Source organism: Micropterus salmoides, unplaced genomic scaffold (assembly GCF_014851395.1).
Source record: "Micropterus salmoides isolate LMB-PRFRI ecotype aquatic unplaced genomic scaffold, ASM1485139v1 Ms_hic_scaffold_3, whole genome shotgun sequence".
Taxonomy (NCBI): Eukaryota; Metazoa; Chordata; class Actinopteri; order Centrarchiformes; family Centrarchidae; genus Micropterus; species Micropterus salmoides.
The window spans coordinates 22,341,786-22,629,443 of record NW_024042261.1 but is presented as its reverse complement, the minus strand read 5'-3'; the positions used below and the strand labels follow the sequence as shown (position 1 = coordinate 22,629,443).

The window sequence follows — 287,658 nt, the reverse complement described above, 5'->3', positions numbered from 1 at the left end:
GAGTTGGTTCTCTAAAAGACAGGTTGTAAATAGGTGTGTGTGTGTGTGTGTGTGTGTGAGAGAGAAACTGCCTTTGTTTCTTATCCACTTTTTGCAGGATTAGCACACCCCTGTCTCTTCCCTATTTTAGTGCCTGGCTCTGCTTCAAATCCACAAATCTCGTTTTTTATTGAAGGCAGTAAACCTGATGTGAACTGTGACCTCCAGAGGACATATGGGATGCTGCCACCATTCTTCCCTTTCCCATTCTGTAAAATAGTTTGGTTCTGTAAAGCAATCACATTAAACGTTAAGGAGGTACTGCAGCGATTTAGTGCTACGTTTACATAAAATTAGGGGGCTTTCAAGAGATAGATCTGGCCTAGGCTCAGTATGGATTTCTTACACACAATCAGTTAGATATGTGCTGTCTACATGTGTTATCTTTTTCTCTTCAGGAGAATCCGTATGTGATGCTGCGGCCAAACCACCAAGAACTGGAGGGAAATGACCGCTACGAAGGCTTCTGTGTGGACATGCTGAAGGAGCTGGCAGATATTCTCAAGTTCAAGTATCGCATCCGTCTGGTGGGGGACAGACTGTACGGGGTTCCTGGAGCCAATGGAACATGGACTGGCATGGTCGGGGAGCTCATCTCAAGGGTACGTTATATATACACATGCACACACTGAGGTGTAGCCTGCAAACAAGCCCTACAACCATAACGTATCAGATTCATCACATTATATACTGTGGATGTCATATACTCACATTCACAAACACAAAAGTGTATTGCTCCGCTCTCATACAGTTCACAGCTGTCATAAACTGTCATAAACTATTTTTTTTTTCATTCAGCAGTTGGCCTTTTCAGCTTAAGCATTGTATTTTCCAAAAACAGTCACGGCTTGTTGGTGGCTTGTTCCCTGTCAGCTCCTTTCCATAAGCCTTCTGAACTGACCTTAACAGACTTTTTCCTCCTGAATCAGTCTGTGTTGTTGCTGTTAAATCTCTAACTGAGGTCTTACACTCTTCCAGCCACGCTGTATGTAGCTGTTAACAGGCAGATATGGTTATATAAGGGTGCTGAGGGGAGAAGAGAAGGAGGAAAAGAAGTGAAACAGGCGTAAAAAAGGAGGAGGAAGGCTTGGGCAAGGAAGATAAAAAAGTGGAATGACGTAGAAAGGGATTGAGCTGATCCTAAGAGGTGATCTGTCTTAATTCTTTGGGCTAATGGAGGGCAAAGCCATTAAGTATGTAAAGCAAGGAGTGCCTGCTCTTGTTATTGTCACAGCCTGCCACCGCCCTCATCCCCTGTAAATTGCCCGTGGTGGGCTGACCTTCAGAACGGCCATGGCTGAAGTTAACATGTGTCTCTGACAGTAGCTTGCGCTTGTGGAGTGGCATCGTGGTGGGGGGGACGCACAAAAAGACAAGACGTGCTTGAGAGGGATTTGTCATGGAATTGGGGGGGTACCTCTGGAGGGATGTTCCACAGTGGACAGAAAGGCTTGGGCTTGTTTGGATAGGGGCTTAGGAAGGAATGATGAGTAAAAAGATTGTGAAAGAAAACATAGGAACAGCCACAGTTGCAAGTTTAATGGGTAAGTTGAAAGGATATGAAACATACACTTGGTAGCAGCCTGAGGTTATTCCAGACAACAGATACCTGGGTCCCTGCCTGTACTATTCAGACTAAGACTCAGTATTTCACTGTGTGAGGGTGATTAGTTTGACGGGTGTCAGACAGCATGAGCTAACGATGAGACATGCCAGGAGGAACCCAGACCAAACTACAGTATTTCCTGGATCCACAATCCACAAGTGCTGCAGTTAGAGAACACACATCATCTCCAAAGGCTACTCTTGAAGTCAAATGCTACATCTATATATTTAATTCATCCCTCACATTCAAGTTCAAGTGTTATTTTGTCCTCTTTTACCAGGTTAGCATGATATGATTGAATGGAAGTGGAAACAGGTGTGATGCAATATTGAACAGCTGACATTACAGTGTTTTAGTATTACAGTTATACTAGAAGGCATAACAGAAGGCAGGCAGAGGAATCCAGTAATCAATATTAATGTTCTATCATCACATAAATATTTCAGTGGCTGTTACGACGCACGCGGGTGTTCAGTAACTTTCTTTGTTTAAATTGCCTGGATGGTTGTTCTCTGCGTGTGGCTTCCTTCTGGCACCGGGAGCAGACTTTTAAATGAAGAGAGAGAGAGAGAGGAAAGACAAGGAGGAGGCTGGGCACAGCTGATGATGGAGGGTCAAAGCCTTGCGGGCTGAGGATAGGCTCGGATAGGGCAACAGCAGACATTAGGCTTCAGAGTGGAGTGTAGTCTGGGGCGAGATAAAAGAGGTGGAAATTTTAAATGTAAATCACTAATTGAAGCACAGAAGCAGAGTGGGATTGAGGCTTTTAGTTGAATCTCTCAATGTTTGGTAGCGTTTTACACTTGTTCTAAAGGTTAAAATAATTAAGTAAAAGAAAACATATCCATATTCACATCACGTCCAAATGGATGTTGTGGCGAAAAACGCTCTTTCATGGATGTCAGATGCCCCTTTCCCTGGCTATCTTTCCTAAGCATTGTGGCGTCTGCATTGCTGCAGCAGAGCTCCTTCCTCCTCACTCATCATCCCATTCCTCTCCCGTCTCCCCAATCCTCTTAGTTCTCTTGCAGCGGACAAAGATCAGTGCGTTGCTGCTTTCACTCTTTGCTCCTCAGGGAGATGAAAAATCCCTTGCAGTTGCACTTTGCTGGCCTGTATTATTAGTAGGGAGCCATCCAGTATTCAGCGTGCATTGACCATTTGTACGTGTGTGTGTGTTGCTAAGTGTGTGTTTTACCACCCTCTGCTTTGTCTAGTGATTTGTCATGACAGTGTTCCCGTGGCCGGCCACAATGGTTATCCTGAGCTCTCTTGTGCCCTATACACGCACACACACACACACTAACACAGCGTCAATGCTGGATTATCCTCACCACAGATAGTACTATTAGTGGACAAAGGGGCATTATTAGGGAATTACCATCTAGTAGCCCTCTTCTTATGTCGTCCTCGTCTCCTTTTCAAGCACTTCAATTATTGGTTGTGTCTTAAACATATTGAAGTAGCCTTTCTCTAATCAATGCATGTGCTGGTTTAGGAATAGTTGGCCATTTAACAGCCTCAAAGTTTTCGCCACTATAACCAAATAAACAAATGCATAAAACAATAACCAATACTGTAAATCATGCTACCCATGAATGAGGTAGAATGGTCACAAACATAATTCAAACAATAAACTGTCAAGAGGGTAACTTAGATTGTCAGTAACGCATGAGTGAGGCAGGACTGGAGACACCTGAATGCCAGGTGAGTGATCAGTCTTCACCTGAGTACATCTGGAGTCATTTACTCCAATTACGGGGGCCACAGAGGGAATTCACAACATACAGTGTATGTTAGGTCATCAAGGCGATATTCAGTATGCCTTTGGCTGTGTGTTTACATGATGTGATTGATTCTACTCGCCTTCTGCGTTTCAGAAAGCTGACCTGGCAGTCGCAGGCCTCACCATCACAGCAGAGCGTGAGAAGGTCATCGACTTCTCCAAGCCCTTCATGACCCTCGGCATCAGCATCATGTACCGTGTCCACCTGGTGAGTTACCTCCCAGCAGCCCCGCACACACACACCCAACACTAACCGATCGAACTGGCTCTCTTACAGCTTGCGGACATACCACAGCAGGCTGTCAGCTTTTTCTAATGGCTGGAAAAGAACCACTCTCCCTTTTGGCCTTTGGAGTCTATCTCTCTTAGTTTGTCTAAATCCTTCCACAAACTCTACTATTTTGCACCTTATAGCTACTTCTTTCCCCCTGCATCTGTGTGTTTTCAAGGCTATACCCTCCTCTTCCCTCTGTCCTCCTTTCCTCCAACCCTTAGTCTCGCTTTCTTGCTTCTTCTTTATCTTCTTAACATCCTTTCCTATCTGTCCCTGCAGTCCCAACTTTTTCATAGTGTCCAGTTTTCTTCACTTGTCCTGCGTTTCCCCATTTCCTCTGTCTGTTGCTGTGTCCCCCCCATCCTGCCAGCACCAGATGGCGTGTTTTGCTGTGTGAACTTCCTGATGATCGCAGCAGTTTCATAGTTGTTTTCTGCTTGCCCTCTGATTGGGTTTGGCCATCTTATTCACACAAGCATCACCATCCATGCTCCGCAGAGAGCAAGCCCAAGCAAGAAACAGTGAAGCAACAGCAGTGCAGGTGAAAATGGGCCAGTGTGTGCAGAGTCAGTGGCCCATTAATCATCAGACCCCCCAAAACCCAAGGTGAAGCAGCAGGGCCCAGTACGGCAGTGGCCACAGTCTCACTGAGGCGTTCTGGCACGTGCGCTAGTTAACATTAGTGTAGCATCCCAGAAGGGCGTTTACTCAACTTCAACTTTCAACATTCAACTTATTTGTCCCCGAAAGGCAACCGGAAATAGATAAAGGGGTGTGCGCTGAATGTTGCAGACTCAGGGGAAACAACAGCTGTCCCAGGTTAACCTTTTCCAATCAAAGACTAAATAGAGTGCTGAATTCTGGGACATCATACTCACATTCCCTCTTGCTCCCGTCTCCCCCTCTTGTAAACCTCCCTCCTTCTCACCTTGCCATAGTCAGCGCACAGCGCTAATAGGTGTAGCAGTAAGGGACTCAATTGAGCGGCAACAGTTAGGGAGAATCAATCGATGTTCACAGCAGGTGTGGCGTTAAATGGGCTGCTGAGTCGCGTATCACCTCTGAAGTAGGAGGCAGGCAGGCAGGTGGCATCATGAGGAGGTGATATGGAGCTGATGTCCCTCGGGGCTGGCACGCCGCGTTACAGAGTTGAATTAGCACAGACTTGACCCAGTTGACGCCAGATCCCTGGGGAAGAGGTCAATAAGAAAGTCGGTATTAAGATAAAGCACTGGCATTTCTGAAAAGATAACGAGAGTAAAGAGAATGGTACCAGATAAGATGGAAACTGAAGACAGGTGTCCTTTGTCTTTGTCTCTCTCTCTCTCCCACCATCATTTCCTCATGCCCTCTTTACTCCGCCACTGCCCCTTGGCATTTTCTCAGATTTGATTCAGGGCGGTCCCTCAGCATGGCTCTAAAATTCGATATTTGAATTTCTGTAACTGCACTTGTTTAGTTCTAATCCACTAACTATTGATCTGAGGCACAGTGATTTCTACAAGGGGGTTGCTGCTTATTTCAAACTTTAAATGAAAATTTCAGTCTGATCAATAAGAATGGCTAATGCAATAAAATAAAGGCACCTGTTGGGTATTAATTACCCTCAGCCATTTAATCTCCATCTCTCTCCTCTTTGTCAGAATGTATGTCTGTCTGTCTCTTACACACACTGTTTTCCTCATTTATTATGCATCTTTGTGTTTTTTGTTTTTTGTTTGTTATGTCTGTGACACTTATTCACATTCTGAGTCAATCGATATGGGCAATATTTTCTCTAACAACAATATAGTAAAAGACATACTACTGTTGGGAAAATGAATCCTATATATTAAAAAGCTATCTCGTACTGTTTCCCGAGCATCACCGCGTTTAAGCACAGACCAGGGGCAGCATTCATTTCCTGAATGAAACAGCAGAAAGAAACAAGACGCCTGGAGTGAAACTCCAATGGTTCCTCCACTCTAAAAACTGTCATAGTGAACTTTTCTGTGGAGCTTTCAGCACAGCAACAAATCACAACACTTAATTACCTATCACATGATTTTGTGTCAGTGTTTTACAATACACAAAATGACAGGGGATCTGGTTCTCCTTCTGTTAGATGATTTCCAAGACACCATATTGAAATAAAAAGTATAGGAAGAAGGACAGGGCAGCATGCAGCTTGTCTGCAGAAGACAAGCTCTACCTGTAGGTTCTCTAGCTGTCTTGCCTGACTATTTTGTGGTTGGTTGGAGATTTGTTGTTGGTCCGTATACAGCCATGAATTGCTGTATATGGGGGTCCTTTGAGACATGCATGTGGTTTGAGGCCAAATAAATACATTTGATTTGCTTTCACACACAAATCAAAGAGCACACCTTTCACCGCAGCAGCCAGTAAAATGTGTGAATTTAACATCAGGGTTATGAACCCAGACATAACCTAGAGCTACTGTCAGCCTCTTCTCATAAAAACCATCACTCCCATTACATTCATCATCTGTGCTGTAACCCCAGGATCCCACACTCTGTGGTCCTTCATATCTGTGCCACTTCCATCATTTAAACATTTCCTGTGTGTGTGTTTCTGTGTCCGTGTCCGTGTCCGTGTCTGTGTGTGTGTGTGTGTGTGTGTGTGTGTGTGTGTGTGTGTAAGAGCGATGCTTAATTAGACATAGGAGTTAATTAGGGCTGTGTGGAAGCCGTGTCAGAGTCAGCAGCTGCCCTGAGGGCAGAGCTCAGCATACAGAGCTTTATTGACTCTCTGGCCACACACAACCTCAGACAAAATTACACCGTCACAAACACATGTAGCCCTGTACACACAGATAGACAGGCTCACATAGTTTCACATACCTGCATACACACATAACAGTACAAAGACATGCACTGTCACACCCGTGTACAAAACAAACATAGGGTGAGTCCAAGAGGCAGCATGATGTTGTTGTGTATACGACCCTGTGACCTCTCTGCCAAATCAACTGCTCTCCACAGATTGCCCCTGCAGCTATCTCAACCACCATAACTGCTGACAGCGTCTGCTCTGACACAATTAGAAATGCACACACTATCAAAGAGCCCAGAAAGAAGACAGTAGGTGGGGGAGTGAGAAAGGAAGAAAGTCTATATAAAAGAGTATGAGCATGGGTAGAAAGAGAAGTGGAAGGGTTGGAGAGAAGACGTAGAAATGAGACCAGAGAAGTGAGCAGGAGAGAGTACGGTTTGAAATGACAATGGGAAGTCTCCTTCAGTGAGTCAGTATTCAGGCAGGCAGTCTCAGGGGGCAACACTGTGGTATGAATACCAAGAGGCACAATGACTAGGTGAAATCCTTGAGTGGATAACCTCACCAGCTCCTTCAGCCACCCTGGCATGCAGGTAATCCTGGGGGGGAGGTGAAGGAAGAACAATGGGAAGTTGAGAGAGAACAAGGGCAGTGCAAGGTAAAATGAATGAGCTCTTCATCTGCGGGACACACACATACTCTAATAGGCAATTCCTCGCTATTCTATTTGTTGAGATGTACTCATAAAAATGGGTCTTAAAGGATGTTTCGCCCTCTGTACCTCGTCTGCATTCTCTTCCGTCCTTTGATTTGCCTTATGCCCTCTTATCATCTTAACGCAATAATAAACTTCTATAAAATGATTCCCCTGCCTGTAATAAAAATAATTTAAACACGGCAGCAAGGGTTTATGTCTGAAGAGCTAAGGCAACCTGTGGCTATAATGTATACTTATATATTCACATGGTTTGGTGCTTGTTCTAATGAAATCAGTTCATTGTGGCAGCTTTACTTTTATTATCTAACTCATGCACCAAGGTACCTTAACTACTACTAATTTGTGTGGTCATTCTGTCAAAGTTCTGGAGTCGTCGGTCTCCTCCAAGTGTATATCTCCCATTATACAGTAACTACCAGATTAGCCATGGCTGCTGGGTTTTCCCCAGCTGGATGTCAACTACCTGCTTCCTATGTGTTCAGCACCAGTGCTCCCTGTGCACTGGGTTGCCCAAGCACATACTGTATCTGCCCGGCTGCAGATAACTGACAGCATAGACAGCTGCTGATAAGCTTTAAAACACAAGCACACATACAGTCTGTCTCGCGCACACAGACTCACTTTCCAAAATGAAGAGAGAGCAGACCACTTATATGAGCTCACTGTTTAAAGCAATAATCCTGGGCCATTTGGAGGGACGGGAGCTACTTGTTGTTTTTTTAACTGTGCTCTCAAGTTAAATTATCACTGATAATTTATAAATTCCTTAATACATTCAATATGTGCATACATAAGTTATTCATAACTGTGCAAACGTCAGTGACACTGAAACCTCAATTGCAGAGATGAATCAGAGATAAGTCCCTGTGAAGGACAGATGCACTGTTCCGTAATTTCCTAACATCAAAGGAAACAGGAGTCAGCCAGCCTGTCCTATGGGCCACCTCCACGATTTCAGTAGTGAACATTGTACTGTGAACTCAGAAAGCTGTGCCAAAGCAAAGGTAAACATGAAGTTAAGTTAAACCTGCATTAACAGCCCAGTAAGCTGTAGACACAACATTGGTTCATTATTACCTTTATAAACTAATTATGGTTTATAAACAACAACAAAAGGTTGCAGTATTTACACATTAAGCAGACAAGGAGAAACATTAGTATTCATTTGGAACCTGATAATTGTAAGTCCAGTCTTCACACTCCTCTTAGCTCTATTTTGATCTTCCCAACTCCGGAGGGGAATATCTGTTTATTTTTATCTGTTAAATGCTCCACTATGTTCACCAGCTAGTCACTAATAGAGCCCAACCCATATGGGATATTTGGTGGATTTGCTGTGTTCAGAACATGTGTGTTGCCAACAGGGGAGTTGTGGAGTGCCCACTGGTGGACAAATTATGAAATGGCAACACTCATAACATGATTGAAGGCTTTGTCTGTTTGCTGTTTGGTGCTGGTTTAGGGCAGGTAGTGTACAGTAGGTTTATGAAGTGAAGTGGAGAAAAGCAACGTTACTGCATTAAAATCAAACCACTGACCTGAAAGGCACTAAAAGACCTAAATATCCTGAACGCCTCTTAGAAACATACACACAGAATTTTAACACATTTTAGCCTACCTGAATCTCTGTGTGCTCATTAGTGCGTCTCTTGCAGCCTCACCATGGATAATTTCCCCTCCAACTCCTGAAAACATACAACTTTTGTCTCTGAGTCTTAAAGCACACATAATACAGCACCAGAGTCAAGACTTCTCAGCAGCGTGCAACTCCTACCTTTTTCCTGTTGTCTTTGTGATCTCTGTCTCTTCCTACCTTTCTCTCTGTCTCTATTTCTGAGCTACTCTTCTGTACCTTCACTTCTCCACCATCTGTTAGCATGGGGGTCCCAGGTCTCTGCAGCTCTGCTCTCTTCATCTTAATAATAGCACCTTGGTGGGAGCTTAAGATGTGGACAAGCAGGGCAAACAATTAACAAAACGCTGGTTCAGCATGCAACAGGAGGACGCATGTCAGCATATACTGCTGACATATAATGCCAGTGCCAACTAAAGGCAGCTTGGCAGTGATGCTCACTTTACAGTAGTATCTCCGGACCTCAGAGATGGCCAGTGTGTGTTTCACCACTTCATTGTTCTATTTTCAGACGGCTATCATCATCATCATGAGCATTACACTCTACAGATAGAAAGGCAGACATTAAGAATGGCAGACTGATTTGAATCATGCAAAAAATTACACTGAATCTTGCTCTTGTCTCCTGCTTTCTGCACCACTCCTATTTTATTCAGTCAGGCTAATATGCAAGTGATTACAGACGTGTGTTAATGAGTTTTCATCTCTGCGCAAGTCTAAATGGGGATTCGTTTATCATAACAAATGCCCACCAAAATAATTTTACCCTCTTGCTGCAAATTTAATTTTGGACGGCCTCAAAAATGTATTACTGCAGTGTTACGGCCTGCATGATGTCCCCTAGGACGATCTAATTGAGTATTTTTGTATGAAAGTGTGGGCTTGTTCAGGTGGGCTCCAGCCTGCCGCCTGTTGACACAGAAATGGGAGATATGGAATTTTTACATGATGAATTGCTTCCCTCTCATAACAACACTTGCACAGTTGGTTGTTTGATCACCTCCACTATTTAATTGTCTTGCTGGCCCTGACAGCCCCCTCCATTTCATACTCATTAACGGATGGTGAACGTGCATCTTCATGTAAATAGCTAATATTTGCTTGCTGATGTTCGGTCAGCCAGGCTATACTGAACATGCACATAAGAAAAATGAGCACACACACACAAACACATAAATAAGCTCAGACAATGACTCTGATACTTGACCCTGGTTCCCCGGTAATTGGTTTCATTTAAAGGACAATAGCTGTTGGTGCTGGATAACGAAACATTAGGAATTAGCCCTTATATTCCCATTGGTATACAAGCTGCCATCGCAATTTCAGCCACTTTATCTCCTACACCACTGGTTACCAATCCAAACTGATACATAACAGTCCATTGCTGCTTCAGCACAGCTAGCCTTTCTGCCAAAGCCAAAGCTATTAATCTCTTTTCCTTTCCTTCCATAATGTACGCTCCCAGTCATACAGAAAGTCAACTATAGGTCACAGAAATGAATTTCTATTTAATATAGCTGTAATGGTTTAGTTGATTATTTGATCTTTCTCTCTCTACTACATGCAACCTTGTGGACAGCAAAAATTGTTACTGTTGTCTTTGTCTCTGGTCATAATTATGACCTCTAATTGTTCTTTATGATTGGACCTAATACTATATCAAATATCATTTCATCTAAAATCAAACTATATACCAATTAAGAGGACATAGTGTGGAAATAGTTAGTTTATTTTTTCAGTGCCAGAACCCGGGAAATAAAACCTCTTATCTGTGATGTTGTATCAATATACAGCCCTGTGCCACTCTGTTGACAATTCATGGGAGACTGAGTTTGTGCTTTCATACAATGTTGATCTGAATGTTTACATGCAAATGAGATTCATATAATTATAGTGCTATCAGTTTAGGACAGGGAAATCTATGCTTATCACATCAAAATCCCTTTATTTACTGTCCCAGTCACCTTTTTCATCTTTTCCAAATTACACAGGCGGCACTAAATATTGTTTAACAGGGACCAAATTGGGCCTGGGGTAAAAGAATCAACACTGAAATTCAGCAACATTTCTTTTTAATTAATCTTGCTATTCACTGTATAAAAGTGATATTAGAGACTTAGATGGGTTTTTTTTCCACATGCTAATTGGTTGATCTACACCTTTACAAGAAAGTATTTAATTTCTCACCTCCACGTTGGGCAGGCTTGTGTGATTTGAACATGGGATCACAGTGTTAAACGGTCTGTGAAGGCTTTAATGATTGTAACCCTGTAGTGTGTGTGTGTGTGTGTGTGTGTGTGTGTGTGTGTGTGTGTGTTTCAGGGACGTAGGCCCGGCTATTTTTCCTTCCTGGATCCCTTCTCCCCTGGAGTCTGGCTCTTCATGCTTCTGGCCTACTTGGCTGTCAGCTGCGTCCTCTTTCTGGTGGCCAGGTAAAGAGCTCACCAGTAAAATACACTCTGTACAGATGAGAGAGAACAATGAGAGACAAAAGAGGGGTAACAGTACAGAGACTAAAAACACAAACAGATTTGTATGGGGGTTATACGGAGGAGGAAACAGGTGTCTCAGGTTTCTGTTTCTCAGTTTCTCCTCAGTCTCTCCAGTTGATCTTCCTCAGCACGGTGAAATAGATGTTCTCTTCCCAGTGATGGGTCTCTAGCGTCAGACTGACACCTGCTGGTCAGGGAGGGTACTGGCACAACTGCCACTGCAAGTTGTTATTGCTATACAATGGAAACCTTATTAAATGACATTGTATCTTATGAAGAAACTTTAGCAAAAATGCAAATGTTATTTTTCATCTAACCTGATCTAAAAGCAAATGATCAGTCCCTGGCCAGGCAAATGTATAACTCTGACAAAGTTTTCAAAATTGTCTTTCCTATCTAGACTGGCCACAAAGAATCCAATGTGACAGGACAAAAAAGTTCAGCTAGAGAAGCTAATATATAATATAATAGAATAGAATAGGTTTCAATCAAATCATATGTGTGTACCTGCCAGAGTTATAGTCTGTATAGAATGTAATTCTTTCTTTGTGTTGTTATTCCTCTACCACAGCTCAGCAAGTAAACACACTCCGGGGAAACTTAGCATCTGAAACTTTGAAACATACCCACTTGATTTAGGAATGGATGTTTTTCACAGCCAGTGTTTTATAAAAATTGACGTTGTTCATTTACGACCTTTACATGCTGTCTTAATTTCTTTTGTAAATTTTTTGTTAATTTCAGCAGATCAGGAGGAAAGTACGCCGTAGTTTTAACACTATTGCAATTTAGCATGTAACAGAGTTGTCACACAACTTTGGCTTCATGCAGCACCATTGGGACATACCAATTACATTCCCTTCACCCCCGCTGCTTAAGTAGGCAGCACGTGGGGAATGAAAAGCAGGTTGGTTCGCTCTCCAGAGAGCCAAGGTGACTTTGTACTCAGTTGACTGTTAGAGTTGTTTTGCTCCTTGTCTATCTCCCTTTCTTTCTCCATTTCGCTCGCTCCCTGCCTCTTGAGATTTTCTCTTGTCAGAATACTTAATCCAACTTCCCATCCCCGCTCTTGGCTGTATTCCTCCTCAGACTCTCTCTGTTGCCTAACCCCATTGTCTTGTTCCCCGCCAGATTGACGCCTTATGAGTGGTACAACCCCCACCCGTGTCTAAAAGGTCGCTGTAACCTGCTGATCAACCAGTACTCACTTGGCAACAGTTTCTGGTTCCCTGTTGGAGGCTTCATGCAGCAAGGATCCACCATTGCTCCCAGAGCTCTGTCCACACGTTGTGTCAGTGGAGTGTGGTCAGTATTGGCTACAGAGACACACAAACATTTTTGTGCAAATTGCTCCATCATGGAATACATCTCTATATATCTTTCATGTGATCTTGAAACTTCATTCCACATTACCAGGACATCAGGTTTTAAGATGAAATAGTGATGGCAGTTGTGCATGCGCATATGTGTGTATGTCTGCCTTTGCAGCTCAAGCATCACTTCCTTTCATCCAAAACGAGCATTGCCACCTTTATTTATACACACCCACCCATTTATCCATCCACCCCGTCATCCACTGAAAATCCTGCAGTGTCTCCTCCTCTCAGGTGCGCAGGTATTTTGTCCTCCTTCACTCTCACCCAGACAATCTATCTTCATACTCCAGTGTCTCCATTTACATATTTTTATATGTGAATACATATGTCCTTGTCCTCTGCCTTTACTCCACAGGTGGGCCTTCACATTAATCATCATCTCATCCTACACCGCCAACCTGGCTGCTTTCCTTACGGTCCAGAGGATGGAGGTGCCCATAGAGTCAGTAGACGACCTGGCAGATCAGACGGCAATAGAGTATGGCACCATGCATGGAGGATCCACAATGACCTTCTTTCAGGTCAGAGGATGTACACAGCATTGCATACAATAGTTTACACTCTTAAATTACAGCCACACACCCAAGCATATACGCTCAGACTCACCTAAGAGCCTGCAGTGATCAATGGGCCATCAGTGATGTTATCCTCCCTGTCCTCCTGTCTTCCTCCTCTAACCACAGGTTTTATCCGTTTCTTGTCTGGTCCTCACTACAACCATTCAATATCGTTCTCCTCAGGGAGATGGGGCACTGTCCAGGGCCCTAAGAGAGGCCCACACTATCCTATTTCATCCTCTCCAGATCTGACCTCAGAGAGAGAGAAAAAGAGGGAAGAGGGAGAGAGAGTGTGAGAAACGGGGGGTGTATTACAGGGGGAGAGACAGTGAAGGATGATATGGTGGGAAGGAAAGAGAGACATTAGCCTTGTCTTTCTTTGGGCTTTTCACGTCCAGTGGACCTTAAATAACTCAGGGAGGACAGGCCAAGAGAAAGTAGAGGACAGGTGGGCATGTTAAACTCTGAAGCTGCTCAAGTGGAAACAGATATGCTAAAGAAAAAGGATTCACATTTAACTGCAGCACACCTTTTGGAGAGTCAGAGAGTTTGAATAAATCCATCAGTCAAGAAAATGAAAAAGAAAAACAAATGAAAACCAATCTCCACCTTTGTGAACTGATAAAATATGTACCTGCGACGATAGACTTTTGTTTACTGTGTCCCACATCTGACTGTGACTTTTTCTCCTGATTGCGTCTTGCCGCCGTGCAGAACTCTCGCTACCAGACCTACCAGCGGATGTGGAACTTCATGTACTCAAAACAGCCCAGCGTGTTTGTGAAGAGCACGGAGGAGGGCATCGCCCGTGTCCTCAACTCCAACTATGCCTACTTGCTAGAGAGCACCATGAACGAGTACTACCGCCAGAGGAACTGCAACTTGACTCAGATTGGAGGACTGCTGGACACCAAGGGCTACGGCATCGGCATGCCACTGGGTGAGTGGGGAATGATGGGGTGGAAATTTAGAGGGGGGGAAGAAGAACTAAAAGTAAGGGGAAAGATAAAAGAAGAAAATAAAGAAACAGTTAAATCACACAGGAGGGACACCTGATGGATATCAATGGCTAATAGGGGAAAGGAAGTTCAGTGTAAAATGAAGGCAGCACGCTTTTGCTTAAATACACTGTATAATTCATATAGTAGTGAAGAAGGGGGAATGTTAGTTGGAGGATACGCCATAAACGTCACATTGTAGAGTGTAATTGAAAGTAAAGCCCAGAAAAGCCAAACCATTAGCTGCTATCATGGGGGAGAATGATGCAAAAGGTGGAAACTGAAAGAGACTTTCTTCTTGACTTTAATAAAGTGGCTGTTTCCACGCTGTGATGGGAGAAGAGAGGACGAGAGAAAAGGAAATATGAAAAATTGTTCCTTTTGAATGTGGAACTGTTGCCCTACGACTCGCTTGCTGCTCTGAGAGTTTAAGCACAGGGTTTGCTTACTTTTTGAACTGTAGACAGGTTTCAAACTGCAGACAGGATGGAAAACATACCTTAAAGTAAACATTTCAATTCCTTTGATCTTTAAAGGATATGAAAAAGTTTTTTAATGGTGTGGCATACTTGCCACTGCAAATCAGAAGACAAAGTCATGAGAATATCGTTCGATTTAACAGAATGAGCGTGTTTGCACTGGAAACAAGTAGGTCTGAAGGTACAGTTTTAAGTTGGGGCTACTTTGTAAGGAGACATTTTGGATTATGCAGTTGTGAACTTTGCCTCTCTTCCCTGCAGGGTCAGTGTACCGTGATGAGTTTGACCTGGCCATCCTCAAAATGCAGGAGGACAATCGTTTGGAGATCCTCAAAAGGAAGTGGTGGGATGGTGGCAAGTGTCCAAAGGAGGAGGACCACCGTGCTAAAGGTCTGTCTCCAGTTAATCCTCATCTGCTTGTTCTTTAGCTTCAATTTGGCTTGTCAGATCATTTGTTTGTAACAATTTGTTTTGCCTCCTTTTATTTCTTCTACAAATCCCTCTGCCTTCTCCCACCATATCCTGTGGTCTCCAGGTCTGGGCATGGAGAACATCGGTGGTATCTTCGTGGTGTTGGTGTGTGGGCTGCTGGTGGCTATCTTCATGGCAGTACTGGAGTTTGTCTGGATGTTAAGGCAGACCCCAGGAAATGAGGTGAGAGAGGGCTATCTAACCTGCATCTGCTTTGTCTCCCTCTCCCCTCCCTGGTACCCTCCCCCTCACGGAGCTGCTAGGCTTTCCAGCTTCCAGCTTTGACAGGAAATGTAGCAGGCGTCTCCTTCCTCTGGGTTTCACATGACACTCAGCTTCCCTCTGTCCAGCCAGTGGGACAAGCAGCACAAAACCAAAGATATACCTCAGTTATACCTCACTCAGAGACATGCATATATGGATCATTTTCTATTTATAACAGTAGAAGATTCATACATATATATATATATATATATATATATATATATATATAGTACATAAAATATCATAAATAATATAGAATATGGAATGTAGTAACATTGTATTGGTGATTAATACATGCTTACAAGGTGCTGCCAATGAGAGTTTACTCATAAAAATAAATGTGGTTGTTTTATCTTAGCCTTAACACTGACCAGCTTTTTACTCAAAAGATGCCTGGCATTGTGTGCACATCTTCACTCAGAATCCAATTGTCCAGAGACCAGAACTAATTCATTCCATTTGGTGAATGATGGACAATAATAGACCAGTTGTGGCCATCAATCAGAGCTTTGTATTAATAACACAGATGAGGGAAATATAAGGGAGGATCGGTTTTTAAATGAAAGATTTCTACTTTACATAGAGAAAAAAAAGCAACTGTAAGTATGTTTCATTGTGAAAAGTTTAAAGTGGTTTACACAGATAGTGTGTGATTATTATAATCCTAAAATTTGTATAAATGATCATTCAAAATTATATATATAATCATATAAATTTCAATGTGGCATCATCTAGAGTAAGGACTAAACACCAATATCAGGAGTGTGTCCAAGCTTGTGACAAAACAAAAAAAGGCCAGTTTAAATTTCCAGGGAAAAAAAACTATTTGGGAAGGAGCTCTGCTGCACTATTCTTGAGGTGGGAACGCCGTTAACAAAAAAATATGGTCGAGCAATACGTCAGAGAAAGATGTGCATGCAGTGATATAATTATTTCTTATGTGATTCCTTAAGAGATACTTGATAATTGTCTTTTCACACTGTGATTTTAATTCAATAAACATTCAGAATGTGAAAGTCAAAAACCAACTCATGTGATTTCTTCTTTTTGAGCAGCATAGATCGATGTTTCACTCTAACTTGTAAACCCTGTGTGTTTGTTTGTTTGTTTGTTTGTGTGTGTTTTGTGTGTGTGTGTGTGTGTGGGTGGGTGGGTGGGTTTATACCTGTGTGCATCTATGTAGTTGTTACTGTGATCATGTGCAGCATGTGTGGATGGATAATTAGCATCTCCTGTCTTGCACTTAGACTGCAGTATCATGTCTGTCATTGTAATTATTTGAGTTTACATACTGTAGATAACCAGTGGATCAGTCGATCGTCAGTCCAGGAGCTCAAATGTGTGTGTTATGTGTCTGTATGTGTCTGAAAAGTAAGTTTAAAATTACATATGCACTATATGTGTTGTAGCCATCTATACATTTATTATAAAGATCTGTGTTATGTGTCTGTGATGTCCATCAGTCTGTCCTGATCAAGTCAGTCAGTCAGTGAGTTGTCTGGCCTTTCTCCCTTTCTCTCCCTCTCTTATCCCCCTCTCCCCTATCTTTTTCTCCCTGTGTGTGTGCTTGCAGCAGTCAGTGTGTGAGGAGATGCTGCGGGAGCTCCAGGGGATCGTCCTGTGTCGCGACAGCCTGCAGGTGAGGCGCCGGCGGGCGGCTTCAATAATGCGACCGCGGCCCTTACCCCTAGAGGAGCGTCGGGCGCGAGCCGCCGCTGTCAGCCTCAGCAATGGTAAGCTGTGCGGGGGCACCGGACTGCCTGAACCCCTGTCCCACAGACTGGCACAGGAGGCTGCTCTGGTTGCGAGAGGGTGCAGCCACATCCGCATTTGCCCCGAGTGCCGGCGCTTCCAGGGACTGAGGATGCGTCCTACAGGGGCCACTGGGGCCCTTCCTTCTCCCACACACAGTGAGGAGAGCATAGACTGGGACAAGACCACAAATAGCAGTGAACCTGAATAACCCCCAGCGATTCCAACAGAACTGACTTTCCCAGCCACCTCGCTACCTTCCAGGAATCAAAGATCACATGGTATTTTGAGTCAGCCATTCGGAGCTTGATCCTAAAGGGCAGGATAATACTGTGAACGTTTTGCCCTAGAGGCAACAGCCAGTAGTGAGTTTTGGAATCTGTTTGGGTGAATTTTTCCTTGGTCATAGGAGAAACTGATGAGTCTGTCTCATTGTGGTCTGTCCCTGTTGGCCCTTTGTACCGTGTAAAACAGGCTGGACAAAGACAGCTACGGGGCATTTGTACTATGCAGTATTTTCAGTCATTTATCTTTGTGCTGTTTCTTTTTTTTTCCTTTTTAAATTATTTCTGTCCTCTGTTGGATTATCAGTACTGAATATTGTTATTCTATTCTTATTCTAAAAAAAAAAATTTCAAACAAGTTCCTTTTTTTATCTGACAATTTACTGTATGAACGTATATTGCCTCTGAAGCGCTGCGAAGATGAACAGACTAAATGCAAGGTCATCCTTCAAATCCTTTTATTTTGAAAGTGCCAAAAACCATAAGTATTATCTTGTGGCTGAAGAAAGCACCACAGCCTTGAGAAGACAACAGACTCAACTGAACCTAGAAAACAAACAAGCAAAGACACACAAACTTCTTTTATAGTAGTGATATTCTATTAAAAATGTTTTAAATGTTGGTATCTCTGAAAGACAGCGATGCATGTCCAAAGGTGTTGGCAAATGCTCAATGAATGATTAATTGCTAAAAGTGGTGGCTGAGCAGCTGAAAGATTTCCTGTTTTGATTACCTGCTTAAAAACATGATGGCTACACACAAACATGCACATACACAAAGACATCCATTTATTTCCTTCTCTTGTGTGTTGACATGACTTTCTCCTCTGTCATCTGTCCTACATCTCTGACACTGTGATACATTTATTGTCTCATCACCTGTCCTCTTTATGATCTCTCACTTAAAAAGATATACACCGTCTCCTGCATATTATACATTCTCTGTAAGAGATTAAAACGTCCTTTTCTCACATATCCGAGAATGATTCAGGTTTCATGAGGACAAAACAAGTGTAAGAACGTAACTGAGCACACATCAGAACCAACCAAAAACATGCATTAAAAAGGTTTTTATATCAGCAGCTGACTTGAGTTCTTTTAAATGTCAAGGCAGTTAAAGTTTCATTGAATGTGATGTTTTACACGCTGCTTTTGATAAGTCTTTCAGTTCAGATCAGCCCAGACGCTCTCTCTGGCATTTTCATGCTTTTATTTTTGCAAAAAGCCACAACAAACTTCTTATTTGTTTTAATGCAAACTGATAAAGAACGTAATTGAAAGATGATTCTGTCAACTGTTTTTGAAGCTGTAAAAATTAAGTTGATTGAAGTCAAATCGAAATGATTCAATCTTTCAAATTTCCAATCACTTTTTGAAATGTACCAGTTCAGTTTTAGTTGCCTTTATTTGAATTAACAGTGAGAACAAACCCCCAGCAGCAGGAATCTGCATGGACTGTGACTTTCCCCACTGAACGGACTGTTTTGAAGGTGTTACTGTATCATAGCCTGACTGTTGCACATTGGGAATCAGCGGTCATCCACCTGTCTTCACTGCTTCTTGCTTATCTCTGATGTGTCCATCATTTTAAATCTGCCCATCAGGTTCTGTCAATCACCATCCCTCAAAACTAGGCCACCAAGTCAACACAGCTTGAAGGTACCACAGTACTATCTCTCTTGTACTTTTATTAACCACGTTCACTTTTTATCTTTGTCATCTCTTACCTGCAGGCTGACATGGTTAGAAACAGTCTGTATGTGCTCTTTTAAATTCACAACCTGGAAAAGGTCTGAATGTTATATTGAGGTGTACGATCTATTGATCACTCACCATGTTTGTTTTTTGGCTCTATTGTCAATAGTTAACACCTCATTTTTCACGTCCCAAAATCAAAATAGATCACAGCACCTACACACAAATCAAACCTCCATTTCCGTGTAAAAAATTAACGATCACAGTTTTGCCTCTCAACAGTTACCATTTCTCTCAATGTGGACATTGTGCTACCGGGGGAGCAGTTTACTTAAAATAACAAACTTTGCAAAGTCACACAACTAGCATCATGCATTCTGTGAGCTCATTCGCTATGTTTAAATGTGTTTACGCTGATGTAGAATCGTGATAAGAACATATAGTGTTTATAGCAGACACGTACGTGATCATACTCACTTTGTTGTTGAATCTTTCTGTTACTTGTTTTACCATTGCATCTGCACAGTAACATCTCCCTGATATCAGATCATCCAATCTGCCTCTATATTTTTTTCAATAACTTGTTATTGCATTAATGGGCACAATTGGTATGCCGTTTCAGAAGCTGGTGAACATGTGACAACCGCTAACAGACCTGGAGTGAACTGCGGTATTAGCACGATTGTACTAACACACAGAGTTTTTTGTGAATTGATGGTTCTGACCATGCGGGTGACTAGAATCACAAATGAGTGGAATTTTTATTTGAGGGTGCTTTTTTCCACATTTTTTCAAAGACAGTTCAATTTGTTGCTGAAAAGTGTTTCAGTACTTCAGATAGCATTTCGACTCAGGTCAGCAGCGTGTCTGAGCTCCCACAAGAATACATCAGTGTTTGAAATTGCTGGATTCGGCCCTCCATAGAAATGAATTGGAATTGCAGAGGCATTTTATTATCTCCTAAAGCACCAATAGTGCCAATGTACCTAATCCTCAAGTAGTAAAGTATTACTGTGCCACAGACAAGTGTAAATACAGTATGATCATCAGGGTTCCCCAGTAATGGCCCAAAGTGTTGTAACAGTCATTTGAAGCTGGTTATGTTGATAGAACAGTGTGCCATTTAGACACACATAGATCTGGACAGTACAGAGATGGTGAGGCTAATGGTAAAAAAAAAAAAACTCTTCAGACAGTTAATGTTAACTTTCTATATTTCTTTATATAATAACTTGTTAAAGGCAAATTGCCCAGCAAATAGCAAAGGGGAAAAAAATAACCATATTTCATTTACCAGTTTTATAAAAGAAATTTCTATCCATTTGCTGAATGTCACTAAGAAACTCATGAGAGGAAAAAGGCTCTGGCTGCACAAGATGCTAACTTCTTAAGCACTAAAAACATTTACAGGGGTGCTAAATCAAGCGTAGTCGGAATGAGATTGCCAATTACCTTGAAGCCATGAGGAGCAGTGCCGTAAGAATTAAAACAAATCCCACTGAAACACTGGGCGACCTTCGCTGGGAGACCTCTGAGAGCGATGGCAGAGTTTGGCTGCTATATTTTATATGCTTTATTTTCTTATGTTGACATTTTTATTCCATTATAAATACATTTCTTAAAACAACCTCCATTCTGTGGGGTTCTGGTTTTGTCTCTTCTTTGCTCTGATGTATTTGACCTTCTGAGCCGTTTAGATTCATCATGGTAAATAGCGTCTGAGTGCACTTTTGTTTTTTTCAAGTTTTAAATATTCATTTCAGAATATTGCAGAGAGGCAGTATGGAGATGTACAGATTTCTAGCTGAGTAAACATGACGATTGTTGAGTGAACCACAAGGAACTGATGCATCTACCTCTCGTTTCTCGCCCATAACTGCATTAACGTCTGCACACTTGTGAATCAGTGGAACAGCTGAGAATTTGTGTGGGTGGGAAGTCTTAACGGAGGCTAATGAGTTTAACAACTCACTCACGTGCTATATACACGCATCCACTCACCCGTAGTCCATCTATCACTGTGATTTTCAGTGGATTTCTCTCTCCTCAGGATAGTGAGTGAACGCTACACAACACCCTGCATCTGATTTACGTTTTAATTCTCTCTCCTCCTGCTCTCTGAGTGCCTGTCTCACAATCTTGCCACTGGAGCGTTAGAGATGACGAGTTTTTTCAGTACGTCACCAAAGCTGTGTGTCACACACACACACACACACACACCCACATAACTCTTACAAGAGTGACGCACACACATAAACACTCGCCGCCACCTGTATGTCACTGCTGTGTGAAGTTTTATTTCACCGTGCTCATGCTACTCCTTCTGCCTCTGGTGTTCCAGGTCCATAAATTCAGCGCGTCTCTACCCACCACTGCCTAGCTGCTGTTGGATTTATGGAACCCATGATGAGCAATGAGTGCCTGCAGAGGTGTGTGGAAATCTACTTCCCTCCTCGAGCTTACCCAGTTGTAGCACATAGCAATACCAATTTCCCTGTAGTTGATTGTTATTCTGCAAGGATTTAGGAGTTATAGGAATAGCGAAGTGAGTCTGATGCATTTTGCCTCGCTAACAGCTCACATCTCATACAGTTGAAGAGTGACTTTCTTATCAGCCCATTCCATGTAAATAAACGTTGGGGCTTTTTTTTTTTGGCATTTTGCTCACATAAAATTCATGTTTGCTAAGTCTCACAAGCTCTGTGTCCAGAAACCAAAACATGAAACCTGAGATATATAAAGATGTAAAATTAAAAAATAAAATTTGGGGTCTATAACATTCAGTCATATGCATTCTTCAAATTTGTACTGCCAGGCTCGCATCCCTTTTCCAACAAATGATTTCTCTCTTCTCTGATGGATGATTTCCCAAGGTTAACAGCGTGCATGTATACAACTGTCCCATAGCGACCACTAATGAACGCCAGATCTAAGGATACCAATTGAAAGACAAAACAGACTCAGTGGAAACTACCTAATTTACAGTGAGACTGGTGCACATTTTTAAGTGAGAGCTGTCCCCTTGATTTGCTGGTAACTGATTGCAAACAGCTTGTCGTTGTTGTTGTTGTTGTTGTGTGTTCAAAGAAAAGGTATTCACAGTGTGCAAGAATTCTCTCCAAGGTGAGATGCTCTCAAGGCTGTTATACAGCCTTTTGTTCACTGACAGTACATATTGACCAAAACATCTTGGCATTGTTTGTCTTTCAGAGAAATAAAATGGAGCTTCATTTACTGTGTGTGTTTCCTCAGTATTTATTCCTGCCTTGATTGGTGGCCCACAGATGGGGGCCCTACCTAGGTGTGTGTGTGTGTGTGTGTGTGTATTTGTATTTGTATGTGATCTTTCTTACTCATGCACTTTTCCCACTGTCATGGGAAATCACAGTGTGGGTATCTACATTCATCAGCTGGAGGCCATCTCATTGCATCATTACCCAAAAGCTGAACAGTAGACAGCCAAAGTCAAATTCCAGGGCAGGTGCAGCAGTTCCATTTTCAGGTATTCGTGAGAAAAACAATAGCTGGCAGCTTTTATTGTGGGAATCGGTTAATTGGGCACGACATAACAAAACCAAACGAATTCTTCAAATTCGTTACAGATAAAAATATCACAAAACTCAGTTGTGTTGAATGTTGGTACCAAAAGTCTTTGTTGACCTTGGATTAAAGTTCCAAGAGACTGAAAGTACATATCAGTCACTTTCCATAATGACTCCCAGTTCATCATTTATCTGAGCAAATGCATCAATGACAGACAGATGACAAGAAAAATGTTTGCAGGGTTCAAATTAGAATGAGTTCATTAGGCATGTGTAGCATGGACAAAACCTGTAGAAAATATCTTTATACACCTTAGGAATATACTTCTTACTACCAGGAATGGAAAGTATTGTAACTAAGTACTAAGTATTCTTCTTATGTAACATTCCATGCTACTTTATACTTATACTCTACTGCATCTCAGAGGAAAATATTGTGGCTTCATGTCATACATAAAAGTATTTAATATGCAATAAGTGGCATTGTTAAAGCTTGCTACCCCTCAAAGAAAAGCAGTGTCTAGTGGGGCCCCTTGTCAGAGGTTGCAGATGTCTGTGGGTTGCTCATAGTCCCACCAAAGAAACATTTCCCCTCTAAAGCTGGTAATACTTATGTACTTCTACTTAATTAGATTTTAAATTAATTTACTGAGTTCTTTTTACCCCACTGTCTACTATGGAGTATTTTTATAGTAACTTTTCCATAAGGAAAATATTACTGTAAAGCACAAATAGATAATCTTTGTGCGTTCCCCCACTGACAGGTGCACTATGCTGATCTCATTTTGGGCCCTGGGATGACGGCAGTGAACCCCATTAAACCCTACACAAACAGAAACACATACCCACTGAAGGCAATAACTCCTTGTGGTTTGAGGAGAAAATATTGCTCTCCCTCTTGAGTTCCTGTGTTAATTGGTCGTTAGAGCACAGAATTTCTTAATCCCAGAGTAAATGATTCATTACCTCACAGATGAGAGGCTAAAAATGTTGCACTGGGCCATGAAAAAGACACCCAAATGACAACCTTGGAAGTAAAAATCTGTTTATCTGGCTCCCTGCAGAGGAAGTTGAGTTTTATCCATGCTGGGCAGCTAAATCATATTTCCTGCATCATTAGAGGTTATTTAGCCTTTTTTAATCATTGTGTATTGTCTGTTGTTAGTTTACCTCTGATTGAACATTACTTTGTATAGGTTAACTTTCTTATTTTTATTTTTTTGTCATAGTTGTGGATTGAATGAAAACACTGCAGTGTATTGTTGGTGTTGGTGTATTGTGGTGGTAATGTAATCTCTTACGTGTCTGTGGCTCATGTGGCCAGTTTCACCTTACGCTTTCTTGCCTGTTACCATATGGCCTCTAGTCCACTGACTCCGCATAAAAGACAACAGTGGTTGCCAGCTTTGCTTAACATGCCTACATGTTGTAAGGTCATGATCGTCTTTACTGCTGTTTATCTACAGTACAGTATCATTCATTTCATACAATGTTAGCGTAGACCTCACATACTTTTATTTGGCTTTTAAGGCATGTCTTGTTTTAAAGAAAGAACAAAGTATGCCATGTATTTACACATATAAAATACAGAATACATACTATAATATTAAAAAAGGATATTCAGGCCACCATCTCATTTGCTACATCTAGTGGGCATTACACAACATTACAGACACTACATGGTGAACTGCTGAATACTTGCATAGATAACTCAAAATATTATATACATCCATCCATCGGTGTGTTAGGCATACTAAATTTTGAGTTGCAGAGATGCAATGGTCTGATCAAACACAATCAAGTTGTGGATGCAACATTAAACAAATGTGTCTCGCCGAGAGGAGCGACACATTTGTAAGGGGCCTATCTTTTTAGCTGTCCAGTGCATTCAAGCCAAACTCAGAGAGCAGTTCCTTGTAGTTTTGATGAAGGGTTGTGTTCTTGTCCGCCCGCCCCTGTCGAGTCACAGACAGCTGGGAAGTTAGGCTGTCTAGAGTCTCCTGTGGGAAAATATCAGTGAAAATGAGATGCAAGCCAAAATTTTCCCTTTAAATCACCCAGTTATCCAATCTGATACCCCCCCCCCAACCACCTTTAACTCTGATGAGTGAGCTGATGGAGAAGAGGCATAATTACATTCCGTGTCATACTAGGAGCAAGATAAATAATGATAATTACATATCAAAACCGTAGTTCTGTAATCACAGGCTGATCCCTCTAACAGGGCTCCAGGCTTGACCACTTGTCTTTGAAGATCTTTGCACTGAAAATGCTCATGTGCTGTCTCTGCTCAGCCAATTAAAGCGTACCTATAAAAAGCCAATACTGACCCCTTTCCTCATCCATTATATCTTTATAGAAATTTGCTATTTTACAACCTGAATCTTATTGTCCTTGTTTGAATTAATATACTGGACCTATAGGTTAGCATAACATTGTTCATCATGATAGTGTATAGTGTAAACCTGAGCACTTAACACTCGCCGCTTGAAACTGCTCTACAACGGAGTCCAGTAGGACCAAAGAAATATGATCCTTAAACCAACAACAAAAGACCTTCCTGTGCTTCATTTTGTGCCTAGTTGTGCTGGCCAGATAACTTCTGACATCACACTGTGAACAAAACAGAGGCGTGCATCCAGGTCAACCTGCAGATTGACGTTCTGCGGCTCTGTAACGTCGGGGAGCCCTTCCAAAATATTGGTGCGCTAACTTTTAATGTTCCCCTTTGCTCAGGTGTCCAAATACTTGCTTTTGACAGCTGAGTGAAGGGTGGACTATTTGTAACCTGTCTGAGGTTTTTGTAAAGCTGTTCCCAGCAGAGTGTTGTCTGTTATCTCTACAGTGGTGGTGGTGGTGAGTATGATGTTATGCTAACTTATAGGTTTGGTGGACAAAACTTTAACACTAGGGTTTAAAAAATAAATGACTGCTTTAAGTGAGTAGTGGAGCAGCAGGAAAGCTGATTACAGCGCTGCACCTGTTTTCACTATGCCATTTATAATATGTAGTTATCGTTCTGTTTGACATAGGCTTTGCCTTCTAATGGATCTGAAGAGCAAAACCTGATGACCCCTTGCTGTACTCTTATAGCCCTTTTATGTAGGATTGTAGGTAGTCACATTGGTGACTGAATAAAGACATAGGCTGCAAGAGTTCTCATTAGGACTGTCCCTTTATTCTATAAACAAGAGTTTTGCCATCAGAAATATGAACGCTGGTCATCGTATAACAAATCTAAACACAGTGGCCTTAACTTGTGTAACTGGTCTCAGACTGGTCCGCCATTTTAGACCAAGTCATCTGCTCAGTGTCGTGTAATCGAGCAGACGCAACTAAGTCAAAAGCCTGACTGTCACTAAAGAGAAACCACACCCCACCTGACCTGTCATTCAGAGTGTGGTGCGTGGCCTAGCTGACACATAGTTGGCATCAGCACAGTGCTCTGTGAGTCCCAAGCACCCTCATGTCACCACGCTCTCAGACACAGGGGGTCTCCTGTTGGCTTACTATTATTGGCTGGTTTCATAGCCTCACAGTAAAAGACAGAAACAGCCGGAACAGCATTGTTAAAATCTGTTCACCGTGGTTGCAAATTCTTTTTGCAACCAACACATCCTCCAGAATCATTGTTTGTGAATGTTTTGTTTGATCGTTTTATTGTAGTTATCAATACTCTTTATCAACCTCTTTATATTCCACATTTAGCTCTCTTCTATCATTTATTTCTTTTTTTGTATGTTAATGTGATTTTTTGTTCATGGGTACATTTTGTGCATGGGGCTTAAAAGATGTATGGTCAAAGTTGTTCGTGGCTGCCTCTTCAGACCATTTTGCACTACTAGCTTTAATTTGAATTGGCTTGTGTTGCAACTCACGTGCAGAATCTTCTCATAGTCTGTTTCCATTTTGTCCAGCTTGTGTTGGAGGTCAGCTATGGCGGCGCCCTTCTCCTGTTCCACCTGCTCGCGCTCTCTTTTCTCTTTTCTTAGTTCCTCCTGACAAAGAGCTAGACAAACAAATGCATACTGGCATGCCTTCACTTTTAATTTGGGAACTGACTGGCACTCCTATGTCTTTATTCATTTGAATATAGATGTTAAAATTAAATGTATCCATACCAAGTTCTTCTGTCAGCTGGCGGACCTCCTTCTCCAGCCCCTTTACCTTGTTGGCCACTTCTTGCTGCATGGTTTTATACTGGCGACTGAGGTCTAGAATGACATTTGTGTCAACGATGTCAGACTTCACTGCTTCACTTTGTAAGGCTTATGCAGAAATCAGCTTAGGCACACAGCTAATTAGACTTTTTGTTCCTCAAAAATTACCCTAACCTTGGCAAACACGCCCCCTGTCCTCACTCCCAAAGGGATCCATGCTTTATCTCAGGTTATTAAAAGGGAGCCTAATTGTCAATTCATGCCTCGCCTGTACCATACCAGAGTTGACATCCCTGTGGTCTTGTCTCTCGTGCTGCAGCTTCTGCTCCATGTCTCTCATGCATCTCCTCAGGTCAGATCTATCGGACTGGACCTTTATTACAGACTCACACTGTGAAGCTGTTGTAATCACACAAACACGTGCATGCATGAATGTACACACCAGTTGTGGAATAGTTTTTTTCTTAAGCAGAGGTGACAATAACCATCCAATTACAGTTCTGTTGTCAATATTTTAATATGGTAAACTAAAGCCTTATAAGTAAAACATGCTCAAGTATCCAATCCAATCTATCTTTCACTGGTGGGTGAAGAATTCAGATCCTTCACTTCAAGTAGTGCAACTACCAACAATACATTCCAAGTAAAAGTCCTGCAATCAAAATCTTACTCAAACACAGTAAATGTATTATTAGCTAAATATACGCAAGTAAAAGTTCTGATGCAGAAACATTGCAGCTTTGACTGAACTACATTACTGGATATCACTGTATCAATACATGTGTGAGTAGCATTTTACTGCTGTGGTTGGGCAAGGTGGTGCTGATTTTAACATTTTAATAGTATAATTTAAACTGATCATACAGTATGTTTTCTATATAAAGTCCTAATTAGCAAAGTAACTATAGCTGCCAAAACGCACAATATTTCCATCTAAAAAGTGGAAAGTATAGTATAAAATAGATGCACAGCACTTGAATAACTGCATTTAGTTAACTGCACTTACCACCACTGCTAGTTACGAATACTTCAAACAGTAACACCATAAGATGAATTTAGATTACAAAAGGACATATTCTCCCCTTTGAAATGTGCTCTGTGTATTTTGTGTACTGAGTAAATGTACATATATTTCTCTTGGTAAAATTAGTGTGAAGGCATATTGAGAGTTTCACAGCACATATGGACTGATAGTAAAAAGATATGGAACATGGTAATATTATGGCGATTACTCAGTTAATTAACTAGTCGTACAAGAGTGAATTAACTACCAACTATCAGTATGATAACTGAGCAATTGTATATGTCGTATATCAAGTAAAATGGCCAAAGTCTTGGTTTTATATTATTTTAAATTCAAAATACAAAAGTCTGTCATTTTCTGACATTTAATAGATTAAATGATTGATAAATTATTTTTAAAAAAAGATCAAATAATGAATCAATAATAAAATAATCATTAGCGGCAGCCCTATGGTACATCAGACATTAGCAGAACAGCGTAAGACATAATAGAGTGTAGATTTGTGCTCTTAAAACTTTAATAGGAGTGTAATTTATCAGTTTGCCCCTGGATGTATAATGTATGTATGGTGTATAATGACTAAAACATTATATAGTTGGGCTAATCATAGCCCACATTACATAATGTTAAAGCAACTAAACTTAAAATTTCTGCTCACCAATGTGATCCTGTAGGATGGCTATATCCAGAATACTGCGCTTATACTTCACTTCTAAGTCATTTTCACCTGCAACAAGACAAGAATATTTCTAGAAAATGCAGGATTAGGCATCACAAAAGCAAAAAAATAAATAAAAAATAGAATAATCTCATAAGCAAAGTTACTTTTTTCTGGTTTCTTCTTTGAGGTCTTTTTTGTTTTTTTCTTTGGAGTCATGTTTGCTTGCTGTGAAGCTGCCTGTTCAGACCTACACACTCACAGGACTCTCTCACTACATACAGGGGGTGAGCCTTTGTTGCATGGTACTGGTTGCTGTGTGAGTTGCCTTGGCCACTGACGGTCCAACTTGATTGATAGTTGATTGACTTTAACAACAGCCAATCACAACTTGACTGGGGCACCCCTGCCCATATCCACAGACTATGTAATTGGATCCTTACTTTTATTGAGACATGTCAAAGCGTCCTTTGTGGTCAGGGTGACCAAGGCCAGCGCTGCGAGAATTCAAGGCTGCATTCAGCATCCCTTCACCGTTGTATGAATGCTGTACAGACAGAGGCGCGCACCCGACTACATTCATAGTTCGTGAACGCGCACATGGAAGGCGTGGAGTTTGGGGGGGTGAACGGAAGGGGACGTACAGGAAAGGGCTGCGCATATACGTCACAGCGGGTTGGAGAGGACAAGAAAAATACTGGGCTATGTTAATTCCTACAATATTTATTCACCCATGGTCCTCCTGTGTATGCCCATGAAGCTTTCGCAGTTTTAAGTGCAACTTCCTCTCGACAGTCAGCGGTGTCGTGTGCGCCTCACAGCCCGCAGAGGAGTTCTGACACTGTCACACAGACACTGAACTTCCCGTCAAGACACAGCACTGGCGAAAAGAGCTGCTGCTGCTGCTGACAAAAAAAAGGGAAACGACATCGGGTGGTGTCAAGAGGAGAGAGGACACACTCCAGTCCACAAGGCTCCTGGGCAGAGAAACGGTGCCATTGTCCTCCAGCTGAGGGCGAACAGAGAGGCAGGTCTGGTGCTCTGTTAATTAGCCTGCGTGGGTCCCTGCAGAGAGAGACAAGAGAGCAGCGCAGCTAGCTGCAGCACAGAGAGGCTTGCACGGGGTGTGAGTGACTGAGGGGCTAGTTTTATCCACAATAGGGACATTTATCTGACAAACTGATGTTAGGTTTACTGATGGGTGCGTTTATCCGATAGTCACCCCTCTACCCCCCATTCGGACCCTGGCTCGGATTCGCCACTCGGGCGCTGTCCTCGCCGGGGGGTGCCGGATCACCATCTCCCGGTCCAGCTAACTGAAGTCAGCGGTTCGGTCCCCCTGACCCCTGTCCTGCCCTGTCTGTCTGCCGCTCTGGCCATCCCTAGCAGAGCCCGAACATGGCAGGGAACCTGAAGAAAGGCGGGGGGCTCATCGGAATGATGAAGGATGCCTTCCAGCCACACCACCACCACCTCCACTCCCATCACCAGCCCGGGGCCGTGGACAAAAAGACAGTGGAGAAATGCTGGAAACTGATGGACAAGGTTTGTGAGTGAATGGTCAACGTTAACTAGCCGTTAACGTTAGCTAACGCGTTGAATTCTCAGGGCGACTGCCAGCTAACCGCAGCTAACTAGCGATAAAGCTAGCTAATCTTCACCTCCTGTTGGTCTTATGTTAGCTAGTTCGCTGGGAGAAGACATGGTTAACGTTAGCTAACATGAGCTAATTTGCTAACTTCAACAGTATTGTTTTGTACCGTGTGTGCCAGGCTCCCTCGCAACACTTTAAATCACATACTTTTAAAGCACTGTAACATTAACGTTAGCCAACGGACAGAGCAAGGGTTTCTTGAACACATCAGTTTGTTAATGTTGTGCCACTTTGACTAGTTGTCAGTCCGTGGTGTATCTAGCTTGTTTGACCCCGTTTATGTAACGTTACTACGATGTATCGTAAACATTAGCATTAAAAGAAGGTAGAGTGGGCGTATAGAGAATGCTATGCAGGAATTGAATGTAGCCATGTTATGGCAGTTTACTGAAATTACAGGGACTGCTAGCACTCTTAACAGAGTCTCCTGCACACTGTTGCTGACATCTCTTCAGTCAACGGACTGTCATCCTTTGGAAACTGTAACAAAGCATTTAACTAGGCCAATTATGCTCTTTCACAGGGGAGACTCATTTCACAGCTTTACTTCTCGGAAACATCTGTAGCAGTTTGACCCCCAGTTTCCTGTGAGATTCGCACAGCAATATCGGATTGAATAGGAAGACAAGACACACTATTGTGTCTCCTCTTCCTCTTTGAGGCCTTAGTTTAGAGCTCTGATGATATGAGACCATGTCCTCTTTACAAAGCTATTATCAAGAAACCACATTCCAGATTATTTGGCTCCATTAGTATATGTGGTAGATTGTGTGCAGCATTTTTAACTTTCTAACTTAATTTTTTCCTTCTGTGAATATTAAGCGCTCTTCCAGAAGCTGTTTTTGTCTTTCTGATTATTAAGTGCAACCCAGACAAGATGACTGTGCAGCTGATGTTAAACCACTTAAACCAGTCACTTTTTCAGTTTACAGTATGAGAATATTTTACCTTTTCTGACCCACTAAAACAGTTGAGGGGCAGCACCAGCAAGTTGGGAGAAAAAAAAGAGCGTCTTACCTTTGAAAAGACCAAAAGTATTTTTACTCCACCAGGTTGTTTAAAATAGCTGCAGAAATTTTGTTCAGCACTGTGTAAAGGAAAACCACAGCCCAACATATACTGTGGACCATCACTTGCCGAATAATAATGCAGTTTCACTTTGAAAACACCTTCTGTGAAGGACGAAGTTAAATTTTATCAAAAGGATGAGACTAATTTCTCCCTTCAGAGTTGCCTACATTAGCTGTTCTTAATGCATTTAGCACCTTAATGAACAAATCCTTGCATTTAAGCTTTTCAGTCAAAAATGTCATTTGTGATGACCTGACCAAAGAATGTGTTCTTATTTCAATTCACTGCATCAAGTTTAAACTTCTTAAAATGAAAATGTAACCATTTTGTTTAACCATTAGGTGTTGCCTTACTGTTTCCGCTGTTCCATTGCTACATGCTTCAGGGTAATTAGCTATTCATTAATCCAAACCTGAAGTTGTAGACTGTTGAAAATCATCCAATCCAACAGCCATTAGGAAATATTGGCAATGATTAGTTTGCTTATTTAACCAGACACTTTAGCTGTTAACCACCAGTGAATACTGAACAATATTTTGCGCGTTATCTTATCCAACATTTTATTGTATTGTTTATAAAATTGCTGTAATCCATTGAGTTAGGCTTGTGCGAGCGTAGATGTCAAATACAACGTCAGTGTTACTTTCAAAGTGGTCTCATGCTGTTTTTGGAGTATAAATACATAATTCAGTTGCACAACATAGTTTGTCATCAGACTTTCTTGTAGAAACATTATCCATATTGTGAAATTGAAAACTTTCTGGGAATTGACAAATAGTCTTTTTGCTTGGATTTTCTAGACCGAGATCTCTGAGCTCTGCAGACAAAAAAGGAAGCCCAAATTGCTTGTGTACAGCTAATGTCTAACGGCCAACTCTCCTTCAAACAGGTGGAACTTGATGTACAAAAACTGTCAGGTATAGAATCAGCAAGGAGAGACTGATGCAGAGGGAAACAGTGGGCAGGAATGCAGTTTAGCTTGATGGGAGTCAACATTTTACTTACAGTAGCATTGATTGATGTTGACGTCAGCCAGTTGTGGTGGCCTTGTACGTGCATTGAGGCACGTGTGTTTGGCTGAGTTATGGGTATGTGTATTAGCCTGGTAGATGATAACGTTAGTGGCGTAACCTTGGCAACAAGTCTTATCTGGTCTCAGACATTATCAGTAGACCTTCTGCATTTGGGTTAAAGGAATGAGTGAGCAGTGTTGGTTTTGATACCGAAGGCATATTACCTGTCAGTTCTTTGCTGATGTAGTCAAATGAAAAATTGTCTCTCACCCAGATATCAACTACAAGCAAATTATCCAAAATACACAGATGATACAAAAACAGTAGAAGCACAGTCCTTATAGTGTGCTACATACCATTCAGTAGAAGTTGGTTGAAGAGAAAATGTTAGTTGCATGTCCTAGTGTTTAAAACATCCATATTAGATCTTGTAATATCCAACCCAGCAGTGCTTTATGCACCTCAATATCCCATTGAAAACCACTATGCTATTTTAATGTTTAACTCCAAATACATATTTTAAAGTATTATATATGGACCTGAGGTCAGTGTACTGAAATATTTCACATGTGGCTTTACGCTCCATATCAGTAGGAAACTGATCTTTTTTAAAATTCAGACACACCAGTGAAGGCCCACATGCTAAAAACATTTTGCATGTTGTGAAATCAGTACTGCTTAAAATATCCTACTGGTCAAGTGTGACCCCATTCTTTTTGAGAGGCATCCGATACAGCGACGATGAGCCGACCGGTCTGAGCGCAGTGGCCCATTTACAAACTGAGATCGAATATTCTGAAAATGGTATATACTCAGTATATGAGGCATGATACAATTTAACTTTATTAGATGTTCCTTGAAGTCAGATCCCTCAGGTGCGTAGGGAATGATAATAATGACGAATAATTAAATATTAATCTGTGGATGGTGAAAGGGGACCTGATAAACTGTATCAAAAATAATTGATATTGTTTGATTTTTTTTTTTTATACTGAAAACATATATGTAGTGGATCAATATTTAGATATGTGTACATTTAAACCTGTTTTTGATAAAATTCAGATGCGGAAAATGAACTATCATGTTATACCTAAGGATTAAGCAAATAGCTTTGTTTCTGTCAGAGGGGTTTTGGTGTAGAAACAAAATAAATGTCACCATGGCACAGATTCATATGTTTGCAGAATATTTATTCATGAATTTAAAAGTCAGTTTCTATACAACTGATGGTCGTTGATAAATCTACATGGCTTCAGAGCTACAACAGTTAGAAGTTGATTATAATATGTCCTTCCGAGTCTTATTTTCCCATAATGACAAACCGATGGCTCCCAAAAAGAAGAGGCAAGGAAATTCAAACCGACATTCTTGTAATACTACTCGTGTTTCTTTCTAACACTCATGATTAGTAGACAATAATTTGGCCGGGTCTAGAAAAGAATGAGCCATGTCCTGTTGTACATGCAATTGTTGGGTCACGGTTGAAGCTGACAGCCCAGCTCTATGTCAGCTCAGGTTCAAATCAGGATGTGAGATCCTCCATTTTTTTAATGGAAGTGTAGTTTTGTGCTTCCACAACCACACACACAAAGTTAGACTTCAGTGCAGTGGTAAATATGACTCCAACCAGGTCCATGTACAGATATTAATGTCTGTGTGAATGTTGCCTGTCCGCCAATGTCTTTTGTAATGGTCAGCGAAGTGACTCAGACACTGTGCAGCCGCATTATGGTGAGATGGGTGAGGAAAGGTTGAACATTAATGAGGATGTAACTTGTTTTCATACAGTCTAGGGAACATTTTTGCCTGGAGCACGTAGTTGATTTCTCTAAATTTCCTTGTTTTATAAAGCAATCTAATAGAAAATTATCTCCCTGCTCACCCATTGCAGAATTCCCCCTCTGTTTTGTCAATGATTGACGTTAGTCAGGCTGTTCAAATAGAAGCTTCTGTCAGTAAAAACAGGCTTTTGTGTTTTTTAGTTTGTTTCTTTTCTTTTCTTTCTTTTGTACTTACAAAGTTTATTTTGTGATGTGTCACTGTAGTTGAAGTTTACGTCCACGTTGTCAGTGCTTCAGCCGTTCAAATTTGCAGGAAACCACCAGAATTTGTATTTTTAAGGCAGAAGTGGTATATGATGTGCAAATTGAGATGAGGAAGTTTAAACGTCAACTTCTCTAAACATGCTGAAGAAGTGGAGAATCAGACTGTGGTGACCTATAGTTATTGACTTGGCAGTCACATAATGAGCTCCTAACATAGCTGCTCATGTCTACAAAACGATGGAAAATGAATAAGAAATGGGGATAATTAGCGTCACAGAAACCATGCGTAGATGAATGCAGATATGCCTTTGTCCTCTTCCACAGTTGTCTTTTTTGTATAGATACAAGAGGAAGTAGTGTGACAGTGGTGAAATAACTCATGATGTGTGATACCCAGTTTATTCCATCATATAACGTGGACAGTTACCACACTCTGAAAGCTCCGAGCTTGACTCTGACAAGGCTTTTTAGGGCCCTTGACTTTGTTGCCATTTTCCATTCTGCATGTCTTCCTTCTAGGCTCCCTGACAATATTCCGTTCTAAAGATAAGTGCTCTAATACAGAAAATATCTGTATTATGCAAGACTCTGTCTATAAGTTAATGTCTCACTGATGTACAGAATGAAAATGCATAGTGGCATTTTAGAGAACTTTCAGATATTCTTTCTCACTCACTCTCCATCTACCTCCTTCTCGCCACCCTCTTTCTAACACATCTTCTGTCTTGCTTTCCTCTCATCTACCTTCTTTCTTGCACCCACTTCTTGTCTCTAACTGTATCTTATCTTCACCCGCGCATCTTCTCTTTTTGCAGGTGGTGCGTCTATGCCAAAACCCCAAATTGGCTCTGAAGAACAGCCCCCCTTACATCCTGGACCTGCTGCCAGACACCTACCAGCACCTGCGCACCATCTTGTCTCGCTACGAGGGTAAAATGGAGACTCTGGGGGACAACGAGTACTTCCGGGTCTTCATGGAGAACCTAACCAAGAAGACCAAGCAGACCATCAGCTTGTTTAAGGAGGGCAAGGAACGCATGTACGAGGAGAACTCACAACCCAGGTGAGTACAGTGGCTAAAAGTATGGCACCTAGTAATATTAAATGAGTGAATATTGTTCTAGAGGTGACTAATATGAAAATTGCCCAGTTTGGTTTCTCTTTTCTCTTCTCAAACCGTATTGCTGAGCCGTAGCGTTTTCTTTAATGAAGCCATCCGAAACGGGGGAATTAGTGGCGTGACGTCTTTGTGATAGCTGCTGTATCACAAAAGACTTCACACCTCATATTCATTCATTCCTCCTGAATAATTATGACTACACAGGCACAGAGTGAACAATTGCACCCATCCCCAGCCCCCAGGGCGGTTGTAGCTCAAGATGGAGAGAGGTGTTGTGGTTTGAACATGTGAGCATCTGTGGTCACAATGGCGCTTAATCTACAGCTGCCTGCCTGCCTGTCACTTTGTTTTTGTGTCTCTCTATCTCTACCATCTACTTAAACATTTTCTCTTCATGTAGCTGTCTAACAGTAATACTTTCTTTTTTTGAAATCACCCTACGTCTCCGTCTCCATCTCTTTCCTCTTACAGTCAGTAATCTGCCTCCATCCCTCAGAAAACAGACATACAAGTGTATAGTCTGTGTGATAAGTAAGCAGTTGTCCTGTTTTACGTGTGAAGGGACTTGTAGAGAGTAGATATTCCTCATGTCTCCATTGTTTAAATAAATACCAAACGAGAAAGGGCATTCTTTTGAAGACAAAAGATACCACAGAAGACAAAATAGAGCTTCTCATAAGCACAAAGTTATTGATGTGGTAATGAGTAGAATCTCTGAGGGGCAGCCTTGCTGCTGGATGGAGCCGTTCCTACTTCTTTGCTTGAATCAGATGCCTTTTAGTTCACTGCATGCTTTGGGCAAATGCTGTCAGACATAGTTGTAACAGGCGTAATGTACAGTTATGTATGTTATGAAATAGTAAGTTAACCTTCGTTAGGTTTCCCTAGGGAGTCTGTCGCACAAGATGTGATGTGAGCCAGTATCAAATATTATCCCAATAAAGGCTTTCTCCAGATCTGCATCTGGGCTGCTTGCTTTTTCTTGCTGGCAGGGAAAAAGATGACTTGCAAAAGATTTTTTTAAAACCCTTTTTGTGGTCCAGGCATCTTTTTATGTCTGGCTGCTGTAGCTGCTGTTGTCAGGAGCTTTCGGATTGGTCTGTCGGGCAGTTAGTGGATGTGGAAATGGTTGGACGGAAACTATCTCCTGAGTAGTTACTAGCAAATATGGACCTGAAATCGGGTTAATTCGTTTGCCAACTGTAGTATTTATTTTTTTAAATTTTTTTTTACAAAGCTTCTATCGTAAATAGTTTAACAAAATCCTTAACAGACCTGATCGAAAAAAAAAAACGTTTACACAGCTTTGTGTTTTGCCTTGTTATAGATATTTGTCTGTGTTATTGTGTGCGTGTTGATAAAGCCTGGGAAGGCAAACATTTTCTTTTAAATTTTCATCATATTAAAAAAGTATTCAACTCGGAATACGTTGATACTGTTGTTTGAGCTGCTGTGTGGTCTTTGAAAGGAGCAGTCCATGTCCTTCACGGATAAATCAATGTTTATGCATAATGAGTCGAGTTGACAGTTGATAAATATTTATTGCATTTAACATTAGGGTTTAACAGGTGATCCACTTCATCCTTGCAGAGAAGGTCAATTGCCATGAACAGGGAGTTGATGTGTAGCAGTGAAGACCTGACTGGAAGGTAGAGCCTTTTCCTTCCTCCTCTGTCACTGTAGTGTATTCTTGACATTTCTATTGAATCACCAGACACTTTGGTCATCTTAAGGCCTGTATGTCATTGGTGCTTCAGTTAATAGTAACAGAAATCTATCTAAATGTAGGTAAATGAGGTAAAGGTGTAAAATGAATGAGCTCTACAGCTTCAACTTTGTGACAAAATAAACTCTGGAGCAGAGCCAGCTGCGTTTGTGGTGTTGCTGTGTGTCCTTTATGTCATAGCATATACATGTCATAGCTTTCATTAGTTATTGCATTAGTTTTTTAAAAAGGGCCACTAAAACAGCTATAAATAAAGAATTAAGCTTTCTCTGATTTACAGGGTTGAGTCAGAAATGTCATGTTCAAAGACACTTTCTTCACCTAACCTGCTGTCTCTACTATTTCTTGTTTTGAGAGAATAAGGTAATAAGGTTTTTATCTAGCCAGTTGTAAGTGATACATCCTCATCTTGTTGCTCAGTTCCTCAGTGAGACTGTTGTTTCCCAGCTACCGTGACGGTAATCTTGCAGAAAGAAAACCCCCACTAAGGCAACCAGAAAGAAGAGGAAGCCTCTCTCTCAACCACCCATGTATTTAATATGAGCTGATAAAGTTGTTTTTAGTCCTTGTGCCATTTCTCTGTGAAATTTTCATCAATGCTTCACAGCGAAGGACTGCGTAGAAAGAAATTCCTGGTTTAAGCAGAGGAAACGCACACAGTAGCCAGGCATTACACACAAAGACTGCTATTGTTTGTGTGCAGAAGGCAGTGGCAGTGACACTAACCAATGGGTATCAGCCCACTTAAGAATGCTATAGAAGCAACCAATGACGTTGTACTGCTAGCGAGACTTGTATGTGGTTAGGCTGCAGCTGAGCTCAGCACATGGCTTAGACTTAAAAGTTGAACTGTGGGGATAAAGATAATCTTATTCCCTGAATGCAGAAGGAATAGTTTGATAATAATGCTTTCACTGTGTTCTTCAAATTAGCCTTAATTAAAAATATGACAACATTGGCACTTATTATTCCCACCACTGTGACTTCACTTAGCATCAGCACTTGATAGCTGTTGACTTATAAGACGATGAACAGGACACCGTGGCTTAATATTTTTTATATAGGGTGTAGGATCCGAGTGTTTCATGAGAGCCCTGAATGCAGCGTGGGTGGACATGCTGTGTTGTGATGCCGTACAGACTTATCCACAATGTCTTCTCCAGAGATTTAGACCCTCTGTTTATCTACCCCCCCCCCTCCCACTCCCCATATGTTCCTCACAGATTGTTTAGCTTTAGAGATGAAGCAGAGTTGAGGTAGTATTGTAAAAGCTCGGGTTTGTTTTTTTTTTTTGTTTAGCAGCAAGTCTGCTGAGCCTGGGTTTGACCTGCATAGAAGCGGAGTTGTGTGAGTAAGAGGTGCTGTGTATTTGCAATGTTTTTATGTAATTATGATGCAGGGTAAAGAGAAAGAAGTTCCATGTTGTTCACAGCAGAAGAGTGAGGATGAAAGTGAGTCTACTTAATTATTAACACTGACGGCCCATATTCAGTCAGAATCAACAGAACACAGCCAGCACTTCCTCCTTGTTTGGCTCACTTACTTCCTCTTCTGGCTTGACACACAGCTAAGACACTTTCTACTCAGAGTTGACACATACAGAAATTAGTTGGTTTTAATCGTCAGTTGTTCTTCTCCACCCATGTGTAGCAATTTTCTTTCTCCATTTTGAAGAAGATACTAACTAGAAAAATAAAATGCTACAATCCCAGATTACCTTGTAAAATGGTTTGTTTTTGTTGGGCCAGAACCAGAGCTGAAACAGTTAACAATAAACATGAAATTAATCTAACTATTTGATAATTGATTAATCATTTAAGTCATTTTTTAAGCCAAAATGCCAAACATTTGCTCGTGCCAGATTCTTAAATGTGTTCTGCTTTTCTCTGTTTTATATCATTGTAAACTGAATATCGGTATTTTGTCTGTAAAAAGTGCAATTTGATGACACACATTGTACTCACCTTGGACATCTAGGGAAATTATGATGGGCGTATCTCGCACTTTTCTGACATTTTACAGACATGACAAGAAAATGGTTAGTTGCTGCTTTGTTGAACTGTTCCAGATCCAGGAAATACCAATTGTAAGGCTGCAGCTAACAATTATTTTAATTATTGCAAAATTCTTTGTCTAGAATCAATGAATTAATTGTTATAAGCCTAACCAAATACACTTGTAGTTTGTAAAGTGAGAAAGAATAAAGTCGCTAACCCTGCGACTTTATTCTTTCTCACTTTACAAACTACAAGTGCTGCTGTATGAGAGTCTTACCTGAAGAGAGGCTATGAAGTCGTCATTGTATGCGACACAAGCAATACAATATTATTAATGAAATTGTGTCGGACTTGGTGAATTTAGCGCGACAGTCTATGGAGGATACACATGTGACAACGTCCAGTTTTCAACACAATGTATATACAATATGGAAATAAGATTAATTGGATTACATTCACTGGAAGAATATAACATGTTACATGTGTCCATTAAAAGTAAAAAATAAATAAATAAAAAATGTTAGCAAAATGAATTAAAAATAATTAATTATTTTTGGATTTTAGGTAGCTGGAAATTTTTTTTATTAAATTAAATTTGTTGACTTTTTTGCTGTTTCATCACCATTTATAGCTGTTTTCTTACGGAGCATGCTCCCTGACGCCCCTAGAGGCTCTGATGTCCACCCACCATAGTCCCACAAAATCCTGTGGGAAACACCGTATGACATGATCATATTTGAGAAGCTGAAACCAGTGAATGCTTGAAAAACGACTGAAACGATTGTTAATTAAAGTAGTTGCAAAATGGATTTTCAATTGGCTTGTTTTTTCCGCTCTACAAATGTGCACCAGCCACAAACCAAAGATGGCAGGCATTTAGCTGTGGCGGGAATAGTGAGTTGTAACTGTGGTCTCTTGATGAAAAGCTTTGCAAATTAGGTTTGGTTAATTGTTCTGTGTTGAGAAATGAGTGTGTCGACATGGTCTGAGTTTCTTCTTGGGTTTTAACACAGCTGCTTTGTCTGTAACCAGTGTGTAAATTTACTTATGGTCAGATAGGAAACTTAAAAGTTAAACATTGTACATCCTACAGTCTTTGAGCAGAGAAATACAGTAAGAAGGGTTGATCAATGTGTCCTCAGAAAAGCCCTTTAACCCTCCTCCTCCGTAGGTCTAACCGGATACAGCTTTGACCTCTTTTTGATCGTCTTCCTGGGCTAAGCTCCCCTTGCATCCTGACCACCGTTGATAGGTCCAGCTGGTCACAGGAAGTGGTGGGCTTATAGGCTGCAGGGTGATGCAACTGCACTGCGGGACAGTCTCCACTGCAGAAACTGACATGCAGGCTAATAATGTGTCATTTATTTGTAGAATGGGTGTATATGTCTCTTATGGACTTATCTTTACACACCTAATCTGTTGCTAGTGAAAGGCATTATGGCTGTTGGGTTTGTTTTACAGCGCTATAAGTACTCTCCACTAGAGCTGAGCAGTGTCAACATTTTCACACCCTGAATGTTTTAGTCTTTTCTAAAACTGTTTTTATTATCACAGTAAGCATGATGTAAGGTTGAACTCCTTTGGATTTGTAATATTTGAGGATGGTATTTTGACAGAGCTTTGTGTAAAGCCAACATTATTAATAGAAAACACTGCCAAACACAGCTTTCTTTTTTTAAATGGGCAAAATAGCCTGTTTGTCTGCATTTGTAATGTTTTATTACTGTGGTTTAAATTTTACCTCTTTCTTCCCAATGTTGTACGCATTAACAACATCTTCATATATGAAGAGTTAAAACAATTGGTAAATTAATCAATTGGTCAATTAACAGAAAAATACTGTAGTACCAACGATATTGATAACCAATTAATTGTTTTGACTTTTTTCTATTATTTGCCGCTGTTTTGTTTAATCTATCCTAGTAGACATTATAAACTGAATATCTTGGGCTTGTGGACTGTTGTTTGGATAAAACAAAACATTTAAAGATGTCACCTTAGGCACTGGGATAGAAATGTTCCCTATTATCTGACATTTTTAAGACTTAACAATTGTTCAATGAATCAAGATAATAAGAATAATTGTTAGTTGAAGCGCAACTCATTTTTTAATGAACAGTTTTGTCCACATATCATTTAGCCCCACACTCTTCACCTCTTTCTTTACTTGCTTCCATCATCCCCACCTTCCTTTACTGGAGTGTCACTCCAGTCCTTTGCACAATAGAAAAATGCATTCCAGACATGCTTCAGTGATATTTTTTACAATGGTCGGTAGTAACAACTTCCTCGAGCTCTACTTATTCAGCCTTCCTTGCAGCTCAACTACTGTTCAGGCTTTAGTGGCAGGTGCCACGAAGAGCCTTTCACCAAATAATGATTGATTGAACCATGATTTCTCTTTACTCTACATGACAACATTCAGTTGTTTTTATAAATATTTAGTAGTTACTGTGTAAAATGTGGATACTTCTTAGAACATTGAAGTGCTAACTGCAAAGATGAACATTGAGTGTGTTTTACTCCACTATTTTTATCTAACATTCAATATTATTGTTAGTTTCCTTTATAGTGCAAACCACTTTTCAATTTATTCCAGGTTTAGAAATTGCCAAGGAACCGTGTTAGTGTCTTTATCTGAAACATGGTGGTGGTTGTGGTGGTGAAACGTGCACACTTTCAGTGGGTCGGGACAGGTGCTTGGCGCTGTTGTGTCTAGTGCCACTACAAAGATACTAGCTGCTGTTTGTACTTGTGACAGCACCTGGCTGTCTGTACATGAGTGTTTTGATATAATTCTCAGTTTTAAATATTTTAGCTCGGGGCACATCTTGTTAATGCTATCAACTCTAGACAAAAAGATGACAGTATGACATTCATTCTGCAGCTGTATACAGTAAAGTGCTTCTGTGCTATCAATGATTGATGTAGTCATGCCTTTGTGGACAGAGGAAAAACATGTCATGATATGGTACAGTGCTTCTTATTTTGGTTTACCAAGAGAGCCACCATCCTAAAATATGATTTTCTATTTTCTATAAACGTTCTTGACATCCATGTAAAACAAAGGACTGAGCACAGCTCTTGACTTTTGACTATCTGAAAAACTCATCTTATCACTGCAGCTATATTACTGTAGGAAAGGTCTGTGTTTGTAGTGTTAGAGGAAGCCTTAAGGAAATGCAGCGGTGCATTACAGTGATGTCAGATCAACGTGATTACAGGAGAAAGTTTGCATGAATATCATTCATTCCGGTTTTATCAGTAGTTGTTGGGTTAAGTTTAGTTTAATGATTTAGCTACTCCCACTCATGTTTTAAAAACAGAAAAATACAGTCATGGATAGTTTAATAATATAGATTAAACTTCATTCAGTTCAATGAAAAACATGCTACACTGAACTGATATGAGTACTGTATTGTTTGAGGTTTTAAGATTGTGCCCAGAGAGTGGTCTGCTATATGTGTTTCCCTGCTGGTCTTGGATTTAATTTTACCAGAACTCTTTTGTTTCCCGACAGCCTATGCCCCCCGGCTATCAAACTGTCTAAATAAAAAATGTTGAAGGTGAAAATGCGTTGTTTCCCACGGAAGTGAAACACTCGCTTTTGCTAAAAAGCTCTTTATCAGTGCACTTTAACAGTGACTAAATGAGTAAGAGTCAAAACCCTGAGATCTGGGGCCTAATTTAGCAAGTTTTGAACGAGACCTAATAATAGCAACTTTAGACCTAAAGCATACTCGGGTGCCTGAACTGAATTTTATCTACAGGGTCTCTTTCTTAAGTAGATTTACTTTAGCATAGCTCTCATATCCAAGACAGCCACCATGCTGTTTCACACCACTGCTGTGCATTCACTCTTAGATATAGAACTGAATGTGCTACCTGTTTGGATCATCTGTCTGTACAAACCCTGATGAATTAAGAAAAGCAAGTGTTGCCTTTCTCTGCACTTTGACAGCAGGGAGTCTTGTGGTTAGCTAGTAGGTTGTGATGGAGTTGGGAGTGAAGTGAGGGAAGCATTCGGTGGTTAGCCTAGCATTCAAACAGCCATCAGTGCTGGGAATGGAAAACACAGTTTATACTTTAGAGGCTGCGGGTGTTTCAGCTTCAATTACATTTTGCCTACACATGTAGCTCGGGGCTCTATGGGCAGATACAGACGCATACACACGCACAAATAGCAGAGCATCATGGTTATTTATGTCCCTGTGGTATCAGTGAGCAGCCGACTCATGTAGTCCTCACACTATTAGATTATGGTGATTAGCATGACGCAACCCACTATCTTCTCTGTCCGGCAGGGTAGAACAAGTGCTTGCTGTTTATGCACACAGAGATAAATGAGCTCAGATATGCACTATGATATGACTATTCAACTGTAGAGAGGATAAAGCTTTAAGAAAAGAACTGTTCTCTCTTTTTTTATTTTACAATTTTTATTTTCTCTAAGAGCTTTGAAAGAGAGATTTCATTAAAATAAAAATGCACATTTGGAGAAGTTGGTCTGGACTTTGCACTGCGGTTTATTATTCAGGAGTTTGCGTAAGAAGCAGTTAAGTGTGTTTGGATCATTGCTTAAGTGCAGTGTAGGCTGTGTGTGTTGTGCTGTCATGGCTGTTTCCTGATGGAGATCTGGAATGAAGCCAGTTCCGGAGAGTTAAATTTATAAAGTGATGACTTGAGCAAAATGGTGAGCCACAATTTTAAGCACATAATCTCCTGTGTTTCCCAGTCCTACAACAAAATATATTTTTAATTTCTGCATGCGTTTCTAAATGCTTTTGTCTAAATGTTCAAATTATTACATTTTGTGTCCAAAATAGTATTAACGAGTCACGATCATAGGCTGTCTGTAAAGATGGACAGCGCATCTCCACTTCCTCCCACTGTACAAAAATGAAACCAAAATATCCTGGATACGAGCCGCTGCCATCTCGCATTTGTCCCAGTATGTGTGAACCAGAAAAATCATTTACCCATTAATTACAAAAACAGCAAGAGAGATGCATCGTCGGTCCACTTTGATTATACGCAAGCCAAGATTAAAGTTTTGTAGCTGAAGCCGTAAGATAGAAGACAATAGTAATAAGATTAGCAAGGTTTGGGTTTGGCTAACTGGCTATTTAACTATATCTGGTGCCTTCTGTTGAGTCATGTTAAGATTATACTAGTGGTGAACTATATAGGATAGTATTATATGAACTTATAATGAATATTGTCATGAAAAGAAAGAAAAGCATACAGCGCACCTGAGTGGAGCAGCATTGAAAAACAATTGTAAAACTGAAGCCGACACGTGCAGATTAACTTTGCCCAGCCAGTGCAACACCGGCATACGCACTGATAGTGATCAAGTCACTCTCACGCAAAGCCGGAGGTCCCCGCCTCACTTTCCTGTCAAAGGTGAAAGTGAGTGTAAATATGTAGCCTACAACTTTGATTAGAGGACGAATAGGAAAAAATGAGAGTGAACTGCGGGAACAGCAGTATCTATCTTTTTTTTCTCCCACTCCTAGTGGGTCTTTTGCAGGTCAGTCGCAGCCAGTTTGTGCTCAAGCAGACAAAAAAATGTAACGTTAAAAAATGAAGCGCGAACTTGCTCTGTTTGGGACTGTGAGCTACACTTATCTGAGCTTAAGTTAACAAGTGTGTAGATTGTGGTGAGATTTCTGCCTGTTCACAGGTATTGTCGGTTAGTTTCGTTTTCCCCATGCATGAGCACCTCCTCGTCTCATCCAGTTCTGTGTCTGTCAGACAGTCGAGGGGATACTACCAGCAAAGCAAAATTCTGTCTTGTAATATTACGACTTTTTTCTCAACATATCACATATCACCACACAGAAATGTGGGAGAGATTCTGAATGTGCAGAAGTTTTAAGCGTGAGAAGAAAACAAACAAATTTATAGATCTTAAATCCCCCAAAAAAAGACACAAAAGAGGGAATACTAAATCATGTGTGTTAACTCAGCAGAGATGATATTAAATAAGTTGATCTACAGGAGAAACATATTTAAAAGCAAAAAAGAATGTCTGAGAGATTTCCTGCATTATATTTCATTGCATTCCATTTTGAATTGTCACCTGTCCCCTCAGTTTTGTGAGGGGACAGGTGACAACATTTCCATTGGAGTAGAAACTTTAATAACAATAGTAACAACAAACAACAATAATAATAAAAAATCAACAATTTTTAGGGCAAATAGACAATATCTTTTTGATGGGGGGCGGTAAGGGACCTGGATAATGGATAGGGGGGCACAGGCCCTAAAAAGGTTTAGAACCACTGCTCTAAAACATGCAGTGTATGATGCAGTGACTCAGAGAAAACGCTGCTGTTGAATGTATCTAATACTGCATGACTGTCTACAACGAGGACCTGCAACTTTGAGATTTCACACTAACTTTTCACATTTAAAAGAGGAACTAATTTGGATAACTTCTAAGTTAGGCGGGAAGCAGTGTTAGATACTTGTTCAGCTCCCGTTTACATGTCCCCTCTGGTTTAATCATTTCTGACTGTAATTACCAGAGAAGCGGCTCGCAGATATATTTAGAATATGTTAAACGCTATAGTTTAACCGCTCATTAACCTTGGTACTGCTCCACTGATAAACATTAGCTAGGTTTGTGGCTAATTTATTAACATGCAGCGTTAGCTGCTGTAAGTGATGTTAAAGAATATTTGGAAGTAATGAACTAGGGAGAAATGATAGGACCGTTCGCTAGAACTGTTTCAGAAATCAATCTACAATCACATCTGTCAGCAGCGTAGCCATAAGAGGAGGTAGCGTGGGTGCACGGGGGCAGCCGACCCAGGCCCCGTTATTGGGCAGCAAATGTTTTGTCAGTTGCTTGCAGGCATGACCGCATGAGAGAATTACATACAAGTAAGAACCAACGTGAAGAACACTCAATGCAGCCATTCTTATCAAATGAAACAGTCCCTTCACTCCTGGTTTCAATAGTAAATCACCATAAATCACAAAGTAACTTTTGTATTTCAAGCAAATAGGAGACTTATTAGCAAATTTTAACAAAACTTTCTTCACCGCCATGCATCATGGGAATCCTGAGGGACGGACTTAGGCAGCTATATATCACCCCGGACTCTCACAGGCAGCACGTGCGCCGCGGTTCAGTTCCGTCCTCACCTTCCACTGAGAGCAGGGAGCATTTCAGAATAAGGGCATTTGCCTGCCTGATTTTGATGACATGTTTAGATTTTGGTGATAAGTGCTTGCTTTTTGTGCTTCTACTATAATTAAGTAGGCTACGTAGTTAAATTGTTTCTTTTTTGTCTGTTTGAACTGTTTTTATTTTTTGTTGATTATATGATTGGGGGTCTGCGCAGCGTATTTTATTTTGAAAATGGCTGCGTATTCTCTCCAGAGAGGAGCGGAGAGATACTTCAGGTGTGAGCACATGCAATGACTAGAGTGGCTGCGGTCAGCTCCAGCAGCCACGACACAGACAGACTCAGTGGGCTTTTGGAGTGAGTCCGGGGTTATGTAAACTTGGTATAAATGACTTACTAAATGACTACTACAAGTGGGCCCTGTGATGAAGTTGTAACAAATGAGTTGTAACAAATTACCAACTCACCATGAACACTGAGTGTGAGAGCTACCAGGAGCTACTCTCTGTGGTCAGCTGATGTTTTGTTCTGTGGTGCTGCAGTGTTTTGAACAGAGGAGCTGCAGAGCGCCCTCTGGTGGACTAACTATGCAACACTCATGAGATGATGGAAGGATCCGAGTCTCCATTCCTTTTTTTAGTGGTCATAAATCGGCTGTTAATAACACTGATACAGATTTATGTTCAAGTAGCTTATATCAGCCAAGGGATCAGTGTTTTAAAAAAGCTGTGTCCATATTTTAAAATCTTTTTTTAAGCCCCATGCCTGGTGTCCAGATATTAGGTTCTTCACTTCCGTAGTCCTCCACTGGATTTCACATTATAATTGCACACAAAGAGCAAACACACACACACAGTATAAATATTGGTTTAATAAATTGTTTGTTAATAAACTGTGTTACTTTTTACTGTTTTTCACTGTGCTCCTAAATGTCTCTGTGCGCTCCTTGGCGGGGAAGAAAAATAAGTGTAGGGCCCGGTGTCTGTACTGTAGTCAGCCAGGATGACTTTCAGCATCACCAAGTAGGTGTAACAGAATTCTGTATTCTTTTTTTTTTTTTAAACTGTAGTAATAAGATCGTTCATTGTGGTTAACAGCTATTTCAGTGTGGGCTTTTTTAAACAATTCCCAACATTGAATATTGTCTTAAACTGGGTGAAAAACCGGTAGTCTATGATTTATCTTCACAATGTGTATCCATCATATGCCATGTTTCCATTCAGTTGGAATAACTGTGCTGAAGCATGAGCAACTGTGAACAGAGCCTGTGAAGGCAGGCACAGTGTGTGAGTGCTTTGCATATGACCAGAACAGCATAGTAAAAAGTGACGTGTACTGTGCTGACGTCTCATCATGTTACCTGAAGTAAATGCCCGTATGCACCTCTCGATCTAATCAGTGTGCTGTGACTGTTTTGTGTCTTACTGTTGCTCTCTGCAATATTTAAAACTGACAAAAAGTGATTATAAATGTCCAGGGTTCAGTTTGTGTCTGATGTCCATTTCCCTTTTAGCCTGGAGCAGAAAGGATAATACAGCTGCATGACGATATTACAGCTACTTGTGACTCTTGCCAATCCAGACAGGGTCTTATTCTGTAAGGTTGACCCTTGCTGGCTGTGCTGCGGTGTATTAGCGCAGTGCGGTGCTGGCTGGCTAGCTGCGCTACTTTATCACAGCCAGCAGGAAACAGGAAGGGAGCAGCCAGCTGCAAGGTCAGAGGTCAATCTATAGCGTGAGGGGGATGTGGACAAAAACCTTGTGTTCAGAAAAAGGTTTGGCGTGTTGCCTTGGTCGTGGTTAAGAGTGAGGTGAGAGAAAGAAAACACTAGAGACATATGACGATCCAGAGTAGTCAGCAAACCAATTCTCTGTACGTCTGTAGCCCACTGACTCTGCAGCATTGTCCATGTTGGCAAAGTAGCTTAAATAGCAGTAACTGTGTGTGTGACACACACACACACACACACACACACACACACACACACACACACACACACACACACACACACACACACACACAGAGTGTACAGAGCTGTTATTGTGGGGTGGAGAGGGGCATGCACAGAGATAGACAGAGGGATGCTAAGACAGATATCAACTTGTCCTGCTACGTGTGAGATTGAGTTGAGATACAGGTTCAAATCAGAGTTTCAAAAGAATGTTCCGCTTGCCTTTTGGTAAAGCTCTCTCTATCGCACACAAAGATGCAACAAAGTCTCATTCACTGTGCAGATCTTGTGCCAGTGACAGCTGTACCACCCTGTGAGGTTGATGCCAGTCAGACCAGTGTTCGCTTTCATTCTTTCTTTCTGTCTGAGTCACACACATGGATGTTGGCTGCTAAAAACACACTCCAGGGGTATGTGGACTCACTGTGTATGCACCTTATGTGTAGAAAAGCCTAGACCGTTGCTTATCAAACTGTTTGGCTGTGTCTCCTGAAAAATCCTGACACCCCCAAGGCTCTTTTTAACAGCATACACATACTGAGCAAGCAAGTGCACAGTCACATGTTTGGGGATTTTTTGACTGAGAATGCGACTTCACATGAAGCTTCCTGTGTTTTCGCAGATATGGTGACTGTCTTTTCCTGACGCAGGTTCATCGCTGTGGTTTTTATTTGTTTCTGTTCAAAGCCCTGAAAAAAACTATTTTCTCAATTAGATTCTTAAGCGATGGGGTCCTACATGAAAACACACTGTTAAAAGTTAGAACCCTTTCAATTATGTCACAATCATTTCTTTCTTGTCTGTCTGAAGTGCACAGGGCTCAATCTGAAAATAATGATGTCACTTATTTCCACGCACCATTGTTTTTGAACATTTGAATCAAAATGTGGTGACGTGTTGTTGGCCTTTGTCGCCAGCACTGTCAATCACATTTGATCAAACTGCACCCCCAATTCATTCACTCACTGTTATGAGCTAAAAGACGAGTGAATATTGGACTTACCTGTGTAAGTTTAACATTACTTGAAATTAATGCTGCTCTGTCTTCTGGATGTGTGATCAAGGCAACATGTTAGCCACAGGTGTTGTCTGCTCCCTACTATGAAGAAATGTACTTGTTTTAGTTACAACTGAAACTATTGATCAGTTAGTCGATCGGCTAAAAATTAAATCAGCACCTATTTTGATAACCTGTTAATCCTTTCAGTCATTTGTTAAGCAATCATTTACTAGTTCACGCTTTTCCATTGTGATCATTGGCTGCTTTTCTCTGGTTTATATAAACTGAATGTCTTTGGGTTTAGGGCTGTTTTTCTTTCTTTTTTCTTTTTTTTACATTTTGTGCCTTAAACAATTAATCGAAAATATAGTTTGCAGATTAATCAATGATGGTAATAGTTAGTTTCAGCCCTTTGCATGCCAGGAGAAGCCATTTTGTAAAAACTGGGGATAAGTGATAAAAAAACTCAACTTGACCTCAGTTTGCTCTTCATAGATAGACTGCTTGTCTGTTTGCCTTCTTTTGCAAATTTTCTCTTTGCATTTGTTCTGAACTTATCTTCAGATCACAGTTGGATTGGCTGAACTGAACTTCTAGCTTCTACTTGCAGAGCTACAGCTTACCGAATGTAGCCCATAGAAATTTTGAGACAGAGCTGAATCGATTGCCCTTTGGTCTGCTGAAAAGCCGAGCTTTAGTGTCTTCAGATCACAAAATTTTAGTGAGAATCTTCAAACATATCATAAGCACTTGCTGGTGAATTAGAAATGAAATGTAATGATGCTTTTGAGGAGAGGATTTTATAAGCTTGAATTCTTAAGTAGCACTCATGAATGTTTCAAGTTGAGAGATGAGTAGAGTGGATAAGTGGATTCATAATTGGGAAAACTAACTCGGATGTGGAAATTTCAGTGAGGGGATTAATTCCATGCCTGAAATTGAGAGATAGGAAATGTCTTTGTATGATTACGTTGTAGATGCAGGTAGGGGAGGAAGGGGCTAGTTGTAATTTAGATAAAAGCACAAGGTAAAGAGAGGTTGACAGGAGAATGGATGAGACTGCAGCTTTAAGGCTCAGTAGGCCAGTAGGGCTAGGACGCAGAAGAAACAGAAGAGGACCTCCCGCTGAGATGATAGCCGCTGAAGAAAACACAAAGGGATGCGGTGTCACAAACGCCGGCCTTCCCTCAGATGACACTGGAAAGGGAAGACATTCTCGACTACAGCTGCATGCGTTCCTCATTTGAGGTCTTTTTTTCCATATTGCATCACTGATGAAGGATAGCCCTGACTTCAATGACGTACAGTCCCTGCATCTGGCTTAGAGTCTTGTTGCTGTAGATTGTAAGTGGGCAGAGCAGTTCGACAGATTAGACATCCAGCTACAAGAGTGTTCACTGTTTCAGGATCTTTTACAACTGAGAAGGGTATAAATAAAACACTATCACAGTTTGCAAGCATCACATTTTTTCTTTCAGATTCTTGTCTGCTCCCTCTGAGGTGAACTATCATCCTATCAAGCGCTGGTCTATTTTGGCAGGTTCTCAACGTACACTAATCTTATTCATCCATCTTCATTCACTGTCCTCCTCCCTCATTCACTCTTTCCACTCCCCCCTCTCTCCACTCAAAGGGTGCGTGGTGTGGTGTGGGGCAGCTGCAGTGTAGCCACACTTTCATTGCTGTCTCTCTTGTGCATGTCAATTCACCCTGCCCGGCATCCAGGCACAATCTCCCTCTGTGCTGCCTCATAAATCACGGCTTTCTCAGCATAACGCTTCTAATGCTGCGATGGGTTGCAGGGGTATGAGGACTTGGTTCTCTTATTTCCTTGTCCCCGCTTTTTTTTCTACCCTGCCTTCTCAGTTTTACCTTCCTCAATTATAACTCATCTTACTTATCCTGTCCCTCCTCTGTGCTTGTTGACCAGCCTTTGCACTTGGTTGTATACCAAGATGTCTTAGCCATGTGTGCATCTGTAGACACAGTTGTGTTATCTCCCTGGACCTATGACTATTTCTGTACAGCTAAGGACAGTCCTCAGTGGAAGAAAACACAGAGCAGAAATCTGGCCTTAAGTAAAATGTCTTTCTTAGTACCATCAGTCTTACTGCATATTTTAGAAACTATAACCTTTCATACTTGTAGAAGTGCGCAGTCCTACATTTGAATCCTATGTTTTTTTAAAAGAGGTAAGGCTAAGCGCTCATGTTGCCTCCTCATGTGTGTGTCAAAACTACACTACTACTGAAGCGTCACTGAGTTTGCCTTGGGGGGGGGGGAACGAGTAAAAACTAATTTTGTGTTGCTGTCAAGCTTGTCACGTTTTTTTTTTTTTTTTTTTTCTTTAAGTTGAGCAGTATAACAAGTATGAACAAAACGTGCAACATCTCTACACACCAAGGCTGTGCTAATACCATCCAAAAGATCAAGAATACCTACAACCAACACCCATCGTCAAGAATAGTGTCCACAGATCACCATGCATTGTTCTCAATTGTCTTTGTTTTATCCTCTTTTTTTTTCATGTATCACAAGGAAACCTCAATTTCTGGATCACAATTTCATCTAAAACGTCTTGATGTGACATGTTTATGGCCAGTGACTGCCAGCAGTTCAGTTTTAATCCACAAGCTAGTTGACAGTGGGGATGCACTAGTCTGACTTTTTCAGTCCCGATACCAATATCTGGGCTTTGGGCACCAGCTGATGCAGAGTACCGATCCAATACCAGTGTAAAATTAATAAACTGTATTCCTCAGTGTGAAGGAAGAGACTGGGAATCGTCATTCTTTTATGTGTAAGGCAACATCAGACTTGATAAAGCAGAAGTATCTCCAAACTGCTGACCCCTTGCTTTGAAAAATGTTGAGGTCTACCGGAATACTACTGATTCATCACACAGTACGAGCATAATTTAACTGAATAAATCAACCGATATCCAGCTATTTGAGTCAGTGTCTAGCTGATATGCGAGATCAGCATCTAACAGCTGGACATTTTCACCACTATGTCATGTTTATGATTTTGATACAGGTAGAAAAAAACAGTAGCCAGTGCTACACACAGACACCACATGAATAAAGTGATATATCTCAAAGAACTGTTGTCAACCTGACAGTTAGATGGCACTAGTGTCAAGACTAATTCGGTGTGGAGTAAATGAAGAAACGAGCTAATAAATGAGAGAAGGACGTAGTCAGAAACTATGCACAAAGAGAGAGTTGTAAGGATCACACGTTTAACTAGAGTCAACTTTCTATTTGCCGTGTGTGTGTGTTCCTTCGGCACATTTTAGCTTCACTTATCTTGATCACCCACCACTGATACGGTGGTGTGGGGTAGGGGGTTAGAGTGTGTTTATTGGCAAACTGTTTCCTGATTTGGAAGCCAAGAGATCTCACTTTCACATCTGCTTTACTTTGATATGTTTTGGAAAGCAATTGTAAAAGTAAAATAAAATGAAAAAAATCAGTACAGAAAACATATAATTCATATATGCATGCAAAGAATGTTTAGGATTAGGTTTAATTCTGCATGATTGTCAACTACATCGCATCACTGCATTTGTTTTTTTTTACATTGCCACAGATGGCTGAGCCAACAAGAATGCTGAACTTGTTACTATTTTTAGTTGACTGACATTTGCGATGCACATTTGAATATCTGTTCCATTTCTTTTTTTTCACTTTTGTCAGTATTTTGACTACAAGATAGACAGTTGGTATTTCTTTTGATCATGTTGTAAACTAACCAATGTGAGCCCCTGTATTTGCAAGGTTAATGGCTAACAGTTCATTTGGAACATAAAAATTACAAATCAATTATGAGTCATCAAGTTAAAACTACAGTCTTCATTTTATGCTTGTGTATTTAATGCTTGTGTACTTGGTGACACTACATGTGTACATCGAAAGAATTGATTAGTGGGGTAATACCCACAGTATATTCTGCTGGAGGAAAAGAGAACAAAAAGTAGCACAATGCAAGTTCCACATAGAGATGTAAAATACCCAGCAGTCGAGGCCTATAGCAGCGTAATTAGGGGTGGTTTAGCGCTCACCTTAGCAAACCCTAACTTTTAAGCTTTATTAAAAAGGAAAGTCTTAAGTCTACTCTTAAATGTGGAGTCAGCGTCTGCCTCCTGAACCCCAACTGAGACCTGATTCCACAGGAAAGGAGCTTGATAGCTATAGCTCTGGTTCCCATTCTAATTTTGTGATCTGAAGACACTAAAGCTTGGCTGGATTTAACATGTATTCAGCAGACCAAAGGGCAATCGATTCAGCTCTGTCTGAAAATTTCTATGGGCAACATGCGGTAAGCTGTAGCTCTGCAAGTAGGAGCGAGAAGTTCAGTTCAGCCAATCCAACTGTGATCTGAAGATAAGTTCAGAACAAATGAAAGGGAAATTTTGCAAATATCGCAAGCAGTCTATCTATGCAAGGCAAACTGAGGTCAAGTTGAGTTTTGGATCTACTCTAGGAAGTTACTCTGCATCCCGGGAGCGCTGTGTTTTCGTGGGGTTAATAAGTTACTATGAGCTTAAGGTATGATGGTACCGTAACCTGACTTAAAGTCTTTGTAGGTGAGGAGAAGGATTTTCAATTGTATTCTGACTTTTACATGTAGCGTCTGTAGAGAGGTTAAAATGGGAGAAACAGGATCTCTTTTCTTAGTTCTTGTCGGTACACGTGCTGCAGCATTAACATTACAAGCCTTAACATTACATGACACATGCAATGCATTTCTTTCCAGAAGCTGTTGGGCTGATGTAATTGCGAGGACAATGCAATGTGAGGTGTGAAATCTCACCCCCTTGCCTCTACTCTTGTCTTCCGCAGGCGGAACCTCACCAAGCTGTCATTGATCTTCAGCCACATGCTGGCTGAGCTGAAGGCCATCTTCCCCAATGGTCTGTTTCAGGGTGACAACTTCCGCATCACTAAGGCAGATGCAGCAGAGTTCTGGAGACGTGCCTTTGGAGACAAGTGAGCTTAATTCTATATTACTTTCAGTGGTTCTAAACTGGCACCCTGGGACCCCATGGGGTCCCTTAGGCCTCATCCACACTACTATGTTTTCGAATTAAAACGGAGACCTTTTGCTACGTTTGCACCTCCCGTCCAGACTACAACGACGAAAACGAAGACCTAAAACAGAAGTTTGGGAACGCTGCCGACCCCGTTTTGCATTTCAAAAATCCGGAGGCCGTTATAGTGAAGACTGGCCAAAACTTTAGAAACGATGACGCAGCCGCTCACGCTCAGCTTTCTGATTGGGTCTTGCAAAGCAGAAACACGATGCTGCTGACTGGGTTTTTGACAACATATTTTTATTAAAATATTATGTACCATGCAAATAACACTCATCTGCCTACACTTGTACTGTGCATGTTGCCGTTTACTTTGCAACAACTCCCAGTCTGTTTTCTGCCGCCACACTCCCGTGTTACATTCAGTAACAGTCCCAGCTCGTTATTGAGCCATGCAACAACAACAAAAAAAACCTGTTCTGATGCTTAGTCTGTATTTATTTATTCTTTCGCCAAATCATCTGTTAATATGGAATTGACCATCTGCTTCATGTTTACACTGGCCCGTGCATGCCCAATGCACCTGAACGGGTCCTAGCTATGCGTTTTCAGTCGTTTTAATGTAGACGGAGATCAACTCCAAAACGCAGCAGAAATGCTGGTGTGGATGGAAATCGTATTCGTTTTAATTCTCCGTTTGTAAACTAGCTAACACGAGTAGTGTGGATGGGGCCTTAATGAGTTGAATGAGATGACTATCACTTATGAGAGAACATAAGTGATAGCTTCTCTCTTCTTTCACAGTAGTCACAGACAATATATGTCTTCTCTGGGACAAATGTTGACTTATTGAATACAGAGATCAGTTGACTAAAACATGTCCTTGACGTGTAAACATGGGAACACATGTTCTATACAATTGCACATGTTTGACTGTTTGCGAGTGTGGTCATAAAAAAACAATCCAGCCACGTGGAACTACAAGAACATTTTAATAGCTGTGGTTTCCCAGTACTAGGTAATAAAACATTCTTTCCCCAATTTATCAGATATAAATACTGGCCTAAGTGCATTTAAATTCATCTATTTGCATATCTGGTAGCTGTCTCTTTAAAAGATCACATCAGGTTAGCGTCATGACCGATGACAATCTCAAAGCTCTTACTCTACAAAAATCACATTTACATCGTTTGAATTTTAGTTCTTCACCGGAAATGCAGTTCATGTCTGTATTTAGAAGTTTTAGTGGAGTATTAGATGCATGCACCAGTGAATTCACTGCTCATGCCTGTCCTTCTTCAGTGCATCAAGTATCCCAAACTTCTAATCAAAACTTTAAACTGCACCTTTACTGCGCTTATTTTACTGCCGCAGAGCAGCATGCAAGTAGTGATGTTTCCATTTTAGTTTTTGACCTTCTGTGTTACAGGACCATTGTGCCTTGGAAGATGTTCCGCCAGTCCCTCCATGAGTTTCATCCCATCAGCTCCGGACTTGAGGCCATGGCCCTCAAGTCCACGATAGACCTCACCTGCAACGACTACATCTCCGTCTTTGAGTTTGACATCTTCACCAGGTTATTCCAGGTAATGAACACTCACAGACTGTGTCAGAAATCACCATTCATGCACTACTCCCTACTACCTGTAGGGAGTTGTATGTAGAGGACTATATAGCGAGACACACGCATAGTGAAAACAACACTGTCGGAAACTACTCCAATCATTATATCGGCGCCGTTAATGTCATTGCCGTCGGACAATCAGTTGGCAGACTGTTTATTCAATCAGTGGAATGCATCATGGTCCGTGTTTCCCACACATTGATTTATTTGTGGCGGCCCGCCACAATATCAGCACTGACCGACACACATTGATTTTCATTTTGTTTATTTTACTATTTAAAACGGGTAAAATAGTATTTGATTTCAGCGCTGCACTGCACCCAGCACACTCACTCACTCTCTCACTCACTCACTCACTCACTCACTCACTCACTCAAAAATTGAAAACGGACCCATCTGAAATGAATGGTTACTATCATGAACACCACTGCACAAATCTGTCCAACACAATGTCGGAGACCCACCTTCAAAAACAATTATTAGCAAGCATGTAAGGAGCTTAGCTAAGCCACAGTTATGCATTCTGTGGGACACAAACACTAAAATAATAATTCTCATTCTACATTCGGACAGCACTACAAAATGGCGAGCTCACTATATAGAACACTCTATATAGAACACTCTATATAGAACACTATATATAGAACACTATATAGTGAGGAGTGGCTGATTTCGGACACAGCCACACTCTACACATTTCTCATTTTGTTATCATTCCTTTTTGAGTTAATGAGAAGGGAAATGTACAAAGGAAGAGAGTGATATAGAAGACAGAGTAATTCATTGCAGTCTGTTAGCCTTGGTGTAGGAAACAAATTTCATTTGAGCAGCACATAATGAACTTAAACTAATCTGCCACGTCTTTTTTGGCTAACTCTATCAACTTGTTAGCAGGATGCCTGCTGAGTTATTCTCGCTGTCACAGGGCTGAAGTTGATGCTCCGCTCTGCTCACTCTGTATAGACAGAAGTGTTCGGTAATGATTTTGTTCTCTTAATGGGGTATATGTCGCTTCAAAATTCCTGAGACAGGTTGTGTTGTCTTACTGCTTGATGAATAATCTGTAGCAAGGAGGAAAATTTGTGGAATAATTCCTTAGACTGGAATCTAACTGTGCACACACTTTGGAGCTGTAGAGCGTTGGTACGTTGTCAGTTTATAATTTGTTGATGAGAGACTACACTACTGACATACTTCTATTCTTTGTCAATATGTCTATATTTTGTCAATATGTCTATATTGTTTTGTTCATAGTGTGTATATTAGTGTTGTCTATTCTGTAGTTTGTGTCTTATTTTATTATTGTGTTATGGTATTATTGTATAAGTAAGCACATCGTGAGCAATGTACAATCCTGAGTCAAATTCCTCGTATGTGTATTCATACCTGGCAATAAACCTGATTCTGATTCTAATGCTCATGGAGTTGTGATGAGGTAAAGGGCTATGCAGACTGCCGTTTATATTTTGCAAATATATACACAAGGCAGCGGGAAACAACCTATTTGTTTTTTGGGTATTTCAGTGTATATTTATGGTAGTCCGGGTGCTGATTAAAACCATTGACGCTTTATACATTCTCATATGTAAACCTAACTCGCTGCATTTAATTTACTTAATTATCTAAAACCTCTTACATCATACCTCATATGCAGTAGTGTATTTTGTTTACTGGTTTCAGTGATTATTCCCTGCTACTTGTGTGCAAGGCACAGACAGACTTAATGAATGCTAAACAGATTACAGACATTTCCTATGACACTCCCTCATACAGAAAAAGCCCTCCTCTAAATTTCCTCAAACTCAGAATAGGAAGTGAGCCTGTGGCCATTTTGAGCTCTGTCCTTCTGCAGTAGACTGGGGGTGATACGTTTGTTTTTTTTTTTTATTATTATTATTACTATCAAAATTGTCTCATTCACTATATCTAGGATGAAAGATGTGGTGGTGATTGTAAAATATATTGCAAAAACTTCACTTGCTCTGTTCAGTTAAGTGTAAGTCAAGCAGGTGACTTGATGTGCAAATGGGAAATAAAAGGCAGCTGAAAATGTACAATTAGGGGATGTAACATTACCCACTGTATGTAACATGAAGTCAGTGAACTGCAGCCCACACACTTTTTTTTTTTTTTCTCCCTCACCCGGCCACTCTGCGATCACATTTCAGTAAAGGGTTCAAGTGAGAGGAGTTACAGGATATCTAACAGGAGTCCAGCAGAGGAGACAGTTTTGACTTATCACTTGCTGTGTGCAAAAAGTATAAATAACAAAGATCAGATTTTTTATTTTATTTTGACAAATATCGTGAAGCGACAGGGAAACAAGACAACCCTTGCACCATGGCCACGGCTTTTGCAGCTCATTTTCAGTGTTGTATGTGTTAATTCTACTTCCTTTCACACACCAGATAGACTGGTGAGAGCAATTGCGGAACCACCTACTCACTACTGGACTCAGCGATAGAGTAGTATGAATTATTTTATATCTTCTGTAGTTGTCACCTCTTATTTTTAGGATGACTTGACTTGATATTGGGTCATGAACTATTTAAAGAATAAAAACGTAAGCACCTGCATAGTTGACGTTTGCCTGCTTTTATATACAGTATGGGAAGTAGTCTGCAAGTGTCTATTTTAACCTTCCTCATTCTGTGCCTCCAGATGGTACCAAATGAGTTGCCTGCTGTTTTTAAGTGTTGTAAATTCTGCTTAAAGGACATTTTTACATTGCTTGACCCAAGTTTAAATGGCTATTTTAAATCACACTGAATTTCAGTAAACTTTTTTTTTTAGCATCATTCATGATGCAGTATATTTCTCCATTACTCTGCCCATGCTGTTATTGCTGTGTCCATTCATTCACACATCAAATGAGTCACACTCTATTTTTCGTGTGTGTGTGTGTGTGTGTGTGTGTGTGTGTGTGCGTGTGCGTGCAGCCTTGGTCATCCCTGCTACGGAACTGGAACAGCTTGGCAGTTACTCACCCGGGGTACATGGCCTTCCTCACCTACGATGAGGTCAAAGCACGGCTGCAGAAGTTCATTCACAAGCCTGGCAGGTGAGACAGAAGCACATGTGCGCAGACACACAGCTTGTAATGCCGTCGAAATAAAAATGTGGTGCTTCTTGGTGTGTGTGAAGCGATTAGTCATAACTGCCCTCACATTTGTCTCTTACCGGCTTCTATTTGCACGTGTTTGGGCAGTGTGAGCAACACACGTTTTTATTTCCATTAGTGGGACTTAATGAGAAACATCATGTAACCATGTTCATGTGTTTCCATGGCCAGCAACGTTAGAGCGGCTTTACTGTGGCTCTCACAACTTATTTTTGTCCTTCGCTCCAGAGATGTGTCTATGTGTATCATCGTTGTTACCTACAGTAAAACACTCTCTCTCCCACTCTGCAGGCAAACACGCATGCATGCAAATGATCAGCATTTGGCTTTTTATCAATATAAAGACAGACAGGGTACAAGTTCAATTTTGATGCCAATTTTACATAACAGTTATGTTATGGTGTGTGGGCTTGTGTGTGTATGAAGGATCCAGGGCGGCATGGCACTGGTACCTAGCATCAATGGCCTGATTGTACACTGAAAGCTGATGTCACTGTCTGCTTGGCTTGCGTAGAGCCACATTGACATCTGAGCAGTTATTGGTCAGTGTGAGCGCAGCATTTATAACACTATAAATTACAGCTTACGGTCAGGAGCGTTCTGTTTGTATTATGGGTACAGCAGTTGCTCCACTTACAAGCTGTAACATCAAGGCCATTACAAGGACTACTTTTTTCCATTTGAGCAGTATCCCCAAACTTGAGCCTTAGACTTAAGTGACTCATGAATAAATCCTAATACATGCATCTGAGGATGGATTAATGTAATGCCCTTTTTCTGGCTTACCTCAGTCACATACCTGTGGTCTGCAGCTTTCTCTGAATACTGCGGCTACAGAACTAACAAAGACAAGCTTCTTTGCAGGGGTATTCAATACTCCTGATTTTTTATTAAGTCATTTCCTGATACAAATGTGTTCACTTGTACATAGAAACAAGCAGACGGAAAATGTTGAGTACTGCATGTCTTTCTACGCTCATGTGGCCTCTTGTAGCCACTGTTACTCGTCCCCTCTAGAATAGGTTAAAGCACAGCTGCTCGAGACAAACAATTTACCTGACTATGAGCAAGCAGTCAACATGTCCCCTCTTCACCTTCAGCTGGCGATGAATCGCTGCCCACCCATGGCACAGAATGAAACATTATAACATTATCCTTTATAATCCTTGAGGTGTAACACATGTTGAAGACATTTTATGTTATCACTTCAATTTATCATGTGAAGTATGTTCATTATGCACAGTAGATCAAATTTATATTGTATACAGTGAGGAAAATAAGTATTTGAACACCCTGCTATTTTGCAAGTTCTCCCGCTTAGAAATCATGGAGGGGTCTGAAATTGTCATCGTAGGTGCATGTCCACTGTGAGAGACATAATCTAAAAAAAAATCCAGAAATCACAATGTATGATTTTTTAACTATTTATTTGTATGATACAGCTGCAAATAAGTATTTGAACATCTGTATATCAGCTAGAATTCTGACTCTCAAAGACCTGTTAGTCTGCCTTCAAAATGTCCACCTCCACTCCATTTATTATCCTAAATTAGATGCACCTGTTTGAGGTCAATCAGTACAATCAGTAAGAATCCAACTACTAACATGGCCAAGACCAAAGAGCTGTCCAAAGACACTAGAGACAAAATTTTACACCTCCACAAGGCTGGAAAGGGCTACGGGGAAATTGCCAAGCAGCTTGGTGAAAAAAGGTCCACTGTTGGAGCAATCATTAGAAAATGGAAGAAGCTAAACATGACTGTCAGTCTCCCTCGGACTGGGGCTCCATGCAAGATCTCACCTCGTGGGGTCTCAGTGATCCTAAGAAAGGTGAGAAATCAGCCCAGAACTACACGGGAGGAGCTGGTCAATGACCTGAAAAGAGCTGGGACCACCGTTTCCAAGGTTACTGTTGGTAATACACTAAGACGTCATGGTTTGAAATCACGCATGGCACGGAAGGTTCCCCTGCTTAAACCAGCACATGTCAAGGCCCGTCTTCAGTTTGCCAATGACCATTTGGATGATCCAGAGGAGTCATGGGAGAAAGTCATGTGGTCAGATGAGACCAAAATAGAACTTTTTGGTCATAATTCCACTAACCGTATTTGGAGGAAGAAGAATGATGAGTACCATCCCAAGAACACCATCCCTACTGTGAAGCATGGGGGTGGTAGCATCATGCTTTGGGGGTGTTTTTCTGCACATGGGACAGGGCGACTGCACTGTATTAAGGAGAGGATGACCGGGGCCATGTATTGCGAGATTTTGGGGAACAACCACCTTCCCTCAGTTAGAGCATTGAAGATGGGTCGAGGCCGGGTCTTCCAACATGACAATGACCCGAAGCACACAGCCAGGATAACCAAGGAGTGGCTCTGTAAGAAGCATATCAAGGTTCTGGCGTGGCCTAGCCAGTCTCCAGACCTAAACCCAATAGAGAATCTTTGGAGGGAGCTCAAACTCCGTGTTTCTCAGCGACAGCCCAGAAACCTGACTGATCTAGAGAAGATCTGTGTGGAGGAGTGGGCCAAAATCCCTCCTGCAGTGCAAACCTGGTGAAAAACTACAAGAAACGTTTGACCTCTGTAATTGCAAACAAAGGCTACTTTACCAAATATTAACATTGATTTTCTCAGGTGTTCAAATACTTATTTGCAGCTGTATCATACAAATAAATAGTACAGAAATCACAATGTATGATTTTTTGATTTTTTTTTTTTAGATTAGGTCTCTCACAGTGGACATGCACCTACGATGACAATTTCAGACCCCTCCATGATTGCTAAGTGGAAGAACTTGCAAAATAGCAGGGTGTTCAAATACTTATTTTCCTCCTTTTTTTTTTACAAAGAGTGACACAACCCTACATGTCTTATTTCTCATGTCTCTCTCTCCTCAGTTACATCTTCCGACTGAGCTGTACACGGCTGGGCCAGTGGGCCATTGGCTACGTGACAGCAGATGGAAACATACTCCAGACCATTCCCCACAATAAACCCCTTTTCCAGGCCCTCATAGATGGCTTCAGGGAAGGATTGTAAGTCCACTGGCATTTTGTTTGGCACACTTATTTTCATCCGGACCTCTGCTCTGTGTCTGTGGCTGGGTCTCAGTCTTCATTTGATGCAGTTTTAATAAATTCTCTGTAAGTCAAGCTTCCTGACAAATGCAGAGCTACTCTTTTTCTGCCATTTCTCTTTTTCTGCCCACAAAGCATGCGTCTCTGTGTAAACTAGGCAGCTCTGCTTTGCATCCCACCATTCAATCTGCCCTTCAGCTCTAAACCAATCCAGCCATATCATATTGCCTTTTCCCATCATTCCAGTGTTATCATAACCAGAATAGGACTGTTGGTTTCTAATGTGCAGCTCACTCAGTGGTTTAGCTGGCTCCCGTGAAACTCATTTTTTCACGCCAGCGTTGATTCCTTTGTTTAATGAAAGCTACAGTTGGCCTGTCCCAACCTGTAATCAAAACCTGACTTTAAATGGGGAAAGCCTATACAGTACATCACCTGCATCTACAAAACATTTATTAAAAGGTAATTAAAGCGGCTGACCCATTTGTAAAACTGTCTCGTACTGTACATGCATTTACTCGGTGTTATTAAAACACGTTGCCAGATTGTATGAATAGTCTGAACAGATGTTTTCATTACTGCAGCCTGTTCGATGTACATGCAGTATAATCATACTAACTAATGATTATGATGACTTTTAAATGAAAAGGCCTGTCAAGATACTAGAGGATACTTTGTGGGCAGCCCTGTGTGTACCTTTTTTAATTTTGATGTGCCTCTGTATTTACAGCTATTTATTTCCTGATGGCCGGACCCAAAACCCAGACCTGACAGGACTGTGTGAGCCTTCTCCTCAAGACCACATCAAAGTCACACAGGTCAGAGCAGCGTGCCTGTTATACTGCATCCTCTTTGGTATCTTATACATTCTTGCTGGTCTTTGGCGTTTTATTTTAAAGGTCAAAAGACTTTTTTTTGGTGGACACATAGATCAGTAAATATCTAAGTTGAAAAACCAATGCTGCAGTGCATGATCAGAAGGAAGCAGAAGTAGAAGACATGATAAAACACTACACAGGAACTGCGTTAGTCAAGGTTAAGTAGCTGAATAACTGAAACATTCTGTCTGACATTTATTCACAAGTACGGTAAACTGAAAGTAAAGTAAGTACAATAAACTGAATAAATAACAGGTATTTCTAAGTATCAGTAAACTGAATAAATAACAGGTATTTTTAAGTACAATAAACCTGAATAAATATCAGGTATTTTTAAGTATCAGTAAATGGATATTTTGGCTTTAATGTTGAGTCATCTTTAAAGATTGTAATTGTTAAGTTCACTTCAAAAATGGTGTGTTGCCCAAGTAAAATGTCAGACACTGCATTGAAAATGGCTATAAGTTAAGTGTAAATAAAGTTGCATAGTGCATGCTTCCTTAACTGTTAAAGGAAATGTCCTACAGTATTTCATCCTTTTATCACATTAAAGGACGCAACACGTTAAATGAGCAAGTTACAAAACTGTAAATTGTGAAATATTGTTAAAGAATACCCATCCTGGTGTATCCTTATCGGTCTCTATCTTGTCGGGCTTAGAGATCGTCTCACGGTTTTGTTAAGGTGTTTATGACCAGACTCATTTTGCTTAAGCACAGGACTGAAACTAAAAATACGCCCCCTCATTTTAACTTGGCTCCAGATCGTTCTAGGCTCTTTTTTCGAAATGATCTCAGGTGGTGTCAGGACCGTATGATGTTACTCTGCACTGAAAGCTCATAGTTTTCTCATTTTGTCCCCCTCAGGAGCAATATGAGCTGTACTGTGAGATGGGCTCCACTTTCCAGCTGTGTAAGATCTGTGCCGAGAATGACAAGGATGTGAAGATTGAGCCCTGTGGTCATCTCATGTGCACCTCCTGTCTCACAGCCTGGCAGGTACGAGAGTGGGTGGATGGAAGGGCTTTGTGTGGGTTGGTTGCTCCAAGTTAAGTGTCATAACTCATAGCTGTTGAGAGGAGAACTCACTGTTCTAGTGCTGTTCTCTGGAGATGTAACAGACATAAAAGCACATAACCTCCTTTCATCTCTGCGTGTTTTCTACCTTTGTTACAGGAATCCGAGGGTCAGGGAACGGGATGTCCCTTCTGTCGCTGTGAGATTAAGGGTACAGAGCCCATCGTGGTGGATCCTTTTGACCCCAAGGACAACAGCGGGGGCTCCTGCAGAGGCTCATACGGGGCTGAGGGGGCTCCATCACCCAGCTATGACGACGACGATGACGACAGACTTGAAGACCCCCACCTCATGATGAGCAAACTTGCCTGCACAAAGGTGAGATTGTGGAAAAAGTTATCTCCGTTTGCTCAAAGTTTGTAGTCATGATACTGGGCAAGCAGTTCTGTTTTTTTCCAAGACAAGCTATTGAGGCACTTGGCTTCGTAGGCTTAACGCCCTGGGTTCCTACTGTCCTCTTCTGTTTTTCTGAGAGATCCATCTCTGTGCAGATGAAACACTCCCTGCCTTGCCCTTTTTTTTGAGCTTGAAGCTCCTGGCTCATATCTCAAGTCTTTCATCTCCATCTTTCATGGTGCCAAGGTAGCAGCTTTTTTTTGTGGCTCTCAGTATTTGATATGTGGGGCATTCTATCCTCCATCTTTTATGTGCCTCAGAGAAACTCTGTGCATTAGTCTGCTTATTACTCAATAAGGTGAATACCTGAGATCACACACACTTTGATGTGGTCCTTGAATTTTCTTCGGCTTTGATTGCTGACCCGGCCTTCTTTCTCGTCTTTGACCATTTCTTTAAATGTTCGCTGTGAAGTACTTGGCTGTGCTTCATAGATATTTTGCATTAATTTGTGTTCTGTTTTGTGTTGAAACAAAACGAGTCTTGGATCTATTTTTTCTCTTACTTTTTTTGAGTAAACTGTTCACAGCACTGATGTGCCTACATCAAAGGAAACAAGGTGGCTGGAATTTGACAGAAGTTGGATTGGCATCAGTGTAGCATGAAAGTTGCCATTAGACAAAACCTCATTGTGTTCAAATGTAGCTGATCAGATGTGACAGATGTTTTGCTCTTGTGTGGGATCCAGGTGGAGCGCCCACCCTCACCCATGTCCATGGCCCCTCAGTCCTCCCTTCCCCCTGTGCCACCTAGACTTGACTTGCTACCACACAGACCTCCCAACCCTCCAGGCGCCTCCAGCCCCGGGGTCACCGCTAAGGTAACTGAACACACACAACAAAAGTAAACCCTTTGTTTTGGCAAGATATTCAAATAAAATGAGTTTCCAGTTTATGTCATAGCCTACATATCAACAGCTAAATAGTTCTGTCATAGATGAGGAGACATTGATGTTTATTTTGGTGTAGATTGTCATTTTAAATGCGAGCTCTATTACTTCCCACGTTTGTTGTAACATAAAAACCATGTAGGTGTTGCCCCAAAATTTAGTTGCTTCACTTTTTTAGTACCTTTAGCCAAACTATTCAAACATTGTGCATTATGCAGCTTATTCATAACTTGATTTTATGGTGCATCCTAAACTAAAATTTAAGAATAACACTGGTAATTCTATTGCAACCCAGCTTTGTTATTGAAAGTATGTTTACTCCTATCGCCACAAGTAAGTTGTTGAAACACCAACCACCATGATAAGCATATTTTATATTACGCATGTAATGCATTAGCTTGCATTTCTTTACCACACACATGCATATTACCACATATTTCTGCTTAAATGTAGATAAATGGGAACTTTAGATAGAAGCTGGAATTGTCTGCAGATGATAAACATGGTGCTTTTCATCAAATCATATTGTTGTTTATTATGGAGAATGCATCTAAATGGAAGATAAAAGCACTGAGTTTTCTTTGATTTAGCATCAATATTGTATGTAGTCTAAATGAGCTCCCTCCATCTCCATTTCTCCCCTCCAGGCAGCATCTCATCACAAAGACAAGCCTCTCCCCCTCCCCCCAGCACTGAGGGATCTCCCCCCTCCTCCTCCTCCAGACCGTCCCCACACAGCCGGGGCAGCCCCCGATGGACGGCTACCTAGGCGGCCCTTACCCTGCACTCCTGGGGAGCCCCCTCGTGATAAGCTCCCTCCTACACCCCCAAACCGGCCCCTGGCTGACTGGAACTCTCGGCCCGTTCCCAAGGCCCCCAGCTCCTCTTCCTCATCCTCCTCCTCATCTTCGTCATCCACCCAGGTCTCCACTCTGGGAGGAGACATTCGAGCAGGTGTCAGGGAACTCTCCAACCGTCACTCCCTCCCCTTGGCGCTGCCCTCCGCTCTGGACACACGCTCGGACTCACAGAAGAACAACGGCTCCCTCGGTCTGGACCACCAGCTGGTCAGAGGAACCACAAAACACCACACACTAAACTACCATTTGGTTTGATGTGAATTCATTGGCTACGATCACAAGCACACAGCATTTTAGTAGTAATTGTCCCAAGTAAGAGAACTGGAAAAACAAATGTGGCACCACCTTGTAATAATCCAGCATACTGTACAGTATATGTGGGTTAGAGCAAGTGTGGGTTTTTAGCTCAGTCACTCACAACATACACACTTACAGGAGGGAAATTAAATTAATGGTGTTTTCATTACCTTGATTAATATATATGTAAAATCCATGTTGTTGCCATGGGTTTGACCCTGATGTCTCAATGGTGTTACATTTGGTGTGTTTTCGGGGGGAAACTGAATATTTGCTTTCTTGCAGAGAGTTAGAGCGTTAAATCCAAAGCTATAGCCAGCAGCAGTTGGTTTAGCTTAGCATAATGACTGGAAACAGCTAGCCTGGCTCTTTCTAACGCTAACAAAATCCACCTACCAGCACTTCTTAAAGCTCACTGATTAACGGTACAGCACTGATGGCAAGCCCGGCACATTATCAGCACGAGGACACGTAGTCCGTTAAAAAAAGTATTTCTTCATCGCCTTCATCTTAAAAGTAATTTCTGCCCCGCTGCTGTCATGATAGTGTAATGTTACACCGGGTGTATCGGACCTCTTGTCATCTAATGTTTGGCCATTTCATATTTTCTGTTTATTTAACGGCCGCGTATGAGCGAGAAAACAGCTGAATCTAACATTAGACAATCTGTGACTATCTGCAATCATTTCAGTTGTTTTCTTTGCCCCACACTGATGCAGAAATACATTTGATTACTGCATTACTCAATATTGAAATAAATCCATGTCAGGAACATTTAAAGTAAAGTAGACTAATTCATTTCTGTTATTGTTATTATCACAACACATCAGGGAAGTGGAAATTGTATTCATTTTAAGATATGCTACTCTTGTCATTATATTAATGTGCTTCATCAGGATCATTGAATAAAACATTGATTTATTGATTAGACATGTTTTTGATATTTATTTTGGATAAATTGATAGGTTAATCTAGTAATAAGCAACTTTTTTTCTTTAGAATACACAAAATTAGTCGTTAGATTAATCGACTTGAAAAATAATCGTTATGTACAGCCCTAGTACAGACATGACAGCATCATCAATCGTCTTATCTAACTCTCAGGAAGAAACCGACTTAGCATTTTTCCTTAAATGCCAAACTATGCCTTTTTTAAATGTGATAAGTGTTTGGTTCCTAGATTTTGATTGTGAAAATATTCTTCTGAGATTTCTGCTTGTGCTTCCTTTCCAGAATTTTACAGCAGTGGCTGCTCAAGATTATGACAACCCCAAAGTCAAGCCCTCATCCTCAGCCAATGCCATCTATTCTATGGCAATTAGGTACGGTGTACTGGCACTACGACTGACGTTGTTTTTGCTCACTTGCATATCACAAAGGCCATACAATGCATATTTTAGGAAGCTTGTTTCCTCCCGCAACACCTTTTTAGTGTTTTTATTTCATAAATCCATATTTACAGTTGAAGTTTAAGTATTCTTGCGGTTGTTCGTTCCCAGATCTTCTGCAGCCCTGAGGCCGGTGACAGGAGAGGAGGCACATGACAGTGAGGAAGAGTCAGAGTACATGATCCCCTCCTCTCGCCCCGTCCTACCCCCCATCACGGCACCGCCTGTAGGGGAGATCCAACCAGTCCCGAGGCCTCCTCAGCCTCTATCTTCACTCCAGACACAGACCCAAGCCCCTGCACTCAACTCCCGGTATTCAAAACACTCCATGAATCCACGTCCAGCATCACACCAGGATAAAATGACTTTCTGATTGGAGTACTTTGTCTGTTTATCGTTGTATTATTGTTGTTTTTTGTTGTTGTAGGATGACACTGTCTGAACTGGAGGATGGACCTCAAATGTATGAAGACATGTACAACATCCAGGCCAGGTCCCAACAAGCCAGAGATTCAGGTATTTTGATTGGCCGTTCGTTATACGTACGTGGATCAGGTGGACAAGGACAGCTTACATGTGCAGCACGAGTCACTTTCTGTCTACAACCGTGCGAAGATGTGTTGTTTCTGCTTTAAAATGAACCGTTGTTTGGAAAAAATGTCACTCTTAACCAGTGAATCTGAATTTCTGAATATTTGTTTGGCTCCAAAAAAGGATCCCCACAATCTGTAAAAAAAATAAAAAATACATACATTATGCACTTACTCTCTGTGTTGGCATGAATGTAAATAAAAATTTTCGTTATAGTTGTGACTCATCTGAAGCTGTTTCAGAGGATATAATTATCTTTGTATATGAATGAAACCAGGCATATGCTAAATCTGTATATAACTTTACGTAGCTCTCTGTCTATTAAATACAGTACTGCTAATACACTGTTTTCAATCCTCTCCCAGATTATTCAGAGTTGCCCCCTCTGGCAATGACCAATGGTCCCAGAGACCATGCGGACGAGGACAAGGAAGAGGAGGAAAACGGCTATGACTTCCCCAAACCCCGGCTGCCAATGCCTAGTGCCCGACGGACCCTTTCAGAACTGGGGGGGTCGTCTTCCTCGTCTTCATCTTCCTCATCAAGTTCATCCTCCACAGCTGCTTTCAGCCGCCTTTCTCTAGATTCGGACGCTGGAGCTGCAGCACGTAAGTGTTCCTGTCTCTTAATAATTAATGTAATTTCAGTGATTATGATAAATACAGCCTGTCGTAATTAATTTTTTTTTGTAATGTAAATGAACTGTAAAACAAATGCCCCAAATTATTGGGTAATTAACTTTTTTTTACTGTAATGTAAATTCATCCAAGGTTATGGGTCAGTTTTTTTGTTTTTTGCCTTAACTTGCACATGGCTATCTAAAGTGGGGTCCAGGGGCCCCCAAGGGTTCTTGAGGTGGTTCCAGAGGGTCCTCAGCAAAATACTTTATTTTCGTTATAATTCTATCCATAAGTAGCACAGTGACAGAATTTCTGACTATTTTGGTCATGGGTTTCATACACTTTATGTAATAAAGCATCTAAAAGCAAAAATTCTATCAGATGGGGTTCCGTGGTCTAATTTGTGTTAGTTTAGGGATCCCTGATGTGGAAAAAGTTTGAGAACCACTGATCTAAGGCTCTGCCTCTGGCTGTCAGAAAGAATGTAATCAAAATGAAACTACTTAAAAGGCTAGATACCATTAGGGCAAGTAGGAAATAATTTACTTATTTGCGTGAACTGACCCTTGAAGATCTTTATTAAGAGACTTGGCACATACACTGGTGGCATGAAAGGAAAATGGTGCATCTGTTGGAGGTAAAAATGTAGAACAGCAGCCTCTTTGTTCCGCTCCTTCCTGGCCGAAAAAGCAATTATAGTGCTGATGAATCAATATCTTGAGGTAGCACAAGAGTCGTGTGACCTGGAGTGCAGCCTGAAAAGTCGACTAAAGTGTTTTGCTGCTACCTGGTATGAGGCCAGACGTAACACAGATTTTCCACAAACTCTTTGAAGTTGGTATTAGGTTCAAATTTAAACTTTGATAGATTTCTGTGAATCGATTTCAGTACATCATTTGCTCCAGCGTGTGCAATCACAGTGTGCAAAGAAGGGTAAAGACCAACAATTATAGAGCGCTGTTCAGTCACATCAGTGACCTTTTTTTAAAACCAGAAAAAAAAGGGAAGTGATGCCTCCAGGATGTTGGAATGACCATGATGATCATATCATCATAATCTCATATTGACCACGAAGATGTCACAGACATCCACTAATGCAACTAATGAAGCATTAGTGGCCTTAGCAAACCTGTCACATTTTGTAGACAAAGGTAGAAAAGCAGGTGCAGGAGGAACGGACTGGGGGGTGGGCTGGAGCAGAACATCCAAAGGATTTTGGTAGAGACACTAACTGTTCAACGGTGCTAATATGAAACCTTTTGGTGGTGAAAGCCACAGTGAGAGTGCTCAACATTTTTTAGCTGTTCCTTAATGAGACAGGCTTTTTATTTCTCTGAGTAATCTCCTTGTCTCTGCAATGAGCTGACATTTACTTCCTACAATGATTGCATAGTATTCAACTAAAGACCTAAATCTTTGTATCTGAGGGCCAATTAAGTAGCTCTCAGACAAGCTGACAAGCTTTCAGATCATAATTAGAGTGCTTTATTAAAGGTTGCTGCAGTGGAAAGGTCAACCAGTTCACCATATATACAGTATGATTAAAAAAACGTAGCTTACCTCAGACAAATTAGATCTAAATTATTTCCAGAAAACTCGTCATTCACATTAACCTATGTTGACCTTTTAATGTATTTAAAATGAATTTATGTTGTTTCAGAGTTAACCAAAACTTAAAACTACAGTTTTCCAGAACGTTTTACTTTAAAGGCATATAAACTCTCTCTCTCCATTTCTTCAGTCTTCTCAGAGCCGGTGGAAGCACCAGAGAGACCTCCGAAGCCCCTCCCCAGACGAATCAACTCAGAGCGACGACCCAGCCCCATCCCGCCCATCCCTGCTCCACCCAGTGGAGCAACAGGAGGAGAAGCCAACCCTCAAATCAGTAGTGAGATAGAGGACCTAATGAGTCAGGGATACTCTTACCAGGACATCCAGAAAGCACTGATGATTGCACAGAACAATATCGAAATGGCCAAGAACATCCTACGCGAGTTTGTCTCCATTCCCTCCACTGCGCATGTTCTTACATAGCACACTCCTCGTGCCTCTCTCTACATGTTTGCTCTCTCGCCCTAGCTTGGCCCAGCCTGGTTGGGTTGAGGTTGGCGCAGCCCAGCCCAAAGCCCATTGCCTGCAGCACTACCTCCGGTGCTGGCTGACGCCCAACGCTCCTGTGGATTTTTAACTGGCTGTTCCTCCGGCGAGCTCACAGCATCTCTGGGACTCCGCGCCCTGCACTCCATGCGCTTTCAACAGTGTCTGGCCGCCTTTAAACTGCTACAGCGGGCGTATTTTGTTTTCAAGGACATCGCAGTGGGACTGACTAAGCACGTGTGGAACAACGACAGGACGCCACATGGCGCAAGACCTTTGTAGAAATCTTGGGAAGACTCTTCATATTTCATGTTGAAGCCTCTTGCTGAAAATGTAACCAACACCTCACAAATAAAACTAAAAATGTATGTCTATATGAAAATTTAATATATGAGTAAATATATATTAAATGTGTGTAATATATACAGTACGTGCATATACAGTATGTTAAAAAAAAACAAACAAACAAAAAAAAAAACTTTCAGCTTTGAGAGTTGCTGTTGGTACAAGCTATATGGGTAGACGGGGACCAGATTAAAGTCAGGGTTTGGTCCTTTTCTGGCAGACAGGGATGTTACAGTGTGGAGAAACACATGAGGAAGAGTTGGGGTGTCTTCCTCTCTAAGAAGTGTTGGTCAGCAGCAGCTTAGAAGACGCGCAGTAGAGCTTTTTCACAATGAATTCAATCTGTTATGGCCTTTTAGATTAACAACGTTACTTTGGTACCTTTTCTGTTTTTTTTAGAAAAACATGCTTGTTTTGTCGTGTTGTAATTTTCAAAGTAGCATGACGATGGTTTCAGGTCTCAACTGTTGTCTGGCAGTGTGTTTCACTCTCTATATGTGAGTGTGTTTCTGTATGTGAGTGTGTGTGCGCGTGTCTGCCGGACCTACTCATGACCTGCTCTTCATTGAACCCCTGTTCCTGTACAACATGAATGTGGAATTACAGTCAGTATACTTAGACTTGTGCTCTGTAAACGTACTACTGCTCTAACTCATACGACGGGGCCTAGTGTAGATGTAGAGCCTGGCAGCGAGATTATTAGAGGACGTGCTAAAGTCGACGACCTTGCAGTACCAGACAGGCTTGTGTGTGTGTGTGTGTGCGTGTGTGAGATCCATGGTGGCACGTTTTCGTCTAATTTCAGTGGCTGCCTGGTTTGAATTTTTGTCTCTAGATCAGCCCAGTGTTATGAAACAAAAAAATATTGTCATTGTTTTACTTTGGTAATATATTATTGTAATATGATCATAAATGTTATTATAATTCATTCAGAAGTGCTTCACTGCTGCTACTATTGTTAGTGCTAAACAATTACGCCTTAAATGTACATTTGTGAATATTGTGTTTAACAGTCATCCATTTCTTTAAAGTGACAGTATCATCCGTTTCTCCAGTCCGTAATGTAGCATACTTGAAAGTACAAGTGGCTTGTGAGCCTCTCAAGCTTTTTAATATATATATTGTCTGATTCTAAACAGGTAGACTCTGGATAGCAACAGTAATGAAGCAAACAAAATTCCTTTCATTATGACATCATTTTGTAATAGAATCAGGCTTCTCTTTCACATGAATTTCCTTTCTCACTCTACTGAAAGGGGAGTGGGCTCTGAGGCTTTTTAGAAAAGTAGGCTCATGGGTTTGCTGGCCCAGCCCCAAGTCTACATTAAAATCAGTATTTGGGCCAACTGTAAGAACTAACTCAGGAATAATGTTTATATAAACATGTGGCGTTCACCCTGGCTGTCAAAAACCAGAGGGGACTCATTGTCAGAGACAGCATTTCACCAACCGTCTGTTCATCCAGGTGACATGTAGCCAAAAGCATCCGCTTAATGAAGTCACACAAGTAGCCTCTTACCTTCTTTTTCTTTTTTTTTTTGTCACATTATAACTTGCACATTTTTTGTATTATTTCCAATGTTCGCAGGACTAGAGACAGCAGCTTAATTTCCAGGTACTATGAATGAACAAGATAAATAAATGCAAGGAGCTTTTAGGTACATTGACTTGAACCTCTCTCAGCATATGAAGAAGAATGTGGTTGGGTTTTTTTGGGGGGTGTAAATCATGTCAATAGCTCATCAGCCCTAGCTTACTCTGGGTAATGCTGTCTGTTGACTGGAAGCCATCTCCTCGCTGTCTGGCCATCCTCTAGTTCTTGTTTTCTTCTTTTCCAAGTTGCCTTGAGAAACTTCTTGAATGATAGGTAATGGACGTGGAGTTCCCCAGTCCTCAATACTGTACCAATGTTTCGTTGATGTTTCGAGGACAGCATGTCATTGTCGTGTATCATCTACCTTTTTTTGAATTTTTGTTCACACAGTTTACCAATTTGTGCTTCAATACTGTCACTCTAAAGAAAAGCAAATTGTATAGAGTTAGTCATATGAAAAGAAAAAAATTGCTGTTTTATTTCATTTTGCATTCCTGTATATGTATTTTGTTCCAAAGGTTTTGTTTACTTATGTGAGTAATTCTGTGAGCAGTGCCATATGTTTAGAGATCCTCACCATGTTTAGAAGAAGGCATTGTGTGTTTTTGACGGGAGTTTGTAGGTATTGACCTGCACCTGAAGGCGAGATTGTGCATTACGGCTTGTATTATTCTGTCCTTTTTGCCTCGTCAGCCGCATCAGGCCTCATCTGTGAGGAGTGAGAGGTCTCTGCCTCCTTTTGTTTGTCTTTCTTACCTGAAAGATTAACTAGGCCTCAGATCAGTGCTCAAACTCGGAGATGCTGGAACCTGTTTACCAGCTCCTGTTACCCCTCAGTCCCTGCGTTGGGGTACTTAAACTTTCTGCCAGAAGAGGGAGCTGCTGTTCCATGTAGCCGCGTTGCTTCTTGTCAGTAAAAGGCATTCATTAACTTTTTTGATGGTTTTTAAAGCTCATATCACTTTGGAAGTATGCACAGTGCTGTTAATAAAATGATAAGTAAAAGCCATTACGTGTCTCATTACAGTTAAAAAGGTTTTAAACATAAGCATTTGTGATTATTCTATCATCTGCTACACTTACTGAACATTGAATTCATCTAGTCATACTGTAGTCCTGACAGGTGTAAAATTATACACTTTTCAGATACTTTGCATTTTGAAGTACTGAGATTTTTGCACAGAATGTACAATTGAAAAGAAATTTTACAACTATGCAAAAGTTTAAATGGAGCATTGAGTTGTGGTATTGATCCATTTCACAGCAGACATTTTGACTTGTCAAAGCAGGAAAAGCACAGGTGTTACTAATAACATTAATGATGACTGCATTCCATTTAGGTGAACCGGTTCCAGGGCACACATTTAATGGAACAGAGCTTATTACTCACAGCTGTGCTTTTTCTGCTATGACAAGTCAAATTGTCTGCTGTGAAAAGTTGGTATTGAAGTTAATGCCAAAGAGAAACTGAATAGGATTAGAAATTAACTCTCAGGAGATTTGAAGATGGTGCTTAACAATACAGTTCAGTATATATTCAGAAAACGATAGAATTCTGCAGAAAAAGGGAGCAGGTCAAGAAGTCTACCAAGTGGTGACGGCTGCAGACCGGTTCAATACTTCAGTGCTATTTCTGTTTATATTTTGTAGCCAACAGCCTCGAAAGTTCAGTAATGCATTTGGTAACTACATTAAAAAAACAAAACATGATTTGACTGTAGTGGATCAAATCAGCATCATATCTGAGCCATTTTTAAAACTCTTATGTAACTTAATAGATCCTTCTGTGTACCAACAGACTGCATGTTACTATGACAGGATAGGTAAGTTACAGGCCTGTTAAATAATAATAATAAAAATAATAAATTAAAAAAATAATACAGTAGCTCTTTCTGGTGAAACCTACCAGGAAATGACTTCACTACCTAAACATCTTCATTGGCAGCTAATTGTCTAACTTAACACACATTTTCATTTTAACAGTCAGTCTTTATTTGGTATGCTTTTCAAAAACTACAAACAATAAATTTGTTGGTAAATTGATTTGAACGTCATCAGTGACATTAATTTTACAACTCCAAGGCATTTTACAGATTTCAAACATCCAAAACCATTTAACAGTGGTAGTTCTTATAAACAGCAGGAAAAAAAACAGGGTAGGATGATACCTGCACATACGTGAGCACAGAGCGTCCTGACAGTTGATTGTCTACAAACTTTGCATATGTGGAGTCTCAGTCATTACGCCCTTGTCAGTAGTCATATACTTTAGTTGCCATGTCACTAGTCATCATGTCTGAGGGGGATTCTGTCTCTCTCTCTCGGATCAGATTATTTCAAGTTTCAGTCAACACATGAATTAATTTATTCACTGAACAGAAACGTGTCTTTTCCTTATGAGGGCAACTTCATGCCATGAACCATATTTACCATGGACCAATTATCTGTTCTGCCCTCATCCTTCCGCTCAGACAAATAAAAATAGCTTCAGAAAAAAAGTTTCTTTTACATACAGTCACATTAAACAAAACAACTGTTTCACATTAGAGAAACACAACTGCATGAAGAACAGAAATCAGTGCACTGGACATTAAATATAAACATAACTAACAATACAAAATATGGCCTTTGCTGATATTTCTCTAGGCTTTGATTGAATTTCTAAGGCATTTGTAATTTTTTTAACTTGGCTGTTGGTAATAGAATCAAACACACAAAATAGCAAAACCAGACTGAAGGAAAGAAACAAAGTGAAGAGAACTGCAATTATTGTTAACCCTTCTATGTCAAATGCTGAACAGATTATTCGCCTGTATCGCATAAATATCTTTTAATACACACAAACTGTCGAGTGTAAACTAAAGTGTTAGCTGCAGAGAAGGAAAAACATGAAGGATGCGTGATTAAATGACCTACAAGGCAGCATTTTTGGTGTGGCTGTAACTGGCTGTGGGGGGAAGAGTTGTTTCTTCCCCAAAGATTTCAGTGTACAGACTTTAGCACAACAGGAAACACATAAAAATCTTTTATATAAAAACAAGACCTCTACCTAAGCACTAGTGATGTGCGGATCGATACTAAAGAATCGATATTTCTGATACCAACGTTTCCTGCTCTCTGATCGATACTCATAAAAGGATCAATATCTAAACGTCATTTGGAGGGAATGTGTGTTTTATCATAAGTATCTTATTGTCAACAGGATGGTCTAATTATATTCGGTTGATAGGAACTACTTCTCCTTCCGCCTGTCAAAGTCATGCTTGCGCTACGGCTCTGTGACGGAGCTTCTTTGAAGTGAGCCGCTGCAGCCCTTTACATTTCCCGAGATTGAATACTGACTATGGCTGGATGTATTTTAGCTGTGAAGGTAATGATGCAATGACGCTGTGTGTGATGTGTGTGCAAAGACAGTCAAAAACTTTGGCAACACCGCAAACTTCGATCAAGTAACAACAATATGATGATGTTATGAAGCGGCAGTTCTGACCAGGATATTTTTATTATTATTAAAGAATGTGATCGTAGTTTGATGTCTTATTATGCAGCTATTATTTGGAACTGGTAAGCCTACAGCCTACTCTTTATTTCCCTCATAAATACAGAAACAGGAGGGGGACGGTCACATTAAACTAGAAATAAAATGTCAAAAGTATTTGTATCGGCAATACCAGCCTGGGTATTACTTGGTGTTGGACCCTATAGAAATTGAGTGGTATCGCACATCACTACTAAGCACTTCTTGCTCTCCATAAATGGCAACCAAACAAAATAAAGCACTATCTGGCCATTTATTTTTGGGATTTTTTTTTCTATGGTGTTATTTTAAATAAAGAAATATATACATAGATATAATATGTACACTTGATAAAGAGCTGTTTCAGGCTGCTCTTCAGTGATTGCTTTGCCTGAGGTGATTCTTAGTCGGGTATAAAAACAGTCCCTGGTCACTGTTGTGCTCTAATTATTGATCTACGGACAATCAGCAGTATACAAGGCTCATGGTAATGACAACTTTGGGCTAAGGACAGTCCTCCCGGGTTTGAAGGTGGAAGATGTATTAGCAGAGTTACGTCACGGCGCGCTCAAATCACTTCCCATTAAAGCTCAAGTTGCATTCCAACAGAAACATGCTGGGATGAGAAAGACAGTAAGCAAAAGCTGCAGCTTGAAATAATTTGAGTCTCGGTCATCCATCATGATATTAATTGACGGACGACTGAGCTTTTCCGTGACGTAACTCTGGGATGAGGAGCTGTGGTGGAAGCTTGAAAGGCATCAATAGGTCTGAGCCTGAGAACGCATAACAGGAGTAGCTGAGCAGTCACCTCCTCACTTCTGCAGTTCCAGGTACTTGCCGCCCTTTACTCCAGAGTGCAAACACAGACATTAACACACAGGGAAGAACAAAAAAAAGGAGGGAGAGAAGTGGGGTGGAGGATGTGTAAACATGTTAATGGTGTCAACAGATCAGAAGAAAAACAGCATCATCTTTCAGCTAAACAGTAGGTATCTACCTGGTCGCTGGGAGTTTGCTTTTCCCCGTTGACCCCGAGGAGCACGGCCTCCTCCGTGTTGTCGCTCTTCATCTCCACCACAATGTTATCCTTGCTGGACTTCTCTTTGGTCCTGCAAGACCAGACAACTCATTAAAGCCAGGAGCATACATATTGCAACAGACTGTTCTTCTTTCCAAACATAACCCTGATGATTCATTAATTGTTTGTTCTGATTGACTTTTTGGCCATGTGGGGGCAGAGGAAATGATTTGTGATTCAGCAGACACGATCCAATTTAAGTTCAACATTTGCTCTCCTTTTAGCTCTATACTTGGTCTCCACTCCCTCCTGAGGGAAATATCTGGCTCTTTAGCTGCAAAATGCTCCACTATGTTGGCGATATTTAGGGATCCAAGCAGTGAAGCTGCTGGAGCCCTATTGTTTTTGTTCTCATCTGATAATGATTGCTCAAAGTGGGTGTGGCTTATTACAAGAAATGTAAATTTCTAGACATTTCTCATTCTCAATCTTCAAAACAATTAACATCTATATCTCCACAATTCTTAGTTCAAATGCTACCAAAATCGACAGACATTCTCTAGATGGCCGATATCAAGTGTTACAAGAGAGTTTTAAAATCGGCCAAACGGTGAGTCTGCAGTGAGTCTGTACTGTATAGTATCTTGCTGTACAGTATGCACAACATTATATTTATGTTATTATAATTACATGGTCACAACTACGAGCAGTGCTTTTCACATAACACCACTGTTAATATAAAAATACTGATTGCAGCAGCTTTAGCCATGTGTGTTTGATATCCACACTACAGTGTTGCTTGTGATTATGTTGTGATTGATGATTAAATTCTTATTTTTAAGTAGTTGTGTTGTTGTGTATTTTTATTTTAGTTCTGATATCTGCAAAGAAGACTTTCTTGAAACCAACAGAACATAAATGTTGCCCAGTTGTCTGCTGTCACATCGAACATCTCAGTTGACACCTAACATTTACATAACATTCACATGTTTCACAGACGTCTCAAATGAAGTATGTACGGTGATTAACAGCCTATGATAATTACCAGTCGCCTGTGTAGCTGTGTACTCTACAAGGGAAATACTTATATTAACTTGATATCATCTAAGGTGACTATTTGTTGGAAGAAAGATAAAAACATGTTTTCTGATTGAATTGACCACACAAATCTTTATAAATCATCTCCAGTTCTGATTACAATGGACAAATAATTTTCAAGAAAGTGAAGTTTGTATATATGTAAATTTAAAAAGTGAACATTGGTCTTACTCCACCACTCTTTAACTGGCCTTCTTTCAAATCATTTCATTCTGTCACCAAAAGCTAATGAGTCTATTTAGTTACTAGGAGGATGAAGTACATTTTTATGATATCTGATTCAACTGATTCTGGGTCTAAAGGGATTAAGACATCAGATCTTTACCCTCCAACACCATACACTACTTACAGGTCTTGCTTGCCGGATCGGCCACAGATCTTGCCCTTTTTGTAGAGGAAGTAGAGCACACTCCCCAAGATGGCCAGCAGCAGGATGCAGATGATGAGGACCGCAATGATAACACCACTGCCCTCTGGTGGGGAAGAAGCACAAGAACAACCACAGAGTTAGCCATTTTAATAGGATTATGAATGAGATGACGGCAAATGGCAGTAATAGTCAGATACAGGCTGGCATCAGGCAGGCTGTGCAGCAATCCAGTGTGTAGGTACAGCAGATAGAGTTTTACTGTGCGACTAAAGACAGTGCAGCACTAGCTTCATTCAGGTGATGATTCAGGCTAAACCTGGCAACCTAAAGAAAAGAAGGCGCAAATTAAATCAGGAGTTTAGCAGGAGCAGTGTGCTCATACAACAGCATGACAACATGCACAGAAGAAGGTGAAAATTAACAGTTCAATGATGGTTTGTTCATCAGGAGAGAAGAAAGGGGGGGCGTGATGAATGCTGGTAGGTGAGAGAGGGCGATGCTGTGGAGGAGAAATGAAAGGAAGCTTTTTGCCTTTGAGGTAGAGAGGTGAGAGAGAGTCTTCAGCAGCGTAACACACAAACCTTTTTTGATTTTCTTTGGTGGGATAGCTGCTTTTCCTTTGAGAAAAACCACATGAGCAGAATTATTAGGGGTGGCTGGATGTATTAAATAACTCAATATTAGTCGGCCTGACACACCCACAAACACATACAGGCAGTTGAAACCTGCAGCAGAGGCCTGAACTGAATACAGTACATGTTTAATTTGTAAAGATCTTATCTATGATTTGAAGCTAAACATCTACCCTGATAGTCCAACTGAGATCGGTAGCACACAACAGTCGTGTCCCTGTTTAATCTAATTTACCCAGCACTTTGCCAGAAACAACAACCCAGAACAGTTTTCCTCTGAGGGGCTGGAAATTTCCTGGCATGACGTACAAGTGAGCAGGGAGGCAGGATGAGAGAGAAAGCACAAGGCAGTACCCGTAATGGGAGTCAGGAGACTCGCTCTGAGTGCATTTAAAGCATCAGCTGCTTTCTAGAGTCACACTGATGCATGTGTGCGTTTGTAGTGTACTATGTGTCTATCTGTACACCAGATGCGAACAGGGACGCAACACTCACTCCTTAAAAACACTGCTGTATGCAGAAGGTAAACCTCATTTAATTGATTACCTTTCTGGAATAGAAAACCACCTCAGGTTTTTATTTTCACAAAATTTGTAAAACTCATTAAAATACCACATATAAGTAAATAAAGTTTAATTACATAATAAATAACAATTAAATAAGAGCTGTGCCAACAAATTAGTCAGTAAGACACCTCATGCCAGACTGGTAATTGCTGCAGCCTTGAGGTGCTTCTAGTTTTCCTTTCTTGCTCTCATTCTTTCTGTCTGACTCACAGAAAAATGGCACAACCAGACCGTGAATGAAAGGAAGTCTGAAACCACCTGAACATGCAGATAATAACTTTTACTTGACAAGTAAAGAATCACTCTAATTCTCTGTCAAGTCCTTTTCATGGGACTGCCATTGATCTATTAATTTTCTAAAAATTTTCGTGACGAGTGGTGGCGAGGTAGATGACTGTGGTCTTACCTGTGGAAGAGGAAATGGTAGTGGTAGTACTAGTGCTGAAGGCTGGTGTGGTGGTGTCAATAACTGAAAACAGGTGGAGGCATAGAAGGGAGGACATTCAAAATACAAAAAAGCCCATTAACAAGATACATAACATCAGAGACCCTAGCTCAAGACCAACTAAGGAATGATACAACAGTTCCTTAACTCCCTTGATTTACCACCTACTGGAGAAAAGCAAAACAATATTCTTACAGCCCCTATAAGCATTCGAAGTATGTAAGGCCATATCCAGACTTAAGGCAGATAAATCACCTGAAAGTGTAGTCTTAAGGAGGGTAGACTGCCACTCTCATGGAATGAGGCAATCATTTCTGTACTTACCAAAAGAGGGAAAAGACACAGACTACTATAGCAATCCATCTCTATTCTCGATGTGGACTTTAAGATATATACGTCCAACCAGCCTGTCCTCCCTCCTTTTTGCTCTATATATTGAGCCTTTAGCACAGGCTATATATATATTCACATTAAAGGACAGGAAAAAAATCTGATCAGTTTGTTTGCGGCAGTCCCAAACCTTATCCACCTGATGAACCTCAAATATATAGAGATAATTCAAGATACAAAAGAAATCTCAACAAAACACAGATTTTGTGACCTTTAAATTATATCCCTTCCCAAGAAATTGTGAAAACTTACCAGTGGAAATGAACTCAAAAAACATAAAATATCTGGGTCTAATTCCAATGTCAAAGTCTACCTTGACATTAGACTTAAGCTCAACAACTGAAGGTATGAAAATATTCCCTAGGCTGTATGTTTTTCAGTCCCTCCCTGTTAAGATCCCCATAGAAAGGTTTAAAACCTGGGACGAGATTATCTCCAGGTTCATTTGAAACAGTAAAAAAACAAGAATAAAATATTGCACACTACAACTGGCTGAAGAGGAGAGGGGATGGCACTCCCAAAGCTAGAAGACCATTATCCGGTAGCACAACTCGGGCCACTAATTAAGTGGTGTGACAAGAAATATAATATAACGTGTGGAAGGAGATTGGGAAGAGGGTGGTTAACACCCAGACTGAATCCCTAGCTGTTAACATTACATTAATAAAAACACTATAAGATGGAATAGATCCAATAACCACACATTCGCTGAATATCTGGACTGATTTCATTTAAAAGGTATAAACTAGAAAAAGAAGTGAGCTGGTTTGCTACATTTAAACCAAGTTTGTCTGACCTGACTTATAAAAACTGGGAGATAAGCGGATTACTGCAGTGTGCACACTACTGAAGACATTCATTCCACACAGACTGATATATTTCAAGTGTTCATTCCTTTTAATTTTGATGATTATAACTGACAACTAATGAAAACCCCAAAATCTCAGTATCTCAGAAAATTAGAATATTGTGAAAAGGTTCAATATTGAAGACACCTGGTGCCACACTCTAATCAGCTAATTAACTCAAAACACCTGCAAAGGCCTTTAAATGGTCTCTCAGTCTAGTTCTGTAGGCTACACAATCATGGGGAAGACTGCTGACTTGACAGCTGTCCAAAAGACAACCATGCACAAGGAGGGCAAGACACAAAAGGTCATTGCTAAAGAGGCTGGCTGTTCACAGAGCTCTGTGTCCAAGCACATTAATAGAGAGGTGAAGGGAAGGAAAAGATGTGGTAGAAAAAAAGTGTACAAGCAATAGGGATAACCGCACCCTGGAGAGGATTGTGAAACAAAACCCATTCAAAAATGTGGGGGAGATTCACAAAGAGTGGACTGCAGCTGGAGTCAGTGCTTCAAGAACCACCACGCACAGACGTATGCAAGACATGAGTTTCAGCTGTCGCATTCCTGGGCTAAAGACAAAAAGGACTGGACTGCTACTGAGTGGTCCAAAGTTATGTTCTCTGATGATGATTTGGAAATCAAGGTCCCAGAGTCTGGAGGAAGAGAGGAGAGGCACAGAATCCACATTGCTTGAAGTCCAGTGTAAAGTTTCCACAGTCAGTGATGGTTTTGGGGTGCCATGTCATCTGCTGGTGTTGGTCCACTGTGTTTTCTGAGGTCCAAGATCAACACAGCCGTCTACCAGGAAGTTTTAGAGCACTTCATGCTTCCTGCTGCTGACCAACTTTATGGAGATGCAGATTTAATTTTCCAACAGGACTTGGCACCTGCACACAGTGCCAAAGCTACCAGTACATGGTTTAAGGACCATGGTATCCCTGTTCTTAATTGGCCAGCAAACTCGCCTGACCTTAACCCTATAGAAAATCTATGGGGTATTGTGAAGAGGAAGAAGCGATACGCCAGACCCAACAATGCAGAAGAGCTGAAGGCCACTATCAGAGCAACCTGGGCTCTCAACACCTGAACAGTGCCACAGACTGATCGACTCCATGCCACGCCGCATTGCTGCAGTAATTCAGGCAAAAGGGGCCCCGACTAAGTATTGAGTGCTGTACATGCTCATACTTTTCATGTTCATACTTTTCAGTTGGCCAACATTTCTAAAAATCCTTTTTTTGTATCGGTCTTAAGTAATATTCTAATTTTCAGAGATACTAAATTTGGGATTTTCATTAGTTGTTAGTTTTAATCATCATAATTAAATGAAATAAACATTTGAAATATATCAGTCTGTCTGTAACGAATGAATATAATATCCAAGTTTCACTTTTTGAATGGAATTACTGAAATAAATCAACTTTTTGATGATATTCTAATTATATGACCAGCACCTGTATAGTCAAAATATCACTGATAGCAACGAAGAAGGCAATAACAGAAAATTGGTACGGGACGGAACCCCCCACCATAAAACAATGATTGGGAATTGTAAGAGAGATTTATAGCATGGAAAAAATGACCTGCTAACTTAGACTGAAAGAAAATGTCTCTGTTGCTAAATGGGAAAAATGGGTGATACATAGTATTTTGTAATTAGTATTTGATAGGGTTGATGAAAATGGCTTCATATTTTCTTACTTCAGTGTTTTGTATTGTGTAGTTTAAAATACGTTGTGAGAAGTCTATGTGATGGCATTAAAAGTCATCATGGTCTGTATCGCATGCGTTAGTGTCTGTATCCACCTGTCGGAGGCTCGATTTTAAACCTGACTTTTATCCAGTTGTAATCCACGCTTTTACGTGACATGTTTTATTCAAACATTTGTTTATTCAAGTTCAGTTATAATGTGGGTAAAGGACTGTAGTCATTAGGCATGGATGTTAAGCCCTACTGATCACAACACTCAACACATTAAAGCACATAATTGTACCTCTAGGGGTTCAGTGGCTTGTAACTGGGGCTTTAACCTGAAGGGTACAGTGGTTGTACCCTTGGTATAGGGTGCTTATTTGTACCATTTCGGTTTGTACCTTATAGATACCAGTCTTACCGCGGTACAGACCAAACAGATTGCCTCTCTCAGCACTAAAGCCACCATCCAGAACACAGTGCTGTGGGACCCTTCCATGGCTTTCCTCCTGCTCGACACCGAAGCACCAATCTACCTGGGCCGAAGTGATGGTCCATGGTTCCCAAGAGAGGCTCGAAGAGCACTGCCTCACCTCTGCATACAGGCCTCTCCAACCGCTATGCGGCCTTGTCTCACGTCTCACAGTGTGTGTTTCAATGACAATTTAAATATCTTCTGGAAAAGAGTCTCTTTTTAACAAAAAAAAACTGGGCTCATGAATGTTAGCTGCTCACATACAGCATGCACCTTGACATTCGTGAATGACTAATCATTCATGCAGCACATCAGGACACACCACCGGCCACTTAACAGAACTCTTCCTTACTGCCACAGTATGTTTTAGAATAGACTTTAAAATTGTATTGATTACTTTTAAAGCTCTTCATGGCCTCTTTCTCTGTTATATCTCTGACATTTTAGTCCCATACGCCCCAGCACGTACCTTGAGATCCTCAGGCAGAGGTTTTTTGTCTGTTCCAAAGTCTTGACTGAAAACTAAAGGGGACTTCTTCCTGACTGTATTTTAATTTCTTAGGTGTTTCCTTGCTTTTATTGTGTATCTTGTATCTCTTTTATATGGGTCATTGTCTTTGCACTTGTGAAAGCACTTTGTAACATTGTTTGGAAAAGTGCTCAATAATTAAACATTATTAGTATTATATTATTATCATTAAAATGCTGTCTCTGGAAAAAAATTGAAAAACACAAAAAAGTAATACAAACAAAAAGGGGAGGAACAGATGGAAAGGGGGAGGAGCGAGGAGGAAAGAGACATACACACATAAACACAAAGAGCAGAGACAGGAAATGCATGCAGCAGCAGGAGGAACTCACTGGCTTTGATGTTCAAGGTCATTGCGTCAGTGCCGTATGCGTTGGAGGCCTTGCAGAGAGCAGTGATGTCAGAGGTGACCTCGACAAAGGCCGTATTCTTAATACCTTTCTCGCCCAGTGCTTGGATTTCGGTGTTGAGGACCTGGCACAAAAACGAACAGATAAAGACAGAGAAAAGTTTCCCTTTCTTCGGCATAGTTCAGATTTGAAGAGTTGATTGCCACTCTGACACATCCTGTCATAGGCTGAAGCAGAGGTGCATCATCTGTCCGAAATTGATCTAAACTGACCTTTAGTGGCAGAAACACAAAATGTTACAAAATTAGTGCGTTCCATTTTAACCGTAAAGTCGGAATATCCGAGTTCCAGAAAGTTGTATGCTGCATTCACGTGCATTGCAAGGTCGTTCTTCTGACTTTGTAATATGAAGATCATCTCGGCAACTTGTGTAGGGAAAATTAATGTCAGTACAACATTTTGTGCCAATCAATGAAGTTGATAAGTGGGAATTTTGACCTGTTGGTAGTGCTACATGAAAAGTCAGGGGATCTCCAGTAATTAGGATACGTCCTCTCTGTGTGATGTACATCTGTGCAAAATGTTATAGCAATCCATCAAATAGCTGTGATATTTCATTCTGGACCAAAGTGGTTGACCAACCGGCCAACCAACATTGTCATCGACCCATTGCTAAAAATCTTTACCTTGAATAAGTGTCCCAGTTAAATTACTTTACAATATCCAGCCACCTGCTCCTAATTTAATCATAGGTAGAATAAAAGGAAAGTGAAATGAAACGATCATTTGAATCAGATTTTCCTAATATTCCACTTAAACTTCCCATTAAGTGGCTTTTAAGTTAAATAAGACTTTTTTTCCTGAACTGTTACATTGGAATCATATACTGAATGACACAAGTTTGTCGTGATGGACCCGACAGTAGAAGTCTTCACGATTAAAGAGATTAAGGAAAAACTGTGCATATCAGTTGCTGATGTAGCTAATCCAAGAATGGGATGCTTCCCTCTACTGTACCTTTCCACCAGAAGTGTCCCAGTTAGTGCTAGGAGCAGGGAAACCTCTGACATGGCAGATCAGCTGGACGGTCGTCCCATAACTCTCCTCCATCTCTGTGGACTCTGGCTTAATGATCTGTGGTGGCCCTGCAGAGAGAGCAGCAAGAACTAATAAGCTTGAAAAGTTCTACTACTATAACTACTAACCGAACCTGTAGCTAATGTACATTATACACTATGATTTTCCTTTAAAATTATTTGTTAACATTACATTATACATATATTATATTTCTTACACAATAATAGATTCATTATTGCCAAGAAAGCAAAGTTATATTCAGTATACAGTATCTGTGATAAGATTTACCCTGGACATTAACTTGAAGTTTCCCGTTGGTTTCCATTCCCTCAATCTCAGGAACTGTGACCACACACACATACGTCCCAGCTGTGTCAAACGTAGCATCTTTCAGGATCAAACTGTTGCCCTGTGAAACCTTCTCTCCGTTCTAAAAGTTCAGTACACAAACACAACTTTATGACTTTATACTCCCTGTTGAATTTTTCACACAGGAACAGAAGGGTGACTGGTTTTCTATATGTTTGTTCATTCATTTTCAGCCAAAATCTTGTTGCTGATTGTGTAATTGCATTGTACTGTATGTGTCTACGTGACCTTAAACCAGACTGTGTGTGTCTGGAGAGAAGAGAGGGCGTTGCAGGTGGCTTTCAGCTCCTCTCCTTGGGCCACCACAATAGGGTCTTTGGGCATCACCACAGCAGGATCAAGATCTACACACAGCAGGGAGAGATAAAAACTTTTAAACCAGGTACTGCTGGTAAAATGTATTTGTTGCCATTGTCACGAATTGTGCAAATTCCTTACAGTTGACAAACACAGTAGTATTTCCCGAGATCTCCTCAAAGGTGACCGTTTCTATATTCATAGAGGTACAATGATAAACTCCACTGTGTAGACGGGTCACATTTTGCAGGACAACCTCATCACTGTCCCAAGAGACATCACCCTACAAAAAGCCAAAGAAATCTCATCAATACATAAACATTTAACTTTTGACTCAACATGGGAGAGAAGGCCTTAAAGTTTTTTTACGTGCGTGATTGTCAACAGTGAGGATGCGTCATTCCCGTTGCCAATGCATCGAAGCACAATTGTGTCCCCTTCTTTGATTTTGCCCTTTGGTGAGTCCACCCAAACATTCACAGCTGTGGAGGGGTCTGAAACAGGGGGAGGAATTCAGATCATACACTTGACTAACTCTGAGTTATAGAGAGGTGACAAGAGGCAACTCCAAGTCTAATAGGGCCAACACCACAAGGCCAAGGCCAACATCATTTTCAGTCTATTTTGAAATAGTGTTTCACCTGATGTTTTGGGATGACATTGACATTGTAAATCCCGCCTACAAAGCTCTGGTTGGTCAACAGCCGTCAATAAGCACCACGCTAGACCTATTTAATTTATAGTAGTCATAGATAATGATAGCTTATAGCAATTTATCCTCAGCACTGCACCATGCAAATAGTTTATTTCTGTATATCACTTTATAATTTTTGTATATATAGTTTGCTTTGTAGCATAACTACAAACTGCATCTAATTTTATCCTGTTCTAATATGACAAATACATTTACTGGCAACTGGCAAAGCCTGACCTTTCTGGAATCTCTGATATACACACAAATTAGAGCTCAATAATATGGAAACCTGAAAAACAAACAGTGCCTAATGTTATTTAATGTTAATTAATTGAACCTAAATTAAATGGATTTAATTTTGTCAATGCATAGTATTTTATTCCCTCACAAAACCAACTCTGTAATCATAAACCTGTCTTGAGCGGTCACATGACGGGAATGCTGGCAAACTGTTAACATGGGAATTCCCTTCTCTAACTTTGTGGCAGCAGTTTTCCTGTGGCGACGTAATATTCTGGTGTCCACATAGCTTGTTTAATTGTCCACATTCTGGTGTGATAATAGTGTTTCATACTAACAAATAACAAACTTGTTATGTGGTCATCATGATACTTGTGTTGGACTATGTGTGAAACTCACAGTATACAGTGATGTTAATACGTGAGGTCTCAGTCATCTTGATTCCTCCAGGAACAAAGTAGGTGACCTCACAGTAGAAGAGATCATCTTTGTCCTCCTTCACTACCTTTATGCTCAGCTCACTCTTAAATGAGAACAGACCGCTGGATTCAGTAGTGATGCTGGGCTCTACTATCACCCCTGGAAGACATAAAACATTTGCAAACACTCAAGACAAGGAAAGGGAGTGGAATTGAGAAAAAAGACATTAAACCGAATTAAGCACAATTAAAGCAGTGTAAAAATGTTGATCCGCCTCACCATCCTGAGCTGCGTTTAGCGGTGTGTTGTTTCTGTACCAAGTGATGTTCGGCTTAGGGAAGCCATTTTTGACCTCACAGGTTCCAATCTATAGGAGAGGAGAGAGAATGAGGAAAGACCAAATTGAAAGACTTAAATTGTCATTTCATCAGTTTAATACACTGATGCTTATGATGCAAAGCTTGTTTACCTTGGATGGGCTGTCTTCATGGACTGAGATCCCCCTTGGCTCACGCTCAATGGTAGGAATGTTTGGTATTTCTGCACAGGAATGAAGAACTGAATCAAGAACTAGAAAACACAAAATGCTCTAAAGAAAACATATTTGTTCTAGCTGATAATTTGCAATTTGAAACTGTTTGAAACTGTTTCAATGTCTTAGCATGTTGAATATGTAAAAATGCAAACAATTTAAAATGCTTTAATTTGAAGCTTTCAAAGCATTTGAAGTATTACTGTAAGAATTGAAAGCACTTGAGGTGTCAGTTGAAAGGTAATCGCTGTATTAAGCTGAAGTTTCAGTTGAAGTGAAAGTGCTGAAAAAGTCACTGGAAGCAGTTGTGCTCTTAGTAAAGAGGAAGAAGTTATATGTCTGTTGATGTGCAGTTCAAGAGCGTACACTGTAAGCAGGTGAAGTGTAAGAAAGTAGTCGAAGTTGAAAAATAAGTAATTAGGGTTATAAGTTCAAGTGTTAACATGTAATGGGTGAAAAGCTGTTACGTGTTGTTTAACGTTTAAGCAAGGAAAGCACTAGTAAATGCTGTTTAATTTGTAAGTTAAGTTAAGACAGTTGAGTGGTTATCCTGTTGCTTTGAAGGCCAGAATTCAAAAACAGTAAGTCACACAATTTGACATTGTGTGAGAGAGGATGAGTTTGTGAATGATGTGATGCATAAATTATGCATGAAATGTGGAAATTGTGGAAGTAAAAGGAGTTTGAGGATTTTTCATATTTATTTTTTAGAAGAGTTGAGCTAAAGGTGTTTTTTTAACAAATCTGAAATGTGCATAATTAAACTAAGATTAATTAAAAACTAAGTAAGGTATGAAAAAACTGAACTACTATGATAAAGTACAAAGGATGGAGACTGGTAAAATGTCTAAATATGGTTTTTCATTGAAGTTATGAATGAGTATGAAGAGGTTGAAGGAGTTGAAAAGGTTTATTTTAAATCTGGTTATATTAGCACTCAGTGCCAACCTCAGATTGAATCTTACCGAACACCTTCAGCTTTGTACGTCCCTCCCCAGCTCCATCTGTTAGAGTTTTGACCAAACAGACATATTCCAGTTCGTCTTCCAGCTGCACATCGCTGATAATCAACACCACCTCTCCAGTGGCTACGGTACCATTCACACTGATCCGTTCTGTGAACGGTATGCCTCGTTCTACTTCCTTCCTGGTGGCGTCCTGATAGTAGATTCTTTGCCTTTCGCCTGATCGTGTCATCTAAAAGGTCAAACACATGAATTATGAAATGCATAGACACATCATACCACTTTGTGTCTGTGTGCATCAGGCTTGATGAAACTCACATAGAACCACTGTATGATCATGCCACCTACGCCGTCAACCGATGTGAACATGCAGGCGATCTGAGCTGTGGTGCCCCTGATCACCTCCACTCTGTCCTCCATGTTCACCTCCACAGCAGCCCACGCTGAAAAAGAGGGAGAATATGGTTGTTGTTGAATATATCTGGTTTTAGTCACTATCAGCCAAAAAAGTGAACCGTTGCGCAATTTTCCTCCTTTGTTTTTCCTTTTTCTTATTCTGAGTAGATGTCACTTATATATTTATTTATAATATAAGGATATTTATTTTCAACTGCGATAAAGTTTTTCCTTTTTGCAGTCAAAAATTATGTCAAAGTGAGTTTTAAATGTAATCTTAATATTTTTCAATCAAGGATCTTTGATGAAAGACTTGATAAAATAAATCTTTTAGCCTTCAAGCCTCTGAGTGGGCGGGCTATGCGTTTGATCGACAGCTGAGCTGGCAACTGTCAATACTGTAAGTTTCCACCCATATTTACAAACTCCAATGAAATGACCCACTTAAAAGGGTGCCAATCAAATGAATGAAAACGATGTGGGAGATGTGATGGAAATATGGCATTTAAATTATGCTGAAGACACACACCCTGTTGACACAAACTCAGAGGAGGAATGGAGGCCAAAAAAGAGAGAAGAAACTCATGGTGGGTCAAAGGGAAAAGAGAAATGCTATGACAGGAATGAGAAGCCCACCCATGTCCACATTAATGTGCTGCATTCCACCATGTCACCCTCTCACAGGAAGAAAGGCTCAATTTACAGGCGGCATAGAAGCCCCACTGTTCCTTCGTGATCGGCCTTTGAGGAACAAGTGGTTTTTCCCCTTCCAGGGAGCATCCCACTAATCTATAAGAGGACCCCCAAATTACGCTTTACATCGCAGTGTTTCAGTAGATGTATGAGATGTCAACGAGAGCTGTAGCCTGGAGGTAACGAGGCTGCCAGGTTTGATTGAGCGTTTCCAGAGTGTCTGTTCTTTGTGTTGGAGAATGTAGCTTTTCTCGTGGTGGAGAAAGAAGTGATGGCAGGAAATATCAGAGTTTATGTCAAGTGCTGCTCAGAAGAAGCACAGTGCATTTAGTCTCATATTCCATAAACATACACCACTGTATATTGTTTTATAATAAAAACATAATTTTTGTGTAGCGTGAAAGTTAATTGTTGACCTTGGAAACAGTACTTTGACACAAAATAAAATCTCAGTCAAGATCCACTCACTACATTTTTCCGGGGATTTCTACTGCATCTCATTGTATTCCTCTGCAAATCCTCTGCTTAATTGATTTAATTGAATGGATCTTCTTCACAATAGCAGTTATGATGTGACCAATTTCAAATACTTGGCCGCTCCTTCTACTAAAGACAGCTCTGTAAAAAGCTAGCAAGTGGGCCTTGAGTTAAAGCAAGAAGACTTATTAAAAAATAAAACAAAAAAGTTAATGTTTTACAACTCATTGGTTGACAAAAATGGGATGATTGTGAGGCTTTTGTTAAGATTTAAAAGCTTGACAGAATCAGGACACTATCATACTATATCTGGTATTGAAAGACACTTCATCCGGGAAAAATAATCAGATGTCTTGCAGGAAAGTGAATTACCGTAAAACCAGGGCTCCCTGCTGATGAGCTTATTACCCAGACACACTCCTGGTATTTCATTCCATCATCATCTGCACGGATAACAAACATTTACCTTAAACTAAATAAACAAAAATTCCTGTCAAACTAAACCCGACTGTTTCTTGACCTGCATCAACAATCAGCATGCCTCCTCCTTCTCTTCCTCACCTCTCTGACTCTTCCTCCCTCTGTCCACCTCTCAAACTCCCTCCCTTGTATCCCCTCCCCACCGCCCCCTTGTTTTCTCTGCCACCTGCCTCTCCCCCTGCTGTGTGTTGCTGTTTACCACTGGCTAATGGAGCTGGACGGATGCTTTCCTGTTAAAGAAATCCAATTAGTTTGTCCAACGTAGACATTTCCTGGCCATTAGGGGTGGAAGGACAACGCTGACTCACTCGCACCATCCCATCCACCACTTGAGAACGTGCCTACAGTAAAAAGTGGGATTTATGAAGGGGTGAGAATTCATATTCTAGTTTGTATCTGGTCGAATGTTTCACAAACTCTTATTCTCCATCCTGTCTGACAGCTGGAGTCTGTTTGCTTATGGGAATCTCAATCAAATCTCATTAGTAATTTGACCAGTTTCATCTCCACGGTGCATCAATCAGAGAGGCTGGCACTTCAAGGCCTCAGATCGATTCTCTCCTCTGATGATGAGAGCGCAAATATTGGGAGTCCATGCACATTTGATTATAGTCCTAAATCAGTATGACAGAATACAGCTGAGCATCCCCTCTGACAGCAGCACGCTGGCAGAGCTGGGCCTCTCCAGTTTTATGAGCTCCCTGAAGAGTGTGTGTTTGACCCTGAGACAACATGGTGTGTGATTTCCACAAGAAAGGGGAATGTGCTATGTCTACTGTAGGAAACATCTGCTGCTGACCCCGACCCTGAGGAGAGGTGAGGAATTCAGAACATAAGGAAAGGACAATACTGTGGAGACCTGGGAAGTGGAGTCACATCGACCATGATTTGGTACAATGACTTGTGGGAGTAAAACAGGACCCCAGGTATGTGTGTGACTTCTAACAAATACAGCTGACTACAGATCAAAAGGAACAAACACTCATTCACACTAGGCTTGTTTTTCCAAAAACAAGTATGATGAAATGAATAAACTACTGACTACTTTCATTATCGATTCATCTGCCAACCATTTTTACAATAATCAAAGAATCTTAGTATATAAAATGTCAAATAGCATCTTCAAAGCTGACCAACTCTCCAAAACCCAAAGATTAATTTACTTAATCTGATTAATCACATGCACCCAAGAAAAGCAGCAAAATGAGAACAATTAGGATGCTGGAATATCTGCAATGCAAAATAGCTGCTTTAATCAACTAATCATTTCAGCTTTCATAAACAGATAATACAGATTTTTTTCACTTGATCAATATCACTATAAGCTGTATGCTAAATATGGAGCCAGAGCTAGTAGGTGATTAGCTTAGCATAAAGACTGGGGGCATGGGGATACGGCTAGCGTTCCTGGAGTTTCCGCTGGTTGAGTGGAGCATCACTGTGATGACAAGACCCCAGGAAGTCACTACGCACAGCTAAGAGTTAACCCCCCTTAAAAGCACAATTTGTTGTTTTTATGCTTCTGTTTTTGGAAGAATATTAAATAAGATGGATGTTAATAAATGAGTGTAGAAGTGCTGGTAGGTGTATTCTGTTGCATTTGGACAGAGCCAGGCAAGCTGTCCATCCATTTCCACAAATTCAACAAATGAGTAAATTTCCCAAAATGTTGAACTGAGCCTTTTAACATATCTTTGGATATTTGAAAGTTTCAGTTAGTAAAAGCATTAAAAACGTCAGTGGAGTTATGGAAGCAGATACAGAATATACAGCGAGCATGTGTGAAAAGATCTTAAAGCGACTTAAAAAATCAATTAAATTAAAATGAAGGTTCAACTTAACAAGAATGCATTCAGTTAATAAAATGCTTCCCACAGCACAGAAAGAGGAATAGCACTGTTTATTTTCATAGAAAACATACCGGACAATCATTACACTTAAAAGGGATATTTAGCTATGACTTATGAAGCTAATTGAGTCTGAGTCACATGAATACACATACACATGTCAATTAGCTGTGTCAGTGCTCCTAATCGAGCTTCAAAGAGCTCCCGTCGAGGCCGCAGGTGATCTCTCAACAAAAAACAAATGTCTCGGTTCATCTGTTCTCCACCCAAAACACAGCTCATCCCCACAAAGAGGGCGGATTGTATTCAAAGGCACTGCAAAATTAGAGGCACTTAAAGAGAAGACAAACTACACCCCATTATAAAGGAGAGCAGAGGCAGAAGGATAAGATAATCTCCAGGGGGAAATCAAATCAAAGCCATTGTTATGTCTACAAAGAAGTCAAAGTCTTTTGTCAGGATACACAATCAGTTTCTGTCTGTGGAAAGGATGATAACGAAACTTCCTTCCAGGCCCTGAGCTACTCCACAGCTATAAATTCTAAAACAGAAAACTTTTTTTCCAAGTGATCCGCAGACAATCTCAATTCACAATGCTTTATTTTTAATGGTTTCTGAGCGTGTGCTGTAAACGCCTCGCTCTGACAAGTACAGCAGACAGATGATATGTGGCATGTGGTTGTTCAAAGGCTAGAATCTGTTCTGACTTTCGAACCATGAAGGTTTAGTTGACAGGCTGCAGTCAACCTGCCCTCCCTCTGTCTAGTCTGCTCTGGCAACCGGCCCAGACCGCAGATGGTCATCGGTGAGGGAGAGGAGAGGACGTCCACCTTCAGCACATTAACTGGCACTGAAATCAGATTACCATCCTGGACGTTAATCTGAGTGGGTTGCAGAATGGTGACTCAGGTGCAGAACATGGAAACTCAGTTTTAAAATTCTTGTTTTCTTTTCTATGTTTTTTCTCTTCATATATTCCACATGCAGGTGTATTTATACTACAATTTATAAATACCATTAAATCATTTGGATTTTGTGATCACTAACTGTGTTTTAGGGAAATTTCAACCTCTGTAGCACTGGGACAAAAAGATAACCCAGTCTACAAGAAATTACATTTAAAGTATATTACAAATTTGTTTTGTCAAATATAAATTAGTGGGAGACAAAGCGCAGGACTGTGACATTGCAGCCCAGGGTAAGTGGTTAGGCTTAGGCCACAAAAGCACACTGGTTAAGCTCTGGGAAACGTTGTGCTTTCGCTTGGACGTTAATAAAGTAATCATATCCCTTTCCCTACTCTCAACCAAGTTCTATGAGTGTGAGAACAATTTTCATCATGCTTTATTCACTAAGAGTAGATATTGTAGAGAGAGCATATTGTAGGGAAAACAAAAACATGTTGTCAGTGAATATTTTGTTGGTATGTTCAGTACCAACATTTTGTCACAGGACAGATACTGTAAGTCAATTAATAGCAGGGGCGGTCTGGCCATCTGGAGTTCCAGGACAATTCCTGGTGGGCCGGCCAACCTCCGGGCCGGTGGGCCGCCTTCCTTAGCCTATACTTTTTTACTATTAATAAAATGGTTGGCAGAAGGGGGGTTGGCCCGTGGGCGAGTAAAGCTACAAAGTATTTTTTATTGTGTAACCATTCATTCACGTGATATGGAATTGTGCTGCTGCTGTGTTTTGAACTTTTTCAAAAATGTTACCTTTAGTAATTAGTACATTTTTAGATTATTTTATTGGTATCCAGGTTGATGATCGGTGCTGCTCTCTTAGGTTACATTCTATGTTTGGAGAGGTGTTCAACCAGTTTTTTTTATTATGTGTACTCCCATGACTTAAAGCCAACCAGACAGTTCTCTGTCTCAGTGAGGATTGTGGATATTTTCATGTGATGTGAGGTAGTTCAATCATGACCATTTCAGTGTGTGTTCTGCAGCCTTTTTAAAGTAGTACTGCTATAGTGATCAATGGCTGTAATGCTGCTAGGTGGTTTATTAGAGGCTGGTCCTGTTTGTAAGTGCATGCATTAGCAGGGCGGTTCTGGTGGGCTGCTATGGATCAAAGTCCAGGGCCATTTTTTACTCCCAGTCTGTGCCTGATTACCAATAGGTGTACTAATACTATTCTATCAAAACATATTATATATTTGCTGTGGCAAATGAAAAAATAAAAACAACAAGGAGGAAAAGTTTAAGCCAGACCAGCAGCCACAAGAGAAAGTAATGTTCAACACATTTTTTCATGACCAACACATGGTCATTGGTCAAAATGACTTATCCCCTTAGGAGCTTGAACATGTTCAGCAAATTTCACAGCAGTCTGCTCATTAGATTAAGAAACAGCTTGCCTGCATACTCAACATTTGGACCTGAGGGTGGGAGGATAGCAAAGCTCATGGAGTATGTAAAATGATGACATTTTATCCTCTGGGGACCATGAATATACTGAATAAATAGCACGACAAGCTGTTTTTTCTGGTGTAAAGGTGGAAAATGTGGCCTGGGGTGAAAGGTCAGAAGCTCACTAAAACCACTTTGAATACTCTTATCAAATTTCAACCTGGCCACTGTCAAGGTATCTTTTATATAGATGGACAGACTGACAGTGAGGCCCTGCTGTCTGAGAGGAAAAAACATTAAGACAGCAGTTATTCAAATCTGGGAACAAAGAAAAAGATCAAAGCAGTAGCAGCAGCAGTGACTGAGTGATCACTGAGGTCAAGGGAAAGCAGACACTCACACACACACACACACACACACACACACAGATCTTTAAACTATATCTGACTACTGACCTGAACTTGAGACTCGACTCCAGCACTAAACACATTATCACTCGGTTTGCAACTTGCACATGACACACATCCTACTCTGATATGTTTCATTCACTAGTTTCCAACCACATATTTTAATAGTGCAATAGCAGCCTATCTGCTCTCTCTAAAAGGAACTGAGTAGTCCAAAATCCATTAATCTAAAAGAAAGAGCGCTGAGTTTTGTTTTCATTACAGAGTCATTATATAACCTGTTTCTTCTATCACGAGGTTAGATTTTAAGGTACTGTGTTAATATTTACATAGTGAGGAGTCCCCTGCCTATACTCCAATTCATGTTTAATTTTATTCTGGCATGTCCTCCAAAGAAAAGGCTGAGGCTTTGCTGAACTCAGACATGAAAGAACAAGTATGAATGTTACATTAAAGGGGAGAGAAGAGGACAGATATTGAGATAGCAGAGATTCCCCGTGTGTGTGTGTGTGTGTGTGTGTGTGTGTGTGTGTGTGTGTGTGTGTGTGTGTGTGAGCATTGCTGAGACACAGTATGAATATAAAGGCAGCAAAAATCAGACAAAACGTGGGAGCATAATTATAATAAAAATAACAAAGGCTAATTATATCTTAAATGTACTTGCTGGCAATTTTACTGAAATGCAGCATGGGTGCCACAGAGTATATGACTTGGAACCAAATATATCCTCTCAAAACACGGCGGTAAAATGAAGTGACAACTCGGGGACATGTCTCCAGCCCTGTCACATCTAAGAATAACAATGGCCTATCAAGCTTGTTTGCTTACATGATACAGCAGCATTGCAGTGCACTGACCTGACTGGCACCAGAAATAGCAGCATTACTTCAGTACAGGGTGAGACAGAGCGAGGGAGCATGGGAAAACAGTGCCTCAGTCAGGCTGCTCTTTGTATAGATGTAAATAGGTCTGGGAAGAGTGTAGAGTTAACATGAGAAAACAGGTAAAAGATGTGAGAGAGAGGATAGAAAAGGAAAAGACAGAGGTAGGGCGGGACGAGAAAACAAACTGGCAGACTGCGATGTCTGCCAATATTGCTTGGTTCTCTGCGAGTTGCTGTGGCCTCTGACATTTATCACACTAATTCCTCAATGGCACACTTACAGTATCTTGCAGAGAGAAGGCAATCTTATCAAGCTGAAGATAAAACCTCTCACTAAATGTGGTGAGAAGAGAAATACACAGAGATGTTCAAAATGCCAACTCCTTGATACTTCCACTTTCATCCCTCCCGACAAGCTGCGGGAGCTTCAGAGTTTATTTAAGTCACAGAAAAGCACCTTTTACTTTCAGCGTGCATTCGTTCCTCTCAGCAGCTCTCTGATTCATGCCAAAGACGTGGGTTACTAGTGCTAACAATCTGATAATGAGAGGCGTTATCATTGTGACTGGCAGTGTAGCAGTTATGCCCTCGCATATGTTGAATTGTTATCTTTTTGATGAAATGATGAAGAACGAGAACATCAATGATTTCTGCTATCTGTGTATGAAATTGCACCTAGACCAATCCCGAAGTGCAAGTACTGCACAGGAGTTTTCACTTAATGTAAAGGTGCACTTATTAATATTTTGAGCATACTGTAGCTTCAACGTATTGCAGTTACAGAGGCACCAGTTTCACACATTAGGATAAGTTTATTGGTCATGGGCAGCACTACTCAGCCTGTGAGCAGTCATGTAATGTATGAAATGTAATGACACATCTTGTGCAGAGCCTGTGTTACAATCTGTTTACCAGGCAAGTGGGGTCTAACAAAAGACGCTATCCAGTTGCAGTGGGGGAATTGTAGGAGCCAGTGATTTTGGAGTTTGAACCAAACTAAGGACTAAAAGTCAGGATATCTCAGCCTTTGCTAAAAGCCATTTTTTCCACTCTCTATTGTTCTTAAATCTGTCTCTTCCAAGTCCCTAAACTTTATAGTAGTTCAATATTTGTCATTAAGTTTAATCAGGTTTAGTTGTTTTCAAAATTCAAAGCCGGTTTAAGGAAAAATTAGGGTTGACGTTAACGAGAACACACTTAGAGACTCACGTTAAGGAAAATCTGGTCTTGAAGAGCAAATACAAGACTTCAGAGAATCTTCATAGACTTACTTGAGGGATGGGCAAATGCAGTAAAGTTTTTGTCCCCCCTTCATAGATCCATTAGCAGAACAGTAGCCCCACTTAGTTTGGGTCAAACTCAGCTTTGCTAAATGGTGGAAAGGAATGTTATGAGGGACTCTTGAAAACATGTACACTAAAGGTCTTGTCACATGTTCATCAATCAGTTCTGTGATGAACCACAAGGCATTTACACACACACATACACACACACACACACACACCCATCCCAACCTTGGGCTGGATGGATGACTCCATTCCTGTCTTTGTCTAGTACCTCTGCTGAAGTAGACAGGACTGTCGAACAGCACCAAACAGAAATAGCAGCTAGAAACTGGACTCCAGAGGAATTACAAGAGTTTTAGGTATGTATGGATCAAGATAGGAAGAGTGAAGATTAGTAAACCAGATGTAAACTACGCACAAAAAAAGAAAATTTATGTTTGGTAGATTTTTTCTTTGTTGTAACAATGCATTTTAGCAATAAATCTTATACCATTGGAAAGCCTGTTTATTTCCCTTTTAAATGGTGCCACATTTGTAAGGAACATGCATTTGTGTGATGAGCAGCCGACCTGAGTAGGTGGGATGCGCCCATGAAAAATTTGCCAAATCTTCTGACAATGCCAGACAGCTTTTCTTTGCTGTTGACTCTTGTTTGATGTTGTCTGGTGGACTGGATGGTTGAAGTTTGAAGAATGAAGACATATTAGTAATTTAACAGTTTATTAATTTAACAAACAGGAGCGTCAGTATCGTGTGGAAGAACCACACACAGCCACAACAGCACCAGCTTGGTCACACACCACATGCTGTGGGATGGCATCCCATTCTTCAACTGGAATTTTTCACAAGTAAAGCAATAAGAAATAATTATAATTCTACCAAAATGATTTGGTAGAAATGATCTACCAAACACAAACTTCCTTTACTTTTTGTGTGTAGTCAAGTTAATCAGTATGAAATTACATATATTAATGTATAATGTACATGTTCTAATCAGAGCATATACACCTTTTAGTTATGTTGTTAGTGCTGAAATTGTTAGTCAGTTGATAAGTTGACTGATCAAAAGTCAGTCGCTAACAACTTTGATATTTATTTAAGTCAGGTAGGTAAAGGTTGAATTTCTGACCACTAGTACAAGCGGGTCACTGTTATGACATAAACATAACTTTTGAGTTTTTGGGGGATTAAGACCGACATCATCCCTCCCCAGGGCTGGGTTGGTGGGCGCCGTGCTGTTAAGATACCAGTGAGACAATAACATACGATCCAGGAAGTCCAGTTGTAGTTACAGATTCATGTGTAAAAGGCTTATCAGACGCCAAACACTGCACAGTGGTGACCAGGGGCGACCGCTCTTTTTCAGCAGTTGCCCCCAAACTGTGGAATGACTTATCTCCACACATTAAAGTGGTGCCCACCCTCCATACCTTTAAATCTTGTTTAAAAACATTTTTATTCCCTGGCTTTTAATTCACCATGAGAGCTGCCGTGGTCTTCGTTGTCGCTGTCATTGTTGATGTTATTTGTTTTGTTTTTATTATCATGAACATATTTTATTTTATCTCTGTAAAGCACTTTGGTAACCTTGTTGGGTTTTTTTTAAATTGTGCTATATAAATAAAGTGGATTGGATTGGATAAAACTCAGACAGGATTTTACAACACTGGAAAATTATCACAGCAGCAACCAATTTTATCTTTGGACATGACAATTGCAAGGCAAACAGTAGAAATATGGGGTTCATGTTTTGAAGTAATCTGCCAGGAACTCGACCTTAGACTTGATGAACATAAAACAAGCACTTTGAAGACCTCAGCTTGGGCTCTGGGAAATTGTGAATTGGGGTTTTTATTTTATTTAATTTTTTATTGCATTTTTGCTTTTACTAGACAGCTGATAGTATGTAGACAGACAGGAAATGTGCAGCAAAAGAGGGGTATGACATGCAGTTTTAACAGAAACGGGAACATTGCAGTTGTGTCTTAACCACTTGGGATGCCCCGTTTTACCACTTTGTGATGTCTTGTAGACTGTCAGTGAATGACAGCTTCACTGATAATACAAATAATCATTACATGCGACCCTAATACATTGGACACAGTTGCAGGGTAAAGAGTGATCCTCTGTATGGAGCCTGTGTGGGGTTCAGGTGATGTTTTAATTGCTGTGCGCAGAGACAATGAGATGGATAGCAGCAGCTGCAGCAACCAAACTGCACATTCCCACGATGCCTGAGAGAAAACAAGGTCAACTTGTCACACTGACCTGCCAGACACTTTCCCCTAACAAACATGCACACACACACACACACACGCACACTGATCCCCAGGGTGCTGGAGCCAATTGCAGGCTGTATCCACTCAACATGCCATCAGAATTAACGATTTCCAAAAGGCAGAGGAGACGAAGGATACAAAGAATGTAAATACAGTGGAGAGGATCAGAGTGGACCACACAACAGGGAGGGAGTCACATCGCTCTCTGATTTCGCCTGGTGATCTGACGCTATATTCCATTTCAACAGACCACCTGTTGTAGAGATCAGCCCAGGCTAGACCTGGCTCGGTTCTCAGCATGCCAGGCTCCAGTCCATCCTTCGAGAGGGGGGGGGGGGCTCTGCTGGCTCACAACTGTTGAAACATTACAGTAATTAAGCTTTGGATGGCTCTTATAAGGTCACATCTAGCGGCGGCAGTGGTACACTTAAAGTCTGACAAATCAGAACAGCTCAGTAGAAAAAGAAAAGTTCAGTTTTTATGTGAAGATGTGTTTAAAAGGGCCAGTTTACCAAAATATATATCCACCACTCTGTCACCACCCCAATACAACACAGGGGAGTGCAGTTTTGTTTGTGTTCATTTCCAGACACTGTATCCTTGTTACTTTGGATAATCCACATAATAGATTGAAATTACTTTCTATTAAAGAAAACAACTGACAATGAAAGCTCTATGGGTAGGAGGGAAAAGTGAATTGCCATTTAAGGGTAAAGGAATAGTTCAGGATTTTTGGGAAATGCACTTATTAGCTTTCTTGCCGAGAGTAAGAGAAGATTGATGACACTCTCATGTGACTTCTATTTTTAAAAACCATTACTGTTTATTTTCTCTGGATGCCAACTTAGAGCTAGAATCTCACACTTTATGCCAGCGGTTCCCGAACTGTTTCTATCACAGTTGTTGCATTCTCAACAATTGGTAACAATACTGAGGAAACTACTAACAAAGCCTGGTACATTGACAGTGAACATGAGTTTAAGATAACATAGTTTGGCTTCGACTATTGTGTTGGCTCACTGAGCATCAACAGTTGTTTTTTTTCCTTCTTTGACAAAACGCTGTCCATCTTGTACTTTTCATCATTGTGAGTCATTGTTCCCAAATGACTCACAATGACACAAACTTCTCCCCCCCCCCCCCCCCCCCCCGCAGTTTGACTTATTATAGCTGGAAAGGCACAAGTGGAACTTATAACAATGACGGCTCTGTTGCAGCTATAATAATGGTATTAGTTACACCTGTGTCTAACAACTCAAAATATCAGCAATGAAAAAGCTCTACTCACAATTAAGTTTGGGGCATTTTTTTGCCATAACTGTACTGCTTTTCAGTAAAGATAAGGGAAAGTGATGTACTAGCATCAAAATAATTTCCGTGCAGTCTCAGACCACAGCTGTGAAGATCCAACCACAGGCTGGTGACCAGCATGAGGAGGAGGTGCCAGGCGCTCCTTCAGCTGCAAGGAGTGACACAGGTTCAGTGACCTGAGGCTAATCCCTCTTTAGCAAGCAGCTCTTTGGTCTTCCCTCAGCAGTTCCACACCAAAGAGAGTTCACTCTGTTCCCCTGCCTTTGATAAGTACTTGGCAACAAGTCAAGACCATCTCTCCTTTACTCAAAGTTTCCGCACTCAGCTACTTTGACATGCCCCCAGGCGCGCGCACGCACACACACACACACATATAAAGTATGTGTTGAATGTAAGACTTCTGACTTAATGTGGGATGCAGTCATCTTCCCATGTCAAAATCCACAACCCCCATCATATAAAAAAAAAAAAAAAAAAAAACACACTGTTAAATTACTCCCACAATCTCACAGATCTTTGCTTACTTGCACTTATATGTATATACGTGTATGTGTGTGAGTGTGTGTTTGAGTAAATCTCAGTAGACATTTTCCTCATGCCTGCTCCCATGGTGGTACACAACGCCCCCTCCATCCTCTTTCCCACGTCCCAGATGATAAAATGGCCTCCATATTAGCCACTCTGAGAGCAGGCAGAAATAAAATAACACAAGCTGCTTGGAAGTATGGGAAAGGCCAACAGGGACAGTTTTTTAGTATGATGTGAGTGTACAGTATCACACACACACACACACACACACACACACACACACACAGAGCAAGTCCCATGACCTGGCTTCACAAGTATGAGATGTGCGTTGCTTGCTGCTGGCACATTATGGCTAAAGATAGACTGCAGATACACAGACAAACACTCACACACACACACACACACACACACAGAAAGCTTTTTGCCCATTGACTCAAAGGATAAGGTACTCAGCAGCAGCTCTCTCCTTTTTTGGTTAATGCTGCAAGTGGCACTAATGAATCACAAAATCATTAATAACGCCGATATACCATGATTGCAGTAGAATGCCGCACTGAAGGGGTGTAACTAAAAAGCCCAACCAATAAAATATCACACATTTTTCAATCCCATCCTGTCAAGTCAAGATGTTCTTCTTTCCACAACAATATCCTATTGGTTTAAATTTAAGGCTCTTTATTTCTGTTTGTGTGAAAAGGCTTCATGAAATTGGTGCTTCAACTTTGAAAACTGCAAATTTCTGTATATGTATTGTCACCTAATGATGCAGTAATAATTACAAAATCCCCCTAAATCGTCCCAGCTACCTCCTCCTCCTAGCCGACATCTTGTTGGTTTATACTTGAATGAATGAATACATAAATGATCTCTCACTGTGTCCAGCCGCTGCATCTTGCTTCAATGGGCAATGTATCACAAAATGGAGGTAAAGACTCCATTTAAGGCAGCTTTAGACACTGACAGCATAGTCTGCATAGTTCACATCCCCTGTACAATGGAAGAGGAGTCACAGATTAAAAGTAAAGAAATGTCCAAAGAAATGTGTTCCTTAATCACACTAATGTCATCTCAAGTTCAGTATCAATTTTATCATCTCTTGCTCACACGCTGTACATGCCAAAAGCTTTGCTTATTTATCACAGGACAAATAGCGATATCAATTTAAAATGTCTCACATGTTGTGATCTGAGGTCCCGGTTGATTGTGCAGCATGATGAAGCTATATAGACAATGATCTCTTTTGACTGCATCAGCTGTTTCTACTTGGAGAAGGCGGATTAAAATGAATCAATCAAATCATATCAGACCAGTTTCTACTGATGCCTGGTCCTAGATAGAAACAATATCTCAGTAATCACAGGAGAAAGAACTCGAAGCACAAAAATAATTAAGAGGAAAAATAAAAGTGATGCATAAATGGAGCTTTAAGATATACTCCAATATGACCGAGAAAACTATAAACATAGGGCGTAGTAATCCCATAGACAAACACTAAAGCAGATAGAAGAGCAAACCATAAAAGTTAACTATTCCTTTTATCTACTGGACTAAACACTGGGCACAGCAGACACATCATCAGTCTGCTCTGTGGAGTCGGCAGCACAGTGTCATGGCTGGGGACTGGCAGTTTGCATTAGGTTAAAAGGATCCTAATGTGCATTAGATCAGCACGGAGTGTTTTTTCAGGAAAACAACATCCATTATTAAGCAGGGTGTTGAACTATCAGAGGACAGACAGAGATCCGGACAGGGCCTCTAGTCTCCACTTGTGCCAGTGCAGCTCCCTGAGGATAATTTCAGATCCAAGGATCAGCCAGAATCTGAGAAAGCTTTGTGCTTCTACAGTGCAAATCTCCACTAGTTCCCTCTCTTTGTATCACCCATCTACGGTGGCCCTGACAGCTCGACACACCGCAGCTTAAGAAAACACGTGCAAATAAAGAAATCACCTTTACCAATTTGAGCAAACACATGAACACTTTCACTATTTTGAGTTATGCAGCGTAACAAAACCCGTTAAAACTTCAGTGAACACAACCAGATACAGAAATGCACTTCAATCAGCTTCTTACGTTGAGCAAGAAGGTCACTACAAGATCACACTACTTTTCACTTAGATATTGATACACTTGGACAAAGATGAGATCCATGCCTCTGAGCACTAATCAGGGTTGTTTGCTTATGTTGCCAGCCACTGTCAATCAAACCACACCCACACAGCCATGATGAAGCAGACTAGCTGCAGTGTTTTACTTTTCAACTGTGAATAAATAACAGCTGCGGATGTTTTCTTCCAAAATGGTAAATGGTCTGTATTTGAGTCCGCCTCTCTGACTCCGCTTTACACTACATCACATTCACCCCATTCACATACTGATGAGCAGAGGCTAAGGTGCCAGCTACTCACCAGAAACAGAAATTAACTCATTCATACACCAATGGCACATCGGGAGCAATTTGAGGTTCAGTCTTATCCAAGGACGCTTTGACATGCAGACTGGGGGAGCTGGGGATCAAACCATGACCTTCTGATAAGCGGACGACCGCTCTACCCCCTGAGCCACAGCTGCCAAAAAAATTTAACTTTAAGTTATGCATGTCTATGTCTCTCATGCTGTATATTTGCTGTCAAACTGTCTGTCTCTTTGTGTTTTTATCTAAATGCTGCGCATGTGTTGACTCCTCATGTCTTTGACACGCCAACACACCAGACTAAATCATACTACCTAAACTGCACCCTCTTGCCACATTTCACTTCCCGCAAAAGGAGGCACCGGAGGACAGACGGTGGGTTTATTAGTAATAGAACTATCACTTAACAACAGCCCAGCAGTAGGCCCTTTGCCTGTAAAGAAGCAGCGCTGGAGTCTCATCTCTAGCACACTAAACAGCAAAAGAGACCAGAGGGCAAAAGGAGATGCCCCTCAGCCGAGCAGCGAGCTGTTTTCTCACATTGGCAATACTTAGCAGCGAGATAGAGGGGGCTCTGTGTGAGTTTGACCTCAGGGCACAGACAAGAGGTGAAGAAGCACATAAGTCACAGCGTCAGAATGAAGAAGAGAAGACATCTCCACAGCAGCAGCCAGTGAAAAAGTAGATGTCTATAGATGACACGTTTTGCATTCCTCTGCTGCTAATCAATGATCTTTATTCACACCAACGAAATAACATTATATAAGACTTCTATATCATATATACAGTTCCTTCCAAAAGTATTGGAACAGTAAGGCAAATTCCTTTGAAGAAGACTGTGAAGACATTTGGGTTTAAGATGAAAAGATGAGTATGAGACAAGAGTTCACTGAAGACATACTTAAAATACATATTTAAACCCAAATGTCTTCAGTGAACAACAAAAACAAAGGAATTTGCCTTACCGTTCCAATACTTTTGGAGGGGACTGTAATTCTTATAATATTATCTATCATCAGTTCAAATATCTACCTAATACCACCAAGTAAAAAAAAAGTTTAAAGTTGCCCCATCTGCTCAGGTTTTTCAGCTTCACATCACAAATCTAACGCCCATGCATGATTTTTCTCCTCAAAGCTATAAACTGTTCTCATGAATGCACTAAACTGTATATCATGCTGAATAAAATCAATCACACAGCAAGGTTCTCACTACTTCACTCCTGCAACAGCTTTGCAGGTGTGCCGCATGCCGGTGTCTGGAAACCACATCTAAAAAGGTATGGAAAATTCAATCCTCTCTTCGTAGCCCCATCTTGTTACCATCTTTTAAGTCTCAGATACCATTTCCTCAGGTACTGGCTTTGTTTTTACATTTAGTATTCTGCAGCATTAATGTCTTTTTGATGCTTTCCAGGATCACATATTTGCTGGTTGGACGTGCTGCAGCCCTGTGGCAGCTCATGTTAAAAGCTTCTCTCCTCTGACAATAATTTTAGAGATAAAAATTGGACAGACTTCTTAGTTACTTTTAAGCCATTTTAGTGGCGCATGTCACATAAATTCCCTCAGCCTCCATCTTTCGTGTCTCTCTTGCTCTACCTGGTGCATATCCATTTATTTTTGTACTGTTTTCTATGAAATGTAAAAAAAGGCAGAAACTTATGTTAAAAAAAGACCCTCATCATTCAACATGTGGTAAAAACATAAGGAAAAACTCCCCTTTTCAAAAAGTGCAGAGACTGCACACCTCAGACAACTTACGTCAACAGAGTGGGGGTTTTGCAATGTCAGTTAAGTTAATGACTTTTTGCTCGGATTCATTGATTCATTTCATAACACACATATGGCTCATGTATCACACGTCCCATATCCCATCTCAGTGTGAATGGTGTCGATTTCAACATTTTGGTAAACCTCCACGCCCCTGCAATGACTAAGAATGATCACTATTCCTCAAAGCCAAACCACCATGTAGAAACCATTATTGTGACACTGGAGTCAGTGTGACTGACAAGGAGGAACAGCTGGCTCATCTGGGGAGTGCTAAACACCCCTTGAACCAGAGTAAGGGGGTAAAAAAGGGGATTTGATTTGAGCATTTCTAAGAAAAAAACCAATTTGTTGTTTATAGAGTTTGCAATCTTAGTTGCTGAAAGATAACCCGAATCATTTCACATAATTGCAGCTTTTAGCACCTAATGAGACCCACATCTATAGGTTGCCCGGCTGGCTTCAGCTATGTGTATCTGTGGATCTCTTCCGCAAGTAAAACTGCAGGTTTATCTGTATGCTATAGGATTTTGACAGCCCAGTGTCCCTAGGATTCCTGTACAACCATACCAGACAATTCAGCGGCCCACGCCGTTCCTCTGTAATCAAAACTGCAACTTCTCCTTCTTCACATCTATCCTTGGACAAGCAACTGATCTGTCCACTTTCAGAGACGAACAAACCACACTTATTACATGTGTATCAAAGTGAGCCAGAAAGACATACCAAAAATCCAAACGGCATACTTGTGGGGAAGAAAAACAGTGTTTCTACAGTTTGCTCTTTTGTAAGAGACTATTTCAATAAGAAATTAAATATAGACACTAATCAATGTCATTTTCAGAATGCTTCATTTAGCCCTCGGCCTAACACCAGCACATTGATTTTTTTCAACCCTCCACCACATCTCACATAATTACAGAAGTCTCCTGAAGTAATATTGATGTTTTTGGCTGATGAGTTTTCTCAATTTGTCTGGAAAAAAAAAACCCACAGGAGATTTAGAATTTATTCCAGTGCTTATACAACATTGTGCGGTTTGGCTTTGTTTGTTGTTTCAACCGTGAAGTTCAACTTAGCAGGCCATCCCACAGAGCGTGGAGTTACGTTTATTACAGTAACCTCACTGCACCCAAGTGTGCACAAGTCTAGCAGACAATATAGAAGGAACAACTTATTAATATTCAATTTACAACATGACAGAAAGAGATAAAGTATAAGACAGGTTCGATGATGACAGAATACATTCATGCCAGTTCCATCCATATCTGCCCTCCATTTCAGAGCGATTTTGGATTTAGTGCCTTGCTCAAGCAAGATCTGACAGTTTGATAAAGGCAGCATATTAGCTTTCTTCCACTTTCCAGCTTCATAAAAACATCTCTCCTTTGACTTTGAAATGATTTCTAAATGGGGGGTTCACATAAACAGTCCTGTAATTCGTGTCCAGAGAATTCTGCTGTTAATACAGCATGTCAGGAGAGAGAGAGGCCAACATCCTGTACAAAGTTCAAACCTGCAAAACTCTCAACTGAGCACCCGTAGATGCAACAAAACCTTTCATCCAGGTTTGTATTTTCATTGTTTTTGACCCAAGTAGCTTTGGAAGCACCACATTGACCTCTTAGCCTCTCACACTGCAATAAAAAAGGTCACTAAAAGAAATTAACAGGATACGTCATTATGGGGAATTTTACAATGTTCCTGCTTTCCCAGTATCAGACAAACAAGACAGGCTTTAAATATGATTTATGTCCCAGTTTGCACAATAGTTTAATGGTGAGCTTGTCCACTTTTAGCTGAATTTCTAGTAGATTAAGGCATCAGGTAGCAGTCCCTGTCAAAGCCAAATACCTTCCCCAGCGCTGGGGCTTTTACACTTTGTGCAATTAGCCTTGCGTTAATATTTTTTCAACTGATTTCTCACAAAATCCAATGAATTACGTCACAGTTTACTTCAGGAAAATGCATATTTGTATACAAGTAAGAGACATCCTTGACTGTTACCAGCTGAAGCGAGCAGTTTTGGGTAGTAATTTGGATCAGTGGTATGTTATCTTCAATGCACCACCTCTGTCACCAATTTAGAGACCAGTATTGTCTGTGTCCAGGCACTAATTGCATTACAAATAAATAAATGAGATGTTATTTAATATCTTATCTATGTCCTGTTTACACACGGCTGCAGCCATACACAGGGCAGATACTGGCCACAGATAATACTGGTCTCTAAATGGGTGACAGAGGTGGTGCATTGCAGATAACATACCACTGATCCAAATTACTACCCAAAACTGCTTGCTTCAGCTGGTAACAGTCAAGGGTGTCTCTTACTTGTTGGAAAAGTAAAGTAACATTTATTTAAATGTTTCTATGAACTGTAAATATGTGAACAAACAATAGACCAAACACCAACATTTGGGTTTATCTTGGCCTGGTGGAAACCACATCATTCCTGGTTCAGTGCCTGCTGGCGACCACTGTTGTATGCCACCACTAACTATTTCTATCAACTATCTAATAAAAGCAAATAAATGTCAAAATAAGAAGCCTTTTCCTTTTTGCAGTTTGAAAGATTGTCAAACTGACAAAACAATACTGAAATATAATACAATAATGTAAGAAGGTATACAGTGGAAAACTGAAAGAATGTCAGATAATTAAGTGAATAAAAAAAAAGATTACTTTTCCTCACTGTTCACTCAAACACAGGCCCTTTCCTCAGCCTCTTGTAATGCTTCAGACATATCCATTTTCCAAAAAGTGAATGAAAGGTTCCCAAATAGAATCAACAGCCTCCCTTTTACCTTTACAATATAAGTTACTTATTGATTTTGGGCTGCAGTAATAAAACTCATCACCCGTTATTAAGTGAAATCCTGGATCAGCTGAAGAATTTCCCCAGATGGGGCTAAAGCAGGATAAAGAGTGTTTATCTTCTAGTGCTTCCCTTACCTTATACCAAACATTAATCATATTTAAGACAAAAAGGATTGTTTGTTTCCTAAGATTTCTGATATTTGTGGAGTACATAGATTAAGTGGTAACTTGGGGTGTAGCTGAGAGTGATTCAATATCTACCCATGCAGGGGATGGATCTGAGGAGAAATTCTAGCACGGAATTGCCTTTTCCCATAAGTATATTGCACAATTAATATTCTGTAGGTGTTGGTTAAGAAATAACTCGCTGCCTTGTACTGCATTAAAATAACTAAAATGTCCCCTCATTTCAAGAAATTTACAAGATGAACAAATAATGAGTTTGTTATGTTTTTCTTACAGAATCTGGGCTACTCTGGTCTGCAGTGTCTCTACTGTGTTATGTTCATAAAACAGTAGAAAGCGAAGACTGAGATAATGATGCGTAATGATGGCAGAACAGTAACACCGACTGCATCTCAACACTCCTCTCACAAATCAATACCTCAATAATTAAATGCTTTCACGTTGCACACAATAACGTGTACATTAAAGTGATGTTTGACAGTTGTGTTCTATAGTTCGTCACCAGCAGTGAAACAGCAATCCTGCTTTGACAAAAATAACACATGATGACAACAGGTCATTAAGTAGTGGCAGTGAGCAGACCTGAGGGGACACGTGTTGTGTGTGTGTTTGAGTCTGGGACTGTGAGGGCACCGGGTGTATGCAGCTGTCCATCTGATCAGGGAACTTCAAAGGCAACAGTGCTAAGTGGTTACAGTCAGAGGAGAACTGGCTCCTCAGATGCTGTGTTAGCAGCTAAAGGTGATCTCTCAACTGCCTCTTGTGAATGGATTTGCCCCGCAAATATAGAACAATACATCAAGAGCACACTAAAGCTGTCAAACGTGTGTTGAAGCCCTTCAATATGGCTTACAGATGAAATGGCTCATTGCACATCTGCAGACGAGGCTGAAACTGTGTAAAGGCTTGGCATCGCTGTGTTTCTTATAAAACCAAACTGTTGCAAGAAGCACTGAAACTGGAAAATCTTCATCTTCAGCTTTCTGAAAAGCAATAATTTTTGTGCCAGTTGCAAAAGCACTTTCATTACAGAGGTTTGCCTATTTCAAGGCACCATTAATACAACAACAAATATTTTTCCTTGGGAGAAATGTGGATATAAGTGTTTTGTCCCCTGTAACAAAAAGTGTTGATATTAAGATAGCTGGCAAGCCGTGTTGAATGCTGATTGTTTCTTTGCTTGCGCTACATTATACAAACAATAATTTCCTGCTACTCAGTAAATGGCCCCGATGACACAAAGTCCTGGGAGCTTTCCCCACCAGTAACAGCCCCTCCGCCCATCACCTGTCCATCACTGATTTGCTATATTGACCCAAGTAATGGTGGTAATGGATGTTACTCACATCAACAGGAAGATCAAACAGTAAAAGGAAAGCTTTTGCTTTTAGAATACCTGCTCCCAAGTGCAAAGCTTCAACCCATTAAATGGATCACAATGCTGTTCCCATAAAAGAAAATTAAACTGAAAACAAATGCAGCTTTTGTTTTCATGGTCTAACACTATCCATTGACTAATTAGTAATGTAATTTTCATATTACAGTTACAATTAGACAATGACTGGAAATTAGCATGAGAGCCAGAGAGAGAGAGAGAGGGGCCATGCTGTCCTCACCTTGACAGTGGACCTACAGCAGATATCAAAAAAGAAAAGCAGAGGTCAAAAAACAAAAACACACCACAAACACTTGAAATCCATTAAAGACACATGTTATCGTATAATCGTGCACTCTTATTAACAAATCGGTCATGAAATATCTTCGTCATGTCGCTTTGACACAAACACATTTGTGACATGAAAAATTAACTGAGTCTGGTATAACTACAGACTACTGAGGACAGGTAAATAGGTGGTTGGTGTTCACGCAAAACCCCTGTATGAAACTGTAGTTTCATTTAACGGAGAATTGCTCAGACAATAGGGTTTGTTATTATCATTTGATCACTTTATGAAAAAGTTAATCATTTTTAAATATCTTTGTGACGGATGATAAACCTTTTCTGATTCTACTTCTGATGGATAGACATTGCTGACAATTTCTAATATAAGTTTAGGGCATTACTACAGGATCAGTCATAATCTCACAGTAATGTTTTAAAGCCTGCGTAAGTTTTGCAGAACAGCTGTGGCCACAAAGGGTGATTACGGTACAGATTACTGGATAATGGCACATTAAATGTCTGTAGATTCTCTTAAGACAGACACTTGATAATATCATTGGCCCACCTTACTTGGAGCAGATCAAATCAGACCATAAGCAGAAAACCACTATGTTTTTTAGTGAGGTAAAAAAAACTACTTAAATGTTTGTGTGACAAATGGTTGTGTTATATTTTGCATTGCTACCACCACCCCTTGAAACACTGGCCTTGCAGATATTGCAAAAAGCCGTACAACTCGTTGGTGTAACAAGCGTGAAATACCTCCAAACTGCTGACCCCATGTCTTTAGCTCCCTCCATGCTATGTTAGCTCTTCTAGCAAAATGTTTGGGTCCTGGCACACTGCTTTGTATAGTACGTGCGTAATTGAATTGAATAGATCAGCCCCTTGTCCCCGATACCCGTTCCAGCTATTTGAGTCAGTTGGCCGCACGTCCAATCAGTATCAGATCGGTGCATCCCAAACATCAGGAATGATCTATTAGCCACTTACTGTACAAAAAAGATCTGATGCTTTTTCCTCATTCAGAAGTCACAGAGGCTCCATTCACTTAATCATACTGTAGAGCTACTTTAGTGACTTGTGTCCCTGTAACCCTTTTAATGCTACAACAAAGACAGGTCCCTTCACCTATGTTGACTAATTCACACCAGCAGCTTGTTTGCTTTGATTTGACAGGGTTTTACCACTGCTACTTCCAGCAGTCTGAGGCCTTTAAAGGTATGAGACAAAGATACTTGTGCCATGGTTAACAATAATTGGCAAGATATATGCATAGGATTTCCTGTTGTTTTCAGATCTTATTATTCAATTCCACTGTCCTTTAACGAGACTGATATTCTCTAGCCATAGTATTTCCTTTCCAGGTTTCACTGGGGATCTGGATTGTGTTTCATTAATCCTAACAACTGTAAATTCACCAAAACAATTTTAGACATCTCCAGACAGATTGCACTGTCATGGTCCTGATCAAAAACAGTGGTGGACAGCTCCTTTTCTGTGTGGTGTGCTCAGGAGTCTGCTGCATGGGAACACATAAACAGAGTGCTCAAACAGCTCAAGGCTTTATTTCAGGACAAAGACACCATGTGCGCATGACGAACTTTCTCCACACAAGGACCTGATTTGGAGGCAAGAATATGTAATATGTATGCCAAAGCAATGGTCTGCTTGTTGTGAATAAGAGTGGAAGTGAGAGCACAATTGAAGAAATGTAGGTATGGACATTAATAAATTAGTAGAAGAAGATCCAAGACTTGTAAACTCAACCATTTTCTTACAGTGTCCAGCTGCTCATATGCATAGAAATGAAACAGACGCAGTCCTTGCTGCGGATATGTGCCGGAAGAGAAGTCCGAATTTAGGTACTTCCATTTCAAACCCACTCTGCTGATCCTCTGCCAGATTACTGGGCCTCAATTTTCTGTGCTGCGGTCGGGGCACAACAAGGACATTTATTGTCCGTGACCAGTTCTCTTCTTCTGAAGAGCAGCAGTTGTTTCGAGCACATGAAACCGAAGCACAGCGCCTCAACTGCACCAGAAAGTGATGACCTTTAAATGAGCGAGGCCTAATGTGGCTGCTCTTTGGCCCGGCTTCATTAGCAGATGTTACAGGAAGTGAATAGTATCCTTATTGAGGGTCACCACTACAGTCCGACGGCATGTCCATCTTTCCTCTGATGGCATTAGGGGCCTTAAGACAAAGATCTGGCACGGACACAATCACAATCATTTGTGCTCCATGTGCACATATTAAAACAGGGCGCCTTGGCAGATCCAGCAGGTCTGAGTGGGTGTTAACAACCAACATCATTGCTACTGGAGATAATAACCACTAAAGATTTTGAGGCTGACAGAAACTGAAACTGACAGAAACAGTGAACTAATAATCTGCTGTGAAGCTTGCCTAAAACCAATCAGAGTTGGTCAATTAATCGACATTTCTAATTTACAAAAAGTTAATCTGAGTTAATCTTTTTATAATTATTTTTGAAGTAATTTTTCAAGCAAAAATGCCAAAGATTTGCTGGTTCCAGATTCTCAAATATGAACATATTCTGCTTTTCTTTGTCCTGTATGACAGTAAACTAACCTCTGGTTTTTAGGCTGTCGGTCACGCAAAAATATTTACAAAATTGACTGAAATAGTTATGGGTGTTTTTGACACTATACAGACTAACCTACTCACAACTTAATAGGGGAAATAATCTATTGTTAATTGCAGCCCTAAAATTGATTGGCTGTCTGTATTTGTGGAAAACATTCATGTTTGTCAGAAATCCAACACGGCTACAGAGAAGATCTAATGCCAAATATCTGAATGAATGTCTTCTCCTGGTCAAACAGTTACGTTTAAATTATTTTAAAAACGCAATAAAATAGATATGGAATGGAGGTGAAGGGCACCAGGACAGACTTGAAGAAAGCCAGAGAAGAAAAAATACAGGAAGTGGACTTGATAAGAGCAGAGAGAGTTGGAAGAGATCACGGACAATGGTCAGGCTGAACGTTCAGAGATACAATACACAATGCAACGACAAGGGAAGGAAAGGTTCGTGCGGTCAAGAACAAACAGGGATAAAGAAAGGTGAAGACATGAGGGAGAGTCAGAGGGCAACAGAGGAGGTAAGTCAGGCTCACAAAGAGGAAGGGTTAGGGAGAAAAGCACATAATGGCATGTCTTGTTTAAACAAGCAAGGGCACACCAACACAAAATGGAAAGTCCTTTAAAATTACGCTGTATGGTGGATAGCTGAGGCAGCGTGAGTTTTTCCTCACCCACATAACACCACACATAAATCTACACTCACACGCGCTCTTCTAAAAATAAACATTCATCTGCACCTCAACGGGCACCTGACCAGTTGCCATCCAACCTGTTGTATTATAGTCTCCCACACACTGATTAAAAGAAGTAGTCTGTTTGAACTAGATGATAAACTGTACAGGTGAACTTCACACAGATCTGCCACACAAACACCACACTCTAAAGCTGTGTAGGGAGAGGTATATCTACTGTAACTGTAGGGACGTGTTTGTGTGTTTTGAGCTCTTCACCGTGCAGACTAGAGCTGACAGAAAGCAGACGGAGAGCTCCCTGACTACAGCTGGACCTCTGTGGATATCAGGGGCTAAAAACACATGCAGCAAACTATTCAAACTAACTAAATATACCCTGAAAATAGCAAAGTATGATGTCTCATTATGGTCATTTCTAATAGATTTTTTTTTACAGTGTAAAAGGTTTCCAACAGTCCTGGCATGTATATTCACAGCATGCACAACAAAGCAGCAATCTGTTCGCCACAAATCCATTTTTTATGCTGTTAGAAGAGTTTACATTCCTCCATTTTCACAGAATCACAGAATCTACAAACAACACACCCACTGTGCAGAGGAAATGCATTCAAATGTCGTGAAAATGGCCCATCCAACTAGCTGAATAAGTTAAATTTTCAAGTTGTTGTGTGTTGCCTTCCTCAGGAATCGGTCTGGCTTTAAAAAGTCTTTCTGTGAGGACCAAATATATGGGAGAGATAAATCATTTTCACACATACATTCAGCCAGGTTACAACAACATAGAGCTGTCTTGATAGTTAACTACCCTGGGTAGATTTTTACTGAATAACAATGTAAGCAAAATGGGACCGTGTATCTCATCTATGGAACTACACCTAGGATAGAGCGGTATGAGCATGCGGTAAGGAAGTCAACTTTCTCTGCAACCAGTTTACCTGGGACCTCTTTAGATCCCAAAAGTCTTTTAAATGGTTCCTTTACTCCACATAACGTTGCATGATGTATCTCTTGGCATAGAAATGGGTTTAAACATCTTTACTCCCACCAACAGCAGTCCAAACCTTCGTGTTGCACGGACAGTGTAGGCTATCACGTTTCTAGGGCACTCACCTTCCCAGGTGTGAAAGAGGACCAGAAGTCCGACAAGCAGAGAGGCAGCGTCCCGTACAGCCATGGTTGTAAGTCGGTAGTGCAGGGAACTGGTCCTCCTGGAAAACTGTATGAGAGACAGGGAGAGAAGAGCAGCAGGGAGGCAAATGATGCAGGCGGGGCTGGCACGCTGTAAAAAATAAATGTAATTCTGTACAAATCATTCAGGCGCACAGTTCATTGAAAATGCGTCATGTTTTCTCGACACATTATTTGCTTTAAACAACTCGGATTCATCTCTTATATGACTTACTTATTTAAATGAATAAACTCACAGCAGTCCAGAACCCGAGCTCAGATGGATTATTGGATATTTTTTGCAGGGGAAAAAAGGAGGAACTTCAGTGAGAGCGGCAGGAGGGCTGAGGTCTGGTTTGAAATACAGTGTGGGTCATAATTTAGAGATTTCACAAACTCTATCATGATGAGCTTAACTCCATCCTGGACCAAACTTTCACCTGCTCCATGTAGAACTGATACAGCTGCAGAGCATCTTTAGCCTCCAACTCATGCAGTGACAGAGGTGAAACAACTAAACTCTCTACAAACTGCTTTGTATATGTTTCCTGGTTGGGTCCAGTCAATACAGAATTTCCCAGACAGAGTATATGCATGCAATGTTCCAACATCTTAATATATATTAGTTCCATCCACAAACGTGTTCTGATCATGCATGTTTTGCATGCATCTGCAGTTAACATGTTTACATGTTTATTTGGATGATGTTTTTTTTTTATTGCATGTCAAGATACAGTACTTCCCTAAGTTATTTTTTTGCTTTTGTTTTAAAGGTCCTCAGTCTTAATCAGCATCTTACTGTGAGCAATGGGATCTTACAAGAACACCCACATTTTTGTTTTGGTTATTTCACATTTATTTCAACTACACACATGAATAATTATTGCTAATTTTGTCATTAATATGTAATCCTTTTGATAAATACTTAGGATTTGAAACTAGGTTTTCAGGGACTAATTCAATTTCAAGAAGAGCAAATCGACTCACTCACATTAAAACACACTGTTCAGCTGACATTCGTCCTCCATCACAAACTGTTAAACAAAGATAATTTTTATCTACACCCAGCCACTCATAAAAACTGCTCCCTCTCTGTGCTAGATGCCAAACTTAATATGGACATAATAAGGGAGTCAGACCAGACTGACTCCCTAAACAAACCATGTAAAAACATGGTGCCTGCCAGAGGACATCACATCATTTACATGAGGCTGAACTCCTGACCTTTGGTTGCAGACTCTGACAGGTGAAGCAGTTTAACTGTATACATGGTTTTGACTGTTACACTTTAGATAACTGCAGTGCCAAAGTGTAGACCGACATATTGCTGGGATGTGCGCAGAGAAAACAAATACCAGAGTACCAGAGGGTTGCAGGAAAATGAGACTGTGGTCAGATACTAGGCCGCTCAATCCAGGTCAACATAATTTAAATATTTATGTCTGCCCAGACTGGAGAGTAGCACAGTACATAAACACGGGAGCTTTAGCCTTTCAGTAAATAAATTAGTAAATAATAGTAGATTTTAGATGGGTAAAACTCTCCTGGGTTAATGATAGCTAAATTTATACAATTCAATATCAATATTACAAAGTAACAAAATCTCATGATGATATATCAAAAAAAATTACAAATAAACAAACAAAATATTTTGATTAGAATCCCATAAATTTGGTTAATTAAGAATTGCAAATTATGTTTCTGTTTCTGAATTACCTCACACAAATCTCTGACATTTCTATACTGCAATTTCTTGTCATATTTTGGCCGACATATAGACATATATATCTGTGATAAGCAAAATGCGTCTGATATATTGGCAATGTCTGTGTATTGTTTGGGCCCTGTTGTGGTGGCAGCCCGGCTGACGGTGAGTGTCCTATTTATTTCTCCTTTTTTTGTGATTCTGTTTTCCCCTGGTGTTTTGTTTTCCTGTACTCTGTCTGCCTCCCTGTGTCTCCTCCCCTGAGTGTGTTCTCTTCCTCTCTCTCTCCCTCCGCTCCTGAGCCCAGCCAACGACCCGCACCTGCACCTCGTCAGCCACCTCCTCTGCCTGCCACACCTGCCAGCAATCAGCCTCATCTCTGACAGCACTTCTACCCCGGTTCTCCAGTCGACCCCTGCTTGATCGTCGTTGCTCCTTACCCGGTGCCACTTCACCACTCCAGCTCTTGAGTATTCTGCATCGTCACTGTTGCCTTGTACTTTGTTTTCCCTGCTTCAAACCCTGTCTGTCTGTCTGCCTCCCCTCCAGGTTCACTCACCTCCGTTCCATCAGCTGGGCTCGCCACCCTGCCCTCTCCCCTCGAACCTCCTCCACGGCGTCCTCCCGGCTCCCTTGACTCAGTCTCCTCGGTTCCCTGTGCCCGTGTTTTCCCCGGCGTCCGCCTCTCCCTCACCTCCACTCCCTCAAACCCTTTTTCCCTTCAATAAAACCTGTTCACCCTGAGTTTTGCATTTGGGTCCACTCTGTCCACGCATCATAACAGGCTCTAATGAAATCAGAATCAGCTTTATGGTCAAGTAGGCTCACATCTTCAAGGACTTTGTTTTGGTAACTTTGTGCAATACAATAAACATAAGATATATAGATATAAACATGTTAAGTTGACAAAATGAGCAAAAAAAGGTGGTGCAGCTGTTGGTGTATGGGGAGAGGGGGGGGGGGGAGAGGGTGCAGATAGTCCCATTGACCTGTAGGCGAACTGGAGGGGGTCTGTGATTGGTTTGAGAAGGTGTTCAAAAGACTTCATAACCACAGCGGTGGGGGCAACAGGTCTGAAGTCCTAGGGTCCTTGGTGGAGGATGTGAAGCAGGTGGGCACATGGCATGTCTCCAGTGAGATGTTAAAGATGTCTGTGTATCAGGGACAGCTGATCAGTACAGGCTTCAGAGTGGATGGAGAGACAAAGTCTGGCTCTACTGCTTTGCGGGGTTCTGTCTCCTGAACAGCCTGTTGACATCTCTGTCCAAGATGAAGAGTCGTTGATTATTTAGAAATGGCAATGAACTGTGATAGTTCACAAGGGACGGGGCGGCTGTGGCTCAGGAGGTAGAGCTGGTTGGCTGTTAATCGGAAGGTCGGCGGTTCAATGCCTGGCTCCCCCTGGTTGCGTGTCGAAGTGTCCTTGGGCAAGATACGAATGACAAGGGCAGTGTACAAATGAGTGTGAATGTTAGTTTAGACTGGTGAATGCAGATGTAGTGCTTTGAGTGGTCGAAAAGACTAGAAAGGTGCTATACAAGTACGGAGCATTTACATTTGCTGCTCAAACATATTTCACTGTCTGGAGCTACAGGAGTAAAAATGTTCCTCAGCATAACCCTCATGTTTGTCACAGCCATGATCGCCTGATCAGATGACCTGAGGATAATGTGTGTAACAAACAATAAAACACTCCCACAGATGGTGATGAAAGCTCAAACTGTCTGTGCAGTTACAGTAATTGTTTAATCTTGGTATTATTTGATCCCTTGTGAACTATCACAGTCTGTGCAGCTGGAAACAGATCAAAGAGTAGTGGGACATGTCGCGTATACTGATCTCTGTAACCTTCACTGTTGGAACACCGTTTTGTTGGCCATCTGTGCCTGCCAAGTGGATTGCCTGAGTGAGGAAGTAGCAGGCAATGATACCAAACTCACTACGGTGAAAGAGTCCACTGGTCAGATACGAGGTCAGCTGCTCACAGCTGGACAGTTAAAGTTCTCAGAGGGGCATGTGTGCTTTCTTTTGTTTGAGCCTCTTCCACATTATTGTGGTATTTATATGCCTGGAAAAGAGGAAGTGAGCACACTGGCCAGCACAGAATTTGTGCTTCATTTCATTCTGGTTGGATCAGGACATTTGGTGAAGGTTATTATCATATTTCAAGAATATTAGTTTTAGGTTTTCTCAGCCATTTCACTGCTTTATTTCAAGCTGTGTTTTTTATAGATATGTTTTTTATTTGTTTTCATTTGGTGGCAACCAAATAAAGAGGCCGTGAGAGAGCTTCAGGAGATTTTCTTCTGCATATTTCTCTTCCAAACTCTTGCATAGTGAATGTGAAAGGCCTCTGTGTGATGTAGATACGTCTGGGGTGTGTCAGCAAATATTTTAGTCAAGGAAACAGAAAATACACTGACAGCCCCATTCTAAAATAATTAAGCAGCTTGAAATTTCTCCATGTTGAAATGATGTGCATGGGGCTTTATGAAAGCGATACTCTGTATTTAAACAGTTTGGAGTGTGGTGTTCATAAGGGCAAAATTGTAAGAACTGTATTAAAGTTTACACTCCAGCAACCAATGCCAAGGTACATTTGCCTTACTCATTTATTTGTCCTGATTCACGAAGCCTTCTCTCTTGGAGAAGTGAAAATAACAAACAATAAAGCATAAATAGAACCTCTGTTGTTTGTCTGAGTCTCTTTTTCTAGGCTGAGCATCTAAACAAAATAACAGTTTGATCATATATTTTCCTTATGACACTGCACTATAACATGAGGCCTTACTACCCTGTGATGCAAGAACAATGCTTTTTCTTTATTTTAATGTCTGCTTCATGGATCATGGTGAGGATGCTGACTTTTTGCCTGGGACATGCAGCTTTAGCCTCAGTGTTATAGAACTACATCATGAATGTAGCCGTCAAGTACATATTTACTCTTCTCGTTTCAGCCAGAGACAGGATTTTCTTTTGTGTACATCTATGTGAAAGCAGACACATTGTCAAAAAAAATTAAGAATTAAATCTGCAACCATTAATGTGCAGAGGGAGTGGCTTAACGAATAGTCAATCAGTCAGTCAATCAGTTTTCATGCTGATTTGTTGAATTAGCAGATTTGTTAGTCCATTAGCTGTAAATAAAATCCACAAAAAACATCACAACACCAAGTGTTTCTTTTAGGATCCAGCTAAAATAAAATTAAGTTATTTATTTGCAGGGAAGTTAGCTAATTGACACAACTACAGGAACTACAAAGAAAAAATGGCCTGTGGCTATAGTAAAAAGTGAAGTCTTAAAAATCCCAGGATTGAAGCTGATAGGAGAGCTGTACCATGTGCCGCTTCCAATCAGGACCTTCAGCTCGTCAGGCAGGAAGTGGGAAGTAGGATGCCGTACAGGGAACCACACATCCTGCTCAGCATACATATAATCTAAACATTAGAAATAATTACACCCATGGTCTTTCTGTCAGGAGGCGAAAAGCACAAATAAAATAATTTTTTGCGAGCTTTCAGTCAAAACATAGCATTCACCAGATATCATCTGCTTTTCTTTCCATCCTAAAGCTGTCAGAGGGGATCTGTTGACGGAGATACGAGCTTTGTTGCTATGTTTTGATGGAAGTATGAGGCCAATACTGATCACATCCTAACATCTCTCTCCCAGTGTTGATGTTGTGTTAATTGGGTCTTGTATTGTAGGAAAATCAACATAACGTCCTCTCTGGATTTCTGCAGCCACAGAGCAGGTAACAATTGCAATTGTTTGACTCCACTTTAAAAACGAGAAGTTTCTGTGAAATATGCATTTGTAGCTAGATTACAGTATGTATCAAAAAACTACCGTGTAACCTAAAGACAACAACAGAGAGGCCATCAATGCATACTGAATTTCAACCGTGTTGATGCTTTCATTTCCTTTGGGGTGAAGCACAATCCTTATGGTTTGCAGCGATAGCAGAGTACTAGCTGTTCTCAAAACAACTACATTGTTCTGCCACTCAAGGTCAGTGCATTAAATCTTCAAGGCTGCCATGTAACTCTGGGCATGGCCAAAGGGGTATGAGCCTAAAATTCAAAATATGAAATTGGGGAAAGAGCCCTCTTAAAATTCCTTTGTGATAAATTACATTATTTTTGCCCTTTATTTAATATGATACATCCTGGACAGGGTGTTTGGGAATATCAGAGAGCAATGGTTTTGGGAATGAGACTGACAAAGGAAAACAGAAGCAGGAGAAGCCCATTCCCCTCCCTCAAGGAGTTAGTTCCCAGGGACTGCAGAGCCCTGCAACATGTTATAAGTGCATGTTTCACAACCTGCTGACAGAGGAAAACCTCCAGCTATCAACCCACACAACAAACCCAGCTAAAAAACCCTGTGTTAAGGACAGGGGTTTTCAAAGTGTGAGGCGGGCCTTCCTAGGGGGGCTCCAAACAGTTTCAGGGGAGGCTCAGTGAATGGAACAATATTACATTACTTATTGCATTAGTTATCAAAAGGTGATCACATATAATAAATAGCCTACATGTGTGAGAGTTCAGAGAGACAGTAGTTTTTGGGAACTGTTTTCCTCCCATCAGAGTCAGAAACTAATAAATTCCTTAGGACAGACTTTTTAAAAAACCATTTGGTGTAGTCAGAAATTATGTCAAACAGCAATACTGGGCATTTACTAAAGTAAATGCATGTGAGAGCTGTCAGCTGTTAGCTGTTGACTGCTACCAATGCTGCTGCAAACTACTGCTCCATCAGCAATTTAAAATGCTTTAGCACTACCTACAGGTAAAAGAATCACATGCCACAGACTAATAGTTAAATATTAAAGCAGCAATCAGCGTTGGACGGGCCCTGAACACTACAGCTCTCACACTAACAAGTATTTGCCTCTGGCCCATTATATAATTACCTTTATCTCTACTGGTAGTATTCACATCAGACTTTACCCTTTAGCTTGGCTCCATTAAGATTTCCACTCCTGATGTGGAGTGTCCTGCTCATGCACCCCTGTGTGTGCCATTCCTTTGTAATTGATGATTACACACAACTTCTGTTTATCTCAGCAGGGATCACCGTGCTGTGCTCTTGACCTAAGGAAAGCCTGACGGAAGGAAAGAGAGGAAAGAAGTCATTCTTCCCAAGCCGCTGAGGCCCGACTCGAAAGCAAGTTGTTTTGAGGGGTAGTCTGCTGGGCATGAGAGACGGCCATTGTCCGAGTTGCTCCAGAGGACGGGGGGCTTTTGAGCGTGCAATGGTATAGTGAGGGGGTTCAGGGGACGAGTGGGAGAGAAATTTGAATTTCTGCTGAACCACGTCACAACAACAAGGATTGTGACAAAGAGACACTTTGATAACTACATGGGCCAAGAATTGAACATTGCTTCTCCACAGTGATTATTTGTAATAGTGGTATTAATCATGATAAATCCACCCACTGACATGTTTCTTCAGTGTCTCAGCATGGGAAGATTTTGGTGTTAGGGAGAAGAGAAAAGGAAGAGGAATCCAAAAAGGTTAATGACTTCGGTTTAGTAATGCAACTTGTTATCTCTGCTTGGGGCAATTGTAACTCAAGTGAAATGAGGAGGACCACAGAAAAAAATCCCCATCACATCAAGTCTGAAATTTTTTTCTAAAAAAATCTTATTTTCTTTAAACAAGTGAAAGTACAGGGAAATCATTTCAAACTGTTTCCAATTGAAGAGGCACATCACTGCGTTGAAATCAAGAAAAACTTAACTTTATTTTGAAGAGGAAAAAATTATGATTTGCATTAGAAACAATTAGAAGAATTGTTACAACACTGGCAGACTTTTTCACTTGTTTAAAGACTTCAAGGACACAAATTAGTTGCTTAGGAGTAGATTCTGTATTGTATCGTTCAGTATTTAAATTAAAGCTCTCTCTTTGATTTATACTGTTTTGCTTTGTGAAATTCATTACATAATAAAGTCCCACATTTTCCTTTCACAGCAAACAGCGTATCTCAAGGGTGAAGTGTTTATGATTACACAATTTATACAAGTAGTTTACTGACAGGAAATTACTTTAATTAGTCTAATGAATCATTTTTCAGATATCAAAAAGAAGTACCATAACATTGGACGCTTACAGCTTCACAAATGCAAAGAATTGTTCTCAGTTTCATTTTAGAGCTGAAGTGTTTAGTCAATTAATTGATTGCTTGAGGAAGACAAAAAATAAATCTGCAACTATTTTTGATAATTTTGAAAATTTGCTGCTTTCCTTCGTTTGATAAGCGCATTAACTGATTATTTTGGGTGTTTTAGACTGCTGATTGGAAAGAAAAAAAACAAAGTGGTAGATATTTAGATTTTTTTAAATGACTAATTAATTAATTGAGAAAATAACCATCAGATTTATTGATGACAGTCCTATCTGCTGGGGTCTTTTGGCTGACAGAAAAGGTAAGGTAAGAATTTTAAACATTACTTTTAGCTTAATTAATTGAAAAAGAAATCCCCATTTATGAATTAACAAAGGATCTCTTCTTTTTTTTTTTTTGGACAGATGCAGAATAATGAGTCATGAAGCAGGAAGCTGCTGCTACCTCCTACAAACTCATGAACATCCTGCAGATGCACAGTCAAGGTCCTGAGTCAAATAGCACGAATGTCATACTGTCTTAGTCATCCCATTCATATCTCTCTGAGTCACATCTGTAAAATCTTGTCTTTATCCACACTGAGTCTTTTATCCCGCTCATCATTTCCCCACCTTTCTTCTCAGCTTTCCATCATTCCCTCTCTCGCCCTCTCAGTGTGAAGAAGAGACAGCAGGCTTCAGGCTCAGGGTTTCTGTGGAATGCAGGGTCCTGCTCTGGGTCACGACAAGTCTGCACTCCAGTGATTCCTACTGTTTGGAGTTTGTGTTTTCCCAGAGAAGCCTCTGGTCTGCCGCCTACCCCTTGTCCTCTTTCTAAAACACACACAGATGTACTCTGAATGTAAATGTATGAGTCCAGTGTACTGGCTGGCAGCCAAAGTCATCATTGAATAAGAGCATCTGAACTCTAAATCCCAAAATAAACCACAAAACCTGGGAACACAGCACAAAACTTAAAGTCACGGCCACAATGCCAGATTTTCATGATTGTGAAGAGACTGGTGTGTGTGCAAAAATAGTAAGATTACTATGGATAGCCAACAAACTTTCTCTGTGTTGGATGTTAATGCAGAGGTCCTATGCATTGTTTAAGGTAATTTGGGCATTTTGACGACCTGTGGAGAGGTTTATGTTCTACAATTACACTCAAATTACACATGGTGGGTTCTGAAGACTGGTTATGTTCATCTTTAGACAAAATTGCTTTAAATGTGCTATTAATTAAATGAAGATATAGGCCAAAGTGTTGTGGTGGCAGCCCGGCTGATGGTGAGTGCCCTGTTTTTCTTTTCCTCCTTCTTCGCATCCTGGTTTCTCCTGTGTCTCCTCCTCTCTCCCTCTGTGTGTGCTCTCCCCGGAGCCCTGCTGACTACCTACACCTGCGTCTCATCAACCTCCATCTCCGACCGCCACACCTGCCAGCTATCAGCCTCATCTCGAACAGTATTTCTACCCCGGCTCTCCACTCCATCCCTGCTTGATCGTCGTCGCTCCAGGCTTGGTGCCACAGCTACATTCAAGCTTTTTTATGAACTTGTTCACGTCTAACTTCTTCGTCTCCTGTCACCCTGAACTAACCCTGTCTGCCTGCCCCCCTCGGCCCTCTCGCCTGAACCTCTCCTGCCAGCTCCTCGGTCCCCCGCGCCCACGTCTACCGGTGTCCATCTTCCCCCCCTTTCTCCAGTCCCTCTACATCCCCTTTTTCCCCTCAATAAACCTCTTTAGAAACCTGAAGCGTTGCGTTTGGGTTTGTTCAGTCCATAATCGTCACACCAAAGATTTAATATGCCTAGTTCTACCCTAGCATTGTGGAAAAGTCTTTCATTTGACATTTTGGTAAATGTTCTTATTTGCTTTCTTCCCAAGAGTTGGATGAGAAGATCAATACCACTCTCATATCTGAGGTGCATACGTGAAGCTACAGCCGGCAGCCAGTTAGCTTAGCTTAGCACAGTGACTTGAAACAGGGGGAAAACAGCTAGCCTGGATCTGTCCGGTAACAAAATCTGTCTATACCAGCACCTCTAAAGCTCACTAATGAACACATTATGTCTTCTTTGTTTATTCTGTACAACAAACACACTGTGAAAATGACTATTTTTATGTTACAGGGGGGTTACACAGTTATATACTGGGTGAAGCCACCCCGCAGATTTGAATGGAGAGCACTGAAGCCAGTTTTGGACCAATAAAAAACTACTACACGGTTACTTCCTGTTGACAACAGAGCCTACTGCGCATGATCTTGCAGCATAACCGTGGTTTTATGACGTAGAGCAATGGCAGAAACACCGTAATTCTGATAGTTTCCTGGCTCAGTATGTTTGTCTGACTCGGATCGTCACTGTTTAATCAGCCCACCTACAAGGCTCACCTGCCAAACACCAACGCAGCGTCACTGATGGCCGAATAGTTGTTCTAGATTGCCGAGAGTTTATAATCTAAGCAATACGGTTACATCTCTCGTGTGCGACGGGGTGTCACAGGGTTTTGATGTCATTTTTGGGCATACATGGTACCTTCCATCGGGCTTTGGTAGGCTTCACTGTTCACTCTGGCTTACCCACTTGGCTGGGACCAGTAACTTCCTGGGGTTTCCCTTGGTTTCCTGCATGCAGAATATCAGAGTTCATGTCTGGTGGTTATTTTATCGAAAGTCAGTCTTTTTAAACCTCTATATTAGAGATATAGCTCCCCATAGGGCTGACGCAAAGCTGAATAGAAATGTTTTTGAGGTGTGGAAGAACTGACAAAGAGGTGGAAGGGCGGGTCAGATGCTCAAATTTCTTTAAAGGGCGGAAAGGCCACAGTAGGTGGGAACCCCAATTGCTGCAAATCAATCATCCGTGGGGCCCTCAGCTCCTTGTAGGAAGCACGTCAAGGGGTTGGTTTGTCCTGTTGTCTCTGTTTCATCCTGTGCAAGCTTGTCTTGTTTCCCATTTTGCTGCCCTTTATTTTTGAGATTGATTGCTTATTTTACCTAAACTGAAGAGACAGCTTCCAGGGCTGAGTTTAAGATGGATTGCATGATTGGCTGATCCTGTCTTTGTCTCCGCTGTAATGGGGCTCTCAGGTTCTTGTGTTGAGTGCACGTGAAGCAAGCAACATCATGTCTGTTGATAAATCTGGAAGGTGCACACAGCAAAAAAATGAAAAGGAAACTCTTAGCTTGGTTCTACTAAATAGCCTTCAAGTAATTTGGATGCCTCAGTATTTCTGTGTACAGGAGGTCTTAGTAGACACATACGTGTGCAGTATTAAGGACACTTAAAGACAGGCTGCAGGAGGTTTCAAAACAAGCCTTTTTTAACCTCTGGTCATTTAGAGAGGAAGGATTCGGTTGAGCTGAAAACAAACAAAGGAAGCTAACCAGAGGGAAGGTTAGCTACCATAAAAGGAGCGGGTCTAGAATCTCTCCGCTAGAATCAAAGTAATGCACAGTACCTGTAATAGCTTCTTGCACTACTACATATCCCTGTTGCATCATTAAAAGCTTAAACAAATGCTGTTTGTCAAGTGTGTGAACGGGATTTCCCATGATCGTATCAGACAGAGTTTCCCCTTGTAAGAAAAAAAAAAGGTTCACTGTTCAGATGGGGAGGATGAGGCACAAGGCAAGGAAGGAAATACTGTTGATATTGTTTGCAAAGCTTTTGTGTTTCATTGTCACTACAGTGGCTGAGGTAATGGGTGAGCATAAAGGTTACGAAGGCTGAAGCTTCAATCATTTTCAATTCTCTCTCAGACACACACACAATCACAGAGAGTTTATATGAATAAAGGAAAGCTTTTTCCTTGTTTCCTTATTTTATAATCAATTCTGGCAGGGGGGGGTCAGCCTATTTCATGGGGTATTTTTTGTGCTATAAAAATTAAAAAAGAAACATTTGTTTAAAAAGCCCATTTCAGTTCTTTAAATATCCCTCTCACTGACCCAAAGAGGAGAGTGTGTCAATGTAGCCTACTGTCTGATTTCATTAATGAGTAATATTAATAAAATTAAGGATTTGAATTTGTATATTTAGATTAGTGGATAAAAGTTATTTAAAGTTATTAAAATAATACATACATGCTTATTTTTCACCAAAATTATAGATCGTTTTTAATCTCAGAAGCTTCTCATAAAATGTCTGCATTATAAATAACTGTTTTGTTTATTTAAATTATATAGTATTTCATTTGATTTATATAATCGTATTCTATATTTGTATATTCTATATTTTATTTAAATATATTTTATGTGAAACATGATTTCTTAACGGCTCTGTGACGTTGCTGAAACTCGCCGGAAGGAAGTGGAAGTGGTCAGCTGACACGACCAAAACAAATATGGCGGCCACAGTAACGATAGTAAACACATCGTATCGGATCGTTTTCAGGGTTTTTCTCGGTCTCTTTAGAGTTAGTCTGTCGGTTCATGTATTTTTTTAAGTGGCCGATTAAATAATGCAATATGTGTGGACGCTGTTCTGAACGGAGAGCCAAAACGAAACCGGTGGAATAAACGGAAGTGTTTGCATCTCGTTTGAACCTAAACATCCGCCTGTGTAACGCGTGTGTTTACTATGTTAGCTCGTCGTTTCAGCCGAACAACTGTGAAGAAAACATGAAGAAAGTTACTGCATCGTTCTTTTAACGTAACGAGGAGCGGTGTGAACAAGATGTAGCTAATATTGCAAGATACAGCTCACGTCTGAAAATCTCAGCCAGGACGAACAAACGAGACATGGACTTTGCCGTTGGGACGACCTGAGAGCACCGAGAGGTAAACATCGATACATTACCATGGGTTTGGTGAACTTTTTAATCTCCACTGTTGGGAAATGCCTGGACACCGTCTGCTTGCTGCTGGACCTGAACTTTCTCATCGTCCACACCGTGGTGCGGACCACCCTGGCGGTGATCTCCTTCATAAACAGCCTGCCGACTCTGCTCCTCACCTCTGTGGTGGAGCTGGGAAACTTCGCCGTGTGTTGCTTGATGACCATGGCAGAGGCGACGTCAGACGTAGCCCACGGTAGCGTAAACATGCTGGGGAGCTTGGTGCTGGGCCTGGAGGGGCTTCTGGAGAGCCTGAAGATGGTGGGTTACCTGTCCACGCACGTCCTGCTTCGCGGGAAGGAGCACCTGTGTCGAGGGATGCTGTGGGTGCTGGAGGGCTGTGGCATCGCTGTCAGCCTGGTGGTCTATTTCACTAACACAGTGGTCAACTATGCACTCATTGCTACCCAGAACATTTACTTGGCGGCGGTCAATGTGTGGCAGACGGTCTCCAGCCCGCTGCAGAAAGTGCTGGAGCTCACGCTGACCTCCTTCACCTTTCTGTACAGCAGCCTGGTTGGGACTTCTGCTTTCCTGTGGACGCCCTGTAAACTTGTGTTGGACTTTCTGGTCTCGCTGGTTCACATGTTTGTCAGCATCTTCATATTGAACATCTATGGCTTCTTGCTCACTGTCACTATTGCTCTGACTACCACCGCCTACCTGAACCCAGAGCTGACCCGACAGGCTGCTGTTCGAGTTCTGGATTATATCAACTCTATTCCTGCCCTGCGCAGACTTCACCTGGCTCTCTACCGCCTTGTTTCAGCCTTGCAGAGCGCCCCACCCTTTGTACGTCGCGCCGTGCAGCGCCTGCCCAGGATACTCCGCCACCTCTGCCTGCTAGAGAGAAGACTTTGGCGGCAGCTGTCTCGACTCAGCAGCCAGCTAGGTCTGGCTCTGAGGACACAGCTCCATGGGGACAACAACAGCAGAGTGCGTGGCGATGGCGACCCTGGCGAGGAGAGGCGGGACCCACCAGATGGCAGAGCAGGAGATGGAGCCCACCGGGAGACGCGGGATTTAGTTTTCCCCTCATCAAGCACAGACAGGCCGCTAAAGAAGCAGTCCTTTTCGGGCAAAGACAGTAATCTTCTACCTGCTGAGAATCTGCTGACTCTGCTGAAGGAGCAGGAGGACAGGAAGAAGTGTGTGATCTGTCAGGACTGTACCAAGACGGTGGTGCTGCTGCCCTGCAGGCACCTCTGCTTGTGTAGAGACTGTACAAACATCCTGTTGAGGCAGCCCATCTACCAGCAGAACTGCCCACTCTGTCGGCACATGATCCTCAACACTATGGACGTGTATGTGTGAGGGACCAACGGAAGTGGATCGTCCGGCCACATGGAACAGCCTATCAGCATTAATACTTACTAAAGTTTTAACATCACTGACAGGATGTTGTATGATGTGTTTTTACTAGGTTGTGTAAGGGAGAAGTCTGGTGATATTCTACATTTTTCTAGTAACAATACAGTAGTCTATCTCTTAATACTTTTACTGCTTCCTTACCCTGACTGTGACCCCCAAGCCCATTCATTTCCACTGAAGTTAAATTTTTTTTATTTTATTTTATTTTTTTAAAGAAACAACTAAGCTCTGTAGTTTTTAACAAAAATGCTACTCGAACAGTGAAAATGGGTGGAGATGGGCTTTGACTACACAAACAAAACTTGTCTTGTACTTGGTTTTGGATTTATTGAGATTTATGGGATTTATTGACACAAAAAAAAATATATCGAATATCACCAGACTTAAATTATAACATTTGGTTTCAGATCTGTGCATCTTTTTTGACAAAGGAAAACAAATACTAAAACATGGGCTGTGTCCCAATTCCATACTACATTAACTGCATATATGTGTACTATATGCTAATCTTAATAGAATACTGTTTTGTGGTGAGTATAGACAAAATCAGCATATAGAAAAGGAAATGACACTTGCACTGTTGAATCAAACTACAACATTAAAATGCTACTACAAAAAAATGTAACTGAACTGTTCCACCACTATCCACACTTTGTTGTTGTTTTGTTTTTCCAGCTGTGAGCAGCAGCTCCTCTATGTCCTCCGTGCAGTGCATTTTGGGATATAGTGTCCATCTGTGATACAGTACAGTCAAAAATCTTTTTTTTTTTGTATGCACACTGACTGTTTTGACTCTAGCTTTTTTTTAATCTGTAGTACAGATTCGGGACACAGCCACAGTCTCTGTTTTGGCACTAAGATGTTTAAATAGTCCTGTATCTCCACGTTAAGTCTCAGGTCTCGTAGCCATGATAACCCGTCAGTGCCCTCCCTGATGCTGAAATGTTTACCACCGCTCATGTCTTAAAATGTTGTGCTGTCAGCGGGCCAAGCTGTGAAGAAATAAAGCGGACACTGCGCTTTATTGCATGAGTATACAAATGACTGCACACATGCCGTATGTATGAACGCTGCGTGTGTAACGGTGTATTATTCCAAGCTGCACCGCCACCTTTTGTTGTTCTGTTGTGCAAGCCTTTTAGCATTTGAATAAACGTCTGTAACAGATGACCTTTTCTCACAGAGCAATGTAAAAACTAAAAAAGGGTTTTCTGTATTTAAGGAAAGTGATCTATAATTTTCCAGTCAGGCCTGATCAAACACAGCTTTATTCCATTTATTTGTTCTATTATTGTTCTATTATTCCAACCACCACTGACACATAATCCATAAAAGGTTTCCCCTTTCCTTTGTCATTGTAATAAAGAATGGATTTCTGATGTATGAAAGGAGCATAAACTAATAAGGCTTTACAATTTAATTTTGCCTTTTGTTTTTCCTCATTTTTTTTCAGTCGAGGCTGAAGTGTTTATTGATCTGTGTTTAAAGTTTACAGGGCATTATTTTGACACCATTTAATTAATCTGTCCTAGGCCTTCATTTGCTTTTTTGAAAAGTTTTTTTTTTTCTCTCTCAAAGTCATTTGTATTGTTTGAAGAAATTTTATTTCTGTGTTGTTTTGTGACTGGAGTTATGTAATACCTAATTACTGACATCATGATGTTCCTTACTACATACACATATATCATTAGTGAAAATGGTCTGAATGTCAGTTTTTGATAAGGATGTAAATGGTTTCTAGAGATCAGACTGTAGTCAGTATACACTCTAAGGTTTTCCTGAAACGCCAATGGTATTCCTAATATAAGGATTGGAGTGGAACTGTAAATAGCTCACATGACCATCATCTGTTGCTACCTGAAATTTGTATGACAGCGTGGGACAATGTGATTTGAAGACATGAATCTACTGTGTGTTTTTTTTTTAAATGCTACAGTTGCCACATAACGGGCAAGTCTTCTGTTCATAATAAAACAACAATCAATGAAACTGTCTCTTATGATCATATGATCCTTGTAAATGTTGTCACAGCCAGACTCTTGCTGCAGCGAACACAGGAAACATATGGATATATATCAGATACTAAAGTACATTTATTAGTGCTGCAAGTAACACACTACAAATCACTTTAATCATTTAGTCTGCCCAGAAAGTTCTAAGATACCAAAGTGTGCCTTAAAATGTCTTGTTTTGTCCTTCCAACAGTTCAGATAGTCAGTGTACTATCAGATTAAGAAACCAATTAAATATTAACATTTGAGAAGCTGGAACTACCTTACAAAATTACTTGAATGATTAATTAATTCCCAAAGTAGTTTCTGATTAATTTTCTGTCAATAAATTAATAGTATTAAAAGGTCAAATCTGTTGTATCAGTAGTGTAGGGCAGTGATTCCCATTTGGGGGACTGTGAACTGCAGGGGCACATGGGAAGATGGTGGACTAGCTCAGCTAATTTAAGAAAGATGGGAATTATAATATGGTTAAAAAAATTCAACAGAAGAAACTAATTGGTCTGAGGCTGATCTTGAGTATACAGGTATATCTCGGAAAATTTAATTAAATTCAAAAAGTGGAACTGACATATATTCTAGATTATTACATTTGAAGGTAAATCCTCTTAAGGCTGCAGTCATTTTGTCTTGTGCACCTTTTCCTGCCAAACTTTAAACTTCCAGTCAACTTTCCATGAATATGCTTTGATACAGCACTCTGCGAACAGCCAGACCTTTTAGCAGTGACCTTCTGTCTTACCCTCCTTGTGGAGGGTGTCAGTAAGTGTCTTCTGGACAACTGTCACGTCAGAAGTCTTCTCCGTGATTGTGGTTGTGTGTTCTGAACCAGACTGGGAGGTTAAAGGCTCTTCTCAAGTCGACATTTATTAAATGGTTTGTCACTCATTCTAATATTTTGAGAGATGGATTTTTGATTTCCAACACTGTAAACTGAAATCATTAAGATTAAAACAAAAAAGGGGCCTGAAATATTTCAAAAAAATAACTTTTTCTAGAAGTTTTAATTCTCTGAGATGCACCAGTATTTATTGTTACAATAAACAACTGCACAGGATATGCCTCCAACCAATCTGACCAATCTGAGTGAGTAGTAAACCCGAACACCCTGTGTCGAGAGACTAGATAGCAAGGGAGCATGCAGAGAAGTCAAAATATATTTTTGGGAAACTATTGCAGACATACAGAAGCAAGCAAAACGTTTTTTTCAACAGAAACGGTGGTTCTCTGAACACCCTGTTGTGTACGCAAGCGCACTGCATTTTCCTGCCTTCTTAAAACTGTTGTGTTTACAAACTTGTTGCCACTGATTGGGTAATACCTGAGACACGCCCACCAAACGGGAGAAAACCCGTATCAAGCCTGTTGCAGAACGTTGCAGAACGTTGCAAGGAAACATGTTGTTTCGGTGCAAAACATTTTGAGATTGAACTCGCCCCTGCTTCAGCCACAAATTATAGGTGTTCCCCATGTTGCTGATTGTGGTGCCTTCATGTGAAGCCCAGAAAAAACAGTGCAGAAAGCATGGGGTGGAGGTCATCACATTTTTGATATGTCGCAGTAGGAAAAATACAGGTGTAAAAAATGAAATTAATGCTTCAGTTTCAGGGTCCTGGTACTGTGCATGCTGGCTCAAAAAGGTCATGTAGACGTCATTTCCATCTTACATTCACACCAACATAGTTTACTGGAACTCTCATATTTTAAGCTTTGGCCTTAGTATCTTTTACCAAATTTGGTGTAAATGATTTTACCATCTTTTCATGACATCCGTCCACACAGGTTGCCCCCCCCCTCCCTTCATATGTAGAGGGGTGATGCAGATCTTTGCAACTGGAACACGGTAGGAAGTATTTCCACTGTGACTGGCCCCACACATTACAGATTCCTTTGCACCTGTCCACGCTGTATCTGAAACCAGAGATAATGGAACAGTTGAGTCCAGGGATGGTTCATTGTTCATGTCTTGCATCTGTGCAGACAAAGGGAGGGTTTGAGGCCTGCAGAGGGGTTGCAGGGTTAAAGGAGTGGGCCCCTAATGGTCTTATGGGACCACGTCCAACACCATATGACAATTCACCAGAGCCTTGTGGTTTACAGCTTCATTCCCGTTCCCAATGTCCTCTCTAAAAATATCCCCAGCTCCATACCAGACATCAGCTCACATAAAATAATGCACTCAATGACATTAATCCACAATACATTGTAATTTTAGTTTATTTTTTGCAGTGATTGTGAGAGATTGGTGTGCACAGGTTGCTACTGGATTCTACTATCTACTGTCTTAAACAAACAAATCGAGGGGTTGTTTTAGTGTCTCCTGACCCACGAGCCCAGCCTCAGCAGTGTTTACGTGTTTAGTTGTAAATGAGGATGGTGTTAACAGAGGAAAGGAAGTGCGATGTCAAGCAAAGAGCAAGGAGGAGTCAACCAAGGAGAGCTTTATACTCTGGGGATTCGACCTCTTCCTTTTGACCTCTGGTGGTCCTGGGAAAATGTCAGACTCATGTGCTCTTCCCTGCCTCACTCAAGCTGTATTTTGTCTGTTTATGATCACTGTCTCCATCTCTTACTCTTAGTCTTTCTTTCTCCATCATCTCTACATTGAGTGCTTTAGTCTTGGTGTCCTAATGTGCACCACCACAACAGTGAGCATCTACCCAGCTAAAATATCAAAGATGGTAAATTTATAGCAGCAACAAACAGTGCTGATCTGGAGTCGGCCCTGACCTCTGACCTCCCTATGGGGGAATTCCCCTGCATAGATGAGCTACAGAGTAATGTATCTGTTTCTGATATTGCCAAGCCTGACATGACATGCTGGAGCCCTCTGTCATGCTGCAAACACAAATACAACAGTTGTTCTTCTATCTAGGACAGAAAAATGTCCTAGATAGAAGATCAAATCTGCTTTGAGAGATTTCCAAAAGGTAAAATGGGGCAAACAGTGTGGTTGAATAGAAATGGTTTAAAGGTTTGACAGTAATGTGAAGAGAAAGAAGAAGAAACAGGCAGTTTATTAGCCCTGGCCAACCCAACCCAGACTCAACTGTAATTAAGAGGTTTGTTGCAATTACTCCAGATGATACTGATAGCCTTGATAAAATGCAGGGCGTGAAGTGATGTATGGGCCTTGCAGAGATTAAAGCTGGTGACTCTCGAAGTAGGAAGCTGGATGATAGCCATCAGGTCTGAGGGCTCATAATAGGAGCCCCCCCTCGTGGTACTTGAACTTTCACCTTCGGATGCCACTGTTCTTACACAAAAAGAAGGAGGGACTTAAAAAGGACTGAAATAGATTACTAATAGATTACTCCTATAAAACATATTCATATAAAGTTCTTACATTTTATGGTTTCATAACATTGAATCAAAGGGGATTTAATGTGGCTTCTTTACACAGAAAAGTACCCTTTCATGTTAAAGGACAACAGAACATATCTAAATCTGGTGCAGCCAGTTGGTTTTAAAAATCACATAAATAAAGTTAAACGTAGATCACCTGTATCTAGTCAAGGGTTATAAGTTGATTATAGTATAAATACACCTGTATTTGGAGCTTTTGGTGAGTCTGTATTGTAGAATGACCTACACCATGAAAATGATTCTCTTTATGGGCAATGTCTAACTGAAGCAGTGGTTCTCAAACTGGGGGGCGGGCTCCCTTAGACTGGCATGGGGCCTTTCTCATTTCACCTATTTTGTGCGTCCTCGCCTCCTTGATCCTCAATCCTCTGCCTGTGACCCGGATATTGATCTAAGCACGGCCATCTTAAAGGACATCTCATTTCCTAAAAGGCCCCTCGAGGAGGAGAGGAGGTACAAACTGAGAAATGTGAAAGGCCTACTGTTCCACTCTGATGCAAGCAAGGCTATTTTGCTTACCTGAATCTTTTAGTCAGTTAATGATTGATAAAAATAAATCCACTTATGGATTGGATGGAGTTGGAGAAAAAGTTTGAGACATCACTGCACTGAAGAAAAAAGAAAGCCAGTAAAAATGACAAACATTGATAGTTGGTTTAAGTAAGTAAGTGAGTGAGTTTGCTTGGTTAAGATTTGCAGTTAAAAAGGCCAATGTAGCATTTTTACCATCACCATTTCAATATGAAAATACCCTGAATATCTGATTCAATAATACTCTCCAGACTAAACTGTACATGTTTTCTTTTTAGACATCTTCAGAGATTATCTTACAAGAGATAGAGGGTTTTAAGTAAACTTCAGTGGAGATTTTCCCTGAGTGTGCCATAGCAGCGTAGATGTAGTCTACTGATACTACTACAGTATTACACTTTTACTCTTGCCCACATCCTTAGGAATGTGGAAAATTAGACTATAGGAAGACTCATAAAGGTACAAATTAATGAGAATATATTTAAATTTAAACATCTAATCCAGACTGGAGAACAAAACCCTCTCTCACACCTCAGTGGCTACAACAAGTTATTCATATTACATGTGGACAGTTCTAAACTTTAACATTTAATTTTTTTGATTAAACCTATAATCCTATAAACCTAAACTTTCACACATTCATAATGAACAGATAATAGCACAGGTCTTCTTATTGATCTGTCAACTTATGTCTGAGGTGCCTCACAAATGTGGTTTTATTATGAAAACAATCACTCTGATTTAGCATTTACACTTTTAAAAACAATAGAGAACATAAGTGCCAATATTTGCACAGTTATGGCTTAATTTAACAGTTATATATTTAAAACACCTAATTATTTTAATTTGTGTTGAAGTTCTCTTAATAAATCACTTTCAGTTTCTTTGTCTAGCTTGTGAATTGTAAAAATCTGTGAAGGGAGTCCCTTTGTGACACAATGGGAAATACTACTGGAACAGGTGTTGAACTAATTAATCCTGATGTCCTGTACATTCCTGCAGAGCCAGTGTTGCACACATCAAAAAGACACCTCGGGACTGTTGATATAGCTGGCTGAAATGTTCAGTCCTGCCCAGATGATGTGAAACACAAACTGACGATACTCGACACTTTTCCTATGCAGATGTTCCCTGCAGACAGTGTTTTAGCTGCTGAACAGTGGTACAACACTGCCCCCTGCTGGACAAAGTAGTACGTCCAACTAGATGAACCAACTTTGCCAAATCAGCAAGAATAACAGCATATTTCTTCTAGATTCTGGTTTCATCCTCAAATAATATTTTTCGTTTTAATAGAATAGACTCAGCTACTTCAGTTACTACCTACACATATCTTCATTTTAATTTGGGGATTTTTGACGACCTGAGGAGAAATTTATGTTCCATACTTGCTTCTGGAGTCTCCACTGGTTGTTTGGCAACCTCAGGCAAGGTTGTAGAAATATCTAAATATTAGATATTTCGAGTAGCTAGAAATGTCTATTATGGGTAGAAAAGGGTTTCTTTAAGCAGGCGTAAAACAGTCATGTAGGGACATACAATGTACAGAAAATATAATATAACTTAAATTAATTAATGAAATGAGCAAAACATACAACTTTACAGACATTTTTGGTGGCTAGTCAAATATCTCTCACAGTGGTTGGGTTATGCTGGGGGGATTTTGAGCTCAGTATTTTCCAAAATCCTCGCTATGGCCATGCCTTCAAAACAGTGTTCACACTTTTGTCTACCATATTGTCATACATGTCTCACTATTTTAACTACACTGTATCTGCATCAAATCTTTAATCCAGATGCCAAACTCGTGCTCCTCACTCTCCTTCACACCCGCCCACCAATGAGATTTCAGGGTGATGTCACTGTCTGCTTGGCCATCAGCTTCAAGCAGTTAGGGGAAGATTTTTGTGCCTTTAACTTATGGAAATAACGTATTGATGCCAGGGGAGAATTGATTAACTCCCTGCTTCTCTTATTCTACCCTAGAGGGAAAGGTTATGAGGATATATTTAAAGCTTAATTATGTGGAGGAGTCTCAGGGAATGGAGGGAAAATAAAATTTCCTCATGTCTGAGGTAGTGTGTTTGACAGGCCTGTCTTGGGTTCTGGTCTTGTCTGTGTTTACCCTCCTAAATAAAAAATCCTGCCTCAAGAAAACTGTCAAGAGAGGACTGAGCTCAGTAAACTGGGAAATAATACATGTTCTTAATAGTTTCATTTATTATCAGTGACGGGAAGAAGGAGATGACTTGCATCAACCTGCTCACTGTGTTGTAGCTGGAGAGGTACTTTCAGCATTTGGGAAAATCATTAGGCAGAGGTAAACACAGTAAATCCAGTGGAAAATGAATATTTTCCAGCTTTTTTTATTATGGTATTTGCTTTGGTAGTGATTTGCCTTTGGTAATAAAAACCAGAGAGTTGGGTGTCAAATTTTATTGATAAAAGTGCCAAGTGAAAGTTGATTAATCAGGCAGTGGTGGAACGTAACCAAGTACATTTACTGACTGAAGTACTGTACTTTTGAAGTACTTAAATTTTTAAGTTTACTTAAAGTATTTCCACATTATGCTATTTTATTCATGTAATCCATTACATTTCAGAGGGAAACGTTGCACACTGCATTTATCTATTAACAGTTAAAGCTACTACTTACTTCTCAGATTAAGGTTTAAAAAACGTTTAAAAAACATGTTAACGATTAAACCAGTGGTTCCCAAACCTTTGGGCTTGTGACCCCTCACAAAAGAGCAGTTGTCGTGTTTCAGATGTCTATGAGTTGTTAGCAGCTCCAACAGGGAGTGAATTCCTGTCTAAACTTCTCAGATGGTTTCATTTAAATGACAATTTGAAGCTCAGTGAAGTGAAATTATTCAAAAAGGAGGGGAGGGGGAGTGTGAATTGTTTCTCCCTTCCTGTCCTATCAGTCATCTCATAACCCCTCAGATTTATTAAAACTAGCTCCACTTTGAGCAGCTACAACAGTAAAATGCCACATACTGATGTGTCAGTATTAACAATTTTATCTTTTCATTCACAATAATATATGACTCAAAGGAGCTATTTTTCTGCAGAAAGAGTAGTTTTACTTTAAATACTTGTACATTTTGCTGATAATACTTCAACTTAAGTAGTGATACAAATATCAAATATCTCTCAAGTTGAAAGTTTAGAACTGACTTATTGCAACAATTAGTCAAACTGATCTCCTCACGTTTGTCAAGTATCAAGTATGTCAGTCTGTGTGTGTGTGTGTGTGTGTTTTAAAAACAACAATCATTTATTCATTTCTTCATGTTCGCTGTGCAGAAATTAACAGGAAGACGAAGTGCAATAGTAGCATGAAAGCTGTGTGGCCTGGAGTTGGCTGGAGGCCTTTGTCATAACATCTGTTAAGAGAATTTAGTGCCACAGCAGTTTAAAGAACAGAAGAACAGACACTGAATAAATGTTACTGCTGCTTGTGTGTGTCTGTACCTCACAACCTCACACTTCACCAGTACGGTATGTGCCATTCAAGTAACATTGTCTGGAGTGTTATTCTTTTACTTCTTACACAAATACAGATGTACCAAGTCACATCTTATTCACTTGTTTTTATCCAGAACTGCTCAATTAGAACAACTGAACGAACAAAAAAAAAAGAAAAAAGAAACCGGTTGTGGTTCATTTCCCAAATTGGGATATGACTTTGTTTTGTTCATATGCACGTCATGCAAAAACAGCCGAGTTTTTCCAGTCTGAGTACACCAGGAAGCCGGTGAAGGTGCTGTCTGTCTTGGTGCTGGAGTATAATCCGTTGTACTCTGACAGAGCCATCTGGACCCACACCTGGTCACCAGGGACGAGGTGGAGCAGGGAGCCGCCTGATAGAGATGCCGGTTTGGGCCAGTTGCCATAGAACTGGAAATAAGATGCCACCGTGTGTGCGTTTTTCATCAGGTCAAACTGCAGGCTGGCACGGTACACTGTGGCGTGGACGGCGAAGTAGTACACTCCAGGGACTTTGCAGGTGAAGCGTCCCGTCTCCGCGTTGTAGTCGCCCTGCTCATTGAGCACGATCTTGTCGAAGCGCACTACATCGCCTACCGTCGGGGGTAAAGTGCGGGTCTCAGATAGTTTGGCACTGAAGGCTGATTTGGGGGCCACCGCACACTCTCCTGCCTGGCCCCTCTCTCCTTTATCTCCTGGGTCACCTCTGTCCCCTGTCAGGCCTCGCACTCCTGTCTCACCTTTGAGAGGAAGAGGACATGAGCATCCACTGCAGACATTTATCACATATTCACACACATATAAGAAAAACTAGAGCACCTGGTTCTCCCCTGTCCCCCTTCTCTCCCTTCTCCCCAGGAACAGCATCTCTCCCGTCCCTCCCGTCTCTCCCCGGCTGACCAGGACTCCCGTGAGCTCCAGGAGAGCCCGGGATACCAGGGTGACCAGTGCACAGACTGGGAGGGATCTTGTTGTCCTCTATCTGGTTGGAAAGATGGACTTGGAGGAGAAGGAGGGAGTGCAGCAAGGGCACCAGCCTGAGTGAGGTCATTGCAGCGTCACGGCTGAGAGAGAAAAGAGAAATAAATAAAAAAAACATAAAGACTCACAAGAATAAAGAAAGGTATTTGGGAACATTATGGTTTACAAACTGTAGAGGAGTTACACCAAAGTTTGAACTGAAATACAAACAGCTGGATAACAGTGATTAAACAAAAGTGCACCAAAAAAGCCACTCACTTTAAATCAAGCATTTTCAGATGACACATGGGCAGCATATGTAAACACACTGAAATGAGTGTTTTACAACATAATTTAAGGACTTGCAATATAAGACTCAATTTACCTTTTCTTGTCAAACACACTGTGGCACTGGGTTACAGTTTTAGTTGCAGTTAAAGCGAATCTGTGAAATGAATTTAAGTATTATCCTCTCCAGTTAAAAAACTAGATTGTGACTGGCTGAGAGCTACAACTTCATAACATTACTATTTAAAACAAGATAAAAACCCTGCAGGATGACGGCCAGTTAAAACTGCTGCAATATTCAGTGTTCAAGCACACTGACATTTAGTCCCAAAGTAAAAATGGGCTAACTTTTCAAAACATAGCATATATAATTTTAAATACTTTACTAGTGTCTATTTAAAACATAATTAATCAGGCACTTCACTTGTACGAACAGAGAAATATATTAATTCTTCTCACTGAGCTTGAGGGCAAAGAAAAATTGAAATAACCATATTACATTACTGAGTTGGCATTATTCATTAGATGGAAGGAAATCTTTTATCAAATCTAATAGCTGAAATATTAAAACATGCCAAGGTGGAGTTTTTTTTTATTGCAATTTGACTGTAACAACATCCACGTGGAACTTGTGTTTATTAACACAGGTGCAGCTTTTGGTTCCAGCTGGTGAAATAATGGGTCAAGAGTCATGATACTAAGAACAGCATTCTCTGTTTCAGGGAAGACACATGGTGGGAAGTGATGGGGGAAAAATTGCCTGAAATAAAAGACAATTATATGACAAGCAGTGGCACAAATGGTTTTGCTTTTTTTTTTTTTTTTTTACATGCAACCAGCATCCATAATCCTAAAGTTTTTACATCAAACACCCCTTATTTTGGTTGAATAATTTAAATGTTAAACCAAATAATATTCACTTTATCTGACAGCTACATGTTTAAGTGAGAGACATTCAAAGTTGGTGACTACAAATTCTGTTTTTTTCAGTTCAGGAGGACAAAAATAATGCAAATTCCTGAGCTAATGATTATTTATACCTTCAAAACAAAAAATGGCACTCACAGTTTCTTCACAGATGTTTCTAGTAAAAGTTTGATGAGATTCTGAATACCAGATGGGCCTACTCAGAAACTACTCACAGTCACACTTGAAAGTTTAAAAAGCTTCATCCTCTAGTTCTCTTCTCTTTCTGTCTGCTTCTGTTTCCTGTTTGTGTGTGAACCTGAATCAAGAACCACACTCCTCAGCTGATCCAGCTTGCACAGTATGAGGGATAACAAATTGGACATTGCTGCTACCTAACCTGTATAAAATCAGTAAGTGTGTTTATATTACAGCAACCTTGCTCACAGCGTTTTTCCTGCATGGTCTGTGGTCAAGAGAGACACCGGCTGGTCTCCACTGTGGCCCTGTTTGGCCGTCTTTCCGACAGCAGGACAGGCGTCACAGGACCGTAAACTGAGCTGATGAGCTGAGCAGGACAGGATCACTGTCTCAGAGAACCGGCTTCTTGTGGGATCCAACTTTATGGTTTACTCATGAGGACTTGCTGTTTGCGGTTTGTGACAATGATGAGAAAAGTTTTTGTCGTCTAGCCGCAGTTCTGCTAATTGGAACTGAAAGCTTAACAAGAGAGAGAGAGAGAGAGGAAGAAGGGAGACTAGAAAGACAAAGAAAAAGAGAAACAGTGAGAAAAAAAAGGAGGAGGGAGAAAGAAAATGCATGTCATGTCTTCCTGGCAGAAGAGGAGAGCAGACAAGAGGACTGGAGAGTCTGAACAACTGTCTGCCATTACTCCTCAGTAGCCCTCAGATGATTGGAAACAATACAATAACTGTACAAAAGACAGGTCCACTGTTTGTAGACCACTAATAAGTGAACTACGATGCTTACTGTACAACTACACACATGGTTTGTCTCAGATTATACAGCCAAAACAGCTTGTTGTCTTGTTTTTTTAATGTAGGTTCACAATCTGCTGACAGTTAGGACATTCTTGCATTTTTTTTTTTTGTCGCTTGCTGTAGTATATCTCATAAGGGTGATGCCCACATGAAAGAACTCCAGAGAAAACTGAACCCAGTCACTGGCCCGGAGTTTTGATTTCAATAAGTCCAGTGATTAAGATTCATCTTCTGGACACACAACATGGGTGATTGAGATGAACTTTTACAGGCAGCTCAAAGCTCAATTTTCTCTGTAAGAAAGAAATCAGCGACATCCAACAACCATTTGGGAAAGTTTGGCACATTGCCTTAAGACCAGCTGCAGCGCACTGATAATATCCACATTTACTGTAACCCATTATCAGGCTGTTAAAGGCGAAGCTGCACATTTATTTGAACCCTCCATTGCTGAAAAATGCTATACCTGGAGGTGGAAAGTACTCTAACTAAGTAAATTTAGTCAAGTACTTTACCTGATCACAATTTTGAGATGTACTTTACTTTAGTATTCAATTTTCTTCCACTTTGTACTTTCACACCACCAAATTTCAGAGAGTATTATTGTACTTTTTACTCCACTGGTCTGACAGCTTTAGTTAACACTCACCTCACATATGAAGATTTTCTATATAGATTATAAGTAATTAAGTATTAGTGTTTGTATATTAGGATTATTAATAGTCAATGTCAGCTCCACCTTGACCAGGAGCAACATTAAAATATGGCTTAAACTTGATTGCATCAGTAACAATAAGTAATTAATTTTATATATAACAATTTAACACTGACATGGGCCATTCTGTTACATAATGATTACTTTTATTTGAAGTACATTTTGTGGAGAATACGTCTGTACTTTTACTTAAGTAAGATATTGATTGCAGGACTTTTACTGTGGTATTGCTACTTTTGCTTAAGTAAAGGATCTGAATACTTCTTCCTCCTCTGCCTCCAAGTTTTCTATATAATCCAGCTCAACAGTCATCTCTACACAGTGTCTGAGGGAATTAAAAGATGCCACTACTTCTGCTCTGAACCCTAAAGTCAAAAGACATCATCTCAGCCCAGCACCCTGACATGTGCAGACTTCACCTGTGTGCGCTGAAACACTGAAGAGCAGCTTTCATTCACAATTCAGGACAAAAATCTACTTACCAGATGATGTAGTGAAGTCTTTGAGAGCTGCTGCAGCTGCTGCTGATGTTCGCAGAGTGTCGCAGAGAATCCAGTGAAAGCCGTTCCTCCCAACCAGAGAGTCTGGCTGGGAAAAAACTGAAAAGAAATGGGAAAGAAAACCAATTAGAAGGCGGGGTGGGTGGGAGAGGAGGAACCCAGGGGTGGAGGAGAGAGAACAGGGAAGAAAATAGTTGATGTTTATCCAGCACAAATAAAGGAGAAATATTCAACTATATAACAAAACTGAGACAATAAATATGAAAGGATGGATTTGGGCGAGAAAAGTTAGAGGATAACAAATGGAGGAAAGCTTAGGAGATTGCATAACAGTGTTTGGGAAACTCTCCAAGACACAACCACAGAGAGTTCAGAGGGCTGTGGTGAGAAAGAGGCAAATGTCACGGCAATGAACTCCCACTGAAAACGAGCTGCCCTCCTCTCTTTAATACACAAAACAACACTGCTTTAAGAAGACAGAAAAGAGCGGTAAAGAGAGAGACAAATACAGACATCAACTGAAATAGAGGCAAACACATTCACATATTCTTCTCTCTGCTCTGTGAGTTTCATTATCTGCCTCCAAGATGAGGCAATTTACTCCATCCAGATAGCATCTCCCTTCTAATATCAGTCTCCCACTCAAGCAAGACTCCATGACAGTAATCCTCTTTTCCCCGTAATCCTCCAGCGGCGGTGTTAAGTTGATAAAGCAAGAGGTCTTAATATCTTTTTGGCAAGGAAGCTAAATGTGAACTGGTTAGAATTTTGCAGCTCCTTTGAATTCAGGCCAGTGAAAACATGTTTTCACTGTTATTATGCAGCAGTGACCCCAAACGGACCAGAAGTGTGCCAAAAGTGGAGATGGCGGAGGAGTGTGAGATCACGGTCCATCGAGTCTAATCTATGTGGGAGAAGAGAAAACGAAAATAAGCAGGGTGATGCTTCGGAGCAGAAGCATTGCTTATTGGAGGACCGACATTTTACAGTGCAGTGGAAACACAGGCCTGTGATGTGCTGGTTTCTTTTCAGTTTGTTTTAAGATTGTACCCAGCAGTGTCCATCAGTGTGTCCACCAAAGTATAACTACTTTATAGTTTGTACAGACATTCATGGTCCTCAGAGTATGAATCCTAATGACTTTGTGGATCTGCTAACTTTTAATCTAGCACCATCATCAGGTCAAACTTTGTCGGCCTCTGCTGATAATTAGCAAATTTTGACAACATGCTAACACACTAAATTAAGATCCTGAACATCATTAGTAAACATAATACCTGCTTTATATCAGTAAGTTAGCATTATGATGTTAGCATCTAGCTCAAAGCAGCATTGTGCCTAAATTTAGCCTCATACAGGCTCTAGAGTTTCTATTTGTACATTTGGGCTAACCAAGTTACAGCAGCTAATGTTTGTACTTATTGGCAAAAAATTACTCATCTGCGAATATGTCCGTTGTCTAACCAAAAGTAATTAACAGGTTATCCACATATGATAAACAACAGCCTGCTTCAGTTGTGGATGAATGAAGGTGCTGTTGTTGTAGAAACACATGTCATCAGCATACAATTTCAGTTAGACTGCAAACTATTTGTGGTCGGGAGACATGAATCTGCTAGGGTAGCATGGTGGCGCGGTGACCCAGTGGATAGCAAAGAAGATCCTGGGTTCAAACCCCGGTTGCCCCGGGCCTTTCTGTGTGTAGTTTTCATGTTTTCTGTGTCTGTGTGGGTCTCCCCTGGGTGCTCCGCTTTCCCACACCATCAAAAACATGTTAGGTTATCCAGTCAGCGCCTTTGACCAGTGTTGTATATCTGGAGTTGGTCCCCAGGCGCTGTACAGTGGCTCCTTTGATGGATGGGTTTAATGTAGAGAATGAATTTTGCGATGTGTATGTGAAAATAAAAGTGCATTTACCTTTACATGTCTCTCTATTGAAGTGTGGACACCACGAAATGTTATGAGGTTTTACATGAGCCATTTACATCGTTATCTACAGTAGATTTGCTAAAAGTTATATTAACTCTCAACACTGTAAAATTTGAAAGAGAAATCTTCAGCTTTACTAAGGGGACCAGTATTTTTTCTGGAGGACTGGACTTGACTCACAGGCCACAATTTGCCAACCAAAGGGATAATAGTCCGAATACCACAGAGTAAATCATTTCATCAAAATTTGTTTTCAATTCAGTTTTTATGTGTTATTTTGGCAACATATTGAGGCAATTAAAATTACATAACTGATTGTGAAAACGTGCATACACCCTGCAGCCTTATACCCTTAGTATTTTGGTGTTACATGTAGCCTAAGGTCACACTAAGAACAAAGAGTGAAACTGTTCACTGTACACATGGGTCTGCTTAGTGTTTTAACACTGAAACACTGGTTTTATGGGAATGTGATAGGAGGGAGGAGGCACGTCAGCAGCTCTTTGAAACAAGAGCTGACTTTCCTTCGAATCTGAGTCATCAGGCTGGGGTGAGGAGGGGTTTCAGCAGGCTCCTGTGGAGGCAGCGAGCTATAACTGCAGTGAGACACAGCAGAGTTAAGATGTGTTTTTAATTAGGAGCGCCAGAATCAGCACATTCTCACACATTTCCCGTAAGAACCTGTAAACTGCTGCTTGGAGGATTCACTGTTAATTTGGACCACTTGGCAAGCTAACAATCTGAATTCATTTCTAGTGCCTGGTGGTGGTGAAGGTAGAGCAAAAGTGTGTGAGGGTTAGCTGAATAACAAGGCAGCTGAACTCAGTCTGTTTCAGAAACAGTCCAACTTTTCACAGTAAAAACAAACACATGCAGGGACTGTCATGACATCACAAAGCTGTGAACACAGACATTGTGCTTCTAAAAATTTAAATAAAATAAATATTGTAGTGTGACGATATGCTTATTTCTCACATCTGTAAACTTTAAAACATGTCCATATTGTGCCCAGAGAAAACTGACTCAACTGTACATTGACATGTACGATATTCACTAAATAAGTTTGAGTTAAAAATTTGTTTTATATAAAATGCCATATAAGGTACAAATCTTATAAATATAATTTAGTGTATAATAATTTAGTGTTTCCTTATTAATTCTTTAGTGCTACTTTTATATACTTTGTGCTTTAAGTCTGTAATTATTATGTTACTGTCAGTATTACCGTCAGTAATAAACTTGAAACCTTCAAACAAAAAACTGTTTAGCAGATTAGTTAAAATGTGATTTGTGGTAAAAAGGCTAAAACACTTGTATGGAGGTTCACAGTTCATTCTTGGCCTTGCATACAGCATTTGAGAAAACATTGTCACCACAATGTCCACTGAGTAGCTTTGATCACGTCACACAATCTTCTAGCAGATGCTGTTTCCAGTTTTCTAAAAACAAACTTTTAGAAAAACTTTTTCTCGTCCATGTTGGCTTTAAAGCATCTGATGAGATGATTGAAACCTCCAGAAGAGCTATATTATACCATGTTGTTCTAAACCACCGATATATTCCTGTAAGAGACAATGCGTTTTTAGATATTCAGCAGCTGCCCAATCAAACAGCAAACGAGGCAAGAGACAAGAAAGAGTAAAGGAGACATGTTTATTATTTAAACTATCACTTAAATAAAAAAGTGCATAGAAAATAAACATGATTAGAAACTTTTCTTTTTACACTTATGTACAACTTTGTTTCCTAATTATACATTCAACCAAGTAGTTTGTGGTTCATTTTCACTGTGGTGGTTTTCCTTCATTTCGTTGATGTGTATTGAAAGAACACTATTAAAACGGGAGTTTGAAATATGACAGTTGAACATATGAACACCGTTATTACAGAGAGCGGGAGTATTGATAAGACAAAGGTATATTCAAGGCATAAGAAACGAGCCTGTTCATGATCCATGATCCCTCTTTTTGCACGTCATACCGCCCGCTCCCTCTGTGACACCACTCCCATCCTAGGCTGATAATGTCTATACACAAGAAACAATTACAAATACACGTTACATACTTGTTCGACCTCTCCAAAACCTTGAATTGTAAAAGAACAATTCAGGGCGGATGTTGCACAAAATAAATAAATTAAATGTTTTCAACATCAGCATTATCTCAGCATTATGACTTTCTATAAAACAAAAAACAAAACAAAAACAAACATACATGATAAGTACAACCAAAAGCTTCAGAGGAGAGAGAGGTGGTCAGGGAGACATGAAAGGTTTCCAAAAATGAAATACGCCATATTGGTGGGATCTTTAAAACTCCTGGTCAGTCTCCACAAACCAAACTCTTAATTTATACCACATTAAGTGAGCAGTCTAAAAAGTCCCTGTTAAAACGTACAAAGAAAAAACAGAAAAACATTCACTACAACAACCAGGGGAAAAAGAAAACTAAATGGCTGACCTCAAGAAGTTCACAACCACATTAATACAGTTACATTTCTTATCACATAAAAACCGTTCCTGTCTGAAAAGAAAAAGAAAAACTGCAATGCTCCTTGCTGACGAAGGAACACTCACAGGCACAGCAAAATTGGTACTGGATATCAATATACAAAAGAATGATGCACGTTAGTTTCATCTGATAGTACTGTAACACAAAACCATTATAGAGTACATTGAAACATTGCTATTAACCATTATAAATCTGCTGTTTTGCTACTGTAACTAAGTTTGTCTGTCCATTCCATATATTGTATAGATACTAAAGTACAAGAAATTACTATGCATGTTTCCGTATAATATTGTTATGTATTTATAGTATAATTACAGATAATGACGGAGAAGGGCCACTGGTGTGGCGTGGTAAAATGAAGTCCAAAGAAACAACAGAGACCATTTTCCTTTTTGTATATATGCTGTTAAACAGTTAAATAAATCAGTTACTGTTCACTGAACCCTCTGACCCTGAAAATCTAGAAGTGGATCTCGAGATGTGAGAGCCGTCGACAGAGCCCTTGGCATCAGTAAACGTGTTGTCACCAATGCTAGCGTGGAGTGTTGAGCTAACCCAGTAAGAACCTGTTGTCCTACAGACAGAAATGCCACTGCTGTTCTCACTTCAGTAATATTCCCAGTGCTGAAACGAAACTGCTGCTGCTGCCCAGTTTGAGGACATATCTACACACCGTCCATGTCTACGAGGGTTGGTGAGACAAGAACTGAAAACAAATGTAGCTGACAAAGTATCAACGTCATGACAAGTCTGGTTACGTGGAGGAGGAATATACATTCATTGTTGACCTTAGCAGCTGAACCCAGCAAGCCCAATGTCGGTGCAGCTGTACAACCACGAGGCTGGTCTGTCAGTCAGGGTTGGGAAGGGATGTCCCTCAAGACTGATCTCTGGCGCCTAAATGGAAAAGTACAGCCGAGGTTTGTACACACCGCACCTTCAGGAAGGAAAGGGCTGCTGGTGTGGTCCCTGCCTTCACTTTGTTGCAGAAAAAAATAGTCAAGTGCACTTCACTAGAGCCTCAAACACCACTTTTCCGGAGTCAACAAGACCAATGCAAGTTGGCCAGACTCAGTTTTTATATCAGGGCCCTGATGCACAAACTCAAAGTATTCTCAGTGACTATCTGTGCTTGGGGTTTCAGCATTGGAGTTGCATTGTCTGTCTGGAGCTGAGATTTCCTATGTCTATTCAGTGCCTGTGTCACAGCTAAAGTGCAAACCACGTGTGGGTCCTATTTTATGTGTCAGTTCACAACATCAAGGAGCAGTGTGGGAGTAACTGCGATAACGAAGTCAGCATGAACGGCGGACAACAACAATAAATTAATTAAAAAACAAAAGTCCTTGACTTGAGTCACATAGTGGAACCAGTCGGTTTAAACAGTCTAATTAAATGTTTGGTGCAGGACATGAAGGCCTGTCAGAGCTCATTTACAACTAAGGCAAACCATGAGGGGACTAAATGATTTGAATTTTCAAATGCTGAGTGTGTGTAGTCACCAGGATGAGGTGTTTTTAATAAACGGATTGGTTCAAGGGAGGTATGATGAATGCTGTTGGCAGCATTAAAATAAAGGCACCTCTTTATTATAGACCAAGTCTGCAGAGGGACAAAACACTTTAAACGGATGGGAATCATGTTGGATTTTACACATGTGCCAATTGGCTGTGAGCCTGTTAACTCAAACGTTTTTGATGCGACTGCCTGGTAGCAGCATGTAAGTGGACTTGATTCTCAGTGTGATGAGGCGTGGAGACAATAAGGCGGGAGAGAGGAGATATCTGTTATGGATCAACAATCTTAACTCTCTCAAGTGCATAATAGTTCACGTGACTGCCATACTGCCAGCTCAAACTGGAACAATGAAAAAACGGTCTGCTCCGGCCAAACGGCCCATGATAGATACAAGAGCTACTGGTGGACTGAACTAAAAGGGGACCAAGCCACAGACCAGTGTCAGTCTTTGGAATCAAAGAAAACATTCAGGCTACAAATTAAAAAAAACAACACAAAATTACAACAAAAAACTTTAAAAAGGCAGCGGAATACAAAACATAGAGACCAAGCATTAGTGTTTGTAAACCTCTATTTCCTACAAAAATGGCAATAAAATAAATACGATTTTTAAAAAAATATAAATACCATCATTAAGTGCTATTCACTAGTGAGTGCTTTTTAAGTCTTTTTTTTTGTAGAAAAATATACATTATTTACATTTGTTTTGTTTTTTTTTAAAAGCAAGCATGATATTTCCCTGTCCATAATAAAAAGACAGGTGACAGACAAGACTTTAATACAAATAAAAAAACACTTTCCATAGTAATGGTTATCACAACAGGCCACGAAGAAAACAAGCTGTGTGAAAATTCAATTCAAGGGCGTGATGTTTGGTTCTCTTTGCTGCTGTAATTTGGAACGTGATTCAAAAGTTTGAGCTTATATAATTACCACAAACAACTTTGATAATAACAACAGCATGCACAAGCTTGCAACACGCCTGTCTGTATGTTTCTGTAAGATCCGCAGCTGTTTCTGGATCACAGCTCCAAAAATCAATTATAAATATGTCTACTAAAGCACATCAGTAGGGTTCTCCAGTCCCTTGGTTGTCAGTCCACCAGAATCTCTAGCTGCCTCGCTGTCTCAGGCCAGAGGCTTAATCCCATTGATAACATGACTACAGAGCTACCAAGCTGTCAGACTAAAAGTCAATTTAAGTACAGTGGATGGTATCAACCTCAGATATCACCCTTTACATGAACGGTCAAAAATAACCTTCTGTTTTTTTTTAATCTATGTTCGTATTCCCCTTGTCTCTTTTTTCTCTCTTCCTCTGTGTGGCCACTGCTCCCCCTAGTGTTTCCACCCCTACAGCTCTAATCAGGCTGCTATACGCCAGCAGCTCCTATTTACAGTGTTACAAGCTTTAAAAAAAGCCCGGTTAGGGGAAGGTTCCACTGAATCACAACGGCTCTGAAGGCATCAGGGCACATTCAGACAGGGAAATGTGCATCAACAACAGCTGACACTGAGATAAAAAAACAAAAGAAATTGTAACGAGGTTCTAATTTTTCCTTCTAGCAAAATTGCTCTTCCAAGTCCCTTCAACAAATTGCACTTTGGTGTAAAATGGAACCAAGTTCTTTGATATTTTTTTTTCTTCTATGTTCACATCTCAGCATTAGTAGACCGTAACATATTTCTAGAATATTAAGGAGGATGGGCCAATGTAAAAAATTATGAAGGGGTATCTTTAACATCCAAATATAAATGAAAGTTAATATTGCAATGTTGTGAAGGCTCAAACCGTTTCATAACTCACCTCTTAAGGTGAAACGTCCCATGCCAAATGTAAATGACACAAAAGGAGGCACAATATGTTGGAATTTCTACAAGTGGCCCCTCCTCCAAAATGGCCCTACCTGTATATACAGCATGAACCACAACCGCTGTCTCTGCTGTGTTCTGCCAACACCAGCAAGCAGAAACACTGACAGAGCTCGCGCCCTGTTGGCAGCTTTGGTCCTACGTGGACCGGACCCAGGAAATCGACACGAAGCCGGTGCCACGGCAAACCCCTAGCAGCGGTGTCCTCAGAAAATTGTGCCACTGTAGCAGTCCTCTTTGAATTATTTTGATACAGGTGTCAGTTAAGGAACTTACGACACTTCTTTGCACCACAGTTGCAGGGCAGCTTGTTGCTGGCATCCTCAATAGGGAACTTGTAGTCGTAGGTGAGCTCCTCTCCGCAGTAGATGCGCCGAGAGGCAAAGATGACGATGTGCTTCTGGCCGTCCACAGTGATGACACGAGAGTGGCAGTTGGGCTCACAGGAGTGGTTGATGAAGCGGGCAGCGTTGCCATGAACAGTGGCATCTACCACCTCGTAATCATCAATGCGAAACATGTAACAGCCAATCCCCTTTGAGGAAAGAAAAGACAGAGGTTGTATGTTTGATGCTCCCACCACTTTTTATATTAATCAAAGAACTAATACATTTCATTCAAAGTTCATTCGCAAGACCTCACCTTTCCATCATAATATTTCTCCCGTTTGTCTGTGAGCACAGACCGAATGACATTTCCAGAGTACTCAATGACCATCTCCCCGGCATCAATGGTTTTCTTGCAGAACAGACCTCGGCCATGAATGGGAGACCTGCAGAAGGATGCAGTGTAAACCATTCATTACGTATGTTGATTTTAAACCCTTTTTTATACCTTCAAGTTTGTCAAGACTTTCCTTTAAGTTGTTGAGCTGAAAGTGTGCAGTTAATTTGAACAAACAATAAACTGTTGTGATGAAGAGGAATGAAATTTAACTTTTCATCAACCTAAATAGTTAATAAATGATTAACGCAGATCTAACCTGTAGACTCCAACAGTTTCTTTAGAGGTGGCCTTGAGCTGTTTGAATCTCACAGTCAGTGGTAGCTCCATGGAGGTTCGCCTGCAACAACAGCATGAAAAAGAAGATATGGTTTCTGTTTCTCACTAACATTGAGATAAGATAATCCGTTATTGATTCACATGGGGGGAATTCAGGTGTTTGCAGCAGCACAAAGAAAGATTGCATTTACAGTGAAAAAATAACTGGGATGTTATTAAACCTGAAACTGACCTGGCAGTCCTGAGCTGCCCTTCGTCATCATCGTCTTCCTGCGGCCTGTACTCAGGAGGCTGACGGTGTTTTGAGGCCAAGAAATTGAACATGTCAAAAACAGACCTCCTGGAAGGCAAACAGATGGAATAGGTAGCAGTCAGTAACACAAACACACAAGATCCAGAACAGGTTTGGTTACAAGTTCAACTAAAACCAACTTTCCAATAAGGAATTTTATAGGTAGAATTGAGATGATTCTCCACCTGTCGAATTCATACTCCAAAAAAATAAGGGTCAGTATAATAGGTCATAATTGCTAGTTATCTCAGTTAGCTGCACAGCTAACTTGATCACTGTCTTATGAGCTGATGGAGACTGGAATGGGCACCAGAATCGGACACAGCCTCCGAGAATGATGGAGGTCAGTTTTACTATAGGGAATATAGTAGTGAGGTGATTTACAGCAGCTCTGACCAGGACTCTGACTCCAGGGACGACAAAGACAAGGCGGGTTCAGGCGGGGACAGGAGAGGTGACAAGCGGTAGCAAGAGGGAAGTTGGGCGTCAGACAGCCAGCCTTACACGTGTAAGGCCAGAATATTTTTACATCTAACTCTGTGAATTAAGGGTTTATTTTGACCAAACAAGAGTTGGTGATTACTAGAACAGTGGAAAGACTATCCAAGGTGGGTTTGGTGATACTTGTACATGTTTTAAAGTCTTCAATCTCTTAAAATCATACACACTGCACCTTTAAGTCAGAAAGAAGGTTACTGGTAATGAACCATTACCCAAGCAAGGATGATTTTCATATTTCTTACATTGTTTATTAACAGTGCCATATACAGTATGTACGATAAAAATACAAGCACAAGTACAGTGTGGTAATAAAAGTAGTAATTGGTTGTGTTGTACACACACCGCAATCTAACGTCCCATAGTTGTGTGCATGTGTAGGTCCCTTCCTAACCTGTGATGGGTCTCTGCGCGGGCTGATCCATGGGGGTTGATGGGAGGTTCATCGGTTTCCTCTGGTTTGTGGAAGCGGAAACGGTAGCTCCGACAGTGTCTGGAGCCGTAAAGCTGCTCGAGCAGGAAGACCACTGCCTCGTGGACGACTCCCAGCATCCTCAATCCATTCACACCTGGGTGCAGCAGATGAACACGTCCACGATGAATCATTTGCAAGGTCATGGTAAATATTAGTCAACAGTGGAAACCGTAAAACGCATTCTAAAAACATTTACTGTGTATGTTGTTCTTTGTTATTTTGATATTGTCAGAGTGGCGCCTCACCTTCAAAAGAGAGCTCTTTGAGTCGTGCATTGGAGCGAGCTTCCTGCACCTTATCAGTCAGGGATTTCCAAGCCTCTGTAAAGGGACGGACAGGACAGCTCAGTATTTCATGCACACTGTATGTTCAGTGTTTCACACATCAACAGCACGTGTTCTAATTTTTTTTTTTATCACTTTATATGAATGCACATGTAGTGTATATGTGAAAAGTAGTAAAAGTAATATTTTATGTACACCATGTTTAATGTGGTAGTTCTGTCAAGGTTAATCAAATGCAGCCAGGAAATTGGGTGCATTTTGTGTGTACAGCAATGATTTGTGTTAAAATGTAATATAAATACTTAGAAACAAAGAGGGCATTGTTACTTTGTGACTGAAAATAGCTCTGTGGGTGGTGATGGGGCAGTGGATAAAGACGCCTGCCTTTGGTGTGAGAGACCTGGGTTCGAATCCACTGTGAGAGCAAAGAGACACCAATGTGTCCCTGAGCAAGACACTTAACCCCTAGTTGCTCCAGAGGCGTGCGACCTCTGACATAAGTAGCAATTGTATGTCGCTTTGGATAAAAGCATCAGCTAAAAAAAGTACATACAACAAGTCGCTCATTGCAGCCAACACGTAGTGGCCCAAATACCACAAATGTGGTAAAGGTTTTCTCTCACCTTCGATACTCTCACAGCGGACGTGGAAACCGTCTTCGCTGCAGATTTCAAAGATGATGCCCTTCTTGGGTTTGCTGTCCAAGCCAGTATCCCTGCTGTTGCCGTCCTGGTCAGGTGGGGAAGCCACAGGAAGAGACCCTGTTCCCCCAGTGGCAGATGGTTTGTCTTTACCCACTACTTTCCCCAGTAAAACGAGGCCGTCAGATGTCTTCTTTTTACCATGCACACTGGAAAAGATTCGGGACAAGCATTAGAACTTTTTTATATGAGCAAAAAAGAAAGTGGGCACCTAGCATGGACGACTACATACCTCTTGTTGGTTGCCCTGTCTGTGGGCTTGCCCGTGTCCATGGGTTCAGGGGAGCTCAGCTCTTTGGAACTGGTTGCAAAGAAGATAAGAGAGGATCAAAATGGGAATATATTTATGCACAGTACTTGCGTGAACAATTGGGAGTTATAGATTCAGACAAGGTAAGATATTTCACTTCTCTGTAACTGAACCCAACTTTATTATAGTGCACAGCAACTGAAAACATACTTTTGTACAAATAATATATGTTATAAATAAAGCATACACATATCCAAATCTACCATGGAAATGTGAGGAATCTGAGATAAAGTTGAAATGTTAGCCGAAGACCAATGCAAGAAAATCTCTTCTTTCGATGTTATGAAGATATTAAAGCTAAAAACTTTTACCAAAAATCTAACAAAAAAACTCGACAAACATTTGTTCTCGTTATTCTCAATGTCACATTAACTATGCAGAACACATTTGAGAAGGTCATTTCCAATTTTTCTCATATTCATGTAAACGGGAATAAACTGAAAAACACAATATCAGTACAGCTCAAGCAGCCAAACTGTCTCACCTTGGGTTTGAGTGAAGTGGCCCTGTAGGGTTGCTGTGATGCTCCTCTGCCTGAGAGGCCTTGAGCTTCTTCCCACTGGTTGTGTCTAGACTCTGCCTGCTCCTCTTCGTTTTCTGTTTGCCCTTTTCTGCTCTTGAAACTGCAACTGCTGTGGTGGAGTTAGGCCGCCTTTGTTCTGATGATCTGGAAATGGGAGTTGTTCTACTGCTCTGGCAGTGTGCGGTGGTTTGGGTAAACACGCCAACAACACGTCCCTTAGCGGGGCTTAGAGGGCCATGAGCTAAAGTAACAGTGGTTTGTGGACTGGAGTCCACAGTCTGGACTCTGTTAACAGGCTGTGACTGATGCTGTAAGTGAATATTACTGCCATCTGCCTCTCCTTGCTGGTTGACAGCCATGCTGATAGTCTGTTGGGAGGGCAGGACGCAGATGCTGCTGGCTATGGATGTCTGCACAGAGGAGCTGAGTTGTGACATCAGAGGAGCGCCTCCTGCTGACTGCAGGACCATTGGCTGATCTGACAAGCCCAAGCCATGAGGACTTGCTTTAAACAGGAGGCTGCTAATTGGCCCTGTGATCTCAGCAGAGCTAAGGACAGGGGTTGAGAGGGAGACTGATCCTGGTGCAAGAAGGCCAGCAGCGCCACTAGGGGGCACAGACACAACATTCAACACTGACTGACTGGGGCTGAGACCAGAGACTGTGCAAGGTATAAGGTGTGTGGAGGAATCATGACCCAGGATCCCAGCCTGGGCAGGACCGGGAATCCTCTGGTGAAGGAGAGCAGTGGGATCCAAGTACATAACCCCACCTGATTTTGGTCTCTTGATAATATTTGGGACTTTGCGCTGAGAAGTGGAGAGGGTGCTTAGCTCAACCAGGCCACCAGGTTGGCCGGAGATGCTGGCAGTAATCTGAGGGGAAGACAGGTTAATGAGGGTCATGTTGGGAGGCCCCACTTCAGATGGGGCCAGAGTAGGCTGGCTACGCGAGCGGGCCAACTTTTTGCTTTTTCTTGGCTGAAGACGAGAGATAGGCCTCTTCTTGCCATGAGCAGAGGCGAGTACAGTCGGGGAAGAAGTGAGGGAGGAGGGACTGGACACTATGGCAACACTGGGGCACAACTCGTGCGGTCGACCAGCCTCTGTGACCAGAATCTGGGACTGGTCGTGGGAAGGCAACCCAATGAGAAGACCTGAGTTGGTGCTGGGAATTCCTGTCTGGAAGCCTGTCTGTGTGGCTCCTGTAAAGGCGTGAATCTGGGAAGGGTGAGGCATGGTGCCCAGGACTTTGCCTCCTGCAGAAAATATTGGCTGGGCTGTGGATAAACCGGTATTTAACCCTGTGGTGAGTGTCATAGAGCTCAGCACTGCTGGAGAACTAGTGTCCATCACTCCTGTGGCACTTATTTTTTGGGTGACACCATTAGGGACGGTCTGAAGAACGTAGAGAGGCTGGAACTGCTGATTGACCAGGATGAGCTTATCAGGCCCTGGTTTGATGACTGCTGGGCTGGAAACCTGACCCTGGGGTGGTCCAGGAACTGGACTGGGGCTGCCTGCAGCAGCAGAAGCTGATGCCTGGAGGTACTTCTGACCCTGAAGAGGCAAGGAGGGAGAACTTGGCAAACCAGGGGTACCAGAACTCCTGGGAACATCCTGGTTACCTGACGGTTCAACCACTTGGCCAATGGCAGGGCTGGGAATAAACTGCTCAGGAGTCATGTGACGTTCTGCGACCTGCGTGTCCCTGTTTCCCAAAGTTGTAGCATCGTGCTGATTCTCTGATGGTGACACACCTGGCCCAGCTCTTTTCTTGTCCCCACTCTTTTCTCTGCTGATCGTCTCCGGGTCAGAGGTCAAGCCCAGCATGGGGCGCTCCGAGCTATCGGAAATAAGACTCCCGGCAGAGTGGTTCTGACTGGTGCTGACAGTAGGGCTGCGCGTGGTGAGGACAGAGAGGTCAGACGGCAGCTCCAGAGGAAGGTATGGCTCCTCTACAGATATGGAGCTGTTCACACTACTCTCCACTACACCTCCGCTCTCAGCACTGGGTAGCTGCTGGGAAAAGTCTTCAAACAAAATGTCTTTGCGCCGGTTGACATCCACTCCAACGTAGCCCTCATCTAGCAGCAGCTCCGAGGAGGATGGCTCAGACTGCTGACCCAGAGCCTGCATTGACATGGAAGGTGTGTTGAGGACAAACTCCATGATGTCTGATGGCAAAATGTTACCACAGTCATCGCTGTTGTTGTTGTCGGAGTCTGATTTAAGCAGGTCTGTGCTGAGGGACAGCTGGGCCTCGAGAGGATCCTGACCCTGATTCTGCGGCTGGGACTTGACTCCGCCTCCTAGAGGAAGACAGTTTTCTTTCTGGTTCTTTCTGCCTTCTCGTGTGTTGCCGCTCACTGCTCCGCCACTGCTGTCAGCCTCCTTGCTCGAGTCATGGGAGACAGGTTTCTCGATGTGCCTCTCTCTGCCCCTTCTCTTAGGAGTGCTCTTGTGTGGCGCAGAAGAGGAGGTGGCAGTAGTGGTTGTGGTGCTGGTGGTGCAGATGCTGGTGTCACTCTCCGAGCCGTCATCAACGCCATCGAGCTGGCCAATACGCTGCTTGCCTAAGGTCCTGTTAAACCCAGCAAAGATGTCAGATTATTAGAGACAACAGAAAATAATCAGAAATAAATGTTTTACAATTATTTTATCAAAATAACGTGTACTTACAAAGCACTTAGCATGTCCTCTTCAGTTTTTCCTTGAGCCCTCTGTTGTTGCTGCTCCTCGTCTTTTAGAAAGCGTTGAAGCTGGGATCCCCTTCCCAGACACTGGTCTATCCCTTCTATAGACGGTAGGCCTTCACCGGGGTTAATTATTGTCCGGGTAAAATTGTAGTAGTAAGGGTCTTTAACTCTCTGCTTCATTCCACTGTCTTCATCCTCTTCACTGTCCCCAGACGAAGAGGAGGTGCTCATATCATCTGCTCCATCCACCTGCCCTTCGGCTGACTTTTTGCGGCCACCAGACCTCCTCTTAACCACAGCCCCGGTTCCGTCCCCGGTGCCGTAGAACGGAAGGTCCTCTTCACCATACGAACGAACCCCATAGAAAGGTGTGAGGCCAAAAAACATGTTGGAGCGTGCTCGGGCACTGCGTCGAGGGTAACGCCGCTTGGCCGACCCTGATCCGTCACTGTCATCCTCGTGATGTTTATCATCCATGCCTCTGTCGTGGTCATCTTCTGGGCCATCGCCCTCATCCTCGGTGCCTTGAGTAAGGAGGCTATGGTGGGCTTGGAGCTTGCTGCGTGAGTGCTCCTTGCGCAAATCGTCTTCCTCTGTCTGAGTCTGTGTGTCCGATTCAGAGCTGTCACTGCTGCTGGCAGAGGGTGAGGAGAAGAGAGCGGAGCGGGCAGAGCGACGGGTCCCCTGTACGGCAGGAGAGACAGTGGAGGTAGTGGTCGTGGGACAGGAGGAAGAAATACCGCCAGTGCTGGTCCCGTTAGGGTCAGTCTTGATATCAGTCTTCAGTGGAGTTACAGCAGGGGGTTTAACTGATCTCTTTTTCTCTCTAGAGGACAACGGCAGCTGGTTAGTTGTTGGTTTGGTGTGAGACTGGGAAGAGGTCTTAACTCCTTTTTCTGGAGCTAAACCACCCTGCTGCATCTGCTGTAAGTTATCCAGACTGGAGCTGTTTTTCCTCTCAGTACAGGAGTAGTTTTCTCTGGTCTTTGAGGATGACTTGTCCCCTCCCTGGTTCTCAGGCTTCTCCCCCTGAGCCTTCCCATGGGCTTTGGTGCTGTTTCCAAGCACTGGAGCTTTGCTATTGCTGCTGTTGTGAGAACTGGGGTTCGTAGCATGTGTGTTGGAGCTGCCAGTAGCTTTCGTATTATTGTTGAGAAGTGGAATTTTGTTGCTGCTGTTGCTGTTTTGGAGACTCTTCTCTTTATCACGGTCTTTGGACAACTCTCTGCTGCCTGCTGTCTTAACTTTGGGGTATTTGTCTTTGGCAGCTGAGGCTGCAGCTGGGGAGGCCAGGTGCATGGAGCCTCGCTTGACAACGTCATCTTCTGCCGGCGTCCTCGACGGCCACAGAGGCTTCATAGTTCCTGCTGTGGCTGGACCTGATGAATAATCATTTGATTTCCGTGTGCTGGACTTCTGAAATGAAGACTTTGGGGAGCCAGATTTCCCAACAACAGCGTCCTTATGGAGTGAAGCTTGCATTAAATTTCCAGTGCCACTACTACTCTCCTTCCCTGAGCTGGGCTTGTCCTTAGACTGGGTGATGTTAGAGGTGGAGGTGGACCGGTGACGAGGCAACAAACCGAGGCTTGCAGAAACATCCTGGTCCTTGCCTCCGTGTTTCCCTTGCTTATCTATCTGCTTGGCGCTGCCACCTCTCTGCTGACCTGTGAGAACAGCAGTGCCCATAGGAGGGGAGGACTGGCCTGAGCCTGCAGGTGCCAGTCTGGTACTCTTACTCTCACCTCCAGGCTGTTTGGACTGACTGCCAGGGTTACCATCTTTCCCTGAGCCAGAGTCTTTGTTTTTCTCTGTGCTTCTATAACTGGAATCTTTAGATGAGGGTTTAGTCTTGTCAGAGTCTCTGCTAGACAGTCTGTCTTTACCTTGGCCTGAGTCTTTTCCTGTTTCCCTGCTGTATTGCCTATGCTTCTCAGAGTCCCTTAGCCCTGCATCTCGACTGAGCGACCTAGCTTTGTCCATATCCTTGTAACTGGGATCTCTAGAGGATGATTTGCACTTTTCTGTTTCTCTATTACTTGACTCTCTGCTTGCCTGTCTCCCCTTCTCAGAGTCTCTGTTTACTTGTCTTCCCTTTTCTGAGTCTCTTAAGGGATCTCTACTGAGAGGTCTTCCCCTCTCAGATTCTTTCAGACCTGAGTCCTTACTCGACGGTCTCCTCTTTTCTGGCTCTTTGGCTGGTATTTCACCCTTGTCAGAGTCCTTCTGCCCAAGTTCTCTGGATGATCTATTCTTGTCAGAATCCTTAGAAGCATGGTCTTGACTTGACACTCTCCCCTTGTCTGTATCTCTCAACCCTTGGTCTCTGGATGATTGCTGTCTGTTTCTGTCTGCGGAGAAGAGTCTACCTCTTTCATCATCTCTCTGGACTGGACTCTTTGCTGAATCTTTGCTTGGGTGTTTGGACTTTTCTGGGTCTCTGGCAGGGGATGGGATGAGGGGAGGGGGTAAGGTAAGGGGTCGTGACAAAATCTGAGGTGGGGAGGTGACACCTCTCTGTCTGTTCAGCTGGTGGGGTGGAGGAGAGAGAGAAGGGGAGCTGTGGCGACGTGAGTCAATATTCCTCATGCCGGGGTTCACCAGGGAGTCTCCAACTGTCACAATCTCATGGCTTTGGAGCTGAGAGGTCCCTCCTACAAAATATAATAAAGCAAAATTAAAATAGAGTCTGCTCTGTGGAAAACTGAGACTGCAAACATTTATATGTAATTCTATAAAACAATGTTTTGTTTTTAAAAAAAATTGTTCTAAATGAAAAAGGAATGCATATTTGTACCTGGTGAAGGCATGGGCCTGGGGCCTAGTGAGCGCTGACAGGGGGGGTAGCTGGGGTGTCGGTTCCTGGTGTAAACCCTGAGCTTGGGGGTGTTAGTGGGTGAAAGGGTGTCAGAGCGCCTTGGGGATTCAAATGGATCAGGAAAGTCTAAATATGAAAGAATTGCACAAAACATAGTTTAGTTTAACACATTGTAATCCCAAATATGGTACATACTGTAAGCTGTAAACCTGAACTATATGAGGTCACTATAGTCTGTATGTTACCTGCTATAGGAGGTGGGCTGTGTGCTATCGTGCGATTCTCCTCAGGAGCCATCATGTTTTTATGGTCTGATTCTACCACTGGAGGGTGACAAACTAGGATCCTACAGGTATACACACAGCGCTTTCGTGCATCCAAAGTACTCCAGTAGACCCTTGAACACCTGGAGAGAAGGGAATTTATTTAGTTTGACCCAATTAACTTGGCAAATTCAATTTTCTCCAGCAGTTAGATGTACTTAAATTAAAGAGAGAATAGTAATGGTGGCACTTAAAATAGCAACAGAAGACTTTTAGATAAATGAAAAGGTTTAAAAAAACAAATAACAACTTACTGGTATCCTACAGGAAAGAGTTTGCGTTTGCAGTCTGAGAGTTCTGTCAGTATCCCCAAACAATCAATGGTCATGGAGCCTGCAAAGATGGTATTTAAATCAGCATTCAAGAGACAGTGGGAGTAAGTGATGGAAATGGACGTTTATCAACCAACATTTACCAGCAATCTACCTACCTATCATCATGTGGACATTTTCAGGCTCCAGTCCTGCCAGCCACTTCCTCCTGAGACTGATGCCCTCCAGGTCCACCAAGATCCTTCGGGTCACCTCAAACCCAGACACCACCTAGAGAAAGAAATACACAAACATAGGAAAATTTAGAACATTAAATAACAGTTTCTAGCCTGGCACGGTTCATCTATACAAGAGACATGTATTGACTGACTAAGTTAACCCTTTGAAAACGGACCTCCCGCAGCCATTTTGAGGCTGTCCATGGGAGGTCCGTTTTCAAAGGGTTAACTTGGCATGATCCTATTTAAATGGATTTAAAATGAAAACTATAACAGCTAGAGCATTCATTCTTTTTGCAGCAAAAAGCTGATATTTTCGTTGTCTGCTCGCAATGATGTCATCACGTTAAGTGTGAAAACGCTTGGTGGCACTAGAGGTTTCTTCCGAACTTTTTATTGTTTTGCAGCAGAAAGCAAAGGCTTCTGTCATTCAAATCATTGCGTCGTACTGTTGTGGTGACGTCATTACGTTTAGTTACATGCGGTGAAAAATCACGTGACAACGCATGATGCCAGATGAGTGGCGCCAAAGGAGTAGCTAAGCGGGTCACAGCAAAAGTGTCACAGAGAGACTGAGAGAAAAAATAAGATTCAGTACTTTAGTATAGTTAGCATAGTTTAGTATATAGTTTAGTTCATAGTTAACATAGAATTTTTTAAATCTATCAAACAATTTCAATACTTTCATCAATTATTAAGGTTTATTTACTTACATAACCTTTTAATTGAGGTTGTACAGATTTTAGGATATGAAGCATTTGAAGATATGACATCACAATAGACAAAAATACCAGAGTAGGCACAGGCGGACAATTTGTATCGCAGAGTTCAAATGTTTAATGAACTTGTGATTATTTAGTAAACAATGACATTTTCTTACTTCTCCCTTGATGAGGTCCTTATGCTTTGGACAATAGACTTTCTTGTCCTCCAGGAAGACGCAGTGGTACTGGCGGGCGCACATGAAGTGGTAGTTACTGGTGCAAGAGGTGAGGCAGCAGCCAACTGTGGCCCCTGGCTTTTGACACTTCTCACAGCGCTGAATACAAAGTACATCAGGTTGTAAGTGTCTGTCCAGTAAATATACACTGAAAATAGAGTGTGACGGACTAAGTGTCTTACCAGGTGTTTTCCCCTGAGGACAGCCATGTGAACATTCTTCAGAGAGCCGTCATCATCCTCAAACACCTCAGCAGACCACAGGGCACAGTTCACATGGGTCCACTCATTCTGACCGATGTACAACAGCCTGCCACCCTCCTAACACAAAAAGTCATGTTACAGTTGACACAAAGACATTCTTATGTGTGTTTAAGAGAGTCCACGCAGATGTCTGACTCACATTAGTGTTCTCGTCTCCATACTTCTGGCACAGTACACACTGCCTGTTGTCACTGACGCCTGGCGGAGGAGGGAGCTCTGGACTGTCTTCACGATCTGAAATAAAGTTTTAATTTATAAGAAAACCTTGTGTGATGTCCCTACAGCGTCAAGATTGTGATGGCAAGTGATGAGATGTGCAAGAACAGTGTGCAAGTATTTGTACACCTATTTGCAGATTGCCTTACCCGGTAGGAGTGGGGGTGGTGGGGGTAGAGATGGAAGATGAGGAGGAGGGAAGGCAGGAGAATCTGGTTCACCAGGGGTCTTGGGCCGGGGAGCTGGGATGATCTTTTTCATGAGGTGAGGGTGCTCAGCGCGGGAAAGCTCCTGGCTCTCCTGCCACTGCGCGTAGTTGTGGTCAAGGGACGGAGGCAGCACAGCATTCGGGAGGAGCCCACTGCTGAGAAACAACGGCATACAGAGACAGGCACTATTAACTGACATCCTATTAGTACTACCAATGATTAGGGATGCACCGAATGTTCAGCCACCGAAATTAATCGGCCGAAAATAGCAAAAAAAGCACTTTTGGTGTTCCGCTTAATACGCCAACAGACAGAATAAATTTTACCAAACAATTACATTGACATGTCGGCAGAGTGGAAGCATTTTAAAGTGTCTGAGAAAGACACAAAAATTGCCGTTTGCAGACACTGTTCTGCTGAATTGTGTCCTAGCACATCCACTCCATCTGTGGCTGACTTCTTAGAAAAGGCAACAAATGATCTGACCCGCTTTGAGTGTTTCTGTCAAGGCCATTAAGCTAGCCACACCTAAATTTGGAGTGCACGCGTATTCAAGCTTTTATGTATGAGAGTTCTACCTTAAGAGAGGCTATGAAGTCTTCATGTTACGCGATATGAGAACCACATACAACATTATTTATCAAATTGGGTCAGACTTAATGAATTTAGCGCGAGGATACACGTGTGACAATGTCCGTTTTCAAAATAAGGTGTCTATACAGGATGGAAATAAGATTATTGGATTATATTCACAGAAAGTTTAAACCATATTACATGTGTACATTAAAAGTAAATGGACACCTGTAATTTACCTTATTTAATTTTCTTTTTGGTGCATCACTAGCAATGATACATTTGACGTTTGTGATTGTTTTATTGATAAAGCCTAAAGGACAATCCCAAAGAAATACAGTCTGCGTGGTGGGGATTGTTTTTACTTCAAAACAACACTCATTACCTGTCAAACCTCAGATTAATAGATGATAGCTTCCCTGCATGGGGTGGCGTTTTCCCCAATTAAAGAAAGGTGTTGCTTTTTCAACAACATACATGAGATGTTGGCAAGGGTTTTTAATCCCTCAACACTATCACACAGATTATATGTCTTGCTCTGAGCATCCCAGGATTTCACCGAACAAGATATAAAAAAGACTCTCAGCAGTAAGTGAGCAGTGACACCAGTAATAAATAATCACATCCAAGGAGCGTTGCCAAGTGTGATGTGAAGTTTCATACTTAATAAGCAGAGGCATCTAAACAGGCAAACATCCAATGATGGCCACAGGATTCAATCGATGGATCATTGGTTTCCTGGACTGAAGCAATGATTCATAACATACTAGACCAAGTTGACAAGTAAATCACAATTAGACCACAAATATGTATCAAAGAGCCTTCAAGTGAAATGTGACGCTGTTACGGTTTACCTCCCACAATGCCTGGAGGAAAGGCGGAATAAATGGTCTGGGAAAGCTAAATATAGTTAAATATAAGTGAGCAAATGACTGAGTTGAGTTGAGTAAATGAGTGAGAGAGTGTGTAAAAAAAAAAAATCCAATATGCAGAGCAGTAAAACCATACCATTAATTTACAAAGTGAAAGGAAAGAAGGTGGCTATGAGCTATTCCTTCTAATAATGTCAAATGATAAATAACAAATGCCTGACATCTCTGTAAACAGCATCAGTTATTTATTATTTCATTACTGATCAATGATGTAAAGGCATGAGCACAAATCAATATTTGCTGTCAGGAAAGTGCTCACATGTTTAGGGGGGGGGGGGGTATTCTCTGGTCATAATCAGTGATATTCTAAATGTTTGGGCTCCCAATCATCTATTACTTAATTATATTCACCACCAGTCCAGTGGGCTCATTAAATCAGAGAAACTGTGGAATCAATTTCATTACCACAGCTTTAAATCCTGACTGGGACCTTTAATCAAAGTCATTGTCCTGAGATAAGGCATGCTGAAAGAAAAACACTTCATTGATCCACTCAGTCACTAACTTCTTATGTTGTTAAAAGGGTCTTTTATTTTTTTTTTATGTCATGGCCGAGAAAGCTTTTAAGATGTGATTCTCAAAACTCAACATCACACGACTTAACCACTCAAAGAGATAAAGTGACTATCATATGAAATCCTGATCTTGTCCCTTGGCTGTTATTTCCACTAATTTTACTCAGAGGTTGTTGGTACAGTCAGCCCACACATTTTATAAATATTAGTTCACTGCTTCTGGTTCCCTCAGATGATGGTGCAGCTTCTCCCAGAGAAACCACATCTTACTCCTCATTTCAATAATTATAGACCGAAAGTTCTTGAAAACTGCAGTTGTTCTCTTTGGATGGGCTCACATTACAGGAGTATTAAATTCAAATGTTCTGTTCTGTAATTACAAACATATCTTGCACTACAAGTTTAGAAAATAATCGCACATCACACAATTCACAATACTACTGAGTGCGCTGCCAGCTATCGGGTGTTGCTTAAATATTGCCTTCCAGACTTTGTTCATATTAGTTTGAGCTTTCATTTGAAGTTCTTGTCCAGTAGTTCTGCCTGATTTTGCGGTTGTATTTTCCAACCTTGTACTGCAAACTACTTAATTTAGTCCATAAATCTACATTATTTTCAAAAACATTTTCAAGTAATTACATCATAACACTGTAAAAGTAATCTAGAATCAACTGGTAAAAAATATAAATTATGGCTTATATAACTGTAATGAGTTACTCAGACCAGTTGGAAACTGCACACTGAACACTGTAAAAGGTACAACTTCTTGTACTGACCACGGTGTGATAGACACTCACTTGGCAGAGATGTTTTGCCTTTCCCAGAACCTGGATTCTTTCACTTTGAACCACGGGAATATTCGGTCCATTTGCTGAAACAGAAAACATTCAATGAAGTTTGCTTATCAGCCTACTAAAGCACTCACACAGACTTGCATTTGAGGGAAGATGGTGATTAGTGATGCTGTATCTCAACAGAAGGTCCTTAGCTTGATGTTGCCATAGCTTAAACAAGATGCTTAACCTTTGTAACTTCATAAACGACAGTTAAACTGTCTGATATAACCCGAAAGTGTACAACTGCCCTAATGTCACTGTGTAATTTGTGAGTACGTGTGATCTGTTTTTAGTGGTGCTGAGGCGACTAATACGACTCATATGATCCAGAGTTGATCTGAAGTTCTTACCCGAATGAAGAAAGACTTGACCATGCTGTTGGCTTTCCTGCTCTCAGGCTGACCACCGTCACTGTTGATGGCTGTCTGAATGATTCGCACAACGTCATCGCTGAACTCCAGCTGGGAGAGAAAGGATGAACAGACGCACATGTGCAGACAGTAATTGTTAAAACAGTGAAGTGCTGATGAACGCTGGTGGAAAGGTCATTACAGCTGCCTATGTAAATTTACCATTTTACAGCACAGACCTGATTTAAGAGACAAGGACACATACAATATTGAAATCTACTACACACAAGGCTTTAAAGCTATCATTCTTTTAAATACAGACTGCTTGTCATGGCGTTTGAATCTCACTATTCTGACCCTACATCAAATCATTAGGCCAAAATGTTTGCCCATGGTTTTCTTGCATACATCTCTCCCATCCTTAGATAAATGTAGAGTAAATATACACACACATTAACTGCTTTTGACTATAAAAAAGTGAGCACACTTTAGATATGGTTTCCAGAAATTGCACTAGGTCCAGTTTATCAGAGCTGCAGCTCAAAAGTTAACATGCTTACCACTGAATTGTAGCGGCCTTGATCCATCTTTTTCTCAACAGACTCCAGGTCTGGAGGGGAGTCACTAGGGGGTGCGGGGGTGACTTCTGTCAGGACTGGAGGATCGGGGCCCTCCGGGGAACGACGGGATGGAAGACTCTCCTCTGTCTCTGGGTTCAGCTCTGGAGGCTTCACCGCCTGCCCAAAAGTCAGAGTTACACACTGAGTTTAGCTGTGGTTGCTGCTTCAGCGGTATGTAAATGAATATGTCTGTGTTTCCATCAGTGTTTACTCTATATTCATGAGTGCAGCGCCAAAATAAGGGAATGTACACCACTACTGAAAGAATGAATGAAAATCAAATCATACTATACTTTCAAACTTTAAAAATAATCCTGTTTCAATAAAATGTTTGCAATATGGTAACGCTGGCAAAAAATTACAGCAATTTTAACTGATACTGCTGAAGAAGCAACAGTGGTATGTATCTAACCTGTCTGTAGCGTAACAGGTGTGAGGATGTGCGTGAATTGAGAAGTGCAGTGAGGACATGGCGAACGCAGCCCTGTAGCTCCCTCTCCAGGGCTGTCCTCCACTCGGCCGGGTGGCGCTCAGTACATTTGGTACACGTGTAGGCGACACTCTCTGGCAGCTTTGATAGCAGTTCGTACATTTCATCTGGATGACAGGCGAAAGATGACAGGTCATTATTGTGCCCGTCATTAGGTTTATCGTCTTTCAGCCTCTCATCAATATGACAGGACTGCCTGTCAGTCAGCTGAACAGACACTGACAGCTGACAAGGCAAATTAAGTGCAACAAGTGCTAGTTAATACTAAATACAGCATGGAACACTAACACTAAACTTGTGTTTTAAATGATCCTCTAACCTGCCTTATTTTGGATCCTACTGACCTGTCAGATTCTCACACTTAGCATGAACCCAGTGATTGCAACGGCCACACTCCATCATCTTGCTGTCGTAGTCATCATCATCGTAGCACTTATCACACAGTGGGCAGAAGTTTCCTGAGAGAGGAGATGGTAACAGGTACAGTGAGTTTAGACCACTCAGCTGTTGTCCTTGCTCAGGTTTACTGATGACTTCAACGTCTTCAAAATACAGGTCACATTCATAAGAAGACATTCTCCTTTAATCTCAGAAAGAATATCAGCAGTGAATTTATACACTGACTCATCATTTCGGGCTCTACATGCTTGTCGCTTACCTTTAGCAAAGAGTTTGGCACAGTCGTGACACATGGAGAAGTCATGTGACCACTGGGCATCCCAGGACTTCCCAGGTTTAGTGGCTCCACAACTCTTACAGCGAACACACTTGGTGCAAACCTGAAAAGAACAAGGCAGAAACTTGCAAGCAGTTGTGTAAACAGTAGGAATGGTGTGAAGGAGAGTAAAATGTTTTTATAGATAGTGCCTGTGAGAGGGTCCCATGAAAATAAGTAATGGGGTCTTGAGGAGCAGGAAAAATGTGTGAACCAAAGGAGAGGTAAGAGAAAAGCTAAAGTTTGATCAGACCCTGGTGAAGTTGCAGTTATATAAAAGGTAAGAGGTTGGAAAGGAGTCTAAAGGGAGAGTGGTGTGCATCCATACCCAGACTCTCTTCTTCTTGGTGGGTCTGGTAGGGTGGTTGGGACCCAGGCACTCCGGGTGATAGCTGTTACGGCACTTATCGCACTCTAGCAGCTGCTGCTACAGTGACAGAGGCCAAAAATGAGATTAAATCATTTATATATCAACCGAGGCAACATTTTTCATGGCCAACAATCACCCCAGTTGTGTTCACAGCGAACTAGATACAAATATGTCCCCTGGTTTTGACCTGTAGTATTCACCTCAACCAATCAGTGTTGTTCTGAAATTAGTGAATGAGTTTGATGCAACATTACAGTGTTTTCAGAAGACGATCAGTGTGTCTAAGATCTTATGCAGATGTTAAGATGACTATAGTGCTCCCCCTAGTTTATGGTGGAGCACATTCAAAGTGGGCTTCATGAATGGATGAACATCATTATCAAAAGCATTACGATGCAGCGATAGCGTGAGATAGTGTGAGCTGTACAGAGCTGTGCTTGGCAGGGCTTTGCAGACAGCCACTTAAGTCAAGTTTTTCCTGTGGTTCTGGGTCAACATGATTAGCTTTGCAACACACACAGCAATCCAGCAGATTTTTTCCCCCCAAACCAAGAGCCATACATGAATACTAGAAATAAAAAGCCAAGTACAAGTTAAATGTTTCATTAGATGTCCACTCAATTTGTCTGGCTATGGCACATAATGTTTACATTGAATTAAAGGTGCCCTGTGGAGTTTTTTTTTACCACTAGTAGTGCTATGGAGAATTTTTAAATGTGGGTCCATGTTTTGGGCATCAGCATGCAGCTGACATGTTACACATTCCTGCCAAAGGTTTCACACTGTTCCGCTGATCTACACGTGGTGGTGACATGCCAAGAAATGCAGCAATGCGCCAGCAAAGGCAGGGAAGAACAAGACTGCTAGCAAGTTAACTTGGATGTAAACAATGCAGGAAAAATTGGCTTTGTTTTTTTCAAGGAGGAAATCCACTGATCATGTTTGTTAGACCTCAAGGATACAGAAAATTTTTGAAAATGAAACTTTGTTGGTTTCCACGAAAACTCCACAGGGCACCTTTAAGCAGGATTTCAGATTGTATGAGATCAGCAGAAGTTTAAAATTCCAGTACCCTCACCATGAGCTGAGATTTCAGGCTCTCAAGGCCATGCTCAAGGATCTACTGCTGCTGAGGCAGTTCTTTAGTCACAGATAAAAGCCAATCAAAGTAATAAATGACTTAATGCGTTTTGAGTTGCAAGAAATACAATATTTTACGGTTTAGATCATCTGCTGCCTGGTTCTTAATTACCAATGACCAAGTAATCTTTTAACATAGAACTTATTAACATGTACCAAACAGACAAACCATCAGTTTGATTGTGTTGCATAGACCAAATATGTTTATACATAATTCTAAACTGACAACAATCCAAGGCTCACACTGGGCACATTTTACACAGGACTTGAGCTAAATAATAAAATCATGGCAGGAATCCAAGAAGCTGATTAAGTGCTGTCTGCTGGCAAGGCTAGCAAGCTTCTTTCTAGGGAAGATTCTCCGGCCTTTACACACTGTCACTCTACACTAAGCTTCTTTTGTGTACGGCTTTAAAATGAACAGAACTGTACTGAATGGTTTACTTTAGTTTTCTGGTGCTGGCGTCCACAGGCCTGGCAGAATCTACATCGTCGACAACACCAGTTCTCAAACTGTTCCTGGAGAGGGCGCTCTGATTCCCCCAGGCAAAAGAGATGGAACGGTTCACAGCACACCTGGCAGAAGACAAACTACATATGGAGAGAAACAACACATTGAGAAAGTTAGGTTGGGGAAAGAGAGAAACTGTTAGAATATAGGTTTAACCATTGCTCTGAAAAAAGGACAAGCTATATAGAAGAACACGTCTTTAACACAATGACAGTTTTTTACCTCCAAATTTCCACTGCTTGCACATAAGAAGCAGAGCACCCTGGGTGTGACAGGCACAGAGGTGAGCAGGCTGAGGCCGCCAGCCTCCCACACCTTCTCAACATCATGGTCCCTCTTGAAATCCACTCTGATACGATGCACTCCGTCGCAGGGCGCTCTGGACTTCGTCTGGCCCCTAGTCGAGGGAGTGCTCAGCCAGTTTAAAGTACTACTGCTTGGGGGTTTAGCGGTCAGCGGCTTTTTCGTGTTTATCAGACAAGAGGAGAGTGAGACAGGAGGGTCAATGTCAGAAAAAACACGTGATCTGTACAATGAGCATTCATGGTTTTGATGCGAGTTATTTGGAAATCTAAAAAAAACTTCTTACCTTGTCTTTTGGTCTCTGTTTAGGGGATGGAGGTACAGAGCGAGAAGTTGGCTTCTTCAACTGTTTTGATTCAGCTATGAGCAAGAGACAGGACATAACATTCAAATAAAAATGGAGTTAAGTATAAACTATATACTTTAAATTCAACAGAGGACAAACAAGTGCCACCCGTGCCACCCGTTTTTTAAAATTTTTTTATACCTGTATCCAAAACTGTTGTAGTTGAGCTTTGCTGTTGTGATGAGTGCTGCTGGGGCTTCTTCTTGGGCTCGCTCAGAGGAATCTTGGGTGAAGCATCTTTTTTTGAAGGCGCCTGACTTGTGAGAGGCCGTTGCTGCTGTTGTGATGGCTGATGAGACTGCGTAGACTGGGAGGGGGAATTCTGGGCTGAAGATGACGCGGAGGAGGATGACGAGGATGAAGATGAGGAAGTGGAAGAGGAGGATGATGAGGAGGAGGAGGAGGAGGAGGAGGAGGATGTAGGTACAGACTGCTGTGGTTTCTGTCCCTTCTTACTGGCGACACTGCTCATGACAGAGAGCTGTTTGGTGTCTGGCGTCAGGGATGGAGACTGAGTCTGGGCTGTGACTGTGCTGGGGGCCTGGGGCGGTTCAACTGGGGCAGGGGAAGATGCGAGTGCTGGAGATGATTGCTTTGACGATGGCTGCGGTCTTGACTTCTCCTCTCCCAGCTTGAGCGGAGGAGTTTCACTCTTTTTGCGGGGAGGCTCCTCCTTTGGTGGTGCAGGAGTGGGTTTAGAGCCAGACTCTGATATCGGTCCTTTTACCGGATTGAGACCCTCCTTCTTCTCAGGCAACTTGTTCTTTTTCTTGTCTTTCTTGCCTTTGCCTTGCTTCTGAAGAAACATCTTTGAGGGCATCCACTGCAAGTTCTGACACTTCCTCATCCTGTAGACAACGACACATACAAAATTCAGCCATGTTCCATTAAAATGTTTTTGTTGAAATATTATTCAAGAATTAAGAATTACAATAATCTATTGTGGCTAACACTCACTTGCAGCATTGCTTTTTAATGTTTCGTCCTCCAAATTTAGGCTTGTCGAGACAGTTGGTACAGACACCGCAATCTTCTGGAACCTGGCAGCCTGAACATTGGCCACAGCGCCGCGACCGACGGCCCTTCTTAGGAGGAGCTTCTTGAACAGCCTTTTGCCGTGTTTCCCGTGGCTTTATCGGAGGGGACTGAGGCTCTGCCTCCTCTGAGCCTGCTACTGATGACTTGTCTGTTAGAGGACATGCATCATAGATAGATATCATCATTACTGATGCACAATATTACAGTATTTACTCAAATCACCAGGGTTAACGACATTGAAAAGCTTTTGGGGCAGGTCAGAAAAAGCACAGTAAAAAAGTCTTTTTCATATTGTTGCTAAGCACATTTAAGCATCTCACATTTACAGCATCATAAAAGAATAAAACGGATCCGATTCACCCAATAATTTCATAAATGTAAACCTTGGATTAGGGCTTGTTTTAAACATGACGGCACTTGACGGTCTATCTAATATTTCAACAATCTCCTCTAGGTTACACTCTTTCCGTTGCATAACGGACAGCTCAAAAATAGGCTAAATCTAAATTAAGTGAGTCAAAAAGAAGGCTTTTATGTTTTTTTCTCAGCTGTGTGAACAGTAGGTATTGTTTCAATAGAAACTAAATACCTTTATTTTAAAATACATTTTAATGCATCCCCTATATCTCACACGCTCAGTTTAATTAACCATGCAAACACGGGAATGATATCACTGAGTTAGATATGTCACTGACATCAGGTCCTCTAACATTCACATGTTCCAACATGGCATGAAAGCAGTCAAAATAGCAGGAACAGGGCAGCCAAACTCTGCTCCTTCCATCACCACTTCACTGTGTACTTGTGCTCTCATTGATGACTGGATTTCTCTGCTCTTGTGATCAGTCTGTCATCACCGCATGCTGCAGAACTTTTTCAGGACTCCAACAGATGTTGTGGCATAAATAACAAACACTCATCTCAGACTGTTCTGTAAGTCATCAGAGTGCTTTACATTGAATCCTGATGTCTATGGTGAGCAGTGGAACTAACCAAACCAATACTTAGAATAGGCAAGTGTTGTGTAAAGTGGCCTGATACTCCTGATAATGTGTAATTGGTGTATGAGTTTTTACCAGTTCTTATTTATAATTTTTTCCTGTGCTGCTATCATTAAAATTGTGAGTATAAGTGTGACCTATTGACCTGTTGACTTATAACATCTTGCAATTCTGTTAAATGTGTATTCCGAGTCCAATATCATGCTCAGGCTGTGGATTATTATTCATTATATTACTATCTCCACATTGACGAGTTAATAAACGTTAACAGCCAAACCCAGAGGCTGTAATCCAGATGCAAAATGAGAGGTAAGTTGAGTTTGCCTCACCATCATTCCCCATGGAAGATAGGATCTTCTCTCTCTCCTCCCAGGGCAAGGCACTAAGTGTGGGCATGTCGTCGGGGAACACCGCCCTGTTACGGCCAAGAGCCACAGCTGCACGACGACATACATGCTTGATGCGTGGACCGCGGACTGAGGTCTCTGACGAGTCACTCTCCTGACCCTGTTCACGAGCACACATCACCACAAAAAGTGAAATAGATATTTGAAGAGCGTGTTTCATAAAAGACAACCAAATAAAATATTAAACTCTTATGTATGGACAATGTCTAATAATAATGATGATGATAAGATGGCAGAGGAGGAGGGATGGGTACTGCCAGTTATAGAGGTTGGGCTGAGGCTGTGATGAGTTTAACTGGGACAGGGAATTTTTCTACTGAAAATCTTCCAATGACTGCCTATAACCATCTTGTCTTCAGATTAACAGTAGAAGAAGAGAAGAGTATATTCTGTTCAAAGGACAATACTTTCAACCTGTGCTGCTTTCTGCATAATGTATGAAGCTAACAGAATTCCCCTTGAGTAACACCCTCTGTGGGACTTTCCTATTATCAAGTTTCACTCTGAGTACAAACACAGATATCTATTTATAGCAAATATTCATAGCATCATTATAAAGTCTCTTGCTTGTAGCTATATAATGAGAATGAGAAAAACAGAGAAGCTTTTTGTTTGGGGGACACAATGACCACGAAGGCAAGACGTGAACATAAACACTGACCTGGACCTTGGTCTGGTCTGCAGGCTTCAGCTTACTCTTCTTGATCTCAAAGAGCTGGGCCTTGGCCTTCTTCAGTAGTCCAACAACCCGCTTGTCGGTCACAGGCTGTTTCTCTGCTTGTGCCAACATTGATCCAAGAGAGGAGACAGGGAGCTGTTGTCTGCCTGGCTGCCCTGGAAGGCTTGCTGTCTGCTGGCTAGGAGTACTTTGTTTCTCTTTCTCCTTTTCCCCATCCTCAATCTCTGCTCCTTTCTCAGAGGTTCTGCCTTTCTTAGATAGACGCCCCTTAGCAATGGACACAGGGACAGTGGAATGGAGCCCACGCACGTCTGAGGAAGCAGTGTCAGAAACCGTGTCAACTGACGTCGATTTCTTTCTCCCTGGAGTCTTTTTTGGAGCCAGAGATAAAAGAGCATCTTCTGAGTCCCTCCCATCCACAGTAAACAGACTGGAAGGTACATTGGGGGAGCCATCTGGTGTAGAAACCTTGCTTCTTTTCTCCAAATCCTTCCTCACTTCCCTCTTATTCTCCTTTTCTTTCTCTCTGTTTTTCTCTGAATCCCTTTCTTTTTCCTTTGAAGCAGGTTCCTGGGGAGCTGACAAGCTTTTTTCTTTACCTCCTTTCCCAGCTCCTCGCCCCGTGTCCTGGGCACTGGAAGGAAAGATAGAGAAAAGTGGGGAAGAAGAGGATGATGTAGTTGACAAAGGAGGTTGGTTTCCAGCAGCCCCTCTCCTGCTATCAGGTGTCCCTTGTGAGGCCAGACCCATGGATACGGTGGAGAATGTGCTGAACGGAGCAGCAGTTAAGGCACTAGTGGCTAGTGAACTTGCAGAAACCCCTGGCAAAGAGCCGGGGTTACTACTGGAGACAGAGCCTGCCAGCACAGACATGTCAGAGGAGCTTTTCCCCACAGACATCTGGCCTCCTATTTGGCTGCTGCGTCTGGTCATTGAGTGGGAAGGAGACCGTGGATGGCAACGTGGTGCTCCCGAGACCAGCCGTCTCCTGCGTCGCGAGCTTCTGCTGGAGCTCGAGGACGTCTGGTGCGGAGAGAGAGAGCCAGGGCTGCTTCCGGAAGATGAATGCAGGGTAACGGACTCAAATATCCGAGAGTGGGCCTCACTGGGTGTAAAGCGTGGAGCACGAAGCAACGGGCTGCGCTTCTGGAGTGGCGCATCAAAGCGGGATGAAGATGAGTGTTGGTGGTGGCTGTGTTGGTGAAGAGGGGCAAATAGACGAGTCCCTGTTCCTGCCCCGCTGCCTGGTGCAGGGAACTGACCAGCTCCTCCTGCTCCACTAACACCTTGTGGCAACAGACCCACATCTTCAGCTGTGAGAGGGGGAGGACGGAAGTTGTCAAATATGGGCTTGCGGATGAGGCCCTCCTTGGCATATTTAGCTGAGGAAAAGTACTGCTGCTCAGGGTGGGACAGGGACGTCCAACGGAAGGTGGGCTCTCTCAGAATTGAGCGGCTTCGTTTGTCTGACAAGCTGGATAGCACTGACGGCCCAGACAGGAATTGAGGCATGGGGTGAGACATCCAAGGTGACTGCGAGTGGTGTTCGCTGATAGCAGCTGTATTGGAGGAAGCTGACTGTGGAGGCTGTGGAGGGGTGAGGAGTGGGGGAGGTGGAGGTGAAGAAGAGGAGGAGGCTGTGGATGAAGCTTGCTGGGAATTTATAAGCGCTGAGGAGGACATCAGCACTCCTGTTGGTGGGCTGATGATAGGCTTTTTAGCCCCAGTGGTGAGAGTCTCTCTCACCCGCTGGCTCTGATTTCCCCGGCCGACCCCCTGTCCTCTCCGTCCTCGTCGACTCCTCTCTGTTAACACATGCTCCGGCTCTGGCTCAGAGGGAGGAGACGGAGGCCGCGAGGTGTGCAACAGGTTGGCCTCCCTCTCTCCCTGCGAGGACGGAGAGTGATCCTCTGGCTCTGACAAAGCCTGTGTGGCCTCAGAAGCCTGGGAGTCGCATGATGAGTCATCCAAGCTGGGGCTGCTGGACCTGGAAGACTCTGCAGAGGAGAGCTGGGAGGAATGCTGCGACACAGCGCTTGAGCCGCAAGATGCTGCGCTACTGCTAAATCGGCCGTTGGCGGCGCTGTTGGTGTTGCTGTTGAGTAGACTAGCAGCCGTTGAAGGAACACTGGTGTTTGGGGCAGGAGGTGGAGGAGGGGGTAGGGAGTCAATTGGAGCAGTGTTTCCAGTGCTGGCAACAGCAAGTGTAGAGGAGACCAGTACAGGAGAGGGGGAAGAGGAGATGGTGGAGGTTGGTTGGGCAGATGTGGAGACAGATGAGGGGGTTGTTTCTAACCGTGCCATCTTTATATGGGGTGGTGGGGCTCCAAAGCTGCCCTCATCTTCAATGAAGCGCTTGGGGGTTTTGATGATGCGAAGCGAGACAGTGCTGACCACAGGCATAATGAACTGCCTGATGTTCTTCAGTTGGGTCTTCCTGATGCCAGCTTCAATGGTCCCTGCCCCGTTACCTCCGATGGCCACAGCTTCTTTCTCCAGTCGCTTCTGCGCGCCCTTCTTAGCACGCTGCAGCAGCTGTTTAGCGATGGTTGCATCAGTGCGCTTAGAAGAGGGGACAATTCTGACAGGCTTTCTATGGCGAGGGCTTTTTCTGAGGCCCACTGTCTTGCCTGGCTTAGAAGGAGAAGGGGAGGCAGGTGGATTGGAAGAGTCCTGGTCCTCAGCACCATCCACATCACTCAACATGGGCTGCTGAGGAGTGTGTGGTTCTGAGCCTCTATCTCCTCCTCTGACCCTAAAGACCTTATGTTTCCCTTCCCCACATTCAACAGAGGTAGACAGCTGGGCGGCAGCAGCAGCAGCAGCAGCAGCTGCCGCCTCAGCTTTGAGACGCTCAGCTGAGGGCGGTCGCCCACGTCTGCGTCGGGGTACACCAGGCAAAGTCTTGAGCCGTGACTTGAGCGGGGCGAGTTTAGTCGCTTTCAGCCTCTTCAGGTGGGTAACTTTGGATTCACCCCGCCCACCTTTGGGAAGCTTTGTCTCAGTGTCATGTGGTTGAGCAGAGCCAAGTGGCATCCTCTTGGCACCCTTTCTGTCCTTCTCCTCCTCTGTGTCCATGCCCAACTCAGACCCAGCCTGCCTACTGTCCTCCCCTGCTGCATGGCTGCCTATACTCCAAGCTTTCTTGCTACTTGAAGATGGAGGTCGACCTCTTCTCTTTTCCCCTGTGCCAGGTGGCCTCCCAGGCAGCCTTTTCACCTTCTCAGCTGGCCTTTCAGGGCCCTCAGGTTTTGTGTGTGTGGGGGAGGGATAGGAGGAGGGGGAAGGTGAACTTGCAGCAGCTTTCTGTGCAGTCAGGGCCCGTGGAGGACGGCCTCTGGGTTTCTTCTCCTGTATGGGTGGGCCAGCTGATAAAAGAGAGAACAAAACAGAGGACATTTATTTACCATGGAATCATTACATATAGACAATTTGTGCAAACACAGGCATCTCAAGTTATTTTTCAGAAACTTTACCTGAAGAAGTTGTTGAGGGGCTCTGTATTCTTTTCTGCTCAGTGACCGTTCCAAATCCTACAAATGCTTCTTCCTACAAAAAAAGAAAAAAGAAAAAGAAAAAAATCAATATTTTGTGACCATACAACTGCACAATACACGTATGTAATGCTAACATTAAAAGAAGAAGCAATGGTTGTTTAACAGGTTGAATTTAAAGCATCCATCATAGTTCATAATTGTCAGTTGGCCTAAATGTGCAACACTTCATTCAGTCATTTTTGAAGTAAGACTTCAAGGCTATGATGATGTACTCAATCTCACTTTCGCCTGCTGGTTAACTCTGGTGCTCTCATGTTTCTCTGGCTTTTGAGATGACATGCCAGCAAGTTGGAGAAGGTTTAAACCACAACACATAGTTTTGCAAACAACCAGATCTTACTGGGTGACTAACACGTTGCACATCGTTCCTGCTCCCTGAGGGAAATGTAAAACGCTAAGGTGGTTGGTCATACAAAAGCTCCTTTAATACAGCCTGTTCAAGGTGGGATTGTTGCATTGCTATTCCGCCTCACCATCCTGTATAAAACGTACGAACACGGTATAGGGAGCAGACACAGACATCGATTCGAGCCAAATCGACGTCTGTGTAAAAAGGGTGAGCCGGCAGGATGGGGCACACAAGTGTACGTAGTGAGGGTGTGGCTGAGTTACAGAGAGAGACAGAGAGGTGAATGTCAGCAGCACAGAGGAAAAGGTGAGCAGTTAATGTACAGTACAGGTTACAGTTTGTCAGCGACTATGCATTTGATTCAGTGTAAAAAAGCAAAGCCGGTGTAATGACGGCTCTTCTTTACAGCAGTATTGCAGCTAGAAATGCAGTAAATGCAGAGACACACAGGGAAAAAAAGGCTTATATTCTAAAACCATGTCAACAGCCCTTTGAGGCTTTAAGGCTCATTACACATCAGCTTATGTCTTTTCCACTAGTGAGGCAAAAAAGTGTGGCTAGAGGGTGGCACTAGAGGATGGATCTTGTCTCAGCCTTGGTTAAACTTTCCTCAGTTTTAGCTTTAGTTAACACAGCCTTTTTAGTTCTAACAAGCTAGCCTGCTAATATGTTAACATGCCCACTGTTGGATGCTGACACACAGATAACATGTTAGCATCATCTATTAACGTCTAGTATATTAACTCGTTTGCATGATAATGAGCTAACATTTTCCACATTACCATGCTAATGTTACAATTTATCTCCAAGAAGCCTGTTAGTTCAGTAAAACAGCGACTCCAAAGACATCAAGTTGTCCTCTGAAGGTCTATACCAAATTTCATTCAATTCTTTGATCAAGTAGCTGGCAATATTTTCCTCCAATTCTCACAAAAGTGGCATCCAGTCTGATTTTGTCTCAAAAGCTGATCCATTTTCAACATTTGCCACCTTTTTATTACACACAAAAAAAAACACCACTACACCGTGAGTCCCATCCATTAAAGTGACTCCCAGTTCAAAGTTTTCCTGAACATGTCTTCGCGTGAAAGGGAGCTTAGGCATTATTCTTTTACAACAAGTCCGATAAAACATACTGAAGGAACACCCTAAAAGACTCATTACCCATTTGTCGGGCGCCATGTCTTGCACTGGGTCTTACAATGTGTCAAAAAGCATCTGAGAACCTAATCTGGCATCTTAACAGGCTGTGAGCCATGAAGGGCCACGTTCTTGCACATCAAAAAAACCAACACATTTTATATTCCAAAAACAAATGCAAGCAGATGTTTAGCACTTTATATATTGTACTTCATATTTTACTTATTGTATTACAATCATGTGATAATCTTCTTTGCAACTTAATTTCAATGGTGGTGGTTCAGAAAGTATGTATGCAACTGCAATGCAATCCTTCCTCTCATGCCTCCGTAAAGCCTTAAGACGTGTAACAGAGAAATCACTAGAGGATGATTAACATCTTCTTCACTATCTTCTCTGTGCCACTACTTCTTGCAAATCAGTGTGTGTGTTTAACAGTGGAGGTGAGTATGTCATTTCATCATGTTTATTTATAGCAGCGTGTGGGGATGCAGTTGAGGTCTCGTTGGCCCAGTTTGTAGAGCAGCTGCTGCTACCCAAGTGGAGTCCACGCAAGTGTGTGTATTGCACATGACTACATGCAAAGTGATTTGCACCAGCTAAGAGTTAGACACATCACAATGTCACATATATGTGTCTGAAACACACACACACACACACACACACACACACACACACTCTGGAATCTAATTAAGAAATATAAAAACCACTAATGCGTGCTACAAAATGTCTCTTTCATCTTTTGTACATATAAACAAACAACATTAACAGACAGTCAATTCTGCTGCTTATCCTGGCAGGAAATACTAATCTGAGCATCCTCCACTCTTCCTCTTCTTTCGCTTCTCTCTCCTCCCAGTAATACCAGCATCCTCTCCTGTCTGAGCAAGCTGCTGCTCTTTGGTTGGTGTTGTTGCAGAGCTGGGGGGGGGGCAGGTGGGGGGAGGAAGGCGGGGCACCAACGGACGGCTCTGACTCGCTGTGATAATGCGAGTAGCAGTCAATGACATCACAACACGCTTTTCTAGAGGCAAGTGCATAGAGAGGACCGCACAGGTTCGTGTACATGCAGACACAGACACAGACACACAAAAACACACACACACACACACACACACACACAAACACACACACACACACACACACACACGTTTAGAGAGAAGAAAAAAACACACACCCCCTGCGTGCGTGAAGATGTAAACAAGCAGAACACAGGAGTGAATATGCGGGGGAGGGGAGCACGGGCAAGGCAAGCAAGCAAGCAAACAAGAGTGAGGAAAGGAGGAGGGCTGTGGGAGGAGGGTGAAGAGGAGAGAGGAAAAAAGACACAAGGAAGCAGCATCTTGACCACATACACCATCAACAAGAGGGGGAGCGTGGCCGTCTCCTGGGAGCACTGAGGATGAAAGAGGTTTGAGGTTTCGACATGTTCATGCAGAAGCTTAGCAAATCCCAATCTAAACAGGCCTCCCACACACGACAAGGCTCCCTTATCCTCCCCCTTATTCCTGTTCGCTACCATGCTCCCAAACACATATTCAATCACTCATTTATTGCTCGCTCGCTCGCTTCCCGCCCACTGGCTGCCGAGCACAGAGCAGCGGCATGTGAAACACAAGGCTCACTGCGAGCTCAACAGTAGGACAGGTGCAGGGAGGTAACTTCAAGAAGTAAACAAACACTGTCGTAGACCAGCAAGGTGAGGTTCACGTACTACCTTGCCTTGCAACATGCAGGGGATAAAACGGTTACTAGAAAGTCTTCTTTGTCTTTCCTCCCTTTTATTTCATGTCTTGAGCTGAGACGCGTACAAGTGTGTTTCTGAACACAACCGTTCACATTCTTCTTCATCTTCGCTGGCTTTTGCTGTCGCTCTTGCCACGAGAACCTGAGCAGTTTTACTTCCTGCCGCTCTGTCACATCTCATCTAAACTGAACAAAGCATAAATGACTTGATATAAAACACTTAAAGACAGAAACCAATCTGATTCATTGTGGAAGTAACATTATCATTTTCAGAAGGCACAAGGGACTGTCCCTGAAACTTATATGACGGATGTGAATTTGGTTTGAGGTATAAGTCTCTATCATTTTGACAACACAACCGCACAACGAGAAAGCTTCTGGGACTTTTACTGCATTTCAAGACAGTATTTAAAAGAAATCAAACTGATTTTAGACGATGGGCTGCAGATTAGGGACCAGTTTCCCAGACAGAGTTTAAACCAGGCTTTAATCTAGAAAGGTTATTCCTTGCTTAACAAGTGGCTTTTGAAACGCATCCTCATTTTAAATTAGTTACTTTGAATCACACACTAAGTATTAATTAAGATTAATTCAAACCACCTATGTTAGTCCTCATTAGTGAAAGCACACAAAAGCTGTAATGCATCACAAAAAGACCATAACTTAGGGGTAAAGGAGGAATAAAAACAGACTAAATAACGGAAGCGGATAAGAGAACAAGTTCACAAAAATAAACGCGACGCTTATCGTGCTCAGTCGACCATGTCCCCAACAAATTATCTTGATATGCAGCTAATTTGCAATCACCAGCCACATTAAGGAAGTAGCGGCTGTTAAAGCGATGGTCTGAAGGTTGGGAAGTGGATGGGTGTACAGTCGCTGGTCCTTGGTTCACCTCTGGTCTCTGAGTAGAAGTGGAATGGTTAATTGTTAACCATGCTGTAATCGTGATTAAGACATAGGTATTCAGGGTCAACAATATTAATTACCAATTGACATCACATAAGATGTAATGTCAGTCGTCATTTTTTTGGTATCTACTTTCTATTTTTTGTACTATGTAAGAGATATGCTGGGCTACACATATTCTAGAAAACATCTTTGTTTGGTACAGATCCCCGCAAATATCACTCAATCAACTCAATGTTTTTCAATGAAAATGAGAACATTGATGTAAAATGATCATTCCCCCTAGAATTGCAAATTATATCGCAATATCAGTCAAAATAATCTAATGATTAGAGTTGTTTTTTGTAAATACACAAACAAAACACGACCCTGTAAAATAATAGTATACCCAAGCTAGTGGTAGTAAGTGGTTCAAAACACAAACTCTGTACAGTCCTTTCTTTCAAGGAGAAATTTAACAATACACAACACTGATAAAACAGTTACCACATTTTGCAGCAAGCAAATCGACCACAGCCATCAAGATCTTATTGAATACACTAACCACTACTTGTGCACACCGTTGTGTTATAACACAGTGAACAATATTGACTCATACCATTTAACCAGCCGATTCTTTTTCTGGTATTGATTTGTCTATGGACCTGATTATGCACATAGTTCACACCCCTCATGTTCATGGAACACTTTAGCTGTTTAAATGTGCAGTCATCTAAAGGCAACGAACAAAGAAAGCACAATCTAGACTTTTTGTCCCACAATTGTTAGTCTTTCTCAGGGCAAACATTTAAGACTGGGAGAGAAACGGAGTTATGCGACAAATGAGCTAGATTGAAATCCCAGACAAGACAGTAATGTGACATGTGCCTCACCCACACCCAAACTGCCACACCTCCCTATATGTTGCACCCTTATTAACAGCAAGACACAAAGAATGTGAAATCCAAATAACCTTACATTCATAGACCACCAACATCACAAGCGCCCCTTGATAACAAATGCACGAATTAGAGCCACTGTGACCTGATGCATCAAAGTACTACAAAAAGAAATGAGCTGAGTTTAAAGTCTCATTTTAAAACAGAAAAACATCAGTACAAGTAATGAGGAGGTAAAGGGGGAATGGACTGTGACTTTGAGTGAGGAGAGGGACGTCAAATAGATGTGTAAGTTTTCACGTGAGGACCTCATCAGTCAGTCTGATGCTAGAGAACACCTCTATGGAAGTGAAAACAACATTTTCTTGACACATTGCAGGAAGCTTTCCTCTTGGATTTACTGTACGGACACTATGCCTCATCCCTTCCTGGAATGTAAATTGGCGATGAGCTCATACTCCTATATGCCCCCTCTGATGACACATCTCTTCAAAACTGCCACAGAGGAATTCCCAGAAATGCTCCGACAAATACTATTAAGCAAATAATACAGTAATGTCAAAAGGCCATTTAAGTTTAAGGTCCGGTCTTAGTCACCTATTAAAACATCTTGTTTCCTGCACCAGAGTGAATTACACAGTGGTAGTGCTTTATGACCCCTGTCAGCCCCAAGCAAAAGGTGGACATTTGTTTTTTTCAAGTGTCGCAACTGTTTCACATCTGCTCGACAGCACACAGACCAAAACAAACACTTTCTAAAGGCAAGATGCCTCCTCTTCCTACACCTCGCACGTAGGGAGACAAAAGACAGTCAATGGACAAAGACAAACAGACTGATTGGCATGTGTGCGTGGTGTCTCTCTCGCTCTCTCTCACACACACACACACACACACACACACACACACACACACACACACACACACACACACACACACACACACACACACACACACACCAGGCTGGCAGGCACCCACGGACACACACACCCCACTACCCATCCCAGCAGGCAGCGTGAATTGAAGTTCTAATCAAAATAAAGACAAAGAAGACACGCCTACTCCTGAGTGCAATAAGGGACATAAAGTCTGAGGGACACCCCTACCCCTACACACACACACACACACACACACACACACACACAAAGAGTAAGAAAGGCGACACAATTGCCGCCTTTCTCCCAGTCAGGCAACTCCGAAAGCATTCTGCTGTAGCAGAATAAAGCCATGGATGGGAGGGTCTGTGACTAATTCTCCTCCCAGCGTTGTCCCGTTGGGAGGGGGGGAGGGGGGTCGCCCCGCACCCTTTGATATCCTTGCCTGTGCTCTTTCAGCCGCCCGCACTTTGTGAGAGCTAGAATAAAAGCAGACACAAAGCTTCCTGCTCCAATCCACACGCTGTCTCGGGGATGGGTAAGCTGAGTAGGGGGGGGGGGGGGGGGGGTCTTCCATTTAAATAGGCCAAACACCTGCTGGACTAAAGCCCCTTCCGCTCAAACACACTATTTCTCTCAAACCAGTGAGGCAAATAGACATTTGGGTTGATACATCTATTCAGCTGCACTTTTGTATGACTGATTAAACATCGGTAATAATGTGTGAGTGGAATGGATGCAGCAGAAGGCAAGATATTTTGAAACAAGAACATAAGGGAGGAATGACCGCAAAGTCTGATCAGGTGGTTAGTGAGGTTGGGGTTGAGGTTTTGGTAATGGGGGTGATAAGGTCACACATTTCATAGAAGTCAACATGGACCGAACTCAAACAGCCAAAACAAGCAATGGCGATTTGGCCGGATCAAGAAAATGAATTCCCCCCCCACACACAAAAGCTAACAAATGCCTTCATTTGGACAGCAACACCTAACAAGCACTCTTTTGAGCAACCGCAATAGGCTTAGTAATCCATTCCAAAGTGGCAGCTGTCAGAAGAAAAGTTGCTCTGCCTCTCACACGGGGGCTGTGTGTGTGTCTGAAGTGGATTTGGGTCTTTCTGCCTGGATGGAGGAAGGAGGGGTGGCCAAGTGTCCGGCTGGCGCTCTGTTCAGGGTCGCCCTGTGAGCTCAGCAGGCTGCAGTGAGTCTGAACAATCCTGCCCTGGTCTAGCCAGACAGGCACAACACTGCCTCTCAATGAAATCACCACGCTGCGTCCGCATCTTCCATAGGCTTCAGGTTCCATGGGGATTTTCTGGTCCAGCCTGTTGCCACACATCCCAAATACTGCTGTACTCTCACTCACAAGAGGAGGTGCCAGTTGCCTACAAGGATGATGTTTCACATAAAATTATATATATATATATATCACATAAAATATTTCTACAGAGAGAAGCTGTGATGTAAAGCACAAATGTACATAAACGTTGGCTGTGTCCACTCTCATATGATTCAAGTTGCGCATGGATTTTATGGTCCAGTCTGTCTCTACACATCTTAAATAATGTTATACTCTAATCCACAGTCAGTCTTTCAAAGTAGGGGTGGGAGGGAGTCAAAAATCTTAAAAAGACAGTTGAACACAAAACTGACATTTCAAGTAAAACATAAGATTCTTGGCACCATAAATCATGGATTGAAAGTACAAATGTACTTCAAAATCAATGAAACCACCATACTGTGTCTGCACCTTCCACACAATTTAAGTTCCAGTTAGTCTCCACACATCACAAAACACTGCTATACTCAATAATTGTCAGTATTTAGGAATAAAAGATCAGTGGTACCCCTAGTTACTTCAGAAGCAGTTTGCTCACAAATATAAAATTTAAAAGTAAAATGAATTTTTCTCCAGAATATCATGAAACGCCAATGTTAAAATTAATCAGTCAGACTGCTACACTATAATAGGAGCTATTATGACCTTTAAAATACGATTCAAAATGTATGTACAAATTCAAGCATGAGTTCAGATTTGTTTTTGAGAAACAGAGCTAAATGCCTAACTAGTATATGCATGTAAATACTGCTGTGCTTCAAACAAACAAGCTGTGCTCATACTAGGAGCACTAGAGCTGGTGGTAAACATCCCCACACAGTGTACTCCCACTGCAATGAACGCATGCTGCTCATCATGGAGAAGGAAGATGGTAGTTCGCTAAGGCGAACACACCCCCACATCACACGGTCCGTCAAGAAGGGGCTCGTTGTTATTGTAGCCAGCCCTTCATGCGCACTGTCACTAGCAAGCCTGAAGTCCTCTGATAAAAACGAAGCGAATTCACACAACAAACCCTATCGATATGCTGTTACTAGCACTTCAACGGCGAAGAGAGTGATTTTTAGTATGTGGCTGCGTTTGAGACGTCATCTCCAAGCATTATAAACCCGATATTATTTTGGTACTAGCGACGTGCTGGCTGTGTAGAGAAGGGGAAAACATGTCCACCTCCCATTTTCCTATGCATCAGCAATAGCCCCAATGGCTAGCGTGGCGTAGCATGGTAGCTGTCCTAGCTTAACACTAAACAGCAATGGAAATGATTTAGTTTTGTGTATGAGCTCCGCCAACTTTTCTTACGATGCTTTCACCCGCTACTTCAGCAATATGCTCGCTGGGGGCAAACACTGCAACATCCACGAGCGAACATGGAACTTTTAACACCGCGCACGATAGAAGAATGATGGTGTAATTTTAGCAGTGACATGTAGACAGCTAGCCTGCGAGCTAACCAATCAGCTATGTTAGCCGAGCCCCGCCGGAAAGGTTGACACCTCGCTGCAGACAGACAGCCCCCTTGAGCTCATGTTTATAAACGTTGGATACCAAGCTAATTAGCTGGTATTAAGCTTTGCCAATATAAATCTGGTTAAACGTAGTGTAAATAATGAACATCCGTTCCTCGGAGACGTTGCAGACAGACGCTAAGTTCACGTTAGCTAGTTACAAACCACAATACTCTCACCTCTCTCCTTCAAGTTGATATGTCTTGTTTTCAAACATATTACACGCTACATCTTGAAGGTCCTGTGCTATTACACCACGAGGAGACGTCGCTATGATAAACACAGACCCCATAAATACTATTTTACCTTAGGGAATTAATATTAATGCTAATACAGGACGTTAACTTTTACTGTGTTGATGAATTTGAAGGAAACAAGGCTTCACGTCAAGCTAATGTCAAGCAGCTAACGTTAACCACTAAACCTGTTGTAGCTGCTTAGTAACACAGTGAGCGTTCGTCACTTAATGTGCCAGTATTATCTGCTATGTGTTCACTTGTATGTTTTAAGTTACAAGATAACACCAGGGTTTCTCCAGTGTTTTGATGGGGCTAGCAGACCGACGTTAGCACCAGTGCATCCAAACTAGTGTGGATGTAGCCTGTCCTCACTCCACCGAGGAGGAGAAGAAAACTTTCTTTCCAGCAGGACTGTTGAGACCAAACATCTGATACCAGTTTGGCGTTGTTTCTAACTAAAGTTAACGTTATAACACACGTTTATTGGATAGTTGTAAGGCCACACAACCAACTCAAAGTTAACTGAGCATCCTGGAATTGACAAGTTTGCTCATAGCCACACTTAACGGTAGGGAGAGAGGAAAGATGATTTGGGCAGAGAGTAACCCTTTCGCTCTTCGTCCGAAACGTTAAGAAACGGCTCCCCAGTCTAACAGATGCTCCCGGGGAACCATCGGGCTGCTCCGGTCCTGTCCTGTGCTTACCTCCCCGCTGCTCGAGTCACTCGATTCCCCCAAAACATCCCGAAATTTCTGCAGGTTGCTCCCGATAACCGAAGAGACCTGTAGTGCAGCATCAAACCCGGGTCCGAGCCCGGCTGCGTTGGGGTGGGCTCCCGTGACACTCCGCAGAGAGGCAGTAACCCTGATTCGGCCCGCTCTCCTCCCGGTACCGGAGTTGCTGCTCCCTCCGGGCCGAGCGGGGAACCGCCACCGACAGCTGTGCGCCATTTTACACTCTGCCTGTCTGCCCTGCGATCAGAGATACCTCGGTGGGCGGAACCCTAACCCAGCACTCCACATAAACATTCTCAACCACAGCGCTCCGCTCTCACTGGCCGATACGCCGTTATGCATGTTGCGGGGCGGAACTGGAGAAACCCCGACAATGCATTTTCTCAGCGACCCTATTCAAACTCTGCATGGCTGAATCCAAATCAGGTTCAGGGGCTTTGCCCGGGAAAGGAGCGTCGCACTTGAATCACAAGGAAGGACGAAACCGTTAGCTTGCGGTGCGGTTTGTTAAACAAGGAAATTGACACGTTTTTTTAATAAGTACTGTACTTATTGTCAGCTGACAATGCACTAGAAACTATTGTCTGTTCTTAAACCCAAACCACACAAACTCAATTAGGGTCCTTCACAGAGTTGCCAATGCAATAACAATAATATCAGCACTATACATATAGATATAGATATATATATATTTAAATCAAATACATCTGTTTCGGTTTTCGTTTTAGGACTTTTTAAGAGAATCTGAAATCATTATTTCCCCCTTTGAGATGCTGGTACAGGATCAGTACTATAAACGGAACCTAGGGGAGACCGGGTATGGTTTTGCTTCAGTATCTATAAGTCACTGAATTTTGTAGCTAGAGTTCTCAAACTTTTGTACATTTAGTACCCACATTTGTTCACTACAAATGGCACCAGTTCAATCCTCAACAAGAAGATCACAGACCTCATGAGTTGATGTCAAATGCATTGTGTTTCCTTGTTACAACCTACGCCGGGATTGGGGTAGGTTGTAACAAGGTAACACATGCTGGGGTAAGTTGTAACAATAAGACAAATGAAGCAAAAATAGATGCTACAACATATGATATGCTTCAAAGACAAGTAGTTATATAAAAGAACAATGTTTATCTCTTACTGTAACAGACTATGTCTGATGACTCGCCTGCATGTATGTATGTATATGTAAATGTATCTGTAGAATAAACTTAGCCTACTTGAAAGTATCCTTTCAATGTATTATGTCTTTTCTAACCCTTTTTAATTGATTAATAAAGCTTCCATCTAAAACAACATGTAAGAAAACCACGTAGATCAGATTGTAGTCAGCATGGAATAATGGAATTATACATGACTTTGTTTTGATATCGGCATATCGACCATCAGCCGCCTTAAATATCGGCCATTGACAAACCCATATTGGTTGATCACTATTTAACATATAGTTGCTGAGATTGCCTGACATGTAGACATCACTACTATACAAGTTGCTTAAAACTGAGATTGACGTGCTACACAAAGACACCGGAAGAAAAGTAAAATATTCTGAAATTCAGATTATTCTTGAGATTTAACTCAACCTTGTTCTAAAAGAAAATGTGGCACTCAAAAATATAAGTTACTGATAAATAATCTACATTAATATTTTAAAGTGTCTTTTTTCTGTTTGTTTTATTTCATGACTGATAGGCTATAGTCTGACTACCGTCCTGTGGCACTGATCGCCCCCCATTCTGATGAAGTGCTTTGAGAAACTGGCAAATAAAGAACAACATCCCAGCCAGCCTGAACCCTCACCAGTTTGCTTTCAGAACCAAAAGATCCACAGAGGATGCCATCTCCACTGCCCTCACACACCTTGAGAAAAACAACACCTACATCAGAATGCTGTTTGTAGATTTCAGCTCAGCATTCAACATAATCTCTACCATTAAACTGATCGGCAAACTCACCACTCTGGGTTTAAATACAACACTTTGCAACTGGATATTGGACTTCTTCACAAAGAGACCTCAGTCAGTTCTGATTGGCGGACACATCTCCTCCACTCTAGTTCTCAACACCGGAGCCCCCCAGGGCTGCGTGCTCAGCCCCCTCCTGTTCACGCTGTACACCCAGGACTGCATCAATCGACATGGAGAGAACTCTGTTGTGAAGTTTGCGGATGACAGCACCATCATCGGTCGGATTTCAAACAACAATGACACATCATATCGGGAGGAAATTGATAATGAGTGGTGCGCAGAAAACAACCTACTGCTCAGCATCAGCACCACCAAGGAGCTGATCGTTGATTTTAGCAAAAAGGAGACAAAGACACACCTGTCTACATCGGTGGAGCTGGTGAATCGTTTTAAGTTCCTGGGAATCAGCATCACAGACAACCTGACATGGTCATCTCACTCCACGCTGGTGAAAGCTCAAATACGCGTGTATTTCTTCAGGAAGCTTAAGGCCAAATTCCTGTGCCAAGTTCTAATCAGCTTTTACAGAAGAGCAATAGAAAGCATCCTGACTGAAAACATCACAAACTAGCATGGGATGTGCACGGCCCAGGACCGGAGGGCTCTGCAGCGGTTGATTAAAACTTCTCAGAAGTTATCATTGGTACCCATCTCCTGAGCATCAGTGATATCGGTGAGGTGAGGTGCCTACGCAGAGCCCATAGGAGACTAAAGGACAGTACCCACCCAGCCACAGCCTGTTCACCCTGCTGCCTTCCCTTAAGCTGTAAGAATTTTAAACTCAAATTCATCCTCAGCTCTGCTCCATTGACTATACTTTATTTCCGTTTACCATTTTTATAATTGCTTTGATATTAGTGTATATTGTCTGCTACGTAGCAGAATGGAGTTACAAACTAAATTTCACTCTACAACCTGTTGTATTGTGACAAATAAATCCACCTTGTACCTTGCTATTATGTTCTGCTCTGGACGGAAATCAGTGACATTTCTGAAAGAGAACATGTCTTATATAACGCACATTTGTTTTATTTCTTAATCATACTGTACATCCAAAATAAACATTTTATAATCACAATTAAAATAAAAATATTGCATTATAATTTAACCCCATCTAATCATTCAGGTGGTAGATATTCAACATACAGTATGCGGGCATGCCAACAAATACATCATCTCTCACATTTTGCCATGTTGTACAACCACACGTGATTCTGAATTAAATTAATTCAAAAAGCTACTCAAAAAACTGGTCATCTTTTTCCTTCTATTCTACCCACAGCTCCCTGTATGCCCTAAAGAAACAAACTCATAATTATGTCTCTTAAGAGTATGAAACAAGTCAGATCCTCATTCGCTGACATTTACTGCAAGGCTCTTGGTTTTAGGCACCGATTCTATTGATCAACTGTTTGCCCACGTTAATTCACTATGCAAAAACTCCAGATACAGGATAGTTATTCAAATGGATGGATGGATGTTAATTCAAAGGATGACAAAAATTATTATATACACTGCCGCGCAAAAATGGTTGTATATTTTGGCATTTGTTTTGGTTCAATCTCAAGAAAAAGGGTCATATGAGGAGTTTATATGAATAGACATGATATTGTGATTTTTAATGTTATTGGAGATAACCAAGCCACAATTCATTTAGCAAAATAATGTTTTCACCACTACATTTTTATTAAAACTAGGCATTGTAGATATATTATGAAGCATGGCGTATTTTTTACCCATTATTCAGTCAGACTTTTTTCACAACAGCCACTGTGTTTTTCCAGTTTGCAAAATCAAAAACAGCCTTTTAATAGTATCTTCTTGCCTTTTTGTGTCAGGACCAGTCACCTGCTGCCCTTGATCCCTACTGAGTGTCTTAAAGGGGCAATTCACAGATTTTACACACAGGGATCAACTTACTTGACATTAGGAGTACTACTCAGCTGGTGAAAAAGAGTTGATCATTAGCTCTGAAGGGAGCTTTCTCAAATCTGGGACAATTTTACATTTTTCCATTGAGACAAATTGTTAAATGTTTTCCCAAGGATTTAACACTTTATTACTACATTATTTCTTTGTTTGCTTTTCAAGAGAGTCTGCTTTTGCCCACTGTGAATACGTATTGATTGGTAACTGCAGTGAGCAGCTCCTCTCCAATTTCACTCTGCATTGCAATAAGTGTCTATCAATGGCACGCTTAACAATAATTTTAGTATGCATTCTGGCATTTTTAGGTAGACTTAATTTTACATGTGTGTGTGAATGTGTACTACATCCCAAAATATGCTTCAAATTTGTGTAAATATTGTATAGTGACTGAAGCACTTTAAATCCTTATATCCAACAACCTATTAATTAGCAAGCTCTCAGATCCTAACAGGGTCTTTATTTAGTGCTTCATTAAAGGCAGGTGCACTTGAATCACAGATTTATCTATACATGTTCAAATGCAGATTTCACAGTATGGTTTTGTGCTACAGGTGTATTATTACAGTGAAAAAGATTTTGAGCATCTCCAAGTAAATCTAGATTATTTCCAATAAAATAAAGTCACACACAATTAAATTCAGTTTGAGCTATGCCTGACTGAATTGCTAATTTTATTTACAATTCTGCTTGAGATTCAACCAAAAGCATTAAAATATAGGGTGTTTAAGATCTTTAAAAGGCAGAGCTTAATGTGAAATCAAGGTCAAATCATAAACAATTCCATCCATGTTCTGCCTTAAGAGTTCCCAGAAATACTTACCTTGCAGTATAAAACCTGGTCAGTGAAGAGTTCGTATAATAGATTCAACAAGTCATGTTGAAACTGATAACGTCTGGCCAGAGTTCCGATTGTAATAATAACCAAAAATAACCAATTAATACATAGTATTCAGGGAGAGAGGAACCAGAGGTTGAATCACCCTACTATTGTTAATGTAGGGCATCATGGGAGTCAAATAGCTACTGTGCATGGATTTTGAAGTTGTCACCAGCCGGTGGGCTACAGTTTGCCTGGACTTTTGGCGCAGAGAGAATCCACAGAGCACAAAGTCTGCGTGAAAAGGCTAATGCAATGTTAGTCGGACCGGAGAAGTCAGAGGAAATCCACAGAGGCAAGCACACCATGGATTAGCCAAGAAGCACAGGAGCACGCAAAATGTGAGCCAAGAGAGAAAACAACGATGCAGTCAATGTTTATCGTAGCGAGGGATCACGGCTAGCCACTGGGTCCCAGCTGCAGCCTCTCCTGCTTATGCTTATCCAGCCACTGCAAGATCTGCTGTTTGAGTTCCTCGTTTGGCCTGATCTGGTCCATGGTTAGAGGACTGCGGTTGAAAGGGTCTGTCTGGTCACTGCAAGGAGGACACAATGATTAAATGCTTTTGTATTTGACTCCAGCACACCAAGCTTTTATGTATACATCTCATTCACACGTTTATTTGTACAGTAATATATTACAGTAAAGACACAGATATCCCAAGTAATGACAATCAGTTCGAGAGAATTTCGGCGCTTTGTAGGACTTAACTAACCTGAGGAGATGCCTTGCTATAGTTGAGCGGTCAACTGTGACATTGGAAGAAGGGAGGAGAACAGGATCCAGCATCAGAGTGGACATGATGGGATCCAAGAACTCATCTGGGGCATCGGAGTACGTCTCCTCTTCCTGCTGCTGCCTGTCTGCATGGGACTAGAACAGAGGCACAACGAACAACAAACCTTTTGTGTGTTTCCATTTATATTCACCACCATAAACACGGCATAGATTCATAAAACAAATGATTTACTCAAGTGTTATATCTGGTTTCTAACTCAAATGATACCTTTATTTTGTCAGCAAGAAGTCCAAAAGCCACAATCATGTCCCCAGGCTTGTTTATCTTCTTCAGTACCCTAACTGTTTGGGAGAAGAGGGTAGGAGAGTACGATCGTCCATCCTTTGGAACTGTAGCACAAAAATTCTCCTCATCACTGCCAAAAACACAAACAAACATTTATAATGGAAACCTCAGCAGTGATCGTACTCAGCAGTGTTCCACTGTATTCCTTCTCCTGATCATATGGAACCAATAAAGTAAGTAGATTAAACAAGTTACATAAGGAAGTACTTTTTACAGTTTCTTCTCTACTGTAACAATTCTACAAAGAGCAATGTTCACAACATACCCCAGATTCAGGTAGATGGTGCAGATGTCAGAAACAAGCTGCTGGGGCTTGAAGTCAAACTCACTGAAGTCCTTGACTTTAAGGGCGCCCATCTTAGGACCCACAAGGTGCTGCAGGAAGTAGTTCAGCATGGAGATGATCCTCTCAGCAAGGAAGGGGTGCACAAAGATCCCCCTGATCTCTGGAAAATGATAAATGAAAAAACCACGGCACGGATGAGGACAAACTTTAAATGGATGAACCGATATGAAGAGTCAAATCTTTTCTGCCTGACCTGAGGTGAGGAAGGCCAGTGTGCCGATGGTCTCATTAGACATGATGTTGTGGAAGCGGCCCAGCTGTCCCAACATCTGCAGGCTTGACTCCTTCTCTCTTCGGGCATCGGGGGCCAGGCCTTCCCACTCGCCTCGATCCCGCTCCAGCTGCAGAATCTTGATTTTACTCAGGTACTACAATAGAAGATGATAAGAGTATCAGTCTTATTCTTTTGTTGAGCTAATAAAAAAAATTACTGAGATAAAAACACAGCTAAAATAATAAATGATTTAGCACTTATGAGGATTTAATTACTTGACATTTTTGGCACAAGTTTACATACCATCTAACCATTACCACCAGTTACATGTGAGCCCAACAACAAAATGACTAAACACCAGACAAACAGAAGTGAAAATGGTTCGATTGTCCTCCATATCTGAAAGAACTCTTGGTTCCTTGTAGTTCTACATATTCACTTAGAGATGCAATATCTTGTCTTTACTGTACCAAGAATCTTCTCAGCCACTGGATGTAAAGCTTTTCATTATAAAGTTACTTACGACTGGAACAATCTCCCTCTTTCCCATCTCATCTTTTCGCAGATTTAGATGATCTATATTTAATTAAATTAACAATGTGTGTTAATTTAGTTACAGTATTGCTTGTAATTTGTAATTTCTTTTTCATGTGTTATGGGTCCTGATTGTGTAATGGGGTAAATGAGATTGATGTGCCAGTTATAACAGGTTTGAACCATGATGTGTCTTAAAATCTTGTATTCATTGTCTGGGGTGAGGTTGTAAGATGCTAAGCAACTCAATTGTTTTGAGTATTTATTTTGTGTATTTGTATTCTCTGTATTTTTCATTTTATTGTTATTATTATTATTATTTTTTTCCTGTTGTATTATGTATGTGTGTTTTTGGGACCCTCTTGAAAACAAGATGCTGCATCTCAAGGGGCTATCCGCTAATAAACTGAAATTGAAAATAAATAAAACATAATGGCTGTTTACTCTATACACTACATAGTAATACTGTAATGGAAAAGCTTATTTGTCAAAATTGGTGTAAAGTTTTGCACGCATGTGTGATGGTTAACTCAGTCTTACCTGAATGGCCTCATCTAGTAGGAAGATGGCATCGTTCATCAGTAAGTTGAGGAACCTGAGGAACAGAGGGGGGTTCATGGCCTCCAGGTTCTCAGATGCATAGTTCGCCAAATGCTGTAACAAGAGATGTCGCACTAAATAAAGAGCACACTGGGATCAATCTGCTTAATAAAAAACAGTTTCCCAGTACATAATTACCTGGTAGTAAACCACGCATGCCTGTTTTTGCCCACATTCATTCTGTCTTTACCTTTATACTTACAGCTATTGATGGTAGGAACAAGGAGCCCAAGCCTAAGCCCAGAATACATTGAGTGAAATGTAACCTGTCCATCTGCCAGTGTTCATCTAACACCAACATTGTTATTCAGTAGTTCAACAGTATGTGGTCTGGAAACACATTTTCAGACTTACTTTTAAGCCTTCAGTGGTGAGTGAATTTTTAGGTGAGAATATTCTTAAATAAAGGGATTTATGGAGGTTGTTTCTAGCTGTTGGGACAGCAAGCAACATGATTGGGACAGGATTAGATTTTTGAGGATTATTAGATGCACTAACAGTCCACAAATCACATGAAGAGTGCACCAAACTCACACAGTTTTTGTAAGGCAAAAATCAATCATACCACTATCCAAGTTTATTTGTATGAAGAATCTCTAAATAGTTTTACCTTGACACTCTCTCTATAGTTCTCTTTGCCCCACATGTACTTGAGGATGGGATACATGGGTCTTCTGTAGTTGAATTTCTGTTCAAACTGATGAGGATCACCTTGGAAAAAAAGAGAGACAAATTAATTAATTTCTACCTTCTATTTGTTTTCACTTTATCAAAGTTCTGCAAAACTCACATTTGTTTTCACACACAATCCAACCTGTGAACAGTTTCACCTGACTGGAAAATACTTTTTCTTTAATTTCACATTGTGAGTGTTAGAGCACCTGATAAACAATCTATGGAAGTAAATATGGCTTTATTCAAAGTGGCCAGTACTGTATATTCACCTGTGAATTCGATGTCGACAAAAACAGTGATGAGGGCCTCGGCCAGCTGAGGTGCATGTCTATAGGAGCAGAAGACTCTCTCTCGCTGGAACACGATTGGCTGAACAGCGCCAGGAGCCACCGGCTCCATGTGGGGCATCACTGCCTCTAAGACCTCTGCTAGCTTTGCTCTCAAATGAGGGTTCTTCATCCTGATGTGCATACAGGACAGGAGGGACTGAAGCAATATATGAAAAAAATTCCAAGATGGCCTGCACCATTTGAGCACCACTGGGCCTTATACTTCTACATTTCAGCTGACCTCAATCACAGATATGATAGATTAAGTCATGTACCTCTCTACGTTACCCATGAAGACAGTGATGAAGTTAAGAATCTGCTCCAGACTTTCTGCAGACGTCTCCAAAACATCGTCTGCAAATCGACGCAGGAAGATGAAAAAATCTCCCATGATCTCCGCAAAAAACTCTGACAAAAAAGACATTTAAGTATTATTATTTATTATTATTATTAAGTATTTGAATTTACATTTTTCAATTGAACTGAGCCTGAACCCTGCAGCATTTAATAAACTCAAACATTATTAAAAACTGAATTTTGACAATAAAATTGGGTGAAATATAAATCATTACATGCTGGCAAGGTGTCGTAACATCAGGTGGAAATGGCTGCTATATTCAAATCATGTTTCTATTAGTTATTATGAGGTGAGGAGGCAACAATTGATCATGCAACACACTGTTTCACATGCTCCAAAACAGACGACAAATAACAATGAACGACAAAAAATAATAAATAGCCTGTTACATTATATTTGTACTGTCGTGGAAGTTCTGACGTACCTGGTACATAGCAGAGCATATTATTCTGTAGGGGGGGCAGGGGAAAACTGAGTGCTACATGTTCAGGCCCCTGGTTTCCCATGCCAAGCTGAACCAGCAGAGCACCTGTGGAAGCTTGGAGGTTAAGGCAGCATTGCAGCATGGCAGGCTGCGTAGTGGCAGCTTTGGTTGACAGATAAACAATCATTAGACGCTCAAACTGCTCCAGGAGCTGCTCCGACATTGGGTTGCCTGTTCGCTGGGCCTCCTGCCACGTCACCTGGAGCCGGTGGAGACTCTGGTTCATCTTCACCATCTGCTCATGGAGTCTGCACATGCACACAGATTCATGGACACAAACAAAACAAAGACAACACGGGTTAATGCAGACATACAGTGCTAACATGAGGAACATACAGACTACATTTCTCTAGGATCTATTAAACAAACACTAAAGTCTTCATGGAAGTTATGTTGGTGCTTGTTTGAAGGTAAGTACCTATGGAAGCCAAGATGCAGGGTGAGTTGTGTGAGGACAAGGTTTTCAGTCAGCAAGCTGTAGGACTGCGCAGACTCCACCGCCTGCTGAGGGGGCAGAGGGATCAGACAGGTTTCCTTGTCGAGACCTGTTAACAGACACAGGAGATCATTTAGTCATGAAATTTAATGTATACTCTTGGAAAATCCTACTGCTATTAAAAAACTGCTGTAAAAAAGCTGTAAACCCACTTGTAAGAGCAACACACATACCAGAACTGCTGTATTAATACTGATAATGTATTCTAAATGGTTAAAGAGAAAGTTTATAGACACTCATTTTCACATATCTTAACCTCTTGCGTGCACATTGCGATTGCGCCTCTCCTCTTCGCTCAGCTCTTTAAGGGAGCAGTAGGTAGGGTTGAAAGTGAGCAGTTTGGGCGACCGAGGCCTGCAAAAGGGCTGGCACAGCTTCAGCAGCGCTGCACCCAAGTTTAAGAAGAACGCATCTGACGCATACATCTGGAAGATCTCTGGCATCTGATTGGCCCAGATCTTGGCCCGGCCGGCGTTAGCCTGCAGACAGCTGCCCAACCACGAGAGCAGCAAGTGGCGTGTCTCACCAGATCGCTGGAGCAGGTTTTTAAAGATCTGGTGCAACTTGTCATGAAACTGGCCCATAAACTGCGACACAAGGGGAGTACAGATCATTAGCCCTGAGATGTGCGTAATTTTACAATCAGTAACAACAAACAACAGCAACATCAAACTGAATCTGTTTACCTGGTGGATGTTGGCCTCCTGGACCTTTGTCTCCTGGGCACTGGAGCGGGAGGGGTTCAGGAAGTAGCGATGTCCCTCCACCACACCTGGGTTTTTTAATAAGCAGGAGATACTCAACACTGCCCCCAGTAGGCTCTTCTGGTACTGTAAACCATTAGCTGGGTCTTTGGGCTGAATGTGTTCTACCAATACCTAGAAAACCAAAAAGAAAAATTTGACAAGTTAAGGACACTAAAAAAACAAAGACAGCTTTACGTAGCACTGTGAAATGTACAGCATATCTATAATTCTATGATTACTGTATATTATTGTACTAGAGTAGTGAGCACTGAAATGAAACAGCTGTCGTAAGTATGCAAATTTATGTGTCTTCTGACCTTGGCAGTCTCTTTATTGTGGCTGAAATAGAGCAGAACTTCTAGGTAGAAGTAGAGGAGAGGCTGGCACAGGTCCAAATCTTTGATGCGTCCCTGGAAGATATCAAACACTGGCACTATCACCTCCGCGAAGGTACGCACCTCCTGGTCGGAGAGTAGGCCAGCAATGACTTCTTCCACAAACTCTATCACCTCCTCTGGTTCTGAAACACAGTGACTGCATAAGGAACTGAGAAGAGAAAACTCTAGGCAAAGCTTTACTAAAGACAACAAGAAAAATAACAAGACAAAAAGTGAGAGGCAGGGAGGCAACAAATACATGAAAGAAAGGAAACTGTCGGGCCAAAACTGGCATCCTGAACATACGTGCTCTGCTGAAAGCTTCCAGCAGAAGGTCAAGAAGCTGTTCGTAGACATTCTGGCTGATGTAGATCTCCGGGGTGAGCAGAACTGTCCGTGTGTTAGAAACTGTCAGGTTCTTACAGCGGAGAGCAAAGGGCAGTAATTTCTCTGGTACCTTTGTCACCTAGTGCACAGATAATCAAGTCACTGAATTATGGAAGAGAAGTGGTTATTTTTTCTGTTCCAATAACCGAGAATTGTCTATTAACAGCACGCAATCTCTGAACATAGTTTCATTAGTGCTAAAATTTGTCCTACAATCGCACCTCTTCTTTGGCCCTTTGGTAACAAGCAAAAAGGTAAGGGATTGCACACTTCTCTCCAGCATCACGGTCAGCAGACAGGTTAACAGCGCTGCATGACGTCATGTAGATGAGGAGGTTTCCTGGCTCTGGCAGCAGCAGACGGTTAAACAGAGCCTGGAGGACACCAGTTGTACCAAACATTTAGAGGCTTATTGAATGGAGAGAAACAAGACATGGGAATAATAGAGTGATGACATAACAACATGTTGCTGACCTGTTCTATGTTGTCCATGTCCAGCCAGTCCTGTCCATCCAGATCTGCAGCCATCTCTTCCAGGTAAACACAACGAGGAGGGATCCCATTACCTCCTCTCAGACTGGGGTCACCTACGGGTGAGAATAAAACCAGGGTCCATTAAATAGTCTGCTCAAATCATATTGCACAGAACAACCTGTGAAGCTTAAACCAAGCCAAGCAGGACTTGGAAAATAAACCAACAGCATTAACATCAACATCAGAATAAATAAGACTTTTATTATTGAATGATTAAATGCACAGTATGTATTGCTGAAAACCTCTGATTTATTTCAAACTGAGGTGGCAGAGGAATTCATTAGGGCTCTGTGTGAAAACGGTGTGGGGGGGGGGGGGGGCTTTTAACCTGCATTTCCTGAGCACTGTGACTCACCCTTAAGCGGTCTCGGTGGGAAAAAGACTCATAGTCTCACAGAGATTTCACAGCAAGACCTTTTAGTGTGCAATGTCTTTGTATTGTTCTGAAGCGTGGTGAGTCATTTGTTGCAGTACATACTGGAAACTTAAAATTTGACTTTGAAGACAGCTAGCACCATCCAACAATACCACAAACAACACAACTGACAGATTATGCTACTATTCAGGTACAACACAGTTGGACCACACACCTGTCTGTCCGTCTAAGGTCCTTTCCCTAGATTGGGTACTTGACCATAGGGAAAAGTGGTTTGCTGGTAATGTAAGTGTCAACATGGTTTATCTGACCTGATTCTGTAACCTCCACCTGGCTGACACAAACAGCGCAAAGCGCAGAGCAAGTGTTGTTGCTAGTTTCCAACCGACACAATTCTCATTTTCACACCCAGCGCCCACGTTGTGTAAGTTGCAAATGTACTTGCGCCCATCTGTGTGACCATGGCAGTGTCGGCCTTAAAATGAGATGTGGTCAGGCGCCTTGCTATCTTGAGGCAGCAGAAAGCAATTGTGCCACTGACGAACAAAAATCAGGCCAAAAGTCAATTGCACAGTATTTTCCTGCTATTTAAAGGACTCATCATTCCAACAGTAAAATGATCCCCAAGTAAGACTCTGTGCACATTTACACACAATGCTAAGCAGCATAACTTCATTGATTATTTAAATCTCCAAACACTCTGACAGATTCGGTCAGGATGCACTGACAGCAGTGTCGCTTCTCACACTGGTCAGCTTTTGTATGAAAGGTTGAAGACTTGTTACTACAAAAACTACAGTTACTATAGAGCTACTGCTGGCTTATTATAACCTACAGAAACAATAAGTTAACTAGATATTACAGAAAATACTACTGTTTACTACTGTAGATCCTCTCTACTGTCTACCATGGTGAATTTCCAGTGTTAAAAAACCCAACATAGTGACTACTTTTACTGTCCAGTGTTCTGCACCGTCAAAATGCAAGACTAAGGCAAGACCACAGAGAGAGAGACAGACTCTGTGTTTATCAATGATGCTTGGTGCTAAAATGTAATCACAGCTGATGGACAACGTATCCCAGATGTCGAGTTTAATGTTAAGTTGCTGACCATATTGTCAACACTATTTTGTTGCTGCTGTTTACAGACACAAATTCAGAAAATGTGCTACAGACTTTCTGGATGTATATGTGTATGCTTAAATGTATGTTAAAACTGTTTATATTGGTTTATTTATTATATTTCAAATTTAAATAGTTGTATATATGTTCTGTGTGTTGCATGAAGGGGCTAAACTTACATTTCATTGTTGTAAAACAACAAATCCTGTGGAAGGTCTTCTACATGCTACACAGTAATCAGGTATCTTTCAACAAACTATACACCACTTGTTTGTCACACCTTTAATCTGTGGACACATTTATAAACCTGAAACTAGACGAAGACCCAAGTCAGTCACTGACCAAACAAAACATATAACAATCAGACACAATTTGACACCTACAGCTGAGTTAATCTCAGTATAGGTATTTTTCTCACCCAAAAAACAGATGTTATCCTATCCTACACACTTCTGCTGTATAAAGACGATATAAGTTACAGATAAAACTTTACTTACTGTTGTCCAGAGTCATGAGAAATATACGCTGGATCATGTGATTGACATTGAGCTGTTCGCACAGCTCCTGCCGGGAGCGGAAAGAGCGGCTGATCTCTGCCACTGAGTCGTCATTGTCATCAACGCTGTCTGACACAGAGTTTTCTGACTCTGACTGGCTCTCTCCTGAGTCCTCCACTGTGATACAAGACACAGAGGGTAAGTGTGAAGCCATGTGGATACATTTAAGCCAGATGTTAGTATGGCCTTTATTATTTATGTATTTACATGCATTTTGTTATGAACTGCATTATTACTACATGCATTATGACTGATCAAAATCCAGTCCACATAGGCACTGACGATACTTCTTATTAGAGGGCTGCAGTGGCTGTGATAACTCACATGGTGGTTCTGCAGACAGTTGTTCTGATTTCTGGCCTGATGCAAACTGCTTAGCATCAGCCAGTGAGCTGAAGAGAGCCGCGAAGGGGTTGCAGGAGATGTTTTGGTTGTTGTTGCCCTGGTCAGTCATCTCACTGGGGCTCAACAATCACTCCATCCAAGATCCCAGCCTTAAGGAGCAATGCAGACACAACAACTAAGTGGCAATAGAACAAGACTTACAAGTAAGGCATAACTGCACATGTACAGTATATTTCCACTCATGAAATCATTATCATCATTGTCCCTTTATTATCATCATCACCGCACTCTTACAGAGATCACTTCATTCAAATTAACCGGAAAGTGTGTCTATTTTTATTGTGATTAAAATCAGCGTTACAAGTAGTTAAAGATGAGTAGGGTATCTTCCTCTTCTTCTTTGAGGTTTTAAGGCAGCTGGCATCCTTGATGTTGCATAACTGCGTCAGAGGTTTAATGTCCCTCATTGCCCAGTTCCTGCAGTCGTTTAATCAGTCCAGTTGTCCTCAAAAATCTAAAGTCGTCTTCTACCCTCTCCACTACCTCCACAATTTACCTTTTTATACCAGTCTCATCTAGTCCTCATCTATGCAAATTCTGCAAGCATTTCCTGTCTATGTATATCATATTTTCTGCATGTTATGACACATCCTACTGTTTCTATGTCTTGACACTGAACACAATAAACTGCTGGATGTTTTTTCCAATAAAGTAAAGTTTAGATTTAGATAGACTTTGTCCTAATTTCAGTCTGATCATTAGTACATCCTCTTTACTTCTAACTCTACGTCTCACCGTACCAACTTCGAATTTAATTTAAAGGCCTTCTTTTCTTGTCTGATCCTACTGTTTTCACTCTTTATTTACACTATGCTTTCCCCCTCTGACTTTGAAAGTTTAATATTGACTGTTTGTCTATTTTATGGTTCCAAGTATGCCGATATGTCAAGGGACTCACATGAATGTGACCTCTTTGTCAGTGAACAAGATCAGGCATATGATCTTGATCTTGATGATGTATTTTTTAAGGAATCCTAAGAAGGCTAAATTTCTATGCCAAGTTCTTATCAACTTTTACAGAGGAGCACTAAGAAAGCATCCCGACTGGAAACATCACCAACCACAAGTTATTTATTTTGTTGAGTAAAAGGGACTGAAAAAAAGACTTTACTTAATTTTACTCATCATATTTGTTGAAAAAAAGATTTTATCATAATTGTTTTGAATGTTCTACCTCAAATTTGTTAGGCGATCCACTGTTTGGCATCAAGTGTTGAAAGAGATCTGGTATCTGCTCTTCCCCATCCTCAGCACTGCACCACGCATAATAGTTTATTTCTGTATATCATCTCATAATTTTGTGTATATCATTTGCTTTTTGTAGCATAAAGGGAACTTCAAACTGCATCTCTTGGTTACAACCCTGTAAATGAATGTACCTTGTATCCTTCGCGCCCGTTAGAATATGTTAGGAATCTAACATAACATGCTAAGATAACACGGGGCATGTTATGGCAGACAAATATGTTTTGTTGACTATGAGAAACCGCTTGTGACGAGGATATAAACTTTTTGGCATGACATTCAGAAAACTGTTAATTAATAAAACAACTACACCTGCTTACAGGTCGTCAAAGCGAACATATGGAGCAGTATAGTACAGTATGGACTGACTGTCATTAAGTTCACCGGACAGCGATTTACCGCTGCAATGTGTTGTCAGGGTTACCCATCAGTCCTTACCGATACTAACTCGTGTTACTTTATTGAGCTATCTTTCCAGATAGCCACAACTGCGCTATTTAAATTGTCATGTCACACATTAAGCAATTTAGTAGCGGCTTTAGCTACTTGACGCTGGTTAGCTAACTAGCTAGGAGGCTGGTAGCACTGACCGTCTTGCATCAGTGCTAGTTAGCTAGTTAGCTAGCTAGCTTTCATGGGGTAACCACGACTGTATTTCAGCATTGAATTTATAAACTGTTATATTGATTTTGTGTATTATCAGTCTACATAATGTATACAAACAATAAAGAGGGCTGTCGTACCTGTTTGAAGTGTCTTTTTTTGATTTTAATAATTGCTTCTACGAAACCAGGAGCAGTACCTCAGTAAATTGAAATTGTAAACGTCATCAAAATGAGACGGAGAGTATTCTTTTGCTGGGTAACTTTTTTAAAAACAAAATATGAAAACATTGTCTAAAACGGGTTAATAAACAACCTCTCTGTGTGACAGCGTTAAAGGTAGTGAACATTCTGATATTTACCATGTTTGGTTTAAACCAGATTTACAATAAATATGTGGGAGAACAAACAAAAAAAAAAAAAACAGTGCATGTACATTTTAAAGAATATTTGAATAATATTTTGGTTGGGAGATACAGACTTAGTTCGTTAAAAATGCACCATGCACAACAGGATGAGCAGTTCATCCAAGCTAAATTATCTTAATTTCTGGTCCTGGTTAAAAACTTAATTTAGTGACAGAAGAAGAAGAAGACTTGCCAACACATGTATTCCAAGCTCAATAAGTATAGTTTGTTGAACAGCATTTCGTTCTTTGTTTATCTCAAATGTGAGACTGCACTGGCTGTTTGACAGATGACATTTCAGCTACATCCGCTAAGCTGTGTGATGTTTGCTGACCGTCAGCAGAGGGCAGCAGCAGACTGCATCTCTGACCCTGTCTCTTGACGAACTGGGCCGAAGCTGTCTCAGTTTTCATGATTGCTGTTGTATTACTGTATATTGTCCGCTACGTAGCAGTAATACAACAGCAATCATAAAAATGGTAGACAAAAATTAAGTATATTCAGTGGAGCAGTGCTGAGGATGAATCTGGGTTTAAAAGTCTGATAGCTTGGGGGAAAATGTCTGGTGGTGCCGCAGACACTGTAGCTTTTCCCAGAAGGCAGCAGGGTGAACCGGCATTGGCTGGGGTGGGTACAGGGTGGGTGCTGTCTTTTAGCATCCTTTTGGCTCAGCGTAGGCACCTCACCTCATTGCTATCACTGATGCTCGGGAGATGGGTACCAACGATCTTCTGAGCAGTTTTAATCACCTTTTGTGGAGCCCTTTAATTTTACTTTAAACATGTTAAGTTTGATTGCTGCAATTTTTTCCCGCTTTAGTGAATAATTGTTGCTCTGAATTAAGAAGTTTTCTAACAAAATATCTCTATAAGAATGACTTAATTAATATATATATATATTTTTTTTTTTAATCACTTTTTCAAAAACATGCACACACTACCCATAGATATGCAATTTGGGGATGATGCTTGCCTTCTGGTTCCCAAACCAAGTCCCCACGGACTGAGATACTGCTGCCCAAGGTAGCCTCACTCATCATTAAGTGTTTCTTGTTGCTGGTGGAGCACTTAGCTTGTTCAGATGTGTTGTTAGCTGGCTGATTTTACCCTTTTCAGTTTATCATATTAACATCCTGAACACAAAAAGTCAAAAACACAAAAACCTGAGAGGATTATTTGATGTTTTATGGATTATCCTGCAATCATTACAGACGTGGTCAGTCAGACACATTAGGGTTTGTACTAAGCAGCTTTAATATTGAACACTGAGTCACATAATATACATACATGACTGACACATACCACACCAAGTCAATATTCAGAGAACATATTTGGTTTTACTAAAAACCAAAACAAACTTATAAAAATAACAGCTTTTTCAGTGTACATGAAAACATGCAGCGTTTCTTATACAATCAACATGTTTACATAGTTAGCTTTTGAGCAAAATGCATCTTCTCACCATCCAACTTGGTATGTAAAGACAAACTGCAATACGATTACAAATTAACTATTTGATCGTTTATTCCCTGACTGTACTCTTTAATCTGTAATCATCTGTAATTCAGTAATCTGAACAAATACTCTCTGCTGATCTACACTTCTCATGTATACCATATAAAGCCTCAGACATAAAGACATTCACAATAGTACGGATATTACAAAATAAGGCACGATATTTACAGTCTTAATCAAACCTTTCTAATGTAATTCTGTGAAAATGCTAGTGTTCCAGGTCGTCACAGTTTAGTTTTTAGGAAGGCTCAGCCTCTCAGTGAAATGTGTACAAGTAAGTGTCTGCTTGACAAGCCTTTGTCTGTAGTGGCTCTGTTGTTCATCACTGAATTAAAAGTGTCTTTATGGCTTCTTTTCACCGCGGGATGTACAGGATGTTGAACTCTGACCTATCCTCCTTGCACATCCTCTCCTCAGCTCTCAGGAGGAAGGTATAGCACTCACCATCCATCATTTGCCATACTGTGCCCCTTTCCCTCGTCTTAACCAGTCTCTCCAGGGGGACTGAGTTTTGTCCTGATCAGCGTCGGAACTCCAGTTTGGGGAGGGGGAGGAGGAGGAGCACTGGCTTGTCCAGGTTGAGGCCGTCCTGCTGGGCTTGCGGAAGAAGGACATGCCTTTGGTGGTGGACTTCTTCTGCGAAAGCTCCGACTGCTGCTGGGACCTGAGCTGCTGGTTGATGATGATCTGGATGTCGTCCTGAGGAGAGGTGGGGAGGAAGAGGAAATGAGCAGGAAGTCTGAGGAGCAGGGATTCAGTGTGGTGTCTCATGTTCCTCATATAATTAAAACTAACAAGTATTGTCTGTGTAGCCAAACCCTGATAAGCTGTATCTTGTTCCTCTGTACCATAGATCTCCACTATAAAAGACACGCCATTGAGATGGGTAACACGTTCCTTCATTACCATTATACTGGTGCTAGTTCACCAAATGTGTGTGAATCCTTTGGTAAAAATAGTCCTCATCAAATTAACTCCTGTTTAGATAACATTTCATAAAAACCACAGAGCCCAGCTATTTTAGAAAACTACTGACCCTTTTTAAAAATTGAAACTCAGAGCTGACAGCCACCGACAGGCTGCAGAAGTCGTAAAGGCTTGAGAGATAAATTAACGCATTGTTGGTTTGTATTTTCATGAGATTAATTAGACAATTTTAATTAGACAATGAGAACATTTTAAGAGAGTCTCATTAAGTAAACTTTATTTCTATAGCACCGTTCAAAACCAGATTTACACAAATTAAATACTACAAGAATTTCAGGTAATGGAAAAAGCTTTATAAAATGTAGCATATTCAGCTGATCTGACACAAAGGGGTGTTAGAGCTAACATAGCAGTTAAAAAGATAAATAAATAAATAAAAATAACAACAACAACAAAAATAATAATGTGGATTTGTTTAACATCATTTAGTTGCCCTACCAGATGTTAAAAAAGGTCAGAAATATGTAACTATAAACCATGGAGGGCTTTAAAAGAAATCATGGGACAGACGGAACACACCATATTATAGTATGATAGTGTGATTGTACTGCCTCCATGATCTACCCTGAACTGTTTTCATGAACTATTCTGCTCAGTGCATGTGATATGTACATGGCCTGTCAATATTCCTGTCCATTTCTGTATATTTAACAGTTTTTATTTCTGAACCCATCACTGCATTTGTGCGGCTTCCATCTGTAAATAAGAAATTTGTACACTGATGTTTGTGTGTCGTCACGTCTTTGACACATGCAGCACACACATATTTATATTTTGGATTAGAAATCCCAAAGGAATATTTTTCATTTTACAGATTATTTTTGACTGTCATCGAGGATAATTCAATATTATAATGACCATTTAATACATTTTAGTGAATGATTTTTGCCTTTAAGGAGCAAAAGGCCTACTTCAACAAACATGATTTCTCCAGCAAATGAGTCTGTGTTTTGGTTGAAATATTAGCTGCATTACATCCATGAAAACACGAGAGATCAGGCCCTCCAGCAGATGGCTAGGCTTGGCATAGTGACTCAGCAGCAGAAGGACTTGTAGACAGAGACACCTGCCGTTCAAATCCCCCCAACTGACATTGCTCAGAGATATAGCTGGGTCTGTGCCTGACCTCCCACTGAGGACACATCTCCTGTCTTGTCAAATTATCACTAAAATGGCAGACATCATGCCTCAAACAGTGATATTTCATCAGTTATGATGTAGATCTTAAAGGGGTGAATCAAATGTATTGATTAAGGGCTTGAGATGTACAGATTCAAAGGCAGTTAGACAGTGTGACAAAGAGACAGCATGAAAGATGAAGTGGTTCAGGATACAGAAGACTGGATGGGATGGACAAAAAAAAGTCTATAGAGAAAAGAGTCCCCACCTGCCAGGCCTCCAGTTCCTGTGACAGCTCCAGTTTACGTTGGATGGCTTCTAATAACTGGTTGTTCAGGGACATCATGTCATTTTTACTTCTCACCAACTCTGCCTCCATTAGATTTTTCCTGCCAAGAAGCAATGAAACCTCTTCAGTCACATCACAGTGATACATAAAAAATGCCATGTTCAAACTTACTTTGGCTGCAAGAGTAGCTTTCGATAAGAAAACAATGAATTACACCTCTATTCCCCTGACAGTAATTAATTGATTTCTTTCTTTAATATTCAACCCAAAATTTAAATAAAATTCAAGAATAGCTGTTCTTGTAAAATGCAAATGCAAATGGAAAAATGCTGTGAAACGGAAGTGAATATGATCAATATTATTATTTGTATTGACATTAATGAGGAAGAAAATTAGCTACTCACTTGGCTATGGCTTCATCCCGGTCTCTGATGGCCTGTTGGACGACTTCAGCCTGCTCCTGTACGCTCTGCAGCTTCTGCCTCAGCTCAGCATTTTCCTGCTGCAGCAGGACATTCTGGTGGAAGAATAAATTAACTGTGTTTAGACCGCTGGGGTAATACTTACTGTGTATATCTGTTGTCAAAAATAAAGACATTGTTGTTGCACTAAAGTGGTTTCTGGCTTCAAAGGACTATTAAATGTTCCAGTTAAAATGTCTATTTCATAACTTTTAATCTTTGGATTCATCTGTACCTTGTACCCTGTAAGAGGCAATTTGGGTTTGGAAAACTGAATTTTGTACTTAACAGTGTTGTTAGTGCTTAGAGGAGAAGAAAGATGTGTTGTACTAATGTGAAAATGACTGAAGTTGCAATTTATCACAAAAAATGTGATGATAAAATGAAGACATTTATTTTAATTTAATTTGGGAATAAACTAATTCAGATGTTGTACTTGACAAAACACTTGATTTAGGGCAAACATTTTGAAAAGCTATGGCAATGATTCAAAGTGAAAAATGTATGTATGTCTTTATGAGTTTAAAACAAAAGAAACCTTTGTAAATCATGCACTACATTAATTTTGCCACTTAAAGCAGGTAGCAAGGTGTAAGATTGAGGTGAAAAAGAATCAAAAAAGCTCCAGTAAAACAGGAGGTCAGTGAATGTGTGACACCAAGATGGATGACAGTGACAATAATAGGCCGCTATGTGCTCTGTCCCTCTCTGAAACAGGGGTTCGTTCATCACTGGGTTACCTGATCCCTCAGCTCCTGTGCTGCTCTCGGATTCCCACACTGATCACCTGTCCTGGCGACAAAAGCTTGATTCAGCTCCTGTGATGGAGACATTGACATAGAGATCAGATGACGGCCATTCATTTTACAGAGATTTACACCAGAAGCAATTTCTGTGGCGGTGTATTTTCATGATGCTCCGAGGGGGGAAGGGGATGGTGCAGGAATATTTCATTATTTAGTTACAGTCATAAACGCGTATTACTGGTCTGTATGGAATACAAACACCATCAGATACAACTGGACAATTGTATGCGCTCGCTTGTGGCAAACAAAGGCTCAGCGAAGCATAGAAGCTATCAACTGCAACAATTCATTGGCATCCATTGCACACAGTTCCTCCGGATGGTTCAGTGTGTTGACCTTATGGTGCCTCTAACAGCCACTAGGGGGTCTGTGAAGAAATTTACAAGTGTGGTGTGTGAGTAGGCTACTTTCTTGATCCATGACTTCACGAAGTGGGGTAGTTATTTCACTTTTAGTACAGTTGTCATTTTCTGGATTATTAAAAACCTACATTTCAATGGTGCAACAACAAGTGTGCTGCAATAGATGAATACAAAAAATAAATCTTTTTAAAAAGCATACAACTAATAAGTGTTGGGAAGTACATGTAAGTTAGTTACATAATTTAATTCCAAAATAAATGTAACTGTGTAATTAAATTAGTTACTTATAACATGCTACATGCTATTATGTCCCGATTTTTAATTCTACTTCTGATTTATTTATCATCCTTTTAGTAATATATTTTTAATTATATTACTTAATTTTAAGTTGATGTTTTTATTCCATGTACCTTCTACTTTTTTTTGTTATATTTCTTTTTTGCTCATTTCAATGTAAAGCACACTGAATTGCTTCTATGTACGAATTGTGCAATGTAAATAAACTTGCTTTCCTTTGCTTTACAGTGTAATATTCCTGTCCTCCTTTGATTTCAAGCAACAAGGTCAGCCTTTTGTTTCGCATTTTCTCTCTTGTGTCAGTTGTTTATTTTGCGCGAGTATCGCTCACCTGAGGGCTAGATGCCTGTGCCAGGGTTTGGGCCACTCCCTTCAACTCATGCAGCATGGCCTGCAGGTCCATGTCCTTTGAGCTCCCTGAGCCGCTCAGTTCCTGGGTCAGCGGGAGCAGTAACTGAAGGATGGAGCCCATTTCTTGCTTTATCTAAGCACAACAGCAAAGGAGGCATGTTGATTTATGTTATTTATGACTTTCACAGTGTCAATGTACTTATTAACTTTCGTTTAAAGTGCTGAGTTACTCTATAAAATAATTGGTCTAGCTTGAAGGTTGAAACTGTATATTTGTTAAAGGAGCTAATAATTTAGGTGTTTTATTGAAAAGTAACCCATTACTGTACACAGACACAGCTGTATACATTTGCTGAAAGCTATGAAACCAGGAAACCCTCCTACAATGTGACAAACAGGAAATGTTGTGAGTCACTGACAAGTACAGTTTTATGTCATTTTCCTGCTGGAACAAAACAATTACAGTAGACAACCAGAGTGAGAGAATTAGAGGACTTGGCTTCACTGTAAGTCAAACAAAACTTCTCTCCTATGACAAGCAATATCTAATATATCTTTGTGTGTCTTCACTTTAAAAATCAGGGACTTCACACCTTCCCCTCGTGTGTCCTTGCTTCCAACACAAGTCACACTGTCACGGAGAACTGTCTGTTCCTCTCTGCATCTGCAGAGAGTACTGTACTTTAGCTACAACAACAACTTACAGATAACGTTTCTCTGGTGCCGTTCTTGTGGTATCTCACGATACACGTCTTTCTAGAAAGACTTTGTTTAATATTCTTGTTTCCAGTCATCACGGGAAAACATTTTCACCTCAAAACTTACGGAATTCAGGACCAGTCCCAAAGTAAAGGATTCTGGTGTTTCTATCAGTTAACGTACAGTGCTTAGTTTTTTTTACAGCCTCTTTGTCACATAGTTAAGGCTGGCTGTGTTTGTTGTATTGTTCAAATAAAGTACTACTTACGCTTACTTTCATTTTGCATAATTAGTCTGAAACATTTACAGTAATTTACAGTAACTGTGTTTTGAGAACAAATGGAAACTATTTTCTACTCTTAGTTCTGCTAGGAGTGTTTGATCCTTTATCACTGTAACTCTATGTCGTGATATTGATATATAGGGCATTATGTTATGCGCAGCATTAATATATATTTTCTGGAAAAATCAATGGAGAAACATTTTAGGGACAACAGAAGACAGGAATGCCTGTTTTATGATTAATGTTTTATGTCATTATATCATCTTATGTTAACGTCTTATGTATACCCCACAGATATATATAAATAAAGCTGGTTCTTGGTTGAAACAGCATGTCCCTTAAAGAGTAGTCCACTGATTTAGCATTGCACTTGTGTAACACTGTCGCACTCAGATTGGACAATTTGGAGGGAAAAAAAGATCAAAATTGATGCAGAAGAACCAGGGATGTTGTATTTTTTATTCCATGTCAAAACCTGCCGCCTACATTATCATAATGCAACTTTACCACAGTCGGTCAGTTCAGTCGGCGATTCAGGTGCGTTATGCTAGTAGCGGCTAATGTAGCCTTGAGCTGCTAGCCTCAAGCAGAGATGGGGGGCAGGGACTACAGAGGTCTGGTATCTCACTTCTTTCTAACTAGATGAAGTTCCCCTAAATTTAATGTTAATTTTTTTGCCATAATTCTCAAATGAGCCTGACTGAATGATTCACAAGCTCATTACTACAATTCAAGCCTCCCAGCTACAACCTTTTTCTATCTAAGAACACAATTACTCATAAATCATGTATCCTTTTTTGGTGCTTGTGAAAGTTCTTAATGTTATACAAATGTATATTTGGCAGTTCTGCATCAGTCAAATCTTTCTCATGTTGTGGCTTAATGATTTAAAACACTGTAGTATGATTGTGCTTAAGAGTAATCTGCTCGAGTCCTGTGGCTTTAGTACCTCGTCTTTGCTGACTCCCAGCGCTGCCGTCTCCAAGCTGATCTCCAGCTCGGACAGCAGGGAGGCATCTCCGTGGCTCCTGGCTTCCTGCAGGGACACCTCCTCCTGAAGCTCTTCCACCTGGGCCTGTAGCTGCTGTGAGCGACTCCGTGCCGCTTCCACCTCCTGCCATGCCTCAGCTATCTGAAAACACAAGGTGGTGTGAGTACAAGTGTCTCCAGCCCTCTTGACATAATCCCAACTAAGTTTTTATTTGAAGTTATGAATTGTATTGGACCCCATTTGCTAACTGTTTTGAACAGCTTGCTGTCTACTGGTGTCCGTATTCCGGATTACTGCTTGTGTCCAACCAGTCCTAACAAAACCTGAGTTAGATTCTACCTTCATCCGATCTCTAAACTGTATTTTATTTTAAAGATTCTTGAAAAAAGTGTTTCTAAGAGGCTTCTTGCTGCTGTGGAAAACAACAGCATCTTTCGTCAGCATCACAGCACGGAGACAGCTCTTCTCAGAGTCACTAATGATCTTTTAATGAACTGTGACGCAGGCAGGTGCTCAATTATGGTGCTGCTCGACTTAAGTGCTGCCTTTGACACAAATGATCATGGCATTCTTTTAGACACACATGAAGATAGAGACAAAACCCCCAGGCACTGACGTCAGTCTGAGGTGAGCGACAACTACAACAATTGATAGAGATTGGGATAAAAAAACATTACGAATTCTCAGATTATACCGATTAAAAACAAAGAGAGATAGATTTAATCAGAAAAAAATGCTTTTACCCATGACCCTCAGATTATACTGATGATGATGAACAGAGATATAATGTTGGGTCCTTTTACCTATGAGCATGTGTGCTTTTTAAAAAGTTGTCATGAGACACAACTTCCCACTAGCCTTCAATTCAGAAATCCTGACATGCCAGATTCCAGCCTCCAGCCCAACATGAAACTAAATGAACACGAGTGGAATCCAGAATTGCGAGTGAATGTTACAATGACGGGGATGAGGTGATTGTTTAGCTATGCTTTCCACAAGCCAAGCCGAAACCCAGGCTGGGAGCAGAAAATCCCTTTTATTGAGGCTCTTTCATTCATACACAACTGACCGCACTGAGCTGTTTTGTGCTGTCTTTTCTGTGTTTGCCTGTCTGTGTGTGTTTCAGCACAAGCATGTAATGTTTTGTATATGTACCTGCTGGCTGTGCTGCTGCTTGAGTTGGTCATCCAGAGCCAGGCGTGCGTGTAAAGAGGCTAAACTTGCCCTCAGCGCTGTGTTTTCTTGACACACGCTCTCCAAACGCTCCTCCAGCCCCTGTTCCTTCTGGGTGAGACGCAACACCTGAAAAACAAAAAACACAAACACAGATCTTAAATATAATTGAAAAGTTCTGTCTTCTCGTATTAACTCCCCATGTGCCCTTGCATCACAGCCCACCAATCCACCAATGTTGTTATCTGTCAGCGTTTGGAGAGGTGCCGCAAAAATTTCTCTCTTTCTCTGAATTTAACTGTGAAAGTATAAAAATAAAGCACGTTTTTACATCATTTTATGTGGGAAGTATCCTTTGAAGAAATCTCTGAGTTTGTTAAGCCTGAGATAAGGAAAGCTCTGTTCCAGAAAGAGAGGTAGCTTATACTACCTAAACTGTTCGCAGACACGTTTTACATCAACAAACGAAACATATAAATCGCGGGAAGATGTGAATTATAATAAAATTATAATATACATAACGAGTATCTGTTACCCAGACATGATGACTTTAACGTGACTGCTTTTATGTTTAATCTGTCATCGATGTAAGGACAGATTACAGATGAATCTCTGGAGATCGTTTATTCATCCTCAGCACAGAATAGACTCTGTAGACATTAATCGAGTAAACTGTCAGGTTGTTGACAGTTGCAATGACAAATTTACCATAGGCTACATTACTGCACTAATTACTGTTTAAATGTTGTAATTAGTCTGATGGGACATTCCTATCATAGGCTAGTTGTTATGTTGGAGATGTTAATTAGGATCATTGTTGTCAGCTTAAATTACTTTTAAAATTGGTCCAAACATAGTATAAAAGTGAGTATTTGAATATTAGCTGCTTATAGTCATAATGTGTTTTGACAGTATTTCATTAAAAGCGAAATGAGCGAGATTTTTTAAATGTCTAAAAATGAACAGTTAGTTTGAACCTACACACATTTTCAATGGCAAATCACCAAAAGCATTATTACTGTGTCGGACTATGACTTTACAATCATAGGTCCATGACTAAACTATTTCTGTCTGTTTGATCCATCCTTCGGTCTTCAAGGCATTTTGTCCATCAGGTTACAGCTGAATAAATATACTTAAATTATTAAACACTGAATATAACATACAGTATACGATTCCAGCACTTTATCATTCATTAAGTAAATTCCAGTGTGATAAATGATGAATGAGCTACGCTCAATAAAATGTAAGTGTTAACTTTGACTCTTTTCTCCACTCTTGTTTTTAAAGATAAATGTCAAGTCCGTGTTGGCACGCATTCATATTTTTAGCACTGCAGGATTAAATTTTTTGCTCTATATGTACCGTAACCATGGCTGATGAGGCTTTTCTCATTCTACATGCAGGCGCTTAACTCAGAGTGAACATACTCAGTTGATTGAACTAATTCTGATCAGCTGTTCTGGCAAACTCAGAGTTTCCCATCTCAGTGTTGTTCTGTTGCCTCTTCTTCAATGTTTTACAGTAAGATTTTGTCTTGTGTTGCATTCTGTTCTTTATGTACTGGAAAGGTTATTTCTTTAAAACTTAAATAATAAAAACTCTCAGCCAAAAACTTTTCCTGTTTAAACAACACTGACACTGAACTAAAGTGAATGCAGCAAGCAAAGCTAGATGAACCCACTATTCCTTTTCATCACACCCCATCAATCCACCAATGATAGGCCTATCTGTCAAACTTTATTCACCGTCAGGGAAAAATCTGAAGAGTGGTTGCATAAACCATTTACCAGAATCTCCCCAGCTGTGTTTATTAAGAGACAGATCTCAGAGGAGGGCCCCCGTTTCAGAAAGCAGGTTTAGTGAACACTTGTTGTTAAGCCTGAGATGAGGGGAAGCTCTGGGTTTTCCATTCCAGAAAGAGAGGTAGCTTAAGCTCTGTGAACCTAACCTGCTAACTGACAGGTTTTCATCAACAAACCCTGCAGAGCCTGAAGCATCTGTCTGACACACCGTTTCATTTCCTCATTCATACAGTCGATATCAAAGCACATATGGAATGCATTCATTTGCAAAAGTTTACATTTTAAGAAACATATAAATCCTGGTTAGATATTAGTTATAATAAGTTATTAGTGTGTTACCCAATATTTAACGTGACATCTTTCAATGATGTAAGGACAGAGATCTCTGTACATCATGGGTTCATCCTCAGGACAAAAAAAAAAAAAAGATCTATAGCCTACAGGTCCTTTACAACACTGTGACTCTGTGGACATTAATTAAGGCAGCTGTCAGGTTGTCAATAGTTGGTGGATTTACGGTAGGCTACATTACTGCAGTAATTACTGTTTAAATGTTGTAATTGGTCTGATGTAACATTCCAATAATAATTGGTGATTTATATATAATATAATATAATATGATGAATTGTTATGCAGCTGAAAAACTGGTCTAAACATAGTTTAAAAGTGAAATTTTCAATATTTGCTGTTTATAGTCTTAGTATATAACATTCTTGTCGTTCTGTCTTAAGACTAGCAGCATTTTACTTGACCATCCTTTTAGCAGTTACATATAGAGTGTGCATGTATTGGTATTTGGTGGTTACCTGCTCCCTCATGGCACTGATCAGCTCCTCATCCTGTGGCCTGTTGTGGCTTCCTTTTTGTTGGAGCTCCTGCTTTAGAGCCTGCAGCTCACTGGACATGGCTCTCTCCACCTCCATCGCCTACACACCCACAGACACACACGCAAACACACATCAGAGAGAAAACACAGACACATGAGATTCACAAACGGAGTAAAAGAAAATAGACAGTAGAAGGGCAATAGAAAGTGCCCTGTTGAATTTGCAGGACAGCCCTCGTTGTTTAATTTTTCTTTTCAGCATGAGGAGGAGGTTACAGAGAGATATGAGCACAGAAAAGGTTCACTCAGCCAGAAATTAAAGTGTTTGTATCGGTCAACTAGAAACTCCAAAAACAAAGCTCGCCTGAGGCTCGAGCTCAGAGAATTGAGACCACAATCTTGAATCTAAAAATAACCAAATATATAGCAGGAGGTTTCTCTGAGGTAAAATCCTGTAATCTGGAACCAGATGAGAACCCGGTGGTTCCCAAGCTGGGGATCTAAAGATACAATCTGAGGGGTCACAAGAATATTAAAGAGGTAAGAAAGACAAAATGTTTGTTTTTTATTAACTTTTCTCTCATTCTTGCTTAAAATATAGAAATTGTCACCACTAACAGCCTCTAAAAATCCATCAGATAAAACTACTTATGAAAGAAAAATGTTTTTTTGTAACCTGTGATGAGGGGTCACGAGTAAATATTGGCTCATTTTAGGTACCCTATGAATTTTTTGATCACTAGTAGCGCTATGGAGCAAGCGGTTCCCTGTTTTTCTCCTTGTATCACATGCATATGCAAGAGTACACAGCAACACGAAGCACAATCCTGCAGATGGTTTCACGCTGATCGACAGCTAGCTAGCAAACATGGATATAAACAACGCAGGACTTTTTAAAAGTAAATAATTCAGTGTTTAATGAGGGAAGGAAATGCATTTACCATGTTTGTTAGGCCTCAAGGATACACACAACGCGTTTCGTACTTTGTTGACAAGAAAATTTCACAGGGCACCTTTAAGAAGTCACAAGCCAAAAAAGGCTGAAAACCACTTTAGTAAATAAACAAAAAACATTAAAAAAAAACAATTAACCAATCATTGACTAATAACATATTATTAAGTGATTAATAATGATTTCTCATCATCATGGTTCAACTCTGAAATTTCTCTGAAAATCAGCTACTTTGTCAAAAATTACCTCTGAAACACAAGATGACTTTGTAACAATAAAAACTAAAAACGCAGGAATCTTTGGAGCACTGCTGTGCTAGTTCTGAAGCCTCCCAAACCACCCACCCCACCCCCGTCCTGGTTGGGGACCTGCAGTTCCCCTTACTCAGCAGTTTGGCGGGCCCCTGTCAAGTCCCATCATTGCCACATAATACAAGATGAAAGGCCGGCCCCTGTGGCAGATGGAGCGGATGGCATCTTGGTCCTGTCTGTGACATCATCATGCCACATTAGACAACAATTTGGCGGAGGGTAAACTTGGACATCATGAGGGTAAAGCGGAGGGGATACCTTGTGTGTACGTGTTGGTAGGAGTGCACAGACTAAGTGAGGCAGGTGCGAGGGCTAGGTTTAGTGGGAAAAGTGTGTGTGTGAGACGAGAGTAAAGCAGGCACCAATGAACAAAAACAAAACATAGCATGTAGACACACTTTGGGGAGGAGATGGTGGGGGCTTGAAAGATGAACGTAGTCATTACTGTTGCCTTGTCTCGTCAACATGGGCCCCTAACTACAATAGAGGCAGCGACCCACTGAGAATCACCAACACGGGAGTAGAAGGAGGACGCTCCATTTGGTAGAGACACAAAGATGATATCCCCTCACATGGCCCCCCCCACCAAGCCTCAGGCCATCAACAATCCAAACTCTAAGGTATCTAACAGCTGACTACCCAAGCTACAGCCGAGCCCCTCAGGGGACACACAGAAAAGACGGCTTTCCCCTGGGATGATGGGATGTTTGGGTATGAGGGGCAACATCAAAAAAGCAAATTAAAGATTTATATCTCCCCCTGAAATATATTGGCATTCCCTTTATGCCTGAGCTGCGTGATGCTGGTAGAGAGAGCAGAGGTCATGGGGGCTCGCCTCTTTTCAGGCATCTACTTTTACAATAACGGAAATCCACAGTGAGGGATTTGTCACAGTGGTCCAATAACACACCGTGATCCACGGCCAGGGGAGGTGATCATGTAACACCGGGTAGAAAGCAGAAGGTGAAAAAGTCATGTGTATTTGGGATGGACAAAATATTTGGGCTCCATTTAGACTATGAAATGTCAAAAAAATAGCAGAGCTACAATAATAAGTCAATTAATCAATTAGTTAATTGACAGAAAATTTATCCGTCAACTATTCTGATGAGCAAATATTCCTTTATTGAGCAAAAACGGCAAATATTTGCAAGTTCCAGCTTTAACAAACCTGAGGATTTGAAGCTTTTTGGTGACACGTGAAAGTAAACTAAATATTAAAAAAACTTTTCAGATTTGTGTTGCTGGTTGGACAAAACAACATATTTGAAGACGTCACTATTGGGTTGTGGGAAATTATAACAGGCACTGTTTTCCGGCATTTTATTGACAAAATGATTAATCAAGTTCAGTCACAAGATCCCAGAGTCCAAGGTGACGTCTTCAAATGTCTTGTTTTTTTTCTGACAAAAAAAATCTAGAACTCATAGATACTCAGTTCATTCATCATGTTTCACCAAAAAAAAAAAAAAGCATACAATCACATTTCACATTTCTGAAACTGGAGCCTGCAAATTTCTGGAATGTTTGCTTAAAAAATGGCTATAATGAGCAATCGATTATCAAAATTGTTACTGATTATGTTCCCGTTGACCAGATTCTCAATCTACAGTTTCTAAAATGAGCATAAAGTTGATTCATCAAGTTTATCAATGTAGGATTTATTGCAGGACTGTTGTATCAGGCTGCATTAGTTTTAGCGAGGCGTACCTAATAAACTGGCTAAACTGAGTGTTTGTTCTCTCATGTCACACTTTTTTTTCATTTGGAAAGTCTAACTTTAAATATTCTTTTCTTACAGAACTGTGATAATGCTGATTAAATATTGACTGTGGGATACTGAATCAGAGTAGCTGGTGCAAACATAAATCATTGTAACCAAAACTGTGAATGACTGATGGCTCAACTTAATCTAACTTGACACAGGTCCAAACCAATGTCCTGAAGTTGTGTTATTGATAGCATAAGTTAAGAAACAACATTTCCAGCTTATCACCTAATAATCACACTCCCTTTCAAGTCGGGCACTTCTTATCCAGTAGATGTGTTTATATCCCAATTTCTAATTTACTGATGATGTTAAGCTGTAGAACATTTTCTTGCACAAGAGTCAAACTAAACCAGCGAAATGTCCTAACCTCTTTTTTCTTTTCCCTTCAGTGGAAACAATTTCATAACCTGCTGCCTCGTCATAATCAGAGATTATATATATTCCTCGCTAAATATTCACAGAGTCAAGTAATAAATTAACGAAGAGATGGGTCAGACAAAAGACAAACTCATGAGTGCTTCTCTTGAGTGTCCTCACATTGTGCTTCAGCTGCAGCAATGACAACATTGGTAATGTAAATAGAAGAAAAACACCCTGACGTCACTGATATTTTAACACCTTCTTTCCAGCAACTGTACAAACAGTCAGCGCTGAACCTTGTGATGATCTGGCACACGTCAACATTGTTTTTGTGCAGCCGCTTCCTCAAATGCACCAGGACGGAGAGCTGCAGCAAATCTTTCCTCTCTCACATCAGAGCTTTGCCGTTGCTGGTTAACATGATGAATTCTCTCTCTCTCTCTCTCTCAGGTTTGTGCGGTATGGTACGGCACCCTCCTCCAGATTCCTGTCATGCTCTGCTTACACTCTCACAAGTAGGATATAGAGTTTGAAGCTCATTGAAACCTGCTAGAGCTTCATTATAAGTAGAGTCACAATCCACAAGTCTCCAGATAGTGTACACAGAAATGATCTAAAGTCAATTTTTTGAGTATGAAAGACAGAGAGTCAAGAGACTACATTAGGATACAAATTAACTGTGTAAACTCACTCCAAAAACTCTACTAGAGCCAAGAGCTGAAACGATAAGTGGAATAATCGATCAGTTGATGGATAGAGATTATTTTGTTAATCAATTAATCATTTGTTGTCATAACGTCCTGGTGCCAAAATTGTCCTCTGATTCCAGGTTTGAATATTTGCTGATTTGACTTCAAAGACAGTAAACTGAATATCTTTGGGTTTTGTGCTGTTGGTCGGACAATTCCAGACGCATGAAAACGTCACCTTGGGTTCTGGGAACTTGTGACAAGCATTTTTCAATATGTTCTGCCATTTTATAAAACAAACAATCAATGGATTGATTAAGGAAATAATCAACAGATTAACTGACAATAAAATAATTCCTTTAATTCCTGGCCAACTGAAACCCGATGAGGGCGCACAGGACAAAAAGCTATGTTCCAATCATAGCTGTGGGAGTGCCTGTACAAACACACTTAATCACAGACATACAGACACACAGACACAACTCACCACAGCGGGCAACGGTGAAACCGAAGCAGCAGCACCCTTCACCACGTCTGGCAAAGACACATCAGACATGGAGCTTCTTCACTTTGCTCTGGCCTTTACAACCACACAGTGTCCAGAGTTACCCACGTCTGGTGCCACACAGCCAAACAAAACATTTTCTCCACTTCCTCCTCCTTGAACAGCCCCAAACCGAAATAACGGCTTTTATCTTAATTGACTTTTTCCTGAACTTCTAGGGAGTCTGATTACCTCGGCAAGTCCTTCAGCCTGGGTGCAGAGGGAGGAGAGACATTCACAGTTCCTTATTCTGTGGACTTTGACTCATGGGAGGGCGCACACGGTTGTTTGGATTCATTTTTAACTTTAAAAGAGCTCAAGGTTTGTTGTTCATTTTGCTGCTCTACTAAGCAAATCGGTCGTGTGTAACGCAACACGTCACGACTGTCATGTTTAGCAACACATTCCCTACTTCCAAAGGCTGGAAAAATACCCAAGGTTGTCCGGCTGTGTGATCCAATCAGCTCCTCCATGTTAACTGATAAGAGGCTGTAAAATATGTCATTGGTTTGATTTTTCTTCCCAGTGCACACGGTTTCCTTAGCATGGAAAGCTGTAGATCATCAAAATTTGACACATGAGTCAGCTTTATGTTACTTTGTCCATTATGTCATCTAAGCACTTAGTTAAAAGTTAACTTCATGTTACTAAAATAAACTGGTTTAATATTATGATGTTCTCACACAGGGCTGCAATGATAATGATTTTTTTTTTCATAATGATTAATCTACCAAAGGACTAATGGTTTGGTTAAATATCTTGTTTGATTCAACCAACAGTACCAAAACTGAAAGATATTCAGTTTACAACAATATAAAAGCAGAAGATCCTCACATCTGAGAAGCAGGAATCAGAGAATGTTTGGCATGTTTGGTCAGAAAGTGACTTAAACGATAAATCAGATTAACAAATATGCATGACTGGAAGGGAGTAAAATGTAAAACCAGCATCTTCCAGAGCTTCTCTAAACTTTCCTCCCTCTTTTTATAGTTCTGAAATCAAATCAGGGCATTAACTGTCACTCCCCTTCTTGTTTACATGTCTTTTCCATTCTGGCACAGATAATTTGACTGAAAGAGCTCAGACTTCCCAGCTACTGACTGACAAAGTCCGTACCTGTGTCGGGAAAACTTTCTTTTTTTATCAAAACTTTGCAAGTAGTTTGTCATGGCCTAGCTCTGAGTCTGTGAAACTGAGAGTCTGGCCTCCCTCTAGAGAAGATTAGACTGAGTCAGACTGATACCAGAGTCGTTTGAAAAGAACATTGAGTTTCAGAGTGTGGATTGGATGAAAGCCCATCTTATCTAGTATGACTCAGAAGACCTGAAGCTTTGGAGCCAGAACTCAGGTGTTTTTTTCACAGTGGCTCAGTTACTTTGGAGTCAAGCTCTATAGTTCCCCTCAGTTCACGTGATGCAGACATTAAAATTCACACACTGGCTGCTGTCCATGTGTGGGACTCACGGTGTTGAGCTGCTCCCTAAGTCGCTGAGAGTGCTCGCTGTGCTCCAGCTGGGCTCTACTCTTGTCCCTCTCTGCCTCGCTGAGGGCCTGTGTGAGCCGCTCCACCTGGGCGCTGAGCTCCCTCACATCCCTCTCCAGGTCCCCCACCTGGCTCTCCCACTGGGACTGGCAGCCCTCTAGCTTCAGTCGCAGATCATGCCTGCCCTGCTCCAGCTCCTACACAGGGTTGGAAAGATTCATCACAGTTATTTCAACATATAAGCGAATGTATGATCTGCATTGGTTTGAAACTATAACGCTTGGAAATTATCATTATCGGCAACAGGATGATTACAATGATAACATTTTATCTTCAAAGTGTGCCAGTGAGCTTCGTTCAGAGCTGCAAAGGATGATAGGAAATACATGATAGCTAGGATCTGACTGAAAATTGAGTATCTGGGCATGCACTGAGAATTTACAGCATTTATGAGAAATCTGTTTTTATATATTCCATTAGAGCTGAAACTTTTAGTCGATTAATCAATAGGTTGATAGACAAAAAAATATTTTGATAATTGATTAATAGTGCAAGTAATTTTTCAAGCAAAATGTCCCCAGTTTTATCTTCTCAAATGTTATGATTTTCTTATGCGATAGTAAAATATATATATTTTTATCTCCAGAAAAGCAATGTTAAGACCCTACCTTCAGCTTTAGGAATTTGGGCGTAAATCCCCATTTTCTGACATTTTATAGACCAAATGATTAATTGACAAAGTAATCATCAGATTCATCGATAATATAATCATTAGCTGCAGCCTTATATTCCATACGAGTACTATTTATCATCTGTTTCTAGGCAGATAAGTCCAAGCCACATCTTTATTGCACTTTGTAAAGTACTTGTCATATTAACACCATGCCTATGGTTTGCCCCAACTCTGTATTTTAAGTCGTGGTCACAACTGATAAAGATTAAAGACCGCAGCAGTTAACCTGAGAAAAGCCATGAGGCCATTATTTAGGCTGTCCTTACAGCTCAGGTGTGTGATGCTTCTGCAGCTTCACAACAAAGACATTTAGAAAATGTGGAGAATCATCACAAAGTCAATTCAAGTGTGGGTGCGTTGAGGGCATCTGTGGGCCTTGCTGCTGACTGTAACTGCTGTTATCTGCTTGTGTAGAGGCAGAAGTTAACTGCTGAGGTCTCATTAAGGAGTTAGTATCTTTCACAACTAGTGAAGATGCCTGAGAAAGATTTCAGCACAGATGTGTCTCTTAAGATGGAAATACTGCTGTGGTCACTGGAACAGCACAACAGAGAGAGAGAGGACAATAGAATAAAGAGGCATGAAACTGAAAGTTCAGTAAAGTAAACAATTTGAAGTGGAACCAACTTTTCTGCCAGTTTACACTAAATGACAGCTGCTTTAATGATGAGCATGTAAATTCCTCTATACATTTACACTAGATTTCCTTTGAATATCTAATATATTGAGATTGATATTGGATTATATTGGATGATGTAAGGTCTTTTGTATTATTCACATGGTTTCTCACCACATCCATCTGTATTTTCTCCATCATTTTGTCATATATTGCATATATTTGGACATATAACAATAAAGAAACTGCGAAGCTGGTGTATCTGTATCCGAATAAATGGTTGGTACAATTTGTGATACCTATATTCTTGAAGAAAAAAATAGAAATTTTCTTGTAATACTCCAAGATATATGTGGAGGATATTAGTCTACTGGATTCAGTTTGTTCCCAAAGTTGCTCTACAACACAGTAAAGACGCATATTTTGACGCATTATTATTGAGTGTAACGTTAGACTATATCCTTTATTCTCCTCATGCAGGAAACTTCACTTCATTTTCACCACGCAACATTAACAGTGACCACGTCGTCAATTCTTTCTAAACCACACATTTCATAACCTCTCATCATACACCACTAATTTGAGCTATATCACTGCTCCGCACCGTAATAAAAGCAGATTAGTCTTACCTCCAGTTTGTCTGCGTATTGTTCATGAAGTTTGTCGCTGTGATCTTTCAACTGACGGTTTTCCAGGAGCAATGCGTTTCCCAGCTGGGCTGCCAAAATAACCTCTTCCTCCTTTTGTTTCAAAGCAGCCAGAAGTTCAATGGGGTCTTGATAATCTGTTATTTCCTCCGCTCCGTAGTCGAAGTAGAAGTCCTCCAGGTCCATTTTCTTAGACTTGAAGCTCCATTCATCCAGACGATCCATAACCGAGGGTTAAATTCAAAAGCGCGCTAAATAAATGTTGTTCTTGTTTTTCGCTGAAATAGTCGCATAAATGTGTGGATACTTCGTCCATCCATGACACCTCACAGCTTTCTGTTTGGATAAAGCTGAAGGTTTGAGCTCTACAGTGAAAGTAGGCTGTTCCGTCTGTCAGCCGCAGATGACTGTCTGTCCGTCTGCAGGGGGAGTTGCCTTGAGTCACCTGAGCAACTGTTACCAACCCACTGACAACACCTGTCCTTACATTATAGTGGAAAATTACACAGAGTGAACACCAAGCACAGAAACTCCTGCATGAAGTGATCAAATGCAATGAACGCTAATTTACTCAAGATGTTTAAGTTATAACATAAAAATAAAGTACAATTAGAGGTTTCACTGACTATTTACTTTATTACTGATGTGTTAGATTGCATATTTGCTTTTAATTGTCTTTAAACTAGATGAGCATGAAAATCTATCATTTCCACTCTGATACAACTGCTTATCCTTATCTTTATGGATCTTACATCTCTCTCTCACTTCGTTTATCTAGCTGTGCAAAACAAATCCATGTATCATCAGTTCCACACCACACAAGCTTATATCTTGTCTTGTTATGAAGCAGCTCAGTTTACATAATATATCATCTTGGTTTTACTGTTGCTGGTTCAAATGTGCCCTGACTATTTACATTACATTACATTTACTCATATAGCTGTATGGCATTCTCTATGAACTTCTTAAAAAACAAAGTGTGAGAGATTCTATTTGATTATAACATTTCATCACAATATTAGAGTTTTATATAATTTTTTGCATCAATTTAATTAAGTACTTGGATCTATCAGTATTTCATATGCTGGATTAACCAAACAAAGACACTCTGTCTGGTTATTTTTTCTAAATGGATTTTCCAATATATAATAATATATCGATTTTTGTGTAACACATTTTCATATACCTTGATAGAGAATTTAAATTTCTACTCAACCCTTCATTTTACAAAACACTCCAATAAAACTTGTCTATCCCAACACTGCACTGTTTTGTATGCAGCCCCAAAGGGGACATTGGGAGGGGATCACATTTCACCTGCCCAACACAAAGTATCTGGTGCACATGAGGAAGTGTCTGGTGTGCACAAGGAAATATGCGGTGCCACAGGATATTTTACCATGAGCACAAGATAATTTATTGTGCACACCCATGTCCCCTTGGGGGTGCCATAGTTTTGCACATTTAATCAAAAAACTATTTGGATGCCCAACATATATTTTAAAGAAAGATACTGATATGATATTTATATGATAATTTGAAGTGTTGCAGTAATAATTCCTTACAGGAGACCACTGTTTCAGTCATCTGTCCACCCAACAAGTCCACCGTACATGATCAGGACTGCTGGGCTGAGGGGAGTGTCTGCCTGTTTGTCTGGCCGCTTGCCAGAGTTCAAAGTTCAGCCCCCCACAAGGTTTCATGTAAAGGGGGGGGGGGGGGGGGGGGGGCAGTGTCAGAAGAATAAAAGATGAAGCATCCTGACGCATGGCGAGGCTTTTGTTCTCAGGCTTCTGTACATATGGCAGGAGGGTCGAAGCAAACGTTGGAAGATCAGCCTTGATGTCCACTGTGGATGTCTTCATTGTTCCTGTTCAGTTTATAGGCAGCGGACGGAGGGGTTTGTGCCGTAAGTGTGACGAACATACCGCCTGTAGTGACGCCCAACAGGAACACATGTGCACACAGAGGAGAGGAGGCCTTTTAGTGTCAGCCACAACATCCCATCCAGACAAAGCTAATGAAGCAGGTGTGTTTGTCTGCCTGAGCGTGTCTGCTTACAGTCACACGTCAGAGGAAGGGGCAGTCTTATTAGGCAAAAGACTCTCACAAAAGAACTGCTTTCACCGTGTACCACTACAAATTACCTCAATAAATAAACTCTACTGAATCAGATTACAAAGGACTTTCCCACTTTGCTCTCAGAGTGACGGGGCCACTTAAGGTTTTCTGCTGTAAGAGCTTCTGCAGGACGTGTTGAGGAATTGACTCAACGCTACATAAGCACAATCATGAGAGCTTGGATGATGTTGCTAGTGCTTTTTTACAACAACAATAACACTGAATATAATGCTGTCTGTGTGTCCAAGCAGCTCTACTGAAGCAAACTTTAGCTGTACTTCCTGCATCAGCAAGACCTGTAATGATGTTGAGAGTGCTGAGTGTGCCGAATTATGCTCAGAGTAAAGGGCGGTAAAATATTACAGACACTGATCGTAATGAAGGTGAGGAGAGTACTGTAGCAGAGCTAACGTCTGGTTAGTGGCACTATATAGAATGATTTTCTCAGTCAGGAAAGATCCCCTCCTGTGTTCGTGTTCTTAGGTAGTGTGTTGGGATTCAGGGAGGGCCCATGCTTTCCTCTGTGCAAGGCTCCTAATCATTATTTGTTAACTAAAGTACTAATACCACACAGTGAAAATACTCCTCTACAAGTAAAAGTCCTGCATTCAAAACCTTCCTTAAGTAAAAGTATGCAAGTATTATGAGCAAAATTATCTTCAAGCATCAGAAGTAAAATAACTCATTATGCAGTAAAACGTCCCTGTCAGTGTTTCACTATTATATATGATGTTTCTGGATTAATATTACTATTACACAGAGTGTAACCATGAATGCCAACACACTGTGACATACTGAAGCAGAGCAGGATCCCCTCCCTTCGGAGACTGGGCCGCAGGGCAGTATTCTAACATGATAATGACCCCAAACACAGCTCCAAGACGGCCACTGCCTTGCTGAAGAAGCTGGGGGTAAAGGTGATGGACTGACCAAGCATGGCTTCAGACCTAAACCCTATTGAGCATCTGTGGGGCATCCTCAAACGGAAGGTGGAGGACCACATGGACTCTAACATCCACCCACTCTGTGATATCGTCATGGAGGAGTGGAAGAGGACTCCAGTGGCAACCTGTGAAGCATGGTGAACCCTATTGAGCCTGAGTATGTGTAGCACTTAATCGCAACACTTGAGTAAATGTAGGTCTACTTGGTTTAAATGTAATTTAACAGTCCATCACAGATCTCTAGTGGCTCCTTCTGGACAACAATGTAAAACACATCACTTTATTTATTTCAGGACTGATTTGCTCAAGGAGAGTTATGATGGAAACTGTAAAACGTATAATATTAGTCTCCCAGATTTGTCTTTTTGTCAAGAGAGGAAGTTTCTTGTCAGACACGAAGAGGTTTTGAAAATGACAAAAGAGAGTTGTTAAGTGGGAATCGTTACTTTCACACTATGGACAGTTTTAAGCTTTTGAAAATAATATGGCACTTCAAAAAAAATCTGCTACTAAAATGTATTAATGTTAGCACACTTTTTTATTTCCAACATGTCTTATCTGTTTCATCTTATAGTTGGATACCTTATTCAATTATATTTTTTGGCTTATTTTAATTGTCCATTATTATTTGCCTAATTGTTGTCCTGAAATGTCTTAATCCTGGTTCAACCATGTAAAGCACTTTGAAACTTTGTTTTGAAATGTGCTGTATAAATAAAATTTATCATTATTTACTCAAAATCTACACCTAAAATATAGAGATGGTTTAATATTATTTAAACACATGGTTTTTCTCTATATGTTCTTTATTTTACTTTTTTCTTGTATTTATTTTATAGCTCACTTTTGTTTATATTATTTCATGTGTAGTATTGATCAGTGGTGAAATACATTTGCCTACCCTGCTTCACTTTACTTTTTTCTTTTTTCCTTTATCGCCTGCTTCGACTTTACTACATTTATTTGACAACTTTAGTTACTTTGTGGATTGAGATGAATTATACAAAACATAAATCAACAAACAAATTATGATGTAATATTCTAGACTAAGATAAAATGTTATTGATCCCTGGGGGGAAATTCCCAAACTACTAGTATATAAAGTAAATGATCCCAACCTTTACCAGCTCCAACATTAAAGCAATATAATCTATATTATGTAGCCTATATATTTCTGAAATGGGCTATTTTACATAAGATGTACTCATGAATGAGTACAATTTTGAATGCATGACCTTTACTTGTACTTGAGTAATTCTACAATGTGGTACTGCTACTTTTACTACTTTAGATCTGAGTACTTGTTCCACCTCCGGCCAGCAGGTGGCGGTATGTGACCCAACATTAAAGACTGTAAAAGGAGGAACCACTGTGGTTAAACCGAAATACGCTTGAACCTGAACTTTGTTCAGTTGGGTCGAGCTGCTATAGTGCAACATATATGAGTTGTTTTCCAGTAACAATGAACAGGAGCGTAGGGACAGTGTCAGCGATTAAAGCTTTAGGGTAAGTAACAGATTTGTCGTTTAATGTGTAGTCACCTACGTTCATTAATTGATAGCAACACGTTTGAAGCTAATGCTAAGTTTGATACAAGTTAGCTACCTACCTACCTGTCATGTATAAGCAATTCATTGTTAGCAGCCTGCTCAATGTACTGTTGTATCAATATTCTGGCCTTTCCGGTATATGAAGACACTTGCCGTCATGAAAGTTTACCTGTAGTCTTTATTTCCTGGACAGGTACCCGGGCGTTTCCTGCCTCACACGGTGTAAATGTGACGAACTGCCCTGTCCGCTGCTCACCTGGCTGACTGCAGAGCTGAGGGCTCTCTGTCCAGAGCTGCAAGGTTATTATTACAAACCTCTGTCTGATGTGCAGAGTGTTTTTTGTGGTGTTTGATGCAGTAAGCTACAGTCCAGGCAGACGTCTTTGTAAAATAACATACAGATCTGGTTAATGATATATTGGAAGTACTTTAATGTTTTTACATGCATAGGTTTTTTGATAGGGATCCCTAAATTGTGTCCACATTAAATACTAGATGCGACATTTTAGAGTCGGCAAATTGTCAAAACAAAACTTGTCAGTGCGTTCTTGTAGACAAACTGGTGAATCTGTTTCAAAAATACCTCAAGCATGTATTTGACATTTCTGTACTGCAATTTCTCTTAGTCAATGGTCAACATATACTGTACATTGATACCATCTGCAATTAATATTGGATGATATTTAAATGTACCTTCTAATAGAAAAACTATACATACATAACTGAACAAAGGGAGATCCAAATTACAAAGAGTTGTAGAATGTACAAATGAAAGTGCAGGGTGATGTGTACTATATTATAAATTCAAAACTGTACAGAAAAATAGCGTATTCCTTTGTACTTGGATACTTTAATATGGTACTTTAATATAAAGCACTGTGAATTTACTTCTAATGGAATAAAAATTGCCTTGTCTTTCCTTTTGTTGTTTTTTTAGACTCAAACAGGACGCGTGATGTCTTGCTGGTGGAAGAGCTGAGACATTTACTGTCAAACATGTTCTCTCCCCTCACTGAGCTGACATCACGGGTGCTGGAGCCGTGCATCCTCAACAAAGTCACTGGTGAGAAATATTAGGAGTCCACTGGGGTGTGTTGTAGAAAAAAGCAGATGATCGTAGCACCCATGGATTTGTACATTTCCTCCCTAACTTTTTAAATTAAGGCGTGTATTGACTTTAAAATTATTGTTAAATCCTTCAGAGTTCCTCGTATCAGAACTGCAAGCAGCTCACATAATCAAGTATAAAGGGTTGCATTCTGAGGAGGAAACAACAAAGGAGGAGTCTGAAAAAGAGCAGCGAGTTGAAGATCACAGTCATGAACTCGCTGAGTTTTGTCAGGAATATGAAGACGACGATGTTTCCGATAAAGACCAAAGGAAGGCTGAGATACAAGCAGAATGGATATTATTGCTGCGCGCCCTTGACATGGACACCACCTCTCCATTTACAGATGTGTTGAGTGAGGTAAGTCTTGATATAAGAGAGACTGGGCTGTGTATAAGTCATGACTTCAAACTGAGAAGCACTGGCAGGATCTCTTTAATGTTATTTTAATGCAGGTGGAGTCGAGGCTTGCTCGTCTACCATGTGGAGCGATGACAAACCCTCTTCTTAACACCGTCCTCAGCTCAGAGCAGTGGGTATGTTGCCAAGGCTGTTACCCATTCATTACACATACCATATAACTCTAACCTGAGTATTTCAACCATTTTGTTCTCCTTCCTGTTTCTCAGATGCAAGTTCAAAAGCTTAATCAAGTTCTGTCAAAGGACTACAAGTGTCGTCGACAGATGATGATCAAACGCTTCCAGGTTACACTGGAGTCATTTGCATGGGGAGAAAAACAAAAGGTAGGCATGTTCAATCACTGCATCACTTTAAAAACAGCCAAAGTTACTTGGTTGTTAGTTGGGTTTTATTCATTGCAACTCACTCTGTGTGAAGGTGCAGAGCTATGCAGCAAGAAAAAAAACACACATATGTCCAATAAAGGTTGAAGAAAAGGAGTTGGACTTTTGGGTTTTTACTGGAAGCAGTTGTGAAACTGTGAAAACACTAATATACAACAAATTCACTGATAGTGATTCATAAACAAAGATGAAATATAAACGACTTACACCAAAGGTACTGTAAAAATGAATTAATGTAGTAACATTTACGTTTGACAGCTTATTATAGCTATAGCTATTATTAAGCACATATTATGCTGCCTACCAGGATGAAACAAAGTGTCACCAGTGAATTAACATCCGGTCCCCACATGAGTTATAACACTGTAGCTAATCTAGTAAACATACAGGTTTACTACCATGAGATCTTGCGATATTTAATGTGACTATATTTCTCATTGAGTTGACGATATCAGCATGACCGAGTGTGAGACTGAAATTACCTTAGAAGATTCCTCGCAACTTTTAAATCGCTTGTGTGGCAGCATTTTGGGTACCCGGTGGAAACAAGAACGCGGTGACAGAGTGACAGAAAAGACACAACAATATGTAAGCAACATTTCAAAATGCACCTGAATTGTTTTGCATTTTTTGACTTTCAGTGGAATAAAAAGTCAATATTTCCAGTCATATAATTCGGCATTAAAGATATCTTTAAAAAAGTGTTAAAATATCATCTTGTCTCGTTCCTGTGAATCTAAGGTCGTGTTTTGTCTCGTCTTGTGAGATAAGTCTACTGTTCCACCCCTATTAGCAAAACAATTACCTCAGCTGGTATAATGGTCAGCTTGGTTAGCAGCTGCCAGAATGGATAAAAATGTATGGGTGTAGGGTTCAGTGCGTAAGTTTTATTGCCATTTAGTGGTGAGGGTTGAAAATTGCATCAAATGGCTCACTGTGCATTCACTTGCTCCTTGGACAAAATAAATACTTTATAATAAATGTATTAATTCTAATGGCAATTAGCAAATTAAATTCAGCAGTAAAAAAACCTGACTTTGTACTTTTTCTCCATTACATTAATTTAACTTCTAAATACAACAACAAAAAGGCTTTGAAAACTGTAAACATATGGTCCTACATTAATATCATTTTATAACATAGACTATTATTTGTGTGTCTTCATATATTTGTACACTTTTCTTTATACTTTTTTATGTCCCATTTACACTTTATTCCTCTTTTTGCAATAAAGATTTAAGGAGGATTATTCCGACCCCACATAAATGCACCATCAGACACCGCTCACCCCTCCCTTTCCAAACCAGACGACTAGTACTACTACCACTGTTTGTTTTTCGTATATGTATTCAACATAGTGACGAAACGCGCTCTATAGATATGTTTGTCCATTTGCGCTACTGTAGAAACATGGCGGTCCAACATGTTGACATTGATGTAAGAGGCCCCACGGTGTATGTAGATAGAAATGGCTCATTCTAAGGTAATAAAAACATAATGGTTCATTATGTAAAGTCTTTAAAGTGAAAACATAGATATGTGTATTATATTGCATTTCTGTCAATAGATCCTCCTAAATATTACACACTGACTGAACCTTTAAAATATTAATCGATTGTTAGAATTCGTGCAGACTACGTTTCAGTTGACTAATCCGCTCTCTTGCTGCAGGAGGATATCTGAGCACAAAACAAAAGCATCACTGTGTCATGATAACAACAAACATCCCAGGTCAATCAGTCCTTTCTTTACAGGAACGCAGTAAAGTGCTGGCCTCAGTGGCTCCTCTTTCCTCTCTCGCCGGCTCTTCCCTCGTCTCTCCGTCTCTTCTGATTGCTACGAGAGAAGATAAGTCCTTCATGGAGCCAATCAAGGCTGGAACAAGCACTCCCATCTACCAGGTACGACCATTAACAGCTACAAAGACGTCTCTAGCTCAGAGTGCAGATGGTTCTCTAATTTTTCTTTGGTCTCTCTAGATGTTGATGGGCGAAGTACCAGACAGAGGAGGACGACCAGGGGAAATTGAGCCACCTATGCCAGGATGGGGAGAGCGAAGAGAGAAAGGACGAGGAAATGGGCACCATCAACGACGTAGATTTTCAGATAAAAAGAAGAAAGGGAAAAAAGACTAACGTCTCTTTTCGTCTTTGGATTTACTGCCCAATTTGAGAAACAAGTTTTTGTTATTTAAATCCTTATTATGAAGCAGTGAATGCTGCATATGATATAATTTTATAGCTATAATTGTTTGCATTATTCTTTGTTTTAGTACATACCTGATTGTACGCTTCTAAAAAAGCTTGTCATAACCATAATGTACTGGTATTTGACGAGATATTTTTGTTGAATGAATGAAACCGAAAGCTAAATAATGTTCACTAAATAATAAACCTATTAATTACAGAAATGTATTGTTGTTTTTTGTTTTGTGCAGTGTCTGTAATGCTTTTATGCTATAAACAGCCTAACAGTCACTGTTTAACTACCAAATTACCATTTTATTTGTAGCGACCCCGCGACCCGACCCTGGATAATCGGATGAAGATGGATGGATTTGTAGCGAGAAAACAAAACTCATGTAAATGACATTCTCAATTACTGTTTTACACCACAAAGACTAATTTGTTAGCTGAATATGCCTCCCCAAAGATTTTTCCATCCTTCCTCCTTCAGGATAATTGGGGGACTGACAGACGTTATTGTTGTACTTTGCTGAAAAACTGTTGCAGCAATGTTTGCAGCAAACATGTTTTTCAAAAGAGGAGTCTGAAGCACCGTGTGAGATGAGCAAGCAAGTTACATATTTTTTTAATATTTACAATATTGAACACATGTTTACATTAAAAAGGATGCCATTTAAAACACTAATCAGAATTAACTGTGAAATGCAGCCTACAGTTCACCTTTTTAAGAAATATGTCATCATCGTTAAACTAAACAAAAAAATGGAAGGCTTTTGTGAGACACACACAAAAACGTTTTACTTTTATTATTATTTTATTCTAATCTCAGGCAAAACTCATTGGCTATTATGAAGCATCCCTGAAATAGAATGAACAATGTTATATATTTACCACCACCAGACTGACAATAATTGTGAATGGGATCACTTTGGGTAGTTCGCACTGTGAAACTGTTACAACCCAGCAGTCGGCGGTAATGGAGCGCTTAACTGACAAAACTACAGAAGAAGAAGAAGACGCAGCATACCGGAAGTTACCCGTGAGACAAATGATGTAACACAGAAGGTTCCGGAACAACCAAAGGTCGGCATATATCTGTGAGATAACAGTGAGCTTACCTACTTAGTGTCGCGTTTGTTTTTACAGCCAGCAAAGTCACTACTAATAATTTAAAAATGCCCAGAGGAAGCAGAAGCCGAACATCCAGGATGGCTCCCCCTGCAAGGTAACATTAACATGTCGTGTGGTAAAATGTGTAGCAGAGAGGATGGTGTGTAGGCTAATGTAGCCGTCGGCTAGCGTTACAGTTAACGTGTGTTAGTGAGCGTGTGCTACTGCCAGTCAGTGAAATGACTATTGACTATCAGCTAGAACTAACTTTTAATGATTATATTTGTACTAGATGTATTCTTGTTGTGCCAGCAAACTGGTGTTTGCGCAAAAGTCATTGACATAAATAATGAAGGTCACAGGATAATCTGCGTCATGGTCTGTAAACAATGTTACCTGTTTTGTGGCATCACAACGCCAACAACAACAGTGGAGTTACATAAAACTATTGACAGGTATGATTTGATGCAAGTCATAGTTAAGTTTAATAAGTTTACCTTTAACCTGGTTCTAAATTAAGACTTTATTTTTGTTTAGCCATAGTTTCATAGTTAGGAGAAAGACTTGAGTTTTAAGTAAGTAATGTTACAAATACAAACTAATTTGGAAAAACTTATAGGAGCACATACAGGTAGTGTCTGTTGTTGACTGTACTTTTAAAATGACTTTCTCTTCACAGCAGGGCGCCACCATCACCACCACCTATGGCCAGGGCTGCACCTCCTCCCTCTTATGCCCCGGCTCCAATGCATGCTCCTCCATCTGCGGTGGGCGCTCCAGCTGCAGCACCCAGGCAGCCTGGTATGTTTGCCCAGATGGCGACTACAGCCGCTGGAGTGGCTGTGGGCTCTGCAGTAGGACACACCATCGGCCACGCCATGACTGGAGGCTTCGGTGGAGGAAACTCCGAAGCTGCCAAGCCTGACGTCACATACCAGGTAAATAGATTTAGCAGGTCACAGGACTGGATTAGTGTGGAAGGATGGTAACAAAATAACAGGTTTGGGGTTTGGTGGGGGAGAAAAAGTAGTGATGAAACAAACATCAAAAACTGAGACATGGCTGGTGGTAGAGGAAGTCGGTGAAGCAGTTTTTCTGTTACATAAGTAATTGACATAAAAACGCCAATGAATTTCCATTCATAAATGCTTGCAGGCTACCAACTAATTTAAATTAATGTTATTATGTCCGTCAGATTGCTGTGAACCATGTAATCATACTATTACCTCTACCTGGGCATATGCACAGTAGGTATTAAGGTAATTTGTGTGCTGACTGATTGTACTTCGCTCTCTTGCTTGCCTGTCTTAAATAAAAATCTCTACGGAAAAGTGTAAAACATAACCATTTGTCATGTCTTGACATGGAGCGTCTTCAAACCTTTTGACACTTGCTCTGTATTAGGCATTCAACATTTTATAGATGTTGTATTGAAATGTTCTCAAAGTATTGATAGAAGATGTCAATTTTTATTAATGTGTAAACTGAAACAGATTGATGTTTACATAGAAACGTGTGTTGCAGTTGTCCCTCATCAGCACGAACTTGCTCATAAAATACCAAATGTACAGTACACGCGTGAAGGATCCCATCATGTGCCTTGTGTCTTTCAGGAGCCGTACCAGCAGCAGCCACAGTCCATGTACCAGCAACAGGCCCCTCAGCAACAGCAGGCCTGCTCCTATGAGCTCAAACAGTTCATCGATTGTGCCCAAAACCAGAGCGACTACAAACTCTGCGAGGGCTTCAGTGAGGTGCTTAAACAGTGCAAGTTTGCTAACGGTGAGTGAAAAGTGTAACACTGGAAACACGTCTGGCCATTTGAATTAAATTCGGTTACATAAAGGTTTAAAGCTTATTGAAAGGACTGTCTGGCAGCCGTACAGTGCAGTCTCAGGCCACTAATGTAATTGTATCATTACAATTTGTCTATTTTTATTTTGTAATTCTCTTATCGGATCAATCCTTTGTGTCTGCAGTCTTGTTGTTTGCTGTACTTTTATACTTAAAACCAAGGAGGCTTTGCAGAAGCACTCCAGACTTCATAGCCAAACGACTTTGCATTAAGCACATGGCTGCATTGTGTTTGAGTTCCCAGTGTGGCCATAAGGTGGAGTAGCTGCAAAGGCTTTAAAATGCTTCATATAACCAGCTTTTGTTTTTCTTGTACTGTAGGATAAAACTTGATGAACACATCAAATTAAGCTTGTCTTTTCTCCACAGGTCTGTCATGAGACTGAGACAAAAACCTGGAGCGCAAGGAGTGCACACAAACTGCAATTAGCAACCATACTGGATACTTAGCGGGTGTAATTCACAAGAGATCAATAAACATGTTTGGGTTTTTTTGACAGTTGATTTATCATCAGACTGCATTGTTGTATTAATTTCTCAGTACAGTTCTGCAGAGTTTGTAATAATAACCTTATAAATAATGTTTATATATTTTGGTGTTGCATGCTCGGATTTCAGTTTTTCATTAGCGCCAGTGCTTTAAATTTAAGGATCTATGTGTGAATTGCATTTGTAGATCATGATAAACCTGTTTCCACCGTCTGGATGATGGATAGCCACAGGTTTTCAGAAGTTCAGGTTTAAAAATAATAATAATAATAATAAAGCACTTGAATCATAAAGACTGATTTATTCCACTGCCTGTTCAGATAGACCACATTATGACATTGTACTCTTAAAGAAACGTTTCTATTTTTACAGTCAGTTTCTTTAATTAGAATTTAACAGCTACATAGCAGGGACAGCACCTGTCCCGCCACTCCTGCCTCGGTGCAAATCTGCCAGATGAATGTTGCATGTGAAGTAATGCTGGTAATGTAGGACTGCCCTGTCTGTGCGTGTCTCACGGTGAGGGCAGGGCCTGCCGGGTGTTCTTTCATGGATCTGGTTTTTGTGCGGACACGCGTTCAGAGTGTCCTGCTGCTGCTGTGGAAGCAGATAGTTATTTTTGGTATCTGACATTAAAGCTCACCCTTCGCGGTGTTAGCGGCCCCACAAAGCTGCTACAGCACCGGGGTTTTACTGGACCTGTTTGTTCGCCCTCTTGCACTTTGTGAGCAGACCGAGAAATAATGACGAATATTCCTTATCACCGGGACTGAGCAGCACGGGACACGGTGAGCGACCGGGCGTTGTTTCCTTTAATGCATTTTAATGTTGGAGCCCGCAGAAGGTCAAATGGTGACAGAGGATGAGGGGGGAGATGTAGTTGACGGTCTGTGGCATATCGCTTTATTAGTCTGCACCAAATGATAATGTCAGGTGTGGCATTACGTTTGGGACCATGCCTTTTAGTTTGGTCGCTCATTAGATCATGTTACAAGTCGCACGAGTGAGACGGAGCTCTCAAAAGTTCACAAACCCTGTTAAAGCGGCAGTGCCGTCGATACTGGCAAAGGCGTCTTATCTACACCAGGTAACAGAATCCCTTAATTATACATCTCGAAACAGCCTTTAATTTAAAGAGTGAGGTGATATGTGCATGAAACAATTCACTTTCATTTAATCCTCTTCAGTCATCGATCTGTGTAGTATGATCAGTTTGTTTATTTAAATGATTTTGATGTCGGACAGGCTTTAGAGCTTATAAAATATTCAGATCAGAGCCATAGACTGTATATAAAAAGATCAAAGCCCAGCCTCTTCCAATGGAAATTAAGCAATTCAATGTTAATAGGCTACTAGCCTACTACAGTTCAGTCCCATGTCTGACTGAATGTGTGAAATGAATAGTGCCACCACCTGGGAGATGGGTGCAGAATTTAAAACATTAACATAGGCGACTAGTAGTGGTGAAATATTTAAGTACATGTTCTCGAGTACTGCATTCAAGTACAATTTTGAGACATTAGTGCTTTACTTGAGTATATACACCTTATTCTTTTATGGATCTACTCTACTACATTACATTTCCACTTTACTATATGTGTTCAGATTTTATAGTTACTTTGCTGGTTATTTTTACATACAAACTAAATCATTAATTTATAAAACTTGATGTATTGTTACAGATTAATCTAACCAACAGTATATAAAGTGGCTAGTTAGGGCTGCAATTAGTGATTCTTTTCATTATCAATTAGACTGCAATTTATTAATCTCTATGAAATGCCAAAAAATAATGAGAAAATATGCTTGTTTTGCCAAAAACACATACAATTTACTACAATAAAAACAGGGAAGAGCAGCAGATCCTTGCAGTTGAGAAGCTGCAACCAGCAAATGTTTGTCATTTCTGCATAAAATGTGACCTAAACAATCCATCGCTCATCAGCATAGTTCCTGGTTAATTTTCTGCAATTAATTAACTGATTAATCAGCCATTCATTCCAGTTCTATAGTTAAATTGGGTTCACTGTGACCTTCAACATTAAAGTGCTGTTTACACATTAATGCATCCCTAACCCTAACCCTTTAATTAACATGCTATCTAACAATGTAAACATTAACATGGTTCCTCCCGCTGCACAATGAGTACTTTCATTTCGTATCTGTGATAAAAAGCGGTGAAGTGTCAGTGAAAATTCAAACTCTTTCTGTCAGTGACCTGTTGTGAGCTGTAAGAGGAGAGGTGTTGTGCAGAAACAGCAACCCAGCCACCATGACCAAAGAGGAGGAGATCCCTGACTGGGTGGGAGCCCATGAGTTCTACGACAAGTATGAGCCCAAGGAAATTCTGGGAAGGTATGTTTATGAAGTCTTAAATTAGTCTACAGCAGGGGTTCCCAACTTGGGGGTCAGGGCCCCCACAAGGGGTTGCAAGCTAAATCTGAGGAGGATGTTTGTGTACTGGACAATGTTTATTTCTCAGGGACTCTAAAATGATTTCTTTGAATTTGTCACAACCAACATCTTCATTTTGAAGTAATAGTTTGACATTTTGAGAATTGTGCATAATCACTTTCTTGCTGAGAGTTTTATGAGAGGATTGATACCTACAAAAACTGTATACAGAGAAACCACTAGCCTGGCTCTTTCGCTCACTAATTAACATGCTATATCTTGTTTGTTTAATCCATACAAAGAAAGTTTGCCAGACATCCAGCGGAGGAAGCTTTGTTTGGACTGCATCAGGATTGCCGTTTCCCCCTGTTTCCAGTCTTTGTGAAAATCTAAGCTAACTTGCTGCTAGCTGTTGCCTTATATTTAACAGATATGAAAGTGATAATATATCAGTCTTGTCTAACTCTTGGCAACAAAAGGTGAATATGCATGTTTCCCCAATAATGTCAAACTAGTCTGCAAGCCAAAAATGTTGTGAACCACACTCCAAGTTATCTTAGGTGAAAAAACATTGTCTTTCTAGAAATTCACAACTTTTTCCAGATTAAAACATTTTATTTAACAGCAAAATACAATGTATTACAGTTCAACACTTTAGTAATGTTTATTTGAGACTCCTGTTTGAACAACTATCACTTTTGGTGTGCACTTGACAAAAACAAGCTGACTGGTTTCCCTGAGAAATCTTGGCAGTGCCAGACCTTTCTCATTGTCATTCCCCTCCAACTGTCAGACAGCAGCGCTGTTACATAAGCACACAATGTTCGAGGAGGCTGCATTCATTGACTTGAACGTGTTTTGGACAAAGGTTTAGTGTCGAGAGCTGCCCGGGATTGGGCGGCACGCTGTGAGATTATGTAATTTCACTCCACATTCTCACATGCAGGTCACAGGATGTGGACAATGTGTTCAGATGCTGTAGTACTCCTCACATGGCTCAGACAGCTTCACACGCAGGGGAGACTGTTGCCTCAGTAACCTCTGAAATGGATTACATTTCAGTCAGTGACTTCATGCTCAGGCCGTGTTGCTTGAAGTGAATGATGATTATGATAATAAACTTCAAGATGAGGCTTATCTTCCATGGATTAGATTAATGTTCTGTGTAGCATACATAGAAAAACATGTATGATGGAAGAAACATTTTGAGTATTGACTACTTCACTCATCAGCCATAACATTATGACCACTGACAGGTGAAGTGAAAAACACGGATTGTCTCACTACCATGGCACCTGTCAGTGGGTGGGATAAATTAGCAAATAAGTGAACACTGTGTCCTCAAAGTTGATGTGTTAGAAGCAGGTAAAATGGGCAAGCATAAGGTTTTGAGCGACTTTGACAAATTTGGCCTAACTGTGATGGCTAGAAGCCTGGGTCAGAGCATCTCCAAAACTGCAGCTCTTGTGGGGTGTTCTCACCAACAGTGGAGCTACTGAAGGTCGAATGGAAAAAAAAAACAATAATTCGCTTATCGCTGGTTCTGATAGAAAGGTGTCATCAGTTTGTTGCGTATGTGGCCATGTAGCTGCAGACCAGTCAGGGTGCCTATGCTGACCCCTGCCGAAAGTGCCTACAATGGGCACGTGAGTGTCAAAACTGGACTACAGAGCAATGGAGGAAGGTGGCCTGGTCTGATGGATCACATTTTCTTTTACATCATGTGGCTGGCCGGGTGCATGTGCGTCACTTACCCGGGGAACACATTGCACCAGGATGTACTATGTGAAGAAGGCAAGCTGGCAGAGGCAGTGTGATGCTTTGGGCAATGTTCTGCTGGGATTTCTTGGGTCCTGCTATTCATGTAGATGTTATTTACACTTACCACCTACGTAAGCATTGCTGCAGACCATGTACACCCTTTAATGGAAACCGCATCCCCTGATGGCAGTGGGCACTTTCAGCAGGATAATGCACCCTGCCACAAAGAAAAAATGTTCAGGAATGGTTTGAGGAGCACAGCAACGAGTTTAAGGTGTTGACTTAGCCTCCAAATTCCTCAGATCTCAAGCCAATCGGGCATCTGTGGGATGTGCTGGACAAACAAGTCCGATCCATAGAGGCCCCACTTTGCAATTAACAGGAATAAAAGGATCTGCTGCGAACGTCTTGGTGCCAGATACCACAGTACACCTGCAGAGGCCTAGTGGAGTCCATGTCTCGACAGATCAGGGCTGTTTTGGCAGCAAAAAGGGTACCTAAACACTTTTATAGCTGATCGATGTACATCCATCATGTTTCATAGAAACTTTCAGTTTGTTGGCGAAATTCTTGAGTGAAGCGCACAAACAAATCCAGCTGCGCAAATACAAACTTCTGATGAAATAAGTAACCTGACAAAGCTGTCGATAAGAAGGCCGACGTGTTTTCTCTTCCCTAGGGGAGTGAGCAGTGTGGTGCGTCGCTGCGTCAGCAAACAGACGTCTCAGGAGTATGCGGTGAAGATCATCGACATCACCCCATCTGACAAAACAACTCCACAGGAGATCGAAGAGATCAGAGAGGCGACCGTGAAGGAGATAGACATCCTCAAGAAAGTTTGCGGGCAGAACAATATCAGTGAGCACAGTCACCCCCCACACAGATTTTAATTGAAACTGTATCAGCGGTTATTAATGCTTATTTTATTGGGAAAAGTCTAGATCAGGATAAGTCTTATAAAACTAACGTCTTTCACAATGCCCCACTAACCTGCTCAAGAGGTCAGTGAATTTAAGCCATCTTTGTTGGGTCTGTCTTCCTTCAATACTGAATGTCCCTGAAGTGTCTCTCTCCTCTGCAGTACAGCTTAAAGACTGCTATGAATCCAAAGCCTTCTTCTTCCTGGTTTTTGACCTGTAAGTGTCACAACTCAGGTTTTTACATGACTGAGCTTTAAACCAGAAATACACACCTAAGTTTTATTTTCCTTTCCTTCAGGATGAAGAAGGGTGAACTTTTTGACTACCTGACAGAGAAAGTTACTCTGAGTGAGAAGGAAACCAGGTCTGTGAGAGCGTTGTTTCTATTTAAGACAAAGGCGATGAATGGTTCAAATCTTTTTGGTGTTTGGTTTTAGGAAGATCATGCGTGCTCTGATGGAGGTGGTCCAGCATCTCCACAGCCAGAACATCGTCCACCGGGACCTGAAGCCAGAGAACATCCTTTTAGATGACGAGATGAACATTAAACTCACCGACTTCGGCTTCGCTGTGCAAATCAAGCCGGGACAGAAGCTCAAAGGTCTATTATTATTATTACTACAACATTTTTCTGTCATTTGAAAATGACAGGTTTGCATCTAGATGGTTCAAACATGACCCAACTCACTCACTTTGTTAGAAATACACTGAACTAATCAAATACGTTAACCACATCAGGGGTTGACGGACAGCTAAAATACAAAACAGCAGAAACTCCTTCCCCTTAATATTCAGCGGATGAGATAGATATATCTATCCATCCATCCCACTCTGATAAAATACAGTGACTACAGTGCAGTAACAGCAGCTGCTGGTGGTTGGCAGAGAATCTGGGTCTGGTTGCACAACATGCTCCCATCTCCCTTAGCTGCTCTTACAAAGGTTACGATGCAACAGGACACTCCGATCTACTTGCTGTAGTCCCAGACATTCGGAGTACACTGACCTTTCAAATAGACTTCTCAGAAAGCATCAGATCATCAGCAGTGGGAACGGACAAGTCAAATGTCTAATGGAATTGTACATCACCACGTAGTTTTGTTCAGTTAGTAATATGATGTGCATTTTAGATCCATTAGCCTGTAGACCTATTGCAGCATGGTGTATGCACATATCTACTGTAACCATGCAACACAATAGTGCCCATACGCATAATGAGGTGCAATAGAAAACACATTTTGGGCTCAAATGTAGGTAAGTGTTATTGATGTTCTAGTCAGAACCCATTTGAAGATGTGGAAAGTTACTATAAATACTCAAGTTACTGTATTTGAGTGAGTTAGCTAGTTTATTTAATCATTATTTGATTTGGTAATTTACTAAAACTTTTGCGTGGATAATATTTACAGAATATTTTACAGTTATGCATTGGTAGCTCACAAGTTTGCTTGACCCACAATGGCCGATTTTGTAAAGAAAGTCCTTTTGTATTGGATGCATTTTTGTTTGAGGGGAATTGGCTCCATGTGTTTGTTTCCATTTTTGCTAAATGGAAAGCACCAGTGATGTCCATACTTTTAGCTTTCTGTGTCGTTACATCATGTCAGGGTTTTGCAGTGTGTGAGCAAGGTTGAGGACCCAAACGCAGGACACCAGAGCTGAGCAGGTTCAGTTCAATATTTAATCAACTGAAGGCATACTCACAATAGTGGCAGATACAACAAGTCCAACAAAAACAGGTTATCCATTTAGAACCAAAAAATCCATGAGAAGCTTGGGAGCGGGAGCAGAGCAAACACAAACCACAATGATCCAACACAAACTGAAAGGAACACAGGCATTAAGTAACGAGCAGGGAGGGAGTCAACAGGTTCAATTCAATTCAATTCAATTCAATTTTATTTATATAGCGCCAAATCACAACAACAGTTATCTCACAGCGCTTTTCATAAAAGAGCAGGTCTAGACCGTAATCTGTGATGTTATTTACAGAAGCCCAACAGTTCCCACCAAGAGCAAGCACTAGGCGACAGAGGCAAGGAAAAACTTCCTTTTAAGAGGCAGAAACCTCGAGCAGAAGCATGGCTCAGGGTGGGCGGCCATCTGCCTCGACCGGTTGGGGTGAAACAGGTGGAAAACATGAGGAACTAATCAGACACAGGGACAAGCTAGACACAAATACCAGACACAGACAACTTCAAAATAAACCAGGAAGTAAAGCAAGCGACGACAGTCCAAGACCAAACCAAAATACAGAATACAAACTGGAGCTGGAACAGAGAACTAAACAGACTTAAACAGGAAACAGGAACACAAAAACCCCAAAAAACACATCATCCCATGTGCCGGAGGTTGGATTGTAAGAGCGGATTACAAAACTTTATCCACCCAAATGACTACACTCCATGGACAAGAGGACAAACCACTGTGGCAACGGTACTTGGCCTCATGTGACAATACCAACGTTGGTTGTTGAGACTTGGTTATTGACTCTAACTACCATAACAACTGTCATTACAACAGCCAGGAGCAACAATGAACCAAGCGGTTACCATCACCTTGGTAATAGCCCCATGGAAGTTAAATACCTGGGACTCCCTGCCAGTCAATCAGAACAGAAGAAGCCTCCTGAATAAGAGGTGAAACGCCTTCAAGTATCTCCAACCAAGTCCAGTTGCCCTTAATTTTAACCTCCTTTGATGATCTATTATCTTATTAGGATGGTCATGGTCAGGAGGATGTGACGTTCACCCTTTTACATTACCTCATTCTTGAAGTTATCTTCAATAGAGCAACTTTCATTTGTGTAGTTTTCAAAAAGTAATTCCACAGTACTTCTATTGAAGTAATAGTATGCTTCATTTGACCATTCCTATAGTCTTCCCGCCCATACCCCTCAGATTAAACTGGACTCTCAGAAATGCTGACAACAGATCCCTTTTCACAAAAAGAAAAATCTTTATTTTCTGCTAGAGCCCAAGTGGTGAAACATTTTATAAGCTTTGTGGGTTCTGAAAGTTCACAAGTTTGACGTGTGTGTAATGCAGAGGTGTGTGGGACCCCTGGTTACCTCGCTCCTGAGATCATCGCGTGCTCCATGGACACAGGGCACGCAGGATATGGTGCTGCAGTCGACATGTGAGTGTGCAGACAAAAACCACGCGACGCAGTAGAAAGAAAGCCAATGTACAAATGCAGCAGCAATGTCAAAACTATATTCAACTCACTGTACACAGTCTATTGTGTCTGTAAGCTTGTGTACAACATGAAAACTCACACGTTGTGAGTTTGATTTTCCTCTGGTTCATGCCTGCAGATGGAGTTCAGGGGTGATCATGTACACGCTGCTTGCAGGCTCTCCGCCCTTCTGGCACAGGAAACAGATGCTGATGCTACGTATGATCTTGGCCGGGAGCTACGACTTCTCATCTCCAGAATGGGAAGACCGCTCAGACACCGTTAAAGATTTGGTAGGCTGTTTTTCACCCTGACTTTTGTTAGTTGGGTTATGTAAACAAAATAAAAGAATAAAATTATTAAACACAGCTTGCCCTTTCAACCTGGACTAAGTATTGATATCACTTATGACAATTAGTGACGTCAAAATTTGAGGCTGCAGTAAGGTTTTAATTAAGAATGAATAAAACTCTCTATGTGGTGTCCTCAGATCTCTCGGATGCTGGTGGTGGACCCAAAGCAGCGATTCACAGCTACCGATGTTCTCAACCACTCATTCTTTTCCCAGTATGTGGTGGATGAAGTACGAGAGTTCACTCCATACAGGCGCTTCAAGGTGAGATTCTCAGTTACATTCACATGCACACAGCGTACCCTAAACATTTAGATTTATTTACTACCTTCCAATGTGTCAAAACACGGCCATGCCTTTAAGTTGACCCAAAGGCAACAATTCGTTAGATTTTCTGGCTTCACTGGAAACAAATCTTAATGATCTTTGAGAGAAGGCAATCCAGTGTCACATTAGAGTGTCCTTGAGCACAACAAGGCCAGGTTTCAGAGGGATATAACTGCTAAACCACCCAAAAATTTCATTTAAATATTTCCCAAAGATTATTTCACAATGTATCATTTATAAACAGCATTGTCTTGTATTTATTTGCCTGATTTGATATTTGCTAATGTCTTATTTAAGTTTGGCCATTGTAGTTTCTTATAAAACAAGTCTCTGCAGGTACATTTTCAAATGAAATTTTTGTGCACTAAAATGAAAGACAACAAATGGTTCCCTGGAAGATAGGACATCAACCCCAACACTTACCGCATACTTAAGAATAACGTTTAGTTGCAGGTGCAGCAAAACGAATAGGAGGGTAAGAAAGATGTCAATAAAGCACAGTCTTCACACTTACACACATTCCTTAGAAGACTTCTAACGTCGGTGGTCCATGGGTTTAGGTTTTTTTAATGTGCACCTGTGAACTTTCCCTTAACTTTCTCCTTCAGGTCATTTGCATGACTGTTCTCGCCACAATGAGAATCTACTGCAACTACCGCCGTGCCAAGCCCGTCACAAAGGACGTGATTCAGAGTGACCCGTATGCTGTAAAGCCCATTCGCAAGCTCATTGACGCGTGCGCATTCAAGATCTACGGCCACTGGGTCAAGAAGGGCCAAACTCAGAACAGAGCAGCACTTTTTGAGAACACTCCCAAAGCCATCCTGCTGACGCTGGCCACTGAGGCAGACGAGCCGGTCCACCACATCTGGTAACGAGCACGTTACTCAGGACGGATCTGCTGGATGCACTCCTACTCTGTGAGACTTTTTGTACTCTTCTCCATCGTGTAAAACATAACCACCTAATGCAAGACACGGTTAATTCAAGTTTGTCTTTAATGTGGAGAGCATACTTTGCTCATGAATTTAGAATTTTGAAAGGCCACATTGGTTATTACAGTAGGATTGATTTCCCTCAACACCACCTCACTAAGTGCGGCAAACAAGACATCCGCCACAACGCCACTGTTCAACACTTTCTATCCTCTGAAAATTTAGTTTTTTCTTTAAGCCATCAGCCACTATAATATGTTATCAACAAGATTGTGTCTTTAAGACAATGTCCATATTACAGATGTGGACACAAGGTTTCCCCCTCTTTTTGTATGAAATATTGATGAAAACAGCAGCCAAAGCAAAACTTCTGGAAAGAACCTACATAATTTAGTTAATATTAAAGTAAACCTGTGTATTTGAAATGGTAGTTACTTACACATTTGTGCACCATGTGGCCATTTAAAAATTATGCAATATGCACTCAATTACTTACTGTACTGTAACGGCTTCAAGGAAAGATAGCAGCACTTTAAAATGTATGCTATGGATTTATTTATTAAAATGTGCGTTTAATTTAAACCTGCCGTGAAGAACTTCGTCTCTTTCTGACATTGAGTGTAATTACACAACATTGCCGACACGTGCTTCTGATGGCTCTGACACAGATATACTTGCCAATAAGCTGTTGCCATCACTACGGTCACTCCTCCCCTTCAACTCTGCCAAACCAATCATTCCTGTCATACAGTCTATGGGGAATGTTGCCACAGACACCGGATTTGAAAACTCCGTATACTAGAAATACACAGATTTATCTGGCAGTGATGGGCTTAATAAGCATTGCGTGAACTCTTTTGGTAAGGGCTTGAATGTAATGGACATATATTTATATGTTCAAATCCTGCACTCCAGCTTTAAAATCCACATCCTGTTATAAGAAACCTACCGACTTTATAATTTAAAATGATCTGGACTGCGTTTTTCTGTGTCTTTGTCCAACAACTTAAAGCCTAATGGAAAAAGCTAATACACAAGACCCATTTGAACACAGTTACAGGTTTATTATTATAAACAGAAGAGTGAAGTACATTCACATCATCTTTCAAGTATAAACAATCATTGAACGTCTAACGCTTTCCCATGTGGAGCTGTGGGTAGAAAAAAATATATGAATAAATAAAACTGTATTAGTTAAACAGATCACAAAGTGTGATATCTGAAGATTATCAGTCATCCAGGTCAAAGTTATCCAGTGAAGGTTAAAGTCTCTGGTTGCCCAGTCACCCTTGATTTTAACCTTCCTTGGATAACCAAGTATGACAATTATTTTGACTTCAATTTTCATGTTCTTACCAGGAGGGAAGGAGTTGCCAATTTTATCTCATGTTCCTGCATCAGAAGTGGCCACTAGTTGACCTGCAGAATTGAGTGAACAGAAAAACTTTTATACAAAAACAAAACAGGATTTCTTGCAGAGCAGCATCTTTCCAAATACATCTTGTACTCATTCCTGTACAGTTGGATGAGGCAGAGGGAAGCACTCATCCAGTCATTTAGCAGAAATGAGACGATGCTTTTGCATGGTGTCTGACTGTATCCACCACAGAGCAGCTGGAACAGAATTCTTCCATGCCTCAGACAGAACTTTTTCATTGCGTAACTGTGTGTACAAACGTACCGTCCTCGGGCCTCTCTCTGTCCGTCGTATCAGTCCCATCTGTTTGGACTAGTGTGACCACCAGCCACATGACAGAGCCTGCAGTACTGCGCTTCTCCACCAATATCCACAACTGCTGGAGCAAAAAATTATAATACAGGCTGTGAGATGAATTTGTCTGCTGATGTAATATTTTATTGAGCTAGTGTATTCTCACAGAAACAAGAAGAGTTTTAAAGGCATTAAGACTGTAGCGCTTAACAATTATTGTCATAATCCAAGCAACTATCACATATGGTGGTTACAGCTTCATAAATTCAAATATTGTCAGTTTAACTTTTTATAAAGTGGACTTATCTAAATGAATATGCTTGTATGATTAATCAATAAATGAAAATAGTTGCAGCCTAGTAAGATATATTTATATGCAAAGCCCTGTCACATATTCAAGGCAGCCACATGTTTCTGTATTCACTCTGACGTAAGAATGAGGCACATGGTTAGCGCTCTTATCCGGTTGTTGAGTCAGTGTGTGAAAACTATGATTTAGCATGGTGTCTGACTGCATTTACTATTTCAAGAGTAATACAGAATTCTGCCATGCATGTTGCATGTGTTATGACGTTTGAGTGCTTGTTTTTAAAATGTAGACAAAGAGCATACCATTTCAAGGGTTGTTTTGGCTCCTCACACGTTTAAGTTAGTGAAGTATGAGATGCATGAACATTCATTTAGACACGTGTGGCTTGGCAGAGGCAAGGACCTCCACCATATTTTGTGCTTTAGACCATTAGAAAGGAACATATTTTAATTGTGCTGTTCAATTACTTCCCAGCTTTATGTGCAACTTCCAGTATCATGAACCTCCTCACCTCCCCACATGGAGGTCTGTGTGAGTCCGGATGGGAGCTCCTCCGTGATGAGTCAGGTCATCTCCTCCAATGTATCTATCATGTGAAATGATCACATAACAGGGGTACAGAAACATGTTAACACATTGAGCATAACTATATATTTTATACACACCAAAGTAGATTTTCTTTCACTGTAGCGTTAAGTTTTTAGGCCCTGCAGCATAACTTAACCCTCCTAACACACTGGACCTATCTCACTACACAGAAGCTTGATTACACTTCAACACCATGTCCATACACACGAGTATTTAGGGTATTAATGTCGTGGGGTTACAGCGCAAATGTCCATCAGACTCCCAGGTGCCACCACGTGCTCTCCACGTTCATATCCCACACCTGATGTTAACCAAAGACGTTCAGCCTGAATCTAGCAAGTAAAACATACCTGCGCTGAGCTGCGGCCTCAAATGTTCATTGTTCGATTTCAACGCTGGTTCCTTTTTACAGGAACCTGGACGACCGAGTCCATCTTATTTTCACAACTTAAAATCACCGCCCTGCTCTCCACCGACTTCAACGTGGATTGTCCAGTTAGCATTCTTCTTCGTCTATTTGCAGCATTTTGTGCCGGTTGGAAACATCTCTGCGCGCATTACCGCCACCTTCTGTTGACAGAAAAAATTATTCTGAGCATAATTTCTTTGAAAGATGCCCACTTTACTTTTAGTGGTGGACGGTTATTAAGTACATTTACTCAAGTACTGTACTTAAGTATACATTTCAGTTACTTGTACTTCACTTGAGCATTTTCTTTTCGTGCGACTTTCTGCTACTACTCCACTACACCTAGAGGGAGATATTGTACTTCCCTACATTTGTCTGATAGCTTAAGTTACTAGTTGCTTTACAAATTAAGTTTTTTTACACACAACACATTACATCTTAATAAAACATGTTTTGATAGAAATTAAACTAACCAACCATTTAGTACAGACACTATTATTAGATAGACAGTGAAATTAACAAACAAGTTTGATCCTTTTTAGACATTTTTCATGTAAAAATATTTCATGGTTCCATCCTTTTCCTTTAGTTATTTGTAATAATTTTGAGCTTTATACAGTTAGCTAGACAAAGCAAGCATTGTGAAGGTGTCACTTTGGGTGGCATTTCTCACTATTTTCAGAATTTCAAAAATTGATTAATGGAGAAAATAATCAGTAAATTAATCCATAATTCAAATAATCATTATTTGCATTCCAATACAAAATAGTTAAAAATGGGCTCCCCTTAAACAACTACAATAAAATCCTTCTTTTACATTTATGCATGAGTAATAATATATAATATTTTAACATTCAGCTCATTAAGTAAAGAATCTGAATACTTTGTCTACCGGTGACACAAACACACATGTAACTGAGTAACTTAAATTCTTATTGAATGGGCAACCTGTTAATAATGAATGTCATTTAAAAAATAGGAAAGTTAGCTTACTGTATTTGAAATTCTATGTTTCTTGTCAGCAACCCCTAACAAACATAAGCATAGGCTACTTTTTACTTTTGATAGCCTACTTCTATATTTTTAAAAGTGCTTTTGTACTTTGACTCAGGTAGAAATTTAAATCGAAGACTGTTAGTGTAGTAATATTTAGCAAGGGTATCTATGGCGTACTGTTACTCAAGTAGGCTAGATTTGTGAAGGCCTACTTTATCATGCTTTTAGGTTGGATTTTAAAAGGTGTCTTAACCAAACTTGCTAAACCATTGAATCACGCATCACAATAATCATATGCTTTATAAATATAAATATATATGGCCTAATAATAATCTTTATTTATAGTTTACTTTACAAAATCAATTAGCACAAAGTGCTTTTATAATAAAAAGACACGTAAAACAGATATGAACCAGAAAACATTTTTAAGGTGAAGAAAAAAAGAAAAGAAAATCAGGACCGGAAAGGCTCTTATAAAAGTATGATCATTAGCATGTTTCTTCATTAAAACCTGAATAGGCTAGGCTACTGTTTAAACCCGTGTACCCAATCCACTTCTCTTCCTCTGTCAATCCCACCAGTAAAGGTTCCCTACTGAAACCCTTGTCATGATCTGGTTCTGCCATCTATCCTAACCATAACCCTATTATCTAGCTCGGCTGTGCTGGGCAAGCTAATTACACTTAAGAAATCTAATAATTCTCCTGACTGGATGTACTATAAAATGTTAGAATGTTGTACAATCATAGGCCTAATGCAACAATAAATTGAACTGGTTGTAGTCCAGGACCAGTAGGCCTATAGACCAGTTTGCAGACCCCTTAAGTTGGAACTGAAACTTCTGCTTCAGTAACAGCAAACCTACTTTGATACAGTTATTTTAAGGATAACTAATGAAATGTAACTCGTTACAGTTTTTTACAACTGCTTACACACAAAATCTTTGAAACGTCTCACTCAAAGAGCAAAACCTCATCTCAAATCTCCAAAACCATAAGCTATTTCTCAGCCTTTCACTAAGTTTTCAATCGCATAAAACACTTTTTTCAAAACACTACACACAATTCTCTACCTAAGACACAAAAATCTAACAGGAAGTGACCTGCTTTTGTTTTCCAAACACAACCAATCAAATTGCTACACGTATTCACCAGGTCACACAGCCACTCCTCACATGTGCAAACACTAACTGCTTAACTGAACAATAACTAATCACTGCTTTACTATACACTAAACCTATACATAGGTCAAAGGTCAGATTACCTGCTTTGAACAATGGATGCCAACAATGGACAGAGAGCAAGGGGAGTAGGAGGGAGAGGCAGGGGACAACAACGAGGACAAGTTCAAAGAGAAAAGAAGAGAAGGAAAGAGAGCCATCATTGATGAGATCAGGGCCACACTTATTGATCAGGTTGACAATGAGAGAAGTTGGACTGAGAGACCAGCCCAACTTGAGTTGCTTTAAAGCGGCATCCATAATTTGAACCTCCAGAAAGTAGAACAGTTATTTCAGCAGTATAGTATTGTAAAATAAATGTTAATTTTTAGCAATAAAAGTAAAAAATATATTTTTAGTTTGTATATGTTTATGGTTTCCTTTTCTTGTATGCTGTGTATATATTTTACACTTTGCTACTGTTACAACAGTAATGTTTTGCCAAATAAATATTTGCTGTTTCAACATTGTACTGGTGTTTACAATGTACTTTTCAGCAGCTCTTAGCAGATTATTTTCACTCTAGAGCATTGTATGGAAATGTACACATAAGCCTATGAAAGACAAATGAGCTTCAGATTTAGAACAAGTGTGTGTAAATGATATATCCAATAATTTAGGCTACTATTATGAAAAAAGTGTTTGCCATCTGAGGCCAATGCTTCATTTAGGGAAGTTTTTAAGGCATTTTGAATGCAGTGTTTCATTTGGAAGGACATTTTGCATTTTGTGTGAGCAGTTTGGGGAATTGTGTGTAGAGTTTTGAAAAAATATATATAAAGCACATGTCACTGTTAGCCTTTATATACAGTCTATACAGTTAGCATAAATTTGCCGTCAGCTGACCGTTGATGACGTCATGGAACAGCGCCAGCGGTTAGTGGGCGGTCCTTGGGGGGGGGGCGGTCCCTCACCGGCTTCCCTCTGATTGGTCCACCATTCAGCTCTTCTCTTCCTCATCAGTGAACACTGTGGGTCTGTAAATGCAGAGGCTGCTGTTAGTGCCTTATCAACGCTGCCTGTACCGGTAAGTGCCAGAGCACAACCTGTGCATTTTATTATTATTACGAGGACATTAGCCTGGTGTTGCAGCTTGAGTGGTTCCCCTTTGCTCGACGCTTGAACAGAGTGTGTGTGATGCACTCAAATCTGCACCGGACAGGTAAAATCCTCCTTTACCTAACAATTAGTAACGTTAACGCTGGACATTTTAGCTACAGATTCATCGTCTACACGTTTGTTTTGGGTCTTGCTCCCCCCACCTGCGGTCGGTCCTCTGTAGTGTACAGTCTATGGTAGTGTAACGTTACCCGGGGGTGACGCAATACGGGCAGAGGATGTCCATAATGGCCTTTCTCATATGGTTTGTTTAGGCAGGCTTTAACTTATGCAACGCTTTGTTTGTTTCACATGATCTGCCGGGGACAGACACGTGTTTATTTGGGATGAGCTCCATCGATGTAGAAACGCTTGCACATAGGTATTTTAGTCAATGGATGTATTTGCTGCTTCACTGGATTGAAGACATCCGCTGCATGCTGGTTAGTTAAACAGTGTGCAACTGCTGGGAAAAATCACAGACCTCTCTCAGGACCAAACAAATGACTAGATGTACCCTCAGATGACTTCCCAAAATTGCCTGACACCCATATCCTGCAATCTATGCCAATCATCAGAGTTGTAAGTCCTTCTGTTGTTACATTTGTCTCACACTGTGTGCTTTTCTTTTTCCAGCAAAATGGCAACACTTTCACAGACAAAGGAACTCTTCCGGAGAGCAGAAGCGGTCTGTTTCGATGTGGACAGCACAGTTATCAAAGAAGAAGGCATAGATGAACTCGCCAAGTTTTGTGGTGTGGGGGATGCTGTCACAGAAATGTATGTTTGTAAATGCTGTCGGTGTCTCATTAAAGGCGTTGAACATACCTGAAAAGTACACTTTTCACCTGCAAAAAATAATGCAGTCTTTTGCGGTTTCTACTTGTCAGGACTCGCAAAGCTATGGGGGGCTCAATGACATTTAAAACAGCCTTGACTGAGCGTCTTTCCATCATCCGATGCTCCAGAGAACAGGTGAACAAACTGATAACAGACCACCCGCCTCAGCTGACTCCAGGCATCAGGTGAGTATGAAGATTCAGCCAGAAATTACAGAAATATTGGTATGCACAGGATATGCCAAAGGGAGTTACCATCTCCCACAGAAAACACACTGCTCCTGAACTGCCTGAAAAAAGCTGGATTGTTGTACAGCCTTTATTCTGTAACCTGTCGTGGAAATTATATTCCTGGTGAGGGGTTGAGCAAATAAGAGTTACAACCAACTGTTGTTTTTGAAGAATTTATTTAACAAAAGAGAATAAACAGAAGTACTAAAACACATACAGCTGGTCCAGAGACCTGCCGCCTAGGACGGCTTCGGGCGTCTGGCCCCGAGCATCATCATTTACAGTCTAGTTTCTATGTTTTGGGGAACAGAGATCCTCTCGACCTTGAATGAACATTCCATGAGAGGAGAGGAACAACAAGAGACGAAAACACCAAAACAATCTCGCAGCTCTGACCTAAACCCTAGTAAATGTGGACGGACTAACATAAGGAGTATAGGAGAGGAAAGGTTAAGGATAACAAAAAAACACAATAGATATCTACAGTGGGGAGAACAAGTATTTGATACACTACTGATTTGCAGGTTGCCTACTTACAAAGCATGTAGAGGTCTGTAATTTTTATCATAGGTACACTTCAACTGTGAGAGACAGAATGTAAAACAAAAATCCAGAAAATCACATTTTTTGGCTTTTAAATAATTAATTTGCATTTTATTGCATGACATAAGTATTTGATCACCTACCAACCAGTAAAAATTCCGGCTCTCACGGACCTGTTAGTTCTTCTTTAAGAAGCCCTCCTGTTCTCCACTCATTACCTATATTAACTGCACCTGTTTGAACTCGTGACCTGTATAAAAGACACCTGTCCACAGACTCAAACAGACGCCAACCTCCCCACAATGGCTAAGACCAGAGAGCTGTGTAAGGCCATCAGGGATAACATTGTAGACCTGCACAAGGCTGGTATGGGCTACAGGACAACAGGCAAGCAGCTTGGTGAGAAGGTAACAACTGTTGGCGCACTTATTAGAAAATGGAAGAAGTTCAAGATGACAGTCAGTCTCCCTCGGTCTGGGGCTCCATGCAAGATCTCACCTCGTGGGGCATCAATGATCATGAGGAAGGTGAGGGATCAGCCCAGAACTACACGGCAGGACCTGGTCAATGACCTGAAGAGAGCTGCGAACACAGTCTCAAAGAAAACCATTAGTAACACACTACGCCATCATGGATTAAAATCCTGCAGCGCACGCAAGGTCCCCCTGCTCAAGCCAGTGCATGTCCAGGCCGGTCTGAAGTTTGCCAATGACCATCTGGATCTTCCAGAGGAAGAATGGGAAAAGGTCATGTGGTCTGATGAGACAAAAATAGAGGATGAGTACAACCCCAAGAACACCATCCCAGCAAAATAATTATTTAAAAATCATACAATGTGATGTTCAGGATTTTTGTTTTAGATTCCGTCTCTCACAGTTGAAGTGTACCTATGATAAAAATTACAGACCTCTACATGCTTCGAAAGTAGGAAAACCTGCAAAATCAGCAGTGTATCAAATACTTGTTCTCCCCACTGTATAAGCCATAACGAGAGTAGTAGTAGTAATATTAAAAGATCTGCGTCACTTTGTAACATGGGCCATAATGCTCGCCTAGCAGCTAGTACACCTAAATTTTAATGACCGGCAGGCTTGGACTGGCTGAACCGAAGCCGTGGTTACCAGCTGAAGCGGCTTTTGTTATGAAACACACTGCCTTGCTTGTCAGGATCAGCCCCACTCTGCTTCTGATTGGCTAGTAGCTCTTAACTAGGTACTCCGCATGTGCAAACAAAGATCTAAGTCATAGTTTTCATTCACGTGACATGCGCGGTGACCTGGAGGGCAAAACAGCAGACCAACATAGCGGCTCACACCGCGACTCCCCCCTAGAGACGCCGCAAAAACAGTTAAACTTTATTTGGATCACCTCTCAACCTAAAGGAAAAAAGATATGAACACAAACTGCAAGTGTTGGGCATATACGATCCATATAATATTACAGCATCCACTGCCGTATTTCTACCGTTAAAAACCGACAGGTCCCTGCCGCCGCTCGACTGCAGTAACGTTTATGTTTACCTCGTGGGGAATCCATCACCAAACACAGCCCAGGTTTGTCTCCTCCACAACTAGTGCATCCGAAAACACAACAACCATCCAGCATTTTGGCAACGAAAAAGTAGCCGTGTATCACTCGCTGCCTGCAGCGGAAATAACGTCTTTTTTGCTCTCCAAGGGAGCGTTTTCCCTGGAATGTGACGTCACGTGAAGTGCTTCACTCCCAAAACGGAGCATTCAACACACAGGGTGAAAAGAGGTGCTGCAGCAAAGTGCAGTATGACAGTGTTTTTTGAAAATTAAACAATGTAAACCTATTCTGGTACAACCAGTAATTAAAATTATGAAACTGAAAATGAGCATAATGTGACCCCTTAATTGTTGCGGCCATTTAAAAAAAAAATAAATAAATAAATTAGAATTAAAAAAATGCATAAAACAAGAATGTTTTGTTTAATAACACCCTCAACATTATTATGATAGAATTAATGCTATACATGCATTTAGCATTTCAAGCCTTTCCTGTTCATTTGTGCATATTATGCATAGGTGCTTATTTACTCACATCAACTTGTAAATATGTGTGCGCATGGTTTTAGTACAAAACTGCCTAGCCATAGTTGGGTGATTGAGGCCCACTGGTCCAAAGTAGATTTTACTATACAAAAATATAATTAAAAATTGCATCCATCTAATTTGAGTGTGGCTATTTATCTTCATCCAGGGAGCTTGTGGAGCGGCTGCACCAACGCAACATAAAGGTGTTTCTCATCTCAGGTGGTTTCCGCTGCATTGTTGAACATGTGGCCACTCAGCTAAACATTCCTCAGCATCATGTCTACGCCAACCGGCTCAAGTTCTACTTCAATGGTAAGAGCAGAAGACAGGCGTGTGTGTGTGTGGAGCATTGGAAGAGTCTGTCTGAATAGGTGTATGAAATAGTTGGGTATCAGCCATTAGTGGATAGATGAGGCCCCCTTTAAGGGTAGCTTTGGTATTTTTCAACCTGGACCTAAATTACTGTTTTTATCAAGGGAGTTTGGTGGCTTGGACAAAAGCGATTTAGCGACTGTTTCTGGTTAAAATGAAAGGATCTTACTCTTCGAAAAAATGTCTCTCATGGATCCTTTCCATACTGTTGTCAGACACTAATAGTGATAGTCGGCGTACTTTGATGGGGCACAATTGCCCACAAGGATTACGCTGCAGCCCTTCTTCACTACTGCCGACTGAAGCGTTTGCTCAATACTGGACCAATTTCCAAATTATTTGTCCCAATTAGTCACAGACAGAAAACATGGGAAAATCCAGGTTTTCAGGCTGAAAACTACTCAAGTTACCCTTTAAAGTTTGGGTCCAGGCTGGCGGTACATCTCATCTCTATGGCCTTCGCCTCTGGTTTTAACCAATAGCAGAGCCCTTTTAGAGAGCGGAGCAAGTACGAAATAGAAATGGTAGTTACCTGGATGTAACTCCCAATTCCTTGAATACAGTCCTTAAATTAGTCCTAACCATAAGACTAGCTGGTCCTAGTTGTTGAGTTTCAAAGGGAGGTGAGCAATGCATACACTGAGGTTATACAGGGGGTGGGTGCTACCCCCAGTTGGGCAGTGTGTGTACAAAAAACCTTCTGTCTCAGGTGCTGAGACAGAGCCTTGAGGGTAAACCAATAGCGTTAGAGGGCGCTGCACCTACTTACTAGGCTGAATCCCAATCTTCACACTGGACGATGGCCACGATGTTCCCGGTAAGTCCGTGAGACCTTAAGACAGTCCCGCTGTCAAATCAAATTACCTACAGTTCATAGCGTGATGTTAAACATGGGGTTACCAGGAGATGCCTGGATTAAATAAAGGTAAACAAACATGGGAGGAGCAACTACAAGGAAGAAATAAGTTTACATGTAACTGTATGATGCTGTTTTGATTAAAAACAAATAAATTGGTTATTTGAACATTACTACTTGTCCACGGGTAATTTTCAAATATAGTAGATGCAGTGCAGACTTGCATGTGTGCAGTGTGAATTAGAGGGTGTCACAGGAGTGGATTTTCACTCCTGTCCCATACTGCTCCCACAAAAATAGTGTCCCATCCCAGAATGACTCCTGTCCCATCCTGATCCCGTTGACTTTTTTTCCCGTCCCACCCCAGTCCCTCGATGATTACTGAAATTGTTTCCCATCCTGCGGGAACCCGGCAGTAATCCCCTGACCCACAGGATTCCTGAAAAAAATGTCAGTCTCTAGTGTGAATGTGGTAGTGGTTTGACGTCCAGCCCGCCCAAAGCCAGTTGATTGATAGCTTGGCCCTTCAAGGAATAGCAAAAGCAATATGGAAAAGAATAAAGAAATGGGATTAAATAAAAAATATACACAAAGTAATTTATATGGAAAAAATATGTATCAGATATATCAAATGTGAAAATAAATGAAAATGCTTATTCTGTTGTCTATATATCCACATTTATTCTTTTTCTTTATATTTCAGTCTTAAAATGGAGATGGTTTCCCATCTGATTCATGTTTTCCTTTATCTAAAGTGTCACAAAGCCCCTGTCATTTGCTGTTATGCAGAATTCTAAATTAAATTGTTTTCTCCAGGAGAGTATGCTGGTTTTGATGAGAGCCAGCCTACAGCTGAGAGTGGTGGAAAAGGAAAGGTCATCAGCATGCTGAAGGAACAATATGGCTTCAAGACTATAGTGATGGTCGGCGATGGAGCCACGGATCTAGAGGCCTGCCCTCCTGCTGTAAGTGTTCACATTGTGTGTTGCGCTGCTTCAGGAGGTGCACGTCAGGCGACGGCGTAGCCTCTGCGTAGCCCCGTAGCCTACGCCGTCGATTTGACGCAGAAGTATAACTTGCACTTATGTCTCCAGTTTTCACCTTTGTGTGTGCACATTTGCATATTCAATAGGTGGTTAATATGCATTCTTGAAAGCAAATTGGAGTTACGGTGTGACTATTACAGTATTCTCTTTTGTCTTCAGAGTGCTTTCATTGGATTTGGTGGGAATGTCATCAGGCCTCAGGTGAAGGAGAGGTCTTCGTGGTACGTGACAAGCTTTGGGGAGCTGCTAAAGGAACTGGAAAAGATTTAAAGATCTTAGAGTACTGTTACTAATTTTTAACACTTTTATATTTGCACCTAAGAGTGTGCCTCTGATGGTTTCATCAGGTGTACATTTTTCCTTTGACACAACAGATTTCTTTTTTAATAATGAATGACAATTTTACCTTCAGGGGGAGATTTTTATACTAAGCTACTAAAACAATAACCAAACACTGTCTGTGTGGAGGTTAAGAATATTTTAGTCTTACAGCACTTTTTGCATCAAAACCTTTAGGTAAACTAATACAACTCCTGCATATTATGTGTAATGATTAGCAATGTTTTGATTCTGCAGAAGAGCTGTAACCAGACATGTCAATGAGTGTAGTGACTTCAGTCCTGTAGATAACACAAGCATTAAACAAACAACTGTGAAAGACGTTATTTGAACTGTTTTAATGTGTTTGCTTTTTGTGTCGGTCCCTGTACACTGTCCCCTATGATGTGAGGAACAAAAAGATAGCATGCTTCCTTTTTAACAATAAAAATCTGATATTACAATACCTGTATGCAGCAGCACGACTGCCCACTTAGTGCCAGATTCACTCAGCCACTGATAAGATTTATTCATTCGTAGATATTTATGCCCCTTTAAAACTTGTTGGATAAAAACAGTTTTTAAAACCAGGCATGTTGTCTTTACAGGAATAAAAGTACAAGCCATAGTCACAAACACAGCACCATGAAACATCAACATCACCATGACATGGACCCTAGAAACATCCAGATAAAAGCAACTGAAAGGAGTAGTTTGCAAAAATTTGCTTTATAATAAACCTAAATTTAAAAAAAGGTTTATATTTTGCATCATACTTCATCGTTTTCATGAATACAGAGGCTTCCTCTCACTTCACTCAACAATAGCATGGCTTACATCAAAGTGCCACTTCTCTGCACACTTGAAACATGTTCCAAATTTACATTAAATAAATAAATAGCTTCTGCATTGCGCAGTGAGCTTCAGCAGCACGGTTTTTCCGCACACTTGAACCGCATACAGCTATGTCTTTTCAAGTAACTTTGGCTGGTTCTAAACTTAGCGAAGAGCCCTCTTCATAAACGAGTTTTAATGTGGCACCACATGTCAAATAACGACCATCAGGAGGTTTCAATTGGCCATTTTTACTCATCCTGCTCCAGACCCCCCCCTCCCTCCAAAAAAAAGAAGTTGGATATTGTAAGGGGCTGTGAGTGCCTTGAACTATTTTAATTATTGCAGATACATGGTAGGCATTGTTGCCTCCTCTGTCCTAGTGACATCTTTAAGTAACAAAACAAGAACAGAGAAGGGGTGTTGTTTGGCATGATAGTGATGCTCTGGATAGATGTAACATTTAAATGAAAAGGGTACCACTTCAGCTGCCAGCTCTCTTCTCATTTCACTGCAGCGGGGAAGCCTTTGTTGGGATCATAATCCTGGAATCCATATGCTGAATCAGAGGAACTGGGGAAAAGTGAAACGAGAAAAATTAAGACCTGTGTCCTCAAGTCCTTTTATATATTGATCAGGTTCAGTAAGCTCTAAAAGCTAAATATGTTCTAACTCAAGACAAATTAGGTAAGCCTATTAGCTAAGTTTTCAGTCACAGTTTTCATCCCCACTTTGTGTTTAGAAAAGATTACGTTTTTTGCTCACCTGTGTAATACACCACCTCATCCCAGCCCTCCTGCTGCCAGGCGCCATTTCTCGTGTCTTCTCTGGACTGAAGGTCTTTGTAAGCTGCAATCAACAAATCAAACACATTGTATCACTTATAGTACATGGAGTCATAATTCAGGGCTCCAAGTAACAGAATAATCGTTTTAATTATAACAACTTATTTTTGACTCTGCTTTTCGCTCCATTTTGGTCTCCAACTCCTGAGGGGAAAATCTCTCTTTTTAGCTGCTAAGTGCTCCACTATGTTGACCTGCTAGCCTCTAACTTTCTGTGCTGCTTGGTGCAGGAAGTAAGTTCATCAAAGCTGTCTCACAGGTAATAGCCATTTACTGCTGGAAACGCAGATGAAAGTTAAAACAAAGTTGTGGGCCATAAAATAAAAACTGAGTTGAAATTATGTGGGTTCACTACAAGTGAGCCAGTTGAAATAACAGGTAGTCATCTGATTGATTGTTTAAAAATTAGTGCAGCTGTAAGTCTATACGATTTCAAGAACCCCCCCCCCCAAAATTTCTCAGAGCAGGTGACAAATACAGATAGCTTGTTTTGTCCAAACAGTGTTCCAAAACTCATATTTACAATATAGAACAAAGAAAAGAAACTTGTGAATTAGAAATGGAAACAGCTAATATTTGGGCATTTTTGCTTTGTAAAGGACTTAATCGATCATCAAAACGGCTGTTGATTGGTGTTCTGTAGAACTACTGATGATTTCAGCACTAGCGCGATAGTCCACATGGTGACACTGTCGCTAGGTGCTTTTGCATAAAGCTGTTGTTTGACCGTACCCCAGAGGTGATGCACCATATAGAGGTTGCCGATCTGTGAGAAAAACCCTCCCACAGCTTCTCTGTTGTGCTGGCGGTATCCAATGGCCCTGGCCCTGCAGACAAGAACAACTTCAGTCACAACGCAAGCCAAAGAACACCAAGGCTTAATCCTGGCACCATCATCTCTGAATTTATTCTGGACTGTTTTTAATTTACACAATTGGATTTAGTCTGTTTTGTTAACGTAAGCGAGACGCCAATAGTCTTCTATAGCTGTGATTATCCATTACAACATCACATCCAACCATAAGATCTGATGCCATTACTTACTGTACACATGTTTGTGAATCGTAATGCTGGCCAAGTCCATGTGGAATGAGCAGAGTGTCTTAAATCCATCATGTTTTCCTCCCAAAGCAAACATGCACTTATTCAAATCATAATCACTGTCTGGATTCAAAACTAGCTCCAGTTCTTAGTGCTGTTGTAACTTGAAGAAGATGTCTAAGCCTTCAGCTACACAGATTGTATTGTAATTGACTTAAATTGATTTGCTGGCATAATTTGCAGGACTATAGAGCAGAGGTCACTAATAGGCGGACCGCGGTCTGGATCCAGCCACTGTCCTCTCTGGACCGCCGACCTATAGCCGATTTATTATTGAGACTTACTACCTCGTGACGGAGCGTTTCTATTTTAACCTGCGCAGCTTTTCTAGCATTTACTGTACTGGTTTAGCGGACCAGGAAACTCAGACCAATCGCATGTGCGCCAATCGTCTCATGTGACGCTGCTCAGCCAATCAAATCTGTGCAATCCGATGCTTACGAGTCGAATACGCGAGATTCACCACAGACATTTTGGAAACACACGAATTGAGGAAACGAAAAGGAAAAGAGATTTCACATGGTTTTTAATCAAGAATGTACAGATTTTTACATGTACATTCCTCCCACGGGCAGTTCAAAACCAGAATATCTCAGATCTCCAATGCTAGCTGGAGCTCAAGTTTCTCACTGAACAAGAAAGTAGGAGTGGTAGCTCTGTAAGAGGGAATGAAAGAGAAGAGGAGGCATTACAGCTGTTCATTTGTTATGATGTGTTGTGTGTTTATTATAAAATTGGTTAAGACTACACTTCATCACTTCAAGCTACACTTTTAACTTCCATTTTTTCTAAAAATTAGGCACTTTATTTTAGTTTACTTAAATTTAGAATTTATTATTAGAGTAGTTATTTATTATCCCTCCAGTTTGATGTGAAAACTGAAAAATTATTTGATTTGACATTCCGTTGTTGACTAAAAACATATGTTGATACAACTGTACTATGGTACTGAATGATGACGCAAGTTAGTCGTTTTGATGTTCCGGACGTTTGCTTCAGGAAATTTTCTCTAACTGGACCTCTTTGAATTCTAACTGAATACCCCTGCTATAGAGGTTTGTTCAAATAAAGACTGGTTAAAGTAAGCATACATGCCAACATAAGAAAGGTAATAGTAGCTTCAGGAGAAAACAAAAAACAAACAAACAAAAAAACTTGTCCTAGCATGGTCTTTTTTAATCCAACGTGATTTTATTCCCCTATGATTTTTAGATAAGGGAAATGTTGCCGTCTCAAAGCAGAAACGCCTGGATGATATTCAAGTGTCTTAAAGTCATATTTACATAAAATCACGCACACTGAGGTTAGGAATTACCACAAATGTTTCAAACAGGAAGATAATGAAGATTTGACACCATTTCAGTAACGCTGGAGTCGTCTTTTACGTTTAACATCACTGGCATAAGTGCAAAACAAGTTGTGAAATGTAACCCCGTGGATTTAACTTTAAACTGGTCAGACAAATAGAAAGACCAACACTGAAATCCACTAATAGACAATCAAAGAAAAAAAAATGAATAAGGCACGTGTGCAGAAAGTTCTCATCTTCATTTAAAATAAATTGTAATCAAGTGCATTGCACAAGATAAAAGTTGACCTGTTGGCTCTGACAGCTCGAGCAGTGGATCTTTCCAGGCTTATTACACTGAAATATTGTGTGTGCACATTTGGAGTGTACATAATAATCCACTTTAAATTTGAATCCTGGCTTGAGAGCATGACAGTACCGCTTCAACATAGTGCCTCTCAGTGGAATAGCTCTTATTAATGACACTGTGATGAGCGAAGGTTTCATGTAGTGCAACTGTTCGGTAACTACAGCTCAGTGAATCAAATGAATTCAGGCTGCCTTACCAGTAATTACCCCACTCGATCATGGTTCCTGGCTGAAAGAGAGCACATTCTTTATTAGAATAAAACAATAATTAAATAAAATTATAGACAGCTCCGAATTATAGAATAAAAATAATTCGGAGCTGTCAGAGTGACAGATTGATATCACTCTTTCTACTTCTTTCAAGAGTAAATGCATTAACACAAATAAATGGTATTTTGTCATTGTGAAGATAAGCTGCAATAAGAATTACAACCGAACCCTTCATCAATCATTCCCTGGTGCTTAAGACAACACCCTGCTGTGTCTACAATGTAATCTCAGCCTGTGATGACGGATAATAGCTTGCATTCATCACGTGTCACAGGAAGCGCTGATCTAGAGACAGTTTTGCCTGTCAGATGAGAGAGAACAACTCAATCTGCAGGAGCTGGTGGGATGAGTATCGAGCATTATGTAGGAGTACGACTGCTTCAATTTAAACACTGACAGGAGGTAAAATCATGCGCCACTGGACTGCCAATTTCATCTAAGTCCATAAGCAGATACAAATTGTTTATGGTGTGACCAAGTGGGACGAAATGCCACAAATGATGACTGTTTGACCACCACAGAGGTCATTTAGGGGTCACAGAAGCAAAGCATTTGACTGGGACTTTAAATGGGAAATCATGAGCTAGGAGAAGTGAACAAGTAACCTAATCTAATTACTTTCTGTAACAACCGCTGTGTGGGTGACCCACAGCACTGAAGCCCACCCAGCTGCTGCTGTGCAGTTCACCAAGTAAGATTTTATTCTATTGCTTGCTCTGAGTGGTCAAACACTGATGACACAAAAAGAGAGTGATCAGTTAACTTTACAAGACATACTGTTAGTTTGTTCTGTCATTTATATTTTTATATATTTTTACATTGACAATGTGTCAGGAAACAGGTTATGCTGTAAACGGTTATGATTGCCTTATGCTCAGTTAAACTAAGGTTCTGTTCTCTAACACAAAGCTTTTTTGCTAAAAAGCAATCTTGTAACTATTGTTTTTTTATGTGTATAGAGTAGACAAAAAACAAAAGTTGCAAGCTACTGTACTGCATGTCTGTCCGTGGAGGAGTGATCCCTCCTCTGCTCTGCCTGAGTTTTCTTCCCTTCTTGCCTGTTAAAAAGTTTGTTGGGGAGTTTCTCCTTATCCAGACCAAGGGTTTAAAGATTGTGGGTGTATGTTGTACTGATTGTAAAGCCCCTTGAGGCCAATTTGTTATTTGGGGCTCTATAAATAAGATGAACTTGACTTACACCCATTACAGTTTAAGAAATGTTTGGATTGTTGGTAAAAGTGCTGATTGTGTTTGGCAAAGTAGAGGTATGGGCCAGGACAGGCAATCAGTCGGACTGGACACTTTCAAACTCACAAACATCTACAGCACTATTAATCACTCATTGTTACAATCTCTCTGGCCTGTTACTCACCCTGAGCTGGTAGGACCTGAGCTCATAGATGTTGGGGCCCTCTCGGGGCACGGGCTCATTCCAGAAGCTGAACTCCAGCAGGAGCTGGTTTCTGCGAGACATCAGCATCTTACCCCGCTCCTTCCTGTACGCTGTGAAGTCCTGCCAATGGACGGACACCAATCAATAAGCTTTACTCCGACTGATGGCTAGACCCACTCTACTGAAGCGCTAAATAGGTGCTGCAAACAAGATGCGTCTCTACCTGGTTCTGCTTGAGCTTGTTCATCACCTCTGTTAGAGCTGGGTATCCTCCTCTATACCGCCACAGATGAACTGGGAGGGGGTGTCATAAATGTTAAATCATACAAACAGATAAATTGAGTCAAAGCAGGGTCATTAAATAATATATAAAAAACATCCATCCAGACTTAAAGTCTTTGACATAATTCTTCTGCATTTGTGAGAGGGTGGGCCTGAACAGTATACGTCTTTGTAAAATGCCATATTTATAATAAACTACAGCCTAAGAATTTTAGATCATTAGCTGGTTAGACAACATGAAATTCACAAGAACTGTTCCTTAGCCTGTGTGGGTTATATCAGACAAACTGTTGATGACACTGAATTATTTTACTTTATGTCCATAAAGTAAAGTAAAAGGGTATCTAACGTTCGGTAGGGTGGGTGGGGGTAAGGGGAGGCAGTGGGCGGAAGTCTCGTCAATGTGTGTGCTGCAGCTCAGTGTGTTTCTCCACCAGTGTTTTTGATTGCGTGCCACACTAGCCGCTAGGCGAGCATCATGATGAGTGACAAAGATAGGTTACCGAAGTATAAGCTGGAGTACAATCGAGCTGTTTTCAGGTATTTCAGGAACAGTATATTTGGTGGGAGATGGTAACTCCCTTTGTGGTGAAATTTGGGCTTTTCCGCTTTGCAAACCTATTACATGCACAAAAAACGATAACAATATAAAGGAAACGGAAAAGGCCAAAAAGCATAATAGGAAGTTTAACTTTATTTGATATAGGATTCAAGTACTATCAAGCCGATAATTCTGTATTGCATGCTACTGGACAACAATGAATGCAACATAATGTGATTAAGAAATACTGACCCTGGAAAACAGGAATGCTCATATAAGGCAGTACTGTAGCTTCACTTAGGTTTAAAAATAACCGTGACAGGATTGATACATGTAGGTTTGATCTGCCATAGAACAAACTGGGTGTACATCACTAATAATTTCCCAAATAGCAGTGGTTTTCTGGTGGTAATGAGTGCGGACATGCAGTATAACATGCCTGCTGCTTTGCAAACTGTGCAGATCACATAGGCATGTTACAATGCAGATGTCTTGTGTGTTGATATAAGTAACTCCTACCAGCCTGGTCTTGTTCTCCATACCAGGTATTCCAGGTGCCCACCAGCTCACAGGGGTAGTACTTATCAGCATGGATGGAGGGCAAAACATCCTCACTGTGATGAATGAGAAACACCAAATTTAACTAAATACTGAAAAACAGTTGATTTGATACTTGCCTAAAGGCGAAATCCACTTAACAATCACATGTTTTCTGGTCATGTGTTTTCTCTCTAATGTTGCAAGTCCCAAATTAGTCTACAAGTATGTGTGTGAAGGGTTGAAGTTATGCCATCTTGTAAATGACCTCACAGGAATAGACTACTCTGGATTATTTTTACTCAGCACGGCACAACAGTGCACAAGGTTGTTCGGTCTCATATTACAACTGTTGTTCGTACTTTTGCTTAAGTACAACTTAATAACAGTATGCAGTTTAGACAATAATATGAAAAAACACTCACCAGAGCTTGTTGTATGCATCCAGGCACTCTGGCTTGACATTATGGACTGAAAAGAGAGTTGTACTTTAAAAACAATCTCATCAGTACTTTAGGTTAAATGGTTTGTTTGTTTTAAAGTACAGATATTATGAACTTACACTGAATTTTGTACAGGTTGCTTTCCTCATTTTTGGTCAGTAGGTTGGAGTGTGCGTCTTTCCTTGGATCAACTTTCCTCACAAACAGTGACTTAAACCAGCTGTCCTGTCTGTTTCTGCTGCTAGATGTTGCCAACTCCCTGCAAACACAGACGAGTCGTGATGAACGACGACTGGACAGATTAGATTTCTCTCATTATTTTATGTAGTTTTATACATGTATAAATGTATGTCAAGGCTGGCTTCCTAACCTTCTATCTTGATATTGGATTAGATTTGCACTCACATAAACATATTATATTTATACTTATACCAGCAGACATGCTTCATTTATAGAAGATATAAGAAGCTTAATTTCAGGTTTACAGCTGTTGTTATGAGGCAAGATTTTACAATACTAAAGGCAAAATATAGACTGGGCTTTGCATGTCAGTCCCTCTGATGAATACATAATATACACCTTATGATAAAGTATATGAAACACAGCAGGTCACAGTACAAAAGTGCATGGCTTAACGTTACTGCATCTATGAGAATGTTTTACATGTTGTTTGCATAAAGTACCGAATTGACCTTGAACATGTGAGATGCTTAATAACAAAGGATGACAGAAACTTGCATTCTTCCAACTTCACCAGCAAAATACACGCAGCTTTGGCGTTCAATATACAGGATTTTAAAAGGTGCGGCTTTCATGCAAGTTCAACCTGAAGGCCACGGAGGGCTGGCTAGCAATAAACGGGCTAGCTTGCCCAAGCTCATCGTCGCCACTACGGAAACCAACAAAATAAATCCACAACAGCGAACTAGAAGCACCACAGACATGACTACTAAACAAGCACACTGATAACTGGCCGACCTGCTCCAAACGACGAGCTGTCCGGCGGACTGGGCCCTGCTTCTAGCCCGACCCAGGCCACCGCCGACTCTGTGAAGGACTCCGGTCGCCATCTTCAACCGTTAATGCAAACAGAACGAACGCTGTTACCACATCCGACCACCAGGTGGCAGCGCCCACATCTAAGACTCCTAAAGACCAAAGGAAGAGCAGACTGCCAGATGAGATTTATCTTTCTTATATTTTCTACCTGCAGTGTTTATTGTTATGCATCAAAATACCATAGCAAATTCCTTGTATTTGTAAACTTAACTGACTATAAAGCTGATTCTGATTCTTTTATTGAATTTTACACAGGCTTGATACATGGCTGACATATTTTGCGTCAAGATACAGGAACATACAACTGTCCTGGAGACAAAGTCCGGCATTATATTCCAATGAGCACAAACGGATGGAGCAGTGTATATCGATGGGAGTGGGTTAACACTAACAAAGATTATTCGACCACATTACAAAAGTATCACAGTATAACAGGGTTCCGTTAAAACAACCAAGTAAATAAACAAATCTTAGATTTATCACCAACCTTTACATAGTCCCAAAACCTTTCCCAAAGGGTCGCCCCTCTCCCAAGGTTATCACTTAATCTGTTCAGCATACATTCATAAAATGTCATTTCCGCCATTGCACTGGCCCAGTCCTCCACTCGTGGGGCACATGTTGTCTTCCAGTGTCTTAAGAATAATCTGACAGGCCGTTATTGTGCCCACGGAGACAACAGAGAACTCACCTTTGGATATACTGGGAATTTGAGATTTATCCCCCAATAAACACAGTTCTGGACTTGATGGGATTTCTGAACCAAACCAATTGCTTAAAGTATCAAGAATCTGAGTCCAGAAGGGCCTGACCAGATCACATTCCCAGATACAGTGAAAAAAGGTTCCAATTTCACCTTTACATTTCCAGCATAAATCATCATTCAGTAGTTTCATTCTATACAATCTAGATGTGTGTAATAATATCTATGTAAGATTTTGTATTGAGTGAATTTAACCCTAGCTTCTCTCACGTATTTACCACAATCAGCCTCAATTTTTGCCCATTTATGACATTCAGTCTCCCTACCGAGATCCTTCTGCCAAACCATTTTCATATGTTCAGAATCATTGCTTAGAGAGGAGTTAGCCAATTTATAAAAGTATGAGGCTTCATGTTTTCCAGGTGGTAGTTTCATCTAATTTGTAACAATATTCTCAGCAATGTTGTACGGCTTAGAGGTAATGCAACTCCTTATCTACAGATACTTACAAAAATTACCTTTTTTCCCACCGGGTTAAATCGCTCTGATAGTTTATTATATGATAGGAACACACCATCTTCAAATAAATCGCCAATGATGCTCAAGCCTCTTGAGTGCCAGCGTTTCCAGTAGATAGACTTCTTCCCAATACAGACACCAGAGTTACCCCACAGCGATGAATACCCTTGCATGGTGTGTGTGTAAGTTTAAACACTTTGTGGGCTCTTACCCAGACATCCTTTGCGTGTAAAAGTACCGGGTTTGTAATATTAGACCCTTTTTGGGACAATACTTCACCTTTCACTTCTATGGATCTAAAAGGTGAAGATATTGCCTTTTCAATATCTATCCAGGCTGCTTTGTCCTCCGTAACATGCCAGTATCTTGCTAATTTAGCCATCTCAAAGGCCAGGCAGTACAATCTTAGATCAGGGAGGCCAAGCCCCCCGTTCTCTTTATGTGCACATAGCTTTCTCAGTTTAATTCTTGTTTTTTTACCACTCCTCAAAAAATGTTTTACCATTTCATCGAGTTGTCTAAATATAGTAGATGGTATTTTAATTGGAAGCATCATTGCCACATAACTAAACTGCGGAGCAATTAACATTTTTATGATATTAACTTTTCTGAAGTAGGGGGTTAAAATTCAGTGTCACTATTTCATCTATGTTCTCCGAACGTTCCTCTTGTTAAATTAAAAAAGGGGGACTGATTCTGATTCTTGATTTACCTACCTGTCCATCCATCCATGACTGTCTAACATACAAGTATGATGAGATATTAACTTCATGCAGAAATATCATCATGTAAGAAATTAATTAAGTAATAAAATAAAAATAAAATAAGCTAATTAAAAGGTAAAGTTATTGAAAGAGGTATTTAGGCTACTTGTAACAGGCCTTTTTCACAACAGACATTTTAATTTATCGTAAGAAAAGCACAGGTGTTACTAATAACATAGACGATGTTCTGTTCAAGCATCCCAGTAAGCCATGACAGGCATCCTAATGGTTCCTAGTTATGTGTTGCATATGTAAACAAAATGTTGTGGTTTCTGAAATCTGGATAAACCTTGAGAAGCTGGAGTTTCTACCTGAGTTACTACTTGTAGTAATCAAGGACTCTGTGGCATGTAAACACCTTATCCTGGTTTCTGAAACCTGTAGGCCTATAAGACTCAAATCCAGGTTCTGAGAACCTGTAGTATTCCCATATAAATCAGGACCCGGTGGCATGTAATATCCTGTTAGTAGAGAAATTAGTTGCTGAGATGGTGAAGAAATTGATTCAGACACATCTGAAACCTCATGTTCCACTTTAAGCCATATCCCAAATATGATCAAAACCAGGACATGACTCAAAACCATCATACTAGTTTGCACATAAGTGCACTCAGTCAGGCACAATTCCAGGATGCTGAAACTGAAGCAGCTAAATGGAATTCAGCCAGCATAAATTTTTTTATTTAAACCTGTGCTTTTCCTACTGCAACATGTTACCAGGTCTGCTGTGAAAGAAGGAATGTCACAACAAAAGTAAAATCCCACATTCAGACAAATGTGTCATGTATTTTGTTTTCAGAGGTATGTTAAGTGTTCAGATCTTTAAGAAAAACCTTAAGATCTCTTGAAGCAACTTATCCTATATATAAAAAATAGGCTGAATATAAAGTGAAGATATACAATGAATTGAGGTGTGGAATTGGTTAGTGTGTAATAGGCTCAGGTTTTTAACAGCCGCCATTTTAATTTGTCACAGTAGGGAAAGCATAGGTGTAATTAATAACATTAATCATGGCTCTGTCACATTGAAGTGTGTACGCCATATCAAAGAGCCAGCATGCACAATACCAGTGCCCTGGACCGAGAACACCTAACGCCTGACTGAATGCAACCGATTAATCATTTAAGGTTATTAATTAAATCTGTGTTTTCCTGCTATGCCATGTCAATGTCTGTTGTGATAAAGGCCTGTTGTTTCTTAATGTGGATATCAGTCCAATCAGAGGCCTATCAGTGTATGTATGTAGTACATCTTATCCAACAGTAAAATTATCCTCAGCTGGCATCCTTCGGAAACAAATCAGAATCGGGTTTATTGGCAGGCACAATTTCACATATGAGAAATTTGCCTGTTATATTGGTCATATATCAGGGTCTCTTGTGGATATTGGGATGATGGAGATGAAGACAGCTGGGAATCTCTTTTGTAAGCCATAATACAAACTACAACACAATATACTGTAAAGTTTTTCCTCAGTCACTTTGGTGCATTTCCCAGATCTGAAACTACTTGTTCAACCTCCACATCATCTCATCACTTGTGAAGCAAATGCTTTGACACATTGAAGCAAATGATTATGTACAATTGTCTGCCGTTTCCTACATTATCAATTGGTTATATCATGCTGATCACAATGTATTATATCAGTTTCTGTTGAATAGTTTTACCCCCCAAAAACATCTAGGCACAAGTTCATAACATAAGTCACTACATGCAAAATGGCTGAAGACGTCAAAATCAAAGTATACAGCTGAACGAAATGTTTTTTCGTAACAGACCATGGTGTATAAACAGTGAGTGAGTCAATCATATCTTCTATACGTCTTAGACTTATTTGTAAATGTCTCCTTACTGTAATTGATGAAGATGCCATTGTGATGTGGATAAGAATATCTGACCTGACAGACAGAAACATCAGCCTAAGGGATGTTTCACATACTTACATTTCTAATTTTGTCATTTCTACCGTCGCGCTATCCAGTCAGCACTTTCTATTTCTTTTCTGCATCACAATGACATGGTCTGTCAACAAATACAAACAGGGATGATTCAAGAAATTTACTAAAGAGAGTAACTGTCATTCCTGTCCTCTTTCCTGCAATGTATAATTGTTTGTACTGGTGAAAGTGATATGCCATACAGAAAATGTGCAGCCTTGTGCATTTTCAATTGTCATCAAAACCTTAGACAAAGTATATATCAGAAAACAGAGTACACTGTTATATTGACACACTGTAAACCCAAATAAGTTCAGAATACTCAAAATATTTGTGGAAACTGATTACCTCAAACTTTTATAGTAGTGGTAATATTTTTGAGTAAACCTTAACCTAAATATTATACATTTTTTCAAAAACCTTTAATTTCTGCATACTAAATTAAATTGAATTAATTTTTGAATTAAAATTAAATTCCACTTATTCTTTACTCAATAAATGTAATTGTGCACAACTTATACTCTGAGGGAAATCTACTCAAAAAATTAAATTGTACTGACTCAAATACTAATGGAAACTCACTCAACAAAACTACTTCTGTACTAGTCAACTTTACAAAATTCCCATTTTCAGATAGTAGTCCTGAAAACTATGAATACAACTCCATTATTACAGTTCAAGTTCCCTTTATTAGTATCAAAACCTTAAACATCTTATCTCATTTCTACATTTAACAGACACAAAATAAGGCACATCTTGCATAAAGCTGAATAGAAAGTAATTGACTGTTTGATCAGATAATTAACCAGCAATAATGATAATCAATTTGTTTTCCATTCTTTTTTTAAATAATGTTCAACATTCCAGATCTTAATGAGATGTTTTGGTGTTAAATGATAATAACTTGAATCTCTTGAGCTAAATAACATTTACTACTTACTTGAATGTTGTGGAAACCATAAGATCATTACAGGGTACCCCCAGGAAGTTAAATTTAAGACCTTTTTAATACCACCTAGGATGAAATTTAATAAAACACTTCACTGCCGTGACTATGTATTTACATTTATTCATTTAGCTGACGCTTTTATCTAAAGCAACTTAGAATTGCTATACACATCAGAGGTTGCACGCCTCTAGACCAACTAGGGGTTAAGTGTCTTGCTCAGGGACACAATGGTGGATGGGTCACAGTGGGGGATTGAACCCGGGTCTCTCACACCAAAGGCATGTGTATTATCCATTGCTTATCACCACCCTGCATAATTTTATAGCAGCACTTTTACTTAATATAAAAAAAGGAGCTTTAAATGTGGAGTTTTATGGAATCATGAGCAAATAAAGATAGCAAATAAAGATCGTTTAAAATAAGAAGTCCCACACTATTCAAATTGTTAAGTCAGGTAGACGAGGTAATGGAACAATCTCAGGGTTTCACCTGGTCAAATTTAAAATTAAGACCTTTTTAAGACCAACTTAAAAAAAAGAAACGCACAAAGGAAATGCAGTCACAAAATGACTTGCAGAGTAAATACATGTATTCAAATTAGGGTTGGGGTGATGTCTACAAAACTGGTATTGGACGATGTCATTGATATGCTACGTAATTAACAAACTGACATGCGGTGCACCTGCTTCAAATACATTTCTAAAGACTGGCTTTAAGCACTAAGATCTGTTTTTCCATTCAAAAACCGATTAAGGTTGCACTTCCCCATAACTGAAGAATAAATCCGTTTTATATCTGTGGAGCTCTTTTATCAGAGAGCTCATGAATATCAGGGGAACAACTCCAGCGGACTTTTCTCGCATCAGTGGAATTATTGGACATTCTGGTGAAGGGCTCTCTCGTTCGCCGAATGAAGCACCGCGAGAGGGAAACGAACCGGGTCTCTTGTGCGCCTCCGCCGGCGGGGACTACGCACACCACTACCGGCTATGTTTCTTTCCAGCGTGCGCTCACTGAGCAACAAACTGGACGAACTTCAGCTACTGGTGGGGAAAAACAGAGACTTTTATTCATCTTGTGTTCTGTGCTTCACGGAGACTTTGCTATGTGAACTGATACCGGACTCCGAGCTGCAGCTGGCTGGCTTCCAACTCTACAGAGCTGTTCAGGAGGCAGAAACCTTGCAAAGCAGCAGGGCCATACTCTGTCTCCACATCCACCCTGAAGCACTATGCTGATCAGCTGTTTCCGGTGTTCAGACATTTTTAACACCTCACTGGAGTCGCGCCATGTGCCAGCCTGCTTCAAAGCCTCCACCATCATCCCTGTCCCCAAAAAAAACCAAGGGCCATGGGACTAACGGCAGCTAGTTAGCCGCAGTTACTTTAGCAACAAGTAACACTTTGTAATTTACGGAGGTTGCTGAACAGAGTTGAGGCAGAAAAGCCGGGGGACACGGGGGACTTTAATGTTAATTTTATGACGTCCAACAGTTAGCGTTGCCTTTGTAGATAACGGAGAGCGCAGGCAGTGAGGCAGCTGACAGAGCAGCTATCAACTGTGTGTGTAGCCACAGAACTAAAACTGATAGATTGTGCACTGTAGCATGATGGTAACAAACGATTGTTACTATCATTACTGAGACAAGACTGTCAATTTTACATTTACTCATTTGGCAGATTTTATCCAAAGCAACTTACACTTCAGGAACAACATACAAGCATCAACGAAGCAAGATTAATTTAACTAGCTAACATGACTGCCAAACACTTTTGAAAGGGCTGTGAAAGTAAATCAGTAAGGTAACACTACTTACTACTAAATAGGCAGTAACTTATTCATGTGACACTAGTTTGTTACGTCCTTGTAGGAATGCCCATGAATTGTTAGGCAGGGATATCTACAGTACATCAAGTTAAAGTTAGTTTGTTTAACATTAGCCAAATCCTCACGCATGGACATTTTAACTGATATATGGAAGATTCCAAATTTTATAACAAAGCCTTCTTATTTCGCTATAATTTTTATTACTGACAGACTTTTGTATTTTAAAGTAACTCCTTCCTTTCCCGTCTTCCTCCCACCATTTCTGCCATATTTCAGTACCTTTCTTCTTAATGGCTGTTTTTCCTTCTCCTTTTCCTAGAGGTATTTGAGCTGTTATTTCCTTTTGTAATGCCTCTTTTGCTAGTTTGTCTGCAATCTCATTTCTATTTACTCCCTCATGAGCTGGCACCCAGCAAAACTGAACATCTATCCCTCCCCGATGTAATCTTAATAAGCTGTGAAACATTTCTATCAGTAGGTCTTCTCTGACAGATGTCACTGACTGAATGCTTTTAATAACTGCTAAGGAGTCTGTGCATAATATCACTCTATCAGGTCTGACCTCTTCAACCCACTGTAATGCTATAATGACTGCCACTATTTCTGCTGTATATACAGATAACCTATCTGATACTCGTTTTGAGATATTTATTTTGAATTCTGGTATATGTATTCCAATTCCCACACATTCCTGTTTGTTTTTAGATCCATCTATATAGATTTTTAGATAATTATGGAAACTGTTTCTCAGATAGCTGCTAGTCCGTATTCCCACTTCCTCTATTCTCCATCCTCTTTTCTTTTCCAGTATACTAAAATCTGTTTTTACGTCTGGATAGAGCCAAGGTGGAATGTTACTGACTGGACTGGGTGTGGTGAAATCTAATGCTTCCGTTCCGTATTCCCTGACTCTCTTTTCCCCCGTCCATCCAAACCCATGCCCCCGAAACTTGAAATATTCCCAACAATCCTTTGTTATCTCCTTTGCAGGGTTTTCTTTCCCACTTCCTTTCAATCTGACCCAATATGCTAGCGCTAGTTTCTCTCTTCTTAACTCCAGTGGTGTCTCTCCAGCTTCTATGAGTATTGTGTTAATGGGAGTTGTCTTAATGGCTCCAATGCATATCCGTAAGGCTCTGTATTGTAATTTATTAATTTTTTCCAATGTTGTTTTTGCTGCTGCATCATATGCTATGCAACCATAATCTATTGATGACCTCATGCATGCTCTATATATGTCAATTAGTGATCTGCACCCCAGTCGCATCCCGCCACCGCTCTCAGTAAATTAATAACTTGTTTGCATTTAGTTTCCAATTGCTTTGTGTGTATTTTCCATGTGTACTTACTATCAAACCACAATCCCAAATACTTAAATTCATTTACTTTTTCCATTGGCTGCTGATATAGAAAAAGCTTTTCTACATGACACTTTCGCTTGTTTGTGAACACCATATAACAGTATTTGCTTGTTGATATTTTAAATCCCCACTTGAATGACCTCTTCTCTATTGCTTTCCTAATGTTCTCTAACACATATGTCTCATTTCTTCCTCTCATCCATATGGCCCCATCATCTGCATATAACGCTGATTTGATGTGTCCATCTAAATCTGAAAATATATCATTAATCATAATGTTGAATAATATAGGGCTAATTGCGCTCCCCTGGGGAATGCCATTATTTACCTTAAACTCTGTAGAAATTTCTGATCCAACCTTTACTCTAATTTTCCTATCTGTTAAAAAGTCTAGTATCCAGTTATAAATCCTTCCTTCAAACCCCATTCTATTTAGTTTAATAAGTAGTCCTTCCCTCCACATAGTATCATATGCCTTCTCAATGTCAAAATACACTATTATCATCAGCTCTTTCATTTTCAGTGCCTTTTCTACCTCATTACTTACTCTAACGAGAGCATCTGTTGTGGAGCGCCCTTTCCGAAATCCATTTTGTATATTACTCAGCAGTCCTCTCTGTTCCATTACATGTGATAACCTACGAACTATTATCCTCTCCATCCATTTGCATAAGTGTGATGTCAGAGCTATGGGTCTACAATTACCAGGATTGGTTGGGTCTTTACCAGGTTTGCTAAACGGTATATCCCGTGCCAAGCAGAGCTATATTGAGTTCTGTTGTTGTAAAATCTACATCTAAAGTTGTTGTACCATCCTCCCTCTTCAGCTTCACGTCCTTATTTTCTCTGAGTGCCAGGTCTTTCTGTTGCTTATGAATATCCATAAGGTGATCACCACTATGCACAGCCGCAAAAGCCCTACCCAACATCTCTGTCTTTTCTTTGTCTGACACCACCGTCTTTCCTCCATCTATCAAAGCTGGGATTTTAATCGCTTTCCTTTCCCCACTCATTCTTTTAAACATAGACCATATATCCCCTAACTGTACACCTCTACTTATGGTGGAACAGAACTCTCTCCAACTTTTCTTTTTGGTTAACTTAATTGTCCTACGTGCCACTGCCCTTTTCCTTTGAAAATCCAAAACACTCTCTTGTGATAAATTCTTCTTTAATGTTTTAAAGGCTTTGTTTCGTTCTTTTACAGCTCTGCTACACTCCTCATTCCACCAGGGGACCACTTTCTTCCTGCCCTTTGTTGTTCTTTTTGGAATACTTAAATGTGCTGCATTTATAATGTGTTCTGTAATTTGCTTTGTGCCTTCCTCTACATCACCTTCTAACATCACAAGGTTTGCTGACTTCGTACAACATAACCTAAATTTTTCCCAGTCTGCTTTCTCAAAGCACCATCTGTTAATTGTACTTCCTTCTTGGAAACATACATTTGTGTTAATAATAGTGAGAACTGGAAAATGGTCACTTCCTATGGTAGAATCATTCATAACAAACCATTCACATGCGTTTACCAAATTATCTGATACCAGTGTGATATCTAAACATGATGTTTTACCCCTGTTCACATCCATTCGTGTTCCCTGTCCATTATTAATGCAGACCAGTGATCTTTCTTCCATCATTTCTTCAATTATGTCCCCATTATTATCTGTGTGATTGCTGCCCCATAAGCTGTTGTGTACATTGAAGTCCCCACACCATATTTCTTTCCTGTATACAGTCCCTGCCATTTCATTCAGTTTATTGATATCTAAGTTTTTGCATGGGTTATAGAAATTAATCAATTTAATGTTTCCCTCTTTCCTTGGGCTATAGATTTCAACTATTATACATTCTGAATCTTCTGAGCTTGGGGATGCCTGTAGGCCAACTCATCCTTGATAAAGGTGATGCACCCTCCACCAGTTTGGTTGTTAGGTCTATCGTACCTTATAGAGCTAAACCCTGGTATCATATAATCTAGTCTGTCTCGTAACCAAGTTTCTTGTACACATATTGCATCTGGAACAACATCTAATTCATGAATGTACTTTTTGAATTCTTGACCATTAGCTATAGGACTTCTTGCGTTCCACTGTAGTATGTGAAGAACCATTATAAGTGTCCTAACCCTCAGTTTGTGTATTTCCTTTTTCAGTTACCGTCAACAATGCATGTATTTGCTGCTTCTACAATAGCCTTAATTCTGTCACTTTTCTTTTTCAACTGGGTCGCAACATTGATGGTGTGACATATGAAACCCACAAAGTTCACTTTTTTCACTATCAACGTATCATCGTCAACTTTACATTTATGCTCGCAACCATTGTGTGTGTGAGCTGGAATCTGGTTTTGTGTCTGATTAACTGGTGTTATGTTTCTTTGGACAATTCCACTGGAGTTTTTGTAATTTGATCCTGTTTCTCTTACTTTCTTTAGAGCTTCTGCATATGATACTTTGTTCAATATCTTCACCTTTTGGGCTTCTCTGGCTTCTCTTTGCACTTCACATCCACCAAATGCAGCACTATGCTCTCCTCCACAGTTACAACATTTAATCTTTGCATCCTTTTCACATTTCCCATACTCGTGCTGGCCCCCGCATCTAGCACACCTTAGCTTTCCTTTGCACTGCTGAGCTGTGTGCCCCATCCTTTGACATTTATAGCATCTGATAGGGGGAGGGATGTATTCTCTCACGCTGTAATTTATGTATCCCATTTGGACTGACTTAGGGAGGGTTCTCTCAAATTGCACAACCACAGATAGTGTGTCTTTTAATGATCCATCTCGTTTGCTTTTTAGTCTAGTAGCCTCAACTGCTTTGCCTCCCTGAATCTCATTTTTAACATCTTCCATTGACATATTCAAAGGGATTCCTGATATAACTCCTCTAACCTTTGCTGTTGATCCAGGGATGTGGGCCTTCATCCTTTCCCCTTGAAGTGTGGACATACTAAGAATCTTTTCTTGTTGTTGTTTGCTGCTTGCATGTATCAGTATTCGTTTATTGTTCAAAAATCTTGCAAATTTGATTTTGCCAATCTCCTTCTCAATCGCCTTGGTAAGTTTAATTGGGTGATAGTATCCACCAACCTGACTGAACTCAATTATAACTTTCCAATCGTTTCCTTGCACTTTCTCCGTATTCTCAGGTTTCTGTTTCTCACTCTGGCTAGCTCTCAGTTTCTTGTTATTACTTCCCTCGCCGGTCTCGCTATGTTCTGACCAACTTTTCCCTCTCTCTCTTTCTCTCAAGTCCATTTTCAATCTTACAGATCTGGACATCATCCACTCCATCTCATCCCCATCTGAACTATTTGACATGATGTTACATTCACAGTACAGTTTATGCAGATCCGCCACCAATGTTCGATCCTACTATGTTTTCCGGCCACCGTTCGTTCAGTCTCTCCACGTAGCTCCAAACCTCCGCGCCTTCCCGCTCGAATACAACTTCCGGCCCATCAACAGCCGTCAGTGACGTCCCAATCCAGACGTCCTCCTCATGGCGCAGCCGCAGAGAGGTCGACAGAGGCGGAGACAAACACGTCATGTGACATGTACCCGGAAGCCAAAGGGACGCTTGATGCGCCACGCTTGTTTTATTTTCACAAACCGCTTGTTGCCGCTTATATATGTATAACATTCCATGTGACCAATGACGCCCGAGTCGACCCCGTACGTCACGAAATTTTGGCGCCAAATGATGCTGAAATATGAAGGGGCCGTGGCGTGAGCGAGGGTGCGACTGGAGAGCCTTGACGTCACCATTTGATCTAGGCTGAATTCAGCTGACAAAAAGTAGCAAAACACATATTTTTAAACGGAAACGGTGGTGCCTTGAACACACAGTCGTGTGCTTTCTTTGCAGCGCTGTGAAAGTGTTTTTTCTGTTCTGTGACTTTATTTTATAACCCACTGGGATGACCGGAGGCAGTATGTGGAGTCAGTTTGCCGCATTCCTGTTATGCTAACGTTAGCAACCATTAGCTAACGTAAGCTAACGGACCGTATCACCAGTGGCTGAAACCTTTCCAGACAGTCGTCAACTCGTATTATTTTTCATCTGGGGCTGCTCCTTGTTACATGCGCTTTGGTATGGTAATTGGAAAAAGTTCTGTTTTCGGGCGCAGTAATGCTAACGTTAATGTCAACTTTAAACTGAACTGCTGTAACTTACGTTACTTTAGTCCTATAACGTTAACGTTACTGTGGAGACAGTCAAGCTCTGCCTTCATAAGTTAACAAGCGGTTTCTGAACCCAGTGTTTGTAGTAAGATTTATGTTTCAACCCTTCCAGTTGGGAGATTTTCAAGTCAGATCAGTTGGAACTGTGTAATTATTATGTTTGTATGATAAGTATTTAATATGTTTATATTTAACTTATATCTGTAATCTTTTTTATTAGATCTAGTTTGTGGTCTGGTGAACTGTATTGTGTTATAAACAGTTGAGTTTATTTTATTTAGCATGGCCTCACTGATATAGATGGGATAGACAAAATATCAGAAACACCGGTCCATGTGATCCAAAAGGATCATACAGTTGCAACAGAACTGAACATTATCATTTTTATGAAGGGATCATTTATTGCAGAAATGTTGGATTAGTAGACTGCATTAAATTTAGCTAAATGTACCAAATAAACTGGTTACTAAGTCTTAAAGACTAAATACATTTATCACAACTCCATGCCCATATCACATGTTTGTGAGAAGTCTTTACATGGCCTTTATTTTGTAAACTAATCAAAAGTTGGTGTTCATATATTGTGTGCCCATTAAGGACTGTAGAGAGTAGGGCTGGGCGATATGGCCAAAAAGTTATATCCCGGTACTGTTAGGCAGAATTCCGGTATAAAATGTATATCGGTATTTTCTGCAAAGTGGGCTTGGCCACTACGGTTTGGCCGTCCTCCATTTTCCATTGCAGATAGTACCCAGGCCAGAGATAGCACCCCTCAATCTAGCTGGTCTTCATAGAGACGCCACACACAACTGTCGCAACGCAATATTAATGCGACGCACACACAGCTGTCTCTTGATTTAAGTTAAAATGTTTCAACATTACTCAGAATCTAAAGACAGATAAGACGGAGGTGATACGAAAAAAGTACCTGGTAGCAGGTACAAGTACAACTTTTACACAAAGGAAAACCAAAAGAAGGCGAGTAGAGTCGAGGCGAGTCGAGGTGGGACCATGCAGTGGAAAAGGTGCTTTAGGTTTCTCTCTCCCTGTTTGTCCGCTTCGGTGACTTTCTCCATCAGTAGTAGGCTAGGCTGTATAAAGTCACCGAAAAGAAACAGAACTTGTCTTCTGGACTTTTCCTCCGGTGATTCCCTTCACAGCAGCAGCTGCATGTTGCGGAGGTGTGTTGACGACGTAGCCTATCAAAACAAAACTAACGTGGTAGCTAACAAATAACATCTGACTGGTGTGTCCAGTGTCGCGACTTGTAACGTAATCACCGTGTTTCTCTGATAAATGCAACAGTGTGTCGTCTAACCTGGGCGGTCCGCGGAAGTGTATGTGTGCGAAACACTGACTGAACCGTGCTTTTCTTTTTACAAGCCAGGTCTTTAACAGTGTCGACCAGCACTGTGTCTCAATCCATCTTGTTGAGATTTTGTGAGTAGACGGCTGAGTGCAGACGCAGAGGGAGGGGCGGGGCTGCGCGGTGAGGGAGAGAGAGAGGAGCAAACGCTGGCAGGACTTTAAGAAACAAATTAATCACCTCAACATCAAACTATATTGGTATAAACGGTATTGTCTAATTTCATATTTCTTTTGAAATTATATCGGTATACATTATATACCGATATACTGCCCAGCCCTAGTAGAGAGTGCTGCGGAAGGAATTTCATCATGCCCATAATCACCTGACTTGCGAAAGCAGCTTTGATATTGGTGAGTCAGATAAATTATAAAATGTTGTATTTTTTAAGAAAATCAGCATTTGATGATGTTCTTGTTGACTGGGCTAATGTGAAATCTTTATATTGTTTGTTATATTTGCTCTTGCTGGATCAAACAGAGTATTGAGTGGCACTATAGCTATCAATTTGCATATTTCTGCATCAATTGCTGGCTTGCTAAAAAAAATACTACTTTGCTAGAACTGGAGTCAGCAACATTTCACAGTGGATGACATTTTAACATGAAGATATTTTAGCCCTGACTTGAGCCGTAGAGGGGATATTGTACTGTTTTAGAAAAGTGCATTAGTTCAGCTGTGACTGTGCAATTGTAAATGAATATGTATCTTTAGCAAAACAAATTCTCATAGATTTCTTTCAGAAATGATTGGCTGTGATCAAAAGCCGAGAAAACTGTAGATCTATTATAGCATTATGTGTAAACATTTTTCAATGTAGGCTCTGTTAAAGGCTGTTATTAACTTATGACGAGATGGTTGAATGACTCCTTTTATGGTTCTTAAACTATTTAATACCTGACTGAACATAATCATTCATTTTGATGCAGCAAAAAAATTTGCAGGATCTGCACTTTCACTGGTCACCGGGAAATAGAAACTACATGAATAGAATCAGCATTAAAATGTGTTTAAAAAATCGCTGGAAAAGTTTGACAAAATAAGTTTTAAAAAGCGTTTTTCCCGACCGGTTCTACTTCTACTACGCAGGCGTCACCACTTCAGCCATGTGCAGTAGAATTAAAACAGACCCTTACATCAGTGGAACCACACGATTGGCTGAAATATGTTTCCCGCTTGGCTGTAAAAAGCAGACGATTGGCTTTCTAGCGGGATGGGCGGGGTGTATTGAGAATGTGATTGAGTGGCATATCTCTTCTAAATTGTCTCTGGAGAGACACACCACAACTGATTGCCTTGTACAGGCAGAAGGCCAAGAGAGCACAGGCCCTGCAGAGATCCTCAGGATTTATGACCTTCAGGTGAGTTTAAGATTACCTTTGCCCTAGCAACAATGTTGATCACATGATGGTCAGTCAATACAGATTGGGACCTCTGTACTATAATAGTGAAATTTGATTATGATGTTGTCTTAAGAAGACTAGGAGGATAGAGCCATCTACTTTCAATGTGTCTGTCACTGTACGATACAGCAAGAAAGAAACTGAAAAGGGCGGTGCAAGCTGGTGTGTGTGCAGTGTTGTGCGGGACAGAACTGTAGGTGCTTGTGCGAATCTCCACATCCTAAAATTGAAAACTGCTCCCTTCAGGGATGGATTAAATGCTGCATGTATGTGTATGTGATAAATAAAGTATGTTTAAGGTTATAGTTAGCTTCTATTTCTCACCCATTGTTTGAGTTACTGTGTTTGTTTAAATTTGACTTGTATTTTAGTAGTTGCAGTTGCATGGATTTGTTGTTATTGTTATCAATATTATTATTTTAGAATTACATTGGTAGAACTGTTACACTTTATGGCTTGATGTGCTGTAAAATTATTTGTATAATAATAATTATTAAAAAAGAATGAAAACAAATTGATTATCAAAATTGTTACTGGTTATTTATCTGGTCAAGCAATCAGTTACTTAGTGTATTCAGCTTTATGCTTTATGTATCTGTTAAATGTAGAAACGACGGAAGATGTTGTGAGAAGATGATACTAATAAAGAGAACTTGAATTGTAAAAATGGAGTTGTATTTGTATTTTTCAGGAGTACTGAAATTCAGTACTGAGTACTGAAAATGGGCATTTTGTAAATTTCAAGTTTCAAGGTAATCAGTTTCTACCAATATTTTGAGTATTCTGAATGTATTCGGGTTTACAGTGCAACATATCTAAACATTTTGACTATCACGTTCGTAAACAATGACACAAGGACTTGTCATTCTCACGGCACTGACATTTTCAATGACACAAAGATTTGCTTCTGAGAGATGGACTAAGGATTTTGAGAAAGATGGGGGGCTTTTGCAGGTAAAATACTGTGTTGTGCTGTTTGTGTTTCAAGAAATGCACTTACTGTTTTGCAAATGTCATGGATGATTCGAGAAATGTACCAAGGAGACTGAGGAAAAACAGTAATATAATTTGTCCATCTTAGTCTCAGCGGTATAAAATACTGCAACATTAAGGAAATGGAACGTAAGAGACAATAAGACAATAGTACATAACCTAAGATGTAGATGGCATCGAATATAAAACTGTATGCACAGCCAAAGAAGAATCACTGATTTACAAAAGTGATAAGAAAATAAACTGTTCCATAATAATTTCTAACTTACTTCTAACTAAGGTTCATGCTACTTGGTGTGCAGGGTGGTCAAATACTTCCTAAACATATTACACTGGTTAAACAGGTGGGGGTGCTACAATTCAATCCATAGCCTATCAATAGCAATGTGTAAAAGTGTACTACTAAGACCACTGTCCAGTTAGATTAACAACAAACTCAACATCGAGTGTGGTATTACACAAAACTAGAACTAGAACATCTACAAAAAATGAATGCATCATTTTATCCCATCTTTGACATTGTATGAAACATATTATCCCATGCTCAAGTTCAGGACCATGCATAGCTGTGATTGGTGAAAGCATACGTGGTCAAGTGCATAACAGATTGCAAACTGATGTGCATTACACATTACATTAGAGTTACATAGCACACAAGGCACCAAACTTATAGCAAAATTCAGCTATCTTCACTTTACAAACTTGCCTCCTGGAACACCAACGTCTACCATATTGGGATTGGCAGGTGGCACGGGTGTGACCTTTGCAATACTGCCACAGAGTTCATACAAAAAGATAGGATTAGATGCTGATTTTCGTGGGGAAATTAGGTCCTTATATTCATGTATATGAACTGGCCTTCAGGAAGAGCACATCAGAACTATAGGATCCAGTTGCTCAGGGATGATGGAGAGGGCGATGGGGTTGCAACCATGGAGGAATTCAGCACCAGTTGAGATTGATTTATTATTTGACAGAGTGACTATAGAGCTAACGGCGACCACATTGCTAAGGCCTACTTGGCTTTAGGAGAAAGACTACTTACCACCAGTGGAATTCAGAAACTATGGAGGGATTTGTCTTAAGTTCAAAGACATGAATCATAAGGGAGTGTTTTCTCTGTGAAACATTTTTGAACAACAAAAGGCAAAATGTGGATATGTCTGGGAATTCAAAGTATGATTGAGTCCACTGCAATGTTGCTCTTTTAGTTAGGAAATCTATCAAGGTGGTTGATTTTTGGGAGGAAACGTTTACTTAATTTTGAACTCAGTACATGTCCTCTTCTGAGTTACCATGTCAAACTCAGAACAGCCAAGATTTTGATGTGTTTCCTTATCTATTTGCTTGTGTATTTAATTAAAGGCCACCAGGCCACCGCCTCACCAGCAGCCATGAACATGTTAATGTAATGTCCAGTAGTGCTTGCTGCATGCTATGGAGTTCAGTTGTCATATTCACGTTTCAAATACAAGAAATTGTTAATCTTGCCTCTATTTTTGGGTCCCACTGACCTTTGCACAAGAGTGAAGATAAATGATTTTGACATCAAGCCCTTGGACTATGGAACGCGTTGCCTGGACGTTAACATGCCAGATAGGATAGCATACAAGGGCGTCACTTTGTGTTGAAAAGTGGTGGGGACATAAGGGCTCAGATTAGGAGAGTGATGATACATTGGGTCACGAGACTTGACAATGCGTGAGAACAAGACAAGTTTTTAACACTATTTTTAAGAAATCTGAAATGTGAAATATATGAGCGGGGAGTCTGGGAGTTCTCCCCCAGAAAATTGGAGAAATAAACACTTAATTTCCTGCATTCTAAAGACATTTTCTGCTCCAATTTACGGTGGAAATGTCTTTGTTTATATGAAGGGAAACAAAAAATTCAGCTGGCAGGTGGCAATTCATGAATATAAAGATACAACAGAATATAATGCAATAATCAGCAGCTTGTTTTTTCTTTAGCTTTAGTTACTTTTTTGGACAATGCAAATTTGTTTCTCCTATAGTTAAATTGCATTGCATGTTTCCCTTTTGCGCAAATAAATCTTTCTCAAAGCACTTTCATCTGTTAGTTAATATTTTTTGGTGCCAGCTATTTTTCAGTTGTGATAGCATATGTCTTACAATCTTTATGTTTTGAGTTGTTGTAATTAGTTTTATTTAACAGCTATTAATCCTGTATTATTTCTTATATTGTTGACTGTGTGGCCTTTCACACAGCAACAACACAACAGTCTGCTATTGAATAGCTGCTGTATATTTTCTTCATATGTATGGTATGAGGCCATGCTGGTACTAACTGGTGCTTCCATGCAGCTCAAATCACTTATTTTATACATTTCTCTTTTTTTTGCTTTTGGATACAATGAGTTTCTCTAAACCACGGCTTTGAGGGGAACAGCTGTGAAAACAGCTGATATGGATCCTTCACTAATGCAACAGAAAACCATAGATGCCATTTATCAGGCCGTTTAAAAACATAAAAAATGGTCTTTGCTTAACTCTGTTGAACCCACATGGCTAAATCCCCTTCTCCAGCCTCTCACATACAGTATGTCCTGGGTGGATCTTCAGCAAATTAAATATCTCCAAGCCAAATTATCTAACCGGCTGTCTTTGCACTTACCCCCTCCCTCCTCTTATTATGTTTGGCTTTATTACGGACATGCTCGCTTGCTGTTAAAAGCACTCCAAGAAATGCTGTGGGACTTGTGAGAAAATACTTTGGACATATTGTTTATCCTTATCTTGTCTGGGCACCACAGTGAGTGAACACAGCACTACTGCACACAGTGGCACTAAAAGATTTATAATGTCTGATGTGAGCAGATTAATATCCTGGAATATGTCTGTGTTTTTTATTTTAATGCTTTAATGTAGATAATAAAATGACTATTGCCAAGAATTACCAGAGTAATCCCAGTCCATAATGTCCTGGAGTCATATATTGCTAGTTGACAGACCACTGTGACTCAGGCTTAAAACAAAAATGAACTCTGGAGAGTCTTACAAAGTTGTAGATTCTGGTAGCTGTAATTTATAAGGAACACTGTAGACTTGAGATCAAAAACTGACAGTGAAGACAATGTGACTCTCTACGTCGACCAGTGTCTCATGGCTCTACAGATGTTTTTTAAATGATAAAATTTGGAAATATACTTCCTCTAAATCCTTAATGTACCTTTCCATAGTTTAAATGTTCTCTGAAAATGTTACAAATTGTCCCCAATTATTATTACTGATGCATTAATATGTAATATGTAGTTTTCATTGGACAGTAAAGGAATTAAAAATTGTAATCTGAAAAGCAACAAGTAAATAAAGCTGTTGGACAAATGTAGTGGAGTTGAAATTACAGTAGTTGTTTCAGATCACCTGCAATTAAATTGTGACCAGTAATGGAGTGATTTCTTTGTCTTTTGTGTCTCACCCCTAATTGTGATTTAGGTCAGTATTTTCTAAAAGTGTTTACATAGATACCCACCAGCTATGAACTACACTACATTACAGCTGCCATGCTGCTGCTCTGTAGGCCAGCAATCCAAATTCCCATACCTAACATGTTTTCACAGCCATGCAGCTTGCT

General features: G+C 40.9%; 14 protein-coding genes, 2 long non-coding RNA genes and 2 other non-coding genes across 29 annotated transcripts in view; 7 read left to right on the top strand and 11 right to left on the bottom strand.

Moving 5' to 3' along the window:
• Positions 1 to 21,978, top strand: part of grik4 (glutamate receptor, ionotropic, kainate 4) — a 178,877-nt gene extending 156,899 nt beyond the window's left edge. For 2 of the 3 annotated variants that reach the window (XM_038693892.1, XM_038693893.1), the window contains 9 exons: positions 438 to 641; positions 3,526 to 3,639; positions 11,151 to 11,260; positions 12,452 to 12,625; positions 13,052 to 13,217; positions 13,968 to 14,193; positions 14,992 to 15,120; positions 15,266 to 15,384; positions 17,039 to 21,978. In XM_038693892.1, coding sequence (XP_038549820.1) covers positions 438 to 641; positions 3,526 to 3,639; positions 11,151 to 11,260; positions 12,452 to 12,625; positions 13,052 to 13,217; positions 13,968 to 14,193; positions 14,992 to 15,120; positions 15,266 to 15,384; positions 17,039 to 17,428 — 1,632 coding nt within the window. In that variant the 3' untranslated portion in view covers positions 17,429 to 21,978. Of the gene's footprint in view, positions 1 to 437; positions 642 to 3,525; positions 3,640 to 11,150; positions 11,261 to 12,451; positions 12,626 to 12,808; positions 12,936 to 13,051; positions 13,218 to 13,967; positions 14,194 to 14,991; positions 15,121 to 15,265; positions 15,385 to 17,038 lie in introns of those variants that run through there. The other variant, XR_005440616.1, reaches the window with a different exon arrangement.
• Positions 21,979 to 24,229: 2,251 nt separating this feature from the next.
• Positions 24,230 to 29,417, bottom strand: ccdc153 (coiled-coil domain containing 153). Its single transcript, XM_038693891.1, has 6 exons — positions 28,747 to 29,417; positions 28,580 to 28,648; positions 27,177 to 27,296; positions 26,859 to 26,951; positions 26,616 to 26,746; positions 24,230 to 24,737 (listed from the first exon to the last, which is right to left on the bottom strand). Exons 1-6 carry the CDS (start codon positions 28,796 to 28,798, stop codon positions 24,609 to 24,611), a joined length of 594 nt encoding a protein of 197 aa, XP_038549819.1. The 5' UTR covers positions 28,799 to 29,417; the 3' UTR covers positions 24,230 to 24,608.
• Positions 29,418 to 29,977: 560 nt separating this feature from the next.
• Positions 29,978 to 74,197, top strand: cbl (Cbl proto-oncogene, E3 ubiquitin protein ligase). Its single transcript, XM_038693890.1, has 16 exons — positions 29,978 to 30,124; positions 35,178 to 35,425; positions 54,140 to 54,286; positions 55,760 to 55,916; positions 58,894 to 59,015; positions 61,978 to 62,115; positions 62,888 to 62,975; positions 63,902 to 64,033; positions 64,211 to 64,429; positions 65,196 to 65,327; positions 66,044 to 66,463; positions 67,787 to 67,875; positions 68,053 to 68,253; positions 68,369 to 68,457; positions 68,898 to 69,140; positions 70,894 to 74,197. Exons 1-16 carry the CDS (start codon positions 29,978 to 29,980, stop codon positions 71,184 to 71,186), a joined length of 2,865 nt encoding a protein of 954 aa, XP_038549818.1. The 3' UTR covers positions 71,187 to 74,197.
• A 2,806-nt stretch (positions 74,198 to 77,003) lies between these two features.
• Positions 77,004 to 116,069, bottom strand: mcamb (melanoma cell adhesion molecule b). Of its 4 annotated transcripts, none has more exons than XM_038693887.1 (17): positions 115,920 to 116,069; positions 90,035 to 90,159; positions 89,717 to 89,948; positions 88,689 to 88,759; positions 88,499 to 88,586; positions 88,199 to 88,378; positions 87,235 to 87,359; positions 87,007 to 87,148; positions 86,797 to 86,912; positions 86,488 to 86,629; positions 86,140 to 86,267; positions 85,105 to 85,246; positions 80,799 to 80,861; positions 79,776 to 79,811; positions 79,174 to 79,297; positions 77,706 to 77,817; positions 77,004 to 77,555 (listed from the first exon to the last, which is right to left on the bottom strand). In XM_038693887.1, the coding sequence occupies exons 1-17, from the start codon at positions 115,981 to 115,983 to the stop codon at positions 77,553 to 77,555; spliced, it is 1,893 nt and encodes a 630-aa protein (XP_038549815.1). In that variant the 5' UTR covers positions 115,984 to 116,069; the 3' UTR covers positions 77,004 to 77,552. The 4 variants fall into 4 exon arrangements, with proteins under 4 accessions (XP_038549815.1, XP_038549814.1, XP_038549816.1 ...); XM_038693886.1 differs by having other exon boundaries at positions 77,004 to 77,550; XM_038693888.1 differs by lacking the exon at positions 80,799 to 80,861 and having other exon boundaries at positions 77,004 to 77,550.
• A 12,063-nt stretch (positions 116,070 to 128,132) lies between these two features.
• Positions 128,133 to 132,000, top strand: rnf26 (ring finger protein 26). The gene has a single exon (XM_038693730.1). It carries the CDS (start codon positions 128,600 to 128,602, stop codon positions 129,947 to 129,949), a length of 1,350 nt encoding a protein of 449 aa, XP_038549658.1. The 5' UTR covers positions 128,133 to 128,599; the 3' UTR covers positions 129,950 to 132,000.
• Positions 132,001 to 138,336: 6,336 nt separating this feature from the next.
• On the bottom strand, positions 138,337 to 144,022 carry c1qtnf5 (C1q and TNF related 5). Its single transcript, XM_038693701.1, has 3 exons — positions 143,760 to 144,022; positions 140,227 to 140,471; positions 138,337 to 140,147 (listed from the first exon to the last, which is right to left on the bottom strand). The coding sequence occupies exons 2-3, from the start codon at positions 140,456 to 140,458 to the stop codon at positions 139,627 to 139,629; spliced, it is 753 nt and encodes a 250-aa protein (XP_038549629.1). The 5' UTR covers positions 140,459 to 140,471; positions 143,760 to 144,022; the 3' UTR covers positions 138,337 to 139,626.
• Positions 144,023 to 147,345: 3,323 nt separating this feature from the next.
• On the bottom strand, positions 147,346 to 188,035 carry kmt2a (lysine (K)-specific methyltransferase 2A). Of its 3 annotated transcripts, none has more exons than XM_038692439.1 (34): positions 187,715 to 188,035; positions 177,951 to 178,023; positions 174,457 to 177,842; positions 173,718 to 173,895; positions 172,307 to 172,535; positions 171,491 to 172,197; positions 171,290 to 171,363; positions 170,923 to 171,159; positions 170,634 to 170,780; positions 169,008 to 169,106; positions 168,623 to 168,743; positions 168,309 to 168,422; positions 167,887 to 168,071; positions 167,415 to 167,591; positions 166,855 to 166,965; positions 166,466 to 166,539; positions 163,589 to 163,800; positions 163,363 to 163,457; positions 163,143 to 163,280; positions 162,901 to 163,059; positions 161,961 to 162,072; positions 161,785 to 161,863; positions 161,453 to 161,613; positions 161,187 to 161,333; positions 158,373 to 161,043; positions 155,653 to 158,274; positions 155,091 to 155,159; positions 154,781 to 155,007; positions 154,119 to 154,193; positions 153,793 to 153,967; positions 152,841 to 152,948; positions 152,589 to 152,669; positions 152,249 to 152,378; positions 147,346 to 152,141 (listed from the first exon to the last, which is right to left on the bottom strand). In XM_038692439.1, exons 1-34 carry the CDS (start codon positions 187,958 to 187,960, stop codon positions 151,866 to 151,868), a joined length of 13,695 nt encoding a protein of 4,564 aa, XP_038548367.1. In that variant the 5' UTR covers positions 187,961 to 188,035; the 3' UTR covers positions 147,346 to 151,865. The 3 variants fall into 3 exon arrangements, with proteins under 3 accessions (XP_038548367.1, XP_038548366.1, XP_038548365.1); XM_038692438.1 differs by having other exon boundaries at positions 163,589 to 163,803; positions 169,008 to 169,103; XM_038692437.1 differs by having other exon boundaries at positions 163,589 to 163,803; positions 187,715 to 188,034.
• A 2,682-nt stretch (positions 188,036 to 190,717) lies between these two features.
• ube4a (ubiquitination factor E4A (UFD2 homolog, yeast)) lies at positions 190,718 to 204,241 on the bottom strand. Its single transcript, XM_038693328.1, has 20 exons — positions 204,130 to 204,241; positions 202,061 to 202,230; positions 201,677 to 201,853; positions 199,622 to 199,734; positions 199,369 to 199,521; positions 199,067 to 199,226; positions 198,701 to 198,903; positions 198,324 to 198,515; positions 197,894 to 198,224; positions 197,560 to 197,686; positions 197,082 to 197,389; positions 196,575 to 196,707; positions 196,240 to 196,430; positions 195,906 to 196,006; positions 195,236 to 195,349; positions 194,141 to 194,315; positions 193,867 to 194,047; positions 193,524 to 193,671; positions 193,233 to 193,390; positions 190,718 to 193,052 (listed from the first exon to the last, which is right to left on the bottom strand). Exons 2-20 carry the CDS (start codon positions 202,188 to 202,190, stop codon positions 192,917 to 192,919), a joined length of 3,231 nt encoding a protein of 1,076 aa, XP_038549256.1. The 5' UTR covers positions 202,191 to 202,230; positions 204,130 to 204,241; the 3' UTR covers positions 190,718 to 192,916.
• A 1,383-nt stretch (positions 204,242 to 205,624) lies between these two features.
• On the bottom strand, positions 205,625 to 224,848 carry si:ch211-235m3.5 (BICD family-like cargo adapter 1). Its single transcript, XM_038693515.1, has 10 exons — positions 224,447 to 224,848; positions 222,450 to 222,665; positions 216,339 to 216,458; positions 213,710 to 213,856; positions 212,513 to 212,695; positions 210,562 to 210,714; positions 209,506 to 209,583; positions 208,709 to 208,821; positions 208,284 to 208,404; positions 205,625 to 206,608 (listed from the first exon to the last, which is right to left on the bottom strand). The coding sequence occupies exons 1-10, from the start codon at positions 224,687 to 224,689 to the stop codon at positions 206,360 to 206,362; spliced, it is 1,623 nt and encodes a 540-aa protein (XP_038549443.1). The 5' UTR covers positions 224,690 to 224,848; the 3' UTR covers positions 205,625 to 206,359.
• A 4,029-nt stretch (positions 224,849 to 228,877) lies between these two features.
• im:7138535 (uncharacterized protein LOC797998 homolog) lies at positions 228,878 to 233,403 on the top strand. Its single transcript, XM_038694054.1, has 8 exons — positions 228,878 to 229,035; positions 229,273 to 229,379; positions 230,017 to 230,142; positions 230,282 to 230,547; positions 230,643 to 230,723; positions 230,817 to 230,933; positions 232,748 to 232,894; positions 232,973 to 233,403. Exons 1-8 carry the CDS (start codon positions 228,971 to 228,973, stop codon positions 233,126 to 233,128), a joined length of 1,065 nt encoding a protein of 354 aa, XP_038549982.1. The 5' UTR covers positions 228,878 to 228,970; the 3' UTR covers positions 233,129 to 233,403.
• An 829-nt stretch (positions 233,404 to 234,232) lies between these two features.
• On the top strand, positions 234,233 to 236,925 carry chchd2 (coiled-coil-helix-coiled-coil-helix domain containing 2). 2 transcript variants are annotated; one of them, XM_038692412.1, is made up of 4 exons: positions 234,233 to 234,404; positions 234,972 to 235,227; positions 235,903 to 236,071; positions 236,513 to 236,925. In XM_038692412.1, the coding sequence occupies exons 1-4, from the start codon at positions 234,355 to 234,357 to the stop codon at positions 236,521 to 236,523; spliced, it is 486 nt and encodes a 161-aa protein (XP_038548340.1). In that variant the 5' UTR covers positions 234,233 to 234,354; the 3' UTR covers positions 236,524 to 236,925. The 2 variants fall into 2 exon arrangements, with proteins under 2 accessions (XP_038548340.1, XP_038548339.1); XM_038692411.1 differs by having other exon boundaries at positions 234,234 to 234,404; positions 234,969 to 235,227.
• A 217-nt stretch (positions 236,926 to 237,142) lies between these two features.
• LOC119882387 (phosphorylase b kinase gamma catalytic chain, skeletal muscle/heart isoform-like) lies at positions 237,143 to 247,080 on the top strand. 2 transcript variants are annotated; one of them, XM_038692406.1, is made up of 10 exons: positions 237,143 to 237,420; positions 238,847 to 238,987; positions 241,467 to 241,645; positions 241,869 to 241,923; positions 242,006 to 242,071; positions 242,145 to 242,308; positions 244,755 to 244,845; positions 245,024 to 245,177; positions 245,375 to 245,500; positions 246,172 to 247,080. In XM_038692406.1, exons 2-10 carry the CDS (start codon positions 238,905 to 238,907, stop codon positions 246,436 to 246,438), a joined length of 1,185 nt encoding a protein of 394 aa, XP_038548334.1. In that variant the 5' UTR covers positions 237,143 to 237,420; positions 238,847 to 238,904; the 3' UTR covers positions 246,439 to 247,080. The 2 variants fall into 2 exon arrangements, with proteins under 2 accessions (XP_038548334.1, XP_038548335.1); XM_038692407.1 differs by lacking the exon at positions 237,143 to 237,420 and adding an exon at positions 237,526 to 237,719.
• On the bottom strand, positions 238,994 to 243,480 carry LOC119882393. The gene is made up of 3 exons (XR_005440504.1): positions 243,412 to 243,480; positions 240,912 to 241,004; positions 238,994 to 240,067 (listed from the first exon to the last, which is right to left on the bottom strand). It is a non-coding gene; the product is annotated as an uncharacterized LOC119882393 (long non-coding RNA).
• A 461-nt stretch (positions 247,081 to 247,541) lies between the features above and the next one.
• LOC119882391 lies at positions 247,542 to 249,818 on the bottom strand. 2 transcript variants are annotated; one of them, XR_005440503.1, is made up of 5 exons: positions 249,458 to 249,818; positions 249,031 to 249,105; positions 248,180 to 248,294; positions 247,855 to 247,917; positions 247,542 to 247,649 (listed from the first exon to the last, which is right to left on the bottom strand). It is a non-coding gene; the product is annotated as an uncharacterized LOC119882391 (long non-coding RNA). The 2 variants fall into 2 exon arrangements; XR_005440502.1 differs by having other exon boundaries at positions 248,180 to 248,291; positions 249,458 to 249,814.
• LOC119883638 lies at positions 247,998 to 248,134 on the bottom strand. The gene has a single exon (XR_005440710.1). It is a non-coding gene; the product is annotated as a small nucleolar RNA SNORA15 (small nucleolar RNA).
• On the bottom strand, positions 248,622 to 248,762 carry LOC119883637. The gene has a single exon (XR_005440709.1). It is a non-coding gene; the product is annotated as a small nucleolar RNA SNORA15 (small nucleolar RNA).
• A 2,819-nt stretch (positions 249,819 to 252,637) lies between the features above and the next one.
• Positions 252,638 to 259,438, top strand: psph (phosphoserine phosphatase). 2 transcript variants are annotated; one of them, XM_038692409.1, is made up of 6 exons: positions 252,638 to 252,758; positions 253,466 to 253,609; positions 253,720 to 253,854; positions 256,666 to 256,811; positions 258,544 to 258,692; positions 258,933 to 259,438. In XM_038692409.1, exons 1-6 carry the CDS (start codon positions 252,715 to 252,717, stop codon positions 259,041 to 259,043), a joined length of 729 nt encoding a protein of 242 aa, XP_038548337.1. In that variant the 5' UTR covers positions 252,638 to 252,714; the 3' UTR covers positions 259,044 to 259,438. The 2 variants fall into 2 exon arrangements, with proteins under 2 accessions (XP_038548337.1, XP_038548338.1); XM_038692410.1 differs by lacking the exon at positions 252,638 to 252,758 and adding an exon at positions 252,778 to 252,893.
• A 162-nt stretch (positions 259,439 to 259,600) lies between these two features.
• nipsnap2 (nipsnap homolog 2) lies at positions 259,601 to 268,119 on the bottom strand. Its single transcript, XM_038692408.1, has 10 exons — positions 267,973 to 268,119; positions 267,114 to 267,253; positions 266,977 to 267,022; positions 266,534 to 266,628; positions 265,415 to 265,485; positions 265,171 to 265,311; positions 263,726 to 263,757; positions 261,503 to 261,597; positions 260,691 to 260,774; positions 259,601 to 260,498 (listed from the first exon to the last, which is right to left on the bottom strand). Exons 1-10 carry the CDS (start codon positions 268,062 to 268,064, stop codon positions 260,434 to 260,436), a joined length of 861 nt encoding a protein of 286 aa, XP_038548336.1. The 5' UTR covers positions 268,065 to 268,119; the 3' UTR covers positions 259,601 to 260,433.
• Between the last annotated feature and the right edge of the window lie 19,539 nt (positions 268,120 to 287,658).

Coding starts and splice junctions, on each gene's coding strand:
- kmt2a (XM_038692437.1), bottom strand. CDS start 187,960: ATGGCGCACAGCTGTCGGTGGCGGTTCCCCGCTCGGCCCGGAGGGAGC. Junction 161,614..161,784: donor CTCTTTCCTGTAGGATACCA/GTAAGTTGTTAT, acceptor CCTTCTCTCCAG/GTGTTCAAGGGTCTACTGGA. Junction 154,194..154,780: donor CCGCTGTGAGAGTATCGAAG/GTGAGAGAAAAC, acceptor GTCCCTTTACAG/AGGCTTGGAAATCCCTGACT.
- cbl (XM_038693890.1), top strand. CDS start 29,978: ATGGCAGGGAACCTGAAGAAAGGCGGGGGGCTCATCGGAATGATGAAG. Junction 55,917..58,893: donor TCTTCACCAGGTTATTCCAG/GTAATGAACACT, acceptor GTGTGCGTGCAG/CCTTGGTCATCCCTGCTACG. Junction 68,458..68,897: donor CCAACAAGCCAGAGATTCAG/GTATTTTGATTG, acceptor ATCCTCTCCCAG/ATTATTCAGAGTTGCCCCCT.
- psph (XM_038692409.1), top strand. CDS start 252,715: ATGCAGAGGCTGCTGTTAGTGCCTTATCAACGCTGCCTGTACCG. Junction 253,610..253,719: donor GGGGATGCTGTCACAGAAAT/GTATGTTTGTAA, acceptor TCTACTTGTCAG/GACTCGCAAAGCTATGGGGG. Junction 253,855..256,665: donor CAGCTGACTCCAGGCATCAG/GTGAGTATGAAG, acceptor ATCTTCATCCAG/GGAGCTTGTGGAGCGGCTGC.
- LOC119882387 (XM_038692406.1), top strand. CDS start 238,905: ATGACCAAAGAGGAGGAGATCCCTGACTGGGTGGGAGCCCATGAGTTC. Junction 241,646..241,868: donor TTGCGGGCAGAACAATATCA/GTGAGCACAGTC, acceptor TCTCCTCTGCAG/TACAGCTTAAAGACTGCTAT. Junction 242,309..244,754: donor GCCGGGACAGAAGCTCAAAG/GTCTATTATTAT, acceptor TGTGTAATGCAG/AGGTGTGTGGGACCCCTGGT.
- ccdc153 (XM_038693891.1), bottom strand. CDS start 28,798: ATGACTCCAAAGAAAAAAACAAAAAAGACCTCAAAGAAGAAACCAGAA. Junction 26,747..26,858: donor CCAGCTGACAGAAGAACTTG/GTATGGATACAT, acceptor TTGTTTGTCTAG/CTCTTTGTCAGGAGGAACTA. Junction 24,738..26,615: donor ACTATGAGAAGATTCTGCAC/GTGAGTTGCAAC, acceptor ATTTTCCCACAG/GAGACTCTAGACAGCCTAAC.
- rnf26 (XM_038693730.1), top strand. CDS start 128,600: ATGGGTTTGGTGAACTTTTTAATCTCCACTGTTGGGAAATGCCTGGAC.
- ube4a (XM_038693328.1), bottom strand. CDS start 202,190: ATGACTGACCAGGGCAACAACAACCAAAACATCTCCTGCAACCCCTTC. Junction 199,522..199,621: donor ACATGGACAACATAGAACAG/GTCAGCAACATG, acceptor GGTGTCCTCCAG/GCTCTGTTTAACCGTCTGCT. Junction 194,048..194,140: donor ACTGGCCTTCCTCACCTCAG/GTCAGGCAGAAA, acceptor ATCATTTTCCAG/AGATCAGGGGGATCTTTGTG.
- nipsnap2 (XM_038692408.1), bottom strand. CDS start 268,064: ATGGCGACCGGAGTCCTTCACAGAGTCGGCGGTGGCCTGGGTCGGGCT. Junction 266,629..266,976: donor GATGCATACAACAAGCTCTG/GTGAGTGTTTTT, acceptor CATTCATCACAG/TGAGGATGTTTTGCCCTCCA. Junction 260,775..261,502: donor TATGGTGCATCACCTCTGGG/GTACGGTCAAAC, acceptor TGTTGATTGCAG/CTTACAAAGACCTTCAGTCC.
- mcamb (XM_038693886.1), bottom strand. CDS start 115,983: ATGGCTGTACGGGACGCTGCCTCTCTGCTTGTCGGACTTCTGGTCCTC. Junction 89,949..90,034: donor TGATCATACAGTGGTTCTAT/GTGAGTTTCATC, acceptor TTGACCTTTTAG/ATGACACGATCAGGCGAAAG. Junction 80,862..85,104: donor GACCTTGAACATCAAAGCCA/GTGAGTTCCTCC, acceptor ACCTGTTTTCAG/TTATTGACACCACCACACCA.
- c1qtnf5 (XM_038693701.1), bottom strand. CDS start 140,458: ATGACCTCACTCAGGCTGGTGCCCTTGCTGCACTCCCTCCTTCTCCTC. Junction 140,148..140,226: donor GGGGGACAGGGGAGAACCAG/GTGCTCTAGTTT, acceptor TTCCTCTCAAAG/GTGAGACAGGAGTGCGAGGC.
- im:7138535 (XM_038694054.1), top strand. CDS start 228,971: ATGAGTTGTTTTCCAGTAACAATGAACAGGAGCGTAGGGACAGTGTCA. Junction 229,036..229,272: donor TCAGCGATTAAAGCTTTAGG/GTAAGTAACAGA, acceptor TTTCCTGGACAG/GTACCCGGGCGTTTCCTGCC. Junction 229,380..230,016: donor TCTCTGTCCAGAGCTGCAAG/GTTATTATTACA, acceptor TTGTTTTTTTAG/ACTCAAACAGGACGCGTGAT.
- si:ch211-235m3.5 (XM_038693515.1), bottom strand. CDS start 224,689: ATGGATCGTCTGGATGAATGGAGCTTCAAGTCTAAGAAAATGGACCTG. Junction 213,857..216,338: donor TCAGTGCCATGAGGGAGCAG/GTAACCACCAAA, acceptor TTTGTTTTTCAG/GTGTTGCGTCTCACCCAGAA. Junction 209,584..210,561: donor CACAGGCATCTAGCCCTCAG/GTGAGCGATACT, acceptor TCTCCATCACAG/GAGCTGAATCAAGCTTTTGT.
- chchd2 (XM_038692411.1), top strand. CDS start 234,355: ATGCCCAGAGGAAGCAGAAGCCGAACATCCAGGATGGCTCCCCCTGCA. Junction 234,405..234,968: donor AGGATGGCTCCCCCTGCAAG/GTAACATTAACA, acceptor TTCTCTTCACAG/CAGGGCGCCACCATCACCAC. Junction 235,228..235,902: donor AGCCTGACGTCACATACCAG/GTAAATAGATTT, acceptor TGTGTCTTTCAG/GAGCCGTACCAGCAGCAGCC.